Genomic DNA, 238,876 nt, shown 5'->3' on the forward strand with positions numbered 1-238,876 from the left:
AGGATTGGGGTGGGAAGGGACCCTGCCCGTGGGTTACTGGGCTGAAAGCCAAGTGGAGCAAGACCTTACAATGCCATCTGCCTGCCAGCCTGTGCTGCTGACAGGAGCAGGGGGCCACTTTAGCCCTCTGTGGGTGGGACCAAACTGTGCATTCCACTCCCCTTATCTCATTTCTGATGAGCTGTTCATGATGGGTCGTTTGCAGGAGCTGCCCAGTGCACCCCCGACCCCTCAGGCTATGAGGAGCTGGCTGTTAAATGAGATAAGGAAGGAGAGGCAAACCTTGGGAGGCAGGGCAGTGTTTCTTTTTCTGCACACCAATGACTCAGCTGTGATAACTCCCTCCAGGGTAGCAGCAGCACAGTCCCACCCAGCCTGAGGGCTCACCTCTGCTGATGGGCCATCATGGACTGAATGGCCCCAGCACAATGGGCAGCTGCAAGGACTGAGACCATCAAGGCTCCCAAAATATCCCATGACTCCCAGGATGACATGGTTCCATTGTGAAACTGCCCGCCCTGGGGGAGGGGCTGAGCATTCCCACCTGAACCTGAGCATATAAAATCTGAGTTTGGGGCCTTCTGGCAACACTTAACAGATCCAGGGCAGGAGCAGAACTCCAAGAGGACTGTGACCACCGCTGTTGACAAGACTGCTCCCATCACTTGGACAGGACTGTGTCCACCACTCTGCCCAACAGGTTTTGTTTTCTTTCCTTTTGCTTTGCATGCAGCGGCACCAGGTGGTGCTCGGCACAGGAACTAACCAGCACCGTTCTGCTCTTGTCCCAGGGTGCCTGGTTATACTCAGCCTTTGTGGGTTACAGCTGTATCATGGTATTTCTTGTCATCTCTTTGGTGAATTGTAACTCCCACCTTAATCTCTCTTGGGGCAGATCAGTGGGGTTCATTTCTCATGCCAGTTAAAACCAGCACGGTGTTTGAGAGGATTTTACAGTCATGATACACCCGGTGACTTCTAGAGAAGAACCAAAATGATTTTAATTTTTTTTCCGCTTCCACGTGCCCCTTAAGTTGGGCGCCAAATTTATGTCTTGGTTTTGGAGACAAGACCTCAGGAGGAAACACTCTGGAATGAGTGTCTCCTCCAAAGGGAAAAGGGCCTCCCCTTTTCCTCCACCAGTAAGACAAGTGGGTCACAAGAACTGGAAGTGGGAAATAAACCCCAAACTGTTTATTAGAAAAAAACAAAGCAGGGTAGAACAGGGGGAAAAAAAACCCCGAAGTACAACAAATTCCTGGAGAAGCAAAAGACACATGGGCTCGGACCAGCCAGGGCCACCCCGCGGGCCCACCAGTGCCAACTCGCAGGCTCCCTGGATCGTAGGGAAGGGAAGGGAGGCAGTGAGGCAAGGGGAGGGAAGAGAAAAAGAACAAGAAAAACCAACAGAACCATTTTCCAGCTAGCCAGAACACCAAAAACCCAAGGAGCCACACAGCGCTCCCGGCGCACTCCCTCCCAGGCCCTGCCGAGACCCCGGAGCCCCCGAGCCGTTGGGCTCTAGCTGTTGAACCGACCCGCACACGGGCCCCGTGGATCCGGCCCCACCCCTGGGTCCATCCTAAAGACACAGCGTCCTTGGGCATTGAGCGGAGGGTTAAGGAATAAAGCAGCCTCATAACATCACCCCAGGACAGTGTTCCAGTAGCGGGCCTGTTTCTCCCCATACCGTGTGTCCCCCACGCAGTGCCCCACCTTGCTGTCCAAGTGCAGGAGCTGCTCCAGGCTGTAGCTGAACCTCACCACCAACCTCGCCTGTTTGGTACCATTAATGAAGCGACACTCGGACTTTACCGTGTGCTGGAAGAGCCCTGTGTAAGCAGGACACAGGTCAGGGGGTGCTCCCCCAGCAGCCCCCAGCACGCTACAGCAAGCCAAGAGCTCAGGGAGCCACCCTGGATCCCCACTCCATAAGCCCTTGCTCCACGGCCGCCATGGGACCTTCCTTCCCACAGTCCCACCCTCATTTCCACCCTTTTTCCATTTACTCCCCTCCTGTCCCATCAATCCCCAGCTGCCAGCCCCTGCCCCCATCAGTTTGGGGGTCCCAGTCCCCACTTTTGACCCTTTCCCAAACCTTTTCACACAATCCTCCCAATCCCCAGCCCCCTCCTGCTCAGTTTTGGGATCCCACCCTTCCCATTCCCTAATTTCTAAGCTTTCCCACACCTCTCCCATCATCCCCCAGTCCTCAGCCCCCTTCCCATTCTTGCTTTCGGGGGTCCCACTCCCCCTCCAACTCATTTTATGGGTCCCACCCACCCATTTTCCCTCCTCTCCCCACCTTCCCCACCATACCCGAGTCCTCTTCCACCCCCTCGGCTCACCTGAGAGCTCCATGCCTGTGGCCAGGGGGGCTCCCAGCACCACCAGTGCCACCAGTATGGCCCCAGCTGCCCCATCCCCAGCACTGGGCAGGTGCTGAAACCTCCCCTCTCCCTTAATTCTGCTCCCGGGGGGCACTGGGGGTGAGGAGGGGCCCAGGTGGGGAGCTCTGAATTGGCAGATCCACCTGGCACCTGGGCAGTCATCAGCGAGAAAAGCTCAGAGTGGCTAAAAATTGTTTAGTGACTTCTTTGATTGGCTGAGGAAAGGCCCAGGAGCTGAGCTAAGGACCAGGAGAGCTCCTGCCCCGATCACCAGCATGGAAACACAGACCCAGTCTGGGGACAGGTTTTGCATTTATTAGCAATGAAATCAGAGCACGAGAATGAGAAGTGAAATAAATCTCTCAAACATTCCCCCCAACCATGGGGATCATCTGGAACAGGGGTCACCAGGTCTCTGCCCAGTGGGGGTCACTGTGCATCACCCCACATGAATCCTCTGCTGCGAGATGAAGTTGGAGCTCTTCCTGCACTCAGGGCACTCGCAGGGCTTCCCTTACTGGTGGCACTGTTGGTGTGTGGTCAAGTGAGAGCTCCTGGAGAAGCTCTTCTCGCACTCGGGACACTCGTAGGGCCTCTCCCCGGTGTGGATGCATTTGTGCCTGGTGAGGTCGGAGTTGTACCTGAAGCCCTTCCCACAGTCGAGGCAGCCGAAGGGCCTCTCATCTGTGTGGATCATCTGGTGGGGAATCAGGTGGGAGCAGTTACTGAAGCTCTTCCCACATTCCAAGCACTTGAAGCGTTTCTCCCTAGCATGACACTGCTCGTGGACCACCAGGTTTGAGCTCTGGCTGGATCTCCGGCCGCCATCCCGGCACAGGGTGGGTCTTTCCTCCTCACAGCTCCCTGGGCTGCGTTTGCAGCCCCTCCTCCTGTGGGATCTCCGGTGGTTTTCCTCCCCGCTGGATTCCTGCGCCATGGAGCTGCTCAAAACGGCCTCTTCCACCAGGTTCTGCCACGGGGATTTGTCCTCCCTGGGCTCTGTCCTCAGCTCTTTGTCTGGGGGAGGAAGGACAAGGAGAGGATGGCATTTGCCTCCGTGCCACAGGGAAGGGGAAGGAGATCCCCCCAGTCCGTCCCCGGCAGGACGGCATCGGCAGCGGGGTTGTCCTGCAGCCGGGGGCGATGCTGGGCTGGGAGATGGAGCAGGAGAGAGGGGGAAACGGGCAGGGACTTCCTCCTCACCTGCCTGGGTGTTCCGGGGCATCTTCCTCTTCCTCACAGCGTCCTCCTCCATCTGGCCGAGGTTTGGGAGTAGGAAATCCTGGTGTGGAGGGAAAAACAAGGCGTGAGTGTGATGGTTTAGGGGTTCCTCCTGCCCAAGTCCTTCTCTAGAAGTCACCGGCTGTATCATGACTGTAAAATCCTCTCAAACACCGTGCTGGTTTTACCTGGCATGAGGAATGAACCCCACTGATCTGCCCCAAGAGAGATTAAGGTGGGAGTTACAATTCACCAAAGAGATAACAAGAAATACCATGATACAGCTGTAACCCACAAAGGCTGAGTATAACCAGGCACCCTGGGACAAGAGCAGAACGGTGCTGGTTAGTTCCTGTGCTGAGCACCACCTGGTGCCGCTGCATGCAAAGCAAAAGGAAAGAAAACAAAACCTGTTGGTCAGAGTGGTGGACACAGTCCTGTCCAAGTGATGGGAGCAGTCTTGTCAACAGCAGTGGTCACAGTCCTCTTGGAGTTCTGCTCCTGCCCTGGATCTGTTAAGTGTTGCCAGAAGGCCCCAAACCCAGATTTTATATGCTCAGGTTCCGGTGGGAATGCTCAGCCCCTCCCCCAGGGCGGGCAGTTTCACAATGGAATGATGTCATCCTGGGAGTCATGGGATATTTTGGGAGCCTTGATGGTCTCAGTCCTTGCAGCTGCCCATTGTGCTGGGGCCATTCAGTCCATGATGGCCCATCAGCAGAGGTGAGCCCTCAGGCTGGGTGGGACTGTGCTGCTGCTACCCCGGAGGGAGTTATCACAGCTGAGTCATTGGTGTGCAGAAAAAGAAACACTGCCCTGCCTCCCAGGGTTTGCCTCTCCTTCCTTATCTCATTTAACAGCCAGCTCCTCATAGCCTGAGGGGTCGGGGGTGCACTGGGCAGCTCCTGCAAACGACCCATCATGAACAGCTCATCAGAAATGAGATAAGGGGAGTGGAATGCACAGTTTGGTCCCACCCACAGAGGGCTAAAGTGGCCCCCTGCTCCTGTCAGCAGCACAGGCTGGCAGGCAGATGGCATTGTAAGGTCTTGCTCCACTTGGCTTTCAGCCCAGTAACCCACGGGCAGGGTCCCTTCCCACCCCAGTCCTGCCGGGGCTTCTGGCAGGGACTCGCTTCCCTTTCCTTCCTCCCTCTGCTTCCAGCTGGGAATGTGCTGGGAAATGTCCAGCAAAGCAGCCTTTGCTGTCTGCTCTGGGAGCCCACCCAGCTGCTGGACCTTGTCCCCTGGCCCTGCACAGCTCCCGTGGGAGGCACGGCAGGACCAGCACCCTGCGAGCCTCGGCAATGCCCCTCTGGGATCCACGGCACACCCTCCAGGGATCTGGAATTCCAGTTCCCAGCAAGGAGAAGATGTTCCTGCCCTTGAAGGCAAAGCTCTCAGGAAGGATTCAAAAGCCAAGTACTGCAAGATCTTACAATGACATTTCACTGCCAGCCTTCATCACCTCACCCATGGTTGTTTTAGCTGGTGGATTGGGAACAAAATCAGAGGAGGGCCTTTGGTGGGAGCTGCCCTGGGTCCAGAGAGACACTGAGAGACAAACAGAGCAGGCAAAGAAAGGCAGAAGAGGAAGGAGGACACAAATACAGTCAGCTGAGAAGGTGGCACTCTGGAAACCAGACCAGAACTGACTGAAAATGAATGTTACAGAAAGAAATAATTTGGAATTTTGATTTCCTATCAAAATACCATTTCCTGCCTTTCTCACAAACCTCCTCCTGCTGTCATTCTGCAGGGCTTTCATAAAGTGCTCTGCTCTGAGTGGATGTTCCAGGCTGCAGACACAAGGAAACCCGGAATGGGCTTCTTCCTGCTCCTGGGGAGTTTGACATCCTCACCTGAGCAGATGAGGAGGCGCCAGAAGAAAAGGGCAGCTGGGCTTCACCCTTCCACAGGAATAAGAGGGGGAAAGTCTCTCGTCCTCTCTGTCGCTGCTCCCACAGGGATGTGAAGGCTGATCCCAGACCCCCAAGGGTCACATTCAGGGCTGCCTTCCCACAATGCTCACGTGGAATGGAGGGGCAGCGTGGCAGCACCTGGATCTTGGACCACCCAGCTGCCCCCCATGTTTGGAGGTGCCTGAGGAGGGCTGGGACGGTGCCAGGGACATCCTGCAGTGACATCTCAGCTGTCCCGCGCTGCGTGTGCTCAGTCCCAAACCTCACCCTGATCCTGATCTCAATCTCACACCACGTTTAGACAAACTCACCGTCCTGTGTTTAATCTCATCCCAGTCCCAGACTCGTCTAGCCCCAGACCCAATCCCAACCCCAGCCCTAAAGCCAATCCTACATTTAGCCTTAACCCCAATCCCAGCTGTAATCCAAATCTCAGCCCTAACTCCAACCCCAGCCCCAATCCCAGCCCCTTCCTAAACCCTCAGCCCCAAACCAAATCCCACGTTTAGCCCGAGCTGCAATCCCGGCTGCAATTCCAGCCCCTGCCCCAGCCTCCAGCGTTATCTCAAATCCCACGTTCAGCCCTTACTCCAAACCCAGCCCCATTTCCAAATCTAACCCAAACCCCAACCCCAGTGCCAAATTTAGCCCTAACTCCAGCCTCAACACCAGCCCCAGTCCACACTCCAGTCCCACATTTAGCTCTGTGACCGCCTCTGAGATCCACAAGTAAGAATAGACAAAGCCCGGGAAGAGCCCTCTCTCCTTTCCGGAGCTGGGACCGCAGGATGCTGCGGGCCCCTGCTGGGCCAGGCCAGGCTGGGCCACGGCCATCCTGGAGCCGATGGGCCCTGGTCCACCCGCGGAACCCCCCAAGGGCCCTGCTATGTGCAGACACGCTCCCCCTCTCCAGTGTGGCCAAGATTCAGCTGAAGCTGCCCTGCTGCCCAGCAAAAGATCATGTGAGCAACAGCGATAAGCGACATTCCTGCCGCAAGGCCTGGGTGACATTAACCCTTTTAGTGCTGTGAAGAGCTGAAAACCTGAGGGAAGAGAAAGAGGAGATGCTTAAAGCTGAAATTCTGTTGGAAAGCTATGATGTATCAGAGTACCCGTTGTAATTTCATGAAGGCATGGGGGGTGGAGCATTCAACTTGTGCTTGAGAGCAAAAGCACCTGCGCTGAGATAGGCAGATGCTGAAGCAGCTGTAATTTCATGAGAAGTTTGAATAGGGAGAGATGGAAGCGATGAGGACTTTTGCTCCAAATGGAAAAGGAGAAGACCTCAGTTCCTAGAGATGCTCCCAGAGATAGTCCTAGAGATGAAGATGAGGAAGACCCTTTGCTCCCAGGGAAGGAGAAGGTCCTCTGTTCTTAGAGATGAAATGCTCCCAGAGATGGGTGAAGAGAACTTCTGTTTCTGGACGGCTCAACCTTAAAATTGCACCCCAGTAGCTCAAGATTGGACCCTCGAAAGCAGTTGTGGGAAAAGCTGCAGGTCGTGGGAGGGGACTCTCACATGATGCGAGCAGAGAACCAACCCGGGCGGCTGTCTCGTTGTGATAATGTTTTCATAGCATGGGCAAGAGAGACTCCACTTCCTAAATGGACTGAACAAGGTTATTATGGAAGTGGTAAACAGACTGAACATCTCAAGGGTTGTCTTTTTACATTGTCAGTGGGAGAAGGGAGAAAGGTGGTGGGGGGGGGAGGAGAAGTATTCTGAAGGTGTGGTATGACTTTTTTCTTCTTTTAGGTCTGTTCATAAACTTGTTTATATTCTTTCAAGTTTGGTGCCTACTTTGCATTTCTCCTAATTCTTATCTCACAGAGGGTAAACAGTAATGAGTATTTTGGACCAAACCACTACAGTAAATTGGTGTTTCCGCCCGGGAGCAAACCTAACCCGCTACAGCCCCTCAGCCCAGGACACCAACCCCCATCAATGGAGCTCCCCCTCAGTGCCATGGAGACTCTCAAGGCCACCCCCAGCCCCACAGGGTACCCCTTGTCCCCATCAGATCCGACACCACCTCCAAAGTGAGCGCTCCCGGGCACAGCCAGGGCCATGCCGCCCTGCAGCTCCCTGCAAACCACAGTGGCGGCTTCGAGGCCACAACCCGAGTCTCAGACAGTTTCCCACTCTTTATGTCTGGAGCTGACCAAGAAATGCCCCATGGTGGGGTGTCCCTTTCCTGCAGTCACCGCAATGACCAACGGCAAACTGAGCCCTCGCTGAGGCTTTCCCCAGGAGATGCTGCATTTGTTCCCCCGCAGGGCAGCCTGTTCTTTTGGGGGACAGGGGGCACAGGGGCAACAGCAGCCCCGAAGGAAGCGGGATTGCGTGCGGAACAGCCTGACACCAAACAGACTTCAATGTCATGAAGGCAGAGGAGAGGGGGTCCCTGGGAGGCCAAGGCAGGCAGATCTGATTGTCCTGGCACGTTTCATCTGGGAACAGTCCTTGGATACACAGAAATTTGGAAGAGGAATCTCAGTTTTGGCCATGGCCCCTGGAGGAGAAGGACGGATCTGTTCCATAGGAAGGAAAGCACGGAGCCCCAGAGCTCCAGGGGCAGATGAGAAGTGACTCTCAACATTCCAAGATCAGCTGGAGCTGTCCCGTGGCCCCCAGGAGGCCAAGCCAGCCAGAGCTGTTCCATGTTCCCTTGGCTCCACGGGGCCCCTCAGTGTCACAAAGGTGTCCTTGGCTCCACGGGGCCCCTCAGTGTCACAAAGGTGTCCTTGGCTCCATGGAGCCCCTCAGTGTCACAAAGGTGTCCTTGGCTCCACGGGGCCCAGCAGTGTCACAATGGACTCTGCGACTCCATGAGGACCTGCAGGAGCACCATGGTCTCCTTGGATCCATGGGGCCACTCAGAAGCACACCGGCCCCTTGCTTCCATGGGGCCCAGCAGTGCCCCGATGATCCCCATGGATCCAATTCTAAAATTACAGGGCTCCTAAGCAAAAATGCAGGAAAAGGACGAACAGCTCTTTACTATAAAATATAGAGAGAGCAGAACAGAACAAACCCCACCACAGGAACAGTAGTTTCCCACCCGCTAAGCACAAACCATCATGGGATACTCAGCCCCAAGACAGGTTTGAGGAATGAGCCTTGTGGCAGCCCACCCGGCACAGAGGATTTTCCATCTGGCAACACGGGGGATGCTCTGGGGGCTGCTGAGAGACTGAAATGTTGTGGTTCACGGCTGAAACGTTGTCAGGAAGGGCTTTTTGCCCATTGCCATAATGTAGTGGTTTGGTCCAAAATACTCATTACTGTTTATCTGCTGAGAGATAAGAATTAGGAGAAATGCAAAGCAGGCACCAAACTTGAAAGAATATAAAGAAGTTTATGAACAGACCTAAAAGAGGCGAAAAAAAAATAAATTATACCATACCTTTAGAACTCTCCTCCTCTGCCCACCTTCCTCCCTTCTCCCACTGACAATGTAAAAAGACAACCCTTAAGATGTTCAGTCTGTTTACCACTTCCATAATAACCTTGGTCAGGCCATTTAGAAAGTCTCTTCTTGCTCGTGCCATGAAAACAGTATCACAACGAGACAGCCGCCCACTTGCAAATATTGTTCAGTCCATTTAGGAAGAGGAGTCTCTCTGCCTGCATGTGAGCCCCTTCCCCCGACTTGCAGCTTTTCCCACAACTGCTTTCAAGGGTCCACTCTTGAAGTTTTTTGGGGTACAATTTTAAGGTTGAGCCGTTCAGAAACAAAAAACAGAGGCCCTTCTCCCTCCCTGGGAGCAAAGGGTCTTCCTCATCTTCATCGTTAAGACTATCTCTGGGAGCATCTCTAGGGACTGAGGTTTTCTCCTTTCCCATTTGGAGCAAAAGTCCATCTCTCCCTGTCCAAACTTCTCATGAAATTACAGCTGCATCAGCATCTGCCTATCTCAGCGCAGGTGCTTTCGCTTACAAGTTCAGCACTCCACCCCCCATATCTTTCTGAAATTACGACGGGATACTCTGATATATCAGAGCTTCACAACAGAATTTCAGCTTTAAACATCTCCTCTCTCTCTTCCCTCAGGTTTTCAGCTCTTCACAGCAATAAAAGTGTTACTCTCACCTCGGCCTTGCAGCTGGAATGTGGCTTATTGCTGTTGGTCACCTGACCTCTGCCGGACAGTGGTGCCGCTCTGCTGAAATCTTGGCCACAGTGGAGGGGGGTGGTTCCAAGCCACTCTGGCTGCCCTCAGCCCTGCTGGGGGGGGTCATCCTGGAGCCGTGGCCCGGCCTGGCCTGGCCCAAGCAGGGCCTGGGCCTGGCCCACTGGGCCCCGCTCGGGCCCCGCAGCCACCTGCCCCAGAGCCGGAAATGAGAGAGAGCTTAGGGGGGAGTTTGTCTGTTCTTAAGTGTGGATCACAGAGGCGGTCACAACTTTAAGTGGCTTAAAGAATTGTCCATATTCAAACTGGCCAGCTGATAGGTTCTATCAGGTCTCAGAGGAAACTGTAAGCACCCCTTAGCAAGGACATCCCTTCTGCGACTATGCTTGCTAACCTATGACAAACCCTGACTCAGCCCCAAGACAGGTTTGAGGAATGAGCCTTGTGGCAGCCCAGCCGGCACAGAGGATTTTCCATCTGGCAACACGGGGGATGCTCTGGGGGCTGCCGAGAGACTGAAATGTTGTGGTTCACGGCCAAAACATTGTTAGGAAGGGCTTTTTGCCCATTATGGCAGAACTGTATAAAGGAGCTGTGACCACCCAAGCCCCTCCGTCCCTGAATGTGCCTCCTGAGGGGAACTTTGGGCTGCACCTTGAGCTAAGGGACCTTGAGATCAGGGAAAGGGGACTCTTACCCAGGGATCTCAGGTCTAGGGAGAAGGAAACAAGGCTGAGGGAGGAGAATGAATCCACCAGAAAGCCAAGGCCAGGGCTGTCCTGAAAATCAGCCCTGGCTGGGGTCGGGCTGGGGGAGGCCCCAGCCCCCAGACCCATTTGCTGAGGCCAGGTTTGCACCTCCATCCCCCAACCAAGGGGGTAGGAGGGGAGTTTGGGGGTGTGGGGTAACCCCTGCCCAGGGGGAGTGAACACCACCCCCCTTACCCAGACTGGCTCCGGTGTGAAACCCCCACCCCAGGAAGGCCACACACACAGGGGACAGTGTCACACTCGCCCCTCCCCAGGGGAGGTCTCTGTCCCTCCCTTGCTCTCCCCCCTTTTCTCTTTCACAGCCTGGGGGCCTTTGCCAAATGTGAGAATCATTTTTCTCTTTATCCCTGTCACCTCTGTGACAGCTACACAGAGTTTATCCTTCCTTTAAATCATCTGTACCAGGCTGAACTTTTCACTTTTCTTTTACAGGAACCTGCCAGCAGCTGAGCTGGAGCTGTGTGGGAACCGCTGGACCTTTGAATTGCCACCATAACTGCTTGTGCTGTCGGTTCATTCATGCTTGGGGTTTGTTTGTGTTTTCATCACAAGTGACTTGTGGAAACAGCAAACATTCCTCCAAGCATTTGAGGTAGAGTTAAGTTTGATTTTTGCCAAGTTTATTTTGTCCAGTGCCCAGGGGATGCTCAAGGGGTCTCTGTGTCTCTCTCCTTGGGGGATTCTGGGGAGGGGCTCAGTAATGTTGTCCCTGTCCCTCTCACCCCAGGGCATTCCCAAGGGGTTGTCCCTGACCCTTTCACCCCAGGGCACTCCTGAGGGGGTGTCCCTGTCCCTGTCACCCTTGCAGATTCCCAAGGGGTTGTCCCTGTCCCTCTAACGCCAGGGCATTCCCAAGAGTGTGTCCCTGTCCCTCTCATCCCAGGGCATTCCCGAGGGGTGTCCCTGTCCCTTTAACCCTTGGGGATGCTTGGGCATCTCCATCCCTCTCGCCCCAGGGAATGCTTGTGCGGGGCTGGGGACCAGGAGCTCTGTGTCCCTCTCACTGCTGCGTGTGCTCTGGGGCTCTCCAACCTTCTCATACCTGGGGAGGCCGGGGGGGTCTCTGTCCCTCTCACCCCTGGGGTGACCCCGCCCAAGCACCATTGGGGTGAGAACGACAGAGACACCCCCAAAGCCCCACAAGCACCTCCCGAGAATCCCAAGGGGAGAAGGACAGAGACCCTCACCGGGCACCGAGTGGGGTGAGAGGGACAGAGACCATCCCCACCCCCTGATCGTTCCCAGACAAGAACGGCTTGGAGACCCCCCCAGGGCTCCCCAGGTAGGAGAGGGATAGAGACAATCCCGGGCTGTGCGTCCTCCTCTCCCATGGGATGGATTGGGGGGATTGCTGTGCTCCTATCACAAATGTGGGGCAAGCGTTGTCTCTGTCCTCCTCCCATTTGGGGGGGCCAAGGTATCCCCATCCTCCTTTCCTTTGGGGGGACAGTGGCTGGACTCCATTCTCCTCACCTTTGCAGGGGACAGGGGTGCTCTCTGTCCTCGTCGCCCTGGGGGATTCTGCCTCCTCCTTACCTTTGGGGCAACCCTAGTGGTCCCTGTTCTTCTTGCCCCAGGGAGGCCTCCCTCCTCTTCCTCTTTAGGGGGGAGTCTGGGGGTGGTCTCCATCCTCTTTACCTTTGGAGGGGCTTGGGAGTGGTCTCCATCCTTCTTGCCCAGGGGAAAGGCCACGGACAGGTCTCTATCATCTTCCCCTTTAGGGGGCCCAAGGGGGTCTACATCTTCCTCACCCTTGGGGGAACCATGAGGGGAACCGCAGTGGTGTCCATCCACTTCCACTCCACCTGGGCCAGGGGGTCTCTGTCCTTCTCCCCTTTGGGGAGAGCTGGGGGTGTCCTTTGTCCTCCACCCGTATGTGAGGGGGCGTGGGGCTCTCTGTCTCCGTGCCCTCGGGGAGGGAGCTCTCCGTCCCTCTCGCTCTGCTTGCTGCGGCCACTGATGTCCGGCCCACGCACCCGTTACCGGTGACGGCGACATGGGGCGCAGCGGCGGCTTGGGGCACGAGGGAGCTGGGCTGGGGCTCCCCCTCCACATTGTGCTGCGATCGGGCCCACGGGGGAGGGCACCGCTCCCACCTCCCCCCAACCACCCACACACCCTCCAGCCTGAGCTGGTTGCGGGGTTCCCGCGTTTCGGGGCCAAGGGCGCGGAGCTCCACTCGGCTCTGTCTTCTCCACTCGGCTCTCACCCCTGCGCTCTTCCCACTCCACTCCGCTCACCCCGCTCCTCTCCCACTGCTCGACTCCTCTCTCCCCACTCCTCTGTGCCGCAGCAGCACCGGATCCTGCACTAAACAACAGCCCCCGATCGCCCCTTTATATGGGCATGGGAGCCTCGCCCCCCACCCCCGTGGCAGCAGCCAATGGATGCCGAGGAACAAATAATGAGGAGCGGAGCAAAGAAGATGAGAAAGAAATGTGGTTGGCCGAGAGGGCGCAGGTTCTGAGAGGGATGGGGTGGGCGTGGCTTCAGGTAGGGGCGGGGCCAGGAATGGGGTGGGGGAGGGGTTGCACTGAAACCAGAATTTGGGCTGGATTAGGCTGAGAGGGGGCTGGAGGTGGGGCGGAGGGTGGGCTTAGAGCTGGGACTGGGGTCAGGGCTAAAGGTGTGTAGTGGTTTGGTCCAAAATACTCATTACTGTTTACCTTCTGTGAGATAAGAATTAGGAGAAATGCAAAGCAGGCACCAAACTTGAAAGAATATAAACAAGTTTATGAACAGACCTAAAAGAAGAAAAAAGTCATACCACACCTTCAGAATACTTCTCCTCCCCCCCCACTCCCACCTTTCTCCCTTCTCCCACTGGCAATGTAAAAAGACCACCCTTGAGATGTTCAGTCTGTTTACCACTTCCATAATAACCTTGTTCAGTCCATTTAGGAAGTGGAGTCTCTCTTGCCCATGCTATGAAAACATTATCACAACGAGACAGCCGCCCGGGTTGGTTCTCTGCTCTCATCATTGAGAGTCCCCTCCCACGACCTGCAGCTTTTCCCACAACTGCTTTTGAGGGTCCAATCTTGAGCTACTGGGGTGCAATTTTAAGGTTGAGCCATCCAGAAATAAAAGTTCTCTTCACCCATCTCTGGGAGCATTTCATCTCTAAGAACACAGGCCCTTCTCCTTCCCTGGGAGCAAAGGGTCTTCCTCATCTTCATCTCTAGGACTATCTCTGGGAGCATCTCCAGAAACTGAGGTCTTCTCCTTTTCCATTTGGAGCAAAAGTCCTCATCGCTTCCATCTCTCCCTATTCAAACTTCTCATGAAATTACAGCTGCTTCAGCATCTGCCTATCTCAGCGCAGGTGCTTTTGCTCTCAAGCACAAGTTGAACGCTCCACCCCCCATGCCTTCATGAAATTACAACGGGTGCTCTGATACATCATAGCTTTCCAACAGAATTTCAGCTTTAAGCATCTCCTCTTTCTTTTCCCTCAGGTTTTCAGCTCTTCACAGCACTAAAAGGGTTAATGTCACCCAGGCCTTGCAGCTGGAATGTCGCTTATCGCTGTTGCTCACATGATCTTTTGCTGGGCAGCAGGGCAGCTTCAGCTGAATCTTGGCCACACTGGAGAGGGGGAGCGTGTCTGCACATAGCAGGGCCCTGGGGGGGTTCCGCGGGTGGACCAGGGCCCATCGGCTCCAGGATGGCCGTGGCCCAGCCTGGCCTGGCCCAGCAGGGGCCCGCAGCATCCTGCGGTCCCAGCTCCGGAAAGGAGAGAGGGCTCTTCCTGGGCTTTGTCTATTCTTACGTGTGGATCTCAGAGGCGGTCACAGAGCTAAATGTGGGACTGGAGTGTGGACTGGGGCTGGTGTTGAGGCTGGAGTTAGGGCTAAATTTGGCACTGGGGTTGGGGTTTGGGTTAGATTTGGAATTGGGGCTGGGTTTGGAGTTAGAACTGAACATGGGATTTGGGATAATGCTGGAGGCTGGGGCAGGGGCTGGAATTGCAGCCGGGATTGCAGCTCGGGCTAAACGTGGGATTTGGTTTGGGGCTGAGGGTTTAGGAAGGGGCTGGGATTGGGGCTGGGGTTGGAGTCAGGGCTGAGATTTGGATTAGAGCTGGGATTGGGGTTAAGGCTAAATGTAGGATTGGCTTTAGGGCTGGGGTTGGGATTGGGTCTGGGGCTAGACGAGTCTGGGACTGGGATGAGATTAAACACGGGACGGTGAGTTTGTCTAAACGTGGTGTGAGACTGAGATCAGGATCAGGGTGAGGTTTGGGACTGAGCACACGCAGAGCGGGACAGCTGAGGTGTCACTGCAGGATGTCCCTGGCACCGTCCCAGCCCTCCTCAGGCACCTCCAAACATGGGGGGCAGCTGGGTGGTCCAAGATCCAGGTGCTGCCACGCTGCCCCTCCATTCCACATGAGCATTGCGGGAAGGCAGCCCTGAATGTGACCCTTGGGGGTCTGGGATCAGCCTTCACATCCCTGTGGGAGCAGCGACAGAGAGGACGAGAGACTTTCCCCCTCTTATTCCTGTGGAAGGGTGAACCCCAGCTGCCCTTTTCTTCTGGCGCCTCCTCATCTCCTCAGGTGAGGATGTCAAACTCCCCAGGAGCAGGAAGAAGCCCATTCCGGGTTTCCTTGTGTCTGCAGCCTGGAACATCCACTCAGAGCAGAGCACTTTGTGAAAGCCCTGCTGAATGACAGCAGGAGGAGGTTTGCGAGAAAGGCAGGAAATGGTATTTTGATAGGAAATCAAAATTCCAAATTATTTCTTTCTGTCACGTTTATTTTCAGTCAGTTCTGGTCTGGTTTCCAGAGTGCCACCTTCTCAGCTGACTGTATTTGTGTCCTCCTTCCTCTTCTGCCTTTCTTTGCCTGCTCTGTTTGTCTCTCAGTGTCTCTCTGGACCCAGGGCAGCTCCCACCAAAGGCCCTCCTCTGATTTTGTTCCCAATCCACCAGCTAAAACAACCATGGGTGAGGTGATGAAGGCTGGCAGTGAAATGTCACTGTAAGATCTTGCTGCACTTGGCTTCTGGCTCCTTCCTGAGAGCTTTGCCTTCAAGGGCTGGAACATCTTCTCCTTGCTGGGAACTGGAATTCCAGATCCCTGGAGGGTGTGCCGTGGATCCCAGAGGGGCATTGCCGAGGCTCGCAGGGTGCTGGTCCTGCCGTGCCTCCCACGGGAGCCGTGCAGGGCCAGGGGACAAGGTCCAGCAGCTGGGTGGGCCCCCAGAGCAGACAGCAAAGGCTGCTTTGCTGGCCATTTCCCAGCACATTCCCAGCTGGAAGCAGAGGGAGGAAGGAAAGGGAAGCGAGTCCCTGCCAGAAGCCCGGAAGGATTGGGGTGGGAAGGGACCCTGCCCGTGGGTTACTGGGCTGAAAGCCAAGTGGAGCAAGACCTTACAATGCCATCTGCCTGCCAGCCTGTGCTGCTGACAGGAGCAGGGGGCCACTTTAGCCCTCTGTGGGTGGGACCAAACTGTGCATTCCACTCCCCTTATCTCATGTTTGATGAGCTGTTCATGATGGGTCGTTTGCAGGAGCTGCCCAGTGCACCCCCGACCCCTCAGGCTATGAGGAGCTGGCTGTTACATGAGATAAGGAAGGAGAGGCAAACCCTGGGAGGCAGGGCAGTGTTTCTTTTTCTGCACACCAATGACTCAGCTGTGATAACTCCCTCCGGGGTAGCAGCAGCACAGTCCCACCCAGCCTGAGGGCTCACCTCTGCTGATGGGCCATCATGGACTGAATGGCCCCAGCACAATGGGCAGCTGCAAGGACTGAGACCATCAAGGCTCCCAAAATATCCCATGACTCCCAGGATGACATGGTTCCATTGTGAAACTGCCCGCCCTGGGGGAGGGGCTGAGCATTCCCACCTGAACCTGAGCATATAAAATCTGAGTTTGGGGCCTTCTGGCAACACTTAACAGATCCAGGGCAGGAGCAGAACTCCAAGAGGACTGTGACCACCGCTGTTGACAAGACTGCTCCCATCACTTGGACAGGACTGTGTCCACCACTCTGCCCAACAGGTTTTGTTTTCTTTCCTTTTGCTTTGCATGCAGCGGCACCAGGTGGTGCTCGGCACAGGAACTAACCAGCACCGTTCTGCTCTTGTCCCAGGGTGCCTGGTTATACTCAGCCTTTGTGGGTTACAGCTGTATCATGGTATTTCTTGTCATCTCTTTGGTGAATTGTAACTCCCACCTTAATCTCTCTTGGGGCAGATCAGTGGGGTTCATTTCTCATGCCAGTTAAAACCAGCACGGTGTTTGAGAGGATTTTACAGTCATGATACACCCGGTGACTTCTAGAGAAGAACCAAAATGATTTTAATTTTTTTTCCGCTTCCACGTGCCCCTTAAGTTGGGCGCCAAATTTATGTCTTGGTTTTGGAGACAAGACCTCAGGAGGAAACACTCTGGAATGAGTGTCTCCTCCAAAGGGAAAAGGGCCTCCCCTTTTCCTCCACCAGTAAGACAAGTGGGTCACAAGAACTGGAAGTGGGAAATAAACCCCAAACTGTTTATTAGAAAAAAACAAAGCAGGGTAGAACAGGGGGAAAAAAAACCCCGAAGTACAACAAATTCCTGGAGAAGCAAAAGACACATGGGCTCGGACCAGCCAGGGCCACCCCGCGGGCCCACCAGTGCCAACTCGCAGGCTCCCTGGATCGTAGGGAAGGGAAGGGAGGCAGTGAGGCAAGGGGAGGGAAGAGAAAAAGAACAAGAAAAACCAACAGAACCATTTTCCAGCTAGCCAGAACACCAAAAACCCAAGGAGCCACACAGCGCTCCCGGCGCACTCCCTCCCAGGCCCTGCCGAGACCCCGGAGCCCCCGAGCCGTTGGGCTCTAGCTGTTGAACCGACCCGCACACGGGCCCCGTGGATCCGGCCCCACCCCTGGGTCCATCCTAAAGACACAGCGTCCTTGGGCATTGAGCGGAGGGTTAAGGAATAAAGCAGCCTCATAACATCACCCCAGGACAGTGTTCCAGTAGCGGGCCTGTTTCTCCCCATACCGTGTGTCCCCCACGCAGTGCCCCACCTTGCTGTCCAAGTGCAGGAGCTGCTCCAGGCTGTAGCTGAACCTCACCACCAACCTCGCCTGTTTGGTACCATTAATGAAGCGACACTCGGACTTTACCGTGTGCTGGAAGAGCCCTGTGTAAGCAGGACACAGGTCAGGGGGTGCTCCCCCAGCAGCCCCCAGCACGCTACAGCAAGCCAAGAGCTCAGGGAGCCACCCTGGATCCCCACTCCATAAGCCCTTGCTCCACGGCCGCCATGGGACCTTCCTTCCCACAGTCCCACCCTCATTTCCACCCTTTTTCCATTTACTCCCCTCCTGTCCCATCAATCCCCAGCTGCCAGCCCCTGCCCCCATCAGTTTGGGGGTCCCAGTCCCCACTTTTGACCCTTTCCCAAACCTTTTCACACAATCCTCCCAATCCCCAGCCCCCTCCTGCTCAGTTTTGGGATCCCACCCTTCCCATTCCCTAATTTCTAAGCTTTCCCACACCTCTCCCATCATCCCCCAGTCCTCAGCCCCCTTCCCATTCTTGCTTTCGGGGGTCCCACTCCCCCTCCAACTCATTTTATGGGTCCCACCCACCCATTTTCCCTCCTCTCCCCACCTTCCCCACCATACCCGAGTCCTCTTCCACCCCCTCGGCTCACCTGAGAGCTCCATGCCTGTGGCCAGGGGGGCTCCCAGCACCACCAGTGCCACCAGTATGGCCCCAGCTGCCCCATCCCCAGCACTGGGCAGGTGCTGAAACCTCCCCTCTCCCTTAATTCTGCTCCCGGGGGGCACTGGGGGTGAGGAGGGGCCCAGGTGGGGAGCTCTGAATTGGCAGATCCACCTGGCACCTGGGCAGTCATCAGCGAGAAAAGCTCAGAGTGGCTAAAAATTGTTTAGTGACTTCTTTGATTGGCTGAGGAAAGGCCCAGGAGCTGAGCTAAGGACCAGGAGAGCTCCTGCCCCGATCACCAGCATGGAAACACAGACCCAGTCTGGGGACAGGTTTTGCATTTATTAGCAATGAAATCAGAGCACGAGAATGAGAAGTGAAATAAATCTCTCAAACATTCCCCCCAACCATGGGGATCATCTGGAACAGGGGTCACCAGGTCTCTGCCCAGTGGGGGTCACTGTGCATCACCCCACATGAATCCTCTGCTGCGAGATGAAGTTGGAGCTCTTCCTGCACTCAGGGCACTCGCAGGGCTTCCCTTACTGGTGGCACTGTTGGTGTGTGGTCAAGTGAGAGCTCCTGGAGAAGCTCTTCTCGCACTCGGGACACTCGTAGGGCCTCTCCCCGGTGTGGATGCATTTGTGCCTGGTGAGGTCGGAGTTGTACCTGAAGCCCTTCCCACAGTCGAGGCAGCCGAAGGGCCTCTCATCTGTGTGGATCATCTGGTGGGGAATCAGGTGGGAGCAGTTACTGAAGCTCTTCCCACATTCCAAGCACTTGAAGCGTTTCTCCCTAGCATGACACTGCTCGTGGACCACCAGGTTTGAGCTCTGGCTGGATCTCCGGCCGCCATCCCGGCACAGGGTGGGTCTTTCCTCCTCACAGCTCCCTGGGCTGCGTTTGCAGCCCCTCCTCCTGTGGGATCTCCGGTGGTTTTCCTCCCCGCTGGATTCCTGCGCCATGGAGCTGCTCAAAACGGCCTCTTCCACCAGGTTCTGCCACGGGGATTTGTCCTCCCTGGGCTCTGTCCTCAGCTCTTTGTCTGGGGGAGGAAGGACAAGGAGAGGATGGCATTTGCCTCCGTGCCACAGGGAAGGGGAAGGAGATCCCCCCAGTCCGTCCCCGGCAGGACGGCATCGGCAGCGGGGTTGTCCTGCAGCCGGGGGCGATGCTGGGCTGGGAGATGGAGCAGGAGAGAGGGGGAAACGGGCAGGGACTTCCTCCTCACCTGCCTGGGTGTTCCGGGGCATCTTCCTCTTCCTCACAGCGTCCTCCTCCATCTGGCCGAGGTTTGGGAGTAGGAAATCCTGGTGTGGAGGGAAAAACAAGGCGTGAGTGTGATGGTTTAGGGGTTCCTCCTGCCCAAGTCCTTCTCTAGAAGTCACCGGCTGTATCATGACTGTAAAATCCTCTCAAACACCGTGCTGGTTTTACCTGGCATGAGGAATGAACCCCACTGATCTGCCCCAAGAGAGATTAAGGTGGGAGTTACAATTCACCAAAGAGATAACAAGAAATACCATGATACAGCTGTAACCCACAAAGGCTGAGTATAACCAGGCACCCTGGGACAAGAGCAGAACGGTGCTGGTTAGTTCCTGTGCTGAGCACCACCTGGTCCCGCTGCATGCAAAGCAAAAGGAAAGAAAACAAAACCTGTTGGTCAGAGTGGTGGACACAGTCCTGTCCAAGTGATGGGAGCAGTCTTGTCAACAGCAGTGGTCACAGTCCTCTTGGAGTTCTGCTCCTGCCCTGGATCTGTTAAGTGTTGCCAGAAGGCCCCAAACCCAGATTTTATATGCTCAGGTTCCGGTGGGAATGCTCAGCCCCTCCCCCAGGGCGGGCAGTTTCACAATGGAATGATGTCATCCTGGGAGTCATGGGATATTTTGGGAGCCTTGATGGTCTCAGTCCTTGCAGCTGCCCATTGTGCTGGGGCCATTCAGTCCATGATGGCCCATCAGCAGAGGTGAGCCCTCAGGCTGGGTGGGACTGTGCTGCTGCTACCCCGGAGGGAGTTATCACAGCTGAGTCATTGGTGTGCAGAAAAAGAAACACTGCCCTGCCTCCCAGGGTTTGCCTCTCCTTCCTTATCTCATTTAACAGCCAGCTCCTCATAGCCTGAGGGGTCGGGGGTGCACTGGGCAGCTCCTGCAAACGACCCATCATGAACAGCTCATCAGAAATGAGATAAGGGGAGTGGAATGCACAGTTTGGTCCCACCCACAGAGGGCTAAAGTGGCCCCCTGCTCCTGTCAGCAGCACAGGCTGGCAGGCAGATGGCATTGTAAGGTCTTGCTCCACTTGGCTTTCAGCCCAGTAACCCACGGGCAGGGTCCCTTCCCACCCCAATCCTTCTGGGCTTCTGGCAGGGACTCGCTTCCCTTTCCTTCCTCCCTCTGCTTCCAGCTGGGAATGTGCTGGGAAATGGCCAGCAAAGCAGCCTTTGCTGTCTGCTCTGGGAGCCCACCCAGCTGCTGGACCTTGTCCCCTGGCCCTGCACAGCTCCCGTGGGAGGCACGGCAGGACCAGAACCCTGCGAGCCTCGGCAATGCCCCTCTGGGATCCACGGCACACCCTCCAGGGATCTGGAATTCCAGTTCCCAGCAAGGAGAAGATGTTCCTGCCCTTGAAGGCAAAGCTCTCAGGAAGGAGCCAGAAGCCAAGTGCAGCAAGATCTTACAGTGACATTTCACTGCCAGCCTTCATCACCTCACCCATGGTTGTTTTAGCTGGTGGATTGGGAACAAAATCAGAGGAGGGCCTTTGGTGGGAGCTGCCCTGGGTCCAGAGAGACACTGAGAGACAAACAGAGCAGGCAAAGAAAGGCAGAAGAGGAAGGAGGACACAAATACAGCCAGCTGAGAAGGTGGCACTCTGGAAACCAGACCAGAACTGACTGAAAATGAATGTGACAGAAAGAAATAATTTGGAATTTTGATTTCCTATCAAAATACCATTTCCTGCCTTTCTCACAAACCTCCTCCTGCTGTCATTCAGCAGGGCTTTCACAAAGTGCTCTGCTCTGAGTGGATGTTCCAGGCTGCAGACACAAGGAAACCCGGAATGGGCTTCTTCCTGCTCCTGGGGAGTTTGACATCCTCACCTGAGCAGATGAGGAGGCAGCAGAAGAAAAGGGCAGCTGGGCTTCACCCTTCCACAGGAATAAGAGGGGGAAAGTCTCTCATCCTCTCTGTCGCTGCTCCCACAGGGATGTGAAGGCTGATCCCAGACCCCCAAGGGTCACATTCAGGGCTGCCTTCCCGCAATGCTCACGTGGAATGGAGGGGCAGCGTGGCAGCACCTGGATCTTGGACCACCCAGCTGCCCCCCATGTTTGGAGGTGCCTGAGGAGGGTTGGGACGGTGCCAGGGACATCCTGCAGTGACACCTCAGCTGTCCTGCTCTACGTGTGCTCAGTCCCAAACCTCACCCTGATCCTGATCTCAGTCTCACGCCACGTTTAGACAAACTCACCGTCCCGTGTTTAATCTCATCCCAGTCCCAGACTCGTCTAGCCCCAGACCCAATCCCAACCCCAGCCCTAAAGCCAATCCTACATTTAGCCTTGACCCCAATCCCAGCTGTAATCCAAATCTCAGCCCTAACTCCAACCCCAGCCCCAATCCCAGCCCCTTCCTAAACCCTCAGCCCCAAACCAAATCCCACGTTTAGCCCGAGCTGCAATCCCGGCTGCAATTCCAGCCCCTGCCCCAGCCTCCAGCCTTATCTCAAATCCCACGTTCAGCCCTAACTCCAAACCCAGCCCCATTTCCAAATCTAACCCAAACCCCAACCCCAGTGCCAAATTTAGCCCTAACTCCAGCCTCAACACCAGCCCCACTCCACACTCCAGTCCCACATTTAGCTCTGTGACCGCCTCTGAGATCCACACGTAAGAATAGACAAAGCCCGGGAAGAGCCCTCTCTCCTTTCCGGAGCTGGGACCGCAGGATGCTGCGGGCCCCTGCTGGGCCAGGCCAGGCTGGGCCACGGCCATCCTGGAGCCGATGGGCCCTGGTCCACCCGCGGAACCCCCCCAGGGCCCTGCTATGTGCAGACGCGCTCCCCCTCTCCAGTGTGGCCAGGATTCAGCTGAAGCTGCCCTGCTGCCCAGCAAAAGATCATGTGAGCAACAGCGATAAGTGACATTCCAGCTGCAAGGCCTGGGTGACATTAACCCTTTTAGTGCTGTGAAGAGCTGAAAACCTGAGGGAAGATAAAGAGGAGAGGCTTAAAGCTGAAATTCTGTTGGAAAGCTATGATGTATCAGAGCACCCGTTGTAATTTCATGAAGGCATGGGGGGTGGAGCGTTCAACTTGTGCTTGAGAGCAAAAGCACCTGCGCTGAGATAGGCAGATGCTGAAGCAGCTGTAATTTCATGAGAAGTTTGAATAGGGAGAGATGGAAGCGATGAGGACTTTTGCTCCAAATGGAAAAGGAGAAGACCTCAGTTCCTAGAGATGCTCCCAGAGATAGTCCTAGAGATGAAGATGAGGAAGACCCTTTGCTCCCAGGGAAGGAGAAGGGCCTGTGTTCTTAGAGATGATATGCTCCCAGAGATGGGTGAAGAGAACTTTTATTTCTGGATGGCTCAACCTTAAAATTGCACCCCAGTAGCTCAAGATTGGACCCTCAAAAGCGGTTCTGGGAAAAGCTGCAGGTCGTGGGAGGGGACTCTCAATGATGAGAGCAGAGAACCAACCCGGGCGGCTGTCTCGTTGTGATAATGTTTTCATAGCATGGGCAAGAGAGACTCCTCTTCCTAAATGGACTGAACAAGGTTATTATGGAAGTGGTAAACAGACTGAACATCTCAAGGGTTTTTACATTGTCAGTGGGAGAAGGGAGAAAGGTGGTGGGGGGGGTGGGAGGAGAAGTATTCTGAAGGTGTGGTATGACTTTTTTCTTCTTTTAGGTCTGTTCATAAACTTGTTTATATTCTTTCAAGTTTGGGGCCTGCTTTGCATTTCTCCTAATTGTTATCTCTCAGCAGATAAACAGTAATGAGTATTTTGGACCAAACCACTACAGTAAATTGGTGTTTCCGCCCGGGAGCAAACCTAACCCGCTACAGCCCCTCAGCCCAGGACACCAACCCCCATCAATGGAGCTCCCACTCAGTGCCATGGAGACTCTCAAGGCCACCCCCAGCCCCACAGGGTACCCCTTGTCCCCATCAGATCCGACACCACCTCCAAAGTGAGCGCTCCCGGGCACAGCCAAGGCCGTGCCGCCCTGCAGCTCCCTGCAAACCGCAGTGGCGGCTTCGAGGCCACAACCCGAGTCTCAGACAGTTTCCCACTCTTTATGTCTGGAGCTGACCAAGAAATGCCCCATGGTGGGGTGTCCCTTTCCTGCAGTCACCGCAATGACCAACGGCAAACTGAGCCCTCGCTGAGGCTTTCCCCAGGAGATGCTGCATTTGTTCCCCCGCAGGGCAGCCTGTTCTTTTGGGGGGCAGTGGGCACAGGGGCAACAGCAGCCCCGAAGGAAGCGGGATTGCGTGCGGTACAGCCTGACACCAAACAGACTTCAGTGTCACAAAGGCAGAGGAGAGGGGGTCCCTGGGAGGCCAAGGCAGGCAGATCTGATTGTCCTGGCACGTTTCATCTGGGAACAGTCCTTGGATACACAGAAATTTGGAAGAGGAATCTCAGTTTTGGCCATGAGCCCCTGGAGGAGAAGGACGGATCTGTTCCATAGGAAGGAAAGCACAGAGCCCCAGAGCTCCAGGGGCAGATGAGAAGCGACTCTCAACATTCCAAGATCAGCTGGAGCTGTCCGGTGGCCACCAGGAGGCCAAGCAAGCCAGAGCTGTTCCATGTTCTGTTGGCTCCACAGAGCCCCTCAGTGTCACAAAGGTGTCCTTGGCTCCACAGGGCCCCTCAGTGTCACAAAGGTGTCCTTGGCTCCATGGAGCCCATCAGTGTCACAAAGGTGTCCTTGGCTCCATGGGGCCCCTCAGTGTCACAAAGGTGTCCTTGGCTCCACGGGGCCCAGCAGTGTCACAATGGACTCTGCGACTCCATGAGGACCTGCAGGAGCACAATGGTCTCCTTGGATCCATGGGGCCACTCAGAAGCACACCGGCCCCTTGCTTCCATGGGGCTCAGCAGTGCCCCGATGATCCCCGTGGATCCAATTCTAAAATTACAGGGCACCCAAGCAAAAATGCAGGAAAAGGACGAACAGCTCCTTACTATAAAATACAGAGAGAGCAGAACAGAACAAACCCCACCACAGGAACAGTAGTTTCCCACCCGCTAAGCACAAACCATCATGGGATACTGCATCCCTGACTCAGCCCCAAGACAGGTTTGAGGAATGAGCCTTGTGGCAGCCCACCCGGCACAGAGGATTTTCCATCTGGCAACACGGGGGATGCTCTGGGGGCTGCTGAGAGACTGAAATGTTGTGGTTCACGGCTGAAACGTTGTCAGGAAGGGCTTTTTGCCCATTGCCATAATGTAGTGGTTTGGTCCAAAATACTCATTACTGTTTATCTGCTGAGAGATAAGAATTAGGAGAAATGCAAAGCAGGCACCAAACTTGAAAGAATTTAAAGAAGTTTATGAACAGACCTAAAAGAGGGGGAAAAAAAATAAATTATACCATACCTTTAGAACTCTCCTCCTCTGCCCACCTTCCTCCCTTCTCCCACTGACAATGTAAAAAGACAACCCTTAAGATGTTCAGTCTGTTTACCACTTCCATAATAACCTTGGTCAGGCCATTTAGAAAGTCTCTTCTTGCTCGTGCCATTATCACAACGAGACAGCCGCCCACTTGCAAATATTGTTCAGTCCATTTAGGAAGAGGAGTCTCTCTGCCTGCATGTGAGCCCCTTCCCCCGACTTGCAGCTTTTCCCACAACTGCTTTCAAGGGTCCACTCTTGAAGTTTTTTGGGGTACAATTTTAAGGTTGAGCCGTTCAGAAACAAAAAACAGAGGCCCTTCTCCCTCCCTGGGAGCAAAGGGTCTTCCTCATCTTCATCGTTAAGACTATCTCTGGGAGCATCTCTAGGGACTGAGGTTTTCTCCTTTCCCATTTGGAGCAAAAGTCCATCTCTCCCTGTCCAAACTTCTCATGAAATTACAGCTGCATCAGCATCTGCCTATCTCAGCGCAGGTGCTTTCGCTTACAAGTTCAGCACTCCACCCCCCATATCTTTCTGAAATTACGACGGGATACTCTGATATATCAGAGCTTCACAACAGAATTTCAGCTTTAAACAGCTCCTCTCTCTCTTCCCTCAGGTTTTCAGCTCTTCACAGCAATAAAAGTGTTACTCTCACCTCGGCCTTGCAGCTGGAATGTGGCTTATTGCTGTTGGTCACCTGACCTCTGCCGGACAGTGGTGCCGCTCTGCTGAAATCTTGGCCGCAGTGGAGGGGGGTGGTTCCAAGCCGCTCTGGCTGCCCACAGCCCTGCTGGGGGGGGTCATCCTGGAGCCGTGGCCCGGCCTGGCCTGGCCCAAGCAGGGCCTGGGCCTGGCCCACTGGGCCCCGCTCGGGCCCTGCAGCCACCTGCCCCAGAGCCAGAAATGAGAGAGAGCTTAGGGGGGAGTTTGTCTGTTCTTAAGTGTGGATCACAGAGGCGGTCACAACTTTACGTGGCTTAAAGAATTGTCCATATCCAAACTTGCTAGCTGATAGGTTCTGTCAGGTCCCAGAGGAAACTGTAAGCACCCCTTAGCAAGGACATCCCTTCTGCGACTATGCTTGCTAACCTATGACAAACCCTGACTCAGCCCCAAGACAGGTTTGAGGAATGAGCCTTGTGGCAGCCCAGCCGGCACAGAGGATTTTCCATCTGGCAACACGGGGGATGCTCTGGGGGCTGCCGAGAGACTGAAATGTTGTGGTTCACGGCCAAAACATTGTTAGGAAGGGCTTTTTGCCCATTATGGCAGAACTGTATAAAGGAGCTGTGACCACCCAAGCCCCTCCGTCCCTGAATGTGCCTCCTGAGGGGAACTTTGGGCTGCACCTTGAGCTAAGGGACCTTGAGATCAGGGAAAGGGGACTCTTACCCAGGGATCTCAGGTCTAGGGAGAAGGAAACAAGGCTGAGGGAGAAGAATGAATCCACCAGAAAGCCAAGGCCAGGGCTGTCCTGAAAATCAGCCCTGGCTGGGGTCGGGCTGGGGGAGGCCCCAGCCCCCAGACCCATTTGCTGAGGCCAGGTTTGCACCTCCATCCCCCAACCAAGGGGGTAGGAGGGGAGTTTGGGGGTGTGGGGTAACCCCTGCCCAGGGGGAGTGAACACCACCCCCCTTACCCAGACTGGCTCCGGTGTGAAACCCCCACCCCAGGAAGGCCACACACACAGGGGACAGTGTCACACTCGCCCCTCCCCAGGGGAGGTCTCTGTCCCTGTCACTCCCTTGCTCTCCCCCCTTTTCTCTTTCACAGCCTGGGGGCCTTTGCCAAATGTGAGAATCATTTTTCTCTTTATCCCTGTCACCTCTGTGACAGCTACACAGAGTTTATCCTTCCTTTAAATCATCTGTACCGGGCTGAACTTTTCACTTTTCTTTTACAGGAACCTGCCAGCAGCTGAGCTGGAGCTGTGTGGGAACCGCTGGACCTTTGAATTGCCACCATAACTGCTTGTGCTGTTGGTTCATTCATGCTTGGGGTTTGTTTGCGTTTTCATCACAAGTGACTTGTGGAAAGAGCAAACATTCCTCCAAGCATTTTGTGTAGAGTTAAGTTTGATTTTTGCCAAGTTTATTTTGTCCAGTGCCCAGGGGATGCTCAAGGGGTCTCTGTGTCTCTCTCCTTGGGGGATTCTGGGGAGGGGCTCGGTAATGTTGTCCCTGTCCCTCTAATGCCAGGGCATTCCCAAGGGTGTGTCCCTGTCCCTCTCATCCCAGGACATTCCTGAGGGGTGTCCCTGTCCCTTTCACCCTTGGGGATGCTCGGGCATCTCCATCCCTCTCGTCCCAGGGAATGCTTGTGCAGGGCTGGGGACCAGGAGCTCTGTGTCCCTCTCACTGCTGAGTGTGCTCAGGGGCTCTCCAACCTTCTCATACCTGGGGAGGCCGGGGGGGTCTCTGTCCCTCTCACCCCTGGGGTGACCCCGCCCAAGCACCATTGGGGTGAGAGCGACAGAGACACCCCCAAAGCCCCACAAGCACCTCCCAAGAATCCCAAGGGGAGATGGACAGAGACCCTCACCGGGCACCGAGTGGGGTGAGAGGGACAGAGACCATCCCCACCCCCCAATCCTTCCCAGACAAGAACGGCTTGGAGACCCCCCCAGGACTCCCCAGGTAGGAGAGGGACAGAAACAATCCCGGGCTGTGCGTCCTCCTCTCCCATGGGATGGATTGGGGGGGATTGCTGTGCTCCTATCCCAAATGTGGGGCCAGGGTTATCTCTGTCCTCCTCCCACTTGGGAGGGCGAAAGCATCCTCATCCTCCTTTCCTTTGGGAGGACAGTGGCTGGACTCCATTCTCCTTACCTTTGCAGGGGACAGGGGTGCTCTCTGTCCTCGTCGCCCTGGGGGATTCTGCCTCCGCCTTACCTTTGGGGCAACCCTAGTGGTCCCTGTTCTTCTTGCCCCAGGGAGGCCTCCCTCCTCTTCCTCTTTAGGGAGGAGTCTGGGGGTGGTCTCCATCCTCTTTACCTTTGGGGGGGGCAGGGGTGGTCTCCATCCTTCTTGCCCAGGGGAAAGGCCACGGGCAGGTCTCTGTCATCTTCCCCTTTAGGGGGCCCAAGGGGGTCTACATCTTCCTCACCCTTGGGGGAACCATGAGGGGAACCGCAGTGGTGTCCATCCACTTCCACTATGGGTGGGCCAGGGGGTCTCTGTCCTTCTCCCCTTTGGGGAGAGCTGGGGGTGTCCTTTGTCCTCCACCCGTATGTGGAGGTGCGTGGGGCTCTCCGTGTCTGCACCCTCGGGGAGGGAGCTCTCCGTCCCTCTCGCTCTGCTTGCTGCGGCCGCTGGTGTCCGGCCCACGCACCCGTTACCGGTGACGGCGACACGGGGCGCAGCGGCGGCTTGGGGCACGAGGGAGCTGGGCTGGGGCTCCCCCTCCACATTTTGCTGTGATCAGGCCCACGGGGGCGGGCGCCGCTCCCACCTCCCCCCAACCACCCACACACCCTCCAGCCTGAGCTGGTCGCGGGGTTCCCGCGTTTCGGGGCCACGGGCGCGAGCTCCACTCGGCTCTGTCTTCTCCACTCAGCTCTCACCCCCTGCACTCTGCCCACTCCACTCCGCTCACCCCGCTCCTCTCCCACTGCTCGACTCCTCTCTCCCCACTCCTCTGCGCCGCAGCAGCACCGGATCCCGCACTAAACAATGGCCATGATCGCCCCTTTATATGGGCATGGGAGCCCCAGCCCCCCCCCCCCCCCCCCGTGGCAGCAGCCAATGGATGCCGAGGAACAAATAATGAGGGGTGGAGCAAAGAAGATGAGAAAGAAACGTGGTTGGCTGAGAGGGTGCAGGTTCTGAGAGGGATGGGGTGGGCGTGGCTTCAGGCAGGGGCGGGGCCAGGAATGGGGTGGGGGAAGGGGTTGCACTGAAACCAGAATTTGGGCTGGATTAGGCTGAGAGGGGGCTGGGGGCAGGGCTGAGGGTGGGCTTAGAGCTGGGAGTGGGGTCAGGGCTAAAGGTGTGTAGTGGTTTCGTCCAAAATACTCATTACTGTTTACCTTCTGTGAGATAAGAATTAGGAGAAATGCAAAGCAGGCACCAAACTTGAAAGAATATAAACAAGTTTATGAACAGACCTAAAAGAAGAAAAAAGTCATACCACACCTTCAGAATACTTCTCCTCCCACCCCCCCGACCTTTCTCCCTTCTCCCACTGACAATGTAAAAAGACGACCCTTGAGATGTTCAGTCTGTTTACCACTTCCATAATAACCTTGTTCAGTCCATTTAGGAAGAGGAGTCTCTCTTGCCCATGCTATGAAAACATTATCACAACGAGACAGCCGCCCGGGTTGGTTCTCTGCTCTCATCATTGAGAGTCCCCTCCCACGACCTGCAGCTTTTCCCACAACTGCCTTCGAGGGTCCAATCTTGAGCTACTGAGGTGCAATTTTAAGGTTGAGCCGTCCAGAAACAGAAGTTCTCTTCACCCATCTCTGGGAGCATATCATCTCTAAGAACACAGGCCCTTCTCCTTCCCTGGGAGCAAAGGGTCTTCCTCATCTTCATCCCTAGGACTATCTCTGGGAGCATCTCCAGAAACTGAGGTCTTCTCCTTTTCCATTTGGAGCAAAAGTCCTCATCGCTTCCATCTCTCCCTATTCAAACTTCTCATGAAATTACAGCTGCTTCAGCATCTGCCTATCTCAGCGCAGGTGCTTTTGCTCTCAAGTACAAGTTGAACGCTCCACCCCCCATGCCTTCATGAAATTACAACGGGTGCTCTGATACATCATAGCTTTCCAACAGAATTTCAGCTTTAAGCATCTCGTCTTTCTCTTCCCTCAGGTTTTCAGCTCTTCACAGCACTAAAAGGGTTAATGTCACCCAGGCCTTGCAGCTGGAATGTCACTTATCGCTGTTGCTCACATGATCTTTTGCTGGGCAGCAGGGCAGCTTCAGCTGAATCTTGGCCACACTGGAGAGGGGGAGCGCGTCTGCACATAGCAGGGCCCTGGGGGAGTTCCGTGGGTGGACCAGGGCCCATCGGCTCCAGGATGGCCGTGGCCCAGCCTGGCCTGGCCCCAGCAGGGCCCGGGCCAGGCTTGCTGGGCCCTGCATGGGGCCTGCAGCCACCTGTCCCAGCGCCAGAAACGAGAGGGAGCTCTGACCGGGCTTTGTCTATTCTTACGTGTGGATCACAGAGGCGGTCACAATTTTAAGTGGTTTAAAGAATTGTCCATACTCAAACTGGCCAGCTGATAGGTTCTGTCAGGTCACAGAGGAGCTGTAAGCACCCCTTTGCAAGAACATCACTTACGAGACTATGCTTTGCTAACCCACGACAGGTGGGATTGGTGTGTGGGCTGGGGCTGGGATTGGGGCTGGAACTGGGACTGGGATTGGGATTAGCTCTAATAATGGTATGGGATGTGGGCTGCTGCTGGGGCTGGGTTTGGATTTAGAGCTAAATGTGGGACTGGAGTGTGGGCCGGGGCTGGTGTTGAGGCTGGAGTTAGGGCTAAATTTGGCACTGGGGTTGGGGGTAGAGTTGGAATTGGGGCTGGGTTTGGAATTAGAGCTGAACATGGGATTTGGGATAACGCTGGAGGCTGGGGCAGGGGCTGGAATTGCAGCTGGGATTGCAGCTTGGGCTAAACGTGGGATTTGGTTTGGGGCTGAGGGTTTAGGAAGGGGCTGGGATTGGGGCTGGGGTTGGAGTTAGGGCTGAGATTTGGATTACAGCTGGGATTGGGGTTAAGGCTAAATGTAGGATTGGCTTTAGGGCTGGGGTTGGGATTGGGTCTGGGACTAGATGATTCTGGGAATGGGATGAGATTAAACACGGGACGGTGAGTTTGTCTAAACGTGGAGTGAGATTGAGATCAGGATCAGGGTGAGGTTTGGGACTGAGCACACGCAGAGCGGGACAGCTGAGGTGTCACTGCAGGATGTCCCTGGCACCATCCCAGCCCTCCTCAGGCACCTCCAAACATGGGGGGCAGCTGGGTGGTCCAAGATCCAGGTGCTGCCACGCTGCCCCTCCATTCCACGTGAGCATTGTGGGAAGGCAGCCCTGAATGTGACCCTTGGGGGTCTGGGATCAGCCTTCACATCCCTGTGGGAACAGCGACAGAGAGGACGAGAGACTTTCCCCCTCTTATTCCTGTGGAAGGGTGAACCCCAGCTGCCCTTTTCTTCTGCTGCCTCCTCATCTCCTCAGGTGTGGATGTCAAACTCCCCAGGAGCAGGAAGAAGCCCATTCCGGGTTTCCTTGTGTCTGCAGCCTGGAACATCCACTCAGAGCAGAGCACTTTATGAAAGCCCTGCTGAATGACAGCAGGAGGAGGTTTGTGAGAAAGGCAGGAAATGGTATTTTGATAGGAAATCAAAATTCCAAATTATTTCTTTCTGTCACATTCATTTTCAGTCAGTTCTGGTCTGGTTTCCAGAGTGCCACCTTCTCAGCTGGCTGTATTTGTGTCCTCCTTCCTCTTCTGCCTTTCTTTGCCTGCTCTGTTTGTCTCTCAGTGTCTCTCTGGACCCAGGGCAGCTCCCACCAAAGGCCCTCCTCTGATTTTGTTCCCAATCCACCAGCTAAAACAACCATGGGTGAGGTGATGAAGGCTGGCAGTGAAATGTCACTGTAAGATCTTGCAGCACTTGGCTTTTGAATCCTTCCTGAGAGCTTTGCCTTCAAGGGCAGGAACATCTTCTCCTTGCTGGGAACTGGAATTCCAGATCCCTGGAGGGTGTGCCATGGATCCCAGAGGGGCATTGCCGAGGCTCGCAGGGTTCTGGTCCTGCCGTGCCTCCCACGGGAGCTGTGCAGGGCCAGGGGACAAGGTCCAGCAGCTGGGTGGGCTCCCAGAGCAGACAGCAAAGGCTGCTTTGCTGGCCATTTCCCAGCACATTCCCAGCTGGAAGCAGAGGGAGGAAGGAAAGGGAAGCGAGTCCCTGCCAGAAGCCCCAGAAGGACTGGGGTGGGAAGGGACCCTGCCCGTGGGTTACTGGGCTGAAAGCCAAGTGGAGCAAGACCTTACAATGCCATCTGCCTGCCAGCCTGTGCTGCTGACAGGAGCAGGGGGCCACTTTAGCCCTCTGTGGGTGGGACCAAACTGTGCATTCCACTCCCCTTATCTCATTTCTGATGAGCTGTTCATGATGGGTCGTTTGCAGGAGCTGCCCAGTGCACCCCCGACCCCTCAGGCTATGAGGAGCTGGCTGTTAAATGAGATAAGGAAGGAGAGGCAAACCCTGGGAGGCAGGGCAGTGTTTCTTTTTCTGCACACCAATGACTCAGCTGTGATAACTCCCTCCGGGGTAGCAGCAGCACAGTCCCACCCAGCCTGAGGGCTCACCTCTGCTGATGGGCCATCATGGACTGAATGGCCCCAGCACAATGGGCAGCTGCAAGGACTGAGACCATCAAGGCTCCCAAAATATCCCATGACTCCCAGGATGACATGGTTCCATTGTGAAACTGCCCGCCCTGGGGGAGGGGCTGAGCATTCCCACCTGAACCTGAGCATATAAAATCTGGGTTTGGGGCCTTCTGGCAACACTTAACAGATCCAGGGCAGGAGCAGAACTCCAAGAGGACTGTGACCACCGCTGTTGACAAGACTGCTCCCATCACTTGGACAGGACTGTGTCCACCACTCTGACCAACAGGTTTTGTTTTCTTTCCTTTTGCTTTGCATGCAGCGGGACCAGGTGGTGCTCGGCACAGGAACTAACCAGCACCGTTCTGCTCTTGTCCCAGGGTGCCTGGTTATACTCAGCCTTTGTGGGTTACAGCTGTATCATGGTATTTCTTGTCATCTCTTTGGTGAATTGTAACTCCCACCTTAATCTCTCTTGGGGCAGATCAGTGGGGTTCATTTCTCATGCCAGGTAAAACCAGCATGGTGTTTGAGAGGATTTTACAGGGATGATACGCCTGGTGACTTCTAGAGAAGGACTTGGGCAGGAGGAACCTATAAGCCAACACACTCACACCTTGTTTTTCCCTCCACACCAGGATTTCCCACTCCCAAACCTTGGCCAGAAAAAGGACGAAGCTGTGAGGAAGAGGAAGATCCCCTGGGACCGCCAGGCAGGTGAGGAGGAAGTCCCTGCCCGTTTCCCCCTCTCTCCTGCTCCATCTCCCAGCCCAGCATCGCCCCCGGCTGCAGGACAACCCCGCTGCCAATGCCGTCCTGCCGGGCACGGACTGGGGGGATCTCCTTCCCCTTCCCCGTGGCACGCAGGCAAATGCCATCCTCTCCTTGTCCTTCCTCCCCCAGACAAGGAGCTGAGGACAGAGCCCAGGGAGGACAAATCCCCGCGGCAGAACCTGGTGGAAGAGGCCGTTTTGAGCAGCTCCATGGTGCAGGAATCCAACGGGGAGGAAAAGCCCCGGCGATCCCGCAGGAGGAGGGGCTGCAAACGCAGCCCAGGGAGCTGTGAGGAGGAAAGACCCACCCTGTGCCGGGAAGGTGGCCGGAGATCCAGCCAGAGCTCAAACCTGGTGGTCCATGAGCAGCATCACGCTAGGGAGAAACGCTTCAAGTGCTTGGAATGTGGGAAGAGCTTCAGCCAGAGCTCCCACCTGATTCACCACCAGATGATCCACACCGGGGAGAGGCCCTATGAGTGTCCCGAGTGTGGGAAGAGGTTTCAGACCAGCTCCAGTCTCCTCCTGCACCAGCGGATTCACACAGATGAGAGGCCCTTCCGCTGCCCCGACTGCGGGAAGGGCTTCAGGTACAACTCCGACCTCACCAGGCACAAACGCATCCACACCGGGGAGAGGCCCTACGAGTGTCCCGAGTGCGGGAAGAGCTTCTCCAGGAGCTCTCACTTGACCACACACCAACAGTGCCACCAGTAAGGGAAGCCCTGCGAGTGCCCTGAGTGCAGGAAGAGCTCCAACTTCATCTCGCAGCAGAGGATCCATGTGGGGTGATGCACAGTGACCCCCGTTGGGCAGAGACCTGGTGACCCCTGTTCCAGATGATCCCCATGGTTGGGGGGAATGTTTGAGAGATTTATTTCACTTCTCATTCTCGTACTCTGATTTCATTGCTAATAAATGCAATCCCTGTCCCCAGACTGGGTCTGTGTTTCCATGCTGGTGACTGGGGCAGGAGCTCTCCTGGTCCTTATCTCAGCTCCTGGGCCTTTCCTCAGCCAATCAAAGAAGTCACTAAACAATTTTTAGCCACTCTGAGCTTTTCTCGCTGATGACTGCCCAGGTGCCAGGTGGATCTGCCCCACCCAGAGCTCCCCACCTGGGCCCCTCCTCACCCCCAGTGCCCCCCGGGAGCAGAATTAAGGGAGAGGGGAGGTTTCAGCATCTGCCCAGAGCTGGGGATGGGCAGCTGGGGCCATACTGGTGGCACTGGTGGTGCTGGGAGCCCCCCTGGCCACAGGCATGGAGCTCTCAGGTGAGCCGAGGGGGTGGGAAGAGGAGTCCGGGCATGGTGGGGAAGGTGGGGAGAGGAGGGAAAATGGGTGTGTGGGACCCATAAAATGAGTTGGAGGGGGAGTGGGACCCCCTAAAGCAAGAATGGGAAAGGGGCTGAGGACTGGGGGATGATGGGAGAGGAATGGGAAGGGCGGGATCTGAAAACTGAGCGGGGGGGGGGCTGGGGATTGGGAGGATTGTGTGAAAAGGGTTGGGAAAGGGTCAAAAGTGGGGACTGGGACCCCCAAACTGATGGGGGCAGGGTCTGGCAAATGGGGATTGATGGGAAAGGAGGGGAGAAAATGGAAAAATGGTGGAAATGAGGGTGGGACTTTGGGAAGGAAGGTCCCATGGTGGCTGTGGAGCAAGGGGCTGTGGAGTGGGGATCCAGGGTGGCCCCCTGAGCTCTTGGCTTGCTATGGGGTGCTGGGGGCTGCTGGGGGAGCACCCCCTTGTTAAAAGCTGCAAATGTTTATTAAACTATGGAGGTAGATGAGTCCTCCTCTGTGGTTTGAAGGAGAGCACGCTTGCAGAATTACGCCCATATATCCGGAATCGTATGCATTGCCAAAGATGTGCCTTTGCAGCTAGTGAAATATGTATTTGCCAAATATGTATCGCTTCCGCTTATGAGTTATGTAAGTAAAGAGATATTATACCAAATATGGAAGGAAAAGATAAGGGTCATGGAGAGGACAAAAGAGGAAGACTTCTTACTTCAGCCTCAACGACCACCAGAAGGCAGAAAAGACCCCCTAGCAACAAGATGTACATGCGCAGAGGAAACCACAAGCTACAAGCAGAAGAGCAATACAGGAACAGGAAAGCGGAAGTATGAAAGTATAAAAGGACAATGGTTTGAAGTATTAGCGTGGCAGTTGGTGGAGCGGAGACTCCCCTGTCACCCAGCGCTGCTTTTGCTCACATTCTACTTGCTTAATTATTAATAAATTTTCCATCTAAAATAATCAAATTGTGATTATTTACCTGAAGAACTTAAGAACTTATCAAAACTTATAACACCCTGACCTGTGTCCTGCATAGACAGGGCTCTTCCTGCACATGGTAAAGTCCGAGTGTCGCTTCATTAATGGTACCAAACAGGCGAGGTTGGTGGTGAGGTTCAGCTACAGCCTGGAGCAGCTCCTGCACTTGGACAGCAAGGTGGGGCACTGCGTGGGGGACACACGGTATGGGGAGAAACAGGCCCGCTACTGGAACACTGTCCTGGGGTGATGTTAATGAGGCTACTTTATTCCTTAACCCTCCGCTCAATGCCCAAGGACGCTGTGTCTTTAGGATGGACCCAGGGGTGGGGCCGGATCCACGGGACCCGGGTGCGGGTCGGTTCAACAGCTAGAGCCCAATGGCTCGGGGGCTCCGGGGTCTCGGCAGGGCTTGGGAGGGAGTGCGCCGGGAGCGCTGTGTGGCTCCTTGGGTTTTTGGTGTTCTGGCTAGCTGGAAAATGGTTCTGTTGGTTTTTCTTGTTCTTTTTCCCTTCCCTCCCCTTGCCTCACTGCCTCCCTTCCCTACGGTCCAGGGAGCCTGTGAGTTGGCCCTGGTGGGCCCACAGGGTGGCCCCGGCTGGTCTGAGCCCATGTGTCTGTTCCCTCTCTGGGAATTTGTTGTATTTCGGGGTTTTTTTCCCCTGTTCTACCCTGCTTTGTTTTTTTCTAATAAACAGTTTGAGGTTTATTTCCCACTTCCAGTTCTTGTGACCCACTTGTCTTACTGGTGGAGGAAAGGGGAGGCCCTTTTCCCTTTGGAGGAGACACTCATTCCAGAGTGTTTCCTGCTGAAGTCTCGTCTCCAAAACCAAGACATAAATTTGGTGCCCAACTTAAGGGGCACGTGGAAGTGGAAAAAATAATCAAAACCATTTTGGTTTGAATCACTTTTGTATTGAGGTACAGCAGTAAGACCATGCTGCTTGATTTAATAATTTTTCTGTGGAAGCTAGCCATAAGTACACGTCCACAGCTATGGGCAGTCGGGTCCCTGGCTTACACTTTTATAAGTCAGGATGAAGAATCAGCACTGCCATTTTAATATGCCTGGTGGTAGTGATTCATCGAAGTTTGGCTGAAGTAATGGAAGCCATGGAGAAGGTGTATGTCATGTTGTTTTCCCATTCTGGCCTTGGTAGTTTCCTTTTGGAATGTATTAGCAATTACACACCCAGTTTGTTAGGGGAAAAGCAGGGGATGATAACTCCCAGCCCTTCATCTCCTTCTTCCCCTTCAGATCTGGCACGTCACCTTTTGAAAGTGTCCAGTTTCCCCTGGATGTCAAAGATGCCACCTCCTTGTTATGTTATCTAGCAGGGTTTCTCTATGTGGTCTCCAGCTTGTCTAAAAAAAGGGCTGAGATCTCCAGAGGAGTTGCCCAGACACCTGCCCCAGTTGCAGAAAATCCAAAGTGCTGTGGGGTATGGGAGGACATAGGCCTGACCCTGAAGCACTTTTCTGACCCAGTAGCCTGGAACTTCCCCCCTGAACGAATTCAGAATCCAGCTGAGGTGGGGAAGTAGCTGAAGGAAAACTGCAATAACAACACTGATGAAAAGGAAAAGCTCATTGTCATGTGCTGGGTCCTGGCTAACGCTTACCGCACACTGCTGGATTCTGTAGGGCAGAAGATACAGCCAGAGGGGCAGGAGAATAAGCCAGCAGATGCCCCAATCACTCCAGCTGCAGCTAAAGCAGATGGGGAGCCTAAACCAACAACAATTGCCCCTGTCCAGAGAAAGAAACACAAAGCCAAATCCATTTGCCCGGTGGATGATGATGAGCAGCCAGGACCTTCACAGCCAGCAGAGGAAGTGGAACCTGAAATCATTACCGAGTCCTGTCCATAGAGGGCCCTCGTACCCTGAGGAAGGATTACACCCAGCGGCCTGATGAAACTATATGAAGTTGGATGGTCCGAATCTGGAACGCTGAAGGCGATGGTACAATTCTGGATGGCACGGAAGCGAGGCATTTGGGGTCCCTGTCATGTGATCTAAGTATCGACCAAGGGATGACAAGGGGCCCTGAAGCTCTCAGTCTCTGGACAGTCTTACTGCTGTACCTCAATACAAAAGTGATTCAAACCAAAATGATTTTAATTTTTTTTCCGCTTCCACGTGCCCCTTAAGTTGGGCGCCAAATTTATGTCTTGGTTTTGGAGACAAGACCTCAGGAGGAAACACTCTGGAATGAATGTCTCCTCCAAAGGGAAAAGGGCCTCCCCTTTTCCTCCACCTGTAAGACAAGTGGGTCACAAGAACTGGAAGTGGGAAATAAACCCCTAACTGTTTATTAACACCAAACAAAGCAGGGTAGAACAGGGGGAAAAAAAACCCCCGAAGTACAACAAATTCCTGGAGAAGGAAAAGACACATGGGCTCGGACCAGCCAGGGCCACTCCGCGGGCCCACCAGTGCCAACTCGCAGGCTCCCTGGATAGTAGGGAAGGGAAGGGAGGCAGTGAGGCAAGGGGAGGGAAGAGAAAAAGAACAAGAAAAACCAACAGAACCATTTTCCAGCTAGCCAGAACACCAAAAACCCAAGGAGCCACACAGCGCTCCCGGCGCACTCCGTCCCAGGCCCTGCCGAGACCCCGGAGCCCCCGAGCCGTTGGGCTCTAGCTGTTGAACCGACCGGCACCCGGGCCCTGTGGATCCAGCCCCACCCCTGGGTCCATCCTAAAGACACAGCGTCCTTGGGCATTGAGCGGAGGGTTAAGGAATAAAGCAGCCTCATAACATCACCCCAGGACAGTGTTCCAGTAGCGGGCCTGTTTCTCCCCATACCGTGTGTCCCTCACGCAGTGCCCCACCTTGCTGTCCAAGTGCAGGAGCTGCTCCAGGCTGTAGCTGAACCTCACCACCAACCTCGCCTGTTTGGTACCATTAATGAAGCGACACTCGGACTTTACCATGTGCTGGAAGAGCCCTGTGTAAGCAAGACACAGGTCAGGGGGTGCTCCCCAAGCAGCCCCCAGCACCCTACAGCAAGCCAAGAGCTCAGGGGGCCACCCTGGATCCCCACTCCACAGCCCCTTGCTCCACAGCCACCATGGGACCTTCCTTCCCACAGTCCCACCCTCATTTCCACCCTTTTTCCATTTTCTCCCTTCCTTTCCCACCAATCCCCAGCTGCCAGCCCCTGCCCCCATCAGTTTGGGGGTCCCAGTCCCCACTTTTGCCCCTTTCCCAAACCTTTTCACACAATCCTCCCAATCCCCAGCCCCCTCCTACTCAGTTTTCAGATCCCACCCTTCCCATTCCCTAATTTCTAAGCTTTCCCATTCCTCTCCCATCATCCCCCAGTCCTCAGCCCCCTTCCCATTCTTGCTTTAGGGGGTCCCACTCCCCCTCCAACTCATTTTATGGGTCCCACACACCCATTTTCCCTCCTCTCCCCACCTTCCCCACCATACCCGAGTCCTCTTCCACCCCCTCGGCTCACCTGAGAGCTCCATGCCTGTGGCCAGGGGGGCTCCCAGCACCACCAGTGCCACCAGTATGGCCCCAGCTGCCCCATCCCCAGCACTGGGCAGGTGCTGAAACCTCCCCTCTCCCTTAATTCTGCTCCCAGGGGGCACTGGGGGTGAGGGGGGCCCAGGTGGGGAGCTCTGGGTGCGGTAGATCCGCCTGGCACCTGGGCAGTCATCAGCGAGAAAAGCTCAGAGTGGCTAAAAATTGTTTAGTGACTTCTTTGATTGGCTGAGGAAAGGCCCAGGAGCTGAGATAAGGACCAGGAGAGCTCCTGCCCCGATCACCAGCATGGAAAAACAGACCCAGTCTGGGGACAGGGATTGCATTTATTAGCAATGAAATCAGAGCATGAGAATGAGAAGTGAAATAAATCTCTCAAACATTCCCCGCAACCATGGGGATCATCTGGAACAGGGGTCACCAGGTCTCTGCCCAACGGGGGTCACTGTGCATCACCCCACATGGATCCTCTGCTGCGAGATGAAGTTGGAGCTCTTCCTGCACTCAGGGCACTCGCAGGGCTTCCCTTACTGGTGGCACTGTTGGTGTGTGGTCAAGTGAGAGCTCCTGGAGAAGCTCTTCCCACACTCGGGACACTCGTAGGGCCTCTCCCCGGTGTGGATGCGTTTGTGCCTGGTGAGGTCAAAGTTGTACCTGAAGCCCTTCCCGCAGTCGGGGCAGCGGAAGGGCCTCTCATCTGTATGAATCCGCTGGTGCAGGAGGAGATTGGAGCTGGTCTGAAAGCTCTTCCCGCACTCGGGACACTCGTAGGGCCTCTCCCCGGTGTGGATGCGTTTGTGCCTGGTGAGGTTAAAGTTGTACCTGAAGCCCATCCCGCAGTCGGGGCAGCAGAAGGGCCTCTCATCTGTGTGAATCTGCTGGTGCTGGAGGAGACTGGAGCTGGTCTGAAACCTCTTCCCACACTCCCCACACTCGTAGGGCCGTTCCCCTGTGTGGATCATCTGGTGGCGAATCAGGTGGGAGCGGTGGCTGAAGCTCTTCCCACATTCCCCACACACATAGGGCCGTTCCCCAGTGTGGATCAACCGGTGGTGGATCAGGTTGGTGCTCTGGCTGAAGCTCTTCCCACATTCCAAGCACTTGTAGCGTTTCTCCCTAGCGTGACGCTGCTCGTGGACCACCAGGTTTGAGCTCTGGCTGGATCTCTGGCCGCCATCCCTGCACAGGGTGGGTCTTTCCTCCTCACAGCTCCCTGGGCTGCGTTTGCAGCCCCTCCTCCTGTGGGATCGCCGGTGGTTTTCCTCCCAGCTGGATTCCTGCGATGTGGAGCTACTCAAAACGGCCTCTTCCACCAGGTTCTGCTGCGGGGATTTGTCCTCCCTGGGCTCTGTCCTCAGCTCCTTGTCTGGGGGAGGAAGGACAAGGAGAGGATGGCATTTGCCTGCGTGCCACAGGGAAGGCGAAGTAGATCCCCCCAGTCCGTCCCCAGCAGGATGGCAGCGGCATCGGGGTTGTCCTGCAACCGGGGGCGATGCTAGGCTGGGAGATGGAGCGGGAGAGAGGGGGAAATGGGCAGGGACTTCCTCCTCACCTGCCTGGGTGTTCCGGGGCATCTTCCTCTTCCTCACAGCCTCCTCCTCCATCTGGCCAAGTTTTGGGAGTGGGAAATCCTGGTGTGGAGGGAAAAACAAGGCGTGAGTGTGATGGTTTAGGGGTTCCTCCTGCCCAAGTCCTTCTCTAGAAGTCACCGGCTGTATCATGACTGTAAAATCCTCTCAAACACCGTGCTGGTTTTAACTGGCATGAGAAATGAACCCCACTGATCTGCCCCAAGAGAGATTAAGGTGGGAGTTACAATTCACCAAAGAGATGACAAGAAATACCATGATACAGCTGTAACCCACAAAGGCTGAGTATAACCAGGCACCCTGGGACAAGAGCAGAACAGTGGTGGTTAGTTCCTGTGCTGAGCACCACCTGGTGCCGCTGCATGCAAAGCAAAAGGAAAGAAAACAAAACCTGTTGGTCAGAGTGGTGGACACAGTCCTGTCCAAGTGATGGCAGCAGTCTTGTCAACAGCGGTGGTCACAGTCCTCTTGGAGTTCTGCTCCTGCCCTGGATCTGTTAAGTGTTGCCAGAAGGCCCCAAACCCAGATTTTATATGCTCAGGTTCAGGTGGGAATGCTCAGCCCCTCCCCCAGGGCGGGCAGTTTCACAATGGAATGATGTCATCCTGGGAGTCATGGGATATTTTGGGAGCCTTGATGGTCTCAGTCCTTGCAGCTGCCCATTGTGCTGGGGCCATTCAGTCCATGATGGCCCATCAGCAGAGGTGAGCCCTCAGGCTGGGTGGGACTGTGCTGCTGCTACCCCGGAGGGAGTTATCACAGCTGAGTCATTGGTGTGCAGAAAAAGAAACACTGCCCTGCCTCCCAGGGTTTGCCTCTCCTTCCTTATCTCATTTAACAGCCAGCTCCTCATAGCCTGAGGGGTCGGGGGTGCACTGGGCAGCTCCTGCAAACGACCCATCATGAACAGCTCATCAGAAATGAGATAAGGGGAGTGGAATGCACAGTTTGGTCCCACCCACAGAGGGCTAAAGTGGCCCCCTGCTCCTGTCAGCAGCACAGGCTGGCAGGCAGATGGCATTGTAAGGTCTTGCTCCACTTGGCTTTCAGCCCAGTAACCCACGGGCAGGGTCCCTTCCCACCCCAATCCTTCTGGGCTTCTGGCAGGGACTCGCTTCCCTTTCCTTCCTCCCTCTGCTTCCAGCTGGGAATGTGCTGGGAAATGGCCAGCAAAGCAGCCTTTGCTGTCTGCTCTGGGGGCCCACCCAGCTGCTGGACCTTGTCCCCTGGCCCTGCACGGCTCCCGTGGGAGGCACGGCAGGACCAGAACCCTGCGAGCCTTGGGAATGCCCCTCTGGGATCCACGGCACACCCTCCAGGGATCTGGAATTCCAGTTCCCAGCAAGGAGAAGATGTTCCAGCCCTTGAAGGCAAAGCTCTCAGGAAGGAGCCAGAAGCCAAGTGCAGCAAGATCTTACAGTGACATTTCACTGCCAGCCTTCATCACCTCACCCATGGTTGTTTTAGCTGGTGGATTGGGAACAAAATCAGAGGAGGGCCTTTGGTGGGAGCTGTCCTGGGTCCAGAGAGACACTGAGAGACAAACAGAGCAGGCAAAGAAAGGCAGAAGAGGAAGGAGGACACAAATACAGTCAGCTGAGAAGGTGGCACTCTGGAAACCAGACCGGAACTGACTGAAAATGAACGTGACAGAAAGAAATAATTTGGAATTTTGATTTCCTATCAAAATACCATTTCCTGCCTTTCTCACAAACCTCCTCCTGCTGTCATTCTGCAGGGCTTTCACAAAGTGCTCTGCTCTGAGTGGATGTTCCAGGCTGCAGACACAAAGAAACCCGGAATGGGCTTCTTCCTGCTCCTGGGGAGTTTGACATCCTCACCTGAGGAGATGAGGAGGCGCCAGAAGAAAAGGGCAGCTGGGGTTCACCCTTCCACAGGAATAAGAGGGGGAAAGTCTCTCGTCCTCTCTGTCGCTGCTCCCACAGGGATGTGAAGGCTGATCCCAGACCCCCAAGGGTCACATTCAGGGCTGCCTTCCCACAATGCTCACGTGGAATGGAGGGGCAGCGTGGCAGCACCTGGATCTTGGACCACCCAGCTGCCCCCCATGTTTGGAGGTGCCTGAGGAGGGCTGGGATGGTGCCAGGGACATCCTGCAGTGACACCTCAGCTGTCCTGCTCTGCGTGTGCTCAGTCCCAAACCTCACCCTGATCCTGATCTCAATCTCCCTCCACGTTTAGACAAACTCACCGTCCCGTGTTTAATCTCATCCCATTCTCAGAATCGTCTAGCCCCAGACCCAATCCCAACCCCAGCCCTAAAGCCAATCCCACATTTAGCCTTGACCCCAATCCCAGCTGTAATCCAAATCTCAGCCCTAACTCCAACCCCAGCCCCAATCCCAGCCCCTTCCTAAACCCTCAGCCCCAAACCAAATCCCAAGTTTACCCCGAGCTGCAATCTTGGCTGCAATTCCAGCCCCTGCCCCAGCCTCCAGCGTTATCTCAAATCCCACGTTCAGCCCTTACTCCAATCCCAGCCCCAATTCCAAATCTAACCCAAACCCCAACCCCAGTGCCAAATTTAGCCCTAACTCCAGCCTCAACACCAGCCCCAGTCCACACTCTAGTCCCACATTTAGCTCTGTGACCGTCTCTGAGATCCACAAGTAAGAATAGACAAAGCCCGGGAAGAGCCCTCTCTCCTTTCCGGAGCTGGGACCGCAGGATGCTGCGGGCCCCTGCTGGGCCAGGCCAGGCTGGGCCACGGCCATCCTGGAGCCGATGGGCCCTGGTCCACCCGCGGAACTCCCCGAGGGCCCTGCTATGTGCAGACACGCTCCCCCTCTCCAGTGTGGCCAGGATTCAGCTGAAGCTGCCCTGCTGCCCAGCAAAAGATCATGTGAGCAACAGCGATAAGTGACATTCCAGCTGCAAGGCCTGGGTGACATTAACCCTTTTAGTGCTGTGAAGAGCTGAAAACCTGAGGGAAGAGAAAGAGGAGATGCTTAAAGCTGAAATTCTGTTGGAAAGCTATGATGTATCAGAGTACCCGTTGTAATTTCATGAAGGCATGGGGGGTGGAGCGTTCAACTTGTGCTTGAGAGCAAAAGCACCTGCGCTGAGATAGGCAGATGCTGAAGCAGCTGTAATTTCATGAGAAGTTTGAATAGGGAGAGATGGAAGCGATGAGGACTTTTGCTCCAAATGGAAAAGGAGAAGACCTCAGTTCCTAGAGATGCTCCCAGAGATAGTCCTAGAGATGAAGATGAGGAAGACCCTTTGCTCCCAGGGAAGGAGAAGGGCCTGTGTTCTTAGAGATGAAATGCTCCCAGAGATGGGTGAAGAGAACTTTTATTTCTGGACGGCTCAACCTTAAAATTGCACCCCAGTAGCTCAAGATTGGACCCTCAAAAGCAGTTGTGGGAAAAGCTGCAGGTCGTGGGAGGGGACTCTCAATGATGAGAGCAGAGAACCAACCCGGGCGGCTGTCTCGTTGTGATAATGTTTTCATAGCATGGGCAAGAGAGACTCCTCTTCCTAAATGGACTGAACAAGGTTATTATGGAAGTGGTAAACAGACTGAACATCTCAAGGGTTGTCTTTTTACATTGTCAGTGGGAGAAGGGAGAAAGGTGGGGGTGGGGGGGGAGGAGAAGTATTCTGAAGGTGTGGTATGACTTTTTTCTTCTTTTAGGTCTGTTCATAAACTTGTTTATATTCTTTCAAGTTTGGTGCCTGCTTTGCATTTCTCCTAATTCTTATCTCTCAGCAGATAAACAGTAATGAGTATTTTGGACCAAACCACTACAGTAAATTGGTGTTTCCGCCCGGGAGCAAACCTAACCCGCTACAGCCCCTCAGCCCAGGACACCAACCCCCATCAATGGAGCTCCCCCTCAGTGCCATGGAGACTCTCAAGGCCACCCCCAGCCCCACAGGGTACCCCTTGTCCCCATCAGATCCGACACCACCTCCAAAGTGAGCGCTCCCGGGCACAGCCAGGGCCGTGCCGCCCTGCAGCTCCCTGCAAACCACAGTGGCGGCTTCGAGGCCACAACCCGAGTCTCAGACAGTTTCCCACTCTTTATGTCTGGAGCTGACCAAGAAATGCCCCATGGTGGGGTGCCCCTTTCCTGCAGTCACCGCAATGACCAACGGCAAACTGAGCCCTCGCTGAGGCTTTCCCCAGGAGAAGCCACGTTTGTTCCCCCGCAGGGCAGCCTGTTCTTTTGGGGGGCAGTGGGCACAGGGGCAATAGCAGCCCCGAAGGAAGCGGGATTGCGTGCGGAACAGCCTGACGCCAAACAGACTTCAGTGTCACAAAGGCAGAGGAGAGGGGGTCCCTGGGAGGCCAAGGCAGGCAGATCTGATTGTCCTGGCACGTTTCATCTGGGAACAGTCCTTGGATACACAGAAATTTGGAAGAGGAATCTCAGTTTTGGCCATGGCCCCTGGAGGAGAAGGACGGATCTGTTCCATAGGAAGGAAAGCACAGAGCCCCAGAGCTCCAGGGGCAGATGAGAAGTGACTCTCAACATTCCAAGATCAGCTGGAGCTGTCAGGTGGCCCCCAGGAGGCCAAGCCAGCCAGAGCTGTTCCATGTTCCCTTGGTTCCACAGAGCCCCTCAGTGTCACAAAGGTGTCCTTGGCTCCACGGGGCCCAGCAGTGTCACAAAGGTGTCCTTGGCTCCACGGGGCCCAGCAGTGTCACAATGGACTCTGCGACTCCATGAGGACCTGCAGGGGCACCATGGTCTCCTTGGATCCATGGGGCCGCTCAGAAGCACACCGGCCCCTTGCTTCCATGGGGCTCAGCAGTGCCCCGATGATCCCCTTGGATCCAATTCTAAAATTACAGGGCTCCTAAGCAAAAATGCAGGAAAAGGACGAACAGCTCTTTACTATAAAATACAGAGAGAGCAGAACAGAACAAACCCCACCACAGGAACAGTAGTTTCCCACCCGCTAAGCACAAACCATCATGGGATACTTCATCCCTGACTCAGCCCCAAGACAGGTTTGAGGAATGAGCCTTGTGGCAGCCCACCCGGCACAGAGGATTTTCCATCTGGCAACACGGGGGATGCTCTGGGGGCTGCTGAGAGACTGAAATGTTGTGGTTCACGGCTGAAACGTTGTCAGGAAGGGCTTTTTGCCCATTGCCATAATGTAGTGGTTTGGTCCAAAATACTCATTACTGTTTATCTGCTGAGACATAATTAGGAGAAATGCAAAGCAGGCACCAAACTTGAAAGAATATAAAGAAGTTTATGAACAGACCTAAAAGAGGCGAAAAAAAAAAAAATTATACCATACCTTTAGAACTCTCCTCCTCTGCCCACCTTCCTCCCTTCTCCCACTGACAATGTAAAAAGACAACCCTTAAGATGTTCAGTCTGTTTACCACTTCCATAATAACCTTGGTCAGGCCATTTAGAAAGTCTCTTCTTGCTCGTGCCATGAAAACAGTATCACAACGAGACAGCCGCCCACTTGCAAATATTGTTCAGTCCATTTAGGAAGAGGAGTCTCTCTGCCTGCATGTGAGTCCCTTCCCCCGACTTGCAGCTTTTCCCACAACTGCTTTCAAGGGTCCACTCTTGAAGTTTTTTGGGGTACAATTTTAAGGTTGAGCCGTTCAGAAACAAAAAACAGAGGCCCTTCTCCCTCCCTGGGAGCAAAGGGTCTTCCTCATCTTCATCGTTAAGACTATCTCTGGGAGCATCTCTAGGGACTGAGGTTTTCTCCTTTCCCATTTGGAGCAAAAGTCCATCTCTCCCTGTCCAAACTTCTCATGAAATTACAGCTGCATCAGCATCTGCCTATCTCAGCGCAGGTGCTTTCGCTTACAAGTTCAGCACTCCACCCCCCATATCTTTCTGAAATTACGACGGGATACTCTGATATATCAGAGCTTCACAACAGAATTTCAGCTTTAAACATCTCCTCTCTCTCTTCCCTCAGGTTTTCAGCTCTTCACAGCAATAAAAGTGTTACTCTCACCTTGGCCTTGCAGCTGGAATGTGGCTTATTGCTGTTGGTCACCTGACCTCTGCCGGACAGTGGTGCCGCTCTGCTGAAATCTTGGCCGCAGTGGAGGGGGGTGGTTCCAAGCCACTCTGGCTGCCCACAGCCCTGCTGGGGGGGGTCATCCTGGAGCCGTGGCCCGGCCTGGCCTGGCCCAAGCAGGGCCTGGGCCTGGCCCACTGGGCCCCGCTCGGGCCCCGCAGCCACCTGCCCCAGAGCCGGAAATGAGAGAGAGCTTAGGGGGGAGTTTGTCTGTTCTTAAGTGTGGATCACAGAGGCGGTCACAACTTTAAGTGGCTTAAAGAATTGTCCATATTCAAACTGGCCAGCTGATAGGTTCTATCAGGTCTCAGAGGAAACTGTAAGCACCCCTTAGCAAGGACATCCCTTCTGCGACTATGCTTGCTAACCTATGACAAACCCTGACTCAGCCCCAAGACAGGTTTGAGGAATGAGCCTTGTGGCAGCCCAGCCGGCACAGAGGATTTTCCATCTGGCAACACGGGGGATGCTCTGGGGGCTGCCGAGAGACTGAAATGTTGTGGTTCACGGCCAAAACATTGTTAGGAAGGGCTTTTTGCCCATTATGGCAGAACTGTATAAAGGAGCTGTGACCACCCAAGCCCCTCCGTCCCTGAATGTGCCTCCTGAGGGGAACTTTGGGCTGCACCTTGAGCTAAGGGACCTTGAGATCAGGGAAAGGGGACTCTTACCCAGGGATCTCAGGTCTAGGGAGAAGGAAACAAGGCTGAGGGAGGAGAATGAATCCACCAGAAAGCCAAGGCCAGGGCTGTCCTGAAAATCAGCCCTGGCTGGGGTCGGGCTGGGGGAGGCCCCAGCCCCCAGACCCATTTGCTGAGGCCAGGTTTGCACCTCCATCCCCCAACCAAGGGGGTAGGAGGGGAGTTTGGGGGTGTGGGGTAACCCCTGCCCAGGGGGAGTGAACACCACCCCCCTTACCCAGACTGGCTCCGGTGTGAAACCCCCACCCCAGGAAGGCCACACACACAGGGGACAGTGTCACACTCGCCCCTCCCCAGGGGAGGTCTCTGTCCCTCCCTTGCTCTCCCCCCTTTTCTCTTTCACAGCCTGGGGGCCTTTGCCAAATGTGAGAATCATTTTTCTCTTTATCCCTGTCACCTCTGTGACAGCTACACAGAGTTTATCCTTCCTTTAAATCATCTGTACCAGGCTGAACTTTTCACTTTTCTTTTACAGGAACCTGCCAGCAGCTGAGCTGGAGCTGTGTGGGAACCGCTGGACCTTTGAATTGCCACCATAACTGCTTGTGCTGTCGGTTCATTCATGCTTGGGGTTTGTTTGTGTTTTCATCACAAGTGACTTGTGGAAACAGCAAACATTCCTCCAAGCATTTGAGGTAGAGTTAAGTTTGATTTTTGCCAAGTTTATTTTGTCCAGTGCCCAGGGGATGCTCAAGGGGTCTCTGTGTCTCTCTCCTTGGGGGATTCTGGGGAGGGGCTCAGTAATGTTGTCCCTGTCCCTCTCACCCCAGGGCATTCCCAAGGGGTTGTCCCTGACCCTTTCACCCCAGGGCACTCCTGAGGGGGTGTCCCTGTCCCTGTCACCCTTGCAGATTCCCAAGGGGTTGTCCCTGTCCCTCTAAGGCCAGGGCATTCCCAAGAGTGTGTCCCTGTCCCTCTCATCCCAGGGCATTCCCGAGGGGTGTCCCTGTCCCTTTAACCCTTGGGGATGCTTGGGCATCTCCATCCCTCTCGCCCCAGGGAATGCTTGTGCGGGGCTGGGGACCAGGAGCTCTGTGTCCCTCTCACTGCTGCGTGTGCTCTGGGGCTCTCCAACCTTCTCATACCTGGGGAGGCCGGGGGGGTCTCTGTCCCTCTCACCCCTGGGGTGACCCCGCCCAAGCACCATTGGGGTGAGAACGACAGAGACACCCCCAAAGCCCCACAAGCACCTCCCGAGAATCCCAAGGGGAGAAGGACAGAGACCCTCACCGGGCACCGAGTGGGGTGAGAGGGACAGAGACCATCCCCACCCCCTGATCGTTCCCAGACAAGAACGGCTTGGAGACCCCCCCAGGGCTCCCCAGGTAGGAGAGGGATAGAGACAATCCCGGGCTGTGCGTCCTCCTCTCCCATGGGATGGATTGGGGGGATTGCTGTGCTCCTATCACAAATGTGGGGCAAGCGTTGTCTCTGTCCTCCTCCCATTTGGGGGGGCCAAGGTATCCCCATCCTCCTTTCCTTTGGGGGGACAGTGGCTGGACTCCATTCTCCTCACCTTTGCAGGGGACAGGGGTGCTCTCTGTCCTCGTCGCCCTGGGGGATTCTGCCTCCTCCTTACCTTTGGGGCAACCCTAGTGGTCCCTGTTCTTCTTGCCCCAGGGAGGCCTCCCTCCTCTTCCTCTTTAGGGGGGAGTCTGGGGGTGGTCTCCATCCTCTTTACCTTTGGAGGGGCTTGGGAGTGGTCTCCATCCTTCTTGCCCAGGGGAAAGGCCACGGACAGGTCTCTATCATCTTCCCCTTTAGGGGGCCCAAGGGGGTCTACATCTTCCTCACCCTTGGGGGAACCATGAGGGGAACCGCAGTGGTGTCCATCCACTTCCACTCCACCTGGGCCAGGGGGTCTCTGTCCTTCTCCCCTTTGGGGAGAGCTGGGGGTGTCCTTTGTCCTCCACCCGTATGTGAGGGGGCGTGGGGCTCTCTGTCTCCGTGCCCTCGGGGAGGGAGCTCTCCGTCCCTCTCGCTCTGCTTGCTGCGGCCACTGATGTCCGGCCCACGCACCCGTTACCGGTGACGGCGACATGGGGCGCAGCGGCGGCTTGGGGCACGAGGGAGCTGGGCTGGGGCTCCCCCTCCACATTGTGCTGCGATCGGGCCCACGGGGGAGGGCACCGCTCCCACCTCCCCCCAACCACCCACACACCCTCCAGCCTGAGCTGGTTGCGGGGTTCCCGCGTTTCGGGGCCAAGGGCGCGGAGCTCCACTCGGCTCTGTCTTCTCCACTCGGCTCTCACCCCTGCGCTCTTCCCACTCCACTCCGCTCACCCCGCTCCTCTCCCACTGCTCGACTCCTCTCTCCCCACTCCTCTGTGCCGCAGCAGCACCGGATCCTGCACTAAACAACAGCCCCCGATCGCCCCTTTATATGGGCATGGGAGCCTCGCCCCCCACCCCCGTGGCAGCAGCCAATGGATGCCGAGGAACAAATAATGAGGAGCGGAGCAAAGAAGATGAGAAAGAAACGTGGTTGGCCGAGAGGGCGCAGGTTCTGAGAGGGATGGGGTGGGCGTGGCTTCAGGTAGGGGCGGGGCCAGGAATGGGGTGGGGGAGGGGTTGCACTGAAACCAGAATTTGGGCTGGATTAGGCTGAGAGGGGGCTGGAGGTGGGGCGGAGGGTGGGCTTAGAGCTGGGACTGGGGTCAGGGCTAAAGGTGTGTAGTGGTTTGGTCCAAAATACTCATTACTGTTTACCTTCTGTGAGATAAGAATTAGGAGAAATGCAAAGCAGGCACCAAACTTGAAAGAATATAAACAAGTTTATGAACAGACCTAAAAGAAGAAAAAAGTCATACCACACCTTCAGAATACTTCTCCTCCCACCCCCCCGACCTTTCTCCGTTCTCCCACTGACAATGTAAAAAGACGACCCTTGAGATGTTCAGTCTGTTTACCACTTCCATAATAACCTTGTTCAGTCCATTTAGGAAGAGGAGTCTCTCTTGCCCATGCTATGAAAACATTATCACAACGAGACAGCCGCCCGGGTTGGTTCTCTGCTCGCATCATGTGAGAGTCCCCTCCCACAACCTGCAGCTTTTCCCACAACTGCCTTCGAGGGTCCAATCTTGAGCTACTGAGGTGCAATTTTAAGGTTGAGCCGTCCAGAAACAGAAGTTCTCTTCACCCATCTCTGGGAGCATATCATCTCTAAGAACACAGGCCCTTCTCCTTCCCTGGGAGCAAAGGGTCTTCCTCATCTTCATCCCTAGGACTATCTCTGGGAGCATCTCCAGAAACTGAGGTCTTCTCCTTTTCCATTTGGAGCAAAAGTCCTCATCGCTTCCATCTCTCCCTATTCAAACTTCTCATGAAATTACAGCTGCTTCAGCATCTGCCTATCTCAGCGCAGGTGCTTTTGCTCTCAAGTACAAGTTGAACGCTCCACCCCCCATGCCTTCATGAAATTACAACGGGTGCTCTGATACATCATAGCTTTCCAACAGAATTTCAGCTTTAAGCATCTCGTCTTTCTCTTCCCTCAGGTTTTCAGCTCTTCACAGCACTAAAAGGGTTAATGTCACCCAGGCCTTGCAGCTGGAATGTCGCTTATCGCTGTTGCTCACATGATCTTTTGCTGGGCAGCAGGGCAGCTTCAGCTGAATCTTGGCCACACTGGAGAGGGGGAGCGCGTCTGCACATAGCAGGGCCCTGGGGGAGTTCCGTGGGTGGACCAGGGCCCATCGGCTCCAGGATGGCCGTGGCCCAGCCTGGCCTGGCCCCAGCAGGGCCCGGGCCAGGCTTGCTGGGCCCTGCATGGGGCCTGCAGCCACCTGTCCCAGCGCCAGAAACGAGAGGGAGCTCTGACCGGGCTTTGTCTATTCTTACGTGTGGATCACAGAGGCGGTCACAATTTTAAGTGGTTTAAAGAATTGTCCATACTCAAACTGGCCAGCTGATAGGTTCTGTCAGGTCACAGAGGAGCTGTAAGCACCCCTTTGCAAGAACATCACTTACGAGACTATGCTTTGCTAACCCACGACAGGTGGGATTGGTGTGTGGGCTGGGGCTGGGATTGGGGCTGGAACTGGGACTGGGATTGGGATTAGCTCTAATAATGGTATGGGATGTGGGCTGCTGCTGGGGCTGGGTTTGGATTTAGAGCTAAATGTGGGACTGGAGTGTGGGCCGGGGCTGGTGTTGAGGCTGGAGTTAGGGCTAAATTTGGCACTGGGGTTGGGGTTAGAGTTGGAATTGGGGCTGGGTTTGGAATTAGAGCTGAACATGGGATTTGGGATAACGCTGGAGGCTGGGGCAGGGGCTGGAATTGCAGCTGGGATTGCAGCTCGGGCTAAACGTGGGATTTGGTTTGGGGCTGAGGGTTTAGGGAGGGGCTGGGATTGGGGCTGGGGTTGGAGTTAGGGCTGAGATTTGGATTACAGCTGGGATTGAGGTTAAGGCTAAATGTAGGATTGGCTTTAGGGCTGGGGTTGGGATTGAGTCTGGGGCTAGATGATTCTGGGAATGGGATGAGATTAAACACGGGACGGTGAGTTTGTCTAAACGTGGAGTGAGATTGAGATCAGGATCAGGGTGAGGTTTGGGACTGAGCACACGCAGAGCGGGACAGCTGAGGTGTCACTGCAGGATGTCCCTGGCACCATCCCAGCCCTCCTCAGGCACCTCCAAACATGGGGGGCAGCTGGGTGGTCCAAGATCCAGGTGCTGCCACGCTGCCCCTCCATTCCACGTGAGCATTGTGGGAAGGCAGCCCTGAATGTGACCCTTGGGGGTCTGGGATCAGCCTTCACATCCCTGTGGGAGCAGCGACAGAGAGGACGAGAGACTTTCCCCCTCTTATTCCTGTGGAAGGGTGAACCCCAGCTGCCCTTTTCTTCTGCTGCCTCCTCATCTCCTCAGGTGTGGATGTCAAACTCCCCAGGAGCAGGAAGAAGCCCATTCCGGGTTTCCTTGTGTCTGCAGCCTGGAACATCCACTCAGAGCAGAGCACTTTATGAAAGCCCTGCTGAATGACAGCAGGAGGAGGTTTGTGAGAAAGGCAGGAAATGGTATTTTGATAGGAAATCAAAATTCCAAATTATTTCTTTCTGTCACATTCATTTTCAGTCAGTTCTTGTCTGGTTTCCAGAGTGCCACCTTCTCAGCTGGCTGTATTTGTGTCCTCCTTCCTCTTCTGCCTTTCTTTGCCTGCTCTGTTTGTCTCTCAGTGTCTCTCTGGACCCAGGGCAGCTCCCACCAAAGGCCCTCCTCTGATTTTGTTCCCAATCCACCAGCTAAAACAACCATGGGTGAGGTGATGAAGGCTGGCAGTGAAATGTCACTATAAGATCTTGCAGCACTTGGCTTTTGAATCCTTCCTGAGAGCTTTGCCTTCAAGGGCAGGAACATCTTCTCCTTGCTGGGAACTGGAATTCCAGATCCCTGGAGGGTGTGCCATGGATCCCAGAGGGGCATTGCCGAGGCTCGCAGGGTTCTGGTCCTGCCGTGCCTCCCACGGGAGCTGTGCAGGGCCAGGGGACAAGGTCCAGCAGCTGGGTGGGCTCCCAGAGCAGACAGCAAAGGCTGCTTTGCTGGACATTTCCCAGCACATTCCCAGCTGGAAGCAGAGGGAGGAAGGAAAGGGAAGCGAGTCCCTGCCAGAAGCCCGGAAGGACTGGGGTGGGAAGGGACCCTGCCCGTGGGTTACTGGGCTGAAAGCCAAGTGGAGCAAGACCTTACAATGCCATCTGCCTGCCAGCCTGTGCTGCTGACAGGAGCAGGGGGCCACTTTAGCCCTCTGTGGGTGGGACCAAACTGTGCATTCCACTCCCCTTATCTCATTTCTGATGAGCTGTTCATGATGGGTCGTTTGCAGGAGCTGCCCAGTGCACCCCCGACCCCTCAGGCTATGAGGAGCTGGCTGTTAAATGAGATAAGGAAGGAGAGGCAAACCCTGGGAGGCAGGGCAGTGTTTCTTTTTCTGCACACCAATGACTCAGCTGTGATAACTCCCTCCGGGGTAGCAGCAGCACAGTCCCACCCAGCCTGAGGGCTCACCTCTGCTGATGGGCCATCATGGACTGAATGGCCCCAGCACAATGGGCAGCTGCAAGGACTGAGACCATCAAGGCTCCCAAAATATCCCATGACTCCCAGGATGACATGGTTCCATTGTGAAACTGCCCGCCCTGGGGGAGGGGCTGAGCATTCCCACCTGAACCTGAGCATATAAAATCTGGGTTTGGGGCCTTCTGGCAACACTTAACAGATCCAGGGCAGGAGCAGAACTCCAAGAGGACTGTGACCACCGCTGTTGACAAGACTGCTCCCATCACTTGGACAGGACTGTGTCCACCACTCTGACCAACAGGTTTTGTTTTCTTTCCTTTTGCTTTGCATGCAGCGGGACCAGGTGGTGCTCGGCACAGGAACTAACCAGCATCGTTCTGCTCTTGTCCCAGGGTGCCTGGTTATACTCAGCCTTTGTGGGTTACAGCTGTATCATGGTATTTCTTGTCATCTCTTTGGTGAATTGTAACTCCCACCTTAATCTCTCTTGGGGCAGATCAGTGGGGTTCATTTCTCATGCCAGGTAAAACCAGCATGGTGTTTGAGAGGATTTTACAGGGATGATACGCCTGGTGACTTCTAGAGAAGGACTTGGGCAGGAGGAACCCATAAGCCAACACACTCACACCTTGTTTTTCCCTCCACACCAGGATTTCCCACTCCCAAACCTTGGCCAGAAAAAGGACGAAGCTGTGAGGAAGAGGAAGATCCCCTGGGACCGCCAGGCAGGTGAGGAGGAAGTCCCTGCCCGTTTCCCCCTCTCTCCTGCTCCATCTCCCAGCCCAGCATCGCCCCCGGCTGCAGGACAACCCCGCTGCCAATGCCGTCCTGCCGGGCACGGACTGGGGGGATCTCCTTCCCCTTCCCCGTGGCACGCAGGCAAATGCCATCCTCTCCTTGTCCTTCCTCCCCCAGACAAGGAGCTGAGGACAGAGCCCAGGGAGGACAAATCCCCGCGGCAGAACCTGGTGGAAGAGGCCGTTTTGAGCAGCTCCATGGTGCAGGAATCCAACGGGGAGGAAAAGCCCCGGCGATCCCGCAGGAGGAGGGGCTGCAAACGCAGCCCAGGGAGCTGTGAGGAGGAAAGACCCACCCTGTGCCGGGAAGGTGGCCGGAGATCCAGCCAGAGCTCAAACCTGGTGGTCCATGGGCAGCATCACGCTAGGGAGAAACGCTTCAAGTGCTTGGAATGTGGGAAGAGCTTCAGCCAGAGCTCCCACCTGATTCACCACCAGATGATCCACACCGGGGAGAGGCCCTATGAGTGTCCCGAGTGTGGGAAGAGGTTTCAGACCAGCTCCAGTCTCCTCCTGCACCAGCGGATTCACACAGATGAGAGGCCCTTCCGCTGCCCCGACTGCGGGAAGGGCTTCAGGTACAACTCCGACCTCACCAGGCACAAACGCATCCACACCGGGGAGAGGCCCTACGAGTGTCCCGAGTGCGGGAAGAGCTTCTCCAGGAGCTCTCACTTGACCACACACCAACAGTGCCACCAGTAAGGGAAGCCCTGCGAGTGCCCTGAGTGCAGGAAGAGCTCCAACTTCATCTCGCAGCAGAGGATCCATGTGGGGTGATGCACAGTGACCCCCGTTGGGCAGAGACCTGGTGACCCCTGTTCCAGATGATCCCCATGGTTGGGGGGAATGTTTGAGAGATTTATTTCACTTCTCATTCTCGTGCTCTGATTTCATTGCTAATAAATGCAATCCTTGTCCCCAGACTGGGTCTGTGTTTCCGTGCTGGTGACTGGGGCAGGAGCTCTCCTGGTCCTTAGCTCAGCTCCTGGGCCTTTCCTCAGCCAATCAAAGAAGTCACTGAACAATTTTTAGCCACTCTGAGCTTTTCTCGCTGATGACTGCCCAGGTGCCAGGTGGATCTGCCCCACCCAGAGCTCCCCACCTGGGCCCCTCCTCACCCCCAGTGCCCCCCGGGAGCAGAATTAAGGGAGAGGGGAGGTTTCAGCATCTGCCCAGAGCTGGGGATGGGGCAGCTGGGGCCATACTGGTGGCACTGGTGGTGCTGGGAGCCCCCCTGGCCACAGGCATGGAGCTCTCAGGTGAGCCGAGGGGGTGGGAAGAGGAGTCCGGGCATGGTGGGAAAGGTGGGGAGAGGAGGGAAAATGGGTGGGTGGGACCCATAAAATGAGTTGGAGGGGGAGTGGGACCCCCTAAAGCAAGAATGGGAAAGGGGCTGAGGACTGGGGGATGATGGGAGAGGAATGGGAAGGGTGGGATCTGAAAACTGAGCAGGAGGGGGCTGGGGATTGGGAGGATTGTGTGAAAAGGGTTGGGAAAGGGTCAAAAGTGGGGACTGGGACCCCCAAACTGATGGGGGCAGGGTCTGGCAAATGGGGATTGATGGGAAAGGAGGGGAGAAAATGGAAAAATGGTGGAAATGAGGGTGGGACTGCGGGAAGGAAGGTCCCATGGCGGCTGTGGAGCAAGGGGCTGTGGAGTGGGGATCCAGGGTGGCCCCCTGAGCTCTTGGCTTGCTATGGGGTGCTGGGGGCTGCTGGGGGAGCACCCCCTTGTTAAAAGCTGCAAATGTTTATTAAACTATGGAGGTAGATGAGTCCTCCTCTGTGGTTTGAAGGAGAGCACGCTTGCAGAATTACGCCCATATATCCGGAATCGTATGCATTGCCAAAGATGTGCCTTTGCAGCTAGTGAAATATGTATTTGCCAAATATGTATCGCTTCCGCTTATGAGTTATGTAAGTAAAGAGATATTATACCAAATATGGAAGGAAAAGATAAGGGTCATGGAGAGGACAAAAGAGGAAGACTTCTTACTTCAGCCTCAACGACCACCAGAAGGCAGAAAAGACCCCCTAGCAACAAGATGTACATGCGCAGAGGAAACCACAAGCTACAAGCAGAAGAGCAATACAGGAACAGGAAAGCGGAAGTATGAAAGTATAAAAGGACAATGGTTTGAAGTATTAGCGTGGCAGTTGGTGGAGCGGAGACTCCCCTGTCACCCAGCGCTGCTTTTGCTCACATTCTACTTGCTTAATTATTAATAAATTTTCCATCTAAAATAATCAAATTGTGATTATTTACCTGAAGAACTTAAGAACTTATCAAAACTTATAACACCCTGACCTGTGTCCTGCATAGACAGGGCTCTTCCTGCACATGGTAAAGTCCGAGTGTCGCTTCATTAATGGTACCAAACAGGCGAGGTTGGTGGTGAGGTTCAGCTACAGCCTGGAGCAGCTCCTGCACTTGGACAGCAAGGTGGGGCACTGCGTGGGGGACACACGGTATGGGGAGAAACAGGCCCGCTACTGGAACACTGTCCTGGGGTGATGTTATGAGGCTGCTTTATTCCTTAACCCTCCGCTCAATGCCCAAGGACGCTGTGTCTTTAGGATGGACCCAGGGGTGGGGCCGGATCCATGGGACCCGGGTGCGGGTCGGTTCAACAGCTAGAGCCCAATGGCTCGGGGGCTCCGGGGTCTCGGCAGGGCTTGGGAGGGAGTGCGCCGGGAGCGCTGTGTGGCTCCTTGGGTTTTTGGTGTTCTGGCTAGCTGGAAAATGGTTCTGTTGGTTTTTCTTGTTCTTTTTCCCTTCCCTCCCCTTGCCTCACTGCCTCCCTTCCCTACGGTCCAGGGAGCCTGTGAGTTGGCCCTGGTGGGCCCACAGGGTGGCCCCGGCTGGTCTGAGCCCATGTGTCTGTTCCCTCTCTGGGAATTTGTTGTATTTCGGGGTTTTTTTCCCCTGTTCTACCCTGCTTTGTTTTTTTCTAATAAACAGTTTGAGGTTTATTTCCCACTTCCAGTTCTTGTGACCCACTTGTCTTACTGGTGGAGGAAAGGGGAGGCCCTTTTCCCTTTGGAGGAGACACTCATTCCAGAGTGTTTCCTGCTGAAGTCTCGTCTCCAAAACCAAGACATAAATTTGGTGCCCAACTTAAGGGGCACGTGGAAGTGGAAAAAATAATCAAAACCATTTTGGTTTGAATCACTTTTGTATTGAGGTACAGCAGTAAGACCATGCTGCTTGATTTAATAATTTTTCTGTGGAAGCTAGCCATAAGTACACGTCCACAGCTATGGGCAGTCGGGTCCCTGGCTTACACTTTTATAAGTCAGGATGAAGAATCAGCACTGCCATTTTAATATGCCTGGTGGTAGTGATTCATCGAAGTTTGGCTGAAGTAATGGAAGCCATGGAGAAGGTGTATGTCATGTTGTTTTCCCATTCTGGCCTTGGTAGTTTCCTTTTGGAATGTATTAGCAATTACACACCCAGTTTGTTAGGGGAAAAGCAGGGGATGATAACTCCCAGCCCTTCATCTCCTTCTTCCCCTTCAGATCTGGCACGTCACCTTTTGAAAGTGTCCAGTTTCCCCTGGATGTCAAAGATGCCACCTCCTTGTTATGTTATCTAGCAGGGTTTCTCTATGTGGTCTCCAGCTTGTCTAAAAAAAGGGCTGAGATCTCCAGAGGAGTTGCCCAGACACCTGCCCCAGTTGCAGAAAATCCAAAGTGCTGTGGGGTATGGGAGGACATAGGCCTGACCCTGAAGCACTTTTCTGACCCAGTAGCCTGGAACTTCCCCCCTGAACGAATTCAGAATCCAGCTGAGGTGGGGAAGTAGCTGAAGGAAAATTGCAATAACAACACTGATGAAAAGGAAAAGCTCATTGTCATGTGCTGGGTCCTGGCTAACGCTTACCGCACACTGCTGGATTCTGTAGGGCAGAAGATACAGCCAGAGGGGCAGGAGAATAAGCCAGCAGACGCCCCAATCACTCCAGCTGCAGCTAAAGCAGATGGGGAGCCTAAACCAACAACAATTGCCCCTGTCCAGAGAAAGAAACACAAAGCCAAATCCATTTGCCCGGTGGATGATGATGAGCAGCCAGGACCTTCACAGCCAGCAGAGGAAGTGGAACCTGAAATCATTACCGAGTCCTGTCCATAGAGGGCCCTCGTACCCTGAGGAAGGATTACACCCAGCGGCCTGATGAAACTATATGAAGTTGGATGGTCCGAATCTGGAACGCTGAAGGCGATGGTACAATTCTGGATGGCACGGAAGCGAGGCATTTGGGGTCCCTGTCATGTGATCTAAGTATCGACCAAGGGATGACAAGGGGCCCTGAAGCTCTCAGTCTCTGGACAGTCTTACTGCTGTACCTCAATACAAAAGTGATTCAAACCAAAATGATTTTAATTTTTTTTCCGCTTCCACGTGCCCCTTAAGTTGGGCGCCAAATTTATGTCTTGGTTTTGGAGACAAGACCTCAGGAGGAAACACTCTGGAATGAATGTCTCCTCCAAAGGGAAAAGGGCCTCCCCTTTTCCTCCACCTGTAAGACAAGTGGGTCACAAGAACTGGAAGTGGGAAATAAACCCCAAACTGTTTATTAACACCAAACAAAGCAGGGTAGAACAGGGGGAAAAAAAACCCCCGAAGTACAACAAATTCCTGGAGAAGCAAAAGACACATGGGCTCGGACCAGCCAGGGCCACCCCGCGGGCCCACCAGTGCCAACTCGCAGGCTCCCTGGATAGTAGGGAAGGGAAGGGAGGCAGTGAGGCAAGGGGAGGGAAGAGAAAAAGAACAAGAAAAACCAACAGAACCATTTTCCAGCTAGCCAGAACACCAAAAACCCAAGGAGCCACACAGCGCTCCCGGCGCACTCCGTCCCAGGCCCTGCCGAGACCCCGGAGCCCCCGAGCCGTTGGGCTCTAGCTGTTGAACCGACCGGCACCCGGGCCCCGGGGATCCAGCCCCAGCCCTGGGTCCATCCTAAAGACACAGCGTCCTTGGGCATTGAGCGGAGGGTTAAGGAATAAAGCAGCCTCATAACATCACCCCAGGACAGTGTTCCAGTAGCGGGCCTGTTTCTCCCCATACCGTGTGTCCCCCACGCAGTGCCCCACCTTGCTGTCCAAGTGCAGGAGCTGCTCCAGGCTGTAGCTGAACCTCACCACCAACCTCGCCTGTTTGGTACCATTAATGAAGCGACACTCGGACTTTACCATGTGCTGGAAGAGCCCTGTGTAAGCAAGACACAGGTCAGGGGGTGCTCCCCCAGCAGCCCCCAGCACCCTACAGCAAGCCAAGAGCTCAGGGGGCCACCCTGGATCCCCACTCCACAGCCCCTTGCTCCACAGCCACCATGGGACCTTCCTTCCCACAGTCCCACCCTCATTTCCACCCTTTTTCCATTTTCTCCCTTCCTTTCCCACCAATCCCCAGCTGCCAGCCCCTGCCCCCATCAGTTTGGGGGTCCCAGTCCCCACTTTTGCCCCTTTCCCAAACCTTTTCACACAATCCTCCCAATCCCCAGCCCCCTCCTACTCAGTTTTCAGATCCCACCCTTCCCATTCCCTAATTTCTAAGCTTTCCCATTCCTCTCCCATCATCCCCCAGTCCTCAGCCCCCTTCCCATTCTTGCTTTAGGGGGTCCCACTCCCCCTCCAACTCATTTTATGGGTCCCACACACCCATTTTCCCTCCTCTCCCCACCTTCCCCACCATACCCGAGTCCTCTTCCACCCCCTCGGCTCACCTGAGAACTCCATGCCTGTGGCCAGGGGGGCTCCCAGCACCACCAGTGCCACCAGTATGGCCCCATCTGCCCCATCCCCAGCACTTGGCAGGTGCTGAAACCTCCCCTCTCCCTTAATTCTGCTCCCGGGGGGCACTGGGGGTGAGGGGGGCCCAGGTGGGGAGCTCTGGGTGCGGTAGATCCGCCTGGCACCTGGGCAGTCATCAGCGAGAAAAGCTCAGAGTGGCTAAAAATTGTTTAGTGACTTCTTTGATTGGCTGAGGAAAGGCCCAGGAGCTGAGATAAGGACCAGGAGAGCTCCTGCCCCGATCACCAGCATGGAAAAACAGACCCAGTCTGGGGACAGGGATTGCATTTATTAGCAATGAAATCAGAGCATGAGAATGAGAAGTGAAATAAATCTCTCAAACATTCCCCGCAACCATGGGGATCATCTGGAACAGGGGTCACCAGGTCTCTGCCCAACGGGGGTCACTGTGCATCACCCCACATGGATCCTCTGCTGCGAGATGAAGTTGGAGCTCTTCCTGCACTCAGGGCACTCGCAGGGCTTCCCTTACTGGTGGCACTGTTGGTGTGTGGTCAAGTGAGAGCTCCTGGAGAAGCTCTTCCCACACTCGGGACACTCGTAGGGCCTCTCCCCGGTGTGGATGCGTTTGTGCCTGGTGAGGTCAAAGTTGTACCTGAAGCCCTTCCCGCAGTCGGGGCAGCGGAAGGGCCTCTCATCTGTATGAATCCGCTGGTGCAGGAGGAGATTGGAGCTGGTCTGAAAGCTCTTCCCGCACTCGGGACACTCGTAGGGCCTCTCCCCGGTGTGGATGCGTTTGTGCCTGGTGAGGTTAAAGTTGTACCTGAAGCCCATCCCGCAGTCGGGGCAGCAGAAGGGCCTCTCATCTGTGTGAATCTGCTGGTGCTGGAGGAGACTGGAGCTGGTCTGAAACCTCTTCCCACACTCCCCACACTCGTAGGGCCGTTCCCCTGTGTGGATCATCTGGTGGCGAATCAGGTGGGAGCGGTGGCTGAAGCTCTTCCCACATTCCCCACACACATAGGGCCGTTCCCCAGTGTGGATCAACCGGTGGTGGATCAGGTTGGTGCTCTGGCTGAAGCTCTTCCCACATTCCAAGCACTTGTAGCGTTTCTCCCTAGCGTGACGCTGCTCGTGGACCACCAGGTTTGAGCTCTGGCTGGATCTCTGGCCGCCATCCCTGCACAGGGTGGGTCTTTCCTCCTCACAGCTCCCTGGGCTGCGTTTGCAGCCCCTCCTCCTGTGGGATCGCCGGTGGTTTTCCTCCCAGCTGGATTCCTGCGATGTGGAGCTACTCAAAACGGCCTCTTCCACCAGGTTCTGCTGCGGGGATTTGTCCTCCCTGGGCTCTGTCCTCAGCTCCTTGTCTGGGGGAGGAAGGACAAGGAGAGGATGGCATTTGCCTGCGTGCCACAGGGAAGGCGAAGTAGATCCCCCCAGTCCGTCCCCAGCAGGATGGCAGCGGCATCGGGGTTGTCCTGCAACCGGGGGCGATGCTAGGCTGGGAGATGGAGCGGGAGAGAGGGGGAAATGGGCAGGGACTTCCTCCTCACCTGCCTGGGTGTTCCGGGGCATCTTCCTCTTCCTCACAGCCTCCTCCTCCATCTGGCCAAGTTTTGGGAGTGGGAAATCCTGGTGTGGAGGGAAAAACAAGGCGTGAGTGTGATGGTTTAGGGGTTCCTCCTGCCCAAGTCCTTCTCTAGAAGTCACCGGCTGTATCATGACTGTAAAATCCTCTCAAACACCGTGCTGGTTTTAACTGGCATGAGAAATGAACCCCACTGATCTGCCCCAAGAGAGATTAAGGTGGGAGTTACAATTCACCAAAGAGATGACAAGAAATACCATGATACAGCTGTAACCCACAAAGGCTGAGTATAACCAGGCACCCTGGGACAAGAGCAGAACGATGCTGGTTAGTTCCTGTGCTGAGCACCACCTGGTGCCGCTGCATGCAAAGCAAAAGGAAAGAAAACAAAACCTGTTGGTCAGAGTGGTGGACACAGTCCTGTCCAAGTGATGGGAGCAGTCTTGTCAACAGCGGTGGTCACAGTCCTCTTGGAGTTCTGCTCCTGCCCTGGATCTGTTAAGTGTTGCCAGAAGGCCCCAAACCCAGATTTTATATGCTCAGGTTCAGGTGGGAATGCTCAGCCCCTCCCCCAGGGCGGGCAGTTTCACAATGGAATGATGTCATCCTGGGAGTCATGGGATATTTTGGGAGCCTTGATGGTCTCAGTCCTTGCAGCTGCCCATTGTGCTGGGGCCATTCAGTCCATGATGGCCCATCAGCAGAGGTGAGCCCTCAGGCTGGGTGGGACTGTGCTGCTGCTACCCTGGAGGGAGTTATCACAGCTGAGTCATTGGTGTGCAGAAAAAGAAACACTGCCCTGCCTCCCAGGGTTTGCCTCTCCTTCCTTATCTCATTTAACACCCAGCTCCTCATAGCCTGAGGGGTCGGGGGTGCACTGGGCAGCTCCTGCAAACGACCCATCATGAACAGCTCATCAAACATGAGATAAGGGGAGTGGAATGCACCGTTTGGTCCCACCCACAGAGGGCTAAAGTGGCCCCCTGCTCCTGTCAGCAGCACAGGCTGGCAGGCAGATGGCATTGTAAGGTCTTGCTCCACTTGGCTTTCAGCCCAGTAACCCACGGGCAGGGTCCCTTCCCACCCCAATCCTGCTGGGCTTCTGGCAGGGACTCGCTTCCCTTTCCTTCCTCCCTCTGCTTCCAGCTGGGAATGTGCTGGGAAATGGCCAGCAAAGCAGCCTTTGCTGTCTGCTCTGGGAGCCCACCCAGCTGCTGGACCTTGTCCCCTGGCCCTGCACGGCTCCCGTGGGAGGCACGGCAGGACCAGAACCCTGCGAGCCTTGGGAATGCCCCTCTGGGATCCATGGCACACCCTCCAGGGATCTGGAATTCCAGTTCCCAGCAAGGAGAAGATGTTCCTGCCCTTGAAGGCAAAGCTCTCAGGAAGGAGCCAGAAGCCAAGTGCAGCAAGATCTTACAGTGACATTTCACTGCCAGCCTTCATCACCTCACCCATGGTTGTTTTAGCTGGTGGATTGGGAACAAAATCAGAGGAGGGCCTTTGGTGGGAGCTGCCCTGGGTCCAGAGAGACACTGAGAGACAAACAGAGCAGGCAAAGAAAGGCAGAAGAGGAAGGAGGACACAAATACAGTCAGCTGAGAAGGTGGCACTCTGGAAACCAGACCGGAACTGACTGAAAATGAACGTGACAGAAAGAAATAATTTGGAATTTTGATTTCCTATCAAAATACCATTTCCTGCCTTTCTCACAAACCTCCTCCTGCTGTCATTCAGCAGGGCTTTCATAAAGTGCTCTGCTCTGAGTGGATGTTCCAGGCTGCAGACACAAGGAAACCCGGAATGGGCTTCTTCCTGCTCCTGGGGAGTTTGACATCCTCACCTGAGGAGATGAGGAGGCGCCAGAAGAAAAGGGCAGCTGGGCTTCACCCTTCCACAGGAATAAGAGGGGGAAAGTCTCTCGTCCTCTCTGTCGCTGCTCCCACAGGGATGTGAAGGCTGATCCCAGACCCCCAAGGGTCACATTCAGGGCTGCCTTCCCACAATGCTCACGTGGAATGGAGGGGCAGCGTGGCAGCACCTGGATCTTGGACCACCCAGCTGCCCCCCATGTTTGGAGGTGCCTGAGGAGGGCTGGGATGGTGCCAGGGACATCCTGCAGTGACACCTCAGCTGTCCCGCTCTGCGTGTGCTCAGTCCCAAACCTCACCCTGATCCTGATCTCAATCTCCCTCCACGTTTAGACAAACTCACCGTCCCGTGTTTAATCTCATCCCATTCTCAGAATCGTCTAGCCCCAGTCCCAATCCCATCCCCAGACCTAAAGCCAATCCTACATTTAGCCTTGACCCCAATCCCAGCTGTAATCCAAATCTCAGCCCTAACTCCAACCCCAGCCCCAATCCCAGCCCCTTCCTAAACCCTCAGCCCCAAACCAAATCCCAAGTTTACCCCGAGCTGCAATCTTGGCTGCAATTCCAGCCCCTGCCCCAGCCTCCAGCGTTATCTCAAATCCCACGTTCAGCCCTTACTCCAATCCCAGCCCCAATTCCAAATCTAACCCAAACGCCAACCCCAGTGCCAAATTTAGCCCTAACTCCAGCCTCAACACCAGCCCCAGTCCACACTCTAGTCCCACATTTAGCTCTGTGACCGCCTCTGAGATCCACACGTAAGAATAGACAAAGCCCGGGAAGAGCCCTCTCTCCTTTCCGGAGCTGGGACCGCAGGATGCTGCGGGCCCCTGCTGGGCCAGGCCAGGCTGGGCCACGGCCATCCTGGAGCCGATGGGCCCTGGTCCACCCGCGGAACCCCCCGAGGGCCCTGCTATGTGCAGACACGCTCCCCCTCTCCAGTGTGGCCAGGATTCAGCTGAAGCTGCCCTGCTGCCCAGCAAAAGATCATGTGAGCAACAGCGATAAGTGTCATTCCAGCTGCAAGGCCTGGGTGACATTAACCCTTTTAGTGCTGTGAAGAGCTGAAAACCTGAGGGAAGAGAAAGAGGAGATGCTTAAAGCTGAAATTCTGTTGGAAAGCTATGATGTATCAGAGTACCCGTTGTAATTTCATGAAGGCATGGGGGGTGGAGTGTTCAACTTGTGCTTGAGAGCAAAAGCACCTGCGCTGAGATAGGCAGATGCTGAAGCAGCTGTAATTTCATGAGAAGTTTGAATAGGGAGAGGTGGAAGCGATGAGGACTTTTGCTCCAAATGGAAAAGGAGAAGACCTCAGTTCCTAGAGATGCTCCCAGAGATAGTCCTAGAGATGAAGATGAGGAAGACCCTTTGCTCCCAGGGAAGGAGAAGGGCCTGTGTTCTTAGAGATGAAATGCTCCCAGAGATGGGTGAAGAGAACTTTTATTTCTGGATGGCTCAACCTTAAAATTGCACCCCAGTAGCTCAAGATTGGACCCTCAAAAGCAGTTGTGGGAAAAGCTGCAGGTCGTGGGAGGGGACTCTCAATGATGAGAGCAGAGAACCAACCCGGGCGGCTGTCTCGTTGTGATAATGTTTTCATAGCATGGGCAAGAGAGACTCCTCTTCCTAAATGGACTGAACAAGGTTATTATGGAAGTGGTAAACAGACTGAACATCTCAAGGGTTGTCTTTTTACATTGTCAGTGGGAGAAGGGAGAAAGGTGGGGGTGGGGGGGGAGGAGAAGTATTCTGAAGGTGTGGTATGACTTTTTTCTTCTTTTAGGTCTGTTCATAAACTTGTTTATATTCTTTCAAGTTTGGTGCCTGCTTTGCATTTCTCCTAATTCTTATCTCTCAGTAGATAAACAGTAATGAGTATTTTGGACCAAACCACTACAGTAAATTGGTGTTTCCGCCCGGGAGCAAACCTAACCCGCTACAGCCCCTCAGCCCAGGACACCAACCCCCATCAATGGAGCTCCCCCTCAGTGCCATGGAGACTCTCAAGGCCACCCCCAGCCCCACAGGGTACCCCTTGTCCCCATCACATCCGACACCACCTCCAAAGTGAGCGCTCCCGGGCACAGCCAGGGCCGTGCCGCCCTGCAGCTCCCTGCAAACCGCAGTGGCGGCTTCGAGGCCACAACCCGAGTCTCAGACAGTTTCCCACTCTTTATGTCTGGAGCTGACCAAGAAATGCCCCATGGTGGGGTGCCCCTTTCCTGCAGTCACCGCAATGACCAACGGCAAACTGAGCCCTCGCTGAGGCTTTCCCCAGGAGAAGCCACGTTTGTTCCCCCGCAGGGCAGCCTGTTCTTTTGGGGGGCAGTGGGCACAGGGGCAACAGCAGCCCCGAAGGAAGCGGGATTGCGTGCGGAACAGCCTGACACCAAACAGACTTCAGTGTCACAAAGGCAGAGGAGAGGGGGTCCCTGGGAGGCCAAGGCAGGCAGATCTGATTGTCCTGGCACGTTTCATCTGGGAACAGTCCTTGGATACACAGAAATTTGGAAGAGGAATCTCAGTTTTGGCCATGGCCCCTGGAGGAGAAGGACGGATCTGTTCCATAGGAAGGAAAGCACAGAGCCCCAGAGCTCCAGGGGCAGATGAGAAGTGACTCTCAACATTCCAAGATCAGCTGGAGCTGTCAGGTGGCCCCCAGGAGGCCAAGCCAGCCAGAGCTGTTCCATGTTCCCTTGGTTCCACAGAGCCCCTCAGTGTCACAAAGGTGTCCTTGGCTCCACGGGGCCCAGCAGTGTCACAAAGGTGTCCTTGGCTCCACGGGGCCCAGCAGTGTCACAATGGACTCTGCGACTCCATGAGGACCTGCAGGGGCACCATGGTCTCCTTGGATCCATGGGGCCGCTCAGAAGCACACTGGCCCCTTGGTTCCATGGGGCCCAGCAGTGCCCCGATGATCCCCGTGGATCCAATTCTAAAATTACAGGGCTCCTAAGCAAAAATGCAGGAAAAGGACGAACAGCTCTTTACTATAAAATACAGAGAGAGCAGAACAGAACAAACCCCACCACAGGAACAGTAGTTTCCCACCCGCTAAGCACAAACCATCATGGGATACTTCATCCCTGACTCAGCCCCAAGACAGGTTTGAGGAATGAGCCTTGTGGCAGCCCACCCGGCACAGAGGATTTTCCATCTGGCAACACGGGGGATGCTCTGGGGGCTGCTGAGAGACTGAAATGTTGTGGTTCACGGCTGAAACGTTGTCAGGAAGGGCTTTTTGCCCATTGCCATAATGTAGTGGTTTGGTCCAAAATACTCATTACTGTTTATCTGCTGAGACATAATTAGGAGAAATGCAAAGCAGGCACCAAACTTGAAAGAATATAAAGAAGTTTATGAACAGACCTAAAAGAGGCGAAAAAAAAATAAATTATACCATACCTTTAGAACTCTCCTCCTCTGCCCACCTTCCTCCCTTCTCCCACTGACAATGTAAAAAGACAACCCTTAAGATGTTCAGTCTGTTTACCACTTCCATAATAACCTTGGTCAGGCCATTTAGAAAGTCTCTTCTTGCTCGTGCCATGAAAACAGTATCACAACGAGACAGCCGCCCACTTGCAAATATTGTTCAGTCCATTTAGGAAGAGGAGTCTCTCTGCCTGCATGTGAGTCCCTTCCCCCGACTTGCAGCTTTTCCCACAACTGCTTTCAAGGGTCCACTCTTGAAGTTTTTTGGGGTACAATTTTAAGGTTGAGCCGTTCAGAAACAAAAAACAGAGGCCCTTCTCCCTCCCTGGGAGCAAAGGGTCTTCCTCATCTTCATCGTTAAGACTATCTCTGGGAGCATCTCTAGGGACTGAGGTTTTCTCCTTTCCCATTTGGAGCAAAAGTCCATCTCTCCCTGTCCAAACTTCTCATGAAATTACAGCTGCATCAGCATCTGCCTATCTCAGCGCAGGTGCTTTCGCTTACAAGTTCAGCACTCCACCCCCCATATCTTTCTGAAATTACGACGAGATACTCTGATATATCAGAGCTTCACAACAGAATTTCAGCTTTAAACAGCTCCTCTCTCTCTTCCCTCAGGTTTTCAGCTCTTCACAGCAATAAAAGTGTTACTCTCACCTCGGCCTTGCAGCTGGAATGTGGCTTATTGCTGTTGGTCACCTGACCTCTGCCGGACAGTGGTGCCGCTCTGCTGAAATCTTGGCCGCAGTGGAGGGGGGTGGTTCCAAGCCGCTCTGGCGGCCCACAGCCCTGCTGGGGGGGGTCATCCTGGAGCCGTGGCCCGGCCTGGCCTGGCCCAAGCAGGGCCTGGGCCTGGCCCACTGGGCCCCGCTCGGGCCCTGCAGCCACCTGCCCCAGAGCCGGAAATGAGAGAGAGCTTAGGGGGGAGTTTGTCTGTTCTTAAGTGTGGATCACAGAGGCGGTCACAACTTTACGTGGCTTAAAGAATTGTCCATATCCAAACTTGCTAGCTGATAGGTTCTGTCAGGTCCCAGAGGAAACTGTAAGCACCCCTTAGCAAGGACATCCCTTCTGCGACTATGCTTGCTAACCTATGACAATCCCTGACTCAGCCCCAAGACAGGTTTGAGGAATGAGCCTTGTGGCAGCCCAGCCGGCACAGAGGATTTTCCATCTGGCAACACGGGGGATGCTCTGGGGGCTGCCGAGAGACTGAAATGTTGTGGTTCACGGCCAAAACATTGTTAGGAAGGGCTTTTTGCCCATTATGGCAGAACTGTATAAAGGAGCTGTGACCACCCAAGCTCCTCCGTCCCTGAATGTGCCTCCTGAGGGGAACTTTGGGCTGCACCTTGAGCTAAGGGACCTTGAGATCAGGGAAAGGGGACTCTTACCCAGGGATCTCAGGTCTAGGGAGAAGGAAACAAGGCTGAGGGAGAAGAATGAATCCACCAGAAAGCCAAGGCCAGGGCTGTCCTGAAAATCAGCCCTGGCTGGGGTCGGGCTGGGGGAGGCCCCAGCCCCCAGACCCATTTGCTGAGGCCAGGTTTGCACCTCCATCCCCCAACCAAGGGGGTAGGAGGGGAGTTTGGGGGTGTGGGGTAACCCCTGCCCAGGGGGAGTGAACACCACCCCCCTTACCCAGACTGGCTCCGGTGTGAAACCCCCACCCCAGGAAGGCCACACACACAGGGGACAGTGTCACACTCGCCCCTCCCCAGGGGAGGTCTCTGTCCCTGTCACTCCCTTGCTCTCCCCCCTTTTCTCTTTCACAGCCTGGGGGCCTTTGCCAAATGTGAGAATCATTTTTCTCTTTATCCCTGTCACCTCTGTGACAGCTACACAGAGTTTATCCTTCCTTTAAATCATCTGTACCAGGCTGAACTTTTCACTTTTCTTTTACAGGAACCTGCCAGCAGCTGAGCTGGAGCTGTGTGGGAACCGCTGGACCTTTGAATTGCCACCATAACTGCTTGTGCTGTTGGTTCATTCATGCTTGGGGTTTGTTTGCGTTTTCATCACAAGTGACTTGTGGAAAGAGCAAACATTCCTCCAAGCATTTTGTGTAGAGTTAAGTTTGATTTTTGCCAAGTTTATTTTGTCCAGTGCCCAGGGGATGCTCAAGGGGTCTCTGTGTCTCTCTCCTTGGGGGATTCTGGGGAGGGGCTCGGTAATGTTGTCCCTGTCCCTCTAATGCCAGGGCATTCCCAAGGGTGTGTCCCTGTCCCTCTCATCCCAGGACATTCCTGAGGGGTGTCCCTGTCCCTTTCACCCTTGGGGATGCTCGGGCATCTCCATCCCTCTCGTCCCAGGGAATGCTTGTGCAGGGCTGGGGACCAGGAGCTCTGTGTCCCTCTCACTGCTGAGTGTGCTCAGGGGCTCTCCAACCTTCTCATACCTGGGGAGGCCGGGGGGGTCTCTGTCCCTCTCACCCCTGGGGTGACCCCGCCCAAGCACCATTGGGGTGAGAGCGACAGAGACACCCCCAAAGCCCCACAAGCACCTCCCAAGAATCCCAAGGGGAGATGGACAGAGACCCTCACCGGGCACCGAGTGGGGTGAGAGGGACAGAGACCATCCCCACCCCCCAATCCTTCCCAGACAAGAACGGCTTGGAGACCCCCCCAGGACTCCCCAGGTAGGAGAGGGACAGAAACAATCCCGGGCTGTGCGTCCTCCTCTCCCATGGGATGGATTGGGGGGGATTGCTGTGCTCCTATCCCAAATGTGGGGCCAGGGTTATCTCTGTCCTCCTCCCACTTGGGAGGGCGAAAGCATCCTCATCCTCCTTTCCTTTGGGAGGACAGTGGCTGGACTCCATTCTCCTTACCTTTGCAGGGGACAGGGGTGCTCTCTGTCCTCGTCGCCCTGGGGGATTCTGCCTCCTCCTTACCTTTGGGGCAACCCTAGTGGTCCCTGTTCTTCTTGCCCCAGGGAGGCCTCCCTCCTCTTCCTCTTTAGGGAGGAGTCTGGGGGTGGTCTCCATCCTCTTTACCTTTGGGGGGGGCAGGGGTGGTCTCCATCCTTCTTGCCCAGGGGAAAGGCCACGGGCAGGTCTCTATCATCTTCCCCTTTAGGGGGCCCAAGGGGGTCTACATCTTCCTCACCCTTGGGGGAACCATGAGGGGAACCGCAGTGGTGTCCATCCACTTCCACTATGGGTGGGCCAGGGGGTCTCTGTCCTTCTCCCCTTTGGGGAGAGCTGGGGGTGTCCTTTGTCCTCCACCCGTATGTGAGGGGGCGTGGGGCTCTCCGTGTCTGCACCCTCGGGGAGGGAGCTCTGTGTCCCTCTCGCTCTGCTCGCTGCGGCCGCTGATGTCCGGCCCACGCACCCGTTACCGGTGACGGCGACACGGGGCGCAGCGGCGGCTTGGGGCACGAGGGAGCCGGGCTGGGGATTCCCCTCCACATCGTGCTACAATCGGGCCCACGGGGGCAGGCGCCGCTCCCACCTCCCCCCAACCACCCACACATCCTCCAGCCTGAGCTGGTCGCGGGGTTCACGCATTTCGGGGCCAAGGGCGCGGAGCTCCACTCGGCTCTGTCTTCTCCACTCGGCTCTCACCCCTGCACTCTGCCCACTCCACTCCGCTCACCCCGCTCCGCTCCTCTCTCCCCACTCCTCTGCGCCGCAGCAGCACCGGATCCCGCACTAAACAACGGCCCACGATCGCCCCTTTATATGGGCATGGGAGCCCCGCCCCCTGTGGCAGCAGCCAATGGATGCCGAGGTACAAATAATGAGGGGCGGAACAACGAAGATGAGAAAGGAACGTGGTTGGCCGAGAGGGCGCAGGTTCTGAGAGGGATGGGGTGGGCGTGGCTTCAGGCAGGGGCGGGGCCAGGAATGGGGTGGGGGAGGGGTTGCACTGAAACCAGAATTTGGGCTGGCTTAGGCTGAGAGGGGGCTGGGGGCAGGGCTGAGGGTGGGCTTAGAGCTGGGACGAGGGTCAGGGCTAAAGGTGTGTAGTGGTTTGGTCCAAAATACTCATTACTGTTTACCTTCTGTGAGATAAGAATTAGGAGAAATGCAAAGCAGGCACCAAACTTGAAAGAATATAAACAAGTTTATGAACAGACCTAAAAGAAGAAAAAAGTCATACCACACCTTCAGAATACTTCTCCTCCCCCCCACCCCCACCTTTCTCCGTTCTCCCACTGACAATGTAAAAAGACGACCCTTGAGATGTTCAGTCTGTTTACCACTTCCATAATAACCTTGTTCAGTCCATTTAGGAAGAGGAGTCTCTCTTGCCCATGCTATGAAAACATTATCACAACGAGACAGCCGCCTGGGTTGGTTCTCTGCTCTCATCATTGAGAGTCCCCTCCCACGACCTGCAGCTTTTCCCACAACTGCTTTTGAGGGTCCAATCTTGAGCTACTGGGGTGCAATTTTAAGGTTGAGCCGTCCAGAAATAAAAGTTCTCTTCACCCATCTCTGGGAGCATTTCATCTCTAAGAACAGAGGCCCTTCTCCTTCCCTGGGAGCAAAGGGTCTTCCTCATCTTCATCTCTAGGACTATCTCTGGGAGCATCTCTAGGAACTGAGGTCTTCTCCTTTTCCATTTGGAGCAAAAGTCCTCATCGCTTCCATCTCTCCCTATTCAAACTTCTCATGAAATTACAGCTGCTTCAGCATCTGCCTATCTCAGCACAGGTGCTTTTGCTCTCAAGTACACGTTGAATGCTCCACCCCCCATGCCTTCATGAAATTACAACGGGTGCTCTGATACATCATAACTTTCCAACAGAATTTCAGCTTTAAGCCTCTCCTCTTTCTCTTCCCTCAGGTTTTCAGCTCTTCACAGCACTAAAAGGGTTAATGTCACCCAGGCCTTGCAGCGGGAATGTCGCTTATCGCTGTTGCTCACATGATCTTTTGCCAGACAGCAGGGCAGCTTCAGCTGAATCTTGGCCACACTGGAGAGGGGGAGCACGTCTGCACATAGCAGGGCCCTGGGGGAGTTCCGCGGGTGGACCAGGGCCCATCGGCTCCAGGATGGCCGTGGCCCAGCCTGGCCTGGCCCCAGTAGGGCCCGGGCCAGGCTTGCTGGGCCCTGCATTAGACCTGCAGCCACCTGTCCCAGTGCCAGAAACGAGAGAGAGCTCTTCCCGGGCTTTGTCTATTCTTACGTGTGGATCACAGAGGCGGTCACAATTTTAAGTGGTTTAAAGAATTGTCCATACTCAAACTGGCCAGCTGATAGGTTCTGTCAGGTCACAGAGGAGCTGTAAGCACCCCTTTGCAAGAACATCACTTCCGAGACTATGCTTTGCTAACCCACGACAGGTGGGATTGGTGTGTGGGCTGGGGCTGGGATTGGGGCTGGAACTGGGACTGGGATTGGGATAAGTTCTAATAATGGTATGGGATGTGGGCTGCCGCTGGGGCTGGGTTTGGATTTAGAGCTAAATGTGGGACTGGAGTGTGGACTGGGGCTGGTGTTGAGGCTGGAGTTAGGGCTAAATTTGGCACTGGGGTTGGGGTTAGAGTTGGAATTGGGGCTGGGTTTGGAATTAGACCTGAACATGGGATTTGGGATAACGCTGGAGGCTGGGGCAGGGGCTGGAATTGCAGCCGGGATTGCAGCGCGGGCTAAACGTGGGATTTGGTTTGGGGCTGAGGGTTTAGGAAGGGGCTGGGATTGGGGCTGGGGTTGGAGTTAGGGCTGAGATTTGGATTACAGCTGGGATTGGGGTTAAGGCTAAATGTAGGATTGGCTTTAGGGCTGGGGTTGGGATTGGGTCTGGGGCTAGATGATTCTGAGAATGGGATGAGATTAAACATGGGACGGTGAGTTTGTCTAAACGTGGTGTGAGATTGAGATCAGGATCAGGGTGAGGTTTGGGACTGAGCACACGCAGAGTGGGACAGCTGAGGTGTCACTGCAGGATGTCCCTGGCACCGTCCCAGCCCTCCTCAGGCACCTCCAAACATGGGGGGCAGCTGGGTGGTCCAAGATCCAGGTGCTGCCACGCTGCCCCTCCATTCCACGCGAGCATTGCGGGAAGGCAGCCCTGAATGTGACCCTTGGGGGTCTGGGATCAGCCTTCACATCCCTGTGGGAGCAGCGACAGAGAGGACGAGAGACTTTCCCCCTCTTATTCCTGTGGAAGGGTGAACCCCAGCTGCCCTTTTCTTCTGCTGCCTCCTCATCTCCTCAGGTGAGGATGTCAAACTCCCCAGGAGCAGGAAGAAGCCCATTCCGGGTTTCCTTGTGTCTGCAGCCTGGAACATCCACTCAGAGCAGAGCACTTTGTGAAAGCCCTGCAGAATGACAGCAGGAGGAGGTTTGTGAGAAAGGCAGGAAATGGTATTTGATAGGAAATCAAAATTCCAAATTATTTCTTTCTGTCACGTTTATTTTCAGTCAGTTCTGGTCTGGTTTCCAGAGTGCCACCTTCTCAGCTGGCTGTATTTGTGTCCTCCTTCCTCTTCTGCCTTTCTTTGCCTGCTCTGTTTGTCTCTCAGTGTCTCTCTGGACCCAGGGCAGCTCCCACCAAAGGCCCTCCTCTGATTTTGTTCCCAATCCACCAGCTAAAACAACCATGGGTGAGGTGATGAAGGCTGGCAGTGAAATGTCACTGTAAGATCTTGCTGCACTTGGCTTCTGGCTCCTTCCTGAGAGCTTTGCCTTCAAGGGCAGGAACATCTTCTCCTTGCTGGGAACTGGAAATCCAGATCCCTGGAGGGTGTGCCGTGGATCCCAGAGGGGCATTGCCGAGGCTCACAGGGTGCTGGTCCTGCCGTGCCTCCCACGGGAGCTGTGCAGGGCCAGGGGACAAGGTCCAGCAGCTGGGTGGGCTCCCAGAGCAGACAGCAAAGGCTGCTTTGCTGGACATTTCCTAGCACATTCCCAGCTGGAAGCAGAGGGAGGAAGGAAAGGGAAGCGAGTCCCTGCCAGAAGCCCGGAAGGACTGGGGTGGGAAGGGACCCTGCCCGTGGGTTACTGGGCTGAAAGCCAAGTGGAGCAAGACCTTACAATGCCATCTGCCTGCCAGCCTGTGCTGCTGACAGGAGCAGGGGGCCACTTTAGCCCTCTGTGGGTGGGACCAAACTGTGCATTCCACTCCCCTTATCTCATTTCTGATGAGCTGTTCATGATGGGTCGTTTGCAGGAGCTGCCCAGTGCACCCCCGACCCCTCAGGCTATGAGGAGCTGGCTGTTAAATGAGATAAGGAAGGAGAGGCAAACCCTGGGAGGCAGGGCAGTGTTTCTTTTTCTGCACACCAATGACTCAGCTGTGATAACTCCCTCCGGGGTAGCAGCAGCACAGTCCCACCCAGCCTGAGGGCTCACCTCTGCTGATGGGCCATCATGGACTGAATGGCCCCAGCACAATGGGCAGCTGCAAGGACTGAGACCATCAAGGCTCCCAAAATATCCCATGACTCCCAGGATGACATCATTCCATTGTGAAACTGCCCGCCCTGGGGGAGGGGCTGAGCATTCCCACCTGAACCTGAGCATATAAAATCTGGGTTTGGGGCCTTCTGGCAACACTTAACAGATCCAGGGCAGGAGCAGGACTCCAAGAGGACTGTGACCACCGCTGTTGACAAGATTGCTCCCATCACTTGGACAGGACTGTGTCCACCACTCTGACCAACAGTTTTGTTTTCTTTCCTTTTGCTTTGCATGCAGCGGGACCAGGTGGTGCTCAGCACAGGAACTAACCAGCACCGTTCTGCTCTTGTCCCAGGGTGCCTGGTTATACTCAGCCTTTGTGGGTTACAGCTGTATCATGGTATTTCTTGTCATCTCTTTGGTGAATTGTAACTCCCACCTTAATCTCTCTTGGGGCAGATCAGTGGGGTTCATTTCTCATGCCAGTTAAAACCAGCACGGTGTTTGAGAGGATTTTACAGGGATGATACACCCGGTGACTTCTAGAGAAGAACCAAAATGATTTTAATTTTTTTTCCGCTTCCACGTGCCCCGTAAGTTGGGCGCCAAATTTATGTCTTGGTTTTGGAGACAAGACCTCAGGAGGAAACACTCTGGAATGAATGTCTCCTCCAAAGGGAAAAGGGCCTCCCCTTTTCCTCCACCAGTAAGACAAGTGGGTCACAAGAACTGGAAGTGGGAAATAAACCCCAAACTGTTTATTAACACCAAACAAAGCAGGGTAGAACAGGGGGAAAAAAAACCCCCGAAGTACAACAAATTCCTGGAGAAGGAAAAGACACATGGGCTCGGACCAGCCAGGGCCACCCCGCGGGCCCACCAGTGCCAACTCGCAGGCTCCCTGGATCGTAGGGAAGGGAAGGGAGGCAGTGAGGCAAGGGGAGGGAAGAGAAAAAGAACAAGAAAAACCAACAGAACCATTTTCCAGCTAGCCAGAACACCAAAAACCCAAGGAGCCACACAGCGCTCCCGGCGCACTCCCTCCCAGGCCCTGCCGAGACCCCGGAGCCCCCGAACCGTTGGGCTCTAGCTGTTGAACCGACCCGCACCCGGGCCCCGTGGATCCAGCCCCAGCCCTGGGTCCATCCTAAAGACACAGCGTCCTTGGGCATTGAGCGGAGGGTTAAGGAATAAAGCAGCCTCATAACATCACCCCAGGACAGTGTTCCAGTAGCGGGCCTGTTTCTCCCCATACCGTGTGTCCCCCACGCAGTGCCCCACCTTGCTGTCCAAGTGCAGGAGCTGCTCCAGGCTGTAGCTGAACCTCACCACCAACCTTGCCTGTTTGGTACCATTAATAAAGCGACACTCGGACTTTACCACGTGCTGGACGAGCCCTGTGTAAGCAGGACACAGGTCAGGGGGTGCTCCCCCAGCAGCCCCCAGCACGCTACAGCAAGCCAAGAGCTCAGGGAGCCACCCTGGATCCCCACTCCATAAGCCCTTGCTCCACGGCCGCCATGGGACCTTCCTTCCCAAAGTCCCACCCTCATTTCCACCCTTTTTCCATTGACTCCCCTCCTTTCCCATCAATCCCCAGCTGCCAGCCCCTGCCCCCATCAGTTTGGGGGTCCCAGTCCCCACTTTTGACCCTTTCCCAACCCTTTTCACACAATCCTCCCAATCCCCAGCCCCCTCCTGCTCAGTTTTCAGATCCCACCCTTTCCATTCCTCTCCCATCATCCCCCAGTCCTCAGCCCCTTTCCCATTCTTGCTTTAGGGGGTCCCACTCCCCCTCCAACTCATTTTATGGGTCCCACACACCCATTTTCCCTCCTCTCCCCACCTTCCCCACCATACCCGAGTCCTCTTCCACCCCCTCGGCTCACCTGAGAGCTCCATGCCTGTGGCCGGGGGGCTCCCAGCACCACCAGTGCCACCAGTATGGCCCCAGCTGCCCCATCCCCAGCACTGGGCAGGTGCTGAAACCTCCCCTCTCCCTTAATTCTGCTCCCAGGGGGCACTGGGGGTGAGGGGGGGCCCCAGGTGGGGAGCTCTGGGTGTGGCAGATCCACCTGGCACCTGGGCAGTCATCAGCGAGAAAAGCTCAGAGTGGCTAAAAATTGTTTAGTGACTTCTTTGATTGGCTGAGGAAAGGCCCAGGAGCTGAGATAAGGACCAGGAGAGCTCCTGCCCCGATCACCAGCATGGAAACACAGACCCAGTCTGGGGACAGGGATTGCATTTATTAGCAATGAAATCAGAGCACGAGAATGAGAAGTGAAATAAATCTCTCAAACATTCCCCGCAACCATGGGGATCATCTGGAACAGGGGTCACCAGGTCTCTGCCCAACGGGGGTCACTGTGCATCACCCCACATGGATCCTCTGCTGCGAGATGCAGTTGGAGCTCTTCCTGCACTCAGGGCACTCGCAGGGCTTCCCTTACTGGTGGCACTGTTGGTGTGTGGTCAAGTGAGAGCTCCTGGAGAAGCTCTTCCCACACTCAGGACACTCGTAGGGCCTCTCCCCGGTGTGGATGCGTTTGTGCCTGGTGAGGTCAAAGTTGTACCTGAAGCCCTTCCCGCAGTCGGGGCAGCAGAAGGGCCTCTCATCTGTGTGAATCCGCTGGTGCTGGAGGAGACTGGAGCTGGTCTGAAACCTCTTCCCACACTCCCCACACTCGTAGGGCCGTTCCCCTGTGTGGATCATCTGGTGGCAAATCAGGTGGGAGCGGCAGCTGAAGCTCTTCCCACATTCCCCACACACATAGGGCCGTTCCCCTGTGTGGACCTGGCGGTGGCGGATCAGGGTGGTGCTCTGGCTGAAGCTCTTCCCACATTCCCCACACACATTGGGCCGTTCCCCTGTGTGGACCTGGTGGTGGCGGATCAGGTTGGAGCTTGTGCTGAAGCTCTTCCCACATTCCCCACACACATAGGGCCGTTCCCCAGTGTGGATCAACCGGTGGTGGATCAGGGTGGTGCTCTTGCTGAAGCTCTTCCCACATTCCAAGCACTTGAAGCGTTTCTCCCTAGCATGACACTGCTCGTGGACCACCAGGTTTGAGCTCTGGCTGGATCTCCGGCCGCCATCCCGGCACAGGGTGGGTCTTTCCTCCTCACAGCTCCCTGGGCTGCGTTTGCAGCCCCTCCTCCTGTGGGATCTCCAGTGGTTTTCCTCCCCGCTGGATTCCTGCGCCATGGAGCTGCTCAAAATGGCCTCTTCCACCAGGTTCTGCCGCGGGGATTTGTCCTCCCTGGGCTCTGTCCTCAGCTCCTTGTCTGGGGGAGGAAGGACAAGGAGAGGATGGCATTTGCCTGCGTGCCACGGGGAAGGGGAAGGAGATCCCCCCAGTCCGTCCCCCGCAGGATGGCATCGGCAGCGGGGTTGTCCTGCAGCTGGGGGCCATGCTGGGCTGGGAGATGGAGCAGGAGAGAGGGGGAAAGGGGCAGGGACTTCCTCCTCACCTGCCTGGGTGTTCCGGGGCATCTTCCTCTTCCTCACAGCCTCCTCCTCCATCTGGCCAAGGTTTGGGAGTGGGAAATCCTGGTGTGGAGGGAAAAACAAGGTGTGAGTGTGTTGGCTTAGCGGTTCCTCCTGCCCAAGTCTTTCTCTAGAAGTCACCGGCTGTATCATGACTGTAAAATCCTCTCAAACACCGTGCTGGTTTTACCTGGCATGAGAAATGAACCCCACTGATCTGCCTCAAGAGAGATTAAGGTGGGAATTACAATTCACCAAAGAGATGACAAGAAATACCATGATACAGCTGTAACCCACAAAGGCTAAGTATAACCAGGCACCCTGGGACAAGAGCAGAACGGTGGTGGTTAGTTCCTGTGCTGAGCACCACCTGGTCCCGCTGCATGCAAAGCAAAAGGAAAGAAAACAAAACCTGTTGGTCAGAGTGGTGGACACAGTCCTGTCCAAGTGATGGGAGCAGTCTTGTCAACAGCGGTGGTCACAGTCCTCTTGGAGTCCTGCTCCTGCCCTGGATCTGTTAAGTGTTGCCAGAAGGCCCCAAACCCAGATTTTATATGCTCAGGTTCAGGTGGGAATGCTCAGCCCCTCCTCCAGGGCGGGCAGTTTCACAATGGAACGATGTCATCCTGGGAGTCATGGGATATTTTGGGAGCCTTGATGGTCTCAGTCCTTGCAGCTGCCCATTGTGCTGGGGCCATTCAGTCCATGATGGCCCATCAGCAGAGGTGAGCCCTCAGGCTGGGTGGGACTGTGCTGCTGCTACTCCGGAGGGAGTTATCACAGCTGAGTCATTGGTGTGCAGAAAAAGAAACATTGCCCTGCCTCCCAGGGTTTGCCTCTCCTTCCTTATCTCATTTAACAGCCAGCTCCTCATAGCCTGAGGGGTCAGGGGTGCACTGGGCAGCTCCTGCAAACGACCCATCATGAACAGCTCATCAGACATGAGATAAGGGGAGTGGAATGCACAGTTTGGTCCCACCCACAGAGGGCTAAAGTGGCCCCCTGCTCCTGTCAGCAGCACAGGCTGGCAGGCAGATGGCATTGTAAGGTCTTGCTCCACTTGGCTTTCAGCCCAGTAACCCACGGGCAGGGTCCCTTCCCACCCCAATCCTTCTGGGCTTCTGGCAGGGACTCGCTTCCCTTTCCTTCCTCCCTCTGCTTCCAGCTGGGAATGTGCTGGGAAATGTCCAGCAAAGCAGCCTTTGCTGTCTGCTCTGGGAGCCCACCCAGCTGCTGGACCTTGTCCCCTGGCCCTGCACGGCTCCCGTGGGAGGCACGGCAGGACCAGCACCCTGCGAGCCTCGGCAATGCCCCTCTGGGATCCACGGCACACCCTCCAGGGATCTGGAATTCCAGTTCCCAGTGTCATACATGAACCCCCTAATTAGCTTGGTCTTTGCATGTTAAGTGTTTTGGTTAGTTAATTTTGGGTTACACAACTTTAATTGAGTGTTAATGTTCACCCATCAGTCCAGGTACAAATATCAAGTTCTGTTATTAGTGTTTTCACTTGTTCAAAGCAGTTTATCTGCACCAGTCCCAGTTAAAATTCCCCTTCCAACTTTAAAAAGAGTTGTTTTTCTCATGTTCTCTGTATACTTTTGCAAATGTTTTAAGATGTGTTGGATGTATTTTAATATTTATTTTAAGGGTTTCTACTTTGCTCAGAACTAGCTCCAAACCCCAATTTCTAACAGCCAACAGCCAGTTTTAGACCTTTGGCCGTTGGTCTGTAAGTAAGCTCCATGGCAACCTGAATCTTAATAAGGACATGTTACCACTCTTACTCCAGCTGCTACTACCCCCCTGACAACGACGAGCTATTGGTAGACAGAGATAATCTGTCAAAGGAAAGCACCAATCACTTAGAACCAAAGGGGTGTGCCATGGGCGGTCTGTGGGCGGACTGGGGCGGAGCAAAGGAACTATAAAATAGTGAGTCAGCCTCAGAGCAGGTGCAGACCACTGCAGATTTAGCTGTGGTGGGCGCCAGTGCTGGGCACTTAAGCCTTACTCTTATTTAGGAGCCTTCAATAATTTTTCTCTGACTTTTGGGTTAGCTAAAAGTCAGCCCAGCACTGCAAGTTTTCCACCGGAGGTCCAGTGCTGTAAAAGCCCAAAGATCTCTAATCCCTGCGTTCCCGGGAATACCTCTAGAGCCACTAGGATCCCAAATTTTGATATTTTCCTGATTTTTATAATTTTTCAATTTTTTTTCTGTTTTAATAAATTATTTTAATTTTTCTAAGAGTTGTCTCGTTCCTCACACCAGCAAGGAGAAGATGTTCTGCCCTTGATGGCAAAGCTCTCAGGAAGGAGCCAGAAGCCAAGTGCAGCAAGATCTTACAGTGACATTTCACTGCCAGCCTTCATCACCTCACCCATGGTTGTTTTAGCTGGTGGATTGGGAACAAAATCAGAGGAGGGCCTTTGGTGGGAGCTGCCCTGGGTCCAGAGATGTGGAAGGTATCTTTTCAGCTTTTATACCGGCTAGCGCTTGTATTTCAATGCCTTAGAAAGCCTCGAGCAGCCTTGAGAGGTAGCAAGGGCGATCTAGCACTTTAGTAGCTCTAGAATCGGTACCTGAATCAGCTGCAGAGCAAATACCATCAGCAGAAGCAAAGAGGGAGAAATATAGCTCCCTGCTCGCTCAATTCCCTGCAGTTAGAAGCTTTCAAATGAGACAGACAACCAGAGATGTTTACAGGAAAGTAGCTGAGCTGAGAGAGAGCGTTTGCCTCCCCTCGACCATCTTTTATTCGGAGAAGGGGAAAGGGGAGGACTGGGGGCGGACCCGGGGCGAGCGGCCAATCAGACACTGCTGAAGAGTCTGAGTTACATTTGGCTTTGCCCGCGCTTGGAACAAAGGAGCTCAGAGCACATGTCTTTGGGAGGGGGGAGGGGAAGCTCAGAACAGGCAGCAACAATTCCCTATTTTTTTTTCTTTAAAGCTGGGTTGTAACTCTTAGTAACTTAAAAGTGCATAGAACAGTAACAAAACAACAGTGCAAAATATAATTGTAATCTATCGTCCCTACAACTCGACAGTACCTAGGATGCCTTTAAACTAGTTCCCCAGTCAAAACTCAGGGGTTTAGTCAGGACATCTATGGTATGGAGTATCAGGATGAAGATTTACAAAATACAGTGCAAAAACCTGAGTGCAAAACAGTGCAACTTAACTTAAGGGATTAACATAAAGATCTGCAGTAGGGGGTTTACATGAAGGTGCAAAATTAGGATTCTTTTTACGGCGTCTCTTCCAGGAGGCAGTTTTAACCTCCTTAACTTTTGAGGAAGTGACATAAGGTTTTACCCACTTCCCTGGGATCCATCTCAGTCCTTGAGGGGTAGATACACTGGCATACCCACGTCCCCAAGTTACAAGTTTGTATGGTCCTTGGATTTTTTGAGTCTCTGGGTCCCGGATCAGGACTTCTGGATTTTCCTTCAGTTTCTGTCTCCTGGTGTTCTGGAAATGACGATAGATGGGAGGGTTTGGATCCTCAAAGGTGCCATTCAGGAAGTTTATGGTAAACAGTGCTTTGCTGAGTCTGAGGACAGGTGAGTTGAGTTTGGTGGTCCCTGATTGTTGTAGCAGCATTCGCTTGAGGGTTTGATGGGCACGTTCAACAATGCCTTGTCCAGTTGGGGAGTGAGGAATACCTGTAACATGTCGAAATCCCCACTGCTGACGAAAGTTTTTAAACTCCTGGGAGGTGTAGGCAGGTCCATTATCAGTTTTTATCTCCTCAGGTATACCGAGCACAGCAAAAGCTTGGACAAGATGTTTTTCAACATCCTTAGCCTTTTCACCTGCATGTGCAGAGGCATACATAGCACCAGAGAAGGTATCAATAGAAACATGAACGTATTTTAATCTCCCAAATTCGGGGAAATGTGTGACGTCCATTTGCCACACTTCACCGCTATTAATGCCTCTGGGATTGACCCCCATGCCCAGTGATGGAAGCTGTAGCTTCTGGCAGTTGGGACACGTTGCCACTATTGCTTTTGCCTGTGTCCGCGACAGATGGAACATGCGGATAAGAGCAGGAATATTTTGATGGTACATGGCATGGCTCAATTTTGCTTGTTCAAAAACTTGGGGGAGCTTTGGTAAGTCGGCTGATAGAACTATGTCTGCTGGCATAGCCAGAGCATCAGCTCTACGATTACCCTCTGCAATAAATCCTGGCAGGTTTGTATGTGATTTCACATGCATGACAAAATAGGGATGCTCTCTGTGGGAAACCAGATAAATTAATTTTGAGAGCAAATCATAAATTTTCTTGTTTGAGATTTCTTTTAGGAGAGCATGCTCAGCTCTAACAGTTACTCCAGCTACATATGCTGAGTCTGTGACCAAATTAAAGGGTTCTTTGAACCTCTCAAATGCTCTAACAACAGCTGCTAATTCAGCTACTTGTGGTGATCCCTGGATTACCTCGATGTCAGATTCCCACTTTTGTGTCTTTGGATTTTTCCATGTGACCACGGACTTTTTACTTTTTCCTGAGGCATCAGTAAAAACGGTAATCGCATCGAGGGGTTTTCTACTTTGAATCTCTCGAGGGATGAAAGAGAATGGCAGATTAAACATGTCATGTTTTGGGTAATGATTTGAGATTTGGCCTGAGTAACTATCTAATGCAAACTGTAAATTTATATTATTTTGGAGTAGGTGAGCTAATGCGTCAGTTGTTACAGGTAAATAGATGCATGCAAAGTCACATCCTGCCAGGGTGCGGAGCCTTGCTCTACCCTTCATGATAATTTTTGCCATTAGTTCTTGTGGCTGTGTGATGGTTTTAGGAGGTTGGAGTGGAAGGAATACCCATTCAATTATGATGAGGGGTTCCTTCTGCTCTTTGTCCCACTGAAATATGGGGCCATGAAAGCGTGGTACCTTCCCTAGAATGACAAGCTTAAAGGGTAGGGAGGGCTGATACCTGTGCGCTTGTCTGGTGGAAATGAGCTCTTGTATCTTTTTGAGAGACTGCCTTGCCTCTTCTGTCAGGGATCTAGGGGATGCTGGACCGCCTTCCCCTTTTACTAGGTTTGCAAGAGGAGCTACATCCTCTGTGGTGAGTCCTAACCAGGACCTTAAATACTTCAGTGTCCCACAGATCTGTTGCACTTCCTCTAGTGTTTTTGGGTTATTATTAATGGTGACAGGTATTGGGGTGATAGAGGTTTCTGTGATTTTGAGTCCGAGGTATTTCCAAGGGCTTGTTCTCTGCATTTTTTCAGGTTGTAATTCAAAGCCCTTGGCCTCTAGGGCCTCAACCACCATGTTAAGTGTCTGCTCGAGATACTGATTATTGGGAGCACACACCAGCACATCATCCATGTAATGCAGGATGATGGCTTTCTCTGCTTTGGCACGGATGGGAGATAGAATTTTAGCAATATACTCTTGGCAGAGAGTTGGGGAATTTTTCATACCTTGGGGAAGCACAAGCCAATGATAACGTTCCATGGGAGTTTCACGATGAAGAGATGGTACAGAAAATGCAAATCGGGGGGCATCTGCAGGGTGGAGTGGAATATGAAAGAAGCAATCTTTAATGTCAAGAACAGCTAAATGCCAATGTTGTGGGAGCATTGAAGGTGATGGCATACCTGGTTGAAGGGGTCCCATGTCTTCAATAACCTTATTAACTTCTCTAAGATCTTGGAGTAGCCTATATTTGTTCTTTCCCGGTTTTTGGATTACAAACACGGGTGTGTTCCATGGGCTGTTAGTTGGAACTATATTTCCTTTAGCCAATTGTTCAGCTACTAATGTTTTGAGTGCCTCTAAGTTTTCTTTTTTTAACGACCACTGGTTAACCCACACGGGTTCATCTGTTTTCCAAGTTAATTTCTGTGGATGGCACTCTGCTTCAGTGGCCTGCAAGGGAAAATTTTGATGTCTAGGCGTGATATCAATTTTTGTTCCCCACTGAGACATGGCATCCCTTCCCCACAGGGTGAATTTGGTGTCTAGGACATACGGACGAAGTGTCGCTATTTGTCCTTCAGGACCTTCAATTTGGATGGTGTGTTTGGACTGCTTTGCAATTTGGGTGCCTCCAATCCCTTGTATGATGCCCTGAGATTGCAATTCCCATTGCGTAGGCCACTTATCAAATGGAATGACAGACACATCAGCACCTGTGTCTATCATTCCCATTATACTGATTTTATGTGATTTGTAACGGAGCTTACATTCTATTACAGGTTTGTCGTTTCCCAAAACCTCAGTCCAACAGATGGCTGGGATATGACCATCTGTGGGCAGGTATTTATAGGGCAGTGGAAAGGCCTGTGCAATGACTTGACCTTTAGGCATAAAGTACGGTGGATATATACATTGTACCATTAGGTTAGAACACCCGTTCTGATCCACTTTCATGAGTGTGGGTGTAACCTCTATCCCAGCAGGTGTTTCCCGAGTGTCCCCAATAACAAAAAGGTATGTAAATTCTGGCATGTGGTCCACATTCTGGAATGAAATGGGTATTACAGTCTGTTGTTGTTGAAATGGTGTGCTTTATCACAGGTTACCTTAAACCTGAGTCCAGAAGTCCAAGTTGCTTTGTCTGCAGCCCTATTTATGTCTGAACGCGGAGCTGTTAGGACGCGTTGAGTCGCGAGTTTCCCTGCTGTTGACCTGGGGAAACAGTCTTTGGAGAGTTTTTATCAGCAGTTATAATTGCTCTGCAATTGCGAGCTACATGTCCCTTTTTCTGACAACGATAGCATACAAAGTTACCGCGCGATTGAGTTTCTCCTGTACCTGTAACATTCTCCACAACCTCCCCAACCATCCCCACTTTTTTCAAAAGGGGAGCAGCTGTGTTCAGCTGCACCTTCTTCGTACAGACTTCGAGGATGGATTCAACAGTAGGAGGAGGATACAGCGGGAGAGTGAGAATGACTTGTTTGCAAGCATCATTCGTATTAACTTGGAGAAGTTCGAGTAGGAGCGCTTGTTGGAGGTCAGGATTAGGGACCTGGGAAGAGACAGCTTCGTACAAACGGTTATAAAAGTGAATAATATTTTCATTTGGCGATTGCTTGATGGTGGTATAATGAGAATTAGGAGTTTGAGATGGTAATAATGTTAAGGCCTTTTCAGCAGCACGTGTGATTTCAGTAAGAACTGGACGAGGGATAAGCATTGCTTGTTTTTGAGGATTTGCCATATTATTGTCACCAGATAAAAGGTCTAATGTGATATAATTGTTTTCAAAATCCAGGTAATTATCTGGAGTTTGCCATAAAATTTTTAATAAATCAGATAAAATTATTTTCCGTTGCTTTTTCCACACCATAAAATCACCAGGTGTGAGAAGAGTTTGCATTAATGTAAGTAAATCATGAGGTACAAGTAAGTGAGTTGCAGAAGTAGCGCTTAAAAGGCTCTTAAAATAATTACTATGCATTCCAAACTCCTTAATTGCCTTGCACAAATCCTTAATATCAGAATAAGTAAGGGGTTTCCAGTCAGGGTTTGCTCCATTGCTAGTACAAGAGAGTGTAGTAGAAGCAGTTGGAGTTACTTCCTGGTAGCCATGGGTTCCTGGATTCAGAGGGGCAGTCACAGGACTGTGGGAACCTGGGGCAGGACAATGGGAAGCAGGGGCGGGGAGTGGAGGGGCAGGGGTGGGGAGTGGAGGCGGGGACACGGCTGGAGGAGGGGAGGGGTCGGGGGCGGGGTTGTGGGAGGCAGGGGCGGCACTTGAGCCATGGGCGGGAACAGAGGGAGGGGTGAAACATGATGCTGTGGGGGCGGGGTCGGGGGCGGGGTCAGGTTGTGACACAAGAGTGGGAGGGGATGGGGACAAGAAGGGATTTGTGGGATGGGGAGAAAGGGATTGTGGGAGGTGTAGTTTGGAGAGGAAGGAACATTGCGTCTGCCATTACTGGAGACAAACAAACTCGGAGAAACGGGGTTGGGGGGAGGGGATTTTTCCCGGGCTGCCAGCACATGGCAATGGCTGTCCCTGGGAACAAAGAGATCAGGGGAGAAGGGGTTTTTATGCACGCTTGAAACATGAGGGCTAGAAACTGGGGAAAAGGCAGTGGAGAAGAGGGGTTGGGAAGGTCCTGGGATGGGCTCCGGATTCCCATCCAAGGCAGGGTGCTGAGGAAACACGGGTGAGCCAGGAGGACGATAGCTCTCCTGTGCTGAGAAGCAGTCTGCTCTAGCTGTGTTTTCCAGCGTAGGGGAAGAGGGGTCCGGGACACAGGGGTTGGAAGAGGGTATAAGGGAATTAACGGGGGTTTTGCAGTGGCTTTTCATGTACTGCCTTTTTCTCTGGCAAAGTATAACTTAGTAACAGGAGAGGAAAGAATTTTGAAACTGTTTCATCTCCTGCACGCCTCAGAGAGGAGAGTTTTCTCCCCACCTTATCCCAAAATTCAGCAGATCTTATGTCTTCGGAGGTCAGATTAGGAAAGTACTGAAAAAGCCATTGTACAAAAGATTGAAGTAGATTTTTAGGGTATTTATGCCCAGTTAAAGAAAGGTAACTTTGAACTTGGTGGTATATTTCTCTATGGTGTGCAGAAACTTCAGATCCCATTATGAATGCACAGCAAACCTCAACCCCTTACTCGCCAAAAAGGAGGAAAAAAAAAAAAGAGAAAGTTTACACTGGCACCAGCTTAAGACAGGAGCCCCTAAACCAGCAGGGAAATACTCACCAGAATTCTGGATTTATCACAGGAAAGCAGGTCCGGAGAAAAAAAAAACGCGAGAAGGGTCTTCTGCTTTCCAGCCGTTCCCTCGCCACGTGGCGTGGGGGAGGGTACAGGCTGAGGCTCTGGGCTCGATGTCACACAAAAAGTAACACCTCGCCACACAGAGCTGGCACAGCAGGACGTGCCGAGCTAACTCCAGCAGACACGCAGCTGCCGGGACACCCTGAGTGTCTCTCAGAACCGGAGTTCAGAGATAGCACGTTGGGCGCCAAATGTGGAAGGTATCTTTTCAGCTTTTATACCGGCTAGCGCTTGTATTTCAATGCCTTAGAAAGCCTCGAGCAGCCTTGAGAGGTAGCAAGGGCGATCTAGCACTTTAGTAGCTCTAGAATCGGTACCTGAATCAGCTGCAGAGCAAATACCATCAGCAGAAGCAAAAGAGGGAGAAATATAGCTCCCTGCTCGCTCAATTCCCTGCAGTTAGAAGCTTTCAAAATGAGACAGACAACCAGAGTTGTTTACAGGAAAGTAGCTGAGCTGAGAGAGAGCGTTTGCCTCCCCTCGACCATCTTTTATTCGGAGAAGGGGAAAGGGGAGGACTGGGGGCGGACCCGGGGCGAGCGGCCAATCAGACACTGCTGAAGAGTCTGAGTTACATTTGGCTTTGCCCGCGCTTGGAACAAAGGAGCTCAGAGCACATGTCTTTGGGAGGGGGGAGGGGAAGCTCAGAACAGGCAGCAACACACCAGCAGCTGGGAAGGTTGAGCGGTGTAATGGACTGCTTAAAACCACCTTGAAGGCACTGGGTGGGGGGACTTTCAAAAACTGGGAGGTGCATTTAGCAAGAGCCACCTGGTTAGTTAACACCCGAGGCTCCACCAGCCGAGCAGGCCCTGCCCAATCCGAACCCCTACAAACAACAGACGGGGATAAGGTTCCAGTGGTGCACATGAGAGGTATGCTTGGAAAAACTGTTTGGGTAAAGTCTGCCTTGAGCAAAGACAAACCCATCCGTGGGGTCGTTTTTGCTCAGGGACCAGGTTGCACCTGGTGGGTGATGCAAAAGGATGGAGAGACCCGATGCTTACCTCAAGGGGACCTTGTTTTAGGGTGAACTACCCATGGCTCTGTACTTGTATCAGTATCAGCATGTATATTTGTATATAATCTGGGTGATGCATAGATTTACATGGTTAAAAAAAGTTACGTTTCATGTAACATGTTAGTATGGGAAAAAATTCGGGGTGGATAATGTTGGGGTTTCAGTTTAGTCTTAGTTTTTTTCCTGTTAAAGGAATTTTTTCCCATATGCATGTTGCTAGGGGACAAATAGCTGTACTTTAGAAAGACAAAAAGGGGGGTGGGGTGGGCCTGGCTACTCCTTTGTCTACACCTGGGTGTGGGGGCAGTTCGCTCTGAGCGTCCGGAGAGAGAAGCTGCAGAGAAAGGAGCTGCTGTTTCTTTCTTTTTGGCCGTTCTTTCTTCCTGCTGGAAACAACGCCGGGACCCCAAAAGCCGCTTTCCCTGCCCTGCTGGAGACCGGGCTGTGGCTGCCCTGCCCCGCTGCTGCTTCGAGCTTTCGGGCCCTGCTCGCGCTGCCTGCCTGGGCCTCCGTGGGGTTCTCCCATCTGGATACATCTCGCCTGCCACCCGGGATTTGCGTTCGTCCCCGCCGCTCCAGCCTGCCATTCTAGCCTGCCGTTCCAGCCTGCCGTTCCAGCCTGCTGTTCCTGAGAGTCCGGGATCGGCTGCCCAGGGGTTTGTGAAGCCTTTGTTCCATCCCTTCCCGGGATCCCAGGGCACCGGTGCCGCGTGTTTCCCGAGCTCGCTCCGGAGCGCCCCCTGCAGCCGCGGGGGAACCATCGCACCTGCCCTGCTCACCGGGAGCCGCCAGCGCCCCTGCCGGCTGCGAGCGGAACTGCACCCGAGGGGAAAGGGCCCGACAGCCGAGAAGGCTGGCACTGGGTTTGTGATTGCTGTTACTGCCAGAGTTGTTCTTGTTTTGTATGACTGGTTATATACATATATATATATATATATATATAGTAAAGAACTGTTATTCCTATTTCCCACATCTTCGCCTAAAGGCCCTTGATTTCAAAATATAATAACTTAGAGGGAAAAGGGGTTATATCTGCCACTTCAAGGGGGGGCTTCTGCCTTCCTTAGCAGACACCTGTCTTTCAAAACCGAGACACCCACGACAGGTGGGATTGGGGTGAGGGCTGGGGCTGGGATTGGGGCTGGAACTGGGACTGGGATTGGGATTAGCTCTAATAATGGTATGGGATGTGGGCTGCCGCTGGGGCTGGGTTTGGATTTAGAGCTAAATGTGGGACTGGAGTGTGGGCTGGGGCTGGTGTTGAGGCTGGAGTTAGGGCTAAATTTGGCACTGGGGTTGGGGTTTGGGTTAGATTTGGAAATGGGGCTGGGTTTGGAGTTAGGGCTGAACGTGGGATTTGAGATAAGGCTGGAGGCTGGGGCAGGGGCTGGAATTGCAGCCGGGATTGCAGCTCGGGCTAAACGTGGGATTTGGTTTGGGGCTGAGGGTTTAGAAAGGGGCTGGGATTGGGGCTGGGGTTGGAGTTAGGGCTGAGATTTGGATTACAGCTGGGATTGGGGTCAAGGCTAAATGTAGGATTGGCTTTAGGGCTGGGGATGGGATTGGGTCTGGGGCTAGACGAGTCTGGGACTGGGATGAGATTAAACACGGGATGGTGAGTTTGTCTAAACGTGGTGTGAGACTGAGATCAGGATCAGGGTGAGGTTTGGGACTGAGCACACGCAGAGCGGGACAGCTGAGGTGTCACTGCAGGATGTCCCTGGCACCGTCCCAACCCTCCTCAGGCACCTCCAAACATGGGGGGCAGCTGGGTGGTCCAAGATCCAGGTGCTGCCACGCTGCCCCTCCATTCCACGTGAGCATTGCGGGAAGGCAGCCCTGAATGTGACCCTTGGGGGTCTGGGATCAGCCTTCACATCCCTGTGGGAGCAGCGACAGAGAGGACGAGAGACTTTCCCCCTCTTATTCCTGTGGAAGGGTGAACCCCAGCTGCCCTTTTCTTCTGCTGCCTCCTCATCTGCTCAGGTGAGGATGTCAAACTCCCCAGGAGCAGGAAGAAGCCCATTCCGGGTTTCCTTGTGTCTGCAGCCTGGAACATCCACTCAGAGCAGAGCACTTTGTGAAAGCCCTGCAGAATGACAGCAGGAGGAGGTTTGTGAGAAAGGCAGGAAATGGTATTTTGATAGGAAATCAAAATTCCAAATTATTTCTTTCTGTCACGTTTATTTTCAGTCAGTTCTGGTCTGGTTTCCAGAGTGCCACCTTCTCAGCTGACTGTATTTGTGTCCTCCTTCCTCTTCTGCCTTTCTTTGCCTGCTCTGTTTGTCTCTCAGTGTCTCTCTGGACCCAGGGCAGCTCCCACCAAAGGCCCTCCTCTGATTTTGTTCCCAATCCACCAGCTAAAACAACCATGGGTGAGGTGATGAAGGCTGGCAGTGAAATGTCACTGTAAGATCTTGCAGTACTTGGCTTTTGAATCCTTCCTGAGAGCTTTGCCTTCAAGGGCAGGAACATCTTCTCCTTGCTGGGAACTGTAATTCCAGATCCCTGGAGGGTGTGCCGTGGATCCCAGAGAGGCATTGCCGAGGCTCGCAGGGTGCTGGTCCTGCCGTACCTCCCACGGGAGCTGTGCAGGGCCAGGGGACAAGGTCCAGCAGCTGGGTGGGCTCCCAGAGCAGACAGCAAAGGCTGCTTTGCTGGACATTTCCCAGCACATTCCCAGCTGGAAGCAGAGGGAGGAAGGAAAGGGAAGCGAGTCCCTGCCAGAAGCCCCAGAAGGACTGGGGTGGGAAGGGACCCTGCCCGTGGGTTACTGGGCTGAAAGCCAAGTGGAGCAAGACCTTACAATGCCATCTGCCTGCCAGCCTGTGCTGCTGACAGGAGCAGGGGGCCACTTTAGCCCTCTGTGGGTGGGACCAAACTGTGCATTCCACTCCCCTTATCTCATGTCTGATGAGCTGTTCATGATGGGTCGTTTGCAGGAGCTGCCCAGTGCACCCCCGACCCCTCAGGCTATGAGGAGCTGGCTGTTAAATGAGATAAGGAAGGAGAGGCAAACCCTGGGAGGCAGGGCAGTGTTTCTTTTTCTGCACACCAATGACTCAGCTGTGATAACTCCCTCCGGGGTAGCAGCAGCACAGTCCCACCCAGCCTGAGGGCTCACCTCTGCTGATGGGCCATCATGGACTGAATGGCCCCAGCACAATGGGCAGCTGCAAGGACTGAGACCATCAAGGCTCCCAAAATATCCCATGACTCCCAGGATGACATCATTCCATTGTGAAACTGCCCGCCCTGGGGGAGGGGCTGAGCATTCCCACCTGAACCTGAGCATATAAAATCTGGGTTTGGGGCCTTCTGGCAACACTTAACAGATCCAGGGCAGGAGCAGAACTCCAAGAGGACTGTGACCACTGCTGTTGACAAGACTGCTGCCATCACTTGGACAGGACTGTGTCCACCACTCTGACCAACAGGTTTTGTTTTCTTTCCTTTTGCTTTGCATGCAGCGGGACCAGGTGGTGCTCAGCACAGGAACTAACCACCACCGTTCTGCTCTTGTCCCAGGGTGCCTGGTTATACTCAGCTCTTTGAGGGTTAGAGCTGTGTCATGGTATTTCTTGTCATCTCTTTGGTGAATTGTAACTCCCACCTTAATCTCTCTTGGGGCAGATCAGTGGGGTTCATTTCTCATGCCAGGTAAAACTAGCACGGTGTTTGAGAGGATTTTACAGTCATGATACGCCCGGTGACTTCTAGAGAAGGACTTGGGCAGGAGGAACCCCTAAACCATCACACTCACGCCTTGCTTTTCCCTCCACACCAGGATTTCCCACTCCCAAAACTTGGCCAGATGGAGGAGGAGGCTGTGAGGAAGAGGAAGATGCCCCGGAACACCCAGGCAGGTGAGGAGGAAGTCCCTGCCCGTTTCCCCCTCTCTCCTGCTCCATCTCCCAGCCCAGCATCGCCCCCGGCTGCAGGACAACCCCGCTGCCAATGCCGTCCTGCCGGGGACGGACTGGGGGGATCTCCTTCCCCTTCCGTGTGGCACGGAGGCAAATGCCATCCTCTCCTTGTCCTTCCTCCCCCAGACAAGGAGCTGAGGACAGAGCCCAGGGAGGACAAATCCCCGCGGCAGAACCTGGTGGAAGAGGCCATTTTGAGCAGCTCCACATCGCAGGAATCCAGCTGGGAGGAAAACCACCGGAGATCCCACAGGAGGAGGGGCTGCAAACGCAGCCCAGGGAGCTGTGAGGAGGAAAGACCCACCCTGTGCCGGGATGGCGGCCGGAGATCCAGCCAGAGCTCAAACCTGGTGGTCCACGAGCAGTGTCATGCTAGGGAGAAACGCTTCAAGTGCTTGGAATGTGGGAAGAGCTTCAGCCAGAGCACCACCCTGATCCACCACCGGTTGATCCACACAGGGGAACGGCCCTATGTGTGTGGGGAATGTGGGAAGAGCTTCAGCCACCGCTCCCACCTGATTCGCCACCAGATGATCCACACAGGGGAACGGCCCTACAAGTGTGGGGAGTGTGGGAAGAGGTTTCAGACCAGCTCCAATCTCCTCCTGCACCAGCGGATTCACACAGATGAGAGGCCCTTCCGCTGCCCCGACTGCGGGAAGGGCTTCAGGTACAACTCCGGCCTCACCAGGCACAAACGCATCCACACCGGGGAGAGGCCCTATGAGTGTCCTGAGTGTGGGAAGAGCTTCAGCCAGAGCAATCACCTTATCTGCCACCAGAAGATCCACACCAGGGAGAGGCCCTATGAGTGTCCCGAGTGTGGGAAGAGCTTCTCCAGGAGCTCTCACTTGACCACACACCAACAGTGCCACCAGTAAGGGAAGCCCTGCGAGTGCCCTGAGTGCAGGAAGAGCTCCAACTTCATCTCGCAGCAGAGGATCCATGTGGGGTGATGCACAGTGACCCCCGTTGGGCAGAGACCTGGTGACCCCTGTTCCAGATGATCCCCATGGTTGGGGGGAATGTTTGAGAGATTTATTTCACTTCTCATTCTCGTGCTCTGATTTCATTGCTAATAAATGCAATCCCTGTCCCCAGACTGGGTCTGTGTTTCCATGCTGGTGATCGGGGCAGGAGCTCTCCTGGTCCTTATCTCAGCTCCTGGGCCTTTCCTCAGCCAATCAAAGAAGTCACTAAACAATTTTTAGCCACTCTGAGCTTTTCTCGCTGATGACTGCCCAGGTGCCAGGCGGATCTGCCGCACCCAGAGCTCCCCACCTGGGCCCCCCTCACCCCCAGTGCCCCTCGGGAGCAGAATTAAGGGAGAGGGGAGGTTTCAGCATCTGCCCAGTGCTGGCGATGGGGCAGCTGGGGCCATACTGGTGGCACTGGTGGTGCTGGGAGCCCCCCTGGCCACAGGCATGGAGCTCTCAGGTGAGCTGATGGGGTGGGAAGAGGAGTCCGGGTATGGTGGGAAAGGTGGGGAGAGGAGGGAAAATGGGTGTGTGGGACCCATAAAATGAGTTGGAGGGGGAGTGGGACCCCCTAAAGCAAGAATGGGAAGGGGGCTGAGAACTGGGGGATGATGGGAGAGGTGTGGGAAAGCTTAGAAATTGGGGATTGGGAAAGGTGGGATCTGAAAACTGAGCAGGAGGGGGCTGGGGATTGGGAGGATTGTGTGAAAAGGGTTGGGAAAGGGGCAAAAGGGGGGACGGGGACCCCCAAGCTGATGGGGGCAGGGGCTGGCAGCTGGGGATTGATGGGAAAGGAAGGGAGAATGTAGAGGGATTCCTTGTGGAATATAGGATACCTCAGGAGGGCTTGGGCACCCCAGGGCGGTTGCAGAAGTACCCCTGACGGGGCCTCCGGCTGAAAACAGGCTTGCAAGGCACCTGCTCGCTGGCAGCCTTGAACAGCCTTGGGAAAAAGTATGCACTGGTCAGCTCCCCCGTTGCTTCGAGGCTTTCTCATGGGAAAGGGGCGTGAACTTTGGAGAAAGTATAACTTGGTGTAACCGGACAATAAAAGAGGAGCACAATGCTCAAATCGGATCGGTGTTCGTGTCATGACTCTTGCTGGATTCCCCTGCTCCCGGGACCCCCCCCGCTACACATGGCGCCCGAATGGCAGGGACCCGAGTGAGTTTTGCTTCAGGCAGGTTTGCTTCAATGCGGTAAGACTCTGAATTTCATCGTATCGGTGCGGTGGAGCCAGGGGAACGAGAGCGGGTGGCCCCAAAGCCGAGTAAAGCCGGGGGCCCGGTCTCAAAGCAGAATAGAAAGCCAGAGGATAAGTCCCAAAGCTGAGTAAAGCCGGGGGCTAAACCTCAAAGCCGAGTGGCCGGAGACCGTATTTTCCCGCGGTCGAGCGAATACCTGCAGCACAGAAGCTATGGACTACGGGGCAGGACCTCGACTCCTAGCTAATATTCTCTCTATGAGAGGCGAAATCGTAAAAGACCAAGATCTGAATGCCCTCATTACGTGGGCCCGGGAACATGGATTATTGAGTTACACTTTGCTTTTGTTCTCAACCGAAGCGTGGGGGGAAGTTGGATATACATTGTGGCTGTCCATGATTGAGGGAGGAAAGGAAGCTAAAGAAGCTAAAGCTCTCGGCTTAACCTGGAGGGCAGTAACTGGCACTCTCGCAGAGATGAAAACAGAGAGGACAGTGGCTGCGGCTGGCACAGCGGCTTTAGAGAGTAGCAGCTCCGGGAAAGAAACAGACGGGGGTCTTATGGAGCAGCGGCCAGAGACCAGAGCAGAGTCCAGGGTAGCACAGTTCTTCAGGCTGGCCGTGAGAAGACCGATTAAAGGCACAGCAGCACCCGTCCACTCACTGCGGGAGTTGCTGGACTCAGCAGGGCAGGATGGTATCCCTCCGACGGCTGAGAGAGAAATGGCTGCGAACGCAGAAACAGAGCCGCCCGACTCAGGGGGCGGGGCACAGGCAGGCCAAAGAGGAACAGGCGGTCCTGGTGTCCGGCCGAAAGCGGCAGAGCAGTCGTGCGGTCCTAACTCCTGGCCAAAAGCGGCAGAGCGCAACCCCCCTCTGCGAGACAGCGGAGCAACATCCGGCAGTGAAGCGGCTTCTGCGGTTTTGTCGCCTGCAGAGCCAGAGCCAGCCAGGGCTGCCGGGGGCCAGCCCCAAGAGGGGGAGAAGCACCAAGAAATGATGCAAGAAGTAATCAAAAAGCTTGCTGACTTATCTACACAGCAAGATGCGCTAGAGTCCAAAGCTTGTGATGTTACACCATCAGCACCATGGCGTCCCGTGGCCTCACCGGTCAAGTTAGCACCCAGAGCTCCTATGTTCCCGTCGGGAGAATCAGGCACAGTGCTTACAGCCCCTCCCTTCCCGCCAGAGGAGGTGCAGCCGTCGTTTCCATCAGCCCCAACAGGGAGGACTGACCCATTGCGACGGAGATGGAATGGAGTTATCCGTGATGCAATCATTGAGGGTGATTGGCAAGCAGTGAATGCCCTCGCTTGCCCTGTACACATACAAGGGGACACTGCAAAGTGGGAACCCCATGACTGGAAGATCTTGCAGCAAGCCAAGCAAACGGTCACCACGCATGGCTCGCGGTCTGAAGCTGCACAAAGCATTCTGCAGTTTATCTTTACAGCAGATGTCCTGTGTCCTAATGATTGCATCAGCATCGCACAGTTGTTATTAACCCCTTCTCAGTTCCTGCTCTGCGAGCGAACGTGGAAACAGCTAGCACAAGAAGAAGCTAGCAAACATCAAAGTGACACACAAGACCCACTGTATGCACTCCAAGCTGACATGCTAACTGGGAGCGGGGCTTATGGAGCCACGGTGACACAGCTGACCATGCCCGTAGTCATTCATCAGTTGTCACAGACTCTTGCCCACAAAGCCTTGTTGTCAGTACCTGAAAAGAAGAAGTCTCCCCCGTATGCAGGAGTCCGACAGGGGCTCTCAGAGCCATATGGTCAGTTCATTGACCATTTGTCAGCAGCCTTAAAGGATGCAACTGAGCTCTCTGAAGAGCTCCAAGAGCAAATGTTCCAAACACTTGCCTTTGAAAATGCTAATAGACAAACTAAGACAATTCTTGCCACGCTGCCCCAAGGAGCAGGTGTAGACGAGATGCTCGTACGTGCTGCCCGTTCAGAACAGTCATCTCAAACAACTGCCTTTACTGCAACACTGCAGAATGTCCTGTGACAACAGGGACAAGTCATCGCCGCAGCACTGACCAGAGGGGTGCCCAGCAAGTGGTGCCGTGCTCCAGGACCCCGAAGCGAGAAGGCGCAGTCAGCATCAGCTCCTGAGGAAAGTGATGCCACTACTTCAACAGCTGGAACTCTGGGACCTCTGTCCCAAAAAGCCTTGGGAGAGGCTGCAGACGTGGCAGAGTGAGGGAGCTGAGGACTTGCCAGATCCACCACTCTCCGTAGCAGGAGAAGTAGCGAGACCCTGGGCGAATGGAACAGCTGCCCTGGGTGGTTGCTAGTGACTTGTGGTGGGTGTCGGAGAACCCTCTCCAAAGGCCAAACTAAGAAGGAGAGTTGCATATATTTTTGGGTATAGCACCAAACACAGAGGTAGAGTGAGAAATTGTTTTTTGACTGTCTTGAGACAAGAGCATTGGCGGACATTTTCAATCAGCTGTCCACCCATTTAGATCGAGTGAAGGCAGTTCATTTGGCTAGCATCTATGTTTTTACCTGGTGCTTCAGCAGCCAAGGCTCATGCTATTTTGCATCAACTTGCTTGCTGGGAGAGGGATAAGTTAAACATAACTTCGCAGATGCTTGATGAGTTAAGCGTAGATGTTACTAGTGTTAGACATACAGTATTACAAAATCGATTTTTTGTAATTGATTTTCTACTACTAGCTCACGGCCACGGCTGTGAAGAGTTACAGGGTATGTGCTGTATGAATCTTTCTGACCATTCTGTCCCAATTCACAAGCACCCCTCTGACCTCCAGAGGGGCCTACACATCCTTCAGGAGACAGACGACCCTATTGGAGATTGGCTTAAGGGTCTGGGTATCACCGGATAGCTGCGTACCTTGGTAGTAGAAGGCTGACGATTGCTATTTGTAGTTACTTTAGGTTTAATAACACTTGGGTGTATTTTTTTTTTTTTTTGCCTTAAAGCGGGGCTTCAAAAAATCATCGACCAGACCTGGGTTGCCCAAAAAGAAAACGGGGGTTGTGTAGAGGAATTCCTTGTGGAATATAGGATACCCCAGGAGAGCTTGGGCATCCCAGGGCTGTTGCACAAGTACCCCTGATGGGGCCTCCGGCTGAAAACAGGCTTGCAAGGCACCTGCTCACTGGCAGCCTTGAACAGCCTTGGGAAGGGGTATACAATGGTCAGCTCCCCCACTGCTTCGAGGCTTTCTCATGGGAAAGGGGCGTGAACTTTGGAGAAAGTAATACTTGGTGTAACCGGACAATAAAATAGGAGCACAATGCTCAAATCGTATCGGTGTTCGTATCGTGACTCTGGCTGGATTCCCCTGCTCCCGGGACCCCCCCCTGCTACAGTTCCCCACCTCCGTGTGTCCTCGGAGCCTGTGGGGATCTCCAGTCCACGGCTGTGCCTGCCATGGGGAGCTGAGCTTCCACTGCTTGGGGTCTCACCTTGTACTGGCCCTCGTGGGGCTCAGTCAAAATGTGGAACTCTCTCTCCTTCCATCGGAAGTGACAGTCCCCAGTCTTCTCCTCTTGTCCCCAGGGCCGTGCAAGTGGCATCCAGCCCCTCGGTGACACGAAATGACAGCTGGAGGAGTTGTTGTGACACACGGCACAGCAGAGACACCCAGAACCTGCAGCAACAGCAGCCATGGGTGGGGGGTTCCTGCACCCCCACAGGCCACAGAGGGGCCCCCAATGCACCCCCACACCACAGGGCTCGGGGAACCTCGGACACATCCCCCCAGCCTGGGCACAGCCCAGCCCAGCCCCGCTCCTCCCACCCACTGAGTCCTGTCCCCGTCTGGGACCCGCACAGTGCCCAGTTTGGGGACACCCCCCATGGTCTTCCTGCCCCTGTCCCCAATGAATCTTTGCCCATTCCCCAGAGGCCCTGAGCACCTTTGGGGTGATGGCTGGGGAAGGGGGGAGGGATGACACCGGGGGGCACCCACCTCCTGTCCCAAAGGAGGAGCTGTCCCCAGGTGATAAATGATGGCCGTGGAGACAGACTCCCAAAAATGTAGGCAAGCACAGGAACTGTTTGGATGGGGAAAGAGACAGGGTGGAAACGGTGGCTCTGGAGGACACACTGGGCCGAGAGGTCACTGCTGACCCCCCCACGCATTCCCCTAGCCAGGTACCGCTCTCCCAACCCCCTATAATCCCTCAGCCCCAGACACCAACCCCCATCAATGGAGCTCCCCCTCAGTGCCATGGAGACTCTCAAGGCCACCCCCAGCCCCACAGGGTACCCCTTGTCCCCATCAGATCCGACACCACTTCCAAAGTGAGCGCTCCCGGGCACAGCCAGGGCCGTGCTGCCCTGCAGCTCCCTGCAAAACACAGTGGCGGCTTCGAGGCCACAACCCGAGTCTCAGACAGTTTCCCACTCTTTATGTCTGGAGCTGACCAAGAAATGCCCCATGGTGGGGTGCCCCTTTCCTGCAGTCACCACAATGACCAACGGCAAACTGAGCCCTCGCTGAGGCTTTCCCAAGGAGATGCCGCGTTTGTTCCCCCGCAGGGCAGCCTGTTCTTTTGGGGGGCAGGGGGCACAGGGACAACAGCAGCCCCGAAGGAAGCGGGATTGCGTGCGGAACAGCCTGACACCAAACAGACTTCAGTGTCACGAAGGCAGAGGAGAGGGGGTCCCTGGGAGGCCAAGGCAGGCAGATCTGATTGTCCTGGCACGTTTCATCTGGGAACAGTCCTTGGATACACAGAAATTTGGAAGAGGAATCTCAGTTTTGGCCATGGCCCCTGGAGGAGAAGGACGGATCTGTTCCATAGGAAGGAAAGCACAGAGCCCCAGAGCTCCAGGGGCAGATGAGAAGTGACTCTCAACATTCCAAGATCAGCTGGAGCTGTCAGGTGGCCACCAGGAGGCCAAGCCAGCCAGAGCTGTTCCATGTTCCCTTGGCTCCATGGGGCCCAGCAGCGTCACAAAGGTGTCCTTGGCTCCACGGGGCCCAGCAGTGTCACAAAGGTGTCCTTGGCACCACGGGGCCCAGCAGTGTCACAATGGACTCTGCGACTCCATGAGGACCTGCAGGAGCACAATGGTCTCCTTGGATCCATGGGGCCACTCAGAAGCACACCGGCCCCTTGCTTCCATGGGGCCCAGCAGTGCCCCGATGATCCCCGTGGATCCAATTCTAAAATTACAGGGCGCCCAAGCAAAAATGCAGGAAAAGGACGAACAGGTCCTTACTATAAAATACAGAGAGAGCAGAACAGAACAAACCCCACCACAGGAACAGTAGTTTCCCACCCGCTAAGCACAAACCATCATGGGATACTGCATCCCTGACTCAGCCCCAAGACAGGTTTGAGGAATGAGCCTTGTGGGAGCCCACCCGGCACAGAGGATTTTCCATCTGGCAACACGGGGGATGCTCTGGGGGCTGCTGAGAGACTGAAATGTTGTGGTTCACGGCTGAAACTTTGTCAGGAAGGGCTTTTTGCCCATTATGGCAGAACTGTATAAAGGAGCTGTGACCACCCAAGCCCCCCTGTCCCTGAATGTGCCTTCTGAGGGGAACTTTGGGCTGCAAGTTGAGCTAAGGGACCTTGAGATCAGGGAAAGGGGACTCTTACCCAGGGATCTCAGGTCTAGGGAGAAGGAAACAAGGCTGAGGGAGGAGAATGAATGTAGGTTACGGACGGGAGATCTCTATAAGCAGATCTTGGGACATGCGGTTTATTGCAAAGGGCGTGGGTATAGGGGCACTGCTTAGAGCTCACAGCTGGCAGCTCTGAGCAGGCCCAAGAGAGCAAGAGAGTAAGCGGGTAAGAGAGAGAGAGAGCGAGAGGAATGAGAGTGAAGAAGAAGTAATAAGAGTGTGTAAGAGTGGAATGGAATGGAATGGAATGGTGAAGTCCTGGTTACAATACAATAAATCATCTTCTGTACTGAATATTCTAATTGTCACTAACCAATCTAATACAAGATACAAATCCTATAGCATTTACATACAGCCTATAAGAGTTCTTATATTACCATAGAGTGTTACATCTTAACTTCTAAAAACTACTCTTTGGACCCCTTCTGCTGAGCTAGCAGGGTCTGCTCTGACCCTTGGACCTGCCTGCAAGCAGAGGGTATTGTTCAATCAAGAGGGGTTTACCTTCAGTCGGCCATACCATTGTTTTCCAGTTGTTCAGTAACTAAGACTTGGTATTTCAAAAGTGGCTTTCATTTCGACGTCGCCTGTAGTTTTCATATTCCCAAAATCTTTTGTCAGGCAATCATATTTATAAGGCTTTCCTGTTTCATCTTCCCCAACAAATGAATCCACCAGAAAGCCAAGGCCAGGGCTGTCCTGAAAATCAGCCCTGACCCATTTGCTGAGGCCAGGTTTGCACCCCCATCCCCCAACCAAGGGGGCTGGAGGAGAGTTTGGGGGTGTGGGGTAACCCCTGCCCAGGGGGAGTGAACACCACCCCCCTTACCCAGACTGGCTCCGGTGTGAAACCCCCACCCCAGGAAGGCCACACACACAGGGGACAGTGTCACACTCGCCCCTCCCCAGGGGAGGTCTCTGTCCCTGTCACTCCCTTGCTCTCCCCCCTTTTTCTCTTTCACAGGCTGGGGACCTTTGCCAAATATGTGAATCATTTTTCTCTATCCCTGTCACCTCTGTGACAGCTACACAGAGTTTATCCTTCCTTTAAATCATCTGTACCGGGCTGAATTTTTCTTTTACAGGAACCTGCCAGCAGCTGAGCTGGAGCTGTGCGGGAACCGCTGGACCTTTGAATTGCCACCATAACTGCTTGTGCTGTTGGTTCATTCATGCTTGGGGTTTGTTTGCGTTTTCATCACAAGTGACTTGTGGGAAGAGCAAACATTGCTCCAAGCATTTTAGGTAAAGTTTGATTTCTGCCAAGTTTATTTTGTCTGGTGCCCAGGGGATGCTCAAGGGGTCTCTGTGTCTCTCTCCTTGGGGGATGCTGGGGAGGGGCTTGGTGGGGTTGTCCAAGTCCCTCTCACCCCAGGACATTCCCGAGGGGTGGTCCCTGTTCCTCTCACTCCAGGGCACTCCTGAGGGGTTATTGCCTGTCCCTTTAACCCTTGGGGATGCTCCGGGTATCTCCATCCCTCTCGTCCCAGGGAATGCTTGTGCAGGGCTGGGGACCAGGAGCTCTGTGTCCTTCTCACTGCTGAGTGTGCTCAGGGGCTCTCCAACCTTCTCATACCTGGGGAGGCCGGGGGGGTCTCTTTCCCTCTCACCCCTGGGGTGACCCTGCCCAAGCACCATTGGGGTGAGAACGACAGAGACACCCCCAAAGCCCCACAAGCACCTCCCGAGAATCCCAAGGGGAGATGGACAGAGACCCTCACCGGGCACCGAGTGGGGTGAGAGGGACAGAGACCATCCCCACCCCCCAATCGTTCCCAGACAAGAGCGGCTTGGAGACCCCCCCCAGGACTCCCCAGGTAGGAGAGGGACAGAGACAACCCCGGGCTGTGCATCCTCCTCTCCCATGGGATGGATTGGGGGGGATTGCTGTGCTCCTATCCCAAATGTGGGGCAAGCGTTGTCTCTGTCCTCCTCCCATTTGTGGGGGCCAAGGTATCCCCATCCTCCTTTCCTTTGGGAGGACAGTAGCTGGACTCCATTCTCCTCACCTTTGCAGGGGACAGGGGTGCTCTCTGTCCTCGTCGCCCTGGGGGATTCTGCCTCCTCCTTACCTTTGGGGCAACCCTAGTGGTCCCTGTTCTTCTTGCCCCAGGGAGGCCTCCATCCTCTTCCTCTTTAGGGAGGAGTCTGGGGGTGGTCTCCATCCTCTTTACCTTTGGAGGGGCTTGGGGTGGTCTCCATCCTTCTGGCCCAGGGGAAAGGCCACAGACAGGTCTCTGTCATCTTCCCCTTTAGGGGGCCCAAGGGGGTCTACATCTTCCTCACCCTTGGGGGAACCATGAGGGGAACCACAGTGGTGTCCATCCACTTCCATTCTGGGTGGGCCAGGGGGTCTCTGTCCTTCTCCCCTTTGGGGAGAGCCGGGGGTGTCCTTTGTCCTCCATCCGTATGTGGAGGTGCGTGGGGCTCTCCGTGTCTGCACCCTCGGGGAGGGAGCTCTCCGTCCCTCTCGCTCTGCTCGCTGCGGCCGCTGGTGTCCGGCCCACGCACCCGTTACCGGTGACGGCGACACGGGGCGCAGCGGCGGCTTGGGGCACGAGGGAGCTGGGCTGGGGATTCCCCTCCACATTGTGCTGTGATCAGGCCCACGGGGGCGGGCGCCGCTCCCACCTCCCCCCAACCACCCACACACCCTCCAGCCTGAGCTGGTCGCGGGGTTCCCGCGTTTCGGGGCCAAGGGCGCGGAGCTCCACTCGGCTCTGTCTTCTCCACTCGGCTCTCACCCCTGCACTCTTCCCACTCCACTCCGCTCACCCCGCTCCTCTCCCACTGCTCGACTCCTCTCTCCCCACTCCTCTGCGCCGCAGCAGCACCGGATCCCGCACTAAACAGCGGCCCCGATCGCCCCTTTATATGGGCATGGGAGCCCCACCCCCCCCCGTGGCAGCAGCCAATGGATGCCGAGGAACAAATAATGAGGGGCGGAGCAAAGAAGATGAGAAAGAAACGTGGTTGGCCGAGAGGGCGCAGGTTCTGAGAGGGATGGGGTGGGCGTGGCTTCAGGCAGGGGCGGGGCCAGGAATGGGGTGGGGGAGGGGTTGCACTGAAACCAGAATTTGAGCTGGATTAGGCTGAGAGGGGGCTGGGGGCAGGGCTGAGGGTGGGCTTAGAGCTGGGAGTGGGGTCAGGGCTAAAGGTGTGTAGTGGTTTGGTCCAAAATACTCATTACTGTTTATCTACTGAGAGATAAGAATTAGGAGAAATGCAAAGCAGGCACCAAACTTGAAAGAATATAAACAAGTTTATGAACAGACCTAAAAGAAGAAAAAAGTCATACCACACCTTCAGAATACTTCTCCTCCCCCCCCCCCGACCTTTCTCCCTTCGCCCACTGGCAATGTAAAAAGACAACCCTTGAGATGTTCAGTCTGTTTACCACTTCCATAATAACCTTGTTCAGTCCATTTAGGAAGAGGAGTCTCTCTTGCCCATGCTATGAAAACATTATCACAACGAGACAGCCGCCCGGGTTGGTTCTCTGCTCGCATCATGTGAGAGTCCCCTCCCACAACCTGCAGCTTTTCCCAGAACCGCTTTTGAGGGTCCAATCTTGAGCTACTGGGGTGCAATTTTAAGGTTGAGCCGTCCAGAAACAGAAGTTCTCTTCACCCATCTCTGGGAGCATTTCATCTCTAAGAACACAGGCCCTTCTCCTTCCCTAGGAGCAAAGGGTCTTCCTCATCTTCATCTCTAGGACTATCTCTGGGAGCATCTCTAGGAACTGAGGTCTTCTCCTTTTCCATTTGGAGCAAAAGTCCTCATCGCTTCCATCTCTCCCTATTCAAACTTCTCATGAAATTACAGCTGCTTCAGCATCTGCCTATCTCAGCGCAGGTGCTTTTGCTCTCAAGTACAAGTTGAACGCTCCACCCCCCATGCCTTCATGAAATTACAACGGGTGCTCTGATACATCATAGCTTTCCAACAGAATTTCAGCTTTAAGCCTCTCCTCTTTCTCTTCCCTCAGGTTTTCAGCTCTTCACAGCACTAAAAGGGTTAATGTCACCCAGGCCTTGCAGCTGGAATGTCGCTTATCGCTGTTGCTCACATGATCTTTTGCCGGGCAGCAGGGCAGCTTCAGCTGAATCTTGGCCACACTGGAGAGGGGGAGCGCGTCTGCACATAGCAGGGCCCTGGGGGGGTTCCGCGGGTGGACCAGGGCCCATCGGCTCCAGGATGGCCGTGGCCCAGCCTGGCCTGGCCCAGCAGGGCCCGGGCCAGGCTTGCTGGGCCCTGCATGAGACCCGCAGCCACCTGTCCCAGCGCCAGAAACGAGAGAGAGCTCTGCCCGGGCTTTGTCTATTCTTACGTGTGGATCACAGAGGCGGTCACAGAGCTAAATGTGGGACTGGAGTGTGGACTGGGGCTGGTGTTGAGGCTGGAGTTAGGGCTAAATTTGGCACTGGGGTTGGGGTTAGAGTTGGAATTGGGGCTGGGTTTGGAATTAGAGCTGAACATGGGATTTGGGATAATGCTGGAGGCTGGGGCAGGGGCTGGAATTGCAGCCGGGATTGCAGCTCGGGCTAAACGGGGGATTTGGTTTGGGGCTGAGGGCTTAGGAAGGGGCTGGGATTGGGGCTGGGGTTGGAGTTAGGGCTGAGATTTGGATTACAGCTGGGATTGGGGTTAAGGCTAAATGTAGGATTGGCTTTAGGGCTGGGGTTGGGATTGGGACTGGGGCAAGATGATTCTGGGAATGGGATGAGATTAAACACGGGACGGTGAGTTTGTCTAAACGTGGTGTGAGATTGAGATCAGGATCAGGGTGAGGTTTGGGACTGAGCACACGCAGAGCGGGACAGCTGTGGTGTCATTGCAGGATGTCCCTGGCACCGTCCCAGCCCTCCTCAGGCACCTCCAAACATGGGGGGCAGCTGGGTGGTCCAAGATCCAGGTGCTGCCACGCTGCCCCTCCATTCCACGTGAGCATTGCGGGAAGGCAGCCCTGAATGTGACCCTTGGGGGTCTGGGATCAGCCTTCACATCCCTGTGGGAGCAGCGACAGAGAGGACGAGAGACTTTCCCCCTCTTATTCCTGTGGAAGGGTGAAGCCCAGCTGCCCTTTTCTTCTGGCGCCTCCTCATCTCCTCAGGTGAGGATGTCAAACTCCCCAGGAGCAGGAAGAAGCCCATTCTGGGTTTCCTTGTGTCTGCAGCCTGGAACATCCACTCAGAGCAGAGCACTTTATGAAAGCCCTGCAGAATGACAGCAGGAGGAGGTTTGTGAGAAAGGCAGGAAATGGTATTTTGATAGGAAATCAAAATTCCAAATTATTTCTTTCTGTCACATTCATTTTCAGTCAGTTCTGGTCTGGTTTCCAGAGTGCCACCTTCTCAGCTGACTGTATTTGTGTCCTCCTTCCTCTTCTGCCTTTCTTTGCCTGCTCTGTTTGTCTCTCAGTGTCTCTCTGGACCCAGGGCAGCTCCCACCAAAGGCCCTCCCCTGATTTTGTTCCCAATCCACCAGCTAAAACAACCATGGGTGAGGTGATGAAGGCTGGCAGTGAAATGTCACTGTAAGATCTTGCTGCACTTGGCTTCTGGCTCCTTCCTGAGAGCTTTGCCTTCAAGGGCAGGAACATCTTCTCCTTGCTGGGAACTGGAATTCCAGATCCCTGGAGGGTGTGCCGTGGATCCCAGAGGGGCATTCCCGAGGCTCACAGGGTTCTGGTCCTGCCGTGCCTCCCACGGGAGCTGTGCAGGGCCAGGGGACAAGGTCCAGCAGCTGGGTGGGCTCCCAGAGCAGACAGCAAAGGCTGCTTTGCTGGCCATTTCCCAGCACATTCCCAGCTGGAAGCAGAGGGAGGAAGGAAAGGGAAGCGAGTCCCTGCAAGAAGCCCGGAAGGACTGGGGTGGGAAGGGACCCTGCCTGTGGGTTACTGGGCTGAAAGCCAAGTGGAGCAAGACCTTACAATGCCATCTGCCTGCCAGCCTGTGCTGCTGACAGGAGCAGGGGGCCACTTTAGCCCTCTGTGGGTGGGACCAAACTGTGCATTCCACTCCCCTTATCTCATTTCTGATGAGCTGTTCATGATGGGTCGTTTGCAGGAGCTGCCCAGTGCACCCCCGACCCCTCAGGCTATGAGGAGCTGGCTGTTAAATGAGATAAGGAAGGAGAGGCAAACCCTGGGAGGCAGGGCAGTGTTTCTTTTTCTGCACACCAATGACTCAGCTGTGATAACTCCCTCCGGGGTAGCAGCAGCACAGTCCCACCCAGCCTGAGGGCTCACCTCTGCTGATGGGCCATCATGGACTGAATGGCCCCAGCACAATGGGCAGCTGCAAGGACTGAGACCATCAAGGCTCCCAAAATATCCCATGACTCCCAGGATGACATCGTTCCATTGTGAAACTGCCCGCCCTGGGGGAGGGGCTGAGCATTCCCACCTGAACCTGAGCATATAAAATCTGGGTTTGGGGCCTTCTGGCAACACTTAACAGATCCAGGGCAGGAGCAGAACTCCAAGAGGACTGTGACCACCGCTGTTGACAAGACTGCTGCCATCACTTGGACAGGACTGTGTCCACCACTCTGACCAACAGGTTTTGTTTTCTTTCCTTTTGCTTTGCATGCAGCGGGACCAGGTGGTGCTCAGCACAGGAACTAACCACCACCGTTCTGTTCTTGTCCCAGGGTGCCTGGTTATACTCAGCCTTTGTGGGTTACAGCTGTATCATGGTATTTCTTGTCAACTCTTTGGTGAATTGTAACTCCCACCTTAATCTCTCTTGAGGCAGATCAGTGGGGTTCATTTCTCATGCCAGGTAAAACCAGCACGGTGTTTGAGAGGATTTTACAGTCATGATACGCCCGGTGACTTCTAGAGAAGGACTTGGGCAGGAGGAACCCCTAAACCATCACACTCACGCCTTGTTTTTCCCTCCAAACCAGGATTTCCCACTCCCAAACCTTTGTCCAGATGGAGGAGGAGGCTGTGAGGAAGAGGAAGATGCCCCAAGACACCCAGGCAGGTGAGGAGGAAGTCCCTGCCCGTTTCCCCCTCTCTCCTGCTCCATCTCCCAGCCCAGTATCACCCCCAGCTGCAGGACAACCCCGCTGCCGACGCCGTCCTGCCGGGGACGGACTGGGGGGATCTCCTTCCCCTTCCCTGTGGCACGCAGGCAAATCCCATCCTCTCCTTGTCCTTCCTCCCCCAGACAAAGAGCTGAGGACAGAGCCCAGGGAGGACAAATCCCCGCGGCAGAACCTGGTGGAAGAGGCCATTTTGAGCAGCTCCACGGCGCAGGAATCCAACGGGGAGGAATACCACCGGAGATCCCACAGGAGGAGGGGCTGCAAATGCAGCCCAGGGAGCTGTGAGGAGGAAAGACCCACCCTGTGCCGGGATGGCGGCCGGAGATCCAGCCAGAGCTCAAACCTGGTGGTCCACGAGCAGTGTCATGCTAGGGAGAAACACTTCAAATGCTTGGAATGTGGGAAGAGCTTCAGCCAGAGCACCAACGTGATCTATCACCAGATGATCCACACCGGGGAACGGCCCTATGTGTGTGGAGAATGTGGGAAGAGCTTCAGCACAAGCTCCCACCTGATCCGCCACCGCCAGGTCCACACAGGGGAGAGGCTCTATGTGTGTGGGGAATGTGGGAAGAGCTTCAGTACGAGCGCCTACCTGATTCGCCACCAGATGATCCACACTAGGAAACGGCCCTACGAGTGTGGGGAGTGTGGGAAGAGGTTTCAGACCAGCTTCAGTCTCCTCCTGCACCAGCGGATTCACACAGATGAGAGGCCCTTCCACTGCCCCGACTGCGGGAAATGCTTCAGGTACAACTCCGACCTCACCAGGCACAAAAGCATCCACACTGGGGAGAGCCCCTACGAGTGTCCTGAGTGTGGGAAGAGCTTCAGCCAGAGCAATCACCTTATCTGCCACCAGAAGATCCACACCGGGGAGAGGCCCTATGAGTGTCCCGAGTGCGGGAAGAGCTTCTCCAGGAGCTCTCACTTGACCACACACCAACAGAGCCACCAGTAAGGGAAGCCCTGCAAGTGCCCCAAGTGTAGGAAGAGCTCCAACTTCATCTCGCAGCAGAGGATCCATGTGGGGTGATGCACAGTGACCCCCGTTGGGCAGAGACCTGGTGACCCCTGTTCCAGATGATCCCCATGGTTGCAGGGAATGTTTGAGAGATTTATTTCACTTCTCATTCTCGTACTCTGATTTCATTGCTAATAAATGCAATCCCTGTCCCCAGACTGGGTCTGTTTTTCCATGCTGGTGATCGGGGCGGGAGCTCTCCTGGTCCTTAGCTCAGCTCCTGGGCCTTTCCTCAGCCAATCAAAGAAGTCACTAAACAATTTTTAGCCACTCTGAGCTTTTCTCGCTGATGACTGCCCAGGTGCCAGGTGGATCTGCCGCACCCAGAGCTCCCCACCTGGGCCCCTCCTCAACCCCAGTGCCCCCCGGGAGCAGAATTAAGGGAGAGGGGAGGTTTCAGCACCTGCCAAGTGCTGGGGATGGGGCAGCTGGGGCCATACTGGTGGCACTGGTGGTGCTGGGAGCCCCCCTGGCCACAGGCATGGAGCTCTCAGGTGAGCCGAGGGGGTGGAAGAGGACTCGGGTATGGTGGGGAAGGTGGGGAGAGGAGGGAAAATGGGTGTGTGGGACCCATAAAATGAGTTGGAGGGGGAGTGGGGCCCCCTAAAGCAAGAACGGGAAGGGGGCTGAGGACTGGGGGATGATGGGAGAGGAATGGGAAAGCTTAGAAATTAGGGAATGGGAAGGGTGGGATCCCAAAACTGAGCGGGGGGGGCTGGGGATTGGGAGGATTGTGTGAAAAGGGTTAGGAAAGGGTCAAAAGTGGGGACTGGGACCCCCAAACTGATGGGGGCAGGGTCTGGCAAATGGGGATTGATGGGAAAGGAGGGGAGTAAATGGAAAAAGGGTGGAAATGAGGGTGGGACTTTGGGAAGGAAGGTCCCATGGTGGCTGTGGAGCAAGGGGCTGTGGAGTGGGGATCCAGGGTGGCTCCCTGAGCTCTTGGCTTGCTGTAGGGTGCTGGGGGCTGCTGGGGGAGCACCTCCTGACCTGTGTCCTGCTTACACAGGGCTCTTCCAGCACATGGTAAAGTCCGAGTGTCGCTTCATTAATGGTACCAAACAGGCAAGGTTGGTGGTGAGGTTCAGCTACAGCCTGGAGCAGCTCCTGCACTTGGACAGCAAGGTGGGGCACTGCGTGGGGGACACACTGTATGGGGAGAAACAGGCCCGCTACTGGAACACTGTCCTGGGGTGATGTTATGAGGCTGCTTTATTCCTTAACCCTCCGCTCAATGCCCAAGGACGCTGTGTCTTTAGGATGGACCCAGGGGTGGGGCCGGATCCACGGGGCCCGTGTGCGGGTCGGTTCAACAGCTAGAGCCCAACGGCTCGGGGGCTCCGGGGTCTCGGCAGGGCCTGGGACGGAGTGCGCCGGGAATGTTGTGTGGCTCCTTGGGTTTTTGGTGTTCTGGCTAGCTGGAAAATGGTTCTGTTGGTTTTTCTTGTTCTTTTTCTCTTCCCTCCCCTTGCCTCACTGCCTCCCTTCCCTACGGTCCAGGGAGCCTGTGAGTTGGCCCTGGTGGGCCCGCGGGGTGGCCCTGGCTGGTCTGAGCCCATGTGTCTGTTCCCTCTCTGGGAATTTGTTGTATTTCGGGGGTTTTTTTCCCCTGTTCTACCCTGCTTTGTTTTTTTCTAATAAACAGTTTGAGGTTTATTTCCCACTTCCAGTTCTTGTGACCCACTTGTCTTACTGGTGGAGGAAAGGGGAGGGCCTTTTCCCTTTGGAGGAGACACTCATTCCAGAGTGTTTCCTGCTGAAGTCTCGTCTCCAAAACCAAGACATAAATTTGGCGCCCAACTTAAGGGGCACGTGGAAGTGGAAAAAATAATCAAAACCATTTTGGTTTGAATCACTTTTGTATTGAGGTACAGCAGTAAGACCATGCTGCTTGATTTAATAATTTTTCTGTGGAAGCTAGCCATAAGTACACGTCCACAGCTATGGGCAGTCGGGTCCCTGGCTTACACTTTTATAAGTCAGGATGAAGAATCAGCACTGCCATTTTAATATGCCTGGTGGTAGTGATTCATCGAAGTTTGGCTGAAGTAATGGAAGCCATGGAGAAGGTGTATGTCATGTTGTTTTCCCATTCTGGCCTTGGTAGTTTCCTTTTGGAATGTATTAGCAATTACACCCAGTTTGTTAGGGGAAAAGCAGGGGATGATAACTCCCAGCCCTTCATCTTCTTCTTCCCCTTCAGATCTGGCACGTCACCTTTTGAAAGTGTCCAGTTTCCCCTGGACGTCAAAGATGCCACCTCCTTGTTATGTTATCTAGCAGGGTTTCTCTATGTGGTCTCCAGCTTGTCTAAAAAAAGGGCTGAGATCTCCAGAGGAGTTGCCCAGACACCTGCCCCAGTTGCAGAAAATCCAAAGTGCTGTGGGGTATGGGAGGACATAGGCCTGACCCTGAAGCACTCTTCTGACCCAGTAGCCTGGAACTTCCCCCCTGAACGAATTCAGAATCCAGCTGAGGTGGGGAAGTAGCTGAAGGAAAACTGCAATAACAACACTGATGAAAAGGAAAAGCTCATTGTCATGTGCTGGGTCCTGGCTAACGCTTACCGCACACTGCTGGATTCTGTAGGGCAGAAGATACAGCCAGAGGGGCAGGAGAATAAGCCAGCAGACGCCCCAATCACTCCAGCTGCAGCTAAAGCAGATGGGGAGCCTAAACCAACAACAATTGCCCCTGTCCAGAGAAAGAAACACAAAGCCAAATCCATTTGCCCGGTGGATGATGATGAGCAGCCAGGACCTTCACAGCCAGAAGAGGAAGTGGAACCTGAAATCATTACCGAGTCCTGTCCATAGAGGGCCCTCGTACCCTGAGGAAGGATTACACCCAGCGGCCTGATGAAACTATATGAAGTTGGATGGTCCGAATCTGGGACTCTGCAGGTGATAGTACAATTCTGGATGGCACTGAAGCGAGGCATTTGGGGTCCCTGTCACTTGATCTAAGTATTGACCAAGGGATGACAAGGGGCCCTTGAAGCTCTCAGTATCTGGACACGGTTCTTAAGAAGTGTGAAGGAAAGATGCCTGTGCCGGGAAGATCTCCAGCTGCAGCTAAACCCTTGCCAGACCATGGATCCAACGCCTGAGGGAACTGGCAGTGATAGAGATCATATTCTCAGATGACCAAGCAATTAGGAGCCCTGACATGGTAAAATGTACACCGGTGATGCGGCTGAAACTTGCACGACATGCGCCACCAGAATACGCCCCTGCTTTGGCAATGATGACGTGGAATGACGGGGACGAGACAGTGAGTTCTCTGGTGAGGAGGCTCCGGGCGTATGCAGACACTGTGCACGGCCCAACAGAAGCAAGAATCGCAGCTGTGGAAAAGAGTCTGTCAGAGACCATACAGAAGATGGAAGATGGAATGGACAAGACTCATCAGAAAGTCAGGAAGGAGCTGAAAGAGGGCCTTCTCCAAATCGCATCAGTGCAGACCTGGGGCCCTGTTACCAGAAGCAGATGTCCCACAGCTAGGGAGAGCGGGTACACCCCAAGAGCTGAACTATGGTTCTTCCTGTGTGACAGTGGGGAAGACATGAGGAGGTGGGATGGAAAACCAACTTCTGTCCTGGCAGCACGGGTGCATGAATTGAAGGATGGTAATGCTGAGAGAGGAAGTTCTACCAGAAGGGAAGTAGCAAGAGTTTCCAATGATAACCAGGACTTGAGGGGCCCTGCCTCTAGCCAGGTAGAGGCCAGAGAAAATCGTGTCTTTTGGACAGTGTGGGTCCGATGGCCTGGCACATCAGAACCACAGAAATAGGAAGCCTTGGTTGACACGGACGTGCCGTGCACCTTGATTCCATTGCGACACATCGGGGCAGAGCCGGTTTCTACTTCTGGAGTGGCAGGGGGATGGCAGCAGTGTACCCTGCTTGAAGCCGACGGGAGCCTAACTGGACAAGAGTGCAAGAAACATCTCATTGTGACTGGCCCAGGGGCCCAGTGTATTCTGGGCATAGACTTTCTCCGGAGTGGGTATTTCAAAGACCTGAAGGGATTCAGGTGGGCCTTTGGAATCTGCTGTGGAGGCAGAGGGCATTAGGCAATTGAACAGCTTGCCTGGGCTAACCAAGAATCCTTCTGCAGTTGGGCTCCTGAAAGTAGAAGAGCACTGAGTGCCAATGGCCACCTCAACAGTGCATCGCCGGCAGTACCGAACAAATAGAGATGCCGTAATTCCCAGCCACACGATGATCCGTGAGCTGGAGAGCCAATGGGTGGTCAGCAAGACCCACTCACCCTTCAACAGCCCCATTTGGTCTGTGCGCAAGTCTGACGGGGAATGGAGATTGACTGTGGACTATCGTGCCTTGAATGAAGTGACTCCACCATTGAGCGCTGCCGTGCCGGACATGTTGGAGCTCCAGTACGAGCTGGAGTCCAAAGCAGCGAGTGCTGCGAGACAGAAATCCACCCATCGTTGCCGCACAGCTGACCGGAGAGGGTCCGTACGCAGTCCCTACAGCGCAGACAGGCTATCCGTGTGACGTATATGATATCATCACCCGCCTAGCCCGGCAAGCCCTGCGGCGACTCTCGGGGATGGGTATTGATGCTAACGTGTCTTTTGCTAAGATCTTACAGGGCCCGGCGGAGTTATTTGTACAGTTCCTGGACAGAACGCAAGCCACGCTCTCCCGGAGAGCCGGTAACGATGAGGCCAGAGCTATTCTGTTGCAGCAGCTTGCTTTGTAAATGCAAATGAAGACTGCAGAAAAGCATTGCTCGCTGTTCATAACCTGCACACTTGCGACGTACCAGATATGCTTAGAGCGTGCCAAAAGGTGGGTTCTTCCACTCATGGAACCAAGGCTCTGATGTGACACCACAGAGCCTATGTGAACACAGGAGTCCATTGTGACTCTATGGAATCTCATGGACCAAGGCGCCAACGTGCCACAGCGGAGCCTCATGGAACCAGGAGACCACAGCCACCAAATGGAACCACATGCAATTAAGCATCCAGTGTGACAGAGCGAGGCCTAATGCAGCTCAAGACTGAGTCCATAGTGAGGTTATGGAACCTCGTGGAACCAAGGCATAAAGTTGTCAGGGACTGAAATGGTTCATGCCTCAAACATTGTTATGAAGGAGTTTTGCCCATTCTAGCAAAAACTGTATCGAGAAGCTACAGCCACAGAAGCCCACCTCTCCTTGAAGATGCCTGACTGGCACTTTGGACTGGGAGTTCAGTCACAGAGCTTAGATAAAGGGGACACTATTGTGCAATCATCTCAGGTTCTAGGCAGAAGTAATCAAGGCTGAGGGAAAAGAACGCATCCACAAGAAAACCAAACAGCACCAAATTATGCCTGGCTGGGTTTGGGGGGGAGGAGACCACAGTCCACAGAGGCCAGGTTTACACAGACTCCCTTGCCACTGAGGGGGGACGAGGAGGTTTCAGGTCTGTGGTGCTACCTCTGGTCACTGGCACCGAACACCCATCCTCCCTTACACAAACTGGCCCAGCTGTGAAACCTCCAACACTGGAAAGGCCATATCCACGGGACATTCACATGAGAGGCAGCTGAGGGGCTGTCATAATCCATCAAAGACCTCCCAAAGTGCTCCCAAAATTATTCCTGAGGCCTTGCTCCACAGGACTGCACGTGATGCCAAGTGATGCCCCAGACCCAGAGTCTGCTGCAAGAGACAGTGTCCAAGTGCCCTCCCCCAGGCGCCTTCTTTCTACTAGGCCCGGCAATGTTTTTGTGGCCCTGGTGTTCCATGAGGCCCCTCTCTAGAACAATTGGCCCTTGGATCCATGAGATTCCATTGCATCATAAAGATGTTCTGGGTTCCATGAGGCCCTGCTGTGTCACAATGGACACTGGGTTCCATGGGCTGGGAAGAGCAGAGGTGGGAAGAGGCAGGGCCATTGTCCCTGACTGTGCTGCTGTGCTGGGAGTCTCTTCCCTCCAGCTGTGCCCACAGGCACTGCCCCTGCAGAGCCAGAGAAGGGCTGAGGAACAAACCTTGGACACACAAGTCAGGGCAGACACTAATTTTTATTCAAATGCACAGGGAAGAAGCCTCCTGAAAGTCTTTGTGTTTCCAAAGAAAGGCAGATGTTCATGTAGAACTGCTAAGAGCAGTACTACAGGATTTTATAAAAAACAGTATAACACTAGAAAAAGAAGAAAAGAAGGCACCAATGATAAAGTGGACAAATAGGAAAAAAAAAGCTGAGATTGTAAAGAGTTACATTCTGAAGGTTCTGGAGCAGAAAAGAGAGAGTTTATTCCTTCTGAAAAGATACAGTCATCATTTTCCTCAGGGCATCCTTGAGCTCCTGGTTCCTCAGGCTGTAGATGAGGGGCTTCAGGGCTGGAGGCACCACCGAGAACAGAACTGACACCACCACATCCAGGGATGGGGACGAGGTGGAGGGGGGCTTTAGGTGAGCAAATGTGCCCGTGCTGATAAACAGAGAGAGCACGGCCAGGTGAGGGAGGCACGTGGAAAAGGCTTTGTGCCGGCCCTGCTCAGAGGGGATCCTCAGCACGGCCCTGGAGATCTGCACATAGGAGAAAAGCATGAACACAAAACAACCCAAAAAAGGAAAAGTACTAAAAGCAAGAAGCCCAAATTCCCTCAGGTATGTGTCTGAGCAGGAGAGCCTGAGGATGTGTGGGATTTCACAGAAGAACTGGCCCAGGGCATTGCCCTGGCACAGGGGCAGGGAAAATGTATTGGCCGTGTGCAGCAGAGCAGTGAGAAAGGCACTGGCCCAGGCAGCTGCTGCCATGTGGGCACAAGCTCTGCTGCCCAGGAGGGTCCCGTAGTGCAGGGCTTTGCAGATGGACACGTAGCGCTCGTAGCACATGATGGTGAGGAGGAAATCCTCTGTTCCAAGGAAGAAGACAATCAGAAACACCTGAGCAGCACATGCTGTGTAGGAGATGTGCCTGGTGCCCCAGAGGGAATTGTGCATGGCCTTGGGGACAGTGGTGCAGCTGGAGCCCAGGTCGGTGAGGGCCAGGCTGAGCAGGAAGAAGAACATGGGGCTGTGCAGGTGCTGGCCGCAGGCTCCGGCGCTGATGATGAGGCCGTTGCCCAGGAGGGCAGCCAGGGAGATGCCCAGGAAGAGGCAGAAGTGCAGGAGCTGCAGCTGCCGCGTGTCTGCCAATGGCAGCAGGAGGAAGGGGCTGATGGAGCTGCTGTTGGACATTGCTGTGTCTGGCCATGGGCACCTGTTCATGGAGAAAGGCCAGTGACAAGTCAGGACAGGCTGCTTGGAGCCAAACCTGTGCCATTCCCTGCACACTGTCCCGCTGGGACTGCCCCACCCTTGTTCCTGCTCTGGGAAAACCTTCACCCAGTTCCCTGCCTGAGCTCCCCTTGTGCTGTCTGAGTGTGCCAGGAGCAGCCAGGCCTGAGCGTGGGGGCTCTCGAGGAGCCATCCCTGCCCGCTGCCCTGGGTTTGTGGCCGTGTGGCAGAGGGACAAGGCTGGAGAGTCAGGATTTGTCAGTGCAATCCCTCCTAGAAAGGCTTGGTAGCAGTTTTACTCTCCGTTCCACAGGACAGGGATGCAGGAGCGAGTTTTAGGAAATGTTTTCCTACCCACACATCATTCCTGGTTCTCTGGGGTCAGAAATCCCCAGCATTTCTGCTGCACTCCACGTTTGCCACTGAGAGAGGTGAGAGGCAAAGGATTCCCTGTGGCTCAGGGCAAGCTGAGGGGCTGCATGGGCTTGTCCCCAACTGCCCTGGGCTTGCCCCTTTGGCTGCAGGCAGAGCACAATCACACTCCCGGCTCACCCTGGGATAAACCAGAGCCTGCCCAGAGCAGAGGCATCCCTGAATGTCTCACCCTCTCTAAAGGTCTCTGAGCAAGGGCTCAGCACCCCCTTCTGCCAGGGACACTCACGCTGCCCTTGGCAAACCCAGCAGCATTTCCTCAGCGGTGGCATCTCTGCACTTCCCCGGGGGACATTCAGGGGACTCGGAGAGGCTCTGGCACAGATTTGCACCCAGGAGGGCAGCTCAGAGCTTGGAAGGACACCGTGAGGGGAGCTCTGGGTGTACCCACGATGGTATCTCAGGGAGGGAGGCTCAGCTCATTCCCCTTTCCCATGGACTGCTTTGCCCACAGCCCCACAGGGCACAGGGAAGCTTGGACACCCCATTCCCATGGACAGCCCTGTCTGTCAGGAATCCCAAGGGCAGAGCCTGGCTCAGCTGCTGCAGATCCCAGAGCCCCCCTGAGAGCACCAGATAGCAGTGACAATATCAGAGGAGTAATAATAATAACAATAACAAGGACAATAGCAGAGACTCAGAATGTTCTGTCATTCTGCGATTACAACTCCTGTTCTGCTTCTCTCATCCCACAACCTTCCCATCCTGCTCCAAGTAGGAAATCCAAACAGGCTCAGGAACGCTCCTGATCTTGACAGCAATCGCTGGCTTTCCTTCTTTTGGGAAGTGCCTCCGGAGCTGTGCCCAGGCTGGTTGGAGCTGGGAGCAGCCCTGCCCCAGGCAGCAGCTCTCAGCAGCAGCACCTGCCCTGCTCAGGGTGGCTCCTTCCCTCCACAGCTCCTCCCCCAGCGCTGGCAGCAGCTCCCCGGGCCGGCTGAGAGCTGCCCCTGGCAGGCAGCAGAGTCCCTGCCCCAGCACAGCGCCCTGGGCTGCAGGACCCTGCTCTGCAGGACAGCCCTGGGCACCCCTGGCTGCAGCCCCGGCCAAGACGTCACTGCTGTCCCCTCACACACATTCCCCTGGCCAGGTACAGCTCTCCCAACCCTCTATGGCCCCTGTCATAGGTTAGCAAGCATAGTCCCGGAAGGGATGTCCTTGCTAAGGGGTGCTTACAGTTTCCTCTGGGACCTGATAGAACCTATCAGCTAGCCAGTTTGAATATGGACAATTCTTTAAGCCACTTAAAGTTGTGACCGCCTCTGTGATCCACACTAAAGAATAGACAAACTCCCCCCCAAGCTCTCTCTTGATTCCAGTGCTGGGGCAGGTGGCTGCAGGCCCCGTTGTGGGGGCCGGCGGGCCCGGCCCGATCCTGCTCGGGTCAGGCCGGGCCGGGCCACGGCCATCCTGGAGTCGATGGACCTGTTCCAGCCGTGGAACCCCCCCCCTACTGCCTTGCCGTGGGCAGCCAGAGCGGCTTGGCTCTCCCCCCTCTCCACTGCGATAAGAAAAATTCAACATTCCAGCTGCAAAGCTGCAAGGCCAAGGTGAGATTAACCCTTTTTATTGCTGTGAAGAGCTGAAAACCTGAGGGAAGAGAGAGAGGAGATGCTTAAAGCTGAAATTCTGTTGTGAAGCTATGATATATCAGAGTATCCCGTTGTAATTCCATGAAGATATGGGGGGTGGAGTGTTCAGCTCGTAAGCAAAAGCACCTGCGCTGAGATAGGCAGATGCTGACGCCGCTGTAATTTCATGAGAAGTTTGGACAGGGAGAGATGGAAGCGATGAGGGCTTTTGCTCCAAATGGGAAAGGAGAAAACCTCAGTTCCTAGAGATGCTCCCAGAGATAGTCCTAGAGATGAAGATGAGGAAGACCCTTTGCTCCCAGGGAAGGAGAAGGGCCTCTGTTTTTTGTTTCTGAACGGCTCAACCTTAAAATTGTACCCCAAAAAACTTCAAGAGTGGACCCTCAAACGCGGGAAAACCAATTGCTATCTGTGTGTGAACAAGCTGCAAGTCGGGGGAAGGGGCTCACATGCAGGCAGAGAGACTCCTCTTCCTAAATGGACTGAACAATATTTGCAAGTGGGCGGCTGTCTCGTTGTGATACTGTTTTCATAGCACGAGCAAGAAGGGACTTCTCTTTCTAAATGGACTGAACAAGCTTATTATGGCAGTGGTAAACAGACTGAACATCTTAAGGGTTGTCTTTTCACATTGTCAGTGGGAGAAGGGAGGAAGGTGGGCAGAGGAGGAGAGTTCTGAAGGTATGGTATAATTTTTTTTTTCCTTCTTTTAGGTCTGTTCGTAAACTTCTTTATATTCTTTCAAGTTTGGTGCCTGCTTTGCATTTCTCCTAATTCTTATCTCTCAGCAGATAAACAGTAATGAGTATTTTGGACCAAACCACTACACTAAATTGGTGTTTCCGCCCGGGAGCAAACCTAACCCGCTACAGCCCCTCAGTCCAGGACACCAACCCCCATCAATGGAGCTCCCCCTCAGTGCCATGGAGACTCTCAAGGCCACCCCCAGCCCCACAGGGTACCCCTTGTCCCCATCAGATCCGACACCACCTCCAAAGTGAGCGCTCCCGGGCACAGCCAGGGCCATGCCGCCCTGCAGCTCCCTGCAAACCACAGTGGCGGCTTCGAGGCCACAACCCGAGTCTCAGACAGTTTCCCACTCTTTATGTCTGGAGCTGACCAAGAAATGCCCCATGGTGGGGTGTCCCTTTCCTGCAGTCACCGCAATGACCAACGGCAAACTGAGCCCTCGCTGAGGCTTTCCCCAGGAGAAGCAGCGTTTGTTCCCCCACAGGGCAGCCTGTTCTTTTGCGGGGCAGTGGGCACAGGGGCAACAGCAGCCCCGAAGGAAGCGGGATTGTCTGCGGAGCTGCCTGACGCCAAACAGATTTCAGTGTCACGAAGGCAGAGGAGAGGGGGTCCCTGGGAGGCCAAGGCAGGCAGATCTGATTGTCCTGGCACGTTTCATCTGGGAACAGTCCTTGGATACACAGAAATTTGGAAGAGGAATCTCAGTTTTGGCCATGGCCCCTGGAGGAGAAGGACGGATCTGTTCCATAGGAAGGAAAGCACGGAGCCCCAGAGCTCCAGGGGCAGATGAGAAGTGACTCTCAACATTCCAAGATCAGCTGGAGCTGTCAGGTGGCCACCAGGAGGCCAAGCCAGCCAGAGCTGTTCCATGTTCCCTTGGCTCCATGGGGCCCAGCAGCGTCACAAAGGTGTCCTTGGCTCCATGGAGCCCCTCAGTGTCACAAAGGTGTCCTTGGCACCATGGGGCCCAGCAGTGTCACAATGGACTCTGCAACTCCATGAGGACCTGCAGGAGCACAATGGTCTCCTTGGATCCATGGGGCCACTCAGAAGCACACCGGCCCCTTGGTTCCATGGGGCCCAGCAGTGCCCCGATGATCCCCGTGGATTCAATTCTAAAATTACAGGGCACCCAAGCAAAAATGCAGGAAAAGGACGAACAGCTCTTTACTATAAAATACAGAGAGAGCAGAACAGAACAAACCCCACCACAGGAACAGAAGTTTCCCACCCGCTAAGCACAAACCATCATGGGATACTGCATCCCTGACTCAGCCCCAAGACAGGTTTGAGGAATGAGCCTTGTGGCAGCCCACCCGGCACAGAGGATTTTCCATCTGGCAACACGGGGGATGCTCTGGGGGCTGCTGAGAGACTGAAATGTTGTGGTTCACGGCTGAAACTTTGTCAGGAAGGGCTTTTTGCCCATTGCCCGTATGTAGTGGTTTGGTCCAAAATACTCATTACTGTTTATCTGCTGAGAGGTAAGAATTAGGAGAAATGCAAAGCAGGCACCAAACTTGAAAGAATTTAAAGAGGTTTATGAACAGACCTAAAAGAGGGGGAAAAAAAAAAAATTATACCATACTTTCCGAACTCTCCTCCTCTGCCCACCTTCCTCCCTTCTCCCACTGACAATGTAAAAAGACAACCCTTGAGATGTTCAGTCTGTTTACCACTTCCATAATAACCTTGTTCAGTCCATTTAGGAAGAGGAGTCTCTCTTGCCCATGCTATGAAAACATTATCACAACGAGACAGCCGCCCGGGTTGGTTCTCTGCTCGCATCATGTGAGAGTCCCCTCCCACAACCTGCAGCTTTTCCCACAACTGCTTTTGAGGGTCCAATCTTGAGCTACTGGGGTGCAATTTTAAGGTTGAGCCATCCAGAAACAGAAGTTCTCTTCACCCATCTCTGGGAGCATTTCATCTCTAAGAACACAGGCCCTTCTCCTTCCCTGGGAGCAAAGGGTCTTCCTCATCTTCATCTCTAGGACTATCTCTGGGAGCATCTCTAGGAACTGAGGTCTTCTCCTTTTCCATTTGGAGCAAAAGTCCTCATCGCTTCCATCTCTCCCTATTCAAACTTCTCATGAAATTACAGCTGCTTCAGCATCTGCCTATCTCAGCGCAGGTGCTTTTGCTCTCAAGCACAAGTTGAACGCTCCACCCCCCATGCCTTCATGAAATTACAACGGGTGCTCTGATACATCATAGCTTTCCAACAGAATTTCAGCTTTAAGCCTCTCCTCTTTCTCTTCCCTCAGGTTTTCAGCTCTTCACAGCACTAAAAGGGTTAATGTCACCCAGGCCTTGCAGCTGGAATGACACTTATCGCTGTTGCTCACATGATCTTTTGCCGGGCAGCAGGGCAGCTTCAGCTGAATCTTGGCCACACTGGAGAGGGGGAGCGCGTCTGCACATAGCAGGGCCCTGGGGGGGTTCCGCGGGTGGACCAGGGCCCATCGGCTCCAGCATGGCCGTGGCCCAGCCTGGCCTGGCCCAGCAGGGGCCCGCAGCATCCTGCGGTCCCAGCTCCGGAAAGGAGAGAGGGCTCTTCCCGGGCTTTGTCTATTCTTACGTGTGGATCTCAGAGGCGGTCACAGAGCTAAATGTGGGACTGGAGTTTGGGCCGGGGCTGGTGTTGAGGCTGGAGTTAGGGCTAAATTTGGCACTGGGGTTGGGGTTTGGGTTAGATTTGGAATTGGGGCTGGGTTTGGAGTTAGGGCTGAACGTGGGATTTGGGATAACGCTGGAGGCTGGGGCAGGGGCTGGAATTGCAGCCGGGATTGCAGCTCGGGCTAAACGTGGGATTTGGTTTGGGGCTGAGGGTTTAGGAAGGGGCTGGGATTGGGGCTGGGGTTGGAGTTAGGGCTGAGATTTGGATTACAGCTGGGATTGGGGTTAAGGCTAAATGTAGGATTGGCTTTAGGGCTGGGGTTGGGATTGGGTCTGGGGCTAGACGATTCTGGGACTGGGATGAGATTAAACACAGGACGGTGAGTTTGTCTAAACGTGGAGGGAGATTGAGATCAGGATCAGAGTGAGGTTTGGGACTGAGCACACGCAGAGCAGGACAGCTGAGGTGTCACTGCAGGATGTCCCTGGCACCGTCCCAGCCCTCCTCAGGCACCTCCAAACATGGGGGGCAGCTGGGTGGTCCAAGATCCAGGTGCTGCCACGCTGCCCCTCCATTCCACGTGAGCATTGTGGGAAGGCAGCCCTGAATGTGACCCTTGGGGGTCTGGGATCAGCTTTCACATCCCTGTGGGAGCAGCAACAGAGAGGACGAGAGACTTTCCCCCTCTTATTCCTGTGGAAGGGTGAACCCCAGCTGCCCTTTTCTTCTGGCGCCTCCTCATCTCCTCAGGTGAGGATGTCAAACTCCCCAGGAGCAGGAAGAAGCCCATTCCGGGTTTCCTTGTGTCTGCAGCCTGGAACATCCACTCAGAGCAGAGCACTTTGTGAAAGCCCTGCAGAATGACAGCAGGAGGAGGTTTGTGAGAAAGGCAGGAAATGGTATTTTGATAGGAAATCAAAATTCCAAATTATTTCTTTCTGTCACGTTCATTTTCAGTCAGTTCCGGTCTGGTTTCCAAAGTGCCACCTTCTCAGCTGGCTGTATTTGTGTCCTCCTTCCTCTTCTGCCTTTCTTTGCCTGCTCTGTTTGTCTCTCAGTGTCTCTCTGGACCCAGGGCAGCTCCCACCAAAGGCCCTCCTCTGATTTTGTTCCCAATCCACCAGCTAAAACAACCATGGGTGAGGTGATGAAGGCTGGCAGTGAAATGTCACTGTAAGATCTTGCTGCACTTGGCTTCTGGCTCCTTCCTGAGAGCTTTGCCTTCAAGGGCAGAACATCTTCTCCTTGCTGGGAACTGGAATTCCAGATCCCTGGAGGGTGTGCCGTGGATCCCAGAGGGGCATTGCCGAGGCTCGCAGGGTTCTGGTCCTGCCGTGCCTCCCACGGGAGCTGTGCAGGGCCAGGGGACAAGGTCCAGCAGCTGGGTGGGCTCCCAGAGCAGACAGCAAAGGCTGCTTTGCTGGACATTTCCCAGCACATTCCCAGCTGGAAGCAGAGGGAGGAAGGAAAGGGAAGCGAGTCTCTGCCAGAACCCCAGCAGGACTGGGGTGGGAAGGGACCCTGCCCGTGGGTTACTGGGCTGAAAGCCAAGTGGAGCAAGACCTTACAATGCCATCTGCCTGCCAGCCTGTGCTGCTGACAGGAGCAGGGGGCCACTTTAGCCCTCTGTGGGTGGGACCAAACTGTGCATTCCACTCCCCTTATCTCATTTCTGAAGAGCTGTTCATGATGGGTCGTTTGCAGGAGCTGCCCAGTGCACCCCCGACCCCTCAGGCTATGAGGAGCTGGCTGTTAAATGAGATAAGGAAGGAGAGGCAAACCCTGGGAGGCAGGGCAGTGTTTCTTTTTCTGCACACCAATGACTCAGCTGTGATAACTCCCTCCGGGGTAGCAGCAGCACAGTCCCACCCAGCCTGAGGGCTCACCTCTGCTGATGGGCCATCATGGACTGAATGGCCCCAGCACAATGGGCAGCTGCAAGGACTGAGACCATCAAGGCTCCCAAAATATCCCATGACTCCCAGGATGACATCATTCCATTGTGAAACTGCCCGCCCTGGGGGAGGGGCTGAGCGTTCCCACCTGAACCTGAGCATATAAAATCTGGGTTTGGGGCCTTCTGGCAACACTTAACAGATCCAGGGCAGGAGCAGGACTCCAAGAGGACTGTGACCACTGCTGTTGACAAGACTGCTCCCATCACTTGGACAGGACTGTGTCCACCACTCTGACCAACAGGTTTTCTTTCCTTTTGCTTTGCATGCAGCGGGACCAGGTGGTGCTCAGCACAGGAACTAACCAGCACCGTTCTGCTCTTGTCCCAGGGTGCCTGGTTATACTCAGCCTTGGTGGGTTACAGCTGTATCATGGTATTTCTTGTCATCTCTTTGGTGAATTGTAACTCCTACCTTAATCTCTCTTGGGGCAGATCAGTGGGGTTCATTTCTCATGCCAGGTAAAACCAGCATGGTGTTTGAGAGGATTTTACAGTCATGATACAGCCGGTGACTTCTAGAGAAGGACTTGGGCAGGAGGAACCCCTAAACCATCACACTCACGCCTTGTTTTTCTCTCCACACCAGGATTTCCCACTCCCAAACCTTTGTCCAGATGGAGGAGGAGGCTGTGAGGAAGAGGAAGATGCTCCAGGACACCCAGGCAGGTGAGGAGGAAGTCCCTGCCCGTTTCCCCCTCTCTCCTGCTCCATCTCCCAGCCCAGCATCACCCCCAGCTGCAGGACAACCTTGATGCCGATGCTGTCCTGCTGGTGACGGACTGGGGGGATCTCCTTCCCCTTCCCTGTGGCACGGAGGCAAATGCCATCCTCTCCTTGTCCTTCCTCCCCCAGACAAGGAGCTGAGGACAGAGCCCAGGGAGGACAAATCCCCGCGGCAGAACCTGGTGGAAGAGGCCGTTTTGAGTAGCTCCACATCACAGGAATCCAGCTGGGAGGAATACCACCGGAGATCCCACAGGAGGAGGGGCTGCAAACGCAGCCCAGGCAGCTGTGAGGAGGAAAGACCCACCCTGTGCCGGGATGGCGGCTGGAGATCCAGCCAGAGCTCAAACCTGGTGGTCCACGAGCAGTGTCATGCTAGGGAGAAACGCTTCAAGTGCTTGGAATGTGGGAAGAGCTTCAGTACGAGCGCCTACCTGATTCGCCACCAGATGATCCACACTAGGAAACGGCCCTATGAGTGTGAGGAGTGTGGGAAGAGGTTTCAGACCAGCTCCAGTCTCCTCCTGCACCAGCGGATTCACACAGATGAGAGGCCCTTCCGCTGCCCCGACTGCGGGTAGAGCTTTAGGTACAACTCTGACCTCACCAGGCACAAATGCATCCACAGCAGGGAGAGGCCCTACGAGTGTCCTGAGTGTGGGAAGAGCTTCAGCCGGAGCAATCACCTTATCTGCCACCAGAAGATCCACACCGGGGAGAGGCCCTACAAGTGTCCCGAGTGCGGGAAGAGCTTCTCCAGGAGCTCTCACTTGACCACACACCAACAGTGCCACCAGTAAGGGAAGCCCTGCGAGTGCCCCAAGTGCAGGAAGAGCTCCAACTTCATCTCGCAGCAGAGGATCCATGTGGGGTGATGCACAGTGACCCCCGTTGGGCAGAGACCTGGTGACCCCTGTTCCAGATGATCCCCATGGTTGGGGGGAATGTTTGAGAGATTTATTTCACTTCTCATTCTCGTGCTCTGATTTCATTGCTAATAAATGCAATCCCTGTCCCCAGACTGGGTCTGTTTTTCCATGCTGGTGATCGGGGCAGGAGCTCTCCTGGTCCTTATCTCAGCTCCTGGGCCTTTCCTCAGCCAATCAAAGAAGTCACTAAACAATTTTCAGCCACTCTGAGCTTTTCTCGCTGATGACTGCCCAGGTGCCAGGTGGATCTGCCACACCCAGAGCTCCCCACCTGGGGCCCCCCCTCACCCCCAGTGCCCCCTGGGAACAGAATTAAGGGAGAGGGGAGGTTTCAGCATCTGCCCAGTGCTGGGGATGGGGCAGCTGGGGCCATACTGGTGGCACTGGTGGTGCTGGGAGCCCTCCCAGCAACAGGCATGGAGCTCTCAGGTGAGCTGATGGGGTGGGAAGAGGAGTCCGGGTATGGTGGGAAAGTTGGGGAGAGGAGGGAAAATGGGTGTGTGGGACCCATAAAATGAGTTGGAGGGGGAGTGGGACCCCCTAAAGCAAGAATGGGAAAGGGGCTGAGAACTGGGGGTGATGGGAGAGGTGTGGGAAAGCTTAGAAATTCGGGATTGGGAAAGGTGGGATCTCAAAACTGAGTAGGAGGGGGCCGGGGATTGGGAGGATTGTGTGAAAAGGGTTGGGAAAGGGTCAAAAGGGGGGATTGGGACCCCCAAGCTGATGGGGGCAGGGGCTGGCAGCTGGGGATTGATGGGAAAGGAAGGGAGAATGTAAAGGAATTCCTTGTGGAATATAGGATACCCCAGCAGGGCTTGGGCACCCCAGGGCTGTTGCAGAAGTACCCCTGACGGGGCCTCCGGCTGAAAACAGGCTTGCAAGGCACCTGCTTGCTGGCAGCCTTGAACAGCCTTGGGAAGGAGTATACACTGGTCAGCTCCCCGCTGCTTAGAGGCTGTCTTGTGGGAATAGGGCATGAATCTTTGCAAAGTATAACTTGGTGTAACTAAACAATAAACTGGAGCATGATGCTCAAATCGTACCAGTGTTCGTGTCATGACTCTGGTGGGATTCCGCTCCCGGGACACCCCCCTGCTACAGCCACCCACCATCACCACGGCTCCATGGGCTCCTTTCCATGCCCCTGGCCCTGGCCACAGGACCTTGGGCTGGTGGCCACGGCAGCCGCCTGTGGCCCAGGGCTCCGTGCCCATGTCCATGGCAGCAGTGCCCGGCCACGGGCCCTGAGTGCAGGTGACCGTGCCAATGCCCATGGCAGCGGGGCCAAGCGTTGGTGTCCGTGGCACCAAAGTGAGGAACGGGTCCCTGTGGCCGCTGCTGTGGCACCTGAGGGCATCAGCGAGTGTCACTGCAATTGTAGCTGGCACCAGCCCGGCACCACTCTGTCCTGAGGGCTGCCATGGCAGCCGAGGGCAGCCACAGGTCTGTGTGCAAGTGGCCACGGAGCCTGACTGCAGCAATGGGTCCTGGGGGGGTTTCCAAGGGAGCTGGAACTGCTGAGGGTTGCCATGGCATCCAACCCCTGCGGTGGGTGTCAGTGTCCATGGCCACAGCATCGGTCAGTGTCCATGACCACAGTCCCTTGCAATGGCCCAGTGCAGGTTGGGATGATAATCCACCCGCACAGCTGGCCCAGGGCACGCCTGGAGTGGTCTTGGTGGCACCTTGGGCTTGGCACACTTTGAGGAGGGTGCCTGTTTTCAGTGGGGAAACTTAGGAATTTTAGATTCTTTAAAAAAAATGAAAGAAACCCCTGCTTGGCTGAGTGCAGCCAGTTCTCCAAGCAAAGCAGGTGCCAGGTGAGTGAGGAGAGACAGGATGGGGCTGGGGATGTGGAGCAGCGTTGTCCACACTGGGCCAGACCTCAAGGCACAGCTTCTGTGACCAGGCCAGACCTCCTGAGGAGAGACCCTGCATCAGTATCAGTCACAGAATGCTGCAATCACCTCTTCTCTAAAGAGAACAGCAATGAAATACACCCCTTAAAATAAGAATACGTCTTTATTTGAAACTCTTTGAAATATTTCTCCACAACTGCAGTAGGAAACTTTCCTAATGAACTGCACTCGAGCAGAGGGAAATCAAGGCTGAGCCGTGGTTTGTCAGGACTTGCTTGATCCTAATGAGCCCCGTGGTGCATTTGATGCTGAGCCCTGGAACCTCAGGGCCTTAAAGGAGATTGCACAAACCTTCCCAGGAGTCAAAGGCAGAGGAAACACCCAAAGTGTCTTGAGGCATTAATGGGTCCCACTGAGGTCCATGACCAATACAGGCTCTTCATGGACACCTTGGAGGAGAGAATTGGAGGCCAAGATTGCACAAAAACCTCTCAGAGAGTCAGTGTGGGAAGGAAAATCCAAAGCACCTTAAAATCCTTCAGTATCTCAGAGTATTAATGAGCCCCACTGAGTGTCAATAAAAAGCTCTCAAGGGACTCGTTAAAGCAGATAATTGGAGGCCTTGATTGCACAAACCTCTCATAGTGTTGGTATCAAAAGGGGAACACCAAGTACTTAAAAAACAGAAGTACCTTGAAGCTGTAATGAGCCCCACTGAGTGTTGTTACTGACAAAGGCTCTCCAGGGACTAATTAAAGCAGATAATTGGAGGCCAGGATTGCACAAGGCTCTCAGACACTCCCAGGCAAAAGCCAAAGCCAAAGTCCTTTGGAAAACCTGCAATCCCTGGGAGCATTCAGGAGCCCCCAGGGCCATTCCTGACCAAGGCTCCCCAGGGACTCCTTCCAGCAGATCCCTGAGGCCACTGGGATGTGGGGGGGATGCTGAGGGCAGGACAAGGGGCTGACAGTGCCCAGCCGTGCTGGGGCTGTGCCAGGAAGCCCCGGTGCGGTGCCTCAGGACAAGGTGTCTCCTCCCAGCCCTTGGTGGCCCAGACGCTGCTGTGCCCCAGGGCACCAACACCTGGCTTCTCTTTGTCCCTCCCTGTCATCCCTGCCTCCAGTTCTCTGCTCTGACTGCAGCCTGGGGACACTTTCTCAGTCGTGTCCCTCACTGGGACCCATTAACGGTATCAGGATCTTTGGAGTTTGAATCTGACTCAGAATTCTTGAGAGGTTTCTACCAGTCCCTGTCAGGGACTGATGTTCAGGGCCTCAGCACCAAGCCCCGAGAGGATCATTCCAGTCCTTGTGCTGTGTCTGTGCTGCTGTGGGGCTGTGGGCAAAGCAGTCCATGGGAAAGGGGAATGAGCTGAGCCTCCCTCCCTGAGATACCATCGTGGGTACACCCAGAGCTCCCCTCACGGTGTCCTTCCAAGCTCTGAGCTGCCCTCCTGGGTGCAAATCTGTGCCAGAGCCTCTCCGAGTCCCCTGAATGTCCCCCGGGGAAGTGCAGAGATGCCACCGCTGAGGAAATGCTGCTGGGTTTGCCAAGGGCAGCGTGAGTGTCCCTGGCAGAAGGGGGTGCTGAGCCCTTGCTCAGAGACCTTTAGAGAGGGTGAGACATTCAGGGATGCCTCTGCTCTGGGCAGGCTCTGGTTTATCCCAGGGTGAGCCGGGAGTGTGATTGTGCTCTGCCTGCAGCCAAAGGGGCAAGCCCAGGGCAGTTGGGGACAAGCCCATGCAGCCCCTCAGCTTGCCCTGAGCCACAGGGAATCCTTTGCCTCTCACCTCTCTCAGTGGCAAACGTGGAGTGCAGCAGAAATGCTGGGGATTTCTGACCCCAGAGAACCAGGAATGATGTGTGGGTAGGAAAACATTTCCTAAAACTCGCTCCTGCATCCCTGTCCTGTGGAACGGAGAGTAAAACTGCTACCAAGCCTTTCTAGGAGGGATTGCACTGACAAATCCTGACTCTCCAGCCTTGTCCCTCTGCCACACGGCCACAAACCCAGGGCAGCGGGGCAGGGATGGCTCCTCGAGAGCCCCCACGCTCAGGCCTGGCTGCTCCTGGCACACTCAGACAGCACAAGGGGAGCTCAGGCAGGGAACTGGGTGAAGGTTTTCCCAGAGCAGGAACAAGGGTGGGGCAGTCCCAGCGGGACAGTGTGCAGGGAATGGCACAGGTTTGGCTCCAAGCAGCCTGTCCCGACTTGTCACTGTCCTTTCTCCATGAACAGGTGCCCATGGCCAGACACAGCAATGTCCAACAGCAGCTCCATCAGCCCCTTCCTCCTGCTGCCATTGGCAGACACGCGGCAGCTGCAGCTCCTGCACTTCTGCCTCTTCCTGGGCATCTCCCTGGCTGCCCTCCTGGGCAACGGCCTCATCATCAGCGCCGGAGCCTGCGGCCAGCACCTGCACAGCCCCATGTTCTTCTTCCTGCTCAGCCTGGCCCTCACCGACCTGGGCTCCAGCTGCACCACTGTCCCCAAGGCCATGCACAATTCCCTCTGGGGCACCAGGCACATCTCCTACACAGCATGTGCTGCTCAGGTGTTTCTGATTGTCTTCTTCCTTGGAACAGAGGATTTCCTCCTCACCATCATGTGCTACGAGCGCTACGTGTCCATCTGCAAAGCCCTGCACTACGGGACCCTCCTGGGCAGCAGAGCTTGTGCCCACATGGCAGCAGCTGCCTGGGCCAGTGCCTTTCTCACTGCTCTGCTGCACACGGCCAATACATTTTCCCTGCCCCTGTGCCAGGGCAATGCCCTGGGCCAGTTCTTCTGTGAAATCCCACACATCCTCAGGCTCTCCTGCTCAGACACATACCTGAGGGAATTTGGGCTTCTTGCTTTTAGTACTTTTCCTTTTTTGGGTTGTTTTGTGTTCATGCTTTTCTCCTATGTGCAGATCTCCAGGGCCGTGCTGAGGATCCCCTCTGAGCAGGGCCGGCACAAAGCCTTTTCCACGTGCCTCCCTCACCTGGCCGTGCTCTCTCTGTTTATCAGCACGTGCACATTTGCTCACCTAAAGCCCCCCTCCACCTCGTCCCCATCCCTGGATGTGGTGGTGTCAGTTCTGTTCTCGGTGGTGCCTCCAGCCCTGAAGCCCCTCATCTACAGCCTGAGGAACCAGGAGCTCAAGGATGCCCTGAGGAAAATGATGACTGTATCTTTTCAGAAGGAATAAACTCTCTCTTTTCTGCTCCAGAACCTTCAGAATGTAACTCTTTACAATCTCAGCTTTTTTTTTTTCCTATTTGTCCATTTTATCATTGGTGCCTTCTTTTCTTCTTTTTCTAGTGTTATACTGTTTTTTATAAAATCCTGTAGTACTGCTCTTAGCATTTCTACATGAACAACTGCCTTTCTTTGGAAACACAAAGACTTTCAGGAGGCTTCTTCCCTGTGCATTTGAATAAAAATGAGGGTCTGCCCTGACTTGTGTGTCCAAGGTTTGTTCCTCAGCCCTTCTCTGGCTCTGCAGGGGCAGTGCCTGTGGGCACAGCTGGAGGGAAGAGACTCCCAGCACAGCAGCACAGCCAGGGACAATGGCCCTGCCTCTTCCCACCTCTGCTCTTCACAGCCCATGGAACCCAGTGTCCATTGTGACACAGCGGGGCCTCATGGAACCCAGAACATCTTTATGACGCAATGGAATCTCATGGATCCAAGGGCCAATTGTTCTAGAGAGGGGCCTCATGGAACACCAGGGCCACAAAAGCATTGCCAGGCCTAGTAGAAAGAAGGTGCCTGGGGGAGGGCACTTGGACACTGTCTCTTGCAGCAGACTCCGGGTCTGGGGCATCACTTGGCATCACGTGCAGTCCTGTGGAGCAAGGCCTCAGGAATAATTTTGGGAGCACTTTGGGAGGTCTTTGATGGATTATGACAGCCCCTCAGCTGCCTCTCATGTGAATGTCCCGTGGATATGGCCTTTCCAGTGTTGGAGGTTTCACAGCTGGGCCAGTTTGTGTAAGGGAGGATGGGTGTTCAGTGCCAGTGACCAGAGGTAGCACCACAGACCTGAAACCTCCTCGTCCCCCCTCAGTGGCAGGGGAGTCTGTGTAAACCTGGCCTCTGTGGACTGTGGTCTCCTCCCCCCCCAAACCCAGCCAGGCATAATTTGGTGCTGTTTGGTTTTCTTGTGGATGCGTTCTTTTCCCTCAGCCTTGATTACTTCTGCCTAGAACCTGAGATGATTGCACAATAGTGTCCCCTTTATCTAAGCTCTGTGACTGAACTCTCAGTCCAAAGTGCCAGTCAGGCATCTTCAAGGAGAGGTGGGCTTCTGTGGCTGTAGCTTCTTGATACAGTTTTTGCTAGAATGGGCAAAACTCCTTCATAACAATGTTTGAGGCATGAACCATTTCAGTCCCCTGACAACTTTATGCCTTGGTTCCATGAGGTTCCATAACCTCACTATGGACTCAGTCTTGAGCTGCATTAGGCCCCGCTCTGTCACACTGGATGCTTAATTGCATGCGGTTCCATTTGGTGGCTGTGGTCTCCTGGTTCCATGAGGCTCCGCTGTGGCACGTTGGCGCCTTGGTCCATGAGATTCCATAGAGTCACAATGGACTCCTGTGTTCACATAGGCCCCGCGGTGTCACATCAGAGCCTTGGTTCCATGAGTGGAAGAACCCACCTTTTGGCACGCTCTAAGCATATCTGCTACGTCGCAAGTGTGCGGGTTATGAACAGCGAGCAATGCTTTTCTGCAGTCTTCATTTGCATTTACAAAGCAAGCTGCTGCAACAGAATAGCTCTGGCCTCATCGTTACCGGCTCTCCGGGAGAGCGTGGCTTGCGTTCTGTCCAGGAACTGTACAAATAACTCCGCCGGGCCCTGTAAGATCTTAGCAAAAGACACGTTAGCATCAATACCCATCCCCGAGAGTCGCCGCAGGGCTTGCCGGGCTAGGCGGGTGATGATATCATATACGTCACACGGATAGCCTGTCTGCGCTGTAGGGACTGCGTACGGACCCTCTCTGGTCAGCTGTGCGGCAACGATGGGTGGATTTCTGTCTCGCAGCACTTCCGCCTGGGTAGTACACAGCTCACGGTAGTCAGTGAGCCAGCCTGCAAACTGCGTCACTGTCAAGATCATTCTCATTATGCTTTTGCAATCATTAGGTACAAAGATGTACGTGGCACTTATGGACTCTAGGTAAGTTAGGACGTGACAGGAGGATACGCCGCTTTCCTTTACTAGCGTCCTCAGTTCTTTGATTACTTTATAGTCTCGTTCCCTGTAGGCCGGGCGTTGCTTTGGCGCATATATAACCGGACAGGCAGTAACGACTGCCAGGTCACCCTCCTCCATTACGGCTTCCCCACACTTCCACCACTGCTGGGTTACAACGTCATCATTCTGGGCAGGAAGGGAGTCCGACGCTTGCTCACGGTCTGGGAGTTCTGCGCTGAGGAGGCCAACTGTGTAGGGATTTTTTTATCGAGTAAAGCAATTCCCTAGGGGATGGGTTAATCTCGGGGTAGCCAGATTCATCGGATACAAGTCCTGGTGGCGCTGAGGGCTCAGGGGAATCAGCTTCTGAGGCCGCGTAATGGCCAACATCCGCGCAACTTCACTTAAAGTCCGCCATGGTCGTTTCCCAAGAAGCGAGGTGCCTGCAAGCTTCAGCATCGCTGTCCCTGGCGATCTCAAAAAGTCTCTGCCCTACCGCTTGCCAGGCTTCTGATTGAAGGGGCCCACTGAAGGGAAAATCTCTAACGTGATTGGACACCCAGTCCAGCAGGGTGCTTAATTTCACATCAGCAATATCAGTAGTTTGCCGATGTAGGAGCCGCCATACAGGTCCAATCTCCTTCTTTGTTCCAGGGATATTCCACCTCCCATATTGCTTCCACTGGTTACTCACCTGGTAGGTGAGGTGCGCGCACTTGGATTCCTGGAGTTCCTTCCCCGAACTCTTCCCGGTCAACCAATTCCTAACACAGTGGAAATTGCTACCGGAGCGATGCACACCCTTCACCGCTTCTATTGGTCCCGATTCGGGCCAGCCATTTGCAGCAATGGGGAACAAAGACAACAGACCCCCTTGTATGTCCCAAGAAGATCCCTTTATTTCCAAAAATCACCCCCTCTTTATACCCTTCATCTCAACTGAAACCAAACTGAAGAACCATAACAGAACTTAACAGCAGAAGGGCACCCATTGGCTGGCACAGCTGCCGTGCTGCGGGCCACGCGTCCTATCAGCCAATCAGCTTCCCGCTCATATGCTGTGCACACCTTCCTCCAGCCAATCACAGTCCCTCTGCCAACTGTCACTCAACCGACTCTCTCCTCACTCGCAGCTGCCTCTCACCCCTCACCCAACTTCCAACCACCCAGCCTGCAGAGGGTCCTTTCCCACAGGGCCTTCTGCTGAGCATAAGCCTCAACCACTTCAACAAATGTAATCCCATATTCCACAGCTGTGGTCTCTTTGGTTCCATGAAGCTCTGTTGAGTCACAGTAGAGCCCTGCTTCCACTGGGTTCCAGAACTCCACTGTGGTCTCTTTTATTCCATGAGGCCTCGCTGTGTCAAATCCGAGCCTTGGTTCCATGAGGTTCCAATACCTCACTGTGGTCTCCTGAGCTGTGTTATGCCCTGCTGAAACATATTGGAGGCTTGCTTCCGTGGGATTCCACAGCCTCAGAATGGTCTCGTGCGTTCTGTGAGGCCCTGGTTTGTCCCTAAAGAGCCTTGGTTCCATGGGTTTCTAAAACCTCACTGTAGACTATTGGGTTCCACGAGGAGCCGCTGTGTCCTACCGCAGCCTTGGTTCCGTGAGGTTCTATACAGTGGTTATGGTATCCTGGGTTCTGTGAGGCCACGCTGTGTCATTTTAAGGCCTTTTTCCATGAGGTTCCATAACCTCACTGTGGTCTCCTGAGCTCCATTAGGCCCTCTCGTGTCATAGTGGAGCCATGGTTCCATGAAGCTCCATAGCCTTTCTCTGGTCCCTTGGGTTCCATGAGGCTCCTCTGTGTCACACTGGCCCCTTGGATCAATGGGGCTACCTGACCTCACTATGGTCTCCTGTGTTCCAGCAGGCCCCGCTGTGAGACATTCTGAGTCACCCCTGTCCCCCACAGGTGCCCCCACAGGCTCAGGTGGGGGCAGGGCACCACGGGCATTGTGGGACGGCCAGAGTGATCCCAGGGGCCCGTGCACCCAGGTACCCGCCTGCCCACAGACCCTCCTGTGCCCCCCACCCCACAACCCACGTGGGCTATTCCAAGGTACCCCCCACTCTGACACACCTCCCACCCTGTCCAGGGGTCCCTGACACCTGCAGCCATGTGTGAGGGGGAGCAGAGGCACATGGAGCTGGGGACAGGGCCGCCGTGGCACAGGGACATCGCTCACCCCGTTCCCCACCTCTGTGTGTCCTCTGAGCCCCTGGGGATCTCCAGTCCATGGACCTCCTCAACCTCCTGGGGTCCACAACCATCCCTAGAAGTCCCTGTCCCGCTGGAGGTCCCCAGCCCCTGCAGGTCCCCACCCATACCAGCACCAGTCGTGTGGGTTCCATTCCACGAGCTCCAGGGTGACATCTCCTGACACCCTGAGAGCCCTGCCCAAGGATAGGATGTTTCCACTGTCCACTGTGCACGGCGCTTTCTGTTGGTTCACGGTGATCTGCAGGGACATGGGGATGGCAGGGACAGAGGGGACAGCAGGGACATCGGGGACAGTGGGGTGACTGATGCCCCTGGGAGCACGGCTGTGCCTGCCATGGGGAGCTGAGCTTCCACTGCTTGGGGTCTCACCTTGTACTGGCCCTCGTGGGGCTCAGTCAAAATGTGGAACTCTCTCTCCTTCCATCGGAAGTGACAGTCCCCAGTCTTCTCCTCTTGTCCCCAGGGCCGTGCAAGTGGCATCCAGCCCCTCGGTGACACGAAATGACAGCTGGAGGAGTTGTTGTGACACACGGCACAGCAGAGACACCCAGAACCTGCAGCAACAGCAGCCATGGGTGGGGGGTTCCTGCACCCCCACAGGCCACGGAGGGGCCCCCAATGCACCCCCACACCACAGGGCTCGGGGAACCTCGGACACATCCCCCCAGCCTGGGCACAGCCCAGCCCAGCCCCGCTCCTCCCACCCACTGAGTCCTGTCCCCGTCTGGGACCCGCACAGTGCCCAGTTTGGGGACACCCCCATGGTCTTCCTGCCCCTGTCCCCAGTGAATCTTTGCCCATTCCCCAGAGGCCCTGAGCACCTTTGGGGTGATGGCTGGGGAAGGGGGGAGGGATGACACCGGGGGCACCCACCTCCTGTCCCAAAGGAGGAGCTGTCCCCAGGTGATAAACGATGGCCGTGGAGACAGACTCCCAAAAATGTAGGCAAGCACAGGAACTGTTTGGATGGGGAAAGAGACAGGGTGGAAACGGTGGCTCTGGAGGACACACTGGGCCGAGAGGTCACTGCTGACCCCCCCACGCATTCCCCTAGCCAGGTACCGCTCTCCCAACCCCCTATAATCCCTCAGCCCCAGACACCAACCCCCATCAGTGGAGCTCCCCCTCAGTGCCATGGAGACTCTCAAGGCCACCCCCAGCCCCACAGGGTACCCCTTGTCCCCATCAGATCTGACACCACCTCCAAAGTGAGCGCTCCCGGGCGCAGCCAGGGCCGTGCCACCCTGCAGATCCCTGCAAGCCACAGTGGCGGCTTCGAGGTCACAACCCGAGTCTCAGACAGTTTCCCACTCTTTATGTCTGGAGCTGACCAAGAAATGCCCCATGGTGGGGTGTCCCTTTCCTGCAGTCACCGCAATGACCAACGGCAAACTGAGCCCTCGCTGAGGCTTTCCCCAGGAGATGCCGCGTTTGTTCCCCCGCAGGGCAGCCTGTTCTTTTGGGGGGCAGGGGGCACAGGGACAACAGCAGCCCCGAAGGAAGCGGGATTGCGTGCGGAACAGCCTGACACCAAACAGACTTCAGTGTCACGAAGGCAGAGGAGAGGGGGTCCCTGGGAGGCCAAGGCAGGCAGATCTGATTGTCCTGGCACGTTTCATCTGGGAACAGTCCTTGGATACACAGAAATTTGGAAGAGGAATCTCAGTTTTGGCCATGGCCCCTGGAGGAGAAGGACGGATCTGTTCCATAGGAAGGAAAGCACGGAGCCCCAGAGCTCCAGGGGCAGATGAGAAGTGACTCTCAACATTCCAAGATCAGCTGGAGCTGTCAGGAGGCCACCAGGAGGCCAAGCCAGCCAGAGCTGTTCCATGTTCCCTTGGTTCCACGGGGCCCCTCAGTGTCACAAAGGTGTCCTTGGCTCCACGGGGCCCCTCAGTGCCACAAAGGTGTCCTTGGTTCCACGGGGCCCCTCAGTGTCACAAAGGTGTCCTTGGCTCCATGGGGCCCCTCAGTGTCACAAAGGTGTCCTTGGTTCCACGGGGCCCAGCAGTGTCACAAAGGTGTCCTTGGCTCCACGGGGCCCAGCAGTGTCACAATGGACTCTGCAATTCCATGAGGACCTGCAGGAGCACAATGGTCTCCTTGGATCCATGGGGCCACTCAGAAGCACACCGGCCCCTTGGTTCCATGGGGCCCAGCAGTGCCCCGATGATCCCCTTGGATCCAATTCTAAAATTACAGGGCGCCCAAGCAAAAATGCAGGAAAAGGACAAACAGCTCTTTACTATAAAATACAGAGAGAGCAGAACAGAACAAACCCCACCACAGGAACAGAAGTTTCCCACCCGCTAAGCACAAACCATCATGGGATACTGCATCCCTGACTCAGCCCCAAGACAGGTTTGAGGAATGAGCCTTGTGGCAGCCCACTCGGCACAGAGGATTTTCCATCTGGCAACACGGGGGATGATCTGGGGGCTGCTGAGAGACTGAAATGTTGTGGTTCACGGCTGAAACTTTGTCAGGAAGGGCTTTTTGCCCATTATGGCAGAACTGTATAAAGGAGCTGTGACCACCCAAGCCCCCCCGTCCCTGAATGTGCCACCTGAGGGGAACTTTGGGCTGCACCTTGAGCTAAGGGACCTTGAGATCACGGAAAGGGGGACTCTTACCCAGGGATCTCAGGTCTAGGGAGAAGGAAACAAGGCTGAGGGAGGAGAATGAATCCACCAGAAAGCCAAGGCCAGGGCTGTCCTGAAAATCAGCCCTGGCTGGGGGAGGCCCCAGCCCCCAGACCCATTTGCTGAGGCCAGGTTTGCACCCCCATCCCCCAACCAAGGGGGCTGGAGGAGAGTTTGGGGGTGTGGGGTAACCCCTGCCCAGGGGGAGTGAACACCACCCCCCTTACCCAGACTGGCTCCGGTGTGAAACCCCCACCCCAGGAAGGCCACACACACAGGGGACAGTGTCACACTCGCCCCTCCCCAGGGGAGGTCTCTGTCCCTGTCACTCCCTTGCTCTCCCCCCTTTTCTCTTTCACAGCCTGGGGGCCTTTGCCAAATGTGAGAATCATTTTTCTCTTCATCCCTGTCACCTCTGTGACAGCTACACAGAGTTTATCCTTCCTTTAAATCATCTGTACCGGGCTGAACTTTCACTTTTCTTTTACAGGAACCTGCCAGCAGCTGAGCTGGAGCTGTGCAGGAACCGCTGGACCTTTGAATTGCCACCATAACTGCTTGTGCTGTCGGTTCATTCATGCTTGGGGTTTGTTTGCGTTTTCATCACAAGTGACTTGTGGGAAGAGCAAGCATTGCTCAAAGCATTTTGTGTAGAGTTAAGTTTGATTTTTGCCAAGTTTATTTTGTCCGGTGCCCAGGGGATGCTCAAGGGGTCTCTGTGTGCCTCTCGTGCTGGGGGATGCTGGGGAGGGGCTCGGTGGGGTTGTCCCAGTCCCTCTCACCCCAGGGCACTCCTGAGGGGGTGTCCCTGTCCCTGTCACCCTTGCAGATTCCCAAGGGGTTGTCCCTGTCCCTCTAAGGCCAGGGCATTCCCAAGGGTGTGTCCCTGTCCCTCTCATCCCAGGGCATTCCTGAGGGGTGTCCCTGTCCCTTTCACCCTTGGGGATGCTTGGGCATCTCCATCCCTCTCGTCCCAGGGAATGCTTGTGCGGGGCTGGAGACCAGGAGCTCTGTGTCCCTCTCACTGCTGAGTGTGCTCAGGGGCTCTCCAACCTTCTCATACCTGGGGAGGCTGGGGGGGGTCTCTGTCCCTCTCACCCCTGGGGTGACCCTGCCCAAGCACCATTGGGGTGAGAACGACAGAGACACCCCCAAAGCCCCACAAGCACCTCCCGAGAATCCCAAGGGGAGATGGACAGAGACCCTCACCGGGCACCGAGTGGGGTGAGAGGGACAGAGACCATCCCCACCCCCTGATCATTCCCAGACAAGAACGGCTTGGAGACCCCCCCAGGACTCCCCAGGTAGGAGAGGGACAGAGACAATCCCGGGCTGTGTGTCCTCCTCTCCCGTGGGATGGATCGGGGGGGATTGCTGTGCTTCTATCCCAAATGTGGGGCCAGGGTTATCTCTGTCCTCCTCCCACTTGGGGGGGCCAAGGTATCCCCATCCTCCTTTCCTTTGGGGGGACAGTGGCTGGACTCCATTCTCCTCACCTTTGCAGGGGACAGGGGTGCTCTCTGTCCTCGTCGCCCTGGGGGATTCTGCCTCCTCCTTACCTTTGGGGCAACCCTAGTGGTCCCTGTTCTTCTTGCCCCAGGGAGGCCTCCCTCCTCTTCCTCTTTAGGGGGGAGTCTGGGGGTGGTCTCCATCCTCTTTACCTTTGGGGGGGCCAGGGGTGGTCTCCATCCTTCTTGCCCAGGGGAAAGGCCACGGGCAGGTCTCTGTCATCTTCCCCTTTAGGGGGCCCAAGGGGGTCTACATCTTCCTCACCCTTGGGGGAACCATGAGGGGAACTGCAGTGGTGTCCATCCACTTCCACTATGGGTGGGCCAGGGGGTCTCTGTCCTCCACTTTGGGGAGAGCTGGGGGTGTCCTTCGTCCTCCACCCGTATGTGAGGGGGCGTGGGGCTCTCCCTGTCTGCACCCTCGGGGAGGGAGCTCTCTGTCCCTCTCGCTCTGCTTGCTGCGGCCGCTGGTGTCCGGCCCATGCACCCGTTACCGGTGACGGCGACACGGGGCGCAGAGGCGGCTTGGGGCACGAGGGAGCCGGGCTGGGGCTCCCCCTCCACATTGTGCTGCAATCGGGCCCACGGGGGCGGGCGCCGCTCCCACCTCCCCCCAACCACCCACACACCCTCCAGCCTGAGCTGGTCGCGGGGTTCCCGCGTTTCGGGGCCAAGGGCGCGGAGCTCCACTCGGCTCTGTCTTCTCCACTCGGCTCTCACTCCTGCACTCTGCCCACTCCACTGCACTCTGCCCACTCAGCTTGGCTCTCGCCCCTCTGCTCAGCTCACTCCGCTCCTCTCCTCTCTCCCTGCTCCGGTCAGCTTTCCCCTCTCTGCTCGGCTCTGTCTGCTCCACTCGGCTCTCATCCCTGCACTCTATCCACTCCACACCACTCACCCCGCTCCGCTCCTCTCTCCCCACTCCTCTGCGCCGCAGCAGCACCGGATCCCGCACTAAACAATGGCCATGATCGCCCCTTTATATGGGCATGGGAGCCCCGCCCCCCATTGGCAGCAGCCAATGGATGCCGAGGAACAAATAATGAGGGGCGGAGCAAAGAAGATGAGAAAGAAACGTGGTTGGCCGAGAGGGCGCAGGTTCTGAGAGGGATGGGGTGGGCGTGGCTTCAGGCAGGGGCGGGGCCAGGAATGGGGTGGGGAAGGGGTTCCTGTGAAACCGGGATTTGGGCTGGATTAGGCTGGGATTAGGGTTGAGAGGGGGCTGGGGGTGGGGCTGGGAGTGGGGTTAGAGCTGGGACTGGGGTCAGGGCTAAAGGTGTGTAGTGGTTTCGTCCAAAATACTCATTACTGTTTACCTTCTGTGAGATAAGAATTAGGAGAAATGCAAAGCAGGCACCAAACTTGAAAGAATATAAACAAGTTTATGAACAGACCTAAAAGAAGAAAAAAGTCATACCACACCTTCAGAATACTTCTCCTCCCCCCCCACCCCCACCTTCCTCCCTTCTCCCACTGACAATGTAAAAAGACAACCCTTGAGATGTTCAGTCTGTTTACCACTTCCATAATAACCTTGTTCAGTCCATTTAGGAAGTGGAGTCTCTCTTGCCCATGCTATGAAAACATTATCACAACGAGACAGCCGCCCGGGTTGGTTCTCTGCTCGCATCATGTGAGAGTCCCCTCCCACGACCTGCAGCTTTTCCCACAACTGCTTTTGAGGGTCCAATCTTGAGCTACTGAGGTGCAATTTTAAGGTTGAGCCGTCCAGAAACAGAAGTTCTCTTCACCCATCTCTGGGAGCATTTCATCTCTACGAACACAGGCCCTTCTCCTTCCCTGGGAGCAAAGGGTCTTCCTCATCTTCATCTCTAGGACTATCTCTGGGAGCATCTCTAGGAACTGAGGTCTTCTCCTTTTCCATTTGGAGCAAAAGTCCTCATCGCTTCCATCTCTCCCTATTCAAACTTCTCATGAAATTACAGCTGCTTCAGCATCTGCCTATCTCAGCGCAGGTGCTTTTGCTCTCAAGCACAAGTTGAATGCTCCACCCCCCATGCCTTCATGAAATTACAACGGGTGCTCTGATACATCATAGCTTTCCAACAGAATTTCAGCTTTAAGCATCTCCTCTTTCTCTTCCCTCAGGTTTTCAGCTCTTCACAGCACTAAAAGGGTTAATGTCACCCAGGCCATGCAGCTGGAATGTCACTTATCGCTGTTGCTCACATGATCTTTTGCCAGACAGCAGGGCAGCTTCAGCTGAATCTTGGCCACACTGGAGAGGGGGAGCGTGTCTGCACATAGCAGGGCCCTGGGGGGGTTCCGCGGGTGGACCAGGGCCCATCGGCTCCAGGATGGCCGTGGCCCAGCCTGGCCTGCCGGGCCCTGCATGGGGCCTGCAGCCACCTGTCCCAGCGCCAGAAACGAGAGAGAGTTCTGACCGGGCTTTGTCTATTCTTATGTGTGGATCACAGAGGCGGTCACAATTTTAAGTGGTTTAAAGAATTGTCCATACTCAAACTGGCCAGCTGATAGGTTCTGTCAGGTCACAGAGGAGCTGTAAGCACCCCTTTGCAAGAACATCACTTCCGAGACTATGCTTTGCTAACCCACGACAGGTGGGATTGGTGTGAGGGCTGGGGCTGGGATTGGGGCTGGAACTGGGACTGGGATTGGGATTAGCTCTAATAATGGTACGGGATGTGGGTTGCCACTGGGGCTAGGTTTGGATTTAGAGCTAAATGTGGGACTGGAGTGTGGACTGGGGCTGGTGTTGAGGCTGGAGTTAGGGCTAAATTTGGCACTGGGGTTGGGGTTAGAGTTGGAATTGGGGCTGGGTTTGGAATTAGAGCTGAACATGGGATTTGGGATAACGCTGGAGGCTGGGGCAGGGGCTGGAATTGCAGCCGGGATTGCAGCTCGGGCTAAACGTGGGATTTGGTTTGGGGCTGAGGCCTTAGGAAGGGGCTGGGATTGGGGCTGGGGTTGGAGTTAGGGCTGAGATTTGGATTAGAGCTGGGATTGGGGTTAAGGCTAAATGTAGGATTGGCTTTAGGGCTGGGGTTGGGATTGGGTCTGGGGCTAGATGAGTCTGGGACTGGGATGAGATTAAACACGGGACGGTGAGTTTGTCTAAACGTGGAGTGAGACTGAGATCAGGATCAGGGTGAGGTTTGGGACTGAGCACACGCAGAGCGGGACAGCTGAGGTGTCACTGCAGGATGTCCCTGGCACCATCCCAGCCCTCCTCAGGCACCTCCAAACATGGGGGGCAGCTGGGTGGTCCAAGATCCAGGTGCTGCCACGCTGCCCCTCCATTCCACGTGAGCATTGTGGGAAGGCAGCCCTGAATGTGACCCTTGGGGGTCTGGGATCAGCCTTCACATCCCTGTGGGAACAGCGACAGAGAGGACAAGAGACTTTCCCCCTCTTATTCCTGTGGAAGGGTGAACCCCAGCTGCCCTTTTCTTCTGGCGCCTCCTCATCTCCTCAGGTGAGGATGTCAAACTCCCCAGGAGCAGGAAGAAGCCCATTCCGGGTTTCCTTGTGTCTGCAGCCTGGAACATCCACTCAGAGCAGAGCACTTTGTGAAAGCCCTGCAGAATGACAGCAGGAGGAGGTTTGTGAGAAAGGCAGGAAATGGTATTTTGATAGGAAATCAAAATTCCAAATTATTTCTTTCTGTCACGTTTATTTTCAGTCAGTTCTGGTCTGGTTTCCAGAGTGCCACCTTCTCAGCTGACTGTATTTGTGTCCTCCTTCCTCTTCTGCCTTTCTTTGCCTGCTCTGTTTATCTCTCAGTGTCTCTCTGGACCCAGGGCAGCTCCCACCAAAGGCCCTCCTCTGATTTTGTTCCCAATCCACCAGCTAAAACAACCATGGGTGAGGTGATGAAGGCTGGCAGTGAAATGTCACTGTAAGATCTTGCTGCACTTGGCTTCTGGCTCCTTCCTGAGAGCTTTGCCTTCAAGGGCAGAACATCTTCTCCTTGCTGGGAACTGGAATTCCAGATCCCTGGAGGGTGTGCCGTGGATCCCAGAGGGGCATTGCCGAGGCTCACAGGGTGCTGGTCCTGCCGTGCCTCCCATGGGAGCTGTGCAGGGCCAGGGGACAAGGTCCAGCAGCTGGGTGGGCTCCCAGAGCAGACAGCAAAGGCTGCTTTGCTGGACATTTCCCAGCACATTCCCAGCTGGAAGCAGAGGGAGGAAGGAAAGGGAAGCGAGTCCCTGCCAGAAGCCCCAGAAGGACTGGGGTGGGAAGGGACCCTGCCCGTGGGTTACTGGGCTGAAAGCCAAGTGGAGCAAGACCTTACAATGCCATCTGCCTGCCAGCCTGTGCTGCTGACAGGAGCAGGGGGCCACTTTAGCCCTCTGTGGGTGGGACCAAACGGTGCATTCCACTCCCCTTATCTCATTTCTGATGAGCTGTTCATGATGGGTCCTTTGCCGGAGCTGCCCAGTGCACCCCTGACCCCTCAGGCTATGAGGAGCTGGCTGTTAAATGAGATAAGGAAGGAGAGGCAAACCCTGGGAGGCAGGGCAGTGTTTCTTTTTCTGCACACCAATGACTCAGCTGTGATAACTCCCTCCGGGGTAGCAGCAGCACAGTCCCACCCAGCCTGAGGGCTCACCTCTGCTGATGGGCCATCATGGACTGAATGGCCCCAGCACAATGGGCAGCTGCAAGGACTGAGACCATCAAGGCTCCCAAAATACCCCATGACTCCCAGGATGACATCATTCCATTGTGAAACTGCCCGCCCTGGGGGAGGGGCTGAGCATTCCCACCTGAACCTGAGCATATAAAATCTGGGTTTGGGGCCTTCTGGCAACACTTAACAGATCCAGGGCAGGAGCAGGACTCCAAGAGGACTGTGACCACCGCTGTTGACAAGACTGCTGCCATCACTTGGACAGGACTGTGTCCACCACTCTGACCAACAGGTTTTGTTTTCTTTCCTTTTGCTTTGCATGCAGCGGGACCAGGTGGTGCTCAGCACAGGAACTAACCAGCACCGTTCTGCTCTTGTCCCAGGGTGCCTGGATATACTCAGCCTTTGTGGGTTACAGCTGTGTCATGGTATTTCTTGTCATCTCTTTGGGGAATTGTAACTCCCACCTTAATCTCTCTTGAGGCAGATCAGTGGGGTTCATTTCTCATGCCAGTTAAAACCAGCACGGTGTTTGAGAGGATTTTACAGTCATGATACGCCTGGTGACTTCTAGAGAAGGACTTGGGCAGGAGGAACCCCTAAACCATCACACTCACACCTTGTTTTTCCCTCCACACCAGGATTTCCCACTCCCAAACCTTGGCCAGATGGAGGAGGACGCTGTGAGGAAGAGGAAGATGCCCCAGGACACCCAGGCAGGTCAGGAGGAAGTCCCTGCCCGTTTCCCCCTCTGTCCTGCTCCATCTCCCAGCCCAGCATCGCCCCCGGCTGCAGGACAACCCCGCTGTCGACACCGTCCTGCCGGGGACGGACTGGGGGGATCTCCTTCCCCTTCCCTGTGGCACGGAGGCAAATGCCATCCTCTCCTTGTCCTTCCTCCCCCAGACAAGGAGCTGAGGACAGAGCCCAGGGAGGACAAATCCCCGCGGCAGAACCTGGTGGAAGAGGCCGTTTTGAGTAGCTCCACATCGCAGGAATCCAGCTGGGAGGAAAACCACCGGAGATCCCACAGGAGGAGGGGCTGCAAACGCAGCCCAGGGAGCTGCGAGGAGGAAAGACCCACCCTGTGCCGGGATGGCGGCCGGAGATCCAGCCAGAGCTCAAACCTGGTGGTCCACGAGCAGTGTCATGCTAGGGAGAAACGCTTCAAGTGCTTGGAATGTGGGAAGAGCTTCAGCCAGAGCACCAACCTGATCTACCACCGGATGATCCACACCGGGGAACGGCCCTATGTGTGTGGGGAATGTGGGAAGAGCTTCAGTACGAGCGCCTACCTGATTCGCCACCAGATGATCCACACTAGGAAACGGCCCTACGAGTGTGAGGAGTGTGGGAAGAGCTTTCAGACCAGCTCCAGTCTCCTCCTGCACCAGCGGATTCACACAGATGAGAGGCCCTTCCGCTGCCCCGACTGCGGGGAGGGCTTCAGGTACAACTCCGACCTCACCAGGCACAAACGCATCCACACCGAGGAGAGGCCCTGCGAGTGCCCTGAGTGCAGGAAGAGCTCCAACTTCATCTCGCAGCAGAGGATCCATGTGGGGTGATGCACAGTGACCCCCGTTGGGCAGAGACCTGGTGCCCCCTGTTCCAGATGATCCCCATGGTTGGGGGGAATGTTTGAGAGATTTATTTCACTTCTCATTCTCGTACTCTGATTTCATTGCTAATAAATGCAATCCCTGTCCCCAGACTGGGTCTGTGTTTCCGTGCTGGTGATCGGGGCAGGAGCTCTCCTGGTCCTTATCTCAGCTCCTGGGCCTTTCCTCAGCCAATCAAAGAAGTCACTAAACAATTTTTAGCCACTCTGAACTTTTCTCGCTGATGACTGCCCAGGTGCCAGGTGGATCTGCCAATTCAGAGCTCCCCACCTGGGCCCCTCCTCACCCCCAGTGCCCCCCGGGAGCAGAATTAAGGGAGAGGGGAGGTTTCAGCACCTGCCCAGTGCTGGCGATGGGGCAGCTGGGGCCATACTGGTGGCACTGGTGGTGCTGGGAGCCCCCTTGGCCACAGGCATGGAGCTCTCAGGTGAGCCGAGGGGGTGGGAAGAGGAGTCCGGGCATGGTGGGAAAGGTGGGGAGAGGAGGGAAAATGGGTGGGTGGGACCCATAAAATGAGTTGGAGGGGGAGTGGGACCCCCTAAAGCAAGAATGGGAAAGGGGCTGAGGACTGGGGGATAATGGGAGAGGAATGGGAAGGGTGGAATCCCAAAACTGAGCGGGAGGGGGCTGGGGATTGGGAGGATTGTGTGAAAAGGGTTGGGAAAGGGGCAAAAGGGGGGACTGGGACCCCCAAACTGATGGGGGCAGGGTCTGGCAAATGGGGATTGATGGGATAGGAGGGGAGAAAATGGAAAAAGGGTGGAAATGAGGGTGGGACTGCGGGAAGGAAGGTCCCATGGCGGCCGTGGAGCAAGGGCTTATGGAGTGGGGATCCAGGGTGGCTTCCTGAGCTCTTGGCTTGCTGTAGCGTGCTGGGGGCTGCTGGGGGAGCACCCCCTGACCTGTGTCCTGCTTACACAGGGCTCTTCCAGCACATGGTAAAGTCCGAGTGTCGCTTCATTAATGGTACCAAACAGGCAAGGTTGGTGGTGAGGTTCAGCTACAGCCTGGAGCAGCTCCTGCACTTGGACAGCAAGGTGGGGCACTGCGTGGGGGACACACTGTATGGGGAGAAACAGGCCCGCTACTGGAACACTGTCCTGGGGTGATGTTATGAGGCTGCTTTATTCCTTAACCCTCCGCTCAATGCCCAAGGACGCTGTGTCTTTAGGATGGACCCAGGGCTGGGGCTGGATCCACGGGGCCCGGGTGCGGGTCGGTTCAACAGCTAGAGCCCAACGGCTCGGGGGCTCCGGGGTCTCGGCAGGGCCTGGGAGGGAGTGCGCCGGGAGCGCTGTGTGGCTCCTTGGGTTTTTGGTGTTCTGGCTAGCTGGAAAATGGTTCTGTTGGTTTTTCTTGTTCTTTTTCTCTTCCCTCCCCTTGCCTCACTGCCTCCCTTCCCTTCCCTACGATCCAGGGAGCCTGCGAGTTGGCCCTGGTGGGCCCGCGGGGTGGCCCTGGCTGGTCTGAGCCCATGTGTCTTTTCCTTCTCCAGGAATTTGTTGTACTTCGGGGTTTTTTTTTCCCCCTGTTCTACCCTGCTTTGTTTGGTGTTAATAAACAGTTTGGGGTTTATTTCCCACTTCCAGTTCTTGTGACCCACTTGTCTTACTGGTGGAGGAAAATGGGAGGCCCTTTTCCCTTTGGAGGAGACACTCATTCCAGAGTGTTTCCTCCTGAGGTCTTGTCTCCAAAACCAAGACATAAATTTGGCGCCCAACTTAAGGGGCACGTGGAAGTGGAAAAAATAATCAAAACCATTTTGGTTTGAATCACTTTTGTATTGAGGTACAGCAGTAAGACCATGCTGCTTGATTTAATAATTTTTCTGTGGAAGCTAGCCATAAGTACACGTCCACAGCTATGGGCAGTCGGGTCCCTGGCTTACACTTTTATAAGTCAGGATGAAGAATCAGCACTGCCATTTTAATATGCCTGGTGGTAGTGATTCATCGAAGTTTGGCTGAAGTAATGGAAGCCATGGAGAAGGTGTATGTCATGTTGTTTTCCCATTCTGGCCTTGGTAGTTTCCTTTTGGAATGTATTAGCAATTACACACCCAGTTTGTTAGGGGAAAAGCAGGGGATGATAACTCCCAGCCCTTCATCTCCTTCTTCCCCTTCAGATCTGGCACGTCACCTTTTGAAAGTGTCCAGTTTCCCCTGGATGTCAAAGATGCCACCTCCTTGTTATGTTATCTAGCAGGGTTTCTCTATGTGGTCTCCAGCTTGTCTAAAAAAAGGGCTGAGATCTCCAGAGGAGTTGCCCAGACACCTGCCCCCGTTGCAGAAAATCCAAAGTGCTGTGGGGTATGGGAGGACATAGGCCTGACCCTGAAGCACTTTTCTGACCCAGTAGCCTGGAACTTCCCCCCTGAACGAATTCAGAATCCAGCTGAGGTGGGGAAGTAGCTGAAGGAAAACTGCAATAACAACACTGATGAAAAGGAAAAGCTCATTGTCACGTGCTGGGTCCTGGCTAACGCTTACCGCACACTGCTGGATTCTGTAGGGCAGAAGATACAGCCAGAGGGGCAGGAGAATAAGCCAGCAGACGCCCCAATCACTCCAGCTGCAGCTAAAGCAGATGGGGAGCCTAAACCAACAATTGCCCCTGTCCAGAGAAAGAAACACAAAGCCAAATCCATTTGCCTGGTGGATGATGATGAGCAGCCAGGACCTTCACAGCCAGCAGAGGAAGTGGAACCTGAAATCATTACCGAGTCCTGTCCATAGAGGGCCCTCGTACCCTGAGGAAGGATTACACCCAGCGGCCTGATGAAACTATATGAAGTTGGATGGTCCGAATCTGGAACGCTGAAGGCGATGGTACAATTCTGGATGGCACTGAAGCGAGGCATTTGGGGTCCCTGTCATGTGATCTAAGTATCGACCAAGGGATGACAAGGGGCCCTGAAGCTCTCAGTCTCTGGACAGTCTTACTGCTGTACCTCAATACAAAAGTGATTCAAACCAAAATGATTTTAATTTTTTTTCCGCTTCCACGTGCCCCTTAAGTTGGGCGCCAAATTTATGTCTTGGTTTTGGAGACAAGACCTCAGGAGGAAACACTCTGGAATGAATGTCTCCTCCAAAGGGAAAAGGGCCTCCCCTTTTCCTCCACCAGTAAGACAAGTGGGTCACAAGAACTGGAAGTGGGAAATAAACCCCAAACTGTTTATTAACACCAAACAAAGCAGGGTAGAACAGGGGGAAAAAAAACCCCCGAAGTACAACAAATTCCTGGAGAAGGAAAAGACACATGGGCTCGGACCAGCCAGGGCCACCCCGCGGGCCCACCAGTGCCAACTCGCAGGCTCCCTGGATCGTAGGGAAGGGAAGGGAGGCAGTGAGGCAAGGGGAGGGAAGAGAAAAAGAACAAGAAAAACCAACAGAACCATTTTCCAGCTAGCCAGAACACCAAAAACCCAAGGAGCCACACAACGCTCCCGGCGCACTCCGTCCCAGGCCCTGCCGAGACCCCGGAGCCCCCGAGCCGTTGGGCTCTAGCTGTTGAACCGACCGGCACCCGGGCCCCGTGGATCCAGCCCCACCCCTGGGTCCATCCTAAAGACACAGCGTCCTTGGGCATTGAGCGGAGGGTTAAGGAATAAAGCAGCCTCATAACATCACCCCAGGACAGTGTTCCAGTAGCGGGCCTGTTTCTCCCCATACCGTGTGTCCCCCACGCAGTGCCCCACCTTGCTGTCCAAGTGCAGGAGCTGCTCCAGGCTGTAGCTGAACCTCACCACCAACCTTGCCTGTTTGGTACCATTAATGAAGCGACACTCGGACTTTACCATGTGCTGGAAGAGCCCTGTGTAAGCAGGACACAGGTCAGGGGGTGTAGGTACAAAAATGCTGTTAGTGAGGATCTTCTTGTTATTTTTCTAAGTCCGTGAGAGACTTTTCTCTCTCACAGAAGAGGTAGCAGGGAATGTAAACAACCAAGCCACCTGCAACCTTGGAAAGTCTTGTTTATGGTATAGTAGAAAATATTTTGATAATGGATATTTTAGAATTTTGGCCAATCACCCCCAAGGGGTGGCTGGTCCTTTGTCCAATTAGACTATGAAGAAAAAAGTCTGTAAAAGAGTTTGTAAAATAATTAAATAAATCAATCTTGCTGCACAATTCCTGCCTGCTGGATCTTCTCCTCCTCCTCCTCCCTATAGATGCGGGACACGGTGATATACCGTAGGAACTAGGCCTGCGGTAATATTTGGTGCTGCCCGACGTGATTTGCACTCTCTGACGTGTCCTGCTGCTGCGAGCCAAGCCGAATTCCTGTAGAGGTGCGCTGTTCCTTTTTCCCCCCGGGACCGGGAGGTCCGACGGAACTGAGAAATGGCGAACAGCGGCTCACAGAATGACGCTGTCGTACTGGTCTGGAAAGGTGTGTTTAGCATATTGCAAACCTCCATTCCTGAAAACTCAGTTCGGGAATTATTAGACTGGGCTACTTTAAAAGGGATTTCCATGGACAGAGATACTGCCCTGGACTTTGCCTTATGGCCGGAACTCGGCTCTGCTGTCCGACACGAGCTCCCGACTGGGGAGCCGGCAGCGTTAGAATTATACAAAACCTGGCGTTCATTATTTTTTCTGCTGACAGCCCTTGACTGTGATAGCAGGGCTGGCTCGCCTGTCTCGGTGATGAGTGACGGAGGAATGTCCGAGGGGGGCCCCGCTGACTGGGCTTCTGGGGCAAGTGATGGTGGATTTGGAATAACCCCCCCGGCTCCACAGGCAGAGCCTGCACCGGCTCACCCTGCACAGTCTCAGGACTCCGCAGCCCCCAGGGACCCCGCGCCGGCAGAGGCGGGGGGGTCAGGGCAGAGGCAGGGCGCACAGCCTGCCTTGCCGTTCAGCTGGACGGCAGCCACAGCTTATCCAGGGCCGCAGATCAGCGGCTTAGCCAACTGGACGCCCAGAGAGCATCCTAGTTCGGTTCCGTATGCACCTGGATCTAACTTAGCGGGCGTAGCGCCGGGCGTGCCCGCCCCGGGACTGCCTGGCTATGGCCCGCTGCCCTCCCTGGCGCTGGACTGTTCTGCGCAGTCGCAGAACCGAACCATGGACCCTTTTATGCAGCATTTGCCCTTTCTGGCAGAGCTGCGAAACCTATCCCGAAGGATGGAGGACTTGCTCAGCCTGTTAGAGCGGCGAATGCCCGAGCCCGCGCCGCAAGCGGCGCCAGTGCCGGCCGTGCCACCCGTGCCACCCGCGGCCCCCCCCCCAGAAGCGGGAGCCGCAGCTCCGAGCCGAGAAACGGCGCGGCCGGCGGCGAAACCGGGAGCAGCGCTGCCACGGGAAAACCCGGAGGCGGCAGCAGCTGTGGAGCGGCGGGCAGAAGCGGCGGCGCCGGGAGCGCCCGCAGAGAACGGACCGGCAGCGGCGCCGGGCGCGTCCGCAGAGCGCCGGCCAGAGACGGCGGCGCCGAGCGCGCCCGGGGAGCGCGAAACAGCAGCGGAAGCGGCGGCAGCGCCGAACGTGGCTGCTGTGCGGGAGACGACCACGGCGCCAACCGCGGCGCCGGGCACAGTCGTAGCTCCAGAGTCGGCTGCAGCTTCAGTACCGGCTCGGTCGGATCTGGCCGAGACGGCCTCCCGTAAAGAGACTGCTGTACAAACTGCCGCGCAGCCAGCTGCAGTCTGTGCTGTCTGTTCTGGCTCTGGCGAACTTAGCCAAAGTGCCTCACCTCCCCGTACATTTCTGTTCCCTCCCAGCACCCCAAAGTTGCCTTTGCCTGATGATTCCTCGTCAGGCAGTGAGGCAGATGAGGTTCTGGCCCCGGGTCGTCAGGCGGCTGTAGCCGCGCGGCGAAGAAAAAGGCTGCGCCAGTCTCGCCCCTGGACCTTTCCGGACTGCACGGTAACAGTGCGTCCGACGCATCATAATCGCTTCCTAGAGTCTCTTAAGATGCAAGCATTGGGGGAGGGTGACTGGAGGTTATTAGAAATCCTTGGAATGCCAAATAGATCTGAGGATTCTGGGGGTAACCGGGGAGCTGTTACACTCCATCCGCAGGCTGTGCCCGACGTTCAGGATGGTACTGGTTCCCCAAAAGAGATCCGAGCTTTCCCAGTGTATAAGGCTCTCCCAGATTCAGGAGAGCATGACAAGCATGAGGTAATTGCTTGGAAAGTTGCCCAGGACCTCCAATCCAAGGTGGCACAATATGGGCTAGGTTCTGCTGAGGTTATGCAAATAATAAGGGTGATAAATACAGATTTGCTTTCTCCATTTGATATCAGACACTTAGGTCAAATTCTATTTCAACCTGTACAATTTACAGTTTTTGAAACAACCTGGAGAAAACTGGCCAACAAGACTGCATTAGCAAATTTGCAGCTCCCTGCTGCTGATCCTAGACAGACAGCAGGAGTGGATGCTTTGATGGGGACTGGTCCCTTCTCTGATCCCAGTCTACAGGGTAACTTGCCCTCTAGCATCCTGCAGCAAGCTCAACAGCTCGGCATGGCTGCCCTGTTGAAAACCATAGAGTTGTCAGCACCCAGAAAGCGATATACTGAAATAGTTCGAGGAAAATCAGAGTCATTCCTTTCTTTTGTAGAGAAAGTTGCTGCTTCTCTCGAGAAGCAGGTTGAAGATGACGGGTTAAGACAGTTGTTGTTAAGGCAGTTAGTGAGAGATAACGCAAACGAGGAGTGCAGAAAAATCATAGATGCCTTACCAGGGGATCCTGAGGTAACAGACATGGTCGAAGCCTGCGCTAAGGTGGGATCTGGGAACCAGAGAAGGTCTGCTTTGGCTGCGTTCCTGCAGGCTGTTCACGCATCTTCTGGTCGTGAACCAAAGCAACCAAAACAGGTGAAGAAACGGAAGCGGCCTAAGCCTAGCCAAAAAGAGAACACACCGATCCCCCAGTGCAAGAGGTGTGGCAGGCCAGGGCATTGCACGGGTTACTGTAGATCCCGGACTCATGCCAATGGTCAGCCTTTGTCGGGAAACTTCCGCCGGGGTGCAAGGAGGGGGAATTGCTCTCCGATGCAGTCGCTCCCCCAGAGAGTGGCACAGGTACAGGCACAGGCCTACCCAGCCACCCTAGAGACGGCACCCAAGGATCAGACGGCACCCAGGGATCAGACGGCACCCACGGATCAGACGGGTTTGACGTCCACACCACAGCTGCAGTCGTCTTAGACTCCAGCGGTATTTACAAGGTTCCCTTGGATGCATATGGACCCTTAGCCCAGGGATCCAGTGCAATGCTGGTGGGAAAACCTGATGTTGCCCATCAGGGAATCTTAGTGCACTCAGGAGTTATTGATGCTGACTTTAAAGGTCAGATTTGCGCTATGGTCTCCACGCAAAAACCCCCTGTAACTATTCCTGAAAAGACCTGCCTTGCTAAATTGGTGCCTTTTAAGTCTTGTGTCCCCAGGATAGAGCAACAAACTCACGAAGATAACGGCAGTGGATCTACGGGACTTCCGCAGGCCTTCTGGGCTGCAGACATCTCTGACCAAAGGCCACAGATGACATGTACCCTGATCCTGCCGAACGCCCGTCTGCCCCGGATTCAGCTTCGAGGTTTGATTGATACGGGTGCTGATGTAACTATCATCTCCTTCTCTGCGTGGCCTCCCTCATGGCCTTTAGCCCCGGTGGGATCGGCCATCGCAGGATTAGGAGGATCCACACAGAGCTATCTAAGCGAACGGCCTGTGGTGGTGAAGGACTCAGAGGGGCACACAGCTACAATCAGGCCTTATGTTGCTACCACTTCCCTTAACCTTTGGGGGCGGGATGTGTTGGCAGCTTGGGGTGTACGGATTGGGACAAATTTTTAGCAGGGGTCACTGTGTGTAAGGGCGCACAGCATTCTACACTGCCTTTGCGGTGGTTGACTGACACACCAGTCTTTGAGCCGCAGTGGCCCCTACCAAAAGAGAAGTTAGACGCCCTTCATCAGCTGGTTCAGGAACAGTTGCAACAGGGGCACCTTGAACCTTCTACTAGCCCCTGGAACACTCCTGTTTTCGTAATTAAGAAGAAATCAGGGAAATGGAGGTTATTGCAGGACCTCCGGAAAGTTAATGCAGTAATGGAAGGTATGGGGGCATTGCAGCCTGGCATGCCCTCTCCCACCATGATTCCTACGGGGTGGGACATCCTGATCATTGATTTAAAGGATTGTTTTTTCACAATTCCTTTGCATCCTGATGACAAACCAAAATTTGCCTTTACTGTGCCTGCCATTAACAATGCTGAACCTGCTAAGAGATACCAATTGAAGGTCCTCCCTCAAGGGATGAGGAACAGCCCAATTATCTGTCAGTGGTATGTCGCCCAAGCTTTAGCCGGAGTTCGCAAGCAGTTTCCTGATGCATGCTGCTACCACTACATGGATGATATCCTGGTGGCAGCATCCACTCGGGACGAGCTGCTGAGAATACAGCCTCAGGTGCTCGTTGCTCTGCATGCCTATGGATTAGAGGTAGCTCCGGAGAAAGTTCAACAGCATCCTCCTTGGAAATATTTAGGAGTGAAAATTTTGGACCAAATTATCCAACGCCAAGAGGTGCAATTCCTGGATTCGATTAAAACCTTGAATGATGCTCAAAAGCTGTTGGGTGTCATCAATTGGTTACGACCTTATTTAGGTCTAACTGCAGAGCAGCTTTCCCCTCTTTTTAATATATTAAAAGGGGACCCTGGTCTGAATTCACCTCGGGAGTTGACTCCGGAAGCGCGGCAAGCGCTGCGGGAGGTCCAACGGGCTGTTTCCGCTCGTCAGGTTTATCGAGTGGATCCCTCCATTGCTATCACTGTTTACATTACTATTCCAGACCTCCATCCTACAGGTATCATTGGCCAGTGGAATGCACAATGGCCTGATCTTTTGCATATCCTAGAATGGGTCTTTTTGCCTCACCAGCCAAAAAGGACGGTGACCACAGTGTTTGAATTGGTCGCTTCTCTGATAATCAAATGCCGTCAACGGTGTTTGCAACTGATGGCTGCGGATCCTGCAGTAATTGTCATTCCGATCTCAAAGGAATACTTTGAGTGGAGCCTCATCCATAGTGCTCCTTTGCAAAGCGCGCTGCAAAACTTTTCAGGGCAGATCACTTACCATCTGCCCAGCCATAAATTACTGCAGCTGGCAAAATCGACCGTACGTTCCTTGCGGCCGAGAAATAGCCGAGTGCCGGTGCAAGGACCCACCGTCTTTACGGATGGTTCAGGGAAAACTGGGAAAGCCATTGTTACCTGGAAGGAGGGATCGGAATGGCAGGTGCTGAAGGAACACGAGTCAGGCTCTGCTCAGTTAGTTGAATTAAGGGCTGTTACCATGGCTTTTCAGCGATTCTCACAGGAACCTTTGAATTTGGTTACTGACTCTGCTTATGTAGCAGATATAACTCAACGCTTAGATTGTTCACTTCTGAAGGAGGTGAACAATGAGGCTCTGTTTTCACTGTTGCAAACCTTGTGGTCTGCGATTCAGGCTCGAGTGCATCCGTATTACATTCTGCACATTCGAAGCCACACCAATTTACCAGGGTTTCTAACAGAAGGCAATGCCAGGGCTGACATGCTGGCCAACCCTGCGTGGGTAGGGCCTCAGCCTGACAAAATTGCACAAGCCAAGGCATCGCATGGTTTCTTCCATCAAAGTGCACATACCCTGCAGAAGCAGTTCCATTTAACGCCAACCGAGGCGCGCGACATTGTCAGCGCTTGTGCTGACTGTCACGGACTCGCTGCGCCTTTGCCAGCAGGGGTAAACTCCAGAGGGCTAAAAGCCTTGCAGATTTGGCAAACGGATGTAACTCACATCCCAGAATTTGGTCGGCTGAAATATGTGCACATGTCTATTGACACTTTCTCCTCGGCTATGTGGGCTACTGCTCACACTGGAGAGAAGGGCCGTGATGTCATTGCCCATTGGAAATTGGCTTTCTCAGTCCTGGGCGTGCCAGCTTCTGTGAAAACCGATAATGGTCCTGCCTATGCCTCGGAGAAGACGCGGCAGTTTTTACACCTATGGGGTGTAGACCATACCTTTGGTATCCCACATTCTCCTACTGGCCAAGCCATTGTCGAACGCGCTCATGGTACCTTGAAGCGTGTTTCGGACAAACAGAAAAGGAGAATGCATGGAGAAACCCCACAGAGCCGACTAGCAAAAGCTTTGTATACAATTAATCACCTTACAGTACCACAAAATTCAAATAACCCTGTTATTCTGAATCATTTTCTCTCATTGCAGTCTGCAGGCGACACACAACTGCCCCGGGCAATAGTCTGGGTACGGAATTTACTCACTAACCAGTGGGAAGGCCCACATGAGCTTATCGTTTGGGGTCATGGGTATGCTTGCGTTTCCACAGATATTGGAGTATGGTGGCTACCTTCAAAATGCGTTCGCCCTGACCTACGGCAGCAGAGGCAGAACAGGCAACCTCCAAATGATGACCAGAACGCCAACCATCCAAATGGTGACCAGAATGTAGATCATCAACCTAATGACTCTTCTGATGATGACCAGGATGTCAACCATCAGGCAGATGGTCCTTCTACAAGCAGAGACTGGGATGGTCCTTCCACAAGCTGAGACTGAATTTTGAATTTCTTGTTATGGAGTCAGATAGTTAAAGCCTTAAGGACATTTTTAGAATTAATAACTGATGTAGATTTCTATTTAGGATTAATAGTAGAGTTGTTATCTTATAAAACAAAAAGGGGGAATTGTAGGTACAAAAATGCTGTTAGTGAGGATCTTCTTGTTATTTTTCTAAGTCCGTGAGAGACTTTTCTCTCTCACAGAAGAGGTAGCAGGGAATGTAAACAACCAAGCCACCTGCAACCTTGGAAAGTCTTGTTTATGGTATAGTAGAAAATATTTTGATAATGGATATTTTAGGATTTTGGCCAATCACCCCCAAGGGGTGGCTGGTCCTTTGTCCAATTAGACTATGAAGAAAAAAGTCTATAAAAGAGTTTGTAAAATAATTAAATAAATCAATCTTGCTGCACAATTCCTGCCTGCTGGATCTTCTCCTCCTCCTCCTCCCTATAGATGCGGGACACGGTGATATACCATAGGAACTAGGCCTGCAGTAATAAGGGGGTGCTCCCCCAGCAGCCCCCAGCACGCTACAGCAAGCCAAGAGCTCAGGGAGCCACCCTGGATCCCCACTCCATAAGCCCTTGCTCCACGGCCGCCATGGGACCTTCCTTCCCGCAGTCCCACCCTCATTTCCACCCTTTCCATTTACTCCCCTCCTTTCCCATCAATCCCCAGCTGCCAGCCCCTGCCCCCATCAGTTTGGGGGTCCCAGTCCCCCCTTTTGACCCTTTCCCAACCCTTTTCACACAATCCTCCCAATCCCCAGCCCCCTCCTGCTCAGTTTTGGGATCCCACCCTTCCCATTCCCTAATTTCTAAGCTTTCCCACACCTCTCCCATCATCCCCCAGTCCTCAGCCCCTTTCCCATTCTTGCTTTAGGGAGTCCCACTCCCCCTCCAACTCATTTTATGGGTCCCACACACCCATTTTCCCTCCTCTCCCCACCTTCCCCACCATACCCGAGTCCTCTTCCACCCCCTCGGCTCACCTGAGAGCTCCATGCCTGTGGCCAGGGGGGCTCCCAGCACCACCAGTGCCACCAGCATGGCCCCAGCTGCCCCATCCCCAGCTCTGGGCAGATGCTGAAACCTCCCCTCTCCCTTAATTCTGCTCCCAGGGGGCACTGGGGGTGAGGGGGGCCCAAGTGGGGAGCTCTGGGTGCGGCAGATCTGCCTGGCACCTGGGCAGTCATCAGCGAGAAAAGCTCAGAGTGGCTAAAAATTGTTTAGTGACTTCTTTGATTGGCTGAGGAAAGGCCCAGGAGCTGAGATAAGGACCAGGAGAGCTCCTGCCCCAATCACCAGCACGGAAAAACAGACCCAGTCTGAGGACAGGGATTGCATTTATTAGCAATGAAATCAGAGCACGAGAATGAGAAGTGAAATAAATCTCTCAAACATTCCCCGCAACCATGGGGATCATCTGGAACAGGGGTCACCAGGTCTCTGCCCAACGGGGGTCACTGTGCATCACCCCACATGGATCCTCTGCTGCAAGATGAAGTTGGAGCTCTTCCTGCACTCAGGGCACTTGCAGGGCTTCCCTTACTGGTGGCACTGTTGGTGTGTGGTCAAGTGAGAGCTCCAGGAGAAGCTCTTCCCGCACTCGGGACACTCATAGGGCCTCTCCCCAGTGTGGATGCGTTTGTGCCTGGTGAGGTCAAAGTTGTACCTGAAGCACTTCCCGCAGTCGGGGCAGCGGAAGGGCCTCTCATCTGTGTGAATCCGCTGGTGCTGGAGGAGACTGGAGCTGGTCTGAAACCTCTTCCCACACTCCCCACACTCGTAGGGCCGTTCCCCTGTGTGGATCATCTGGTGGCAAATCAGGTTGGAGCGGCGGCTGAAGCTCTTCCCACATTCCCCACACACATAGGGCCGTTCCCCGGTGTGGATCATCCGGTGGTGGATCAGGTTGGTGCTCCGGCTGAAGCTCTTCCCACATTCCAAGCACTTGAAGCGTTTCTCCCTAGCATGACACTGCTCATGGACCACCAGGTTTGAGCTCTGGCGGGATCTCCGGCCGCCATCCCGGCACAGGGTGGGTCTTTCCTCCTCACAGCTCCCTGGGCTGCGTTTGCAGCCCCTCCTCCTGTGGGATCTCCGGTGGTTTTCCTCCCAGCTGGATTCCTGCGATGTGGAGCTACTCAAAATGGCCTCTTCCACCAGGTTCTGCCGCGGGGATTTGTCCTCCCTGGGCTCTGTCCTCAGCTCCTTGTCTGGGGGAGGAAGGACAAGGAGAGGATGGCATTTGCCTGCGTGTCACAGGGAAGGGGAAGGAGATCCCCCCAGTCCGTCCCCGGCAGGACGGCGTCGGCAGCGGGCTTGTCCTGCAGCCGGGGGCGATGCTGGGCTGGGAGATAGAGCGGGAGAGAGGGGGAAACGGGCAGGGACTTCCTCCTCACCTGCCTGGGTGTTCCGGGGCATCTTCCTCTTCCTCACAGCGTCCTCCTCCATCTGGCCAAGGTTTGGGAGTAGGAAATCCTGGTGTGGAGGGAAAAACAAGGTGTGAGTGTGATGGTTTAGGGGTTCCTCCTGCCCAAGTTCTTCTCTAGAAGTCACCGGGCATATCATGACTGTGAAATCCTCTCAAACACCGTGCTGGTTTTACCTGGCATGAGAAATGAACCCCACTGATCTGCCCCAAGAGAGATTAAGGTGGGAGTTACAATTCACCAAAGAGATGACAAGAAATACCATGATACAGCTGTAACCCACAAAGGCTGAGTATAACCAGGTACCCTGGGACAAGAGCAGAACAGTGGTGGTTAGTTCCTGTGCTGAGCACCACCTGGTCCCACTGCATGCAAAGCAAAAAGAAAGAAAACAAAACCTGTTGGTCGGAGTGGTGGACACAGTCCTGTCCAAGTGATGGGAGCAGTCTTGTCAACAGCAGTGGTCACAGTCCTGTTGGAGTCCTGCTCCTGCCCTGGATCTGTTAAGTGTTGCCAGAAGGCCCCAAACCCAGATTTTATATGCTCAGGTTCAGGTGGGAATGCTCAGCCCCTCCCCCAGGGCGGGCAGTTTCACAATGGAACGATGTCATCCTGGGAGTCATGGGATATTTTGGGAGCCTTGATGGTCTCAGTCCTTGCAGCTGCCCATTGTGCTGGGGCCATTCAGTCCATGATGGCCCATCAGCAGAGGTGAGCCCTCAGGCTGGGTGGGACTGTGCTGCTGCTACCCCGGAGGGAGTTGTCACAGCTGAGTCATTGGTGTGCAGAAAAAGAAACACTGCCCTGCCTCCCAGGGTTTGCCTCTCCTTCCTTATCTCATGTAACACCCAGCTCCTCATAGCCTGAGGGGTCAGGGGTGCACTGGGCAGCTCCTGCAAATGACCCATCATGAACAGCTCATCAGAAATGAGATAAGGGGAGTGGAATGCACAGTTTGGTCCCACCCACAGAGGGCTAAAGTGGCACCCTGCTCCTGTCAGCAGCACAGGCTGGCAGGCAGATGGCATTGTAAGGTCTTGCTCCACTTGGCTTTCAGCCCAGTAACCCACGGGCAGGGTCCCTTCCCACCCCAGTCCTTCCGGGCTTCTGGCAGGGACTCGCTTCCCTTTCCTTCCTCCATCTGCTTCCAGCTGGGAATGTGCATGGAAATGTCCAGCAAAGCAGCCTTTGCTGTCTGCTCTGGGAGCCCACCCAGCTGCTGGACCTTGTCCCCTGGCCCTGCACAGCTCCCGTGGGAGGCACGGCAGGACCAGCACCCTGTGAGCCTCGGGAATGCCCCTCTGGGATCCACGGCACACCCTCCAGGGATCTGGAATTCCAGTTCCCAGCAAGGAGAAGATGTTCCTGCCCTTGAAGGCAAAGCTCTCAGGAAGGAGCCAGAAGCCAAGTACTGCAAGATCTTACAGTGACATTTCACTGCCAGCCTTCATCACCTCACCCATGGTTGTTTTAGCTGGTGGATTGGGAACAAAATCAGAGGAGGGCCTTTGGTGGGAGCTGCCCTGGGTCCAGAGAGACACTGAGAGACAAACAGAGCAAGCAAAGAAAGGCAGAAGAGGAAGGAGGACACAAATACAGTCAGCTGAGAAGGTGGCACTCTGGAAACCAGACCAGAACTGACTGAAAATGAATGTTACAGAAAGAAATAATTTGGAATTTTGATTTCCTATCAAAATACCATTTCCTGCCTTTCTCACAAACCTCCTCCTGCTGTCATTCAGCAGGGCTTTCATAAAGTGCTCTGCTCTGAGTGGATGTTCCAGGCTGCAGACACAAGGAAACCCGGAATGGGCTTCTTCCTGCTCCTGGGGAGTTTGACATCCTCACCTGAGCAGATGAGGAGGCAGCAGAAGAAAAGGGCAGCTGGGGTTCACCCTTCCACAGGAATAAGAGGGGGAAAGTCTCTTGTCCTCTCTGTCACTGCTCCCACAGGGATGTGAAGGCTGATCCCAGACCCCCAAGGGTCACATTCAGGGCTGCCTTCCCACAATGCTCGCGTGGAATGGAGGGGCAGCGTGGCAGCACCTGGATCTTGGACCACCCAGCTGCCCCCCATGTTTGGAGGTGCCTGAGGAGGGCTGGGATGGTGCCAGGGACATCCTGCAGTGACACCTCAGCTGTCCTGCTCTGCGTGTGCTCAGTCCCAAACCTCACCCTGATCCTGATCTCAGTCTCACACCACGTTTAGACAAACTCACCGTCCCGTGTTTAATCTCATCCCAGTCCCAGACTCGTCTAGCCCCAGACCCAATCCCATCCCCAGACCTAAAGCCAATCCTACATTTAGCCTTGACCCCAATCCCAGCTGTAATCCAAATCTCAGCCCTAACTCCAACCCCAGCCCCAATCCCAGCCCCTTCCTAAACCCTCAGCCCCAAACCAAATCCCACATTTAGCCCGAGCTGCAATCCCGGCTGCAATTCCAGCCCCTGCCCCAGCGTCCAGCATTATCCCAAATCCCATGCTCAGCCCTAACTCCAAACCCAGCCCCAATTCCAAATGTAACCCAAACCCCAACCCCAGTGCCAAACAGCCCCAACACCAGCCTCAACACCAGCCCCAGTCCACACTCCAGTCCCACATTTAGCTCTGTGACCGCCTCTGAGATCCACACGTAAGAATAGACAAAGCCCGGGAAGAGCCCTCTCTCCTTTCCGGAGCTGGGACCGCAGGATGCTGCGGGCCCCTGCTGGGCCAGGCCAGGCTGGGCCACGGCCATGCTGGAGCCGATGGGCCCTGGTCCACCCGCGGAACCCCCCAAGGGCCCTGCTATGTGCAGACGCGCTCCCCCTCTCCAGTGTGGCCAAGATTCAGCTGAAGCTGCCCTGCTGTCTGGCAAAAGATCATGTGAGCAACAGCGATAAGTGACATTCCAGCTGCAAGGCCTGGGTGACATTAACCCTTTTAGTGCTGTAAAGAGCTGAAAACCTGAGGGAAGAGAAAGAGGAGATGCTTAAAGCTGAAATTCTGTTGGAAAGCTATGATGTATCAGAGCACCCGTTGTAATTTCATGAAGGCATGGGGGGTGGAGCGTTCAACTTGTGCTTGAGAGCAAAAGCACCTGCGCTGAGATAGGCAGATGCTGAAGCAGCTGTGATTGAATAGGGAGAGATGGAAGCGATGAGGACTTTTGCTCCAAATGGAAAAGGAGAAGACCTCAGTTTCTGGAGATGCTCCCAGAGATAGTCCTAGAGATGAAGATGAGGAAGACCCTTTGCTCCCAGGGAAGGAGAAGGGCCTGTGTTCTTAGAGATGAAATGCTCCCAGAGATGGGTGAAGAGAACTTCTGTTTCTGGATGCCTCAACCTTAAAATTGCACCCCAGTAGCTCAAGATTGGACCCTCAAAAGCAGTTGTGGGAAAAGCTGCAGGTTGTGGGAGGGGACTCTCACATGATGCGAGCAGAGAACCAACCTGGGCGGCTGTCTCATTGTGATAATGTTTTCATAGCATGGGCAAGAGAGACTCCTCTTCCTAAATGGACTGAACAAGGTTATTATGGAAGTGGTAAACAGACTGAACATCTCAAGGGTTGTCTTTTTACATTGTCAGTGGGAGAAGGGAGAAAGGTGGTGGGGGGGGGAGGAGAAGTATTCTGAAGGTGTGGTATGACTTTTTTCTTCTTTTAGGTCTGTTCATAAACTTGTTTATATTCTTTCAAGTTTGGGGCCTGCTTTGCATTTCTCCTAATTCTTATCTCTCAGCAGATAAACAGTAATGAGTATTTTGGACCAAACCACTACACTAAATTGGTGTTTCCGCCCGGGAGCAAACCTAACCCGCTACAGCCCCTCAGCCCAGGACACCAACCCCCATCAATGGAGCTCCCCCTCAGTGCCATGGAGACTCTCAAGGCCACCCCCAGCCCCACAGGGTACCCCTTGTCCCCATCAGATCCGACACCACCTCCAAAGTGAGCGCTCCCGGGCACAGCCAGGGCCGTGCCGCCCTGCAGCTCCCTGCAAACCACAGTGGCGGATTCGAGGCCACAACCCGAGTCTCAGTTTCCCACTCTTTATGTCTGGAGCTGACCAAGAAATGCCCCATGGTGGGGTGCCCCTTTCCTGCAGTCACCGCAATGACCAACGGCAAACTGAGCCCTCGCTGAGGCTTTCCCCAGGAGAAACCGCGTTTGTTCCCCCGCAGGGCAGCCTGTTCTTTTGGGGGGCAGTGGGCACAGGGGCAACAGCAGCCCCGAAGGAAGCGGGATTGCGTGCGGAACAGCCTGATGCCAAACAGACTTCAGTGTCACGAAGGCAGAGGAGAGGGGGTCCCTGGGAGGCCAAGGCAGGCAGATCTGATTGTCCTGGCACGTTTCATCTGGGAACAGTCCTTGGATACACAGAAATTTGGAAGAGGAATCTCAGTTTTGGCCATGGCCCCTGGAGGAGAAGGACGGATCTGTTCCATAGGAAGGAAAGCACAGAGCCCCAGAGCTCCAGGGGCAGCTGAGAAGTGACTCTCAACATTCCAAGATCAGCTGGAGCTGTCCCGTGGCCCCCAGGAGGCCAAGCCAGCCAGAGCTGTTCCATGTTCCCTTGGTTCCATGGAGCCCCTCAGTGTCACAAAGGTGTCCTTGGTTCCACAGAGCCCCTCAGTGTCACAAAGGTGTCCTTGGCTCCATGGGGCCCCTCAGTGTCACAAAAGTGTCCTTGGCTCCACGGGGCCCAGCAGTGTCACAATGGACTCTGCGACTCCATGAGGACCTGCAGGAGCACAATGGTCTCCTTGGATCCATGGGGCCACTCAGAAGCACACCAGCCCCTTGCTTCCATGGGGCCCAGCAGTGCCCCGATGATCCCCTTGGATCCAATTCTAAAATTACAGGGCACCCAAGCAAAAATGCAGGAAAAGGACAAACAGCTCCTTACTATAAAATACAGAGAGAGCAGAACAGAACAAACACCACCACGGGAACAGAAGTTTCCCACCCGCTAAGCACAAACCATCATGGGATACTGCATCCCTGACTCAGCCCCAAGACAGGTTTGAGGAATGAGCCTTGTGGCAGCCCACCCAGCACAGAGCATTTTCCATCTGACAACACGGGGGATGCTCTGGGGGCTGCTGAGAGACTGAGATGTTGTGGTTCACGGCTGAAACGTTGTCAGGAAGGGCTTTTTGCCCATTGCCCTAATGTAGTGGTTTGGTCCAAAATACTCATTACTGTTTATCTGCTGAGAGATAAGAATTAGGAGAAATGCAAAGCAGGCACCAAACTTGAAAAAATATAAAGAAGTTTATGAACAGACCTAAAAGAGGTGAAAAAAAATAAATTATACCATACCTTTAGAACTCTCCTCCTCTGCCCACCTTCCTCCCTTCTCCCACTGACAATGTAAAAAGACAACCCTTGAGATGTTCAGTCTGTTTACCACTTCCATAATAACCTTGGTCAGGCCATTTAGAAAGAGAAGTCTCTTCTTGCTCGTGCCATGAAAACAGTATCACAACGAGACAGCCGCCCACTTGCAAATATTGTTCAGTCCATTTAGGAAGAGGAGTCTCTCTTCCTGCATGTGAGTCCCTTTCCCCGACTTGCAGCTTTTCCCACAACTGCTTTCAAGGGTCCACTCTTGAAGTTTTTTGGGGTACAATTTTAAGGTTGAGCCGTTCAGAAACAAAAAACAGAGGCCCTTCTCCCTCCCTGGGAGCAAAGGGTCTTCCTCATCTTCATCGTTAAGACTATCTCTGGGAGCATCTCTAGGGACTGAGGTTTTCTTCTTTCCCATTTGGAGCAAAAGTCATCTGGTCCATCTCTCCCTGTCCAAACTTCTCATGAAATTACAGCTGCATCAGCATCTGCCTATCTCAGCGCAGGTGCTTTCGCTTACAAGTTCAGCACTCCACCCCCCATATCTTTCTGAAATTACGACGGGATACTCTGATATATCAGAGCTTCACAACAGAATTTCAGCTTTAAACATCTCCTCTCTCTCTTCCCTCAGGTTTTCAGCTCTTCACAGCAATAAAAGTGTTACTCTCACCTCGGCCTTGCAGCTAGAATGTGGCTTATTGCTGTTGGTCACCTGACCTCTGCCGGACAGTGGTGCCGCTCTGCTGAAATCTTGGCCGCAGTGGAGGGGGGTGGTTCCAAGCCGCTCTGGCTGCCCACAGCCCTGCTGGCGGGGGTCATCCTGGAGCCGTGGCCCGGCCTGGCCTGGCCCAAGCAGGGCCTGGGCCTGGCCCACTGGGCCCCGCTCAGGCCCCGCAGCCACCTGCCCCAGAGCCAAAAATGAGAGAGAGCTTAGGGGGGGAGTTTGTCTGTTCTTAAGTGTGGATCACAGAGGCGGTCACAACTTTAAGTGGCTTAAAGAATTGTCCATATTCAAACTGGCCAGCTGATAGGTTCTATCAGGTCTCAGAGGAAACTGTAAGCACCCCTTAGCAAGGACATCCCTTCTGCGACTATGCTTGCTAACCTATGACAAACCCTGACTCAGCCCCAAGACAGGTTTGAGGAATGAGCCTTGTGGCAGCCCACCCGGCACAGAGGATTTTCCATCTGGCAACACGGGGGATGCTCTGGGGGCTGCGGAGAGACTGAAATGTTGTGGTTCACGGCCAAAACATTGTTAGGAAGGGCTTTTTGCCCATTATGGCAGAACTGTATAAAGGAGCTGTGACCACCCAAGCCCCTCTGTCCCTGAATGTGCCACCTGAGGGGAACTTTGGGCTGCACCTTGAGCTAAGGGACCTTGAGATCAGGGAAAGGGGACTCTTACCCAGGGATCTCAGGTCTAGGGAGAAGGAAACAAGGCTGAGGGAGGAGAATGAATCCACCAGAAAGCCAAGGCCAGGGCTGTCCTGAAAATCAGCCCTGGCTGGGGTCGGGCTGGGGGAGGCCCCAGCCCCCAGACCCATTTGCTGAGGCCAGGTTTGCACCTCCATCCCCCAACCAAGGGGGTAGGAGGGGAGTTTGGGGGTGTGGGGTAACCCCTGCCCAGGGGGAGTGAACACCACCCCCCTTACCCAGACTGGCTCCGGTGTGAAACCCCCACCCCAGGAAGGCCACACACACAGGGGACAGTGTCACACTCACCCCTCCCCAGGGGAGGTCTCTGTCCCTTGCTCTCCCCCCTTTTCTCTTTCACAGCCTGGGGGCCTTTGCCAAATGTGAGAATCATTTTTCTCTATCCCTGTCACCTCTGTGACAGCTACACAGAGTTTATCCTTCCTTTAAATCATCTGTATTGGGCTGAACTTTCACTTTTCTTTTACAGGAACCTGCCAGCAGCTGAGCTGGAGCTGTGTGGGAACCGCTGGACCTTTGAATTGCCACCATAACTGCTTGTGCTGTCGGTTCATTCATGCTTGGGGTTTGTTTGTGTTTTCATCACAAGTGACTTGAGGGAAGAGCAAACATTGCTCAAAGCATTTTAGGTAGAGTTAAGTTTGATTTTTGCCAAGTTTATTTTGTCCGGTGCCCAGGGGATGCTCAAGGGGTCTGTGTGCCTCTCGCCCTGGGGGATGCTGGGGAGGGGCTTGGTGGGGTTGTCCCAGTCCCTCTCACCCCAGGGCATTCCCAAGGGGTTGTCCCTGTCCCTTTCACCCTTTCGGATTCCCAAGGGGTTGTCCCTGTCCCTCTAACGCCAGGGCATTCCCAAGGGTGTGTCCCTGTCCCTCTCATCCCAGGACATTCCTGAGGCAGTGTCCCTGTCCCTTTCACCCTTGGGGATGCTCGGGCATCTCCATCCCTCTCGCCCCAGGGAATGCTTGTGCGGGGCTGGAGACCAGGAGCTCTGTGTCCCTCTCACTGCTGCGTGTGCTCAGGGGCTCTCCAACCTTCTCATACTTGGGGAGGCCGGGGGGGTCTCTTTCCCTCTCACCCCTGGGGTTACCCTGCCCAAGCACCATTGGGGTGAGAGCGACAGAGACACCCCCAAAGCCCCACAAGCACCTCCCGAGAATCCCAAGGGGAGATGGACAGAGACCCTCACCGGGCACCGAGGGGGGTGAGAGGGACAGAGACCATCCCCACCCCCCAATCGTTCCCAGACAAGAACGGCTTGGAGACCCCCCCAGGACTCCCCAGGTAGGAGAGGGACAGAGACAATCCCGGGCCGTGTGTCCTCCTCTCCCACGGGATGGATTGGGGGGATTGCTGTGCTCCTATCGCAAATGTGGGGCAAGCGTTGTCTCTGTCCTCCTCCCATTTGGGGGGCCAAGGTATCCCCATCCTCCTTTCCTTTGGGAGGACAGTAGCTGGACTCCATTCTCCTCACCTTTGCAGGGGACAGGGGTGCTCTCTGTCCTCGTCGACCTGGGGGATTCTGCCTCCTCCTTGCCTTTGGGGCAACCCTAGTGGTCCCTGTTCTTCTTGCCCCAGGGAGGCCTCCCTCCTCTTCCTCTTCAGGCGGGAGTCTGGGGGTGGTCTCCATCCTCTTTACCTTTGGGGGGGCAGGGGTGGTCTCCATCCTTCTTGCCCAGGGGAAAGGCCACGGGCAGGTCTCTGTCATCTTCCCCTTTACGGGGCCCAAGGGGGTCTACATCTTCCTCACCCTTGGGGGAACCATGAGGGGAACCGCAGTGGTGTCCATCCACTTCCACTATGGGTGGGCCAGGGAGTCTCTGTCCTTCTCCCCTTTGGGGAGAGCTGGGGGTGTCCTTTGTCCTCCACCCGTATGTGAGGGGGCGTGGGGCTCTCTGTCTCCGTGCCCTCGGGGAGGGAGCTCTGTGTCCCTCTCGCTCTGCTCGCTGCGGCCGCTGATGTCCGGCCCACGCACCTGTTACCGGTGACGGCGACACGGGGCGCAGCGGCGGCTTGGGGCACGAGGGAGCCGGGCTGGGGATTCCCCTCCACACTGTGCTGCAATCGGGCCCACGGGGGCGGGCGCCGCTCCCACCTCCCCCCAACCACCCACACACCCTCCAGCCTGAGCTGGTCGCGGGGTTCCCGCGTTTCGGGGCCAAGGGCGCGGAGCTCCACTCGGCTCTGTCTTCTCCACTCGGCTCTTACGCCTGCACTCTTCCCACTCCACTCCGCTCACCACGCTCCTCTCCCACTGCTCGACTCCTCTCTCCCCACTCCTCTGCGCCGCAGCAGCACTGGATCCCGCACTAAACAACGGCCCCCGATCGCCCCTTTATATGGGCATGGGAGCCCCGTCCCCTGTGGCAGCAGCCAATGGATGCCGAGGAACAAATAATGAGGGGCGGAGCAAAGAAGATGAGAAAGGAACGTGGTTGGCCGAGAGGGCGCAGGTTCTGAGAGGGATGGGGTGGGCGTGGCTTCAGGTAGGGGCGGGGCCAGGAATGGGGTGGGGGAGGGGTTGCACTGAAACCAGAATTCGGGCTGGATTAGGGTTGAGAGGGGGCTGGGGGTGGGGCTGAGGGTGAGCTTAGAGCTGGGACTGGGGTCAGGGCTAAAGGTGTGTAGTGGTTTGGTCCAAAATACTCATTACTGTTTACCTTCTGTGAGATAAGAATTAGGAGAAATGCAAAGCAGGCACCAAACTTGAAAGAATATAAACAAGTTTATGAACAGACCTAAAAGAAGAAAAAAGTCATACCACACCTTCAGAATACTTCTCCTCCCCCCCCACCCCCACCTTCCTCCCTTCTCCCACTGACAATGTAAAAAGACGACCCTTGAGATGTTCAGTCTGTTTACCACTTCCATAATAACCTTGTTCAGTCCATTTAGGAAGAGGAGTCTCTCTTGCCCATGCTATGAAAACATTATCACAACGAGACAGCCGCCCGGGTTGGTTCTCTGCTCTCATCATTGAGAGTCCCCTCCCACGACCTGCAGCTTTTCCCAGAACCGCTTTTGAGGGTCCAATCTTGAGCTACTGAGGTGCAATTTTAAGGTTGAGCCGTCCAGAAACAGAAGTTCTCTTCACCCATCTCTGGGAGCATATCATCTCTAAGAACACAGGCCCTTCTCCTTCCCTGGGAGCAAAGGGTCTTCCTCATCTTCATCCCTAGGACTATCTCTGGGAGCATCTCCAGAAACTGAGGTCTTCTCCTTTTCCATTTGGAGCAAAAGTCCTCATCGCTTCCATCTCTCCCTATTCAAACTTCTCATGAAATTACAGCTGCTTCAGCATCTGCCTATCTCAGCGCAGGTGCTTTTGCTCTCAAGCACAAGTTGAACACTCCACCCCCCATGCCTTCATGAAATTACAACGGGTGCTCTGATACATCATAGCTTTCCAACAGAATTTCAGCTTTAAGCCTCTCCTCTTTCTCTTCCCTCAGGTTTTCAGCTCTTCACAGCACTAAAAGGGTTAATGGCACCCAGGCCTTGCAGCTGGAATGTCGCTTACCGCTGTTGCTCACATGATCTTTTGCCGGGCAGCAGGGCAGCTTCAGCTGAATCTTGGCCACACTGGAGAGGGGGAGCGTGTCTGCACATAGCAGGGCCCTGGGGGGGTTCCGCGGGTGGACCAGGGCCCATCGGCTCCAGGATGGCCGTGGCCCAGCCTGGCCTGGCCCAGCAGGGGCCCGCAGCATCCTGCGGTCCCAGCTCCGGAAAGGAGAGAGGGCTCTTCCCGGGCTTTGTCTATTCTTACGTGTGGATCTCAGAGGCGGTCACAGAGCTAAATGTGGGACTGGAGTTTGGGCCGGGGCTGGTGTTGAGGCTGGAGTTAGGGCTAAATTTGGCACTGAGGTTGGCATTTGGGTTAGATTTGGAATTGGGGCTGGGTTTGGAGTTAGGGCTGAACGTGGGATTTGGGATAACGGTGGAGGCTGGGGCAGGGGCTGGAATTGCAGCCAGGACTGCAGCTCGGACTAAATGTGGGATTTGGTTTGGGGCTAAGGGTTTAGGAAGGGGCTGGGATTGGGGCTGGGGTGTGAGTTAGGGCTGAGATTTGGATTACAGCTGGGATTGGAGTCAAGGCTAAATGTAGGATTGGCTTTAGGGCTGGGGTTGGGATTGGGTCTGGGGCTAGACGAGTCTGGGACTGGGATGAGATTAAACACGGGGACGGTGAGTTTGTCTAAACGTGGAGTGAGATTGAGATCAGGATCAGGGTGAGGTTTGGGACTGAGCACACGCAGAGCAGGACAGCTGAGGTGTCACTGCAGGATGTCCCTGGCACCGTCCCAGCCCTCCTCCGGCACCTCCAAACATGGGGGGCAGCTGGGTGGTCCAAGATCCAGGTGCTGCCACGCTGCCCCTCCATTCCACGCGAGCATTGCGGGAAGGCAGCCCTGAATGTGACCCTTGGGGGTCTGGGATCAGCCTTCACATCCCTGTGAGAGCAGCGACAGAGAGGACGAGAGACTTTCCCCCTCTTATTCCTGTGGAAGGGTGAACCCCAGCTGCCCTTTTCTTCTGGCGCCTCCTCATCTCCTCAGGTGAGGATGTCAAACTCCCCAGGAGCAGGAAGAAGCCCATTCCGGGTTTCCTTGTGTCTGCAGCCTGGAACATCCACTCAGAGCAGAGCACTTTGTGAAAGCCCTGCAGAATGACAGCAGGAGGAGGTTTGCGAGAAAGGCAGGAAATGGTATTTTGATAGGAAATCAAAATTCCAAATGATTTCTTTCTGTCACGTTTATTTTCAGTCAGTTCTGGTCTGGTTTCCAGAGTGCCACCTTCTCAGCTGGCTGTATTTGTGTCCTCCTTCCTCTTCTGCCTTTCTTTGCCTGCTCTGTTTGTCTCTCAGTGTCTCTCTGGACCCAGGGCAGCTCCCACCAAAGGCCCTCCTCTGATTTTGTTCCCAATCCACCAGCTAAAACAACCATGGGTGAGGTGATGAAGGCTGGCAGTGAAATGTCACTGTAAGATCTTGCTGCACTTGGCTTCTGGCTCCTTCCTGAGAGCTTTGCCTTCAAGGGCAGGAACATCTTCTCCTTGCTGGGAACTGGAATTCCAGATCCCTGGAGGGTGTGCCGTGGATCCCAGAGGGGCATTGCCGAGGCTCGCAGGGTTCTGGTCCTGCCGAGCCTCCCACGGGAGCTGTGCAGGGCCAGGGGACAAGGTCCAGCAGCTGGGTGGGCTCCCAGAGCAGACAGCAAAGGCTGCTTTGCTGGCCATTTCCCAGCACATTCCCAGCTGGAAGCAGAGGGAGGAAGGAAAGGGAAGCGAGTCCCTGCCAGAAGCCCGGCAGGACTGGGGTGGGAAGGGACCCTGCCCGTGGGTTACTGGGCTGAAAGCCAAGTGGAGCAAGACCTTACAATGCCATCTGCCTGCCAGCCCGTGCTGCTGACAGGAGCAGGGGGCCACTTTAGCCCTCTGTGGGTGGGACCAAACTGTGCATTCCACTCCCCTTATCTCATTTCTGATGAGCTGTTCATGATGGGTCGTTTGCAGGAGCTGCCCAGTGCACCCCTGACCCCTCAGGCTATGAGGAGCTGGCTGTTAAATGAGATAAGGAAGGAGAGGCAAACCCTGGGAGGCAGGGCAGTGTTTCTTTTTCTGCACACCAATGACTCAGCTGTGATAACTCCCTCCGGGGTAGCAGCAGCACAGTCCCACCCAGCCTGAGGGCTCACCTCTGCTGATGGGCCATCATGGACTGAATGGCCCCAGCACAATGGGCAGCTGCAAGGACTGAGACAATCAAGGTTCCCAAAATATCCCATGACTCCCAGGATGACATCGTTCCATTGTGAAACTGCCCGCCCTGGGGGAGGGGCTGAGCATTCCCACCTGAACCTGAGCATATAAAATCTGAGTTTGGGGCCTTCTGGCAACACTTAACAGACCCAGGGCAGGAGCAGAACTCCAAGAGGACTGTGACCACTGCTGTTGACAAGACTGCTCCCATCACTTGGACAGGACTGTGTCCACCACTCTGACCAACAGGTTTTGTTTTCTTTCCTTTTGCTTTGCATGCAGCAGGACCAGGTGGTGCTCAGCACAGGAACTAACCACCACTGTTCTGCTCTTGTCCCAGGGTACCTGGTTATACTCAGCCTTTGTGGGTTACAGCTGTATCATGGTATTTCTTGTCATCTCTTTGGTGAATTGTAACTCCCACCTTAATCTCTCTTGGGGCAGATCAGTGGGGTTCATTTCTCATGCCAGGTAAAACCAGCACGGTGTTTGAGAGGATTTTACAGTCATGATACGCCCGGTGACTTCTAGAGAAGGACTTGGGCAGGAGGAACCCCTAAACCATCACACTCACGCCTTGTTTTTCCCTCCACACCAGGATTTCCCACTCCCAAACCTTGGCCAGATGGAGGAGGAGGCTGTGAGGAAGAGGAAGATGCCCCAGGACACCCAGGCAGGTGAGGAGGAAGTCCCTGCCCGTTTCCCTCTCTGTCCTGCTCCATCTCCCAGCCCAGCATCACCCCCAGCTGCAGGACAACCCCGCTGCTGACGCCATCCTGCTGGGGACGGACTGGGGGGATCTCCTTCCCCTTCTCTGTGGCACGCAGGCAAATGCCATCCTCTCCTTGTCCTTCCTCCCCCAGACAAGGAGCTGAGGACAGAGCCCAGGGAGGACAAATCCCCGTGGCAGAACCTGGTGGAAGAGGCCGTTTTGAGCAGCTCCACATCGCAGGAATCCAGCTGGGAGGAAAACCACCGGAGATCCCACAGGAGGAGGGGCTGCAAACGCAGCCCAGGGAGCTGTGAGGAGGAAAGACCCACCCTGTGCCGGGATGGCGGCCGGAGATCCAGCCAGAGCTCAAACCTGGTGGCCCACGAGCAGTGTCATGCTAGGGAGAAACGCTTCAAGTGCTTGGAATGTGGGAAGAGCTTCAGCCAGAGCACCAACCTGATCTACCACCGAATGATCCACACCGGGGAACGGCCCTATGTGTGTGGGGAATGTGGGAAGAGCTTCAGCACAAGCTCCAACCTGATCCGCCACCGCCAGGTCCACACAGGGGAGAGGCTCTATGTGTGTGGGGAATGTGGGAAGAGCTTCAGTACGAGCGCCTACCTGATTCGCCACCACATGATCCACACTAGGAAACGGCCCTATGAGTGTGAGGAGTGTGGAAAGAGGTTTCAGACCAGCTTCAGTCTCCTCCTGCACCAGCGGATTCACACAGATTAGAGGCCCTTCCGCTGCCCCGACTGCGGGAAGGGCTTCAGGTACAACTCCGACCTCACCAGGCACAAACGCATCCACACTGGAGAGAGGCCCTGCGAGTGCCCTGAGTGCAGGAAGAGCTCCAACTTCATCTCGCAGCAGAGGATCCATGTGGGGTGATGCACAGTGACCCCCGTTGGGCAGAGACCTGGTGACCCCTGTTCCAGATGATCCCCATGGTTGCGGGGAATGTTTGAGAGATTTATTTCACTTCTCATTCTCGTGCTCTGATTTCATTGCTAATAAATGCAATCCCTGTCCCCAGACTGGGTCTGTGTTTCTGTGCTGGTGATCGGGGCAGGAGCTCTCCTGGTCCTTAGCTCAGCTCCTGGGCCTTTCCTCAGCCAATCAAAGAAGTCACTAAACAATTTTTAGCCACTCTGAGCTTTTCTCGCTGATGACTGCCCAGGTGCCAGGTGGATCTGACGCACCCAGAGCTCCCCACCTGGGCCCCTCCTCACCCCCAGTGCCCCCCGGGAGCAGAATTAAGGGAGAGGGGAGGTTTCAGCATCTGCCCAGAGCTGGGGATGGGGCAGCTGGGGCCATACTGGTGGCACTGGTGGTGCTGGGAGCCCCCCTGGCCACAGGCATGGAGCTCTCAGGTGAGCCGAGGGGGTGGGAAGAGGAGTCCGGGCATGGTGGGAAAGGTGGGGAGAGGAGGGAAAATGGGTTGGTGGGACCCATAAAATGAGTTGGAGGGGGAGTGGGACCCCCTAAAGCAAGAATGGGAAAGGGGCTGAGGACTGGGGGATGATGGGAGAGGAATGGGAAGGGTGGGATCCCAAAACTGAGCGGGGGGGGGGCTGGGGATTGGGAGGATTGTGTGGAAAGGGTTGGGAAAGGGGCAAAAGGGGGGACTGGGACCCCTAAACTGATGGGGGCAGGGTCTGGCAAATGGGGATTGATGGGAAAGGAGGGGAGAAAATGGAAAAAGGGTGGAAATGAGGGTGGGACTGTGGGAAGGAAGGTCCCATGGTGGCTGTGGAGCAAGGGGCTGTGGAGTGGGGATCCAGGGTGGCCCCCTGAGCTCTGGGCTTGCTGTAGCGTGCTGGGGGCTGCTGGGGGAGCACCCCCTGACCTGTGTCCTGCTTACACAGGGCTCTTCCAGCACATGGTAAAGTCCGAGTGTCGCTTCATTAATGGTACCAAACAGGCGAGGTTGGTGGTGAGGTTCAGCTACAGCCTGGAGCAGCTCCTGCACTTGGACAGCAAGGTGGGGCACTGCGTGGGGGACACACGGTATGGGGAGAAACAGGCCCGCTAACCGGAACACTGTCCTGGGGTGATGTTATGAGGCTGCTTTATTCCTTAACCCTCCGCTCAATGCCCAAGGACGCTGTGTCTTTAGGATGGACCCAGGGGTGGGGCCGGATCCACGGGGCCCGGGTGCGGGTCGGTTCAACAGCTAGAGCCCAACGGCTCGGGGGCTCCGGGGTCTCAGCAGGGCCTGGGAGGGGGTGCGCCGGGAGCGCTGTGTGGCTCCTTGGGTTTTTGGTGTTCTGGCTAGCTGGAAAATGGTTCTGTTGGTTTTTCTTGTTCTTTTTCTCTTCCCTCCCCTTGCCTCACTGCCTCCCTTCCCTACGATCCAGGGAGCCTGTGAGTTGGCCCTGGTGGGCCCGCGGGGTGGCCCTGGCTGGTCTGAGCCCATGTGTCTTTTGCTTCTCCAGGAATTTGTTGTACTTCGGGGTTTTTTTCCCCTGTTCTACCCTGCTTTGTTTTTTTCTAATAAACAGTTTGAGGTTTATTTCCCACTTCCAGTTCTTGTGACTCACTTGTCTTACTGGTGGAGGAAAGGGGAGAGCCTTTTCCCTTTGGAGGAGACACTCATTCCAGAGTGTTTCCTCCTGAAGTCGTCTCCAAAACCAAGACATAAATTTGGCGCCCAACTTAAGGGGCACGTGGAAGTGGAAAAAATAATCAAAACCATTTTGGTTTGAATCACTTTTGTATTGAGGTACAGCAGTAAGACCATGCTGCTTGATTTAATAATTTTTCTGTGGAAGCTAGCCATAAGTACACGTCCACAGCTATGGGCAGTCGGGTCCCTGGCTTACACTTTTGTAAGTCAGGATGAAGAATCAGCACTGCCATTTTAATATGCCTGGTGGTAGTGATTCATCGAAGTTTGGCTGAAGTAATGGAAGCCATGGAGAAGGTGTATGTCATGTTGTTTTCCCATTCTGGCCTTGGTAGTTTCCTTTTGGAATGTATTAGCAATTACACACCCAGTTTGTTAGGGGAAAAGCAGGGGATGATAACTCCCAGCCCTTCATCTCCTTCTTCCCCTTCAGATCTGGCACATCACCTTTTGAAAGTGTCCAGTTTCCCCTGGATGTCAAAGATGCCACCTCCTTGTTATGTTATCTAGCAGGGTTTCTCTATGTGGTCTCCAGCTTGTCTAAAAAAAGGGCTGAGATCTCCAGAGGAGTTGCCCAGACACCTGCCCCCGTTGCAGAAAATCCTAAGTGCTGTGGGGTATGAGAGGACATAGGCCTGACCCTGAAGCACTTTTCTGACCCAGTAGCCTGGAACTTCCACCCTGAACGAATTCAGAATCCAGCTGAGGTGGGGAAGTAGCTGAAGGAAAACTGCAATAACAACACTGATGAAAAGGAAAAGCTCATTGTCACGTGCTGGGTCCTGGCTAACGCTTACCGCACACTGCTGGATTCTGTAGGGCAGAAGATACAGCCAGAGGGGCAGGAGAATAAGCCAGCAGACGCCCCAATCACTCCAGCTGCAGCTAAAGCAGATGGGGAGCCTAAACCAACAATTGCCCCTGTCCAGAGAAAGAAACACAAAGCCAAATCCATTTGCCCGGTGGATGATGATGAGCAGCCAGGACCTTCACAGCCAGCAGAGGAAGTGGAACCTGAAATCATTACCGAGTCCTGTCCATAGAGGGCCCTCATACCCTGAGGAAGGATTACACCCAGCGGCCTGATGAAACTATATGAAGTTGGATGGTCCGAATCTGGAACGCTGAAGGCGATGGTACAATTCTGGATGGCACTGAAGCGAGGCATTTGGGGTCCCTGTCATGTGATCTAAGTATCGACCAAGGGATGACAAGGGGCCCTGAAGCTCTCAGTCTCTGGACAGTCTTACTGCTGTACCTCAATACAAAAGTGATTCAAACCAAAATGATTTTAATTTTTTTTTCCGCTTCCACGTGCCCCTTAAGTTGGGCGCCAAATTTATGTCTTGGTTTTGGAGACAAGACCTCAGGAGGAAACACTCTGGAATGAATGTCTCCTCCAAAGGGAAAAGGGCCTCCCCTTTTCCTCCACCAGTAAGACAAGTGGGTCACAAGAACTGGAAGTGGGAAATAAACCCCAAACTGTTTATTAACACCAAACAAAGCAGGGTAGAACAGGGGGAAAAAAAAACCCCGAAGTACAACAAATTCCTGGAGAAGCAAAAGACACATGGGCTCGGACCAGCCAGGGCCACCCCGCGGGCCCACCAGTGCCAACTCGCAGGCTCCCTGGATCGTAGGGAAGGGAGGCAGTGAGGCAAGGGGAGGGAAGAGAAAAAGAACAAGAAAAACCAACAGAACCATTTTCCAGCTAGCCAGAACACCAAAAACCCAAGGAGCCACACAACGCTCCCGGCGCACTCCCTCCCAGGCCCTGCCGAGACCCCGGAGCCCCCGAGCCGTTGGGCTCTAGCTGTTGAACCGACCGGCACCCGGGCCCCGTGGATCCAGCCCCACCCCTGGGTCCATCCTAAAGACACAGCGTCCTTGGGCATTGAGCGGAGGGTTAAGGAATAAAGCAGCCTCATAACATCACCCCAGGACAGTGTTCCAGTAGCGGGCCTGTTTCTCCCCATACAGTGTGTCCCCCACGCAGTGCCCCACCTTGCTGTCCAAGTGCAGGAGCTGCTCCAGGCTGTAGCTGAACCTCACCACCAACCTCGCCTGTTTGGTACCATTAATGAAGCGACACTCGGACTTTACCATGTGCTGGAAGAGCCCTGTGTAAGCAGGACACAGGTCAGGGGGTGCTCCCCCAGCAGCCCCCAGCACCCTACAGCAAGCCAAGAGCTCAGGGGGCCACCCTGGATCCCCACTCCACAGCCCCTTGCTCCACAGCCACCATGGGACCTTCCTTCCCACAGTCCCACCCTCATTTCCACCCTTTTTCCATTTTCTCCCCTCCTTTCCCATCAATCCCCATTTGCCAGACCCTGCCCCCATCAGTTTAGGGGTTCCAGTCCCCACTTTTGACCCTTTCCCAACCCTTTTCACACAATCCTCCCAATCCCCAGCCCCCCCCGCTCAGTTTTGGGATCCCACCCTTCCCATTCCTCTCCCATCATCCCCCAGTCCTCAGCCCCTTTCCCATTCTTGCTTTAGGGGGTCCCACTCCCCCTCCAACTCATTTTATGGGTCCCACACACCCATTTTCCCTCCTCTCCCCACCTTTCCCACCATGCCCAGACTCCTCTTCCCACCCCCTCGGCTCACCTGAGAGCTCCATGCCTGTGGCCAGGGGGGCTCCCAGCACCACCAGTGCCACCAGTATGGCCCCAGCTGCCCCATCCCCAGCTCTGGGCAGATGCTGAAACCTCCCCTCTCCCTTAATTCTGCTCCCGGGGGGCACTGGGGTTGAGGAGGGGCCCAGGTGGGGAGCTCTGAATTGGCAGATCCACCTGGCACCTGGGCAGTCATCAGCGAGAAAAGCTCAGAGTGGCTAAAAATTGTTTAGTGACTTCTTTGATTGGCTGAGGAAAGGCCCAGGAGCTGAGCTAAGGACCAGGAGAGCTCCTGCCCCGATCACCAGCATGGAAACACAGACCCAGTCTGGGGACAGGGATTGCATTTATTAGCAATGAAATCAGAGCACGAGAATGAGAAGTGAAATAAATCTCTCAAACATTCCCCGCAACCATGGGGATCATCTGGAACAGGGGTCACCAGGTCTCTGCCCAACGGGGGTCACTGTGCATCACCCCACATGGATCCTCTGCTGCGAGATGCAGTTGGAGCTCTTCCTGCACTCAGGGCACTCGCAGGGCCTCTCCCCAGTGTGGATGCGTTTGTGCCTGGTGAGGTCGGAGTTGTACCTGAAGCCCTTCCCGCAGTCGGGGCAGCGGAAGGGCCTCTCATCTGTGTGAATCCGCTGGTGCAGGAGGAGACTGAAGCTGGTCTGAAACCTCTTTCCACACTCCCCACACTCATAGGGCCGTTTCCTAGTGTGGATCATGTGGTGGCGAATCAGGTAGGCGCTCGTACTGAAGCTCTTCCCACATTCCCCACACACATAGAGCCTCTCCCCTGTGTGGACCTGGCGGTGGCGGATCAGGTTGGAGCTTGTGCTGAAGCTCTTCCCACATTCCCCACACACATAGGGCCGTTCCCCGGTGTGGATCATCCGGTGGTGGATCAGGGTGGTTCTCTGGCTGAAGCTCTTCCCACATTCCAAGCACTTGAAGCGTTTCTCCCTAGCATGACACTGCTCGTGGACCACCAGGTTTGAGCTCTGGCTGGATCTCCGGCCACCATCCCGGCACAGGGTGGGTCTTTCCTCCTCACAGCTCCCTGGGCTGCGTTTGCAGCCCCTCCTCCTGTGGGATCTTCGGTGGTATTCCTCCCAGCTGGATTCCTGCGCCATGGAGCTGCTCAAAACGGCCTCTTCCACCAGGTTCTGCCACGGGGATTTGTCCTCCCTGGGCTCTGTCCTCAGCTCCTTGTCTGGGCGAGGAAGGACAAGGAGAGGATGGCATTTGCCTCCGTGCCACAGGGAAGGGGAAGGAGATCCCCCCAGTCCGTCCCCCGCAGGACGGCATCGGCAGCGGGCTTGTCCTGCAGCTGGGGGCGATGCTGGGCTGGGAGATGGAGCAGGAGAGAGGGGGAAACGGGCAGGGACTTCCTCCTCACCTGCCTGGGTGTTCCGGGGCATCTTCCTCTTCCTCACAGCCTCCTCCTCCATCTGGCCAAGGTTTGGGAGTGGGAAATCCTGGTGTGGAGGGAAAAACAAGGTGTGAGTGTGATGGTTTAGGGGTTCCTCCTGCCCAAGTCCTTCTCTAGAAGTCACCGGGCGTATCATGACTGTAAAATCCTCTCAAACACCGTGCTGGTTTTACCTGGCATGAGAAATGAACCCCACTGATCTGCCTCAAGAGAGATTAAGGTGGGAGTTACAATTCACCAAAGAGATGACAAGAAATACCATGATACAGCTGTAACCCACAAAGGCTGAGTATAACCAGGCACCCTGGGACAAGAGCAGAACGGTGGTGGTTAGTTCCTGTGCTGAGCACCACCTGGTCCCGCTGCATGCAAAGCAAAAGGAAAGAAAACAAAACCTGTTGGGCAGAGTGGTGGACACAGTCCTGTCCAAGTGATGGCAGCAGTCTTGTCAACAGCAGTGGTCACAGTCCTGTTGGAGTTCTGCTCCTGCCCTGGATCTGTTAAGTGTTGCCACAAGGCCCCAAACTCAGATTTTATATGCTCAGGTTCAGGTGGGAACGCTCAGCCCCTCCCCCAGGGCGGGCAGTTTCACAATGGAACGATGTCATCCTGGGAGTCATGGGATATTTTGGGAGCCTTGATGGTCTCAGTCCTTGCAGCTGCCCATTGTGCTGGGGCCATTCAGTCCATGATGGCCCATCAGCAGAGGTGAGCCCTCAGGCTGGGTGGGACTGTGCTGCTGCTACCCCGGAGGGAGTTATCACAGCTGAGTCATTGGTGTGCAGAAAAAGAAACACTGCCCTGCCTCCCAGGGTTTGCCTCTCCTTCCTTATCTCATTTAACAGCCAGCTCCTCATAGCCTGAGGGGTCGGGGGTGCACTGGGCAGCTCCTGCAAACGACCCATCATGAACAGCTCATCAGAAATGAGATAAGGGGAGTGGAATGCACAGTTTGGTCCCACCCACAGAGGGCTAAAGTGGCCCCCTGCTCCTGTCATCAGCACAGGCTGGCAGGCAGATGGCATTGTAAGGTCTTGCTCCACTTGGCTTTCAGCCCAGTAACCCACGGGCAGGGTCCCTTCCCACCCCAATCCTTCTGGGCTTCTGGCAGGGACTCGCTTCCCTTTCCTTCCTCCCTCTGCTTCCAGCTGGGAATGTGCTGGGAAATGTCCAGCAAAGCAGCCTTTGCTGTCTGCTCTGGGAGCCCACCCAGCTGCTGGACCTTGTCCCCTGGCCCTACACGGCTCCCGTGGGAGGCACGGCAGGACCAGCACCCTGCGAGCCTCGGCAATGCCCCTCTGGGATCCACGGCACACCCTCCAGGGATCTGGAATTCCAGTTCCCAGCAAGAAGAAGATGTTCCTGCCCTTGAAGGCAAAGCTCTCAGGAAGGAGCCAGAAGCCAAGTGCAGCAAGATCTTACAGTGACATTTCACTGCCAGCCTTCATCACCTCACCCATGGTTGTTTTAGCTGGTGGATTGGGAACAAAATCAGAGGAGGGCCTTTGGTGGGAGCTGCCCTGGGTCCAGAGAGACACTGAGAGACAAACAGAGCAGGCAAAGAAAGGCAGAAGAGGAAGGAGGACACAAATACAGTCAGCTGAGAAGGTGGCACTCTGGAAACCAGACCAGAACTGACTGAAAATAAACGTGACAGAAAGAAATAATTTGGAATTTTGATTTCCTATCAAAATACCATTTCCTGCCTTTCTCACAAACCTCCTCCTGCTGTCATTCTGCAGGGCTTTCATAAAGTGCTCTGCTCTGAGTGGATGTTCCAGGCTGCAGACACAAGGAAACCCGGAATGGGCTTCTTCCTGCTCCTGGGGAGTTTGACATCCTCACCTGAGGAGATGAGGAGGCGCCAGAAGAAAAGGGCAGCTGGGCTTCACCCTTCCACAGGAATAAGAGGGGGAAAGTCTCTCGTCCTCTCTGTCGCTGCTCCCACAGGGATGTGAAGGCTGATCCCAGACCCCCAAGGGTCACATTCAGGGCTGCCTTCCCGCAATGCTCGCGTGGAATGGAGGGGCAGCGTGGCAGCACCTGGATCTTGGACCACCCAGCTGCCCCCCATGTTTGGAGGTGCCTGAGGAGGGCTGGGATGGTGCCAGGGACATCCTGCAGTGACACCTCAGCTGTCCTGCTCTGCATGTGCTCAGTCCCAAACCTCACCCTGATCCTGATCTCAATCTCACACCACGTTTAGACAAACTCACCGTCCCTGAAGCAGCTGTAATTTCATGAGAAGTTTGAATAGGGAGAGATGGAAGCGATGAGGACTTTTGCTCCAAATGGAAAAGGAGAAGACCTCAGTTCCTAGAGATGCTCCCAGAAATAGTCCTAGAGATGAAGATGAGGAAGACCCTTTGCTCCCAGGGAAGGAGAAGGGCCTGTGTTCTTAGAGATGGAATGCTCCCAGAGATGGGTGAAGAGAACTTCTGTTTCTGGACGGCTCAACCTTAAAATTGCACCTCAGTAGCTCAAGATTGGAGCCTCAAAAGCGGTTCTGGGAAAAGCTGCAGGTTGTGGGAGGGGACTCTCACATGATGCGAGCAGAGAACCAACCCGGGCGGCTGTCTCGTTGTGATAATGTTTTCATAGCATGGGCAAGAGAGACTCCACTTCCTAAATGGACTGAACAAGGTTATTATGGAAGTGGTAAACAGACTGAACATCTCAAGGGTCGTCTTTTTACATTGTCAGTGGGAGAAGGGAGGAAGGTGGGGGTGGGGGGGGAGGAGAAGTATTCTGAAGGTGTGGTATGACTTTTTTCTTCTTTTAGGTCTGTTCATAAACTTGTTTATATTCTTTCAAGTTTGGTGCCTGCTTTGCATTTCTCCTAATTCTTATCTCACAGAAGGTAAACAGTAATGAGTATTTTGGACCAAACCACTACACACCTTTAGCCCTGACCCCAGTCCCAGCTCTAAGCCCACCCTCAGCCCTGCCCCCAGCCCCCTCTCAGCCTAATCCAGCCCAAATTCTGGTTTCAGTGCAACCCCTCCCCCACCCCATTCCTGGCCCCGCCCCTGCCTGAAGCCACGCCCACCCCATCCCTCTCAGAACCTGCGCCCTCTCGGCCAACCACGTTTCTTTCTCATCTTCTTTGCTCCGCCCCTCATTATTTGTTCCTCGGCATCCATTGGCTGCTGCCACGGGGGGTGGAGCTCCTATGCCCATATAAAGGGGCGATCATGGCCATTGTTTAGTGCGGGATCCGGTGCTGCTGCGGCGCAGAGGAGTGGGGAGAGAGGAGCGGAGCGGGGTGAGCGGAGTGGAGTGGGAAGAGTGCAGGAGTGAGAGCCGAGTGGAGAAGACAGAGCCGAGTGGAGCTCCGCGCCCGTGGCCCCGAAACGCGGGAACCCCGCGACCAGCTCAGGCTGGAGGGTGTGTGGGTGGTTGGGGGGAGGTGGGAGTGGCGCCCGCCCCCGTGGGCCCGATTGTAGCACGATGTGGAGGGGGAGCCCCAGCCCTGCTCCCTCGTGCCCCAAGCCGCCGCTGCGCCCCGTGTCGCCGTCACCGGTAACGGGTGCGTGGGCCGGACACCAGCGGCCGCGGCAAGCAGAGCGAGAGGGACGGAGAGCTCCCTCCCCGAGGGCACAGAGACAGAGAGCCCCACGCCCCCTCACATACAGGTGGAGGACAAAGGACACCCCCAGCTCTCCCCAAAGGGGAGAAGGACAGAGACCCCCCGGCCCACCCATAGTGGAAGTGGATGGACACCACTGCAGTTCCCCTCATGGTTCCCCCAAGGGTGAGGAAGATGTAGACCCCCTTGGGCCCCCTAAAGGGGAAGATGACAGAGACCTGCCCGTGGCCTTTCCCCTGGGCAAGAAGGATGGAGACCACCCTCTGCCCCCCCAAAGGTAAAGAGGATGGAGACCACCCCCAGACTCCTCCCTAAAGAGGAAGAGGAGGGAGGCCTCCCTGGGGCAAGAAGAACAGGGACCACTAGGGTTGCCCCAGAGGTAAGGAGGAGGCAGAATCCCCCAGGGCGACGAGGACAGAGAGCACCCCTGTCCCCTGCAAAGGTGAGGAGAATGGAGTCCAGCCACTGTCCTCCCAAAGGAAAGGAGGATGGGGATACCTTGGCCCCCCAAATGGGAGGAGGACAGAGACAACGCTTGCCCCACATTTGGGATAGGAGCACAGCAATCCCCCCGATCCATCCCGTTGGAGAGGAGGACACACGGCCCGGGATTGTCTCTGTCCCTCTCCTACCTGGGGAGTCCTGGGGGGGTCTCCAAGCCGTTCTTGTCTGGGAACGATCAGGGGGTGGGGATGGTCTCTGTCCCTCTCACCCCACTCGGTGCCCGGTGAGGGTCTCTGTCCATCTCCCCTTGGGATTCTCGGGAGGTGCTTGTGGGGCTTTGGGGGTGTCTCTGTCGTTCTCACCCCAATGGTGCTTGGGCAGGGTCACCCCAGGGGTGAGAGGGACAGAGACCCCCCTGGCCTCCCCAGGTATGAGAAGGTTGGAGAGCCCCTGAGCACACACAGCAGTGAGAGGGACACAGAGCTCCTGGTCTCCAGCCCCGCACAAGCATTCCCTGGGGCGAGAGGGATGGAGAGGCCCGAGCATCCCCAAGGGTGAAAGGGACAGGGACACTGCCTCGGGAATGCCCTGGAGTGAGAGAGACAGGGACAACCCCTCGGGAATGTCCTGGAGTGAGAGGGACAGAGACCCCTGGAGCATCCCCTGAGCACCGGACAAAATAAACTTGGCAAAAATCAAACTTAACTCTACCTAAAATGCTTGGAGGAATGTTTGCTCTTCCCACAAGTCACTTGTGATGAAAACGCAAACAAACCCCAAGCATGAATGAACCGACAGCACAAGCAGTTATGGTGGCTATGGTGGCAATTCAAAGGTCCAGCGGTTCCCACACAGCTGCAGCTCAGCTGCTGGCAGGTTCCTGTAAAAGAAAAGTGAAAGTTCAGCCCAATACAGATGATTTAAAGGAAGGATAAACTCTGTGTAGCTGTCACAGAGGTGACAGGGATAGAGAAAAATGATTCACATATTTGGCAAAGGTCCCCAGCCTGTGAAAGAGAAAAAGGGGGGAGAGCAAGGGAGTGACAGGGACAGAGACCTCCCCTGGGGAGGGGCGAGTGTGACACTGTCCCCTGTGTGTGTGGCCTTCCTGGGGTGGGGGTTTCACACCGGAGCCAGTCTGGGTAAGGGGGGTGGTGTTCACTCCCCCTGGGCAGGGGTTACCCCACACCCCCAAACTCTCCTCCAGCCCCCTCGGCTGGGGGATGGAGGTGCAAACCTGGCCTCAGCAAATGGGTCTGGGGGCTGGGGCCTCCCCCAGCCAGGGCTGATTTTCAGGACAGCCCTGGCCTTGGCTTTCTGGTGGATTCATTCTCCTCCCTCAGCCTTGTTTCCTTCTCCCTAGACCTGAGATCCCTGGGTAAGAGTCCCCTTTCCCTGATCTCAAGGTCCCTTAGCTCAAGGTGCAGCCCAAAGTTCCCCTCAGGAGGCACATTCAGGGACGGAGGGGCTTGGGTGGTCACAGCTCCTTTATACAGTTCTGCCATAATGGGCAAAAAGCCCTTCCTGACAATGTTTTGGCCGTGAACCACAACATTTCAGTCTCTCGGCAGCCCCCAGAGCATCCCCCGTGTTGCCAGATGGAAAATCCTCTGTGCCGGGTGGGCTGCCACAAGGCTCATTCCTCAAACCTGTCTTGGGGCTGAGTCAGGGATGCAGTATCCCATGATGGTTTGTGCTTAGCGGGTGGGAAACTTCTGTTCCCGTGGTGGTGTTTGTTCTGTTCTGCTCTCTCTGTACTTTATAGTAAAGAGCTGTTCATCCTTTTCCTGCTTTTTTGCTTGGGTGCCCTGTAATTTTAGAATTGGATCCAAGGGGATCATTGGGGCACTGCTGGGCCCCATGGAACCAAGGGGCCGGTGTGCTTCTGAGTGGCCCCGTGGATCCAAGGAGACCATGGTGCTCCTGCAGGTCCTCATGGAGTCGCAGAGTCCATTGTGACACTGCTGGGCCCCGTGGAGCCAAGGACACCTTTGTGACACTGAGGGGCTCCATGGAACCACGGGAACATGGAACAGCTCTGGCTGGCTTGGCCTCCTGGTGGCCTCCTGACAGCTCCAGCTGATCTTGGAATGTTGAGAGTCACTTCTCATCTGCCCCTGGAGCTCTGGGGCTCTGTGCTTTCCTTCCTATGGAACAGATCCGTCCTTCTCCTCCAGGGGCCATGGCCAAAACTGAGATTCCTCTTCCAAATTTCTGTGTATCCAAGGACTGTTCCCAGATGAAACGTGCCAGGACAATCAGATCTGCCTGCCTTGGCCTCCCAGGGACCCCCTCTCCTCTGCCTTCGTGACACTGAAGTCTGTTTGGCGTCAGGCTGTTGCCCCTGTGCCCACTGCCCCCCAAAAGAACAGGCTGCCCTGCGGGGGAACAAACGCTGCTTCTCCTGGGGAAAGCCTCAGCGAGGGCTCAGTTTGCCGTTGGTCATTGCGGTGACTGCAGGAAAGGGGCACCCCACCATGGGGCATTTCTTGGTCAGCTCCAGACATAAAGAGTGGGAAACTGTCTGAGACTCGGGTTGTGACCTCGAAGCCACCAGTGTGGTTTGCAGGGAGCTGCAGGGCGGCACGGCCCTGGCTGTGCCCGGGAGCGCTCACTTTGGAGGTGGTGTCGGATCTGATGGGGACAAGGGGTACCCTGTGGGGCTGGGGGTGGCCTTGAGAGTCTCCATGGCACTGAGGGGGAGCTCCATTGATGGGGGTTGGTGTCCTGGGCTGAGGGGCTGTAGCGGGTTAGGTTTGCTCCCGGGCGGAAACACCAATTTAGTGTAGTGGTTTGGTCCAAAATACTCATTACTGTTTATCTGCTGAGAGATAAGAATTAGGAGAAATGCAAAGCAGGCACCAAACTTGAAAGAATATAAACAAGTTTATGAACAGACCTAAAAGAAGGAAAAAAAAATTATACCATACCTTCAGAACTCTCCTCCTCTGCCCACCTTCCTCCCTTCTCCCACTGACAATGTAAAAAGACAACCCTTAAGATGTTCAGTCTGTTTACCACTGCCATAATAACCTTGTTCAGTCCATTTAGAAAGAGAAGTCCCTTCTTGCTAGTGCTATGAAAACAGTATCACAACAAGACAGCCACCCACTTGCAAATATTGTTCAGTCCATTTAGGAAGAGGAGTCTCTCTGCCTGCATGTGAGTCCCTTCCCCCGACTTGCAGCTTGTTCACACACAGATAGCAATTGGTTTTCCCACGTTCGAGGGTCCACTCTTGAAGTTTTTTGGGGTACAATTTTAAGGTTGAGCCGTTCAGAAACAAAAAACAGAGGCCCTTCTCCTTCCCTGGTAGCAAAGGGTCTTCCTCATCTTCATTGTTAGGACTATCTCTGGGAGCATCTCTAGGGACTGAGGTTTTCTCCTTTCCCATTTGGAGCAAAAGTCCTCATCAGGTTCATCTCTAGGGACTGAGGTCTTCTCCTTTCCCATTTGGAGCAAAAGCCCTCATCGCTTCCATCTCTCCCTGTCCAAACTTCTCATGAAATTACAGCGGCGTCAGCATCTGCCTATCTCAGCGCAGGTGCTTTTGCTTACGAGCTGAACACTCCACCCCCCATATCTTCATGGAATTACAACGGGATACTCTGATATATCATAGCTTCACAACAGAATTTCAGCTTTAAGCATCTCCTCTCTCTCTTCCCTCAGGTTTTCAGCTCTTCACAGCAATAAAAAGGGTTAATCTCACCTTGGCCTTGCAGCTTTGCAGCTGGAATGTTGAATTTTTCTTATCGCAGTGGAGAGGGGGGAGAGCCAAGCCGCTCTGGCTGCCCACGGCAAGGCAGTAGGGGGGGGGTTCCACGGCTGGAACAGGTCCATCGACTCCAGGATGGCCGTGGCCCGGCCCGGCCTGACCCGAGCAGGATCGGGCCGGGCCCGCCGGCCCCCACAACGGGGCCTGCAGCCACCTGCCCCAGCACTGGAATCAAGAGAGAGCTTGGGGGGGAGTTTGTCTATTCTTTAGTGTGGATCACAGAGGCGGTCACAACTTTAAGTGGCTTAAAGAATTGTTCATATTCAAACTGGCTAGCTGATAGGTTCTATCAGGTCCCAGAGGAAACTGTAAGCACCCCTTAGCAAGGACATCCCTTCTGGGACTATGCTTGCTAACCTATGACAGGGGCCATAGAGGGTTGGGAGAGCTGTACCTGGCCAGGGGAATGTGTGTGAGGGGACAGCAGTGACGTCTTGGCCGGGGCTGCAGCCAGGGGTGCCCAGGGCTGTCCTGCAGAGCAGGGTCCTGCAGCCCAGGGCGCTGTGCTGGGGCAGGGACTCTGCTGCCTGCCAGGGGCAGCTCTCAGCCGGCCCGGGGAGCTGCTGCCAGCGCTGGGGGAGGAGCTGTGGGGGGAAGGAGCCACCCTGAGCAGGGCAGGTGCTGCTGCTGAGAGCTGCTGCCTGGGGCAGGGCTGCTCCCAGCTCCAACCAGCCTGGGCACAGCTCCGGAGGCACTTCCCAAAAGAAGGAAAGCCAGCGATTGCTGTCAAGATCAGGAGCGTTCCTGAGCCTGTTTGGATTTCCTACTTGGAGCAGGATGGGAAGGTTGTGGGATGAGAGAAGCAGAACAGGAGTTGTAATCGCAGAATGACAGAACATTCTGAGTCTCTGCTATTGTCCTTGTTATTGTTATTATTATTACTCCTCTGATATTGTCACTGCTATCTGGTGCTCTCAGGGGGGCTCTGGGATCTGCAGCAGCTGAGCCAGGCTCTGCCCTTGGGATTCCTGACAGACAGGGCTGTCCATGGGAATGGGGTGTCCAAGCTTCCCTGTGCCCTGTGGGGCTGTGGGCAAAGCAGTCCATGGGAAAGGGGAATGAGCTGAGCCTCCCTCCCTGAGATACCATCGTGGGTACACCCAGAGCTCCCCTCACGGTGTCCTTCCAAGCTCTGAGCTGCCCTCCTGGGTGCAAATCTGTGCCAGAGCCTCTCCGAGTCCCCTGAATGTCCCCCGGGGAAGTGCAGAGATGCCACAGCTGAGGAAATGCTGCTGGGTTTGCCAAGGGCAGCGTGAGTGTCCCTGGCAGAAGGGGGTGCTGAGCCCTTGCTCAGAGACCTTTAGAGAGGGTGAGACATTCAGGGATGCCTCTGCTCTGGGCAGGCTCTGGTTTATCCCAGGGTGAGCCGGGAGTGTGATTGTGCTCTGCCTGCAGCCAAAGGGGCAAGCCCAGGGCAGTTGGGGACAAGCCCATGCAGCCCCTCAGCTTGCCCTGAGCCACAGGGAATCCTTTGCCTCTCACCTCTCTCAGTGGCAAATGTGGAGTGCAGCAGAAATGCTGGGGATTTCTGACCCCAGAGAATCAGGAATGATGTGTGGGTAGGAAAACATTTCCAAAAACTCACTCCTGCCATCCCTGTTCTGTGGAACTGAGAGTAAAACTGCTACCAAGCCTTTCTAGGAGGGATTGCACTGACAAATCCTGACTCTCCAGCCTTGTCCCTCTGCCACACGGCCACAAACCCAGGGCAGCGGGGCAGGGATGGCTCCTCGAGAGCCCCCACACTCAGGCCTGGCTGCTCCTGGCACACTCAGACAGCACAAGGGGAGCTCAGGCAGGGAACTGGGTGAAAGTTTTCCCAGAGCAGGAACAAGGGTGGGGCAGTCCCAGCGGGACAGTGTGCAGGGAATGGCACAGGTTTGGCTCCAAGCAGCCTGTCCCGACTTGTCACTGTCCTTTCTCCATGAACAGGTGCCCATGGCCAGACACAGCAATGTCCAACAGCAGCTCCATCAGCCCCTTCCTCCTGCTGCCATTGGCAGACACGCGGCAGCTGCAGCTCCTGCACTTCTGCCTCTTCCTGGGCATCTCCCTGGCTGCCCTCCTGGGCAACGGCCTCATCATCAGCGCCGGAGCCTGCGGCCAGCACCTGCACAGCCCCATGTTCTTCTTCCTGCTCAGCCTGGCCCTCACCGACCTGGGCTCCAGCTGCACCACTGTCCCCAAGGCCATGCACAATTCCCTCTGGGGCACCAGGCACATCTCCTACACAGCATGTGCTGCTCAGGTGTTTCTGATTGTCTTCTTCCTTGGAACAGAGGATTTCCTCCTCACCATCATGTGCTACGAGCGCTACGTGTCCATCTGCAAAGCCCTGCACTACGGGACCCTCCTGGGCAGCAGAGCTTGTGCCCACATGGCAGCAGCTGCCTGGGCCAGTGCCTTTCTCACTGCTCTGCTGCACACGGCCAATACATTTTCCCTGCCCCTGTGCCAGGGCAATGCCCTGGGCCAGTTCTTCTGTGAAATCCCACACATCCTCAGGCTCTCCTGCTCAGACACATACCTGAGGGAATTTGGGCTTCTTGCTTTTAGTACTTTTCCTTTTTTGGGTTGTTTTGTGTTCATGCTTTTCTCCTATGTGCAGATCTCCAGGGCCGTGCTGAGGATCCCCTCTGAGCAGGGCCGGCACAAAGCCTTTTCCACGTGCCTCCCTCACCTGGCCGTGCTCTCTCTGTTTATCAGCACGGGCACATTTGCTCACCTAAAGCCCCCCTCCACCTCGTCCCCATCCCTGGATGTGGTGGTGTCAGTTCTGTTCTTGGTGGTGCCTCCAGCCCTGAAGCCCCTCATCTACAGCCTGAGGAACCAGGAGCTCAAGGATGCCCTGAGGAAAATGATGACTGTATCTTTTCAGAAGGAATAAACTCTCTCTTTTCTGCTCCAGAACCTTCAGAATGTAACTCTTTACAATCTCAGCTTTTCTTTTCCTATTTGTCCATTTTATCATTGGTGCCTTCTTTTCTTCTTTTTCTAGTGTTATACTGTCTTTTATAAAATCCTGTAGTACTGCTCTTAGCATTTCTACATGAACATCTGCCTTTCTTTGGAAACACAAAAACTTTCAGGAGGCTTCTTCCCTGTGCATTTGAATAAAAATGAGGGTCTGCCCTGACTTGTGTGTTCAAGGTTTGTTCCTCAGCCCTTCTCTGGCTCTGCAGGGGCAGTGCCTGTGGGCACAGCTGGAGGGAAGAGACTCCCAGCACAGCAGCACAGCCAGGGACAATGGCCCTGCCTCTTCCCACCTCTGCTCTTCCCAGCCCATGGAACCCAGTGTCCATTGTGACACAGCGGGGCCTCATGGAACCCAGAACATCTTTATGACGCAATGGAATCTCATGGATCCAAGGGCCAATTGTTCTAGAGAGGGGCCTCATGGAACACCAGGGCCACAAAAACATTGCCAGGCCTAGTAGAAAGAAGGCGCCTGGGAGAGGGCACTTGGACACTGTCTCTTGCAGCAGACTCTGGGTCTGGGGCATCACTTGGCATCACATGCAGTCCTGTGGAGCAAGGCCTCAGGAATAATTTTGGGAGCACTTTGGGAGGTCTTTGATGGATTATGACAGCCCCTCAGCTGCCTCTCATGTGAATGTCCCGTGGATATGGCCTTTCCAGTGTTGGAGGTTTCACAGCTGGGCCAGTTTGTGTAAGGGAGGATGGGTGTTCAGTGCCAGTGACCAGAGGTAGCACCACAGACCTGAAACCTCCTCGTCCCCCCTCAGTGGCAGGGGAGTCTGTGTAAACCTGGCCTCTGTGGACTGTGGTCTCCTCCCCCCCAAACCCAGCCAGGCATAATTTGGTGCTGTTTGGTTTTCTTGTGGATGCGTTCTTTTCCCTCAGCCTTGATTACTTCTGCCTAGAACCTGAGATGATTGCACAATAGTGTCCCCTTTATCTAAGCTCTGTGACTGAACTCCCAGTCCAAAGTGCCAGTCAGGCATCTTCAAGGAGAGGTGGGCTTCTGTGGCTGTAGCTTCTCGATACAGTTTTTGCTAGAATGGGCAAAACTTCTTCATAACAATGTTTAAGGCATGAACCATTTCAGTCCCCTGACAACTTTATGCCTTGGTTCCATGAGGTTCCATAACCTCACTATGGACTCAGTCTTGAGCTGCATTAGGCCTCGCTCTGTCACACTGGATGCTTAATTGCATGCGGTTCCATTTGGTGGCTGTGGTCTCCTGGTTCCATGAGGCTCCGCTGTGGCACGTTGGCGCCTTGGTCCATGAGATTCCATAGAGTCACAATGGACTCCTGTGTTCACATAGGCCCCGCGGTGTCACATCAGAGCCTTGGTTCCATGAGTGGAAGAACCCATCTTTTGGCATGCTCTAAGCATATCTGCTACGTCGCAAGTGTGCGGGTTATGAACAGCGAGCAATGCTTTTCTGCAGTCTTCATTTGCTTTTACAAAGCAAGCTGCTGCAACAGAATAGCTCTGGCCTCATCGTTACTGGCTCTCCGGGAGAGCGTGGCTTGCATTCTGTCCAGGAACTGTACAAATAACTCCGCCGGGCCCTGTAAGATCTTAGCAAAAGACACGTTAGCATCAATACCCATCCCCGAGAGTCGCCGCAGGGCTTGCCGGGCTAGGCGGGTGATGATATCATATATGTCACACGGATAGCCTGTCTGCGCTGTAGGGACTGCGTACGGACCCTCTCCGGTCAGCTGTGCGGCAACGATGGGTGGATTTCTGTCTCGCAGCACTTCCGCCTGGGTAGTACACAGCTCACGGTAGTCGGTGAGCCAGCCTGCAAACTGCGTCACTGTCAAGATCATTCTCATTATGCTTTTGCAATCATTAGGTACAAAGATGTATGTGGCACTTATGGACTCTAGGTAAGTTAGGACGTGACAGGAGGATACGCCGCTTTCCTTTACTAGCGTCCTCAGTTCTTTGATTACTTTATAGTCTAGTTCCCTGTAGGCCGGGCGTTGCTTTGGCGCATATATAACCGGACAGGCAGTAATGACTGCCAGGTCACCCTCCTCCATTACGGCTTCCCCACACTTCCACCACTGCTGGGTTACAACGTCATCATTCTGGGCAGGAAGGGAGTCCGACGCTTGCTCACGGTCTGGGAGTTCTGCGCTGAGGAGGCCAACTGTGTAGGGATTTTTTTATCGAGTAAAGCAATTCCCTAGGGGATGGGTTAATCTCGGGGTAGCCAGATTCATTGGATACAAGTCCTGGTGGCGCTGAGGGCTCAGGGGAATCAGCTTCTGAGGCCGCGTAATGGCCAACATCGGTGCAACTTCACTTAAAGTCCGCCATGGTCGTTTCCCAAGAAGCGAGGTGCCTGCAAGCTTCAGCATCGCTGTCCCTGGCGATCTCAAAAAGTCTCTGCCCTCCCGCTTGCCAGGCCTCTGATTGAAGGGGCCCACTGAAGGGAAAATCTCTAACGTGATTGGACACCCAGTCCAGCAGGGTGCTTAATTTCACATCAGCAATATCAGTAGTTTGCCGATGTAGGAGCCGCCATACAGGTCCAATCTCCTTCTTTGTTCCAGGGATATTCCACCTCCCATATTGCTTCCACTGGTTACTCACCTGGTAGGTGAGGTGCGCGCACTTGGATTCCTGGAGTTCCTTCCCTGAACTCTTCCCGGTCAACCAATTCCTAACACAGTGGAAATTGCTACCGGAGCGATGCACACCCTTCACCGCTTCTATTGGTCCCGATTCAGGCCAGCCATTTGCAGCAATGGGGAACAAAGACAACAGACCCCCTTGTATGTCCCAAGAAGATCCCTTTACTTCCAAAAATCACCCCCTCTTTATACCCTTCATCTCAACTGAAACCAAACTGAAGAACCATAACAGAACTTAACAACAGAAGGGCACCCATTGGCTGGCACAGCTGCCGTGCTGCGGGCCACGCGTCCTATCAGCCAATCAGCTTCCCGCTCATATGCTGTGCACACCTTCCTCCAGCCAATCACAGTCCCTCTGCCAACTGTCACTCAACCGACTCTCTCCTCACTCGCAGCTGCCTCTCACCCCTCACCCAACTTCCAACCGCCCAGCCTGCAGAGGGTCCTTTCCCACAGGGCCTTCTGCTGAGCATAAGCCTCAACCACTTCAACAAATGTAATCCCATATTCCACAGCTGTGGTCTCTTTGGTTCCATGAAGCTCTGTTGAGTCACAGTAGAGCCCTGCTTCCACTGGGTTCCAGAACTCCACTGTGGTCTCTTTTATTCCATGAGGCCTCGCTGTGTCAAATCCGAGCCTTGGTTCCATGAGGTTCCAATACCTCACTGTGGTCTCCTGAGCTGTGTTATGCCCTGCTGAAACATATTGGAGGCTTGGTTCCATGGGATTCCACAGCCTCAGAATGGTCTCGTGCGTTCTGTGAGGCCCTGGTTTGTCCCTAAAGAGCCTTGGTTCCATGGGTTTCTAAAACCTCACTATGGACTATTGGGTTCCACGAGGAGCCGCTGTGTCCTACCGCAGCCTTGGTTCCGTGAGGTTCTATACAGTGGTTATGGTATCCTGGGTTCTGTGAGGCCACGCTGTGTCATTTTAAGGCCTTTTTCCATGAGGTTCCATAACCTCACTGTGGTCTCCTGAGCTCCATTAGGCCCTCTCGTGTCATAGTGGAGCCATGGTTCCATGAGGTTCCATAACCTTTCTCTGGTCCCTTGGGTTCCATGAGGCTCCTCTGTGTCACACTGGCCCCTTGGATCAATGGGGCTACCTAACCTCACTATGGTCTCCTGTGTTCCAGCAGGCCCCGCTGTGAGACATTCTGAGTCACCCCTGTCCCCCACAGGTGCCCCCACAGGCTCAGGTGGGGGCAGGGCACCACGGGCATTGTGGGACGGCCAGAGTGATCCCAGGGGCCCGTGCACCCAGGTACCCGCCTGCCCACAGACCCTCCTGTGCCCCCCACCCCACAACCCACGTGGGCTATTCCAAGGTACCCCCCACTCTGACACACCTCCCACCCTGTCCAGGGGTCCCTGACACCTGCAGCCATGTGTGAGGGGGAGCAGAGGCACATGGAGCTGGGGACAGGGCCGCCGTGGCACAGGGACATCGCTCACCCCGTTCCCCACCTCTGTGTGTCCTCTGAGCCCCTGGGGATCTCCAGTCCATGGACCTCCTCAACCTCCTGGGGTCCACAACCATCCCTAGAAGTCCCTGTCCTGCTGGAGGTCCCCAGCCCCTGCAGGTCCCCACCCATACCAGCACCAGTCGTGTGGGTTCCATTCCAAGAGCTCCAGGGTGACATCTCCTGACACCCTGAGAGCCCTGCCCAAGGATAGGATGTTTCCAACGTCCACTGTGCACGGCGCTTTCTGTTGGTTCACGGTGATCTGCAGGGACATGGGGATGGCAGGGACAGAGGGGACAGTGGGGTGACTGATGCCCCTGGGAGCACGGCTGTGCCTGCCATGGGGAGCTGAGCTTCCACTGCTTGGGGTCTCACCTTGTACTGGCCCTCGTGGGGCTCAGTCAAAATGTGGAACTCTCTCTCCTTCCATCGGAAGTGACAGTCCCCAGTCTTCTCCTCTTGTCCCCAGGGCCGTGCAAGTGGCATCCAGCCCCTCGGTGACACGAAATGACAGCTGGAGGAGTTGTTGTGACACACGGCACAGCAGAGACACCCAGAACCTGCAGCAACAGCAGCCATGGGTGGGGGGTTCCTGCACCCCCACAGGCCACGGAGGGGCCCCCAATGCACCCCCACACCACAGGGCTCGGGGAACCTCGGACACATCCCCCCAGCCTGGGCACAGCCCAGCCCAGCCCCGCTCCTCCCACCCACTGAGTCCTGTCCCCGTCTGGGACCCGCACAGTGCCTAGTTTGGGGACACCCCCATGGTCTTCCTGCCCCTGTCCCCAATGAATCTTTGCCCATTCCCCAGAGGCCCTGAGCACCTTTGGGGTGATGGCTGGGGAAGGGGGGAGGGATGACACCGGGGGGCACCCACCTCCTGTCCCAAAGGAGGAGCTGTCCCCAGGTGATAAACGATGGCCGTGGAGACAGACTCCCAAAAATGTAGGCAAGCACAGGAACTGTTTGGATGGGCAAAGAGACAGGGTGGAAACGGTGGCTCTGGAGGACACACTGGGCCGAGAGGTCACTGCTGACCCCCCCACGCATTCCCCTAGCCAGGTACTGCTCTCCCAACCCCCTATAATCCCTCAGCCCAGGACACCAACCCCCATCAATGGAGCTCCCCCTCAGTGCCATGAAGACTCTCAAGGCCACCCCCAGCCCCACAGGGTACCCCTTGTCCCCATCAGATCCGACACCACCTCCAAAGTGAGCGCTCCCGGGCACAGCCAGGGCCGTGCCACCCTGCAGCTCCCTGCAAACCACAGTGGCGGATTCGAGGTCACAACCCGAGTCTCAGACAGTTTCCCACTCTTTATGTCTGGAGCTGACCAAGAAATGCCCCATGGTGGGGTGCCCCTTTCCTGCAGTCACCGCAATGACCAACGGCAAACTGAGCCCTCGCTGAGGCTTTCCCCAGGAGAAGCAGCGTTTGTTCCCCCGCAGGGCAGCCTGTTCTTTTGGGGGGCAGTGGGCACAGGGGCAACAGCCTGACGCCAAACAGACTTCAGTGTCACGAAGGCAGAGGAGAGGGGGTCCCTGGGAGGCCAAGGCAGGCAGATCTGATTGTCCTGGCACGTTTCATCTGGGAACAGTCCTTGGATACACAGAAATTTGGAAGAGGAATCTCAGTTTTGGCCATGGCCCCTGGAGGAGAAGGACGGATCTGTTCCATAGGAAGGAAAGCACAGAGCCCCAGAGCTCCAGGGGCAGATGAGAAGTGACTTTCAACATTCCAAGATCAGCTGGAGCTGTCAGGAGGCCACCAGGAGGCCAAGCCAGCCAGAGCTGTTCCATGTTCCCTTGGTTCCACGGGGCCCCTCAGTGTCACAAAGGTGTCCTTGGTTCCACGGGGCCCCTCAGTGTCACAAAGGTGTCCTTGGTTCCACGGGGCCCCTCAGTGTCACAAAGGTGTCCTTGGTTCCATGGAGCCCCTCAGTGTCACAAAGGTGTCCTTGGTTCCACGGGGCCCCTCAGTGTCACAAAGGTGTCCTTGGCTCCACGGGGCCCCTCAGTGTCACAAAGGTGTCCTTGGCTCCACGGGGCCCAGCAGTGTCACAAAGGTGTCCTTGGCTCCACGGGGCCCAGCAGTGTCACAATGGACTCTGCGACTCCATGAGGACCTGCAGGAGCACAATGGTCTCCTTGGATCCATGGGGCCACTCAGAAGCACACCGGCCCCTTGCTTCCATGGGGCTCAGCAGTGCCCCGATGATCCCCGTGGATCCAATTCTAAAATTACAGGGCACCCAAGCAAAAATGCAGGAAAAGGACAAACAGCTCCTTACTATAAAATACAGAGAGAGCAGAACGGAACAAACACCACCACAGGAACAGTAGTTTCCCACCCGCTAAGCACAAACCATCATGGGATACTGCATCCCTGACTCAGCCCCAAGACAGGTTTGAGGAATGAGCCTTGTGGCAGCCCACCCGGCACAGAGGATTTTCCATCTGGCAACACGGGGGATGCTCTGGGGGCTGCTGAGAGACTGAAATGTTGTGGTTCACGGCTGAAACTTTGTCAGGAAGGGCTTTTTGCCCATTGCCCTAATGTAGTGGTTTGGTCCAAAATACTCATTACTGTTTATCTGCTGAGAGATAAGAATTAGGAGAAATGCAAAGCAGGCACCAAACTTGAAAGAATATAAAGAAGTTTATGAACAGACCTAAAAGAGGCGAAAAAAAAAAAAATTATACCATACCTTTAGAACTCTCCTCCTCTGCCCACCTTCCTCCCTTCTCCCACTGACAATGTAAAAAGACAACCCTTAAGATGTTCAGTCTGTTTACCACTTCCATAATAACCTTGGTCACGCCATTTAGAAAGAGAAGTCTCTTCTTGCTTGTGCCATGAAAACAGTATCACAACGAGACAGCCGCCCACTTGCAAATATTGTTCAGTCCATTTAGGAAGAGGAGTCTCTCTTCCTGCATGTGAGTCCCTTCCCCCGACTTGCAGCTTTTCCCACAACTGCTTTCAAGGGTCCACTCTTGAAGTTTTTTGGGGTACAATTTTAAGGTTGAGCCGTTCAGAAACAAAAAACAGAGGCCCTTCTCCCTCCCTGGGAGCAAAGGGTCTTCCTCATCTTCATCGTTAAGACTATCTCTGGGAGCATCTCTAGGGACTGAGGTTTTCTCCTTTCCCATTTGGAGCAAAAGTCATCTAGTCCATCTCTCCCTGTCCAAACTTCTCATGAAATTACAGCTGCATCAGCATCTGCCTATCTCAGCGCAGGTGCTTTTGCTTACAAGTTCAGCACTCCACCCCCCATATCTTTCTGAAATTACGACGGGATACTCTGATATATCAGAGCTTCACAACAGAATTTCAGCTTTAAACAGCTCCTCTCTCTCTTCCCTCAGGTTTTCAGCTCTTCACAGCAATAAAAGTGTTACTCTCACCTCGGCCTTGCAGCTGGAATGTGGCTTATTGCTGTTGGTCACCTGACCTCTGCCGGACAGTGGTGCCGCTCTGCTGAAATCTTGGCCGCAGTGGAGGGGGGTGGTTCCAAGCCGCTCTGGCTGCCCACAGCCCTGCTGGGGGGGTCATCCTGGAGCCGTGGCCCGGCCTGGCCTGGGCTAAGCAGGGCCTGGGCCTGGCCCACTGGGCCCCGCTCGGGCCCCGCAGCCACCTGCCCCAGAGCCAGAAATGAGAGAGAGCTTAGGGGGGAGTTTGTCTGTTCTTAAGTGTGGATCACAGAGGCGGTCACAACTTTAAGTGGCTTAAAGAATTGTCCATATTCAAACTGGCCAGCTGATAGGTTCTATCAGGTCATAGAGGAAACAGTAAGCACCCCTTAGCAAGGACATCCCTTCTAGGACTATGCTTGCTAACCTATGACAAACCCTGACTCAGCCCCAAGACAGGTTTGAGGAATGAGCCTTGTGGCAGCCCACCCGGCACAGAGGATTTTCCATCTGGCAACACGGGGGATGCTCTGGGGGCTGCGGAGAGACTGAAATGTTGTGGTTCACGGCCGAAACATTGTTAGGAAGGGCTTTTTGCCCATTATGGCAGAACTGTATAAAGGAGCTGTGACCACCCAAGCCCCTCCGTCCCTGAATGTGCCTCCTGAGGGGAACTTTGGGCTGCACCTTGAGCTAAGGGACCTTGAGATCAGGGAAAGGGGACTCTTACCCAGGGATCTCAGGTCTAGGGAGAAGGAAACAAGGCTGAGGGAGGAGAATGAATCCACCAGAAAGCCAAGGCCAGGGCTGTCCTGAAAATCAGCCCTGGCTGGGGGAGGCCCCAGCCCCCAGACCCATTTGCTGAGGCCAGGTTTGCACCTCCATCCCCCAGCCGAGGGGGCTGGAGGAGAGTTTGGGGGTGTGGGGTAACCCCTGCCCAGGGGGAGTGAACACCACCCCCCTTACCCAGACTGGCTCCGGTGTGAAACCCCCACCCCAGGAAGGCCACACACACAGGGGACAGTGTCACACTCGCCCCTCCCCAGGGGAGGTCTCTGTCCCTGTCACTCCCTTGCTCTCCCCCCTTTTTCTCTTTCACAGGCTGGGGACCTTTGCCAAATGTGAGAATCATTTTTCTCTATCCCTGTCACCTCTGTGACAGCTACACAGAGTTTATCCTTCCTTTAAATCATCTGTATTGGGCTGAACTTTCACTTTTCTTTTACAGGAACCTGCCAGCAGCTGAGCTGCAGCTGTGTGGGAACCGCTGGACCTTTGAATTGCCACCATAACTGCTTGTGCTGTCGGTTCATTCATGCTTGGGGTTTGTTTGCGTTTTCATCACAAGTGACTTGTGGGAAGAGCAAACATTCCTCCAAGCATTTTAGGTAGAGTTAAGTTTGATTTTTGCCAAGTTTATTTTGTCCGGTGCTCAGGGGATGCTCCAGGGGTCTCTGTCCCTCTCACTCCAGGACATTCCCGAGGGGTTGTCCCTGTCTCTCTCACTCCAGGGCATTCCCGAGGCAGTGTCCCTGTCCCTTTCACCCTTGGGGATGCTCGGGCCTCTCCATCCCTCTCGCCCCAGGGAATGCTTGTGCGGGGCTGGAGACCAGGAGCTCTGTGTCCCTCTCACTGCTGTGTGTGCTCAGGGGCTCTCCAACCTTCTCATACCTGGGGAGGCCAGGGGAGTCTCTGTCCCTCTCACCCCTGGGGTGACCCTGCCCAAGCACCATTGGGGTGAGAGCGACAGAGACACCCCCAAAGCCCCACAAGCACCTCCCGAGAATCCCAAGGGGAGATGGACAGAGACCCTCACCGGGCAAAGAGTGGGGTGAGAGGGACAGAGACCATCCCCACCCCCTGATCGTTCCCAGACAAGAACGGCTTGGAGACCCCCCCAGGACTCCCCAGGTAGGAGAGGGACAGAGACAATCCCGGGCCGTGTGTCCTCCTCTCCCACGGGATGGATCGGGGGGATTGCTGTGCTCCTATCCCAAATGTGGGGCAAGCGTTGTCTCTGTCCTCCTCCCATTTGGGGGGCCAAGGTATCCCCATCCTCCTTTCCTTTGGGAGGACAGTGGCTGGACTCCATTCTCCTCACCTTTGCAGGGGACAGGGGTGCTCTCTGTCCTCATCGACCTGGGGGATTCTGCCTCCTCCTTACCTCTGGGGCAACCCTAGTGGTCCCTGTTCTTCTTGCCCCAGGGAGGCCTCCCTCCTCTTCCTCTTTAGGGAGGAGTCTGGGGGTGGTCTCCATCCTCTTTACCTTTGGGGGGGCAGGGGTGGTCTCCATCCTTCTTGCCCAGGGGAAAGGCCACGGGCAGGTCTCTGTCATCTTCCCCTTTACGGGGCCCAAGGGGGTCTACATCTTCCTCACCCTTGGGGGAACCATGAGGGGAACCACAGTGGTGTCCATCCACTTCCACTATGGGTGGGCCAGGGGGTCTCTGTCCTTCTCCCCTTTGGGGAGAGCTGGGGGTGTCCTTTGTCCTCCACCCGTATGTGAGGGGGCGTGGGGCTCTCTGTCTCCGTGCCCTCGGGGAGGGAGCTCTCCGTCCCTCTCGCTATGCTTGCCGCGGCCGCTGGTGTCCGGCCCACGCACCTGTTACCGGTGACGGCGACACGGGGCGCAGCGGCGGCTTGGGGCAGGAGGGAGCAGGGCTGGGGCTCCCCCTCCACATTGTGCTGTGATCAGGCCCACGGGGGCGGGCGCCGCTCCCACCTCCCCCCAACCACCCACACACCCTCCAGCCTGAGCTGGTCGCGGGGTTCCCGCGTTTCGGGGCCACGGGCGCGGAGCTCCACTCGGCTCTGTCTTATCCACTCGACTCTCACTCCTGCACTCTTCCCACTCCACTCCGCTCACCCCGCTCCGCTCCTCTCTCCCCACTCCTCTGCGCCGCAGCAGCACCGGATCCCGCACTAAACAATGGCCGTGATCGCCCCTTTATATGGGCATGGGAGCTCCGCCCCCCGTGGCAGCAGCCAATGGATGCCGAGGAACAAATAATGAGGGGCGGAGCAAAGAAGATGAGAAAGAAACGTGGTTGGCCGAGAGGGCGCAGGTTCTGAGAGGGATGGGGTGGGCGTGGCTTCAGGCAGGGGCGGGGCCAGGAATGGGGTGGGGGAGGGGTTGCACTGAAACCAGAATTTGGGCTGGATTAGGCTGAGAGGGGGCTGGGGGCAGGGCTGAGGGTGGGCTTAGAGCTGGGACTGGGGTCAGGGCTAAAGGTGTGTAGTGGTTTGGTCCAAAATACTCATTACTGTTTACCTTCTGTGAGATAAGAATTAGGAGAAATGCAAAGCAGGCACCAAACTTGAAAGAATATAAACAAGTTTATGAACAGACCTAAAAGAAGAAAAAAGTCATACCACACCTTCAGAATACTTCTCCTCCCCCCCCACCCCCACCTTCCTCCCTTCTCCCACTGACAATGTAAAAAGACGACCCTTGAGATGTTCAGTCTGTTTACCACTTCCATAATAACCTTGTTCAGTCCATTTAGGAAGTGGAGTCTCTCTTGCCCATGCTATGAAAACATTATCACAACGAGACAGCCGCCCGGGTTGGTTCTCTGCTCGCATCATGTGAGAGTCCCCTCCCACAACCTGCAGCTTTTCCCAGAACCGCTTTTGAGGCTCCAATCTTGAGCTACTGAGGTGCAATTTTAAGGTTGAGCCGTCCAGAAACAGAAGTTCTCTTCACCCATCTCTGGGAGCATTCCATCTCTAAGAACAGAGGCCCTTCTCCTTCCCTGGGAGCAAAGGGTCTTCCTCATCTTCATCTCTAGGACTATCTCTGGGAGCATCTCTAGGAACTGAGGTCTTCTCCTTTTCCATTTGGAGCAAAAGTCCTCATCGCTTCCATCTCTCCCTATTCAAACTTCTCATGAAATTACAGCTGCTTCAGGGACGGTGAGTTTGTCTAAACGTGGTGTGAGATTGAGATCAGGATCAGGGTGAGGTTTGGGACTGAGCACACGCAGAGCAGGACAGCTGAGGTGTCACTGCAGGATGTCCCTGGCACCGTCCCAGCCCTCCTCAGGCACCTCCAAACATGGGGGGCAGCTGGGTGGTCCAAGATCCAGGTGCTGCCACGCTGCCCCTCCATTCCACGCGAGCATTGCGGGAAGGCAGCCCTGAATGTGACCCTTGGGGGTCTGGGATCAGCCTTCACATCCCTGTGGGAGCAGCGACAGAGAGGACGAGAGACTTTCCCCCTCTTATTCCTGTGGAAGGGTGAAGCCCAGCTGCCCTTTTCTTCTGGCGCCTCCTCATCTCCTCAGGTGAGGATGTCAAACTCCCCAGGAGCAGGAAGAAGCCCATTCCGGGTTTCCTTGTGTCTGCAGCCTGGAACATCCACTCAGAGCAGAGCACTTTATGAAAGCCCCGCTGAATGACAGCAGGAGGAGGTTTGTGAGAAAGGCAGGAAATGGTATTTTGATAGGAAATCAAAATTCCAAATTATTTCTTTCTGTCACGTTTATTTTCAGTCAGTTCTGGTCTGGTTTCCAGAGTGCCACCTTCTCAGCTGGCTGTATTTGTGTCCTCCTTCCTCTTCTGCCTTTCTTTGCCTGCTCTGTTTGTCTCTCAGTGTCTCTCTGGACCCAGGGCAGCTCCCACCAAAGGCCCTCCTCTGATTTTGTTCCCAATCCACCAGCTAAAACAACCATGGGTGAGGTGATGAAGGCTGGCAGTGAAATGTCACTGTAAGATCTTGCTGCACTTGGCTTCTGGCTCCTTCCTGAGAGCTTTGCCTTCAAGGGCAGGAACATCTTCTCCTTGCTGGGAACTGGAATTCCAGATCCCTGGAGGGTGTGCCGTGGATCCCAGAGGGGCATTCCCGAGGCTCGCAGGGTGCTGGTCCTGCCGTGCCTCCCACGGGAGCTGTGCAGGGCCAGGGGACAAGGTCCAGCAGCTGGGTGGGCCCCCAGAGCAGACAGCAAAGGCTGCTTTGCTGGACATTTCCCAGCACATTCCCAGCTGGAAGCAGAGGGAGGAAGGAAAGGGAAGCGAGTCCCTGCCAGAAGCCCGGAAGGACTGGGGTGGGAAGGGACCCTGCCCGTGGGTTACTGGGCTGAAAGCCAAGTGGAGCAAGACCTTACAATGCCATCTGCCTGCCAGCCTGTGCTGCTGACAGGAGCAGGGTGCCACTTTAGCCCTCTGTGGGTGGGACCAAACTGTGCATTCCACTCCCCTTATCTCATGTCTGAAGAGCTGTTCATGATGGGTCCTTTGCAGGAGCTGCCCAGTGCACCCCTGACCCCTCAGGCTATGAGGAGCTGGCTGTTAAATGAGATAAGGAAGGAGAGGCAAACCCTGGGAGGCAGGGCAGTGTTTCTTTTTCTGCACACCAATGACTCAGCTGTGATAACTCCCTCTGGGGTAGCAGCAGCACAGTCCCACCCAGCCTGAGGGCTCACCTCTGCTGATGGGCCATCATGGACTGAATGGCCCCAGCACAATGGGCAGCTGCAAGGACTGAGACCATCAAGGCTCCCAAAATATCCCATGACTCCCAGGATGACATCATTCCATTGTGAAACTGCCCGCCCTGGGGGAGGGGCTGAGCATTCCCACCGGAACCTGAGCATATAAAATCTGGGTTTGGGGCCTTCTGGCAACACTTAACAGATCCAGGGCAGGAGCAGAACTCCAAGAGGACTGTGACCACTGCTGTTGACAAGACTGCTCCCATCACTTGGACAGGACTGTGTCCACCACTCTGCCCAACAGGTTTTGTTTTCTTTCCTTTTGCTTTGCATGCAGCGGGACCAGGTGGTGCTCAGCACAGGAACTAACCAGCACCGTTCTGCTCTTGTCCCAGGGTGCCTGGTTATACTCAGCCTTTGTGGGTTACAGCTGTATCATGGTATTTCTTGTCATCTCTTTGGTGAATTGTAATTCCCACCTTAATCTCTCTTGAGGCAGATCAGTGGGGTTCATTTCTCATGCCAGGTAAAACCAGCATGGTGTTTGAGAGGATTTTACAGTCATGATACAGCCGGTGACTTCTAGAGAAAGACTTGGGCAGGAGGAACCCATAAGCCAACACACTCACACCTTGTTTTTCCCTCCACACCAGGATTTCCTACTCCCAAACCTTGGCCAGATGGAGGAGGAGGCTGTGAGGAAGAGGAAGATGCCCCGGAACACCCAGGCAGGTGAGGTGGAAATCCCTGCCTGTTTCCCCCTCTCTCCTGCTCCATCTCCCAGCCCAGCATCGCCCCCAGCTGCAGGACAACCCCGCTGCCGATGCCGTCCTGCGGGGGACGGACTGGGGGGATCTCCTTCCCCTTCCCTGTGGCATGCAGGCAAATGCCATCCTCTCCTTGTCCTTCCTCCCCCAGACAAGGAGCTGAGGACAGAGCCCAGGGAGGACAAATCCCCGCGGCAGAACCTGGTGGAAGAGGCCATTTTGAGCAGCTCCATGGCGCAGGAATCCAGCGGGGAGGAAAACCACCGGAGATCCCACAGGAGGAGGGGCTGCAAACGCAGCCCAGGGAGCTGTGAGGACGAAAGACCCACCCTGTGCCGGGATGGCGGCCGGAGATCCAGCCAGAGCTCAAACCTGGTGGTCCACGAGCAGTGTCATGCTAGGGAGAAACACTTCAAGTGCTTGGAATGTGGGAAGAGCTTCAGCCAGAGCACCACCCTGATCCACCACCGGTTGATCCACACTGAGGAACGGCCCTATGTGTGTGGGGAATGTGGGAAGAGCTTCAGCACAAGCTCCAACCTGATCCGCCACCGCCAGGTCCACACCGGGGAACGGCCCTATGTGTGTGGGGAATGTGGGAAGAGCTTCAGCCAGAGCACCACCCTGATCCGCCACCGCCAGGTCCACACAGGGGAACGGCCCTATGTGTGTGGGGAATGTGGGAAGAGCTTCAGCCGCCGCTCCCACCTGATTTGCCACCAGATGATCCACACAGGGGAACGGCCCTACGAGTGTGGGGAGTGTGGGAAGAGGTTTCAGACCAGCTCCAGTCTCCTCCAGCACCAGCGGATTCACACAGATGAGAGGCCCTTCCGCTGCCCCGACTGCGGGAAGTGCTTCAGGTACAACTTTGACCTCACCAGGCACAAACGCATCCACACCGGGGAGAGGCCCTACGAGTGTCCTGAGTGTGGGAAGAGCTTCTCCAGGAGCTCTCACTTGACCAGACACCAACAGTGCCACCAGTAAGGGAAGCCCTGCGAGTGCCCTGAGTGCAGGAAGAGCTCCAACTGCATCTCGCAGCAGAGGATCCATGTGGGGTGATGCACAGTGACCCCCGTTGGGCAGAGACCTGGTGACCCCTGTTCCAGATGATCCCCATGGTTGCGGGGAATGTTTGAGAGATTTATTTCACTTCTCATTCTCGTGCTCTGATTTCATTGCTAATAAATGCAATCCCTGTCCCCAGACTGGGTCTGTGTTTCTGTGCTGGTGATCGGGGCAGGAGCTCTCCTGGTCCTTAGCTCAGCTCCTGGGCCTTTCCTCAGCCAATCAAAGAAGTCACTAAACAATTTTTAGCCACTCTGAGCTTTTCTCGCTGATGACTGCCCAGGTGCCAGGCGGATCTGCCGCACCCAGAGCTCCCCACCTGGGGCCCCCCCTCACCCCCAGTGCCCCCTGGGAGCAGAATTAAGGGAGAGGGGAGGTTTCAGCACCTGCCAAGTGCTGGGGATGGGGCATCTGGGGCCATACTGGTGGCACTGGTGGTGCTGGGAGCCCCCCTGGCCACAGGCATGGAGCTCTCAGGTGAGCCGAGGGGGTGGAAGAGGACTCGGGTATGGTGGGGAAGGTGGGGAGAGGAGGGAAAATGGGTGTGTGGGACCCATAAAATGAGTTGGAGGGGGTGTGGGACCCCCTAAAGCAAGAATGGGAAAGGGGCTGAGGACTGGGGGATGATGGGAGAGGTGTGGGAAAGCTTAGAAATTAGGGAATGGGAAGGGTGGGATTTGAAAACTGAGCAGGAGGGGGCTGGGGATTGGGAGGATTGTGTGAAAAGGGTTGGGAAAGGGTCAAAAGTGGGGACTGGGACCCCCAAACTGATGGGGGCAGGGGCTGGCAGCTGGGGATTGATGGGAAAGGAGGGGAGTAAATGGAAAAAGGGTGGAAATGAGGGTGGGACTGCGGGAAGGAAGGTCCCATGGCGGCCGTGGAGCAAGGGCTTATGGAGTGGGGATCCAGGGTGGCCCCCTGAGCTCTTGGCTTGCTGTAGCGTGCTGGGGGCTGCTGGGGGAGCACCCCCTGACCTGTGTCCTGCTTACACAGGGCTCTTCCAGCACATGGTAAAGTCCGAGTGTCGCTTCATTAATGGTACCAAACAGGCAAGGTTGGTGGTGAGGTTCAGCTACAGCCTGGAGCAGCTCCTGCACTTGGACAGCAAGGTGGGGCACTGCGTGGGGGACACACTGTATGGGGAGAAACAGGCCCGCTACTGGAACACTGTCCTGGGGTGATGTTATGAGGCTGCTTTATTCCTTAACCCTCCGCTCAATGCCCAAGGACGCTGTGTCTTTAGGATGGACCCAGGGCTGGGGCCGGATCCACGGGGCCCGGGTGCGGGTCGGTTCAACAGCTAGAGCCCAACGGCTCGGGGGCTCCGGGGTCTCGGCAGGGCCTGGGAGGGAGTGCGCCGGGAGCGCTGTGTGGCTCCTTGGGTTTTTGGTGTTCTGGCTAGCTGGAAAATGGTTCTGTTGGTTTTTCTTGTTCTTTTTCTCTTCCCTCCCCTTGCCTCACTGCCTCCCTTCCCTTCCCTACGATCCAGGGAGCCTGCGAGTTGGCACTGGTGGGCCCGCGGGGTGGCCCTGGCTGGTCCGAGCCCATGTGTCTTTTCCTTCTCCAGGAATTTGTTGTACTTCGGGGTTTTTTTTCCCCCTGTTCTACCCTGCTTTGTTTGGTGTTAATAAACAGTTTGGGGTTTATTTCCCACTTCCAGTTCTTGTGACCCACTTGTCTTACTGGTGGAGGAAAAGGGGAGGCCCTTTTCCCTTTGGAGGAGACACTCATTCCAGAGTGTTTCCTCCTGAGGTCTTGTCTCCAAAACCAAGACATAAATTTGGCGCCCAACTTAAGGGGCACGTGGAAGCGGAAAAAAAAGTTAAAATCATTTTGGTTCTTCTCTAGAAGTCACCGGCTGTATCATCACTGTAAAATCCTCTCAAACACCGTGCTGGTTTTACCTGGCATGAGAAATGAACCCCACTGATCTGCCTCAAGAGAGATTAAGGTGGGAGTTACAATTCACCAAAGAGATGACAAGAAATACCATGATACAGCTGTAACCCACAAAGGCTGAGTATAACCAGGCACCCTGGGACAAGAGCAGAACGGTGCTGGTTAGTTCCTGTGCTGAGCACCACCTGGTCCCGCTGCATGCAAAGCAAAAGGAAAGAAAACAAAACCTGTTGGGCAGAGTGGTGGACACAGTCCTGTCCAAGTGATGGCAGCAGTCTTGTCAACAGCAGTGGTCACAGTCCTGTTGGAGTCCTGCTCCTGCCCTGGATCTGTTAAGTGTTGCCAGAAGGCCCCAAACCCAGATTTTATATGCTCAGGTTCAGGTGGGAATGCTCAGCCCCTCCCCCAGGGCGGGCAGTTTCACAATGGAACGATGTCATCCTGGGAGTCATGGGATATTTTGGGAGCCTTGATGGTCTCAGTCCTTGCAGCTGCCCATTGTGCTGGGGCCATTCAGTCCATGATGGCCCATCAGCAGAGGTGAGCCCTCAGGCTGGGTGGGACTGTGCTGCTGCTACCCCGGAGGGAGTTATCACAGCTGAGTCATTGGTGTGCAGAAAAAGAAACACTGCCCTGCCTCCCAGGGTTTGCCTCTCCTTCCTTATCTCATTTAACAGCCAGCTCCTCATAGCCTGAGGGGTCGGGGGTGCACTGGGCAGCTCCTGCAAACGACCCATCATGAACAGCTCATCAGAAATGAGATACGGGGAGTGGAATGCACAGTTTGGTCCCACCCACAGAGGGCTAAAGTGGCCCCCTGCTCCTGTCAGCAGCACAGGCTGGCAGGCAGATGGCATTGTAAGGTCTTGCTCCACTTGGCTTTCAGCCCAGTAACCCACGGGCAGGGTCCCTTCCCACCCCAGTCCTTCCGGGCTTCTGGCAGGGACTCGCTTCCCTTTCCTTCCTCCCTCTGCTTCCAGCTGGGAATGTGCTGGGAAATGTCCAGCAAAGCAGCCTTTGCTGTCTGCTCTGGGGGCCCACCCAGCTGCTGGACCTTGTCCCCTGGCCCTGCACGGCTCCCGTGGGAGGCACGGCAGGACCAGCACCCTGCGAGCCTCGGCAATGCCCCTCTGGGATCCACGGCACACCCTCCAGGGATCTGGAATTCCAGTTCCCAGCAAGGAGAAGATGTTCCTGCCCTTGAAGGCAAAGCTCTCAGGAAGGAGCCAGAAGCCAAGTGCAGCAAGATCTTACAGTGACATTTCACTGCCAGCCTTCATCACCTCACCCATGGTTGTTTTAGCTGGTGGATTGGGAACAAAATCAGAGGAGGGCCTTTGGTGGGAGCTGCCCTGGGTCCAGAGAGACACTGAGAGACAAACAGAGCAGGCAAAGAAAGGCAGAAGAGGAAGGAGGACACAAATACAGCCAGCTGAGAAGGTGGCACTCTGGAAACCAGACCAGAACTGACTGAAAATGAATGTGACAGAAAGAAATAATTTGGAATTTTGATTTCCTATCAAAATACCATTTCCTGCCTTTCTCACAAACCTCCTCCTGCTGTCATTCTGCAGGGCTTTCATAAAGTGCTCTGCTCTGAGTGGATGTTCCAGGCTGCAGACACAAGGAAACCCGGAATGGGCTTCTTCCTGCTCCTGGGGAGTTTGACATCCTCACCTGAGGAGATGAGGAGGCGCCAGAAGAAAAGGGCAGCTGGGCTTCACCCTTCCACAGGAATAAGAGGGGGAAAGTCTCTCGTCCTCTCTGTCGCTGCTCCCACAGGGATGTGAAGGCTGATCCCAGACCCCCAAGGGTCACATTCAGGGCTGCCTTCCCGCAATGCTCGCGTGGAATGGAGGGGCAGCGTGGCAGCACCTGGATCTTGGACCACCCAGCTGCCCCCCATGTTTGGAGGTGCCTGAGGAGGGCTGGGACGGTGCCAGGGACATCCTGCAGTGACACCTCAGCTGTCCCGCTCTGCATGTGCTCAGTCCCAAACCTCACCCTGATCCTGATCTCAGTCTCACTCCACGTTTAGACAAACTCACCGTCCCGTGTTTAATCTCATCCCATTCCCAGAATCATCTAGTCCCAGACCCAATCCCAACCCCAGCCCTAAAGCCAATCCTACATTTAGCCTTAACCCCAATCCCAGCTGTAATCCAAATCTCAGCCCTAACTCCAACCCCAACCCCAATCCCAGCCCCTTCCTAAACCCTCAGCCCCAAACCAAATCCCACGTTTAGCCCGAGCTGCAATCCCGGCTGCAATTCCAGTCCCTGCCCCAGCCTCCAGCGTTATCCCAAGTCCCACGTTCAGCTCTAACTCCAAACCCAGCCCCAATTCCAACTCTAACCCCAACCCCAGTGCCAAATTTAGCCCTAACTCCAGCCTCAACACCAGCCCCGGCCCACACTCCAGTCCCACATTTAGCTCTAAATCCAAACCCAGCCCCAGCGGCAGCCCACATCCCATACCATTATTAGAGCTAATCCCAATCCCAGTCCCAGTTCCAGCCCCAATCCCAGCCCCAGCCCTCACCCCAATCCCACCTGTCGTGGGTGTCTCGGTTTTGAAAGACAGGTGTCTGCTAAGGAAGGCAGAAGCCCCCCCTTGAAGTGGCAGATATAACCCCTTTTCCCTCTAAGTTATTATATTTTGAAATCAAGGGCCTTTAGGCGAAGATGTGGGAAATAGGAATAACAGTTCTTTACTATATATATATATATATATGTATATAACCAGTCAAACAAAACAACAACAACTATGGCAGTAACAGCAATCACAAACCCAGTGCCAGCCTTCTCGGCTGTCGGGCCCTTTCCCCTCGGGTGCAGTTCCGCTCGCAGCCGGCAGGGGCGCTGGCGGCTCCCGGTGAGCAGGGCAGGTGCGATGGTTCCCCCGCGGCTGCAGGGGGCGCTCCGGAGCGAGCTCGGGAAACACGCGGCACCGGTGCCCTGGGATCCCGGGAAGGGATGGAACAAAGGCTTCACAAACCCCTGGGCAGCCGATCCCGGACTCTCAGGAACAGCAGGCTGGAACGGCAGGCTGGAACGGCAGGCTAGAACGGCAGGCTGGAGCGGCGGGGACGAACGCAAATCCCGGGTGGCAGGTGAGATGTATCCAGATGGGAGAACCCCACGGAAGCCCAGGCAGGCAGGGCGAGCAGGGCTACAGCGTAGCGAAAGCTCGAAGCAGCAGCGGGGCAGGGCAGCCACAGCCCGGTCTCCAGTAGGGCAGGGAAAGCGGCTTTTGGGGTCCCAGTATTGTTTCCAGCAGGAAGAAAGAACGGCCAAAAAGAAAGAAACAGCAGCTCCTTTCTCTGCAGCTTTTCTCTCCGGACGCTCAGAGCGAACTGCCCCCACACCCAGGTGTAGACAAAGGAGTAGCCAGGCCCGCCCCACCCCCCTTTTTGTCTTTCTAAACTACAGCTATTTGTCCCCTAGCAACATGCATATGGGAAAAAATTCCTTTAACAGGAAAAAAACTAAGACTAAACTGAAACCCCAACATTATCCACCCCGAATTTTTTCCCATACTAACATGTTACATGAAACGTAACTTTTTTTAACCATGTAAATCTATGCATCACCCAGATTATATACAAATATACATGCTGATACTGATACAAGTACAGAGCCATGGGTAGTTCACCCTAAAACAAGGTCCCCTTGAGGTAAGCATCGGGTCTCTCCATCCTTTTGCATCACCCACCAGGTGCAACCTGGTCCCTGAGCAAAAACGACCCCACGGATGGGTTTGTCTTTGCTCAAGGCAGACTTTACCCAAACAGTTTTTCCAAGCATACCTCTCATGTGCACCACTGGAACCTTATCCCCGTCTGTTGTTTGTAGGGGTTCGGATTGGGCAGGGCCTGCTCGGCTGGTGGAGCCTCGGGTGTTAACTAACCAGGTGGCTCTTGCTAAATGCACCTCCCAGTTTTTGAAAGTCCCCCCACCCAGTGCCTTCAAGGTGGTTTTAAGCAGTCCATTACACCGCTCAACCTTCCCAGCTGCTGGTGTGTTGCTGCCTGTTCTGATCTTCCCTTCCCCCCTCCCAAAGACATGTGCTCTGAGCTCCTTTGTTCCAAGCGCGGGCAAAGCCAAATGTAACTCAGACTCTTCAGCAGTGTCTGATTGGCCGCTCACCCCGGGTCCGCCCCCAGTCCTCCCCTTTCCCCTTCTCCGAATAAAAGATGGTCGAGGGGAGGCAAACGCCCTCTCTCAGCTCAGCTACTTTCCTGTAAACATCTCTGGTCGTCTGTCTCATTTTGAAAGCTTCTAACTGCAGGGAATTGAGCGAGCAGGGAGCTATATTTCTCCCTCTTTTGCTTCTGCTGATGGTATTTGCTCTGCAGCTGATTCAGGTACCGATTCTAGAGCTACTAAAGTGCTAGATCACCCTTGCTACCTCTCAAGGCTGCTCGAGGCTTTCTAAGGCATTGAAATACAAGCGCTAGCCGGTATAAAAGCTGAAAAGATACCTTCCACATTTGGCGCCCAACGTGCTATCTCTGAACTCCGGTTCTGAGAGACTTTCAGGGTGTCCCGGCAGCTGCGTGTCTGCTGGAGTTAGCTCTGCACGTCCTGCTGTGCCAGCTCTGTGTGGCGAGGTGTTACTTTTTGCGTGACATCGAGCCCAGAGCCTCAGCCTGTACCCTCCCCCACGCCACGTGGCGAGGGAACGGCTGGAAAGCAGAAGACCCTTCTCGCGTTTTTTTTTTTTCTTCGGACCTGCTTTCCTGTGATAAATCCAGAATTCTGGTGAGTATTTCCCTGCTGGTTTAGGGGCTCCTGTCTTAAGCTGGTGCCAGTGTAAACTTTCTCTTTTTTTTTTTTTCCTCCTTTTTGGCGAGTAAGGGGTTGAGGTTTGCTGTGCATTCATAATGGGATCTGAAGTTTCTGCACACCATAGAGAAATATACCACCAAGTTCAAAGTTACCTTTCTTTAACTGGGCATAAATACCCTAAAAATCTACTTCAATCTTTTGTACAATGGCTTTTTCAGTACTTTCCTAATCTGACCTCCGAAGACATAAGATCTGCTGAATTTTGGGATAAGGTGGGGAGAAAACTCTCCTCTCTGAGGCGTGCAGGAGATGAAACAGTTTCAAAATTCTTTCCTCTCCTGTTACTAAGTTATACTTTGCCAGAGAAAAAGGCAGTACATGAAAAGCCACTGCAAAACCCCCCTGTTAATTCCCTTATACCCTCTTCCAACCCCTGTGTCCCGGACCCCTCTTCCCCTACGCTGGAAAACACAGCTAGAGCAGACTGCTTCTCAGCACAGGAGAGCTATCGTCCTCCTGGCTCACCCGTGTTTCCTCAGCACCCTGCCTTGGATGGGAATCCAGAGCCCATCCCAGGACCTTCCCAACCCCTCTTCTCCACTGCCTTTTCCCCAGTTTCTAGCCCTCATGTTTCAAGCGCGCGTAAAAACCCCTTCTCCCCTGATCTCTTTGTTCCCAGGGACAGCCATTGCCATGTGCTGGCAGCCCGGGAAAAAACCCCTCCCCCCCAACCGCTTTTCTCCGAGTTTGTTTGTCTCTAGTAATGGCGGACGCAATGTTCCTTCCTCTCCAAACTACACCTCCCACAATCCCTTTCTCCCCATCCCACAAATCCCTTCTTGTCCCCATCCCCTCCCACTCCTGCGTTACAACATGACCCCGACCCCACCCCCACAGTGTCGTGTTTCACCCCCCCTCTGTTCCCGCCCACGGCTCAAGTACCGCCCCTGCCTCCCACAACCCCGCCCCCAACCCCTCCCCTCCTCCGGCCGTGTCCCCGCCTCCACTCCCCGCCCCTGCCCCTCCACTCCCCGCCCCTGCCCCTCCACTCCCCGCCCCTGCTTCCCATTGTCCCGCCCCAGGTTCCCACAGTCCTGTGACCGCCCCTCTGAATCCGGGAACCCATGGCTACCAGGAAGTAACTCCAACTGCTTCTACTACACTCTCTTGTACTAGCAATGGAGCAAACCCTGACTGGAAACCCCTTTCTTATTCTGATATTAAGGATTTGTGCAAGGCAATTAAGGCGTTTGGAATGCATAGTAATTATTTTAAGAGCCTTTTAAGTGCTACTTTTGCAACTCACTTACTTGTACCTCATGATTTACTTACATTAATGCAAACTCTTCTCACACCTGGTGATTTTATGGTGTGGAAAAAGCAATGGAAAATAATTTTATCTGATTTATTAAAAATTTTATGGCAAACTCCAGATAATTACCTGGATTTTGAAAACAATTATATCACATTAGACCTTTTATCTGGTGACAATAATATGGCAAATCCTCAAAAACAAGCAATGCTTATCCCTCGTCCAGTTCTTACTGAAATCACACATGCTGCTGAAAAGGCCTTAACATTATTACCATCTCAAACTCCTAATTCTCATTATACCACCATCAAGCAATCGCCAAATGAAAATATTATTCACTTTTATAACCGTTTGTACGAAGCTGTCTCTTCCCAGGTCCCTAATCCTGACCTCCAACAAGCGCTCCTACTCGAACTTCTCCAAGTTAATACGAATGATGCTTGCAAACAAGTCATTCTCACTCTCCCGCTGTATCCTCCTCCTACTGTTAAATCCATCCTCGAAGTCTGTACGAAGAAGGTGCAGCTGAACACAGCTGCTCCCTTTTTGAAAAAAGTGGGGATGGTTGGGGAGGTTGTGGAGAATGTTACAGGTACAGGAGAAACTCAATCGCGCGGTAACTTTGTATGCTATCGTTGTCAGAAAAAGGGACATGTAGCTCGCAATTGCAGAGCAATTATAACTGCTGATAAAAACTCTCCAAAGACTGTTTCCCCAGGTCAACAGCAGGGAAACTCGCGACTCAACGCGTCCTAACAGCTCCGCGTTCAGACATAAATAGGGCTGCAGACAAAGCAACTTGGACTTCTGGACTCAGGTTTAAGGTAACCTGTGATAAAGCACACCATTTCAACAACAACAAACAGACTGTAATACCCATTTCATTCCAGAATGTGGACCACATGCCAGAATTTACATACCTTTTTGTTATTGGGGACACTCGGGAAACACCTGCTGGGATAGAGGTTACACCCACACTCATGAAAGTGGATCAGAACGGGTGTTCTAACCTAATGGTACAATGTATATATCCACCGTACTTTATGCCTAAAGGTCAAGTCATTGCACAGGCCTTTCCACTGCCCTATAAATACCTGCCCACAGATGGTCATATCCCAGCCATCTGTTGGACTGAGGTTTTGGGAAACAACAAACCTGTAATAGAATGTAAGCTCCGTTACAAATCACATAAAATCAGTATAATGGGAATGATAGACACAGGTGCTGATGTGTCTGTCATTCCATTTGATAAGTGGCCTACGCAATGAGAATTGCAATCTCAGGGCATCATACAAGGGATTGGAGGTACCCAAATTGCAAAGCAGTCCAAACACACCATCCAAATTGAAGGTCCTGAAGGACAAATAGCGACACTTCGTCCGTATGTCCTAGACACCAAATTCACCCTGTGGGGAAGGGATGCCATGTCTCAGTGGGGAACAAAAATTGATATCACGCCTAGACATCAAAATTTTCCCTTGCAGGCCACTGAAGCAGAGTGCCATCCACAGAAATTAACTTGGAAAACAGATGAACCCGTGTGGGTTAACCAGTGGTCGTTAAAAAAAGAAAACTTAGAGGCACTCAAAACATTAGTAGCTGAACAATTGGCTAAAGGAAATATAGTTCCAGCTAACAGCCCATGGAACACACCCGTGTTTGTAATACAAAAACCGGGAAAGAACAAATATAGGCTACTCCAAGATCTTAGAGAAGTTAATAAGGTTATTGAAGACATGGGACCCCTTCAACCAGGTATGCCATCACCTTCAATGCTCCCACAACATTGGCATTTAGCTGTTCTTGACATTAAAGATTGCTTCTTTCATATTCCACTCCACCCTGCAGATGCCCCCCGATTTGCATTTTCTGTACCATCTCTTCATCGTGAAACTCCCATGGAACGTTATCATTGGCTTGTGCTTCCCCAAGGTATGAAAAATTCCCCAACTCTCTGCCAAGAGTATATTGCTAAAATTCTATCTCCCATCCGTGCCAAAGCAGAGAAAGCCATCATCCTGCATTACATGGATGATGTGCTGGTGTGTGCTCCCAATAATCAGTATCTCGAGCAGACACTTAACATGGTGGTTGAGGCCCTAGAGGCCAAGGGCTTTGAATTACAACCTGAAAAAATGCAGAGAACAAGCCCTTGGAAATACCTCGGACTCAAAATCACAGAAACCTCTATCACCCCAATACCTGTCACCATTAATAATAACCCAAAAACACTAGAGGAAGTGCAACAGATCTGTGGGACACTGAAGTATTTAAGGTCCTGGTTAGGACTCACCACAGAGGATGTAGCTCCTCTTGCAAACCTAGTAAAAGGGGAAGGCGGTCCAGCATCCCCTAGATCCCTGACAGAAGAGGCAAGGCAGTCTCTCAAAAAGATACAAGAGCTCATTTCCACCAGACAAGCGCACAGGTATCAGCCCTCCCTACCCTTTAAGCTTGTCATTCTAGGGAAGGTACCACGCTTTCATGGCCTCATATTTCAGTGGGACAAAGAGCAGAAGGAACCCCTCATCATAATTGAATGGGTATTCCTTCCACTCCAACCTCCTAAAACCATCACACAGCCACAAGAACTAATGGCAAAAATTATCATGAAGGGTAGAGCAAGGCTCCGCACCCTGGCAGGATGTGACTTTGCATGCATCTATTTACCTGTAACAACTGACGCATTAGATCACCTACTCCAAAATAATATAAATTTACAGTTTGCATTAGATAGTTACTCAGGCCAAATCTCAAATCATTACCCAAAACATGACATGTTTAATCTGCCATTCTCTTTCATCCCTCGAGAGATTCAAAGTAGAAAACCCCTCGATGCGATTACCGTTTTTACTGATGCCTCAGGAAAAAGTAAAAAGTCCGTGGTCACATGGAAAAATCCAAAGACACAAAAGTGGGAATCTGACATCGAGGTAATCCAGGGATCACCACAAGTAGCTGAATTAGCAGCTGTTGTTAGAGCATTTGAGAGGTTCAAAGAACCCTTTAATTTGGTCACAGACTCAGCATATGTAGCTGGAGTAACTGTTAGAGCTGAGCATGCTCTCCTAAAAGAAATCTCAAACAAGAAAATTTATGATTTACTCTCAAAATTAATTTATCTGGTTTCCCACAGAGAGCATCCCTATTTTGTCATGCATGTGAAATCACATACAAACCTGCCAGGATTTATTGCAGAGGGTAATCGTAGATCTGATGCTCTGGCTATGCCAGCAGACATAGTTCTATCAGCCGACTTACCAAAGCTCCCCCAAGTTTTTGAACAAGCAAAATTGAGCCATGCCATGTACCATCAAAATATTCCTGCTCTTATCCGCATGTTCCATCTGTCGCGGACACAGGCAAAAGCAATAGTGGCAACGTGTCCCAACTGCCAGAAGCTACAGCTTCCATCACTGGGCATGGGGGTCAATCCCAGAGGCATTAATAGCGGTGAAGTGTGGCAAATGGACGTCACACATTTCCCCGAATTTGGGAGATTAAAATACGTTCATGTTTCTATTGATACCTTCTCTGGTGCTATGTATGCCTCTGCACATGCAGGTGAAAAGGCTAAGGATGTTGAAAAACATCTCGTCCAGGCTTTTGCTGTGCTCGGTATACCTGAGGAGATAAAAACTGATAATGGACCTGCCTACACCTCCCAGGAGTTTAAAAACTTTTGTCAGCAGTGGGGATTTTGACATGTTACAGGTATTCCTCACTCCCCAACTGGACAAGGCATTGTTGAACGTGCCCATCAAACCCTCAAGCGAATGCTGCTACAACAGTCAGGGACCACCAAACTCAACTCACCTGTCCTCAGACTCAGCAAAGCACTGTTTACCATAAACTTCCTGAATGGCACCTTTGAGGATCCAAACCCTCCCATCTATCGTCATTTCCAGAACACCAGGAGACAGAAACTGAAGGAAAATCCAGAAGTCCTGATCCGGGACCCAGAGACTCAAAAAATCCAAGGACCATACAAACTTGTAACTTGGGGACGTGGGTATGCCAGTGTATCTACCCCTCAAGGACTGAGATGGATCCCAGGGAAGTGGGTAAAACCTTATGTCACTTCCTCAAAAGTTAAGGAGGTTAAAACTGCCTCCTGGAAGAGACGCCGTAAAAAGAATCCTAATTTTGCACCTTCATGTAAACCCCCTACTGCAGATCTTCATGTTAATCCCTTAAGTTAAGTTGCACTGTTTTGCACTCAGGTTTTTGCACTGTATTTTGTAAATCTTCATCCTGATACTCCATACCATAGATGTCCTGACTAAACCCCTGAGTTTTGACTGGGGAACTAGTTTAAAGGCATCCTAGGTACTGTCGAGTTGTAGGGACGATAGATTACAATTATATTTTGCACTGTTGTTTTGTTACTGTTCTATGCACTTTTAAGTTACTAAGAGTTACAACCCAGCTTTAAAGAAAAAAAAATAGGGAATTGTTGCTGCCTGTTCTGAGCTTCCCCTCCCCCCTCCCAAAGACATGTGCTCTGAGCTCCTTTGTTCCAAGCGCAGGCAAAGCCAAATGTAACTCAGACTCTTCAGCAGTGTCTGATTGGCCGCTCACCCCGGGTCCGCCCCCAGTCCTCCCCCTTTCCCCTTCTCCGAATAAAAGATGGTCGAGGGGAGGCAAACGCTCTCTCTCAGCTCAGCTACTTTCCTGTAAACATCTCTGGTTGTCTGTCTCATTTGAAAGCTTCTAACTGCAGGGAATTGAGCGAGCAGGGAGCTATATTTCTCCCTCTTTGCTTCTGCTGATGGTATTTGCTCTGCAGCTGATTCAGGTACCGATTTTAGAGCTGCTAAAGTGCTAGATCGCCCTTGCTACCTCTCAAGGCTGCTCGAGGCTTTCTAAGGCATTGAAATACAAGCGCTAGCCGATATAAAAGCTGAAAAGATACCTTCCACATCTCTGGACCCAGGGCAGCTCCCACCAAAGGCCCTCCTCTGATTTTGTTCCCAATCCACCAGCTAAAACAACCATGGGTGAGGTGATGAAGGCTGGCAGTGAAATGTCACTGTAAGATCTTGCTGCACTTGGCTTCTGGCTCCTTCCTGAGAGCTTTGCCATCAAGGGCAGAACATCTTCTCCTTGCTGGTGTGAGGAACGAGACAACTCTTAGAAAAATTAAAATAATTTATTAAAACAGAAAAAAAATTGAAAAATTATAAAAATCAGGAAAATACCAAAATTTGGGATCCTAGTGGCTCTAGAGGTATTCCCGGGAACGCAGGGATTAGAGATCTTTGGGCTTTTACAGCACTGGACCTCCGGTGGAAAACTTGCAGTGCTGGGCTGACTTTTAGCTAACCCAAAAGTCAGAGAAAAATTATTGAAGGCTCCTAAATAGGAGTAAGGCTTAAGTGCCCAGCACTGGCGCCCACCACAGCTAAATCTGCAGTGGTCTGCACCTGCTCTGAGGCTGACTCACTATTTTATAGTTCCTTTGCTCCGCCCCAGTCCGCCCACAGACCGCCCATGGCACACCCCTTTGGTTCTAAGTGATTGGTGCTTTCCTTTGACAGATTATCTCTGTCTACCAATAGCTCGTCGTTGTCAGGGGGGTAGTAGCAGCTGGAGTAAGAGTGGTAACATGTCCTTATTAAGATTCAGGTTGCCATGGAGCTTACTTACAGACCAACGGCCAAAGGTCTAAAACTGGCTGTTGGCTGTTAGAAACTGGGGTTTGGAGCTAGTTCTGAGCAAAGTAGAAACCCTTAAAATAAATATTAAAATACATCCAACACATCTTAAAACATTTGCAAAAGTATACAGAGAACATGAGAAAAACAACTCTTTTTAAAGTTGGAAGGGGAATTTTAACTGGGACTGGTGCAGATAAACTGCTTTGAACAAGTGAAAACACTAATAACAGAACTTGATATTTGTACCTGGACTGATGGGTGAACATTAACACTCAATTAAAGTTGTGTAACCCAAACTTAACTAACCAAAACACTTAACATGCAAAGACCAAGCTAATTAGGGGGTTCATGTATGACACTGGGAACTGGAATTCCAGATCCCTGGACGGTGTGCCGTGGATCCCAGAGGGGCATTCCCGAGGCTCGCAGGGTGCTGGTCCTGCCGAGCCTCCCACGGGAGCCGTGCAGGGCCAGGGGATGAGGTCCAGCAGCTGGGTGGGCTCCCAGAGCAGACAGCAAAGGCTGCTTTGCTGGACATTTCCCAGCACATTCCCAGCTGGAAGCAGAGGGAGGAAGGAAAGGGAAGCGAGTCCCTGCCAGAAGCCCAGAAGGATTGGGGTGGGAAGGGACCCTGCCCGTGGGTTACTGGGCTGAAAGCCAAGTGGAGCAAGACCTTACAATGCCATCTGCCTGCCAGCCTGTGCTGCTGACAGGAGCAGGGTGCCACTTTAGCCCTCTGTGGGTGGGACCAAACTGTGCATTCCACTCCCCTTATCTCATTTCTGATGAGCTGTTCATGATGGGTCGTTTGCAGGAGCTGCCCAGTGCACCCCCGACCCCTCAGGCTATGAGGAGCTGGCTGTTAAATGAGATAAGGAAGGAGAGGCAAACCCTGGGAGGCAGGGCAATGTTTCTTTTTCTGCACACCAATGACTCAGCTGTGATAACTCCCTCTGGGGTAGCAGCAGCACAGTCCCACCCAGCCTGAGGGATCACCTCTGCTGATGGGCCATCATGGACTGAATGGCCCCAGCACAATGGGCAGCTGCAAGGACTGAGACCATCAAGGCTCCCAAAATATCCCATGACTCCCAGGATGACATCATTCCATTGTGAAACTGCCCGCCCTGGGGGAGGGGCTGAGCATTCCCACCTGAACCTGAGCATATAAAATCTGGGTTTGGGGCCTTCTGGCAACACTCAAGAGATCCAGGGCAGGAGCAGGACTCCAACAGGACTGTGACCACTGCTCTTGACAAGACTGCTCCCATCACTTGGACAGGACTGTGTCCACCACTCTGACCAACAGGTTTTGTTTTCTTTCCTTTTGCTTTGCATGCAGCAGGACCAGGTGGTGCTCAGCACAGGAACTAACCAGCACCGTTCTGCTCTTGTCCCAGGGTGCCTGGTTATACTCAGCCTTTGTGGGTTACAGCTGTATCATGGTATTTCTTGTCATCTCTTTGGTGAATTGTAATTCCCACCTTAATCTCTCTTGAGGCAGATCAGTGGGGTTCATTTCTCATGCCAGGTAAAACCAGCACGGTGTTTGAGAGGATTTTACAGTCATGATACAGCCGGTGACTTCTAGAGAAAGACTTGGGCAGGAGGAACCCATAAGCCAACACATTCACACCTTGTTTTTCCCTCCACACCAGGATTTCCTACTCCCAAACCTTGGCCAGATGGAGGAGGACGCTGTGAGGAAGAGGAAGATGCCCCAGGACACCCAGGCAGGTGAGGAGGAAGTCCCTGCCCGTTTCCCCCTCTCTCCTGCTCCATCTCCCAGCCCAGCATCGCCCCCAGCTGCAGGACAACCCCGCTGCCGATGCCGTCCTGCGGGGGACGGACTGGGGGGATCTCCTTCCCCTTCCCTGTGGCATGCAGGCAAATGCCATCCTCTCCTTGTCCTTCCTCCCCCAGACAAGGAGCTGAGAACAGAGCCCAGGGAGGACAAATCCCCGTGGCAGAACCTGGTGGAAGAGGCAATTTTGAGCAGCTCCATGGCGCAGGAATCCAGCTGGGAGGAAAACCACCGGAGATCCCACAGGAGGAGGGGCTGCAAATGCAGCCCAGGGAGCTGCGAGGACGAAAGACCCACCCTGTGCCGGGATGGCGGCCGGAGATCCAGCCAGAGCTCAAACCTGGTGGTCCACGAGCAGTGTCATGCTAGGGAGAAACGCTTCAAGTGCTTGGAATGTGGGAAGAGCTTCAGCAAGAGCACCACCCTGATCCACCACCGGTTGATCCACACTGGGGAACGGCCCTATGTGTGTGGGGAATGTGGGAAGAGCTTCAGCACAAGCTCCAACCTGATCCGCCACCGCCAGGTCCACACCGGGGAACGGCCCTATGTGTGTGGGGAATGTGGGAAGAGCTTCAGCCAGAGCACCACCCTGATCCGCCACCGCCAGGTCCACACCGGGGAACGGCCCTATGTGTGTGGGGAATGTGGGAAGAGCTTCAGCCGCCGCTCCCACCTGATTTGCCACCAGATGATCCACACAGGGGAACGGCCCTACGAGTGTGGGGAGTGTGGGAAGAGGTTTCAGACCAGCTCCAGTCTCCTCCAGCACCAGCGGATTCACACAGATGAGAGGCCCTTCCGCTGCCCCGACTGCGGGAAGTGCTTCAGGTACAACTTTGACCTCACCAGGCACAAACGCATCCACACCGGGGAGAGGCCCTACGAGTGTCCTGAGTGTGGGAAGAGCTTCTCCAGGAGCTCTCACTTGACCAGACACCAACAGTGCCACCAGTAAGGGAAGCCCTGCGAGTGCCCTGAGTGCAGGAAGAGCTCCAACTGCATCTCGCAGCAGAGGATCCACGTGGGGTGATGCACAGTGACCCCCGTTGGGCAGAGACCTGGTGACCCCTGTTCCAGATGATCCCCATGGTTGCGGGGAATGTTTGAGAGATTTATTTCACTTCTCATTCTCGTGCTCTGATTTCATTGCTAATAAATGCAATCCCTGTCCCCAGACTGGGTCTGTGTTTCTGTGCTGGTGATCGGGGCAGGAGCTCTCCTGGTCCTTAGCTCAGCTCCTGGGCCTTTCCTCAGCCAATCAAAGAAGTCACTAAACAATTTTTAGCCACTCTGAGCTTTTCTCGCTGATGACTGCCCAGGTGCCAGGCGGATCTGCCGCACCCAGAGCTCCCCACCTGGGGCCCCCCCTCACCCCCAGTGCCTCCTGGGAGCAGAATTAAGGGAGAGGGGAGGTTTCAGCATCTGCCCAGAGCTGGGGATGGGGCAGCTGGGGCCATACTGGTGGCACTGGTGGTGCTGGGAGCCCCCCTGGCCACAGGCATGGAGCTCTCAGGTGAGCCGAGGGGGTGGAAGAGGACTCGGGTATGGTGGAGAAGGTGGGGAGAGGAGGGAAAATGGGTGTGTGGGACCCATAAAATGAGTTGGAGGGGGAGTGGGACCCCCTAAAGCAAGAATGGGAAAGGGGCTGAGGACTGGGGGATGATGGGAGAGGTGTGGGAAAGCTTAGAAATTAGGGAATGGGAAGGGTGGGATTTGAAAACTGAGCAGGAGGGGGCTGGGGATTGGGAGGATTGTGTGAAAAGGTTTGGGAAAGGGTCAAAAGTGGGGACTGGGACCCCCAAACTGATGGGGGCAGGGGCTGGCAGCTGGGGATTGATGGGAAAGGAGGGGAGTAAATGGAAAAAGGGTGGAAATGAGGGTGGGACTGCGGGAAGGAAGGTCCCATGGCGGCCGTGGAGCAAGGGCTTATGGAGTGGGGATCCAGGGTGGCTCCCTGAGCTCTTGGCTTGCTGTAGCGTGCTGGGGGCTGCTGGGGGAGCACCCCCTGACCTGTGTCCTGCTTACACAGGGCTCTTCCAGCACATGGTAAAGTCCGAGTGTCACTTCATTAATGGTACCAAACAGGCGAGGTTGGTGGTGAGGTTCAGCTACAGCCTGGAGCAGCTCCTGCACTTGGACAGCAAGGTGGGGCACTGCGTGGGGGACACACTGTATGGGGAGAAACAGGCCCGCTACTGGAACACTGTCCTGGGGTGATGTTATGAGGCTGCTTTATTCCTTAACCCTCCGCTCAATGCCCAAGGACGCTGTGTCTTTAGGATGGACCCAGGGGTGGGGCCGGATCCACGGGGCCCGGGTGCGGGTCGGTTCAACAGCTAGAGCCCAATGGCTCGGGGGCTCCGGGGTCTCGGCAGGGCCTGGGACGGAGTGCGCCGGGAGCGCTGTGTGGCTCCTTGGGTTTTTGGTGTTCTGGCTAGCTGGAAAATGGTTCTGTTGGTTTTTCTTGTTCTTTTTCTCTTCCCTCCCCTTGCCTCACTGCCTCCCTTCCCTTCCCTACGATCCAGGGAGCCTGCGAGTTGGCACTGGTGGGCCCGCGGGGTGGCCCTGGCTGGTCCGAGCCCATGTGTCTTTTCCTTCTCCAGGAATTTGTTGTACTTCGGGGTTTTTTTTCCCCCTGTTCTACCCTGCTTTGTTTGGTGTTAATAAACAGTTTGGGGTTTATTTCCCACTTCCAGTTCTTGTGACCCACTTGTCTTACTGGTGGAGGAAAAGGGGAGGCCCTTTTCCCTTTGGAGGAGACACTCATTCCAGAGTGTTTCCTCCTGAGGTCTTGTCTCCAAAACCAAGACATAAATTTGGCGCCCAACTTAAGGGGCACGTGGAAGCGGAAAAAAAAGTTAAAATCATTTTGGTTCTTCTCTAGAAGTCACCGGCTGTATCATCACTGTAAAATCCTCTCAAACACCGTGCTGGTTTTAACTGGCATGAGAAATGAACCCCACTGATCTGCCCCAAGAGAGATTAAGGTGGGAGTTACAATTCACCAAAGAGATGACAAGAAATACCATGATACAGCTGTAACCCACAAAGGCTGAGTATAACCAGGCACCCTGGGACAAGAGCAGAACGGTGCTGGTTAGTTCCTGTGCTGAGCACCACCTGGTCCCGCTGCATGCAAAGCAAAAGGAAAGAAAACAAAACCTGTTGGTCAGAGTGGTGGACACAGTCCTGTCCAAGTGATGGGAGCAGTCTTGTCAACAGCAGTGGTCACAGTCCTCTTGGAGTTCTGCTCCTGCCCTGGATCTGTTAAGTGTTGCCAGAAGGCCCCAAACTCAGATTTTATATGCTCAGGTTCAGGTGGGAATGCTCAGCCCCTCCCCCAGGGCGGGCAGTTTCACAATGGAATGATGTCATCCTGGGAGTCATGGGATATTTTGGGAGCCTTGATGGTCTCAGTCCTTGCAGCTGCCCATTGTGCTGGGGCCATTCAGTCCATGATGGCCCATCAGCAGAGCTGAGCCCTCAGGCTGGGTGGGACTGTGCTGCTGCTACCCCGGAGGGAGTTATCACAGCTGAGTCATTTGCGGAAAAAGAAACACTGCCCTGCCTCCCAGGGTTTGCCTCTCCTTCCTTATCTCATTTAACAGCCAGCTCCTCATAGCCTGAGGGGTCGGGGGTGCACTGGGCAGCTCCTGCAAACGACCCATCATGAACAGCTCATCAGACATGAGATAAGGGGAGTGGAATGCACAGTTTGGTCCCACCCACAGAGGGCTAAAGTGGCACCCTGCTCCTGTCAGCAGCACAGGCTGGCAGGCAGATGGCATTGTAAGGTCTTGCTCCACTTGGCTTTCAGCCCAGTAACCCACGGGCAGGGTCCCTTCCCACCCCAATCCTTCTGGGCTTCTGGCAGGGACTCGCTTCCCTTTCCTTCCTCCCTCTGCTTCCAGCTGGGAATGTGCTGGGAAATGGCCAGCAAAGCAGCCTTTGCTGTCTGCTCTGGGAGCCCACCCAGCTGCTGGACCTTGTCCCCTGGCCCTGCACAGCTCCCGTGGGAGGCACGGCAGGACCAGAACCCTGCGAGCCTCGGGAATGCCCCTCTGGGATCCACGGCACACCCTCCAGGGATCTGGAATTCCAGTTCCCAGCAAGGGGAAGATGTTCCTGCCCTTGAAGGCAAAGCTCTCAGGAAGGATTCAAAAGCCAAGTGCAGCAAGATCTTACAGTGACATTTCACTGCCAGCCTTCATCACCTCACCCATGGTTGTTTTAGCTGGTGGATTGGGAACAAAATCAGAGGAGGGCCTTTGGTGGGAGCTGCCCTGGGTCCAGAGAGACACTGAGAGACAAACAGAGCAGGCAAAGAAAGGCAGAAGAGGAAGGAGGACACAAATACAGTCAGCTGAGAAGGTGGCACTCTGGAAACCAGACCGGAACTGACTGAAAATGAATGTTACAGAAAGAAATAATTTGGAATTTTGATTTCCTATCAAAATACCATTTCCTGCCTTTCTCACAAACCTCCTCCTGCTGTCATTCTGCAGGGCTTTCACAAAGTGCTCTGCTCTGAGTGGATGTTCCAGGCTGCAGACACAAGGAAACCCGGAATGGGCTTCTTCCTGCTCCTGGGGAGTTTGACATCCTCACCTGAGGAGATGAGGAGGTGCCAGAAGAAAAGGGCAGCTGGGCTTCACCCTTCCACAGGAATAAGAGGGGGAAAGTCTCTCGTCCTCTCTGTCGCTGCTCCCACAGGGATGTGAAGGCTGATCCCAGACCCCCAAGGGTCACATTCAGGGCTGCCTTCCCGCAATGCTCGCGTGGAATGGAGGGGCAGCGTGGCAGCACCTGGATCTTGGACCACCCAGCTGCCCCCCATGTTTGGAGGTGCCTGAGGAGGGCTGGGACGGTGCCAGGGACATCCTGCAGTGACACCTCAGCTGTCCCGCTCTGCGTGTGCTCAGTCCCAAACCTCACCCTGATCCTGATCTCAGTCTCACTCCACGTTTAGACAAACTCACCATCCCGTGTTTAATCTCATCCCAGTCCCAGAATCATCTAGTCCCAGACTCAATCCCAACCCCAGCCCTAAAGCCAATCCCACGTTTAGCCTTAACCCCAATCCCAGCTGTAATCCAAATCTCAGCCCTAACTCCAACCCCAGCCGCAATCCCAGCCCCTTCCTAAACCCTCAGCCCCAAACCAAATCCCACGTTTAGCCCGAGCTGCAATCCCGGCTGCAATTCCAGCCCCTGCCCCAGCCTCCAGCGTTATCCCAAATCCCACGTGCAGCTCTAATTCCAAACCCAGCCCCAGTTCCAACTCTAACCCCAACCCCAGTGCCAAATTTAGCCCTAACTCCAGCCTCAACACCAGCCCCGGCCCACACTCCAGTCCCACATTTAGCTCTAAATCCAAACCCAGCCCCAGCGGCAGCCCACATCCCATACCATTATTAGAGCTAATCCCAATCCCAGTCCCAGTTCCAGCCCCAATCCCAGCCCCAGCCCTCACCCCAATCCCACCTGTCGTGGGTTAGCAAAGCATAGTCTCGGAAGTGATGTTCTTGCAAAGGGGTGCTTACAGCTCCTCTGTGACCTGACAGAACCTATCAGCTGGCCAGTTTGAGTATGGACAATTCTTTAAACCACTTAAAATTGTGACCGCCTCTGTGATCCACACGTAAGAATAGACAAAGCCCGGGCAGAGCTCTCTCTCGTTTCTGGCACTGGGACAGCTGGCTGCAGGCCCCATGCAGGGCCCGGCAGGCCAGGCTGGGCCACGGCCATGCTGGAGCCGATGGGCCCTGTTCCACCTGCGGAACACCCCGCCCACAAACACACACACAGCCCTGCTATGTGCAGACACGCTCCCCCTCTCCAGTGTGGCCAAGATTCAGCTGAAGCTGCCCTGCTGGCTGGCAAAAGGTCATGTGAGCAACAGCGATAAGCGACATTCCAGCTGCAAGGCCTGGGTGACATTAACCCTTTTAGTGCTGTGAAGAGCTGAAAACCTGAGGGAAGAGAAAGAGGAGAGGCTTAAAGCTGAAATTCTGTTGGAAAGCTATGATGTATCAGAGTACCCGTTGTAATTTCATGAAGGCATGGGGGGTGGAGTGTTCAACTTGTGCTTGAGAACAAAAGCACCTGCGCTGAGATAGGCAGATGCTGAAGCAGCTGTAATTTCATGAGAAGTTTGAATAGGGAGAGATGGAAGCGATGAGGACTTTTGCTCCAAATGGAAAAGGAGAAGACCTCAGTTTCTGGAGATGCTCCCAGAGATAGTCCTAGAGATGAAGATGAGGAAGACCCTTTGCTCCCAGGGAAGGAGAAGGGCCTCTGTTCTTAGAGATTAAATGCTCCCAGAGATGGGTGAAGAGAACTTTTATTTCTGGATGGCTCAACCTTAAAATTGCACCCCAGTAGCTCAAGATTGGACCCTCAAAAGCAGTTGTGGGAAAAGCTGCAGGTCGTGGGAGGGGACTCTCAATGATGCGAGCAGAGAACCAACCCGGGCGGCTGTCTCGTTGTGATAATGTTTTCATAGCATGGGCAAGAGAGACTCCACTTCCTAAATGGACTGAACAAGGTTATTATGGAAGTGGTAAACAGACTGAACATCTCAAGGGTTGTCTTTTTACATTGTCAGTGGGAGAAGGGAGAAAGGTGTTGGGGGTGGGGGAGGAGAAGTATTCTGAAGGTGTGGTATGACTTTTTTCTTCTTTTAGGTCTGTTCATAAACTTGTTTATATTCTTTCAAGTTTGGTGCCTGCTTTGCATTTCTCCTAATTCTTATCTCTCAGTAGATAAACAGTAATGAGTATTTTGGACCAAACCACTACAGTAAATTGGTGTTTCCGCCCGGGAGCAAACCTAACCCGCTACAGCCCCTCAGCCCAGGACACCAACCCCCATCAATGGAGCTCCCCCTCAGTGCCATGGAGACTCTCAAGGCCACCCCCAGCCCCACAGGGTACCCCTTGTCCCCATCAGATCCGACACCACCTCCAAAGTGAGCGCTCCCGGGCACAGCCAGGGCCGTGCCGCCCTGCACCTCTCTGCAAACCACAGTGGCGGATTCGAGGCCACAACCCGAGTCTCAGACAGTTTCCCACTCTTTATGTCTGGAGCTGACCAAGAAATGCCCCATGGTGGGGTGCCCCTTTCCTGCAGTCACCGCAATGACCAACAGCAAACTGAGCCCTCGCTGAGGCTTTCCCCAGGAGATGCTGCATTTGTTCCCCCACAGGGCAGCCTGTTCTTTTGGGGGGCAGGGGGCACAGGGGCAACAGCAGCCCCGAAGGAAGCGGGATTGCGTGCGGTACAGCCTGACACCAAACAGACTTCAGTGTCATGAAGGCAGAGGAGAGGGGGTCCCTGGGAGGCCAAGGCAGGCAGATCTGATTGTCCTGGCACGTTTCATCTGGGAACAGTCCGTGGATACACAGAAATTTGGAAGAGGAATCTCAGTTTTGGCCATGGCCCCTGGAGGAGAAGGACGGATCTGTTCCATAGGAAGGAAAGCACAGAGCCCCAGAGCTCCAGGGGCAGATGAGAAGCGACTCTCAACATTCCAAGATCAGCTGGAGCTGTCCGGTGGCCACCAGGAGGCCAAGCCAGCCAGAGCTGTTCCATGTTCCCTTGGTTCCATGGAGCCCCTCAGTGTCACAAAGGTGTCCTTGGCTCCACGGGGCCCAGCAGTGTCACAATGGACTCTGCGACTCCATGAGGACCTGCAGGAGCACCATGGTCTCCTTGGATCCATGGGGCCACTCAGAAGCACACCGGCCCCTTGCTTCCATGGGGCCCAGCAGTGCCCCGATGATCCCCGTGGATCCAATTCTAAAATTACAGGGCACCCAAGTAAAAATGCAGGAAAAGGACGAACAGGTCCTTACTATAAAATACAGAGAGAGCAGAACAGAACAAACCCCACCACAGGAACAGTAGTTTCCCACCCGCTAAGCACAAACCATCATGGGATACTGCATCCCTGACTCAGCCCCAAGACAGGTTTGAGGAATGATCCTTGTGGCAGCCCACTCGGCACAGAGGATTTTCCATCTGGCAACACGGGGGATGCTCTGGGGGCTGCTGAGAGACTGAAATGTTGTGGTTCACGGCTGAAACTTTGTCAGGAAGGGCTTTTTGCCCATTGCCATAATGTAGTGGTTTGGTCCAAAATACTCATTACTGTTTATCTGCTGAGAGGTAAGAATTAGGAGAAATGCAAAGCAGGCACCAAACTTGAAAGAATATAAAGAAGTTTATGAACAGACCTAAAAGAGGCGAAAAAAAAAAAAATTATACCATACTTTTAGAACTCTCCTCCTCTGCCCACCTTCCTCCCTTCTCCCACTGACAATGTAAAAAGACAACCCTTAAGATGTTCAGTCTGTTTACCACTTCCATAATAACCTTGGTCACGCCATTTAGAAAGAGAAGTCTCTTCTTGCTCGTGCCATGAAAACAGTATCACAACGAGACAGCCGCCCACTTGCAAATGCTGTTCAGTCCATTTAGGAAGAGGAGTCTCTCTGCCTGCATGTGAGCCCCTTCCCCCGACTTGCAGCTTTTCCCACAACTGCTTTCAAGGGTCCACTCTTGAAGTTTTTTGGGGTACAATTTTAAGGTTGAGCCGTTCAGAAACAAAAAACAGAGGCCCTTCTCTTTCCCTGGGAGCAAAGGGTCTTCCTCATCTTCATTGTTAAGACTATCTCTGGGAGCATCTCTAGGGACTGAGGTTTTCTCCTTTCCCATTTGGAGCAAAAGTCCATCTCTCCCTGTCCAAACTTCTCATGAAATTACAGCTGCATCAGCATCTGCCTATCTCAGCGCAGGTGCTTTTGCTTACAAGTTCAGCACTCCACCCCCCATATCTTTCTGAAATTACGACGGGATACTCTGATATATCAGAGCTTCACAACAGAATTTCAGCTTTAAACATCTCCTCTCTCTCTTCCCTCAGGTTTTCAGCTCTTCACAGCAATAAAAGTGTTACTCTCACCTCGGCCTTGCAGCTGGAATGTGGCTTATTGCTGTTGGTCACCTGACCTCTGCCGGACAGTGGTGCCGCTCTGCTGAAATCTTGGCCGCAGTGGAGGGGGGTGGTTCCAAGCCGCTCTGGCTGCCCACAGCCCTGCTGGGGGGGGTCATCCTGGAGCCGTGGCCCGGCCTGGCCTGGCCCAAGCAGGGCCTGGGCCTGGCCCACTGGGCCCCGCTGGGGCCCCGCAGCCACCTGCCCCAGAGCCAGAAATGAGAGAGAGCTTAGGGGGGAGTTTGTCTGTTCTTAAGTGTGGATCACAGAGGCGGTCACAACTTTAAGTGGCTTAAAGAATTGTCCATATTCAAACTGGCCAGCTGATAGGTTCTATCAGGTCTCAGAGGAAACTGTAAGCACCCCTTAGCAAGGACATCCCTTCTGCGACTATGCTTGCTAACCTATGACAATCCCTGACTCAGCCCCAAGACAGGTTTGAGGAATGAGCCTTGTGGCAGCCCACCCGGCACAGAGGATTTTCCATCTGGCAACATGGGGGATGCTCTGGGGGCTGCCGAGAGACTGAAATGTTGTGGTTCACGGCCAAAACATTGTTAGGAAGGGCTTTTTGCCCATTATGGCAGAACTGTATAAAGGAGCTGTGACCACCCAAGCCCCTCCGTCCCTGAATGTGCCTCCTGAGGGGAACTTTGGGCTGCACCTTGAGCTAAGGGACCTTGAGATCAGGGAAAGGGGACTCTTACCCAGGGATCTCAGGTCTAGGGAGAAGGAAACAAGGCTGAGGGAGGAGAATGAATCCACCAGAAAGCCAAGGCCAGGGCTGTCCTGAAAATCAGCCCTGGCTGGGGGAGGCCCCAGCCCCCAGACCCATTTGCTGAGGCCAGGTTTGCACCTCCATCCCCCAACCAAGGGGATAGGAGGGGAGTTTGGGGGTGTGGGGTAACCCCTGCCCAGGGGGAGTGAACACCACCCCCCTTACCCAGACTGGCTCCGGTGTGAAACCCCCACCCCAGGAAGGCCACACACACAGGGGACAGTGTCACACTCGCCCCTCCCCAGGGGAGGTCTCTGTCCCTGTCACTCCCTTGCTCTCCCCCCTTTTCTCTTTCACAGCCTGGGGGCCTTTGCCAAATGTGAGAATCATTTTTCTCTTTATCCCTGTCACCTCTGTGACAGCTACACAGAGTTTATCCTTCCTTTAAATCATCTGTACCGGGCTGAACTTTTCACTTTTCTTTTACAGGAACCTGCCAGCAGCTGAGCTGGAGCTGTGTGGGATCCGCTGGACCTTTGAATTGCCACCATAACTGCTTGTGCTGTCGGTTCATTCATGCTTGGGGTTTGTTTGTGTTTTCATCACAAGTGACTTGTGGGAAGAGCAAACATTCCTCCAAGCATTTGAGGTAGAGTTAAGTTTGATTTTTGCCAAGTTTATTTTGTCCAGTGCCCAGGGGATGCTCAAGGGGTCTCTGTGTCTCTCTCCTTGGGGGATTCTGGGGAGGGGCTCGGTGGGGTTGTCCCTGTCCCTCTCACCCCAGGGCATTCCCAAGGGGTTGTCCCTGACCCTTTCACCCCAGGGCACTCCTGAGGGGGTGTCCCTGTCCCTGTCACCCTTGCAGATTCCCAAGGGGTTGTCCCTGTCCCTCTAACGCCAGGGCATTCCCAAGGGTGTGTCCCTGTCCCTCTCATCCCAGGACATTCCTGAGGGGTGTCCCTGTCCCTTTCACCCTTGGGGATGCTCGGGCATCTCCATCCCTCTCGTCCCTGGGAATGCTTGTGCAGGGCTGGAGACCAGGAGCTCTGTGTCCCTCTCACTGCTGAGTGTGCTCAGGGGCTCTCCAACCTTCTCATACCTGGGGAGGCCGGGGGGGTCTCTGTCCCTCTCACCCCTGGGGTGACCCCGCCCAAGCACCATTGGGGTGAGAGCGACAGAGACACCCCCAAAGCCCCACAAGCACCTCCCAAGAATCCCAAGGGGAGAAGGACACAGACCCTCACTGGGCACCGAGTGGGGTGAGAGGGACAGAGACCATCCCCACCCCCTGAACGTTCCCAGACAAGAGAGGCTTGGAGACCCCCCCCAGGGCTCCCCAGGTAGGAGAGGGACAGAGACAATCCCGGGCTGTGCGTCCTCCTCTCCCACAGGTTGGATTGGGGGGATTGCTGTGCTCCTATCCCAAATGTGGGGCCAGGGTTATCTCTGTCCTCCTCCCATTTGGGGGGGCCAAGGTATCCCCATCCTCCTTTCCTTTGGGGGGACAGTGGCTGGACTCCATTCTCCTTACCTTTGCAGGGGACAGGGGTGCTCTCTGTCCTCGTTGCCCTGGGGGATTCTGCCTCCTCCTTACCTTTGGGGCAACCCTAGTGGTCCCTGTTCTTCTTGCCCCAGGGAGGCCTCCCTCCTCTTCCTCTTTAGGGGGGAGTCTGGGGGTGGTCTCCATCCTCTTTACCTTTGGGGGGGCCAGGGGTGGTCTCCATCCTTCTTGCCCAGGGGAAAGGCCACGGGCAGGTCTCTGTCATCTTCCCCTTTAGGGGGCCCAAGGGGGTCTACCTCTTCCTCACCCTTGGGGAAACCATGAGGGGAACCGCAGTGGTGTCCATCCACTTCCACTATGGGTGGGCCAGGGGGTCTCTGTCCTTCTCCCCTTTGGGGAGAGCTGGGGGTGTCCTTTGTCCTCCACCCGTATGTGAGGGGGCGTGGGGCTCTCCGTGTCTGCACCCTCGGGGAGGGAGCTCTCCGTCCCTCTCGCTCTGCTTGCTGCGGCCGCTGGTGTCCGGCCCACGCACCCGTTACCGGTGACGGCGACACGGGGCGCAGCGGCGGCTTGGGGCACGAGGGAGCCGGGCTGGGGCTCCCTCTCCACATTGTGCTGCGATCAGGCCCACGGGGGCGGGCGCCGCTCCCACCTCCCCCCAACCACCCACACACCCTCCAGCCTGAGCTGGTCGCGGGGTTCACACGTTTCGGGGCCAAGGGCGCGGAGCTCCAGTCGGCTCTGTCTTCTCCACTCGGCTCTCACCCCTGCACTCTGCCCACTCCACTCCGCTCACCCCGCTCCTCTCCCACTGCTCGACTCCTCTCTCCCCACTCCTCTGCGCCGCAGCAGCACCGGATTCCGCACTAAACAACGGCCCCCGATCGCCCCTTTATATGGGCATGGGAGCCCCACCCCCCCGTGGCAGCAGCCAATGGATGCCGAGGAACAAATAATGAGGGGCGGAGCAAAGAAGATGAGAAAGAAACGTGGTTGGCCGCGAGGGCGCAGATTCTGAGAGGGATGGGGTGGGCGTGGCTTCAGGTAGGGGCGGGGCCAGGAATGGGGTGGGGGAGGGGTTGCACTGAAACCAGAATTTGGGCTGGATTAGGCTGAGAGGGGGCTGGGGGCAGGGCTGAGGGTGGGCTTAGAGCTGGGACTGGGGTCAGGGCTAAAGGTGTGTAGTGGTTTGGTCCAAAATACTCATTACTGTTTACCTTCTGTGAGATAAGAATTAGGAGAAATGCAAAGCAGGCACCAAACTTGAAAGAATATAAACAAGTTTATGAACAGACCTAAAAGAAGAAAAAAGTCATACCACACCTTCAGAATACTTCTCCTCCCCCCCCACCCCCACCTTCCTCCCTTCTCCCACTGACAATGTAAAAAGACAACCCTTGAGATGTTCAGTCTGTTTACCACTTCCATAATAACCTTGTTCAGTCCATTTAGGAAGTGGAGTCTCTCTTGCCCATGCTATGAAAACATTATCACAACGAGACAGCCGCCCGGGTTGGTTCTCTGCTCGCATCATTGAGAGTCCCCTCCCACGACCTGCAGCTTTTCCCACAACTGCTTTTGAGGGTCCAATCTTGAGCTACTGGGGTGCAATTTTAAGGTTGAGCCATCCAGAAATAAAAGTTCTCTTCACCCATCTCTGGGAGCATTCCATCTCTAAGAACACAGGCCCTTCTCCTTCCCTGGGAGCAAAGGGTCTTCCTCATCTTCATCTCTAGGACTATCTCTGGGAGCATCTCCAGAAACTGAGGTCTTCTCCTTTTCCATTTGGAGCAAAAGTCCTCATCGCTTCCATCTCTCCCTATTCAAACTTCTCATGAAATTACAGCTGCTTCAGCATCTGCCTATCTCAGCGCAGGTGCTTTTGCTCTCAAGCACAAGTTGAACGCTCCACCCCCCATGCCTTCATGAAATTACAACGGGTACTCTGATACATCATAGCTTTCCAACAGAATTTCAGCTTTAAGCCTCTCCTCTTTCTCTTCCCTCAGGTTTTCAGCTCTTCACAGCACTAAAAGGGTTAATGTCACCCAGGCGGCCTTGCAGCTGGAATGTCGCTTATCGCTGTTGCTCACATGATCTTTTGCCAGACAGCAGGGCAGCTTCAGCTGAATCTTGGCCACACTGGAGAGGGGGAGCATGTCTGCACATAGCAGGGCTGTGTGTGTGTTTGTGGGGGGGGAGTTCCGCAGGTGGAACAGGGCCCATCGGCTCCAGGATGGCCGTGGCCCAGCCTGGCCTGCCGGGCCCTGCATGGGGCCTGCAGCCACCTGTCCCAGTGCCAGAAACAAGAGAGAGCTCTGCCCGGGCTTTGTCTATTCTTATGTGTGGATCACAGAGGCGGTCACAATTTTAAGTGGTTTAAAGAATTGTCCATACTCAAACTGGCCAGCTGATAGGTTCTGTCAGGTCACAGAGGAGCTGTAAGCACCCCTTTGCAAGAACATCACTTCCGAGACTATGCTTTGCTAACCCACGACAGGTGGGATTGGTGTGTGGGCTGGGGCTGGGATTGGGGCTGGAACTGGGACTGGGATTGGGATTAGCTCTAATAATGGTATGGGATGTGGGCTGCCGCTGGGGCTGGGTTTGGATTTAGAGCTAAATGTGGGACTGGAGTGTGGTCCGGGGCTGGTGTTGAGGCTGGAGTTAGGGCTAAATTTGGCACTGGGGTTGGGGGTAGAGTTGGAACTGAGGCTGGGTTTGGAATTAGAGCTGAACGTGGGACTTGGGATAAGGCTGGAGGCTGGGGCAGGGGCTGGAATTGCAGCTGGGATTGCAGCTCGGGCTAAACGTGGGATTTGGTTTGGGGCTGAGGGTTTAGGAAGGGGCTGGGATTGGGGCTGGGGTTGGAGTTAGGGCTGAGATTTGGATTACAGCTGGGATTGGGGTTAAGGCTAAATGTAGGATTGGCTTTAGGGCTGGGGTTGGGATTGAGTCTGGGACTAGATGATTCTGGGAATGGGATGAGATTAAACACGGGACGGTGAGTTTGTCTAAACGTGGAGTGAGATTGAGATCAGGATCAGGGTGAGGTTTGGGACTGAGCACACGCAGAGCAGGACAGCTGAGGTGTCACTGCAGGATGTCCCTGGCACCGTCCCAGCCCTCCTCAGGCACCTCCAAACATGGGGGGCAGCTGGGTGGTCCAAGATCCAGGTGCTGCCACGCTGCCCCTCCATTCCACGCGAGCATTGCGGGAAGGCAGCCCTGAATGTGACCCTTGGGGGTCTGGGATCAGCCTTCACATCCCTGTGGGAGCAGCGACAGAGAGGACGAGAGACTTTCCCCCTCTTATTCCTGTGGAAGGGTGAACCCCAGCTGCCCTTTTCTTCTGGCGCCTCCTCATCTCCTCAGGTGAGGATGTCAAACTCCCCAGGAGCAGGAAGAAGCCCATTCCGGGTTTCCTTGTGTCTGCAGCCTGGAACATCCACTCAGAGCAGAGCACTTTGTGAAAGCCCTGCAGAATGACAGCAGGAGGAGGTTTGTGAGAAAGGCAGGAAATGGTATTTTGATAGGAAATCAAAATTCCAAATTATTTCTTTCTGTCACGTTTATTTTCAGTCAGTTCTGGTCTGGTTTCCAGAGTGACACCTTCTCAGCTGACTGTATTTGTGTCCTCCTTCCTCTTCTGCCTTTCATTGCCTGCTCTTTGTCTCTCAGTGTCTCTCTGGACCCAGGGCAGCTCCCACCAAAGGCCCTCCTCTGATTTTGTTCCCAATCCACCAGCTAAAACAACCATGGGTGAGGTGATGAAGGCTGGCAGTGAAATGTCACTGTAAGATCTTGCTGCACTTGGCTTCTGGCTCCTTCCTGAGAGCTTTGCCTTCAAGGGCTGGAACATCTTCTCCTTGCTGGGAACTGGAATTCCAGATCCCTGGAGGGTGTGCCGTGGATCCCAGAGGGGCATTCCCGAGGCTCGCAGGGTGCTGGTCCTGCCGTGCCTTCCACGGGAGCTGTGCAGGGCCAGGGGACAAGGTCCAGCAGCTGGGTGGGCTCCCAGAGCAGACAGCAAAGGCTGCTTTGCTGGACATTTCCTAGCACATTCCCAGCTGGAAGCAGAGGGAGGAAGGAAAGGGAAGCGAGTCCCTGCCAGAAGCCCGGCAGGACTGGGGTGGGAAGGGACCCTGCCCGTGGGTTACTGGGCTGAAAGCCAAGTGGAGCAAGACCTTACAATGCCATCTGCCTGCCAGCCTGTGCTGCTGACAGGAGCAGGGGGCCACTTTAGCCCTCTGTGGGTGGGACCAAACTGTGCATTCCACTCCCCTTATCTCATGTCTGATGAGCTGTTCATGATGGGTCGTTTGCAGGAGCTGCCCAGTGCACCCCTGACCCCTCAGGCTATGAGGAGCTGGGTGTTACATGAGATAAGGAAGGAGAGGCAAACCCTGGGAGGCAGGGCAGTGTTTCTTTTTCTGCACACCAATGACTCAGCTGTGATAACTCCCTCCGGGGTAGCAGCAGCACAGTCCCACCCAGCCTGAGGGCTCACCTCTGCTGATGGGCCATCATGGACTGAATGGCCCCAGCACAATGGGCAGCTGCAAGGACTGAGACCATCAAGGCTCCCAAAATATCCCATGACTCCCAGGATGACATCATTCCATTGTGAAACTGCCTGCCCTGGGGGAGGGGCTGAGCACTCCCACCTGAACCTGAGCATATAAAATCTGGGTTTGGGGCCTTCTGGCAACACTTAACAGATCCAGGGCAGGAGCAGGACTCCAACAGGACTGTGACCACTGCTGTTGACAAGACTGCTCCCATCACTTGGACAGGACTGTGTCCACCACTCTGACCAACAGGTTTTGTTTTCTTTCCTTTTGCTTTGCATGCAGCGGGACCAGGTGGTGCTCAGCACAGGAACTAACCAGCACCGTTCTGCTCTTGTCCCAGGGTGCCTGGTTATACTCAGCCTTGGTGGGTTACAGCTGTATCATGGTATTTCTTGTTATCTCTTTGGTGAATTGTAACTCCCACCTTAATCTCTCTTGGGGCAGATCAGTGGGGTTCATTTCTCATGCCAGGTAAAACCAGCACGGTGTTTGAGAGGATTTTACAGTCATGATACGCCCGGTGACTTCTAGAGAAGGACTTGGGCAGGAGGAACCCCTAAGCCAACACACTCACACCTTGTTTTTCCCTCCACACCAGGATTTCCCACTCCCAAACCTTGGCCAGATGGAGGAGGATGCTGTGAGGAAGAGGAAGATGCCCCGGAACACCCAGGCAGGTGAGGAGGAAGTCCCTGCCCGTTTCCCCCTCTCTCCTGCTCCATCTCCCAGCCCAGCATCGCCCTCGGCTGCAGGACAACCCCACTGCCGATGCCGTCCTGCCGGGCAAGGACTGGGGGGATCTCCTACCCCTTCTTTGTGGCACGCAGGCAAATGCCATCCTCTCCTTGTCCTTCCTCCCCCAGACAAGGAGCTGAGGACAGAGCCCAGGGAGGACAAATCCCCGCGGCAGAACCTGGTGGAAGAGGCCGTTTTGAGTAGCTCCATGGTGCAGGAATCCAGCTGGGAGGAAAACCACCGGAGATCCCACAGGAGGAGGGGCTGCAAACGCAACCCAGGCAGCTGTGAGGAGGAAAGACCCACCCTGTGCCGGGATGGCGGCCGGAGATCCAGCCAGAGCTCAAACCTGGTGGTCCACGAGCAGTGTCATGCTAGGGAGAAACGCTTCAAGTGCTTGGAATGTGGGAAGAGCTTCAGCCAGAGCACCAACCTGATCTACCACCGGATGATCCACACCGGGGAACGGCCCTATGTGTGTGGGGAATGTGGGAAGAGCTTCAGCACAAGCTCCAACCTGATCCGCCACCACCAGGTCCACACAGGGGAGAGGCTCTATGTGTGTGGGGAATGTGGGAAGAGCTTCAGCACAAGCTCCAACCTGATCCGCCACCGCCAGGTCCACACAGGGGAACGGCCCTATGTGTGTGGGGAATGTGGGAAGAGCTTCAGTACGAGCGCCTACCTGATTCGCCACCACATGATCCACACAGGGGAACGGCCCTACGAGTGTGGGGAGTGTGGGAAGAGGTTTCAGACCAGCTCCAGTCTCCTCCAGCACCAGAAGATTCACACAGATGAGAGGCCCTTCCGCTGCCCCGACTGCGGGAAATGCTTCAGGTACAACTCCGACCTCACCAGGCACAAACGCATCCACACTGGGGAGAGGCCCTGCGAGTGCCCTGAGTGCAGGAAGAGCTCCAACTTCATCTCGCAGCAGAGGATCCATGTGGGGTGATGCACAGTGACCCCCGTTGGGCAGAGACCTGGTGACCCCTGTTCCAGATGATCCCCATGGTTGCGGGGAATGTTTGAGAGATTTATTTCACTTCTCATTCTCGTGCTCTGATTTCATTGCTAATAAATGCAATCCCTGTCCCCAGACTGGGTCTGTTTTTCCATGCTGGTGATCGGGGCAGGAGCTCTCCTGGTCCTTATCTCAGCTCCTGGGCCTTTCCTCAGCCAATCAAAGAAGTCACTAAACAATTTTTAGCCACTCTGAGCTTTTCTCGCTGATGACTGCCCAGGTGCCAGGTGGATCTGCCGCACCCAGAGCTCCCCATCTGGGCCCCCCTCACCCCCAGTGCCCCCCGGGAGCAGAATTAAGGGAGAGGGGAGGTTTCAGCACGTGCCCAGAGCTGGGGATGGGGCAGCTGGGGCCATACTGGTGGCACTGGTGGTGCTGGGAGCCCCCCTGGCCACAGGCATGGAGCTCTCAGGTGAGCCGAGGGGGTGGAAGAGGACGCGGGTATGGTGGGAACGTTGGGGAGAGGAGGGAAAATGGGTGTGTGGGACCCATAAAATGAGTTGGAGGGGGAGTGGGACCCCCTAAAGCAAAAATGGGAAAGGGGCTGAGGACTGGGGGATGATGGGAGAGGAATGGGAAGGGTGGGATCCCAAAACTGAGCGGGGGGGGCTGGGGATTGGGAGGATTGTGTGAAAAGGTTTGGGAAAGGGTCAAAAGTGGGGACTGGGACCCCTAAACTGATGGGGGCAGGGTCTGGCAAATGGGGATTGATGGGAAAGGAAGGGGGAAAATGGAAAAAGGGTGGAAATGAGGGTGGGACTGTGGGAAGGAAGGTCCCATGGCGGCCGTGGAGCAAGGGCTTATGGAGTGGGGATCCAGGGTGGCCCCCTGAGCTCTTGGCTTGCTATGGGGTGCTGGGGGCTGCTGGGGGAGCACCCCCTGACCTGTGTCCTGCTTACACAGGGCTCTTCCAGCACATGGTAAAGTCCGAGTGTCGCTTCATTAATGGTACCAAACAGGCAAGGTTGGTGGTGAGGTTCAGCTACAGCCTGGAGCAGCTCCTGCACTTGGACAGCAAGATGGGGCACTGCGTGGGGGACACACTGTATGGGGAGAAACAGGCCTGCTACTGGAACACTGTCCTGGGGTGATGTTATGAGGCTGCTTTATTCCTTAACCCTCCGCTCAATGCCCAAGGACGCTGTGTCTTTAGGATGGACCCAGGGGTGGGGCCGGATCCACGGGGCCCGGGTGCGGGTCGGTTCAACAGCTAGAGCCCAACGGCTCGGGGGCTCCGGGGTCTCGGCAGGGCCTGGGAGGGAGTGCGCCGGGAGCGCTGTGTGGCTCCTTGGGTTTTTGGTGTTCTGGCTAGCTGGAAAATGGTTCTGTTGGTTTTTCTTGTTCTTTTTCTCTTCCCTCCCCTTGCCTCACTGCCTCCCTTCCCTACGATCCAGGGAGCCTGTGAGTTGGCCCTGGTGGGCCCGCAGGGTGGCCCTGGCTGGTCTGAGCCCATGTGTCTGTTCCCTCTCTGGGAATTTGTTGTATTTCGGGGTTTTTTTTCCCCTGTTCTACCCTGCTTTGTTTTTTTCTAATAAACAGTTTGAGGTTTATTTCCCACTTCCAGTTCTTGTGACCCACTTGTCTTACTGGTGGAGGAAAGGGGAGGCCCTTTTCCCTTTGGAGGAGACACTCATTCCAGAGTGTTTCCTGCTGAAGTCTCGTCTCCAAAACCAAGACATAAATTTGGCGCCCAACTTAAGGGGCACGTGGAAGTGGAAAAAATAATCAAAACCATTTTGGTTTGAATCACTTTTGTATTGAGGTACAGCAGTAAGACCATGCTGCTTGATTTAATAATTTTTCTGTGGAAGCTAGCCATAAGTACACGTCCACAGCTATGGGCAGTCGGGTCCCTGACTTACACTTTTATAAGTCAGGATGAAGAATCAGCACTGCCATTTTAATATGCCTGGTGGTAGTGATTCATCGAAGTTTGGCTGAAGTAATGGAAGCCATGGAGAAGGTGTATGTCATGTTGTTTTCCCATTCTGGCCTTGGTAGTTTCCTTTTGGAATGTATTAGCAATTACACACCCAGTTTGTTAGGGGAAAAGCAGGGGATGATAACTCCCAGCCCTTCATCTCCTTCTTCCCCTTCAGATCTGGCACGTCACCTTTTGAAAGTGTCCAGTTTCCCCTGGACATCAAAGATGCCACCTCCTTGTTATGTTATCTAGCAGGGTTTCTCTATGTGGTCTCCAGCTTGTCTAAAAAAAGGGCTGAGATCTCCAGAGGAGTTGCCCAGACACCTGCCCCAGTTGCAGAAAATCCAAAGTGCTGTGGGGTATGGGAGGACATAGGCCTGACCCTGAAGCACTTTTCTGACCCAGTAGCCTGGAACTTCCCTCCTGAACGAATTCAGAATCCAGCTGAGGTGGGGAAGTAGCTGAAGGAAAACTGCAATAACAACACTGATGAAAAGGAAAAGCTCATTGTCATGTGCTGGGTCCTGGCTAACGCTTACCGCACACTGCTGGATTCTGTAGGGCAGAAGATACAGCCAGAGGGGCAGGAGAATAAGCCAGCAGACGCTCACTCCAGCTGCAGCTAAAGCAGATGGGGAGCCTAAACCAACAATTGCCCCTGTCCAGAGAAAGAAACACAAAGCCAAATCCATTTGCCCGGTGGATGATGATGAGCAGCCAGGACCTTCACAGCCAGCAGAGGAAGTGGAACCTGAAATCATTACCGAGTCCTGTCCATAGAGGGCCCTCGTACCCTGAGGAAGGATTACACCCAGCGGCCTGATGAAACTATATGAAGTTGGATGGTCCGAATCTGGAACGCTGAAGGCGATGGTACAATTCTGGATGGCACTGAAGCGAGGCATTTGGGGTCCCTGTCATGTGATCTAAGTATCGACCAAGGGATGACAAGGGGCCCTGAAGCTCTCAGTCTCTGGATAGTCTTACTGCTGTACCTCAATACAAAAGTGATTCAAACCAAAATGATTTTAATTTTTTTTCCGCTTCCATGTGCCCCTTAAGTTGGGCGCCAAATTTATGTCTTGGTTTTGGAGACAAGACCTCAGGAGGAAACACTCTGGAATGAGTGTCTCCTCCAAAGGGAAAAGGGCCTCCCCTTTTCCTCCACCAGTAAGACAAGTGGGTCACAAGAACTGGAAGTGGGAAATAAACCCCTAACTGTTTATTAACACCAAACAAAGCAGGGTAGAACAGGGGGAAAAAAAAACCCCCGAAGTACAACAAATTCCTGGAGAAGCAAAAGACACATGGGCTCAGACCAGCCAGGGCCACCCCGGTGGCCCACCAGTGCCAACTCACAGGCTCCCTGGATCGTAGGGAAGGGAAGGGAGGCAGTGAGGCAAGGGGAGGGAAGAGAAAAAGAACAAGAAAAACCAACAGAACCATTTTCCAGCTAGCCAGAACACCAAAAACCCAAGGAGCCACACAACGCTCCCGGCGCACTCCCTCCCAGGCCCTGCCGAGACCCCGGAGCCCCCGAGCCGTTGGGCTCTAGCTGTTGAACCGACCCGCACCCGGGCCCCGTGGATCCGCCCCCACCCCTGGGTCCATCCTAAAGACACAGCGTCCTTGGGCATTGAGCGGAGGGTTAAGGAATAAAGCAGCCTCATAACATCACCCCAGGACAGTGTTCCAGTAGCGGGCCTGTTTCTCCCCATACCGTGTGTCCCCCACGCAGTGCCCCACCTTGCTGTCCAAGTGCAGGAGCTGCTCCAGGCTGTAGCTGAACCTCACCACCAACCTTGCCTGTTTGGTACCATTAATGAAGCGACACTCGGACTTTACCGTGTGCTGGAAGAGCCCTGTGTAAGCAGGACACAGGTCAGGGGGTGCTCCCCCAGCAGCCCCCAGCACGCTACAGCAAGCCAAGAGCTCAGGGAGCCACCCTGGATCCCCACTCCATAAGCCCTTGCTCCACGGCCGCCATGGGACCTTCCTTCCCACAGTCCCACCCTCATTTCCACCCTTTTTCCATTTACTCCCCTTCTTTCCCATCAATCCCCAGCTGCCAGCCCCTTCCCCCATCAGTTTGGGGGTCCCAGTCCCCACTTTTGACCCTTTCCCAAACCTTTTCACACAATCCTCCCAATCCCCAGCCCCCTCCTGCTCAGTTTTCAGATCCCACCCTTCCCATTCCCTAATTTCTAAGCTTTCCCACACCTCTCCCATCATCCCCCAGTCCTCAGCCCCCTTCCCATTCTTGCTTTAGGGGGTCCCACTCCCCCTCCAACTCATTTTATGGGTCCCACACACCCATTTTCCCTCCTCTCCCCACCTTTCCCACCATACCCGCGTCCTCTTCCACCCCCTCGGCTCACCTGAGAGCTCCATGCCTGTGGCCAGGGGGGCTCCCAGCACCACCAGTGCCACCAGTATGGCCCCAGCTGCCCCATCCCCAGCACTTGGCAGGTGCTGAAACCTCCCCTCTCCCTTAATTCTGCTCCCGGGGGGCACTGGGGGTGAGGGGCCCCAGGTAGGGAGCTCTGGGTGCAGCAGATCC

The 238,876-nt window shown here is 54.6% G+C and overlaps 7 protein-coding genes and 7 long non-coding RNA genes across 15 annotated transcripts; 9 read left to right on the forward strand and 5 right to left on the reverse strand.

Annotated features, from left to right (window-relative positions):
- Positions 1–18,597: 18,597 nt before the first annotated feature.
- LOC125318998 (zinc finger protein 91-like) lies at positions 18,598–175,252 on the reverse strand. Its single transcript, XM_048289961.1, is given in 8 exon segments — positions 18,598–18,904; positions 39,117–39,128; positions 39,201–39,776; positions 60,024–60,683; positions 76,269–76,895; positions 115,830–115,845; positions 154,945–155,390; positions 174,887–175,252. Coding segments are annotated over 8 exon segments (2,955 nt in total). The 5' UTR covers position 175,252; the 3' UTR covers positions 18,598–18,651.
- LOC125319000 (zinc finger protein 850-like) lies at positions 32,848–107,067 on the forward strand. The gene is made up of 7 exons (XM_048289962.1): positions 32,848–33,588; positions 33,661–33,672; positions 54,173–54,496; positions 54,569–54,580; positions 91,404–91,895; positions 91,968–91,979; positions 106,263–107,067. The coding sequence occupies exons 1-7, from the start codon at positions 33,095–33,097 to the stop codon at positions 106,849–106,851; spliced, it is 1,935 nt and encodes a 644-aa protein (XP_048145919.1). The 5' UTR covers positions 32,848–33,094; the 3' UTR covers positions 106,852–107,067.
- On the reverse strand, positions 77,077–77,882 carry LOC125319031. Its single transcript, XR_007200569.1, has 3 exons — positions 77,718–77,882; positions 77,290–77,368; positions 77,077–77,103 (listed from the first exon to the last, which is right to left on the reverse strand). It is a non-coding gene; the product is annotated as an uncharacterized LOC125319031 (long non-coding RNA).
- Positions 113,185–114,117, reverse strand: LOC125319011 (olfactory receptor 14J1-like). The gene has a single exon (XM_048289976.1). It carries the CDS (start codon positions 114,115–114,117, stop codon positions 113,185–113,187), a length of 933 nt encoding a protein of 310 aa, XP_048145933.1.
- On the forward strand, positions 127,277–128,209 carry LOC125319012 (olfactory receptor 14J1-like). The gene has a single exon (XM_048289977.1). It carries the CDS (start codon positions 127,277–127,279, stop codon positions 128,207–128,209), a length of 933 nt encoding a protein of 310 aa, XP_048145934.1.
- Positions 155,400–156,682, reverse strand: LOC125319027. The gene is made up of 3 exons (XR_007200564.1): positions 156,255–156,682; positions 155,827–155,905; positions 155,400–155,640 (listed from the first exon to the last, which is right to left on the reverse strand). It is a non-coding gene; the product is annotated as an uncharacterized LOC125319027 (long non-coding RNA).
- On the forward strand, positions 155,827–175,700 carry LOC125319043. Its single transcript, XR_007200581.1, has 3 exons — positions 155,827–155,908; positions 162,824–162,828; positions 175,689–175,700. It is a non-coding gene; the product is annotated as an uncharacterized LOC125319043 (long non-coding RNA).
- LOC125319038 lies at positions 168,416–169,416 on the forward strand. Its single transcript, XR_007200576.1, has 3 exons — positions 168,416–168,633; positions 168,983–169,061; positions 169,248–169,416. It is a non-coding gene; the product is annotated as an uncharacterized LOC125319038 (long non-coding RNA).
- On the reverse strand, positions 175,545–180,601 carry LOC125319039. 2 transcript variants are annotated; one of them, XR_007200578.1, is made up of 3 exons: positions 180,535–180,601; positions 175,758–175,836; positions 175,545–175,571 (listed from the first exon to the last, which is right to left on the reverse strand). It is a non-coding gene; the product is annotated as an uncharacterized LOC125319039 (long non-coding RNA). The 2 variants fall into 2 exon arrangements; XR_007200577.1 differs by lacking the exon at positions 180,535–180,601 and adding an exon at positions 175,964–176,143.
- A 4,954-nt stretch (positions 180,602–185,555) lies between these two features.
- LOC125319049 (olfactory receptor 14J1-like) lies at positions 185,556–186,488 on the forward strand. Its single transcript, XM_048289995.1, has one exon. The coding sequence runs from the start codon at positions 185,556–185,558 to the stop codon at positions 186,486–186,488; it is 933 nt and encodes a 310-aa protein (XP_048145952.1).
- Positions 186,489–199,765: 13,277 nt separating this feature from the next.
- On the forward strand, positions 199,766–200,481 carry LOC125319047. Its single transcript, XR_007200585.1, has 3 exons — positions 199,766–199,841; positions 200,191–200,269; positions 200,456–200,481. It is a non-coding gene; the product is annotated as an uncharacterized LOC125319047 (long non-coding RNA).
- A 54-nt stretch (positions 200,482–200,535) lies between these two features.
- On the forward strand, positions 200,536–234,337 carry LOC125319050 (zinc finger protein 132-like). The gene is made up of 5 exons (XM_048289996.1): positions 200,536–200,540; positions 200,658–201,281; positions 201,354–201,365; positions 217,210–217,803; positions 234,254–234,337. Exons 1-4 carry the CDS (start codon positions 200,536–200,538, stop codon positions 217,796–217,798), a joined length of 1,230 nt encoding a protein of 409 aa, XP_048145953.1. The 3' UTR covers positions 217,799–217,803; positions 234,254–234,337.
- Positions 216,270–216,974, forward strand: LOC125319044. The gene is made up of 3 exons (XR_007200582.1): positions 216,270–216,345; positions 216,695–216,773; positions 216,960–216,974. It is a non-coding gene; the product is annotated as an uncharacterized LOC125319044 (long non-coding RNA).
- LOC125319023 (zinc finger protein 154-like) lies at positions 233,652–234,469 on the forward strand. Its single transcript, XM_048289987.1, has one exon. The coding sequence runs from the start codon at positions 233,814–233,816 to the stop codon at positions 234,321–234,323; it is 510 nt and encodes a 169-aa protein (XP_048145944.1). The 5' UTR covers positions 233,652–233,813; the 3' UTR covers positions 234,324–234,469.
- Positions 234,470–238,876: the final 4,407 nt, after the last annotated feature.

This window comes from Corvus hawaiiensis, chromosome 35, assembly GCF_020740725.1.
Source record: "Corvus hawaiiensis isolate bCorHaw1 chromosome 35, bCorHaw1.pri.cur, whole genome shotgun sequence".
NCBI lineage: Eukaryota > Metazoa > Chordata > Aves > Passeriformes > Corvidae > Corvus > Corvus hawaiiensis.

Excerpts from the sequence above, each read along its gene's own strand:
- LOC125319000 (XM_048289962.1), top strand. The coding sequence starts at position 33,095 with ATGGTGCAGGAATCCAACGGGGAGGAAAAGCCCCGGCGATCCCGCAGG.
- LOC125319011 (XM_048289976.1), bottom strand. The coding sequence starts at position 114,117 with ATGTCCAACAGCAGCTCCATCAGCCCCTTCCTCCTGCTGCCATTGGCA.
- LOC125319012 (XM_048289977.1), top strand. The coding sequence starts at position 127,277 with ATGTCCAACAGCAGCTCCATCAGCCCCTTCCTCCTGCTGCCATTGGCA.
- LOC125319049 (XM_048289995.1), top strand. The coding sequence starts at position 185,556 with ATGTCCAACAGCAGCTCCATCAGCCCCTTCCTCCTGCTGCCATTGGCA.
- LOC125319023 (XM_048289987.1), top strand. The coding sequence starts at position 233,814 with ATGATCCACACCGGGGAACGGCCCTATGTGTGTGGGGAATGTGGGAAG.